General features: G+C 49.2%; 1 protein-coding gene and 1 long non-coding RNA gene across 15 annotated transcripts; one reads left to right on the forward strand and one right to left on the reverse strand.

The window, feature by feature from the left end:
* Positions 1 to 76,324: 76,324 nt before the first annotated feature.
* LOC139361507 (uncharacterized) lies at positions 76,325 to 237,653 on the reverse strand. 2 transcript variants are annotated; one of them, XR_011619063.1, is made up of 3 exons: positions 237,146 to 237,653; positions 79,003 to 80,492; positions 76,325 to 76,722 (listed from the first exon to the last, which is right to left on the reverse strand). It is a non-coding gene; the product is annotated as an uncharacterized lncRNA (long non-coding RNA). The 2 variants fall into 2 exon arrangements; XR_011619062.1 differs by lacking the exon at positions 237,146 to 237,653 and having other exon boundaries at positions 79,003 to 87,074.
* LOC139361506 (disco-interacting protein 2 homolog C-like) lies at positions 76,522 to 137,853 on the forward strand. Of its 13 annotated transcripts, none has more exons than XR_011619060.1 (6): positions 76,522 to 76,638; positions 90,864 to 91,073; positions 93,567 to 93,701; positions 102,391 to 102,542; positions 103,885 to 103,943; positions 105,155 to 108,949. XR_011619060.1 is itself a non-coding variant. In XM_071090088.1 (5 exons), exons 1-4 carry the CDS (start codon positions 76,617 to 76,619, stop codon positions 127,977 to 127,979), a joined length of 549 nt encoding a protein of 182 aa, XP_070946189.1. In that variant the 5' UTR covers positions 76,522 to 76,616; the 3' UTR covers position 127,980; positions 130,361 to 137,853. The 13 variants fall into 13 exon arrangements, 11 of the variants coding, with proteins under 11 accessions (XP_070946189.1, XP_070946190.1, XP_070946196.1 ...); XR_011619061.1 differs by having other exon boundaries at positions 105,158 to 108,949; XM_071090088.1 differs by lacking the exons at positions 102,391 to 102,542; positions 103,885 to 103,943; positions 105,155 to 108,949 and adding exons at positions 127,798 to 127,980; positions 130,361 to 137,853.
* Positions 237,654 to 286,257: the final 48,604 nt, after the last annotated feature.

Raw genomic sequence — 286,257 nt, forward strand, 5'->3', positions numbered from 1 at the left:
GCCACGTTCCTCAGTTTTGAATGATGATCTTCCTGGTGTTGTACCTTGGGAGGGGCGTTTGTGTCAGTAGAGAGCAGAGTGGTGGTTCCCAGAGGCTGCGAAAGGACAGAGGTGAGGCCCCTGAAGGACACTGGTCTTCCTGGTTTAGGGGTTTGGGGCTCTGCCACCGTCCTGTGTCCGTGTAAATTATACCCAGGATCATTTTCACTCGCCCCACTTTAGTTGAGTATTGGAGCTTCAGGATATGTGTGTGCCCACGTCACCTGGGCCGTGATCCTGGAGTTGGGTGAGACTGATTCCCGGGTTTATAGAATTACTCTGGGATTATTGAAAACAGAAGCACTTGAGGCATTCATAATGCTATTTCCTGAACGTAATTTATGTTCAGTTCTTCAGAAACATTTATCTGAGGAAGCATCTATAATTTTTGTTTTCTGCCACTCAGTGCTAGAAAGAATTGTGCAACACTCGAGTGGCATTATTCCTCTCCCTCCACCATGCAAGCAAGATTAAAGGTACCTCTGGCTCCCCTCAATCTTCTCATCTACAGGGTGCCAGGCATGGCAGTGTGCTGCCTTCCGTCTTCTTTTTGGGGAGAATTAGTTGTGTTTGTGTGTACTGCCCAGCTCAGCCTCGTGCAGTTGTGTGGGTGAGGAGCTTGGATGCTAGGTGACCCTCCCAGGCCTGCCTCCCACCTCCCTAGGCCTTGTTCTAAACTGACAGATAAACAGTGTGTTTTGGAAGAGGACAACAGCAGGGCAGGAGAGAGTTTGTTCAGACTTTCTCCTTGCACTGACGTTTGAGCCTTCATCCAGCCTGGGCACTTCTACAGAGCTGCGTTTGTGTGTTGCAAACCATTCCCTCCCAGTAACCGTGCTTTCAGAGGTTTGGAAATGTGACATAACTCATCTTCAATTTAAAGCGTACTATCAAATTTTAGTGTTGAAACTGATGTATTTTATGGCCTTTATTTGATTTCTCTTGATTTTTTTTCCCATATGAGACAGGGCATCTTAAGGGACACAGCCTGGTGTTGGCCGCCTTTCCTAAGGATGGAAGTGAATTCTGAAAGCCCTTTATGTAGGCAGCGAAGGCCTCTTTTATTTTGGCCTAGTCAGGTATATAATTCTTTTTCTCTTTGGTTTTTTTGAGACAGGCAAAAAAACCTTTTTGTTGCCCAGGCAGTGGTGTGAGCACAGCTTACTACAGCCTCAACCTCCCAGGCTCAAGTGATCTTCCTGCCTCAGTCTCCTGAGTAGCCAGGACCCACAGGCACATGTTCCATGTGTCCCCATGCCTGACTTAGTTTTGTATTTTTTGTAGAGATGGAGTTTTGCAATGTTGCCCAGGCTGGACTTGAACTCCTGGACTTAAGCAGTCCAGCTGTCTCAGCCACCCAAAGTACTGAGATCACAGGCATGAGCCACCGTGCCTGGCCAAGTGTGTTTCTAATTTCAAAATTAAGAGGACACCCATCCAGTTAATTACATCTCTATTGGAACATGCTGCTTATAGTGCATTAGGAAAAATCATCCAGAACTTGGAAAAGGAGCTGGACAGACACAGCCCTTCGAGGTTGTCCGATGAACCCCTGGGGTCTTTAACTATCTGGAGGGATGTACCATGTCAGACTCACTGTTGACCGGCTGAAGCCTAGGTTTCATGAGGTTATGTGTCAGCTTGTAGTACTTTCTCTGGCAGAGATGCGAGTGACTTCTGCTCAGTGACAGGCTCATCTCAGGGACTTCATGGCCTGAGGGACGGCAGCCTGTTTGAGCTGATCGAGCAATCTCGCACTACCCTTATTTTCTGAAACGCCTATGAGTGACTTCTCACACGGTCTTTGAAGCGGCTTCATGCCCGCGCTCCTTGGTAATGATCGAATGCTTTTTTTGACCCCTCATCCCTTTCTTTGGGGTGTTCCAGTCTCAGTTCTCATGATGTGTTCTGCTTCTGCAGGAATTTCTGAAGCTGCTGAGTGTAGAAAGCACTGAGGAGGCTGTGCTCCCACCCCTGTGAGCCTTCCAGGCGTCATCCTCTCCCCTTGGTGAGGCAGCGTCCATGACACACCGAGGAGGCTGTGCTCCTGTCCCCCGTGAGCTTTCCAGGCATCCTTGTCTCCCCTCCAGGAGGACAGGAGGAACCTTTCAAACCCTTCTTAAACTTGTTTTCATGTCTTTGTTTTAACAGTTTTCTTTGCATCATCTCCCTTATCCAGAAGTGAGGGTGAACGCTGAGTTATTCACGGGAGTCAAGAAACCACACGCAGCCCAAAGTGACGTTTGTTTCCCTGAAATGATTTGTGTGTGTTCACCTTAAAATGCAACTCAGTAAAACAGGTGTGTTTTGAGGAATGACTTTAAATTACCTAGGTAAAAATGTGACAGTTAAATTTCATCATCTGTGTGGGTGTCCACAACCCCCTTCTGTGATTGCATGTGAGTTTGTGACTTGTGGTTATTTTTGAAGAAAGAAAATCTGTTGCTGAGGACTTCAGATGGTGTGCTGGGATTGTGTAGGGTGGACATCGGGGGCTTCAGTGTGTGGCTTCCTTGAAGAGGTTCAAATTAAGGCTGAGAGTCCCTACTCCAAAATGCTCCAAAACCTGAAACATTCTGAGCTTCCTCATGACACTCGAAGGAAATGCTCTTTAGAGCACTTTGGATTTCAGGCTGGGGATGGTCAACTGGAAAGTGAAATATTGCAAGACCCTTCTGGCCCCAGGAGCTTGGATAAGGACATGGAGGGGGCCTGTGCCGGGTGTCCCTGGAGTGTGAGGCAGCCTGGGCTCTCTGAACTGGTTTTTTGTAGGAGCCACAGAAGGGAAAAGAGGGTCAAAGTGGCCACGCCTGGCTCCTGAGAAGGCTGGACCAGAAGGAGGTGGATGCGGAGTACAGCAGTTGAGTCCCCAGCGTCCGGGACTCCTGTCCCTGGTGGAGTTGAGAGCCTCCTCTAGTTGTGGCCTCTCCGCTGTCAGCAGCCACTGAGGCCTGAAGGGAGAGGGGGCTGATGAGAGGAGGAAGGATAGGCCAGCTTCTGGAGAGGGCCAGCATCGGCCTGTGCTAGCCTCGTTTGTTACTCCTGCGTCCAGTGTGCACGGCCGTGCCTCGTGGTGTAGCGGTTCCCGGGATGCACAGCGCTCTTGTCTGCAGTAACGTCTTTGTCTCCGACCCTTGGAGGCAAGTTACCTTTATCCCCAGTGAAAAGAGGTAGAAAATCTTACAGAAATGCATTTGCTCTAATGTCTGTTTTCCGATAAGACATGGTCGCTTAGGCTAAATCTTTGTGAGGTCAAGACAGGAGGATCACTTGAGGCCAAGGGGTTGAAGACCAGCCTGGACATCATAGCAAGACCCCATCTGTATAACAGAAGTTAGCTGAGTGTGGTGGTGCGTGCCTGTGGTCCCTGGTACTCTGGAGGCTGAGGTGGGAAGATCACTTAAGGCTACAGTGAGCTGCTATTGCTCCACTGTACTCCAATCTTGGCGACAGAGCCAAGACCCTGTCTCAGAAAGAAAAGTTAAAAAAAAATCCAGAAATGTCATTTTCTTTTAAAATCATCCCAAAAGAAAAATCGTTTTTTTCTAAGAATGTAAAGGGTAACTGATACGATTCTTTCCTTGCATTGTTTCTCCTTTTCGAATATCTACAGTAGTCCGTCCACATCGTCTCTCATCTCATTACAAAGCAGCAGGTGTCTTTGAGGTTAGTGGTGTTTCTCTGTGTCGCACCTTGGAGAACAGCCAGCATGAAACCTCTTACCACGATCGTGCACATCGTTTGTAGTCCCAATTAAAATCCTCTCCAGAGACGCCTGTGCTGCTTATTATAGCAGAACTTTGGTTGTGCTGAAATGTGCATTCAGCTAATGGTTTTAAGTTCATATCTGAGATGATGCTGTATAATTCCTGAAGCATATGGGATCAGTAATGATTGAAGATAATTCTGGCTGATGTCATTTGGAGGATATTTTTCACTTCAAGTTAAAACTTCCTTCGCGATAGTCATTTTGGGATTCATTTAACTATGTGCTTTATTTCATAGCTCAAATTTTCATTAGTCATTTCATACCATAGGATTTTGAAAGCAGATTTGGCAAAACCTTTCTAACAAAATGTTTGCTTATGATGTCCCAAGGAACAGCACTCAGAATTGCTGGTAACTGTGGTACATTTTAAGGCTGATGATAGAAGTCACTTGAATGGTAAGGGCTGCTTTGTGAGGCAGATGGGGTTTGAATCCCGACCCTCCTGATATGCAAGCCCTGACCGTGGCCTTCTCTCCTCTCCCCTGGGAGATGGGAAGGTGCCAGCATCCACCTCACAGGCCGTCCTGAGAACCTGGGACTAAGGGCTTGTGTTCCTCTTGCAGGTGGCACAGACGTGGGGGCTTGACGATACACACACTGCAGGCTGCCAGTGTCAGGGTAATCCAGTTTTAGTCATAAAGGTGGGATTTGCTTTGCTCCCCTGCAGACCAGGTGCGGTGCTGCTGTTGTAGCAGGTGTGTGGATCCTCTTGGGTGGTCCTCAGGTGGACAAGGAGTCACCGATTCGGATTCCCAGTGTTAGATGTGAGGGGACCATGGACCTCATGTGTTCAGAGGGGAGGAGTAAAAAGCTTCCCTTGTATTTCCAGAACTGTCTATCCCAGGAATGCCAAACCACTGGCTTTCACCTGACGCTGTCGTAGGTGACACTGTCTGGAAATGAGGACTCATGTTCCGCATACTTGAGCCAGTACCCGTCTCCCTCCAGGGCCGTGGCCCAGCCCTCCTCATTTCGCTGGGTTGCCAGCCTGGGGATCTGTGAGCCCAGTGACGTCTCCGGTCTCGGCCCCCGCTCCCCGTGGGGACAGGAGGTGGCTTCAGGAGGCTGGTGATGAGTGCCTGAATGAAGCCGACTTGTGACTGCAGTTCTGTCTAAGGGCCTCCCCGGGTGTTAGATGTCAGTAAATGACACCTGTGTGTGGATCTCATGTGATGAGAGAAACAGTGGGGGAAACCAAAGCTTGTGGAGTCTACAGGTTCTGAACTTGGAGGTGTGTGCACCTGTGTACTTGGTGAGGGGTGTGACGTCCGGAATGAGTGTGCACGTGTGTCACGTTTGTGCATGTGTGGTTGAGTGTATTTAGCAGGTGTGGGTGGAGTGAGCATGTTCATGTGTGTCGTATGTATTTGAGGGTGTGTGTGGAGTGTGTACACGAATCATATTTGGTGAGTGTATTTGAGGGTGTGTATGGAGTACATACATGCGTTTGCGTGTATACTATTGGGTGAAGCGGTGGCATGTGTGGAGTAAGCATGCACACGTGTATGCTGTGTGTGGGGTTTCTAAGTGGTCCTCCCCTGAGCCTGCTCCTGGGCCCTGCTGTCCTGGCAGCTTTACAGTTTGGTGCGTCTTTGATTCTGGAAGATTCTGGAACCAAATTCTGAAGCTGTGATCACAAACTTGCAGCCCTGGAGGACGCTGGCCTGTGGAGCCGGCACGAGGGTCTCTGTGCTGGCCTCTCCCTGGGCTCTGTCCACAGAAGAGCATGTCCGATGATTGAGCTGTGCGGGTCTGTGGCTCCCCAGCCTCGAGTCAGCCCTCGGTTCTGTCCCACCTCTGTTTTTCTTGCTGAGGGGCTCCGGGAAGTGGTGCCTGGGATGGCGTTTTCACCCTGGGGTTGCTTCGCCAGCTGCCCAGGTGCTGGCTGCCTGAGCCCTGCTGCCGTCCTGGGTGGACGGGGCTGTCGCGGGGACATCCCTGAGCACCCGCGGGAAGGCAGGTTTAGGAAGTGCCAGAGGTGAGTGGCTTCCTCCCACACTTGATTTTCTGGAAAGTTCTGGGTCTCCTGTTTTTCCCTAAGGGAAGTTAGAAACTGAGTTTCTCTTGAGGGGAACGTCTTTGCAAAGTCTGCTGTTTGAATGTTCCCCAGGTGTGGAATACTCGGGGCCATATGTGTTTGGGAACATCCGTGTCCTGAGCGAATTCAGTAAGGAATGGAGAGAGGCCTCCTACCAGCTTGGCCTCTGTTTCCAGCTTGTTGAGGGTTGACGGCTGCTGGTATCCCAGGGAGAGTTAAACACTGGGCGGTGTGGGATGGGAATGTTTGCTCTGACAAGGACAGTGGGAAAGCATCTAAACAAACGTCGCTGTTCTCCGGGCTCCTCGGGGTCGAGCTTGTTTTGTGGTGTTGAGGGAAAGCTACCCTTGTTCCTGTTCCTCACCATTTGAAAGGTGTCCAGGACACGTTTCTCTGGAGAGGTGATGTGCGTGAGTGGGGGTCAGGTCGCAGGCTCCGAGGTTATTTGGGACCTGTCAACTGATTTCCTGAACACGCAAGTGCTTGGTAAAGATGTTCCTGATTAGCTAAAACATTTCAAGAGGACGTGATAGCTGGTGGTTGTTTAAAGACTATCACAATTTTCCTGTTACTTTTTAAATGCCTGTTGAATAAGGGAGGATTCACGTATTTTTATTTTCCTGTCTGCATACTTGATATTTTGTTTTTTGTTTTTCATGTGGGTGTGCAGTTAACAGGATTTAGAAGCAGTCTCAGCCCTGGGGAGACTTCATGGCCGCCTCAGTCAGTGCTGAAGGGAGGCAGGGATTTGGGGGCTACCTCCTCCACAGGAAGGACACCAAGGGCCAGAGGTCAGCAATCTCAGTGAGGTCACAAAGACGGGCACACCCAGCACCCTGGCCCATGTGCCTCTCCTTCACCTTTGTCTCTGCTCAAAGCTGCTCTCCTGGGTCATCACTGGTGATCTCTAGGTGCGTGCTTGCTTCTTGCAGAAGTGGTGCAAGAAGCACCCACTGGCTGTGGTCAGTGTGGGCCCTCAGGACTTCCCTGTTTTTGGCTCACATCAATATTGGGCAGTGGTGTATGTTTGCTTTGGAGTGGTAGATCCGGTGGATTTTGGCTTTGACAACTCATTTTAATACCTGTTCTCCTAGGTGCTGGGACCCTCTCCTAAGCCGCCTGTTCTCCTAGGTGCTGGAGCCCTATCATAAGCCGCATGTTCTCCTAGGTGTTGTGACCCTATCATTAGCTGTGTGTTCTGCTAGGCGCTGGGACCCTATCGTAAACTGCTTGTGAGAGATCTCGGAGGTGCTCCTTATGAGGATCCGCTGCCTCACCTGAGGTGGAACAGTTGCAATTCAAAACCACCCCCCAGAAAAACTGTCTTCCATGAAACCCATCCCTGGTGCCAAAAAGGCTGGGGGACAGCTGGCCTAACGCGGGCTAAGATGTCAGTAGATTTTTGAACTCGGGCCTCAGTTGAAGAGGATTAGATTTTGAAAGGTGGGGTTTGAAGGCTTCTAAAGGGCAGGTTTTCATCTCCAGTGGGGCCTGGCCAGAACTGGGTAGAACTGACCCAGAAGCTGACAACTAGTCAGGCTGGCTCACTGCCTGTGTCCTGTGTGTGCAGCCTTGCTGTTCATTCAATTGTCTGGTGGTGGTGTGGATTCCATCCACAGCCTCAGAGTAGTGGAACCCATTACTTCAAGGCTGACCTTATTTAACTTTATCAAAAAGACATGAAAATCATTTAGTATAAATCTTCCAGATACCTGTATCCTTTCTTTTCCCAGAGGCTTTTAAGTATTGCAACTTAAAAATCTTCAAAAATATCTTTAAAGGAAAACCTCTAAATATATTTTTGATGAGCACCCTTGAGAGCTTTAATATGTGAAGTAAATTCCCTTGACTTTTGTATTCCTAGAAACTCGTTCATGTTTGCAGATGACTTTGTATTTTGTCAACAGTGGCCACTGGTTGGTGACCATCACACCTGCCGTGTATCATTTAGAAAGTTGGATGTGGATGTATTCACTTTTCAGACACACAAACACATGGGCTGTTTGTTTTTGGTTTTGATTTTTTTGGTTTTTTTTCTCCCCCCAGCTGAATTCAAGAAAGGGAAACAAGCAGACAGTGTAAGTACCAGAAAGCGTCTAAGTGGCTGGGTGGGGGATCCTCCTATGGTGTTGGATTGTGTTCTGCCAGATATCGCTCCTCGAAAAGCTGACCCTGAAACGGCTGGCATTGTCCTCACCCTGGGACATTCGTCTGTCTCACCAGAAAATGAAGAATCTGCCAGAGTACTGTGAGTCAAATTCAGTCAGAAATCGATTAAATAAGAGGCTTTGTCTCAAAGGCCAAAATATGAGGACACATTTTTAATTTTTAAGGAGTGCTTCATTGTGAGTCAGTTCTGACGTGTACTGCATTAGGAAACCTCTGAACTTCCACGGTCAGGCCCAGAACTCTGAGGGAAAAGTGGTTGTGCCCTTCCCACTGTTTTTGTCACTAGCTGTATTGATTTCCTTAAAACCCTTTTTATATGAGTTCTATTATAGTTTGAAAAAAATTCACTTAGGTAGAACTGGAAGCGTTTGCGCCGTGTTAATACTCATGACCCGTTCTGGGTCTCGGTATATGTGTACTGTATAAATGTACATGTGTGTATGTGGTGTACACATACTACGTGTATTTCCACTGTGCATGTATTTACAATGTATAGGTATGTACACTACATTTGTGTCCTACACACGTGCATGCTGTAGGCATGCATGTACATGTGTATATGTGTGTATGGGGATGATTATATGCACACTAGTTGGACACCTATCTGTTCTACATGTGTACATACATGCATGTATTTAATGCCACATACATACCTGTGTACGTGCACCATGTGGGTATGTGCACATTATTTCTGCAGATGTGTATATATACATATGTGCACACAAGCATGCATGTACACCATGCACACTGAATAAACTTCTGGATATGTACACAATAATACGTATACATGCTGCATATGTATGTACACTATTGCATATGTGTATACGTTTTATATGTTAGTGTACTGATGTACATTGTATACGTGTGCATATGTGTACACTGCGCATGTGTATGCATGCTGTAGTGCACTTACGTACATTGGATAAGAATGTTATATGCATGTGTATACATATAGCAAATAGCATACCTGTGTACATACGGATGTGCTTGTGTATGCCATATGCATGTACATACAGGTTATAGTATACCTGTGTACACTGTATGCATATAGACGTGTGTACATGCTCTGCATGTACATACATGTTAGCATACCTATGTACATTTGCTATATGGATGTGTGTATGCTCTATGCTTGTACACACGTAGTGAACTTGTTTGTACACTATATATATTTGGATGTGTGTACACTCTATGCATGTACCCTACATGGATCTGGATGTGTGTGCACTCTGTACGCACGTAGTGCACTTATGTACACTCTACGTATTCGGATGTGTGTACACTCTATGCAGGTACACGTGTTACAGTGTGCCATATATGTACACTATGTGGATGTAAATGTGTGTGTGCTCTGTGGCACCAGGAATAGGGCTCCCGCAGGGATCCAAGAACGCACCATCTCGCTGGCACCGGAGCGTGTAGGATGAAAACAGTTGTTTGTTACAACCTAGTTGAAATTTGGCAGGTTACTCTACCCTTTGCAACGATTTAGGAACAGTCACTTCATTGATGTGTGTGTTCCTGAAATCATAAACAGCTCTGTGAGGTGTGTCTCATCCCCAGACGAGAGAGGGAACCGAAACAACAATGACTCGGTCACTTAAGTGAGGTAGAACTAACAGAGCAGCTGTCTAGCTTTCTGTATTATAACTTTGTCAGCAGCTCAATGAGAAATCGGCACTCATCAGGAAATGTGTCCACTTTCTACTGTTCTTTATTCGTGGCGTATTAACTGCCTCGTGTTATTCCTCACGATGTAGCAAAATCCCTCCTAGAGTTGTGAATATAAACAGTCCATGACAAATGTAGTATCTTCTTTGTAACATTGAAAACGATATGTAAGTTCATCTTCAGATATTGTTTGGAAGGATGAGAAGGAAGATGTTTAGGAGGGAAAATAAGGACTTTGTGCAAAATATTTCCAAATTTGGAATTTGAGAATACTAAATCTCACATCTAAGATCATAGGTAGTTTTTTGGGGGGGTTTTAAAATTAGTACTTGGTTTTCCATGTCTTTGGGAATTTCAGTCCTGATGGAGGATTGCAAGAATAATCTGATTTTTCAGAATAGAAGGACAGTCTGTCTCAAAGGTAAATTCCAGGTTCTACCATAGAGAAATAGAAATTGCTGTCAACTTTCTGTAAGGTTCTTCAGTTCTTTCCTCTTCTGTGGTTAAAAAACCATCTCTGGGTTTAGTCTCAGCCAAGTTCCTCTTATGAGGTTGCCTAACTTTTCACACAGCTGTTCAGAGTCTTCATCATTCGTAGTTAACTTGTTAAAAGCAAAACCTTGTACTAGTTAGATCTGGGCACCTTGAAGGCAGGGGTTTGTTTTATATTTTTAATAAGCAGCAGGGTGATGGCAGGGCTAGGGCCCTTCATCCCATCATGCGTTCCTCTGAGCTTTCAGAGCTCTCACTGCATGCTGAGTGGTGTTGGCTGTTTAGGGTTTAAATAGGAAGACGAGGCTCTGCGACTTGGGACGCTCTTACCACCTTCATAGAGAGCTTGGTGACACTTTAGCATGACAGTTCGTGCCCCTGCTGTGTATACTTTGTTATGGCCTCACAGAAAGGGTATTGATTTAAACGTGACTAATTTCTTCATGTTTACTTTTGCCTTTATTCCTAGTTACAGTCCTGATAATTTTTCTTCCTTTAAAATCTTGCTAATGGCTAGTGAATTAGTGATAAACTATATTTACGTGTTCTCTAAATCTAGCGATTTAATTGGAGGTCATTCTTCTTGTACCATGTGTCAGTGCTATGTCAGGATGGCTCAGTTTTACATTGTCAAAGGATTAACTAGAACAGGATGCAGCCTTACTGGAAATTGCTCGTTTGTGAAATACAGGCACTTTATTTTTTGTTATACTCGAGGTGTGTTCAAATGTAAACATTTTGAGCCGTGTTAGAAGGATATACAAGATTGTAATGAAGAAAGCAGCAACTTGATCAAGTACTAGCTAATGAATTTTATGTTTTAAGTATATGGACTGTGGACCTTGGCAATCAGTTCTCATCTTGACCTTTTATTGTTTTATTAGAATCTTGCTCTGTCACCCAGGCTGGAAGGGTGGAGCCCAGGAGTACGATCTCCATTCACTGCAACCTCTACATCACAGGTTCAAGCGATTCTTATGCCTCAGCCTCCCTAGTAGCTGGGGTTACAGGGTGTGTGCCACCATGTCTGGATAAATTATTGTTAGTAGAGATGGGATTTTGCCATGTTGGCCAGGCTGGTCTGCAACTCCTGACCTCAAGTGATCCACCCACCTCAGCTTCCCAAAGTGCTGGGATTACAGGTCTGAGCCACCATCGCTGGCCTGACCTTCTGTTCTAATATTGGTTATTCAGTCTCGATGATAGCACCTGGTTGTATTAACTTGGGGTAGAAAGCACAATTGCAATGAATCTGGTTGTGTATATACGTGCTGACTTAGCGTTCATGGCAGCACTGTGAGGTGGGCATTGTTCCTGAAGGAAGGCCGATGGGCAAGTCGGGGCTTAGATACGGGACTTGTGGGCAATCACTGCTGTCCCATGGCTGAGATCAGGCCTGTCTGTCGCCTGTACCCTGAACTCTGAACACACAAACGAGCAACTGTCAAGAGTCGGTGCTCGAGTGTGATGTGGCCTGTGGTGTTTGCCTCGCAGCGCTGCTTTGGCTCGGGGCAACAGGGCAACAGCTCCCTCCCTCGTGCGGCTGCCTGGGAGTCCCAGGAGAACCCACTGATACCGTTTATAAATGCCGGACATCGAGCGTTCTCCTTGGTACCAGCACATCTGGAATTGGACAGCTCGGTTAGATTCTCGGCCAGCAAACCTGTACAAGAGTGTGTGAACTCTGCGTTTGCTTCGCCCGGACAAAGGTGAATTCGTGGTCACTACTGGATGGCAACAGGTGTGGCCTCAGGAGCAGCACGGAGACAGGCACCCGGGTGCAGGAAGAACATCTGCAAGAGGGGGTGGGGAAGGTGACAGACGCACGTGCGAGTTTAGCTGTTACCGTGGGTGGGGGGTGGTTGGGTAAGACCAGATTTTCTCATTGTTGCCCCTTTCTGAAAAGGACCCTGAATTGACTTCTCTGTGGCTCCTCGCGCCTCCTTGTCAGGTTGGAGGAGACTGCTCCCCTGGCTCAGGCCCTGCTTGCGGCATCACGGAAGCTGCTGTTGCTTGCCCTGCCCTCCCTGTGACGTCCTCTGTGCTGTTGTCCGGGAACAGTTCTGCCGAGCAAGCTTGGACTCTGCTCCCTTCTGCTCTTGGATTTCGTGTCTGGAAGGCTTGTGTTCTTTCCTGATTTTTGATGATGCTGAGCTATGTTTTTGCAAGGATCATGCGTGCTTATAGCAGGGAGAATCCCCTTTGCAATTTTAACATCTTGACGCTCTCAAGCAGAGCTTGCTATCGAAGTTGACAGCCTCCTGTGTTTTTGTTTTGGCAGAAACTGAATTTCAGTCCTAGGACAGCTTCAGCACACTTGATCCTAGCTCTTCTCTCTCACTGCTCCCCTCGTGTGTGGCAGAAATCATATGCCCTGAAGTTTACCAGTCCCTTCATTTGAAAATCAGTTAGTGTATGTGATCCTCATGAGAATTTTACTTTTTATAAAAGCAATCACAAAGACTGGGTTTTGCGAAACCAGCGTTTTATGTGTATATTAATTGCACTCACAATAAGCTTTGTCTTCTAAATATTTCATGTTTCAGATTAGCCCTGGAATCATGCCCTGGAGTAGTTTTGCTTTTCCGCTTTTATTTTTCGCTAAGGTAAAGTTGAGAACATTGTGATATTAGATGTAGTGAGTCCTTTTAGTTTCTTCTATGTCTGTTTTCCTTTAAGCCAGAACCAGCAGACTGATACCAGTTTGTGAGCACCTGGCATCTCCCAGGCCTTTCCTGGGTCTTCCCTCCGCTGTCTTGTGGACAGAACAGTCATTGGTGGAAGATGAACTTGAGAATCTGTGTGTGGAATTAAGTAAATGTCATAGCTCTCTTCTGTGACAAACTGAATGACATTAAGCCCAGTAAATTGTAACAGCAGACTTTGCACATACAAAGCATTGAACACCAGGAAGGTAACCAGGCTGCGATGTTTCTGGTCCTGCACAAGACCTCCGGTATCACAGCGCATTTAACATACTGGCAGCATTGAGTGTTTGAAAATGTTGTGTACGTACCATGTCCGTGATTTTCGAGGGCCTGGATAAACACCTCTGTGGTTATCGCAATCTTTATCAATGGGAGCTTAAGGTTAGTACTGGGGCAGACTGTTTTAAAGAATTAAGGTGTCTCGAGTATGTTTCAGTTTTCCCATGAAGAAGAAACATGTCAGCTGTTCTTTCCTGGACTGTGGCTATCACAGTGCCCCACCACGGTCGGTCACATGTTTACTTCCCCTCCATTTAACCGGGCTGGGCTTGGGCCAGAGTACTTCGGTTGTCAAATGTCATATGAGGCTGAGGAACTGTCTTCTGCTTCATCATTAGCTTATGGAAACACTGTTTTCCAAAGCATACTCTCCTTTATCATTTGTGTTTATATAAAATAATGGAATGGTTATTTTAACTGTGCAGTTTCCTATGTTTGGTTATTTAATTGCAGAAAGATAATGGTTTTATTTTGCTAAAATCTGTGCTAGGAATTGTGCAAAATCTTTGTGAAATGCCCAGTTTACTAGCTTAAGTTATAGATCTTTGTATAGAAAAGAAAAAGCCTATTGCTACAAGGAGCATTGTCTTTATCGATGCAAAAAGCTTTAAACTTATTGGCCGTGTAGTAGGTAAAAATGTATCAGAATGTGACGAAAATTGAGAAAAGCATTGAAGTTTTAAAATCTGCTCTGCAGTTTTCTTCAACTCCCTTGCAAGATACTTAATTTGAATAAAAGACAGAATAAAGTGTTCCCACTGAGGAAAGTGGCAGGAGGACTGTTTAGAATGTGTTCTGAATCTGAGCAGTCCTGCCACACTCGTCTGTGATGTGGTGGTGTCCATGGTATCACTTTTACAGAACTTTAAGAATGCCTCTGTGAATAAAATACATTTTATTCTTAGTATTTCTGTTTTGAGTTTTGAGGTGTGTAAAACATGTTAATGGTTTCTTTCCCTTACAGAATTTGCTTGTTCTTTTTTTTTTTTTTTTTTTTTAAATGCCTACAAGACTCTGAAGCACATTAATCGCTTAAAAAGGAAAGAAAAAAAAAAGGGCCAGGCGTGATGGCTCACGCCTGTAATCCCAGCGCTTTGGGAGGCCGAGGCGGGCGGATTGCTTGAGGCTCGGATCTCGAGACCCAGGGAACCAGCCTGGGCAACCTGGTGAAATCCCATCTCTACGGAAAACACACAAATTAGCTGGGCATGATGGCTGCACACCTGTAGTCCCGGCTACTCCAGAGGCTGAAGAGAATCGCTTGAGCCTGGGAGGTGGACCTTGCAGTGAGTGGAGATCACGCCCCTGCTGTCAAGCCTTGACAGAGTTGGGACCCTGTCTGAAAAACAGCAACGTTCATAACGTATGGGTGAACTGCCCGGCTGCTCTGTCTAGAGTAGAATAAATCTAATTATGTTTTTGCCTTTTATTAGCATTGAAATTTTCTTAATTATCCCTTTGTTTTCAGTACATTGTAGCAATATATTGCTGCTTAGAGTCTGGAACAAGTAGGCTTCTCTGGATCAGGTTCTTACTGGATGGCTAAAACTTAGAATGATTTTTCCCTTCCTTGGATGTGACTTATAGAACTTTGCCTTTTGAGGTGATGTGTTGCATTTGATAGCGGACACAGGAATGCCCGAAGAATTCACTTACAGGGCTAAAATATACGTGCTTTGTGGTGTTTCCCTCCTAGAATGAAAACGGTACCTCTCATTTGTGGGTCGATGATGCTATTTGCTGAAAACTTTTAAAATTTTATTTATTTTATTTTATTTTTTTCAGACGGAGTCTTGCTCTGTCGCCGAGGCTGGAGTGCAGTGGTGTGATCTTAGCTCTCTGCAAACTCCGCCTCCTGGCTTCACGCCATTCTCCTGCCTCAGCCTCCCGAGTACGTGGGACTACAGGTGCCCGCCAGCACGCCTGGCTAATTTTTTGTATTTTTGGTAGAGACGGAGGTTTCATCGTGTTAGCCAGGATGGTCTCGATCGCCTGACCTTGTGATCTGCCTGCCTCCTTCTTCCAAAGTTCTGGGATTACAAGCATAAACCGCCGCCCCCGGCCAAATACATGTTTGTTTACTGCCTCAGTCCTCCGTTGGGTAGCCCTGTTCTTCGTCGGATATTCAGGGAGCGGGGGCATCTTGAGTCTTGAAAGGTGTGCTCTGCGAGATGGGAATCTTCCGGCTGCTTATTTAGGGAATCCTGCCGGCTGTCATTTACTGGAGAGCGCAGTTTCCTGGCTGCCCTGGTCTTTGAGGGGAGGGAGACTGAGGGGTCATTTTCCCACCTGGACCAATGTGTTTATTAAACCTGGTTTGTGTATCATTTGGATCTTTTTATGAAGGAAAAGCTACATCTGTGACTTTCAGATGAGTGGAAGTCATGTTAAAAAATATATATATATATAAATATATATATATATATATATAGGCTACTATGGAGAAGTTTTGTCCTTGTGACCTGTGAATACAGTCACAGGAGAGCAGAATGTTCATGGTGTGGGTGCTTACAGTGTACATGCAGAGTCACATTCTTCACTAGTATTACGTTAAAAAGTGACAAATAAGAGAAATATTTTGCTCATTACAACGTCGGTAAGAAGCTGGCAGCACTCTTGTTTTTGGAGGGGTGTGAAGGGAATATTGAGAAAGTGTCATCAACATTAGACTCGCCCACTCTGCAAATCCTGTGCCAGCTGGAGTGAGGACCCCGTGATGGAAAGATGCACCCCTCTTCCCGGAAGGAGTTGAATCTTTGTAGCGCTCAGGACGCATGGTTCATCTCTATATAAAGGCAGAGTGTGAAACGCCGTGGAGGCTGAGAGAAGCGATGTGGTTAGCAAGTATGAGTGAGACGTTTGGGGCTTGTTAGCACCTGGCGTGTGTGCAGCAAGCTTTGCTATCTGCACATGTGTGATCCTTAGAACACTGGCGTCTGGAGCCATGGGGGCTGTCGAGGGCCCCAGCTCCTGGCGGGCTGAGGAGTTCCCTGTTACCACCAGGATAACCGTGATTTTTGAAGGCTGTCACTCAATCCCAAGTCCTGGAAGGGGGCTCCTTTCAGAGAGGAAAACACCCCTAGAGCCTCAGGCAGAATTCAGTGATTTTTCTTATAATGTTGCTTAGATTTCGCAAACATGAAACCAAGAACATATTTCAGAATGCTTATGGTTCTTTTGTAACCATGGAAACAAAGTAAGTTGCAGTCGATGGACAGTTTGCGGAAGCTGAACTGCCTACATCGTGAGCACGGCGCTCTCCCTACCGCCCTGGGCCTTGCTCCGGTTTGCTGGGGAGGCTTTGCAGGGCCTCTTGGCTGGGATACCTCTCTCATGTCCCATGTTGCTACCCCTGGTCACAGCCATACTGCTGGGCACCTGCGCCGTGAGGTCACTGAGTGGACACGGAGCCGCGGGGCAGCAGTTGGTCAGGAGGTGGCATCCACATGGTCCGAAACAGGTTTCTGTTCATTAAGAATGATCATTGCAATAAAAACAGAGTGAAAGAAAACTCTACTGACCTGAGAATGCGTCCGCTGAGTTGCATAGGGAAGTGCAGTGAGGAAGGTGAGGGCTGAAAGGACATGAGGGAGGGAGAGGAAAGGAGAGAAGGGAAGCGAAAGGGGGAGGGCGGATGGGAGTGAAGAGGGAGATGGAGGAGGAAGAAGAGAGAGGGCGGTGGGCAGGAGCCTGGGAAATGTGTCCCAGAGCCGGTTCCTGACCGTCGTGGGTGCGTCAGAGCTGATCTTCCAGGAGAGGTGGCCTGGGAGGGCTGACCCTTAGGAAGTGAGGGCCAGGGGGAGCTGATTTTTTGGCCCTCAGCGGGGCTGTTGTTGACCTGAGATACAGTCGATAGTTTTCCTGAAGAGATCGTCTGCACAGCCACCGTTTGCTGCCTGGTTGGAGACAGAAGTGCTCCTCCCCATGGATTCTTTCTAGTTTGTGGATTTTTCCCAGTTTACCTGAGCAGCCTGTCAGTGGAAATGTCGGGGATTACTAACATGTCTCCATTCTACAGAGCAGTCGACCAGCTTCCAATCCTGTAGTTGTTGGGGGCACCATTCCGGTCCTGTCAGTGCCGGCCCAGCGTGGAAGCCGCAGCCCGAGGCGCTGGGAAACCTGCAGGGCTCTCACTGCCAGGGTTCTGATGGGAATCGAGCGCTGGAAGAAAGATGTCCTTAGGGCAGAGCCTGGCGAGGAGGGGGTGCTGCTGTTGCAGCAGTACATGGAATTTCAAATGACAAATGAAACAAGCTTTTAATTATGACCAGAGCCCTATGCTCTGCGTTTCTTCAAATGGAAATGTTGTGCTGAAATAAAATTGCTGTTAATCGGTTGCCTCATGCAAGACGCAAGACGGAGGGCTGGGAGCAAAGTAGAACGTGGACTTATCTACAAAGCTTCCTCCTCCCAGACTATCATCAGTTGGATGGTGCTACACAGGAATATGTGAGAATTCGTGTGAGAAAGGTGATGGGTGCAGACCTGTGTGACCGGCAGGTGTGGGGGAGGTTTGAGAGAAGCTTTTGGCTGAAGTGTGATGTCAGATGCAGGAGCTGAAGTGTGATGTCTGTCTGGATGGAAGAGCACACACGCCTCTGGGCTGCGGGAAACAGATAAAGGAGGAGGTGGACAGACGTGAGTCGTGTCTTAGGAATGGTAGCAATTCAGGCAGACCCAGGATCAGGCTCCCACGGGGGAGGAGTGGATATCAGGACCCAGGGAGCGTGGGGCGGGGGTCATGCCCAGGCCTCTGCGGGTCTTGCTCTTGTGTCAGCAGGGCCCTGTGCTTGCCCTCCTTAAAACTTTCCTGATCCATAAAACGGGCACGACAAAATCCACCTTGTGACACTGAAGCTTAAATGAGATGATGTACATGGTGTCTTCCTTCCCTTCCTGACACATCCTAGAGTCACAGCTATGGTAGCAGCGACAGACTGGATGGAATGCTGGAGCCCCTTTGCGCCTGGTGAAGCCACATGGATTTGTGCAGTGCTGGCGACTGTCTCTGAAAGCCTTTGGTCATGGCAGTGGCAGCCTGGAGTGGCTCCTGGCATACTTGAGTCTGTGGAGTGCAAGGTTGACTGGAGCTCCGGGGCCATTGATACTGTCCAGGGGTGAGCTGATGGGGCCCTAAAACATGGGGGGAAGGCCGAGAGGACTTGGCTGCCAGAAGCATTGTAGATTTCTGGCTTCGAGAACTTGCTGACTTATGGACATAGGAAGGTAAACCCAGATGGCTCCAAAATTGTAAGTCCAGAAGAAAGGTGGGAGGGTACAATTGCTGACTAGGTCATGGTTGCCCTGTCCCTTTGTTTCTGGCCATCGTTTCTCCTCCCTCCCCCTGCCTTTGTGGGCTGGAGGGCCTGAGCCTGCACAGCGGTCTATTTCATGATGACAATGGCCGATTATTACCCTGCAGTAAGAAGTCTCTCCATTTTATTTGGCAGCAGTAGTTAAATAAATTTAAGGAGTGATGGTGTAGTAGTATTTGTTTTGTTTGTGCTTTTTTTTTTTTTTAGTGTCATTTAACTGAATGTTATTTCCAATTTCACTGATTGAGAGGCCAAAACATGCTTTGATTTGTTATTTTGTGTTTGAGCTAGTTTATTGCCTCACAGGAATGCCAAGTATTCTGTTGTCACACATCATTAAGTATCTCAAATTGTGTTACTATAATACTTAGCTGAATTACCTCCCTTATTTTGGCTTTTAAAAATCTAAAATCTGTGTGAAACACAGGATGGTGCATCTCCATTGAGGGTTGTTGAGAAGTGTGACTTTTGCTGGCATGCTTGAGAATCAGTGACATTATTTTATAGAAACACTTTGTAACTGACAGCAAAGCTAGAAGCTCCTGTAAAGGGCAGAGTAGGCAACGTGTTATGCTTTGAGGGCCATAGAAGTCTCTGCATATATTTTTTTGTGAAAACTTCAAAGTGTAAAAATCACTTCTGGTTCCCTGGCCAAGGCTCGGTCGGGGATCGTGGTTTGCAGACCCTTGACAGCAGCTTAGCTGAAAGCTGGTCTCCCATGCGGTGAGCAGGAGCCTACCTCATTGCTTCAGCCAGAAAGATGCTGCCCTCATGCTGAAATTTACTTCAAACAAACTTGAAAGCTCTGGCACCGCTGCTCATTTCCATACTGTTGCAGGCTATCTAAAATACGGAGGATGCCGTGGCGTTTTGATTTTGTTACTCCTCTTGAAGGGCTCTGAGATGGCTCATCGCGAGTTAGACATTTGCAGAAATGATCAAGCAGAGCTGCAGTCATCTTGCAGATCAAGTGAAGTTTTTTCTGAAAGCTTGTTACAGGCTTAAATTTCTGATCCCGTTCCATCCACTGATCTTGTATGATTGGTTTTGTTTTGCACCCATTTGGGTCTGTGAAGCGTCTCCCCACCGTGGTAGAACTTTAGCTCTGATTTCATGCATGATTCGATATCCTTACTCCTCTTCTGTGAGGAGAAAGCGCTGTAGCTCCTGCGTGGTTTCCGGCCCCTCCCTGCACGCGGATGGATTGGGAGGTATTTGTGGTGTGTGAACTTGCTACCCCCAAAGGCTCCTTGTTGACTCCCCTGGACCAGACTCTTCCCTACTCCCATGGACTGCACTCCTCCCTCCTGGTTCATTCCCCGGACCACATTCCTCCCTCCTCCTCCCTGGCTCACTCCCCTGGACCACACACGTCCCTCCTGGTTCACTCCTTGGACCACACTCCTCCCTCCTGGTTCACTCCCTGGATCACACTCCTCCCTCCTGGTTCACTCCCTGGGTCGAACTCCTGCCTCCTGTTTCACTCGCTGGGCCGAACTCCACCCTCCTCCCTCCTGGTTCACTCTCCTGTGTCCCCACGCCTCTCTCCTGGTTCACTGCCCTGGGCCCCCACGCCTCCCTGTTGGTTCACTGTCCTGGGCCCCCATGCCTCCCTTCTTCTTCACTCCCCTGAGCCCCCACTCCTCCCTACTCCCCTGGGCCACTTTCCTCCCTCCTGGTTCACTCCCCTGGGTCCCCACTCCTCCCTCTTGGGGTCGTGTTAGTTTCTGCTGTGCTTGTGCCAGCACGATAAGGCTGAGTGGCAGCTCCAGGGCTATGGCTGCGCGCGCAGCTGTGGTGTTAGTGCAGAGAACTGTGGGGATGCAGCTGCCCTTGCTGTGATGCTTCGAGTGTCACAGTCGGTATGGGAAACTGGGTGGGATGTGGATGTCCCAGGAAGGGACAGGAGCCTCCCCTCAGCCTCTGTCAAACAGTTCTCAGCCAGGCATGGTGGCTCATGCCTGTAATCCCAGCCCTTTGGGAGGCCGGGGTGGGTGGATCACCTGAGGTCAGGAGTTGGAGACCAGCTTGACCAATGTGGTAATTTTTGACACATTAAGGATTAAGGAAAATGACTCTCACTCGTTTGCCTTGCTTTTTAATTGATGATTGGTGTAGCCCAGTAGTCTGAACTTGTTAAGCAACCATTCTTACTGAAAGACTAATGTTTAAAAGTCTCTTCCTCTGGACACGTCTTTGGCTGCTGTAATCAAATGCAATGTAATCAAATGCAATGTAATCAGCACTGGTTAATGGCTTTCCTTGTTTGGCTAACAAATGCTCCTCAGAAACTTTGGTTTCTTGTTATTTTCATTTATGATTATGTTTTAAGCCTTCTAATTTTTCTAGCTTTCCTGCGAGTTGGGAATAACTGTGATGGGTGCTTAGTTTGGGATGTTGACGTACACTCTATGCCCAGCTACTATGCCATTGTGTGAACACTGATTTCTCACTTTCTCATGAAGACTGATTTCACCTAGTTTGGTAAATTCTATTAATTTTAAGGAAGGGGGTGGAATGCATCTGCTGTTAGGAGGCTTTTTTAAGGATCGGGGAAATGTTGCCATGATTATTACCGTTACAGAAGGAACATAAAAATACGTGCTGCCTTCAGTCATGATGAATATGTAAGTCCGCGTCTGGGACTGCAGAAAACGGCAGCCCCAAATCTTAAAATCGTGTGGATGTACCAAGCCCATCTGCAGGGCACTGTGGAGCAGCCTGCATTAGCCGATGTTGGCCCACAAGCCCTGAGGGATGGTGTCTGAGTTATGATAAGGCTCTGACTTGGGATTTAACAGATCTCCTAATACTGTGATATTCTAAACAAAGACACGATAATGCCCAGGGAGCCCAGTGGGCACCTGTAGGCAGTGTAGGTGAGAAAAGGTTCCAAAGAAGATTCCTGCAGCTCAGCTAGGAGGATTCTGTAAGGCAGTAGACACATCAATGTTCACATGGGAGTGTTGAGCTATATTCATTCCTTTTAAGCAGCCAGGCTTGTGTGTGTTTTTAGGGGCACTCACATAGCGCCCCTTCCACCCTCACTGCCGGTTGTGCCTGTTTGATGTTGCGGATTTCTGTGTTAAGTGTGTCCACTCTCCAAATGTATCTCTGTCTCTAGAATATTTTAGAGTAGATCATTTATTGTTTAAACGCTTGCTTTTAGTGAGGAAGAAATCTTTAAAACGGGCCATACAGACCCTGCTATAAATGTTGAACAATGGAATGTGTAATGTTTAACACGTAGTGTTTAAAGTAGAAGACAGTTTAATTTAGAAATCCTGTTGGAATGCCAACTTAAATTACCACCATCCGTATGCATATGGAAAAGAATGAGAGAGAATGTACAGAATTGGAATTTTGTCTATTTTGTCGAGATTCTGTAATGTATCAGGTACAAGCCTCACTTCATGATTTAAATGCATGAAGCTGAAATTACAAAACTTGACAAAAACATGCCTTTGAATAGTGAGCCTTTATCCTCCTTGAAATAGTGATTTATTCACTAAAATGTCCACCTGCAACTTTGTCAAACACATTTGTTGCATTAGTTCTCAAGTGAGCTCAGTTTTCCAGACAGGGAGATTATTATTGCTTAGTGTTTGTCCTGATGATGTTGGTGAACAGGGAAAATCCTATGATGTGGATCCTCTGTATGTGTTACACAGCAGACGCGGCCTGCCCAACCCTCTGCCTGTAACTGGGAACCTTGACTGTCAGGATCATTGTAGAGAACCTTGAGGAAAGCAAAACAAAAAGCCTCTGGAGTAGCAAAAGATGTAGCTGATTTCATGCAGTAAAACTTACACATTTTTCTTTAACATGCATCCTTCGGAACCTCAGTTTGCTGATTATTTTAGAATTACTGTAGTCTGCTGACAGCAGTCGTGGGAACAGGTGCATGGCCCGGCTGGTGCAGGGGGTCTCAGAGCGGAGTCACACTGCTGACACCGAAGGAGGGGCTGGAGCCATCACGCTCGTGACTCGTGCAGATGGCCTTGGCTGACCTCCAGAAGAGAAAACGTCAGTATCCAAGGAGGAAAAAGTCTATTAGTTTCATGAGTGTTTGCCTTCGCAGTGGCTACAACCCTGAGTTTGTGGCACCTGCTGTCTCTGGAATGAGGAGTCTTCCCTTCCTGGTAGACAAGCTCTAGATGGGAACAGGAGCTATGGTTGCTGGATTGAAGAGGTTTCCTTCTTGGGGAGGTGGCCTTCGAGCCTGACATGAAGGAAGCTGTGACTGGCGGGAAAGGGCCTTGGAGACAGTGTATTTACCAGGAGGGTCGGTGACTGAGAACCATCCTGTTCCGAGTGTTGCCATTCTGGTTCTAGAGTAAACTTGGGGAGAAACAACAGCCAAAAGCCTCGAGGAATATTCTGTGATGTTGATCACGTTTGGTAGATTTGTTGCTGAGACTCTGAAATGAGAAGCCCGGGAGGTGCAGGTCTATCAGGCCGTGGGACGTGGGAGAGCTGCTGCTTCAGGGGTTGGAGTCCCCGTGCCAGAGGCTCAGTCCTGCAGAGACTTTTGCACAGTGGGCAACTGCTGCCTTTGGTTGATTGTGAGTCCCCCAGATGAATACCCATGAAAGGTACCATGTCAGTAAAGAGTCAAACTCTGTGAAGCATTTGGAGATTTATTCTGAGCCAAATGAGTTACCATGGCCCTTGATATTACCCTCAGGAGATCCTACGTACGTATTCCCGAGGTGGTCAGAGCCCAGCCTGGTTTTATAGCTTTTAGGGAGACATGAGACAATCGATCAAATAAATGTAAGATGTACATGGGTTTGGTCTGGAAAGGTGGGACAACTGGAAGCAGGGGTGTCCAGGTCATAGGTAGATTTGAAAATTTCCTGATTGACAGTTGGTTAAGAGAGTTGTCAGATAAGGGGTTGTGGAGACCAAGGCTGTGTCATGTGGAGGACATCCTCCAGGTAGCTTCGGAGAGAATAGATTGTAAATGTTTCCCATCAGACTAAACGTCTAAGTTCTGTCTAATTCCAGAAGGGAGGTAGGGGGATGAGGCAAGTCCGACCCCCCAGCGATCATGGCCTGGACTAGTTTTTCAGATTAGCTTTGGAATGCCCTTGTCCAAACCCGGGGCTGTTCAGATGGCCAAAGTGGCTTCGAATTCTAATGTTTTTACAACCAGAAGGTGATTGTGTTTTTTTCTGTGGATGACAGCCAGTGTGGTAATTAATATTTTGTTAGCAGATTAAGTTGGAAGTCAATGTGTTTTCATGTATGTTAATTATTAAATCATCAACAAACAGAGAAGGGCTTACTTTGAAACCAGCCTGAGACTCAAGAGGCTCATCAAAGAAAACGATGGACTTGGGAGAACTGATTCACGTGTTTACTGCGCCAAGTTTCAGGCATTATGAGAAGTCTGTGCTGATACATTGTGACTTGAGAACTTAAATCTTGATGGACTCTTAAGAGTGAGGCTTTTTTCTTTTTCTTTTTCTTTTAAACGGTCAGCGTTTCTGTCTCCTGTGTTTTGTCTTCCAGCTGTGGAGCACTTTAGGTTTGTGTTCACGTGGCGTTGTTCCCTGAACCACCAGGTTTGTGGCTCCGCGGTCCTGCCCGCCTTGATCGCGTCTTCCCCGCCCCGTGGGTTTTATCCTGAGGACGGTTCTCCGCTGTGTGGAGTGGAGGATCAGTGGACAATGGCTTTACCGACTCATTTTCTATGTAGCTCCCAGTTTCTCAAAATCATAATTGTCTTGGATTCCCTGTGAACTGGGAGTCAGGCCTTGGGCACAGTGCTGGGTGGCCTTGGGTGCAGTACTGGGGAAGGAGGGAGAGATGAGAATAGGAAGGATGGGTTTGTCAGGGGAAGGACCCCTTTGCCGCATTCCTGTGTCTGTTTTAGGTTAAAGATGAATGGCCGGGTGGTGGATGTCTCCCCTGCTGTGGCTGGACCTCGCTGTGCTGAACCCTGAGCAGGGGCCCCAGCAGCTGCCTCCTGCCAGGCCGGGGCCACAGGGCTGGGCTGCTGCCTCTAGGGTGGGTTGCGAGGGCTCGTGCCAAGTTGCAAGGGTCTGCACCGCTCCTGTGTGACCTGAGGGGCATGGGGGAAGCTGGTCTGTGCTCCTTACCTGGGAGAAGTTGAGCTCACCTGGGCCAGAGCCTCTGGGGAGGTATTAAGGCAGAGGCCTGGAATTCCTGCTTTCCCCAGACAGCAAGAAAGCTCAGTGTTGCACCTGCTCTGAGATGCCCTCAGCAGCCATATATAGTTGACTTGAACATGAGGGAAGGTGCCAATTAACCCGGCTCTGTGGAGAGCTTTGAGGAGTCCAGGCCCTGGGCCCCGGGCTTTTTAATATGTTCCTTCCTGAACAAAAAAGAACAAAAGGTCCCTGTGGCTGATGCTGACTGCATGGGGTAGGACATGCCGAGCTTGCGTGGGGCTTGCCCCTGAGTTTTCCTGGTGCTCCTCCCAGCTCCCACGGACACCAGCCTCTCCAGGCCGAGGCTTGTCCTGTTTAGACCCTTGTTGGTGGGGTCTGTGGTCCTGGATCGAGGGCCCAAGCACTTCTTTCATGATTATAAATGATTCACCAGAGACGCACGGCTGCCCCCAAACATCTCACGAGCATGAGATACAGCCAGTGTCGCCGCCGCAAGCTCATAATTCTAGTGGAAAGAGGAAATTTTACTTTTAATGTGCTCGTGTGACTCAGATGCAAATATTTAATTCCCGTTCAACTTTCAAGACCTTGAGAACCTCTGAGATTCCCTGAAAGCTGTTCCTTTGCCCCACGACTAACTCTCCTGTGGAAGGAGGCTGGGGTGGTCCGCGGCGTCTGGGGTCCTGCTGCGTTCTCCAGGATTCCTTAGGTTTCATCATTAGTCCCAGCTCTTCAGCAGGTGGAGCTGATTGACTCTGACATTTCCATTATATTGTTCTTGTGTTGCCTCAGTTAACTTAGAATAATCAGTATTTACCAGAAATAATTGATGGCGAGATGGGAATTATTGGTGATTCCCTGACATAGGCAGCCTGTATAGATAAGCGTGTTACACGGTGTCTGATTTCTGAGATGTTGGTCCAAACCTTCTCAGCAACACACTTTGAAGGGTAGATTCCTGTGCAGGAGAAGCTGCTTTTCCCCGAGACGCGGTGGCGGCCCCTGCACTGGCATGGCAGGGTGGGCGTGTGACTGGGCAGGGCTGGACCTGCTCCTGTCCGCCCCTGTGCTGGGCGCGTACCTCCGCACCACATGTGTGTCGAGGGTGCCTGCCTTTGTTCCCCCAGCTCGAACTCATAGAATTGTATACCTTCCTGACACATTCCTGCATAGAGATGATTAGATCTGGGGGCTGAATCTCAATCTCACATGCATGTAGGTAAATTATTCACGTAAATGACTTGGGTCCTCCACGTTCAGGGTCAGGAGGCGCGGGGTGGGTTTGGAGACAACTGCCTGGCCTCAGGAAGTTTCTCTCAGAGCCTGTTTCTTTCTCTAGCAAAGTAAATGATGCCTTCCTCACGGGGCTTGACACGCGCTCAGTACTCAGATGCTGTCTGGTCTTTATTATAGTTAGTATTTGGGGAACAGCATGGCTGGTAATAAAATGCGTTATCTTTACAATTTATAGAATGTCACACAAGGCAAGCGTGAAACCGGGACTCTACCCTAATCTGAAGGTGCTGGTGCTTAGTCTTCTGAAGCATTTTATTGTAATTCTGGCGTGTGTCAGCCAAGTCATATGATGGCACCGCATGCGTGATGCCAGCTCAGTTACCTTGGAACGGGGGGAGCCTGAGGCTGCCAGGGAGCAACCCTCCTACCTCCAGCCTTCGGCGGTTTCTCTCTCTCCTTCCCTCTGTCCCTCCCTATCCCCCACTCCTCCTTTCCACTCCTGCTCCCCTCCCTACCCCCCTCACTTACTCTACAACAGAGGTCCAGACTTTGACAAATCCCAGCTGGGCCTATTTATCACTGGGCTGGGAAACCAGAGGGAAAGGGGCCCAGTTACTACAAAAATAGAGAATTGAAATAGAATGTGAACTACTTTTGCGTATTTTTTATTTTAATCTGAATATGAAAGGCAAGTATCAGCATAAAAAGGGTGCTAACTGCGCCACACAGCTCCAAGTCTGCCTTGTCGGGGCTCCGTGGGTTCCCACGCCCTGGCCTTCTCTATGAGTGTCTGGACACGCCGTGGCTGCGAAAGGAGCATTCAGTTATGGTCCTTTGAATGTTGCAGAGTCATGTTTAATAAAAAATCTTCACGTTTACCCACAGCCAAGTCTTGATTTAATAACAGGTACTGCAGGTCTCTGGGTGGGCCTGAGCCTCTGTTTTAGAAGCAGCCGCACCATCCGAGGGGCAGGTCCGTGTGGGCTGGCAGGCGGCCTGGTCCTTGGAGCACAGGGTGGACCTGACCCAGTCCTGGCAGTGGGGGGCCTTGCAGTTCTAGAATGTAGTGATGCAACCTGTGGCATAAATAAAAAGCCTCATGTGCCCCCATGAGAAGCTGGGGCTTCCCCTCAGTACTGTGGTGTGCTGTGTTTGTGATCGTGCAGATGTAAAAGGGTGAGGGAGATGTCTAAAAACTAGGCTCCCAAAGACAGCCCTTCATGTCTGGTGCTTTCATGTGTGTATGTACACCTGTTTGACGAGTGTACACCTTCACGCGTGCACCTGTTTCACGCATGTACACCTGTTTGTGCATGTGCCTGTTTCACACTTGTGCCTGTTTCGCGTGTGTGTGTGCCTGGGCATTCCCCTTGTATTGCGTCATACGTTGTATTTTACAGATTGTTTTTTTTCAGTTTGTATCGTGAGCTTGTAACGACGTCGTGAAGAAAAGAGGGGATCCTGGCAGCCTTTGGCTCTGAGAAACGTGATGTCAAGGGGACCAATGAGACAGCCCGGGTGAGGCCGGCAGAGGCCATCGTGGCCTGGGAGTCCGTGCACATCCACTGTCTGTCGCTGTGTGACAAGTGACCACAAAACCAGGGGCTTAAGGCAAAGTACACGTACGACTGTACAGCTTCTTCAGGTTGCAAATTCAGGGCAGCCTTGCTGAGCGGCTCTGGCCCAGTCCCCCGGGTCACCGTGAAGATGCTGTCCAGGGCTACAGCCATCTGTAGGCTCAGCTGGGCTGGAGGTTCTGCTCCAGGATGCTGTGCTGACGTGTCTGCGGGCAGAGGCCTGGTCCTCCACACCTGGTCCCTCCCTGGGGCTGCCAAGTGCATTCCTGCCCAGGGCCGCTCCTTTCCCCAGAGACGTAGCAGTGCTGGTCTTATGCCCAGCGTCAAGGTGGCCGGGTCAGGAGCAAAGACTTGTTTCCCCTACTCGGCGGCTACTCCTGCAGGGCTGGGAGACAGTGGAGGTCGCGCAGGAAGGTGTTCGCTGAAGACTGTGCTCTGTGACTTGACGGGTGTTCCTCCCAGGAGGGTGAAATGGAGACTGGACGCTGGGAGCGGCATCCTGCGTGACCCCACGTGTAGTGGGCTCACAGCAGAGCTAAGTCCTTCCTTTACAGATACTTTTCAGAGTTTGCCCGTCTTTAGATTCTCTGATTAACATGTCTGAGGAGGGTCCCAGGAGTCTGCCACCTGCCAGGCCAAGGAGGTTCCCTACATGTAACTGGTACCCTGACACCCTGAGAAATGTGACTCGAGAGGATCACCTGAGTTTCCTAAATGAGTCACCTGCCTTCTCTTCCCTTTGCTTTTATGCCTCCCCCAGGGTGGGTCAGTCCTGTCAGCCGCAGCGATACCTGCATGCTGGGGTTCCAAGGAGATTGGGGGTGTGTCGGGTCCCCCAGGGAGATTCGGTGACTGAGGATGCTGTCATAGCAGCCAACATGTCCCTATCGTTTTCACTTTTAATGAAGTTCAGTTACTAGGTTTTCTGAGGCACAATGATGTCCTTGTGAAAAATTGGTGATCAGGGAAGCAAGCAAGTGTGGGAAAATGATCCTGCCCTTAAATCTAAAAAATGATGAAACAGCAAAGAGCCCTGAAGAGCCCATGAACCTCCTCATGGGGCAGTGAGGAGACACCTCAGTAATGGCTTAAAAAAAAATGAGATCATACTGAAGAAAAAGTACACTAAATTTTGGGTCTCCTATGAGTAAAGAGATTGTGGTTTACATTTTGGAGGCATGCATTTATATACTTATTTTTCTTTGCTGGATTTAGAATTAGTTGAAATAATTGTGTTTTTTAAATTTAAAAAAATGGGGTATACGAAGTCTAATCTCTTTGTGACATTTCTGTACTGTGAGACTCCACATACAAAAGTGAAGCCCAGACTGTCTGTCTCTAATGAACCAGAGAGAGGTGGTCATCTCCTGCAGGCCGGTCTGGTCTCCAGGCATCTGGCCATCCTCCCAATCTTGGGCACACCTGCATCACTGGTGCTTCCTGCCAGACTGTGACTCTGCCCAGGTTTCAGGAGCACCCGGAACAGTTTTCCTAGGGGCTCCTGCTTTGTCCTGGCTCCTGGAAGCACAGGCTTTTGATGAAGGACTCTCCCCACTGCTAGGTAAATTGGTGATTGCCCCACAGTCTGTGTTTCTTGCATGGGGCGCAGAGCGTCTGGGCGTGGTGTCGTGGCCCTGGAGCCAGCTCTAGGACTGCCCGGCGGCCTTGCCTCCGCCCCTCATCTGGGAACAGGGCGGTGGGGAGGAGAAGGGAAGCAGGGTCTTGCCCCTTCTGCGTCTCGAGAACACGGGAACACATCGTCCCATTGCCTCGCACCATTCACAGCCCAAGCTTGTGTGAAGTATTATTTTATAACCTCCCCTGACAATGATGTATTTTATATAAGCAGCACATAAAGTGGTAATTTAATACCCTATCGAGGAGGATTAAACAATAAGGAGCAGATATCACTGTAGAAAAGTTACTTTATCTGGGAAACATTTATCTACTGCAGGTGGATGCGAATCATGGCTTCCTCCTCGGTGGCTCCTGACGAGCCTATGAGATTCTGTCCTGTTCGCCACTGTTAGTTATAAGCTACACCTTTCCTTCTATGACGTTAGTTACAAGCTCTACCTTTCCTTCTATGATGTTTATTTCTTGCCTGTTCACCACTGTTGCAGTTATAAGCTATACTTTTCCTTCTGCGATGTGTATTTCTTGCCTATTCACCACTGTTAGTTACAAGCTATACCTTTTCTTCTGTGCTGTATATTTCTTGAAGGCATGGACTGAATCCTAATTCCACAGTATTTGATGAACACGCTCAAGAGATACTTGTTTGAATGAATGGATTAATGGAAAATAGAAGTGGCGACTTCACTTTTAATTCATTATGTCAAACTTTGTTTACATGGAAAATTTTATGGTCCTTTGGATAAACAGGGCCTCTGTGCAGGGTTGTTAGAGATTGTGAGAGTGCCTCAAATGGCTCTGTGGCTCTAGGCCCACAAAGGTCTTCAGGGACTTGGTGGCGGCACCTGTGTTGAAAACTGAGTTCTGCAAATCCTTTCCAGTGACCTGCCAGCACACACAATCCTACTTCCCAATTGATTTCTGCACAGAGGCTTCTCCTGAATGCCCCAGGTGAACGTGGGTTTAGCCAGCACTGCTGGGCTTCCACAGCAAGCCAGGGTGTTGCAGGGATGAGAGAGAAGAGGGGTAGGACCAGGATCTTCCTGGGACCCAGTCCCCGTGTGGGGACGCTGCCTGGCCTGGCTCTTCTGGGGGAGGTCAGGGAAATGATGGCATGGAGGGACTGTTGGCATGAGCTGCTTGCTCAAACATAGATCCCAGTTCTGTGTGAGAGGCAAAATAGAAATTTATGTGGATATCATCAGTAACATAGCAAATATGGGCTTCTTCCCTAGGGTGGCTGACCCTCTTGCTCATCTGCTGAGCAAAGGCCAGGCCCGGCCTTCTGGGCCTCCACAGTGAGCTTTTCCCAAGCTCTGTCCACTCCGTGGAGATGGCCGCAGCCAGGGCAGACAATGGGGTGTTTGCCACTTTTTGTTTTCTTTTTCGAGACGGAGTCTTGCTCTGTTGCCCAGGCTGGAGTACAGTGGTGTGAACTCGGCTCAGTGCAAGCTCCGCCTCCCAGGTCACGCCATTCTCCTGCCTCACCCTCTCGAGTAGCTGGGACCACAGGTGTCTGCCACCACACCAGGCTAGGCTTTTGCGTTTTTAGTAGAGACGAGGCTTCACCGTTTTAGCCAGGATAGTCTCGATCTCCTGACCTCGTAATCCACCCGCCTCGGCCTGCCAAAGTGCTGGGATTACAGGCATGAGCCACCACACCCGGCCAGGTATTTGTCGGTTTTTGAAAGCTTCATTTAAAGAATGAAATAGACTGAACAGAATTACTTCCTTTTGAATGTTTAATACTTAATCTACCAGAACACTTAAATACAGTTAATGTATTCAAATAATAAGAAAGAACTTTCCCTCCATTTCCAAAGCAAAAGTATAAACAATCTTTTACTTGGCAGGGATTTCACTATGTTTCTTAAAAGCCAGCAAGCACTTTTCCTGAAATAGACCCGTCTCTTCCTCTGCATAGATCCTATGAACATTTTAGCTACATTTCTGCTATATCTTGATGTGTGATAGATTATAGAAAATTCCTTGCTACTGGAACTTCACGATGCTTTCCTTTTAAACATCAAATAGAAAGTATGGATAGTAAATCTCAGATTAGTTGCCATTCTTGGTCTTGGTAGAGCTGCCACCAAAAGCCTCTGTCAATTACAACAGAGTGTGTCTCCCCAGCAACTAGGTTTAGATTGCAGACCAAGCCACGATCACCCAGGATTCAGTGCAACGTCTTCCAAAGCTGTAGCCACTGCTCCTGGAAAAGATTTGAGAAGCCCTCCCTTTGATGCCTGTGCATGGCTGTTCTCAGATCACAGCAGCTGCAGCAGCATCTCGGAGGATGCCGGCAGGGGTGTCCTGGGTACTGACTCCACGGCAGGGGCCTGCAGTATCTGAATGAAATGGCCGTGACACTGTGCACCCTAGAGGAGTCCACAGCCACGTTTCAAAGGTGCAGTGGCCCGAGGTGAACCCCAGAGCACTGAGGAGCCTGGAGTTGACCTGTCACAACTCCATTGAGAGAACTGACTGAATTCCGTACCTATGTGGGCAAAAGATGGCTATTTGCGCTTGGCTCCTCCCCAGGACAGGGCAAGGGAGGTTGTCTGTACAGCTAGTGGGAGCTTGACTCTGTTCACACTCGGGGCTGAGTCACTCTTCTTTCTGTGAGCCCAGGGAAGATAGACATGCCTAGCTTTCATGGAAGAGAGACCTGATGAGTCGAAGCTGAGCTTCAAGATGGTCGGTGTTGTGGTGTGCGTGGCGGGTTCCGAGTCGGTGTGTGCTGAGTGGGGACCCAGCTGCTGCTGTCGCTATTGGGCTCAGCAGACGCTGCGGGGGAAGTGGCTCCTGTGGTACTTGGTTTTCTCCTCACAGAGGTGGGTTTCCCTGCGGTGAAGGTGTTGGTGCTGTGACAGGCAGCCTGGCAGGAGGAAAGGTGTCGTGGGGTTGTGCCCCGAGGCCCCCTTCCTCTTGAGGAGCAGGAAGTGGGTTTGGGACCCAGCTTCCCGCTGCGCTCCCTTGCTAGGTTCTTGGCCTCGGGGGCCAGGAGAAGCTGAGTGCAGGGCTGAAACCTGGACCCCTTCCACAGCCTCCGCGGCACTTGTGGTGGTATGTGGGACATGGCCCTTGGAACTCCAAGCCCTACCCTGGCATGCCCGCCCGTTGGGGCGTCTCGGGCACCTGCTGTGTGCTAGGCTCCCTGGTGGGGTGGGCGGTAGCAAGGGCTGTGGGGTAGAGGGGACACGGTACGCAGATGATGATGAGAAGCATCAGGGAGGCAGTCAAAGCACAGCTGAGACTTGCAAGGAGGGGACTGGCTGTGGGTGTTAGGGCTCAGGGAGCTGCCTCTACTCAGAGCCACAGTGGCCAGTGAGGGCAGAGCAGGGGACCGAGGCCCAGGGAAGTCGTGTGTATGGTTCGCATCAGGTGTGCGGGTCTGCCGGGCTGTGCGGCCCTTCTCAGTCCTGGCTGGGCCTGGGGTCCCAGAGGGAACGGAGGGTCTTTGCATCTCCCTCCTCTTGCTTCCCTGCTGCTTCCTGGTCAAGGGATGCTTCTTTATTGCAACTCTGGCAGTTATTCTGCATATTAAGAGGAGTTTCACAAAATCATAGGGGGAGAGGCGGACTAGGGATTCATTTTTTTTTCTCCCCCTGATTTTATACGGAGGCTTCTACTATCCCTTACTGTGGAGGCAGAGTGCAGATGCTCTACAGTTATCTATCCAGGAAGAGAAGAGCTGCTGGGAAGCCACAGAGCTGATCATTGCAATAGCTCTGACATTTTAAAGTGGGAAAATGCTGATGTCTATAATAATCAGAGTAAAACTTCAGTAGCTTCAACATAAAGATGTCGAGATGATCTTAGAGCCATTTCGTCCCTAGATCCTTCTGCAGTGTGGAGTGTGACATCTCTACCAGCCGCTGGTCAGTGGCCGCCTGGGGGTAACTGAATGCTTGAAGTGTAAATGAGAACTTCTAATTTTATTTAATTTTAGTCAAATTTAAATAGCTCTATGGGCCGGGCACCGTGGCTCATGCGTGTGTTCCCAGCAGTTTGGGAGGTCGAGGAGGGTGGATCATGTGAAGTCAGGTGTTCAAGACCAGCCTGACCAACAAGGTGAAATCCCATCTGTACTTAAATATATAAAAAATTAGTTGGGCGTGGTGACAGGCGCCTGTAATCCCAGCTACTCGGGAGGCCGAGGCAGCTGAATCACTTGAACTCGAGAGGCAGAGGTTACAGCAAGCCGAGATCGAGCCACTGCACTCCAGCCTGGGTGACAGAGGGAGACTGTGTCTTAAGAAAAAAAAAAGATTTTAAAAAACCCTACATGCCCCTAGTTGCTTCTATAGGAGACGGCATGGTTCCAGAAGGTAGACTTTGTGTTGAGGACTCTGCAGCGTCAGGCTGGAGACAGTCTCCCTTCCTAGCAGCGTGGGCCGCTGGGCTGCTCTTCTACCAGAAGGGATGGTGGCGTCTCTGGGAGGTATTTGTAGACTCAGATCTGTGTGGATTAGTGACTTGTGTTACTCACAGATACTTAATTTTATGGGTAAATGAATACCTGGACTGGCTGCAACTTCAGGGCGAGATTCGGGAGTAGGGAGTGAAAAGTGACGACGGAACCCTGGGCTTGTCCTGCCATCCCCAGGAACCGGTCGGGGCGCCTTCTCGTCTGAAGTCCCAGCACGTGGTCAGGGTACCCCTCCCCTCTGAACCCCCCCGGAAGTGATCGGGGCACCAATCCCCTCTGAAGCCCCAGTACCTGGTCGGGGCACCCCTCCCTTCTGAATCCCCCAGCACATGGTCGGGGAGCCCCTCCCTTCTGAATCCCCCAGTACCTGGTCGGGGCGCCCCTCCCTTCTAAAGCCCCCAGACCTTGCTGGACTGCGGTGCTGCTTCTCCAAATTCTGCCCTTGGCTGTTTTCTAGGAATCACCTGTACCCGAACAGGCTGCGTGTGTCACTTCTTGTCGGATCTGGGGTGACGGTGAAGCTCATTTATCTTGTCTTCCTCCTCACGTGCCATATCTCACCTGTTGTCTGTCTGAGTTTGTGTGAGTGCGTGTTGTGCGTTCTCAGGCTGTGCTTGGTGCTTAGGTGACAAGAACGTCTTAGAGCAAGGGACTGCCTGCTCCAAAGGACGCTGTGAATGAATCGAGACACGGTTTACTTGTGGGGTTTAAATTTCCTTGGTGTTGGAGGCAATTAGGGGGAAACAAGGTCTAAAAAATCCCCTGGGGATGAGGAAGGCAATAATGAAAGAAATTACTCTATACACACTTAGCAGTTGGTTTAATTTGTAGGTGAATTTTGCATTTTGAGAACTACTAAAGCTATTGTTTGTAGGGATTCCTTGATGAGCTTCTTGTTTTCTGTCAAGTAGAAAGTAAAGTGGATCGGTTTTGCCTTTAATTCTGACTGACTAGAATCTACTTCCTTTTTCCCCCCATTCACGTTAGGGTGGGGATTGGACTAGAAGAGCTGTAGGATCTCTTTATTTCTGATCTTAAATGAATTTTTTCTTTAATTAGTTTTTTTGTTTGTTTTGTTTTGTTTTGTTTTTGGTGAGCTATTACTTTTTCCTTCAATGCACTGTTCTTTGGTTTGGAAAACGGGCTCTATTTGTACCGTGCTTTAAATGTACACAATGGTTCTAAATTGCTACTTTTCGTTAAAGTTAGATACAACATCTTAATTGAAATGTCATCCATAATTGAGGCACAGTCTGAGGCCTGGAGACCCCTCTTGTCACTTCCTTCCAGCCGTGTCTCCTTCTCTGGCCACGTTGCCCCTGGCCACATCTCCTCCCCCCACCACGCCGTGTCATCCCCCCACCACGTCACCTCTGGTCACATCAACTCCCTCCCGGCCACATCACCTCTGGCCTCACTGCCTGCCTCCCTCTCTCCCTGGTAGCCTCTGTGACTCCTGCTGTCTACCCTCCCGTGGGTCTGTTCAAGGCTCCTTCCCCGTTTTCCACTCCTGAGTGGGTCTCAGGGCCTGGATGTTTCACAGGATGCAAGTTTCTTCCCTTCCAGCCGCGGGTCTCTGAGCGACAAGTCCAGAGAGGGCACTAAGCTCTCCTTACCCACCTCGAGGTCCCGAGCCCTGACCGCCGACCACCAGGGCTTTTCTGCAGGGTGTGGGGCAGACTCATGCGTGAATTGGACAAAAAAGGTGCTTCTAGGAATCCTTGTTTTAAGTGCACTGGAGCAGAGATGGGGAGAGGGGACCACCGGGTTTGCTCAGAATTGGGCCCTGCTCACAGCCAATGAGGCAACATAAGCACCTCCTAAATGAAGCATTCCACACACTGATTTTACACATGACGGTTGTGATGGCTGGAAAAGGCTTCACACAACGAGTGAGTTTGAGCTGCATTTGAAGGAAGAACAGGTCCCTGTAGGTGGAAATGAAAGATAAGGGTGACCCAAGCCATCAGCAGCAGCGGGGGTGGGGTGGTACAGACTCCCCATGGATGGTGGGCATGGCTGAAATGCAGGAGAGGGCAGGGGTGCGAAGGAACAGCAGGGCGGCAGTAAAATTCCCCTGCAGAGAGGGGACGTGACTGAGATATTACCACATGTATACAACTGAGAGATGATCTGAGGATGATTTCTGGGAGCCTATGGGAAGAGCACGTGGTCATCATCAGTTCCCGGGATCTCTTTTTATGAAGTGAAAACAGTCATGCCTCTGCCTATCTTGTGAGCTGTTAAGATCAAATCAGATAATCTTCAGCAAGCCTTGTAAATGCTAAAGGTTATGACAGACTGTTCCAGCCCGCTTGTCTCCACCCTCCTTTCCTATTCGGTAACGTGAACCCTGCTGGGTACCTCACTATCTGCCTGGCTTCCTCCTCCATAACGTGAGCCTTGAGTACTTGCTGGGTACCTCGCTGTGCACCTTCCTTCCTCAGTAACGTGAGCCCTGAGTATTTGCTGGATACCTCGCTGCCTGCCATACAGCTGGCTGTAGAATTGTCAAACGCACTTGACTGGCACATAAACAGAAGTGCTCGCCAGGCCTTGGAAGGGCTTTCTGACATGTGGGTGCCTTCTGTTCCCTGTTAGGCTGGAGCTGCAGGAGCCCTCCTAGACCAGACAGAGGACCAAGGCTGGGGCCTCGGGGTGGGGGCTGGGGGATCTCCCTGGGTGTATTGTGTGGGTGAGAGCAAACTTCAGTCCCGCTGTGGCATTGGGATTCAGGGTTCCTTCTGGAATGTTCTGAGTGAGAAACAGGAAGTGTGCACAGGTGCGTCTTCTGCGGATTTTATGGTTATCTCTTGGGAGAGCACTGGTGCCTCTGAACTATGAACCTGCAGAACCACTTCTTCCACTAACGGCCGCCTTTATATAAAGAATGACTTACAAAAGATGCCACTTCAGATGGAGGTATTTGCAGGTGTGGCCTGAAAAATGAACAAAATGACTTTCATCTCAAGGAAAGTACCTTACATTATTCCCAATGATAGACATTTGAGCTTTCCAGCGAATATTAAAATATAAAAATCTTGTGTCTACCACTTTCTCATGTGATTAATGATATTGATGCGGTTTGGTTTGGTTTGGTTTGGTTTGGTTTGGTTTGGTTTGGTTTTTTACATATAACGAAATGTGGAAGCTGCTCATAACTCTGAATTAGTGTTATCTAACCAATGTGTGATTACAAAATCGTGTGCTGGTAAAAGCCATTCAAGTGCAAGACGGACCAGTTGACTTAGAAGGAATTGGGGCAGAAAGGTCCAACGAGCAGAGCACAGACTGTGTTGCAGACAGCCTGTACGGAAGTGCCACTTGTTACATTTGGCAGCAGAGAATAACTAAAGTGATCTGAAAACACAGTGAAAATACCGCTTCCTAATTGTATATCAGTATGGGGTTGGACTTTCTTCATAAACTTCAGTCACGGTTCTACAGCCCACTGAACGCAGATGCAGGCATGAGAACCCTGCTGTCTGAGGTGCAGAGATGTTAGGTGTTTTCACAGCACCACAAACTGTTGCCACGCTGCTGCTTATTTTGGAAAATGGTTTCTTCTTTAAGACTGTGTTAAGATGTAATGACTTTATCCTTGTAAAATAAACTAAATTGTTACTTTTTTTTTTTTTTTTTTTGAGACAGAGTCTTGCTCTGCCACGCAGGCCGGAGTGCGGTGGTGTGACCTCAGCTCACTTCAACCTCTGCCTCCTGAGTTCAAACGATTCTCCTGCCTCAGCCTCCCTAGTAGCTGGTACTACAGGTGTTCGGCACCATGCCAGGCTAATTTTTGTATTTTTAGTAGAGACGGGGTTTCACCATGTTGGCCAGGCCGGTCTCGAACTCCTGACCTCAAGTGATCCACCTGCCTCTGCCTCCCAAAGTGCTGGGATTACAGGCATGAGCAGCCACCACTCCCGGCTTGATGAGAAAGCTTTTTTGTGCTCTTTAATAAAGTGCAAAGGGTTCCTGAGACCCAAAAGTTTGAAAACCACTGGCTTAAACTGACAAAATTGTCCACGATTCTTCAGTGTATCTTCTAATCTGTTGATGGAGAAAGGACGGTAAGGGATGCTTTACTTTTTGCCTTTCACAACTCAGTGGTGCCGGGACAACTTGGGTATCCACATGGAAAAGGATGGACTGGACCCTTCCTCACCGTACAAGCAAAGCTCAACATGAATCCAACGTAAGGAGCTGACTGAGACCCATTCTGTCAGTCTGCTGGGTACCATAACGGACACCACAGACCGTGCGACTTAGACAATAGCATCTTATTTCCTTTTTCCTGGAGACTGGAAGCCTGGGATCAAGGTGGGGGCAAGGTTGGATTCTCTGGGGCCTCACCCCATGCTGTGTAGATGGCGTCTTCTCTGCGTCTTCACAGGTTTCTCTTATGTGCATGGAGCACTAAGGACTGTGTCTAAATTATCTTAAAAGAACACCAGTCATACTGGATCAGGCCCTACTCTTAAGATCTTATGGGACCTAAATTACCAAGCTAAGGCCCTGTATCTAAATACAGTGACATTTTAAGTTTCTGGGGTTGTGACTTTAACATGGAATCTTGGGGGGCGGGGAATGGGACAGTTCAGCCCATGACACCTTCAGGGGAGAATCCTCGAGAAACTGTTAGGTTGGATTAGGCAATGTTTCCTTGGCTGAGGCGTCTAAAGCTATAACAAGCAACTGAAGGGAAAAAGACGGTATCAAAATTAAAAATGTTCATTTCAGAGGATACTATTAAAGTAAAAAGACAACCCACAGAACAGGATACATTATCACGATAAGGACCTGATATCAAGAATATATTTTAAAGCTCTTAATAAAAATCCAATTTAAAAATGGAAAAAGGATTTGAATAGACATTCTCCAGAGAAAGACATATAAATGCCTTAAAAAGCACGTGAGATGTTTAGCAGAATTCGTCATCTTAGAAATGGAAATCAAAACCACTGAGATACCACTTCACAACCACTGGATGGGTAAAATCCCAGTATTGGACAGTGACTTGGTGGTGAATTTGGGAAAACTGAAATCTTGATATATTGCTAGTGGGAAGGGAAGTAAAATGGTACAGTTGATTTGGAAAAGTCTGGCAGTTCCTCAGAAAAGTTATGCATGAAATCACCATACGACCCAGGAATTTCACTCCTAGGCATATGCCCAAGAAAATTGAAAACATTTTTACAAACAAAAAAAAAAATCTTATGCAAGAATCTTCAGAGCAGCATTATTTGTAGTAGTAGAAACAGTCCAGGTGTCTGTCAACAGGTCACTCACTGTGAGATTCCACTCACCTTGGACGTGAAAGATGTCAGCACCGAAGGTCACGCCAAAGGTCATGCACTGTACGATTCTTCTCACAACAGATGTCCAGAATGGGCAAATCCAGAGAAACGGAAGTCGGCTGGCGATTGCCAGGTGCTGGCGGAAGGAAGGAGCAGGTGCTGACTCTTAATGGGTTCAAGGTTTCTTTGGCCCATGGTGAAAAAGTCCCAGAATTACATACTAGTGGTTGATGTGCAGCTTTGAGAATGTGCTAAAAAGACTGAATTGTATCCTTTAATATTGGGGCTTTTATGGTTTGTAAATTCCTTTCAATTTAAAAAGGAACTCAAGAACTTCTTTGGTGTTGATATTTAGATGGTGAAAGAGACAGTATCCAAAACAAGTTACTATGTAACTCACGTCGACAGAGTTAAACTTCATATTCTGAGGATCTTAAAGGAAGTGTGTGAGCCTAGGAGACACAACGATCCTACACTAGATGTTACACCCCATCTTACTGATTTCTATCTCTCATAACCATATTCAGGGAAAACCGACATGTAAACGTGAGCTACATGCTATGCAGAGGCACACTCCTCTTACCCGGATGATCTTTAGTGGCACAGTAAGAGATGAGGTCATAGCAACGTTAGTTTAGTTAAATTTCTATGGCAACAGAAATTTGGCACATCTGATGAGTTAGATCTCTCTGCACAGCTCCTAATGGGGTTGCCCATTTCTGTCTGGTGTCTGTGTATATTCTTGCTGTGGAAATAAGTGATAGCACCTGCACAAACACTTGCCCGGAAACGTGCACGAAGCTGGTGAAGGCAGAGGACAGGCAACAGGGAAGCATGGCTCAGCCCTGGCAAAGAAGACCGTTATTCCGAACGCAGAAGATTCAGGAACACAGTCGTTGGGAAGACTGGTGATGTCCGTGGATCTCACTGCTGTTGTGTTGTATCTGTGCAGCGAGTTACCGGAGCTGTCAGAACCGCACGTGTTGGTATTGGTATCATCACTCAATGCTTCTGACTTTTCCTGGTGCTGAGGATGACTGCATGTGGCGGAAGCAAAGTACTGACCTAGCACAGATCATCAGATCCCAGTTCTTTTTTATGAAGGGGGGCAGGATTAGAACCATCCCCCCACACTCCCCAATCCTATAAGAACTGGGATCTGATGATCTGTGCTGTTGAGAGAGGCAGGGTTAGAACGCCCCACTCCCCAATCCCATTGTTGAAAATAATAGTTGGCTTGGGAGGGTTTTTTCTCCTAAGGTTGAAGCTGTGCATTTCTGGAGCCTGGGCTGTCAGCCATGGTGACTGGGGAATGCTGGGGCTGCGGTCGTCCGGCCGCTGGTGGGTCCTGCCTCTTTGACACCGTTCATTTCTGAAGCTTGCTTTCCCCGGTGTTGGAAGTAGCAGCACTGGAAGAATGGCCGCCTTCCTACAGTGAAGCTCTGGCAGAAGAGGAGAAGACACGGAGCGTCTGTTCAAGGACGTGACGTTCTGGGCACCGCACCATGCGTTCTGCTTCTCAGCGGTGCCTCTTGGTTGATGTTACCATCACCTGGCATTTCCCAGGAGGTAACTCGCAGATGTCACACTGATGGAAAGCCGCAGCAGCGCGGTTCGAGTCCAGGGCCAGCTGGAGCACATCAGCAAGGTCAGGCTGGATACATGTGCTTGCTGACAGGAAAATGACAGGAAATATGTCATTTCAGGGAAATGACAGGAAATGTGCTTGCTGACAGGAAAATGACAGGAAGACGACAGGAAAGAGGCCCATGAGGAGAGGAACCAGTGGATTCAAGGCGGGGAACTGAAGGAGCGAGTCATCACAGGGTGGGAGGCTCAGGAGCCAGCAGGCAAGTGGGATGTGGCCTCAGGGTGCTGCTGGGTTGGTGAGGGGCCTTCTGTGACTTTTCTAAGAGTGCAGTCAATTGTAGGGGTGGGTGCCGGCTCCCGGCTCCCGCACATAAGAGCCAAGCGTCTTGCAGGAGACCAACGTGTGCACTGGGAGTTCCTAGTTGCGTGTCCCAGCATGCGGCCCAGAGGCCCCTGACAAAGCTCAGTGCACCAGGGACACAGTGGACTTTTGGTTCCTGACCCAACGAGGAAGTGAGGGAGTGAGTGAGGGCCGAGACACAGATGCAAGGATGCACAGGATGGGGTGCAGTCAGGTGGAGAGTCATGCTGTGGGGTCCGGGAGAGATGGGTTCGAGAATAAATGGGACCGGGTTGCAGTCAAGTGGAGAGTCATGCTGCTGGGGTCTGGGAAATGTGTTGTGTTTGCTTCTATGTGAACAGCGGGACCTGAGCATGTCTGTGCTTTGACGTTTAATCTGTACACTATCCTTGGCAGGGTGTGTATCTCTGTGGCAGAGGACACCCCGGCCACAGTGGATGTCAGTGGCGGTGGCTGGACTCACGGTCCGTGAATGTTGCATGATCGAACGCGTTTGGTACATTCTCAGCTCCTGCCCAGGTGCCTCCCGAGTATCCGGTGCTGTGGCTCCCCACACCCTTCCCATCTGTGTGTAGCATGACCACCATCTTCCTACCATGTGTTTGTGCTACCACGGCTGCCATGTCTAACGGGCGCTTTGCTTTCCAGCTACTTTCCTATAACCAAACCCTTGAACGACTTTGCCTGCGTTTCAGAGATGATTAGGGTATTAGTCTTTCAAGATTGCTCTGAGGATTTCCAAAAGCAAATGCAACTTACAGGGTGCAAGATATTGGAAATGACAGTAATTATAGATGAGTTTTCTCAGTGTGTTGATTGCGGTAAAATTACATAGCACTCTATTTTTAAGTGTATGGTTTGGAGGCATTAAGTGTGTTCACACTGTGGTGCCACGATCACCGCCATCCATCTCCAGAACTTCCTGGTCTCCCCACGCTTGAAACTCGGTCTACCCAACACCAGCTCTCCTCCCGCCCCAGCTCTGGGAAGCACTACAGGTTGCTTACAAAATAGGCTTTTTCAGTAAGAGAAGGGGAAGGAAAAGAGCTCTAAAGACTGTCTTGAGATTTGAGGAAGTGTTTTAGGTTTTGTTGTCTGGTTCCCGGTGTAAAGGAACTATTGAAGACGTGGGAAGGCGAAGGTCTGTGATCTCAGGAAGTGCTGGGCTGGGCAGCTTTCCCGCTGTGACGGGGGCACTTGCCCTCAAACCCGCCTGAGATAATCGCGTGAGGATGGTGCTGCATTGTGACAGCTCTGAACTTGGTCTCCTTGAACGTTGCCAAGTACATAAGCTTTGGCGGTTACCGTCTAATGTCTGCGGGAGACCTAGAATTTGAACATTGTTGACTTTAGAACACTCTCATTTTTATAACACTCTACCTGTTCTCAACAATAGGAAATATGCTGTGTCCTTTTTTTTAACGCCTTAATATTCTGTGTTGCGGTGGCAGTAGTTGCAGCGGACGCTACTTCTGGTTCATGGTCATCGCCAAACACAAGCTTCTGGAAACCGTGTGAAAAATGAAGGGGAAAGTGCTTTTCTGCAAAGGGCTTTTTTGAACATCCTGTTTTTTTCTGGAATATCTGTTGTGGTGTAAAACGTTTTCATATTTAGGGGTTTGTAACGTGTTTTATACTGGTTAGCTTTGAAACCCCATGTTTTTGCATGTCATGGGGCTGCTTTATCCTATTCTGTGATATAGCTGGTTTGCAAAACTATTGGTTATTTCACTTTAAAAACCAAAGCAGCTTACAGATTGAGTGTGATTCCTGTAAGAATTTAATTGTAAAATTGATTTGTGTTCAATAAGCTTACTGGAATGGCTAGATCCGTGGACAAAAAGATAAGAACATGTCAAGTCTCTGGGCCAGGAAGGACTTCCAAATAATACAAGTGATACACGGTAATTTCTTAACAAACAATTAGATTTAGTATATAACTGGTTTAAAACCTCTATATTTTCTATTATAGCCATTCCACAGTGCCCATGGGGGTGGGCTGCAGGACTGCCTATGGAATCCAAGGTCTGTGGGCACTCAGGTCCCTGCAATAAAATGGCATCGTGTTTGCATATGACATATGCACATCCTCCTGCAGACAGTCATGTCAGGGTTGCTCGTAACAGCTATACCATGCACATGCCATGCGAGTAGTTGTTTAATGAATAATAAAGTCTGAATGCTTAGTACAAACACATTAAAAAAAAATCTTGATCTATGGTTGGTTGAATCCACAGGCCTGGAACCCCGGGAGAGAGTACAAACTCTAGAAGCAAAACGAACAAAGCACTTGAGGTCAGCAGTGACGGGTGTGGAATCACACTGAATCTCATGTGTTTTGCTGTCTGTGTCACTGTGTCCCGTGTAAACGGGAATCATTTGTAGCTTAAGGTAAAATAGGTAACAGGAAACACTACAGAATGGGCACGAAGGCGCGCCACTCATTACCCCGTGTTACAGCCAAGCATCTGCCTCCTGGGGAAGGATCTGTTCTGTGGGGAGACTAGATGTTGATGATTTCCGGATGTGTGAAGGGAAACTCCCTCCGAGAAGCGTGGCTTTGGCCGGAGCACATCAGATGAGAGTTAGCGCGGCATGGAGTTTCCACAGTGCCCCTCAGGCCTGCTGCTTCTCTCCTCTCCCCACCCCTGGCCCTGACGCTTACCAAGGGAGGAAAGTTCAGCTCCAGCTGAGCCCCGCACAGGGCTGTGGGTCTCTAGGGCAGGTGCCACCTTCGTCTGAACAGGCTGTGTCAGAGGAGGGTCTGGCTGTACTTGAGCTGTGAGAGATGCTCTGAGAGATCCAGCATCCTGAAAACCCAGGTGCTGAAGGTTCCTCCTCTTCCACCATCCTGCGGGGAAGGGGGTCTTATCCTGCTTCCCCTCAACCCGAGCTGACTTCTTGTCTGTTCTGTACACCTAGGTTTTCAGAGCAGTTATTGTTAATCATCTAGCAGACAAACAACCATAAGGTGATAGCCTGGGAGGGTAGACGGCGCTGGAAGGTAGTTTTCTGAATAACAGCGTTCAGTTTCCTGTTTTGCCGTCATTTGACCCAAGGCCCCAAGATAATTGAAATACCGTCAGCCAAACACCGATTTTTTACCTGAGGTTTTTTTTTTTTTTTCTTTTTAAGTTATGGGTGCAAACTTATAACCAGGGACCTGACAAAAGAGAAGGATTTATTTGCAAAGTGAATGTCGGGGATGGTTGGCATTTGCCAACTCTGACTAGCAGGGACCCAGGCTGCTTCCGTTCTGCCGCCCGACTCCTGACCCTCCAGCTCCTGACCCTGTTCCCACCAGCAGGAAGAGGAGCGGGAAGGTGCCTTTTCCCCTTTAAGGGGATGAGGTGAGAGTTGCACCTGCCAGTTTGCTAGTCCCTGGGGTGATTCTCCAGCATGGGTGGGAGTTGGGTTTGGAGGCCTGAGCCCCGTGAAGCTGGGGTTGCTGTTCCCTGAGCAGCAGGAAACTGGACTCTGGGAAGTGGGGTCAGAGGGTAGCATCCGCAGGAGGGGCCTCTCGTCCCGTTTGACATCTTCACTGCAAAAGGGGGTGTGGGCTTCATGGTCCATTGACAAATAGAACGTTATTTTTGTGTTGTTTTTTAAGCACATCGAATCCTAATTCCTTTGGCCTTTACTAAAGTGGCATTTTGTAATTCCACATGATTTCATTGATATACTCGCAGGAAAGAATGCTTCCTGTAAACCAGAAGGATCTCTGAGACGGTTCTCGGCCCATAGAGAGTTCATTTTCCCAAGGTGAAAGACACAGCCTCAGGCGGGGTTGAGGACACACTGCAACAGCCTCAGGAAGTCCTGGACATGTGTCCAAGGTGTTTGGGACACAACTTGGTCTTACACATTTTAGGGAGACGTGAGACATCAATATATATGAGATGTACGTTGGTTCGGTCCAGGAAGGGAGGCACGGCTCCAAGCAGGGATGGGTTTCCAGGTCACAGGTAGATCAGACAAATGTGTTTCTGGTGTACCTTTCCAGAGGAAGCAGCCAGATCCGCATTTATCTCCGTGTGCAGATGGGGACTTTGAATTATCTCCTCTGTCCATGAGGAATTTCCTTGTGGATCGGTTGTGAGGGAGGTACGTGGCTTTTTTTCCTCCTCCCCCCAGTAGCTGTCTCTGTTCGGAAGAGCATGGGAGGCAGGTTTGCTCTAAGCTCTTCCTCACTATGACGTCCCTTTATCGTAGTGATTTTGGGGTCCTGAGATGTAGTTTCAACTTCATGTTTCTGAACACACTGGCACTGGAAACAGTATTGTAGGAGGCATCTAACTTACTTAGAAGAAGAATCTATTTGGAAGGACTTGAGCACATTCCTCCTTGAGAGAACCAAGCCTTTGTTTAGTTTGCTTTGCCCTGAGGCTGTTACGCTGCCCCAGGCTGTGCGGCCTTAGAAAGCTGTGCCCCTGTGAGCTACTGCCTGTGGAATCTGGTGACTTTGAAGTTAATCCAGCAGCTACATGTTTTGGAAAGCAGATTGCCTCTTAAAGTGTTGGTGATTATGATTCTAGCACTAGAATTTCAGTGTGTATTTTCCACCTTCTTACTTTGTCTCCTCATACACTGAGATACTGCTGCATTTGCCCTTAGGCTTCACGGAGGGAGGGTCAGTTCTCACCCTTTCTTAGATATTGATCTTGAACGGACAGAATCGAGATTCAGAAAAACTCTCGAGCTGTGAGAGTGTGCTGATATCTATGTAAGTGGGGTTCATGTGTCAAACTCAGGTTTAAGAAAAACCAATTCTAGGCTGGGCATAGTGACTCACACCTGTCATCCCAGCACCTTGGGAGACTGAGGTGGGCAGTTCACTTTTGAGCCCAGGAATTCGAGACCAGCCTGGGGAACATAGCAAGACCCTGACTCTACAAAAAATTAAATAGGAGTGGTGATGTATACCTGTGGGCCCAGCTACTCGGAAGCTGAGGCTGGAGGTTCACCCAAGCCTGGCAGGTTGAGGCTGCAGTGAACCATGATAGCACCACTGTACTTATGGTGCACTGTGCCTGAGTGACAGAAGAACAACCACCCCCCCACACACAAAGTATCAATTCATGCAGTGGCCAGTTCTGCTGGGACCACCTGTTAAGGCTACTCTGGGCCTCACGGTGTGAGAAGGGTCTGTCCAGCGGTGAGAAGGAGTGGCTTGAAGGCCTAAAAGCCAGTTGCTGTGGTTCAGCATGACTGCGGGTGTGGAGTTGGGGGAACGGCTCTCCATGGCATGAGTGGGTAAACGGATGGGCTTCCAGAACGAGCCCCTGTGACTTTGCCTGGTTTGCATCCGTCCAATACAAATCCACAGGCTCTTACTCTAGCAGCTTCTGCCGGGGCTGATGGACTGGCCTGGGGACAGAGGGTGCCCTCAGAGCCTCAGGGTGCTGTCTGGTTTAGGAAGAGCACTTAGTCACCTAGATCTAGGATTTATGACACTACAAGGGGACTTGTCACACTCGGAGCAGCAGCCATCTGCATTCTAGACTTGGTTCTAGGTGAAGTATTTTGGAGCCTGTTGGTACCCTGTGTTCTGTTTATGTGTAAAACAAGTTAGAGTTATGACTAGTTAAAACCTATTTTTAAAATTTTGCCACAGAATATGGCAATTGTGGTGGAGCCTGGCCAGAGACCCCCACACTTGGACGCTGCCGTGTGCTGGGGCTGCAGGCGTTGACTGCATCTGCTGTCCCTCCCGGCGTGTCTGTGTTCTTGACACGGGCGCCCATCGAGGCTCGGCCTGTGAGAATCGTGCCACCGTTTGTCTCCATGTTCCTCTGAGGTTCCGCAGACTTCACGGTCCCATGGCAGAGCGTACGGTATCTGCTTGCGTACGCTCTGATTTCCCCAAACCCCAGGACAGGCCAAGAGTTAGTTACACACAACTGCAGAGGGCCCCGTGGTGTGGATTTGCGGTGACACAGCCTTTCCCCAGCTCGGCCTTCGTCTCCAGAGTTGGCTTTAGGGCGATAGAAGCTTCCTTCAGACTGGGGGGCCCTGAAGCTTTGGTGCTAGGAATTCGGTGAGCAGCACGGATGATACCCCATTTCTCTGCATTTGTAGCAATAGTTGTTAACATGACCACGAGATGTACAGAGGAAGGAAAAAGGAGGTTTTATTTTCAGAGTAACACTCTGTGCTTTGGGAAATGTGGTCTTGGGGGAGCTGTAAGCACACGCCCCTCAGGAGGAGAGGAGGCCGCGGCGTTACACGTTCCGGGGTTTGTTGGCTGTGTGTGTTCATCGGGCTCAAGGAATGTCTGAACGTTTACAGGGAAAGTGGGGTTTGTTCATCCGGTTCGTGCAATGTCTGAACACTTACAGGGAAAGTCTAGCACACATGCAGTGAGTTAACCTGTAACATCCATGTTCGCCTTGGGGCGAGCGTAACATTTGAAATGAAGTGGACTGGGCGTGTCATATACAAAGGTGAGCTGTTGGGTGCAGATGTTTATGCGCAGCCTCAGTCACAGCCAGGACTGGCTCAAGGTCTGCAGCTTGTGGCGGGAAAGGACACTCACGAGGTCATTCTGTCCAGTTGGGGCTGCCGGCAGGGTCCGGGGGGGGGGTTGTCTGGTCAGCCAGCGTCTGGAGTCCACCCAGGTCCCGTGGACAGCGTTCCTCTAAACCAGGCTTCTGATTGTGGAGGAGACTTCATGCTGGTTAACACACTTTACAGGAGTACTGCCGTGGGGCTTTGGGGTTGACCTTCCCTATGATGCCAGTTACATTTCTCTCCAGATCTCATCATAGCCACAGAGATTGTACCTCCTCTGACAGCTGGGGGTGCCATGTTGATATAGTAATTTATTGTATTAAACTTTTTATTACTATTTTAATAACCTTTTTTTTTTCTTTTTAAAGAGATAGGGTATTGCTGTGTTACTCAAGCCAGTCTTGAACTCCTGGCCTCAAGCAATCCTCCCACCTCGGCCTCCCAAAGTGCTGGGCTTATAGACGTGAGCCAGTGCGCCCAGCCTACAGCCATGTTTTTAAAACTCAGCTGTTTAAAAATCCTACTCCTTTCACCCCCTCAAGCAGGCTGGTTGGCCTTGTGCAAACTGGGGTGTCACGATCTTAGCCTCCCCCTTTTATTTTTCTCTTTGGCCTCAAGTTCTGATGAGAACAGCAGTTACAAAATGGGCATTAGGTGATTCTTCCGTTACTAAAGCCAGAATTCTCACCAGTTGGAGATGTTTGTCCCCAGGATCCCAGAAAGCTGTTTTGAATCAAGCCCGTAGTAAATAAGTAAGGAACTAAACTCTTGGTCCTCTACTTAGTACCAGGGGAATGGGTTAGTTGCTGATGCCCTTTGATCTGTGCTCACGTGCTGCATCTCATCACGGGAAGCAGAGTTGCCCTGTGGAATAAAGCCCGGCTCATGGTGGCAGGTCGAGACGCTCGGGGCTGTCAGTCCCTTATACAGCGGCAGACTTGGAGACTCAGCATCGCGTGCAGAGCCCGGGCAACCGGAGTGCATCCACTTTAGAGACCACACGGACGGTCGGTAAGGTGGACGTCCGGGCATATGGCCTTGATAGGCCCACTGCGAGATGAATTAGGAATTCGTTAGCAAAGAAATCAAACTCGCCTATGGGTCCCAGCTGCTTGGAAGGCTGAGGCGGGAGGATTGCTTGAGCCAGAAAGTCAAGGCCGCGATGAGCCATGATTGTAATACTGTACTCCGGCCTGGGTGACATAGCGAGACTCCAAGTCAAAAAAAAAAAAAACACAAAAAAACCCCTCAAACCTTACTCTTCATAGCAGGAGGGAGAATTTGTCAAAGTAACTGCAACAAAATCTTAGATGATATAATTTCAGTGGCTAAGTGAGCTGTCCATCCCACGTGGCTGGCTCACAACGCAACAGAGCCAGGTGCTGCTGCAACTGCCCCCCTCCCCACCCGATTGCTTGTGGACATTTTCTGTTTCCCCATATCTCCCTTTTGGATACATAGCTCGCTACTTTATAGCTAAGCATCAGTAAAACAGGTTGTCTATTTTGAAAAGTAACTATTATGTCTTTTAAGGACAGAAAATGAAGCAGGTGACAATAGCATGGCGATCTGGTGAATAGATTTAGAGGAATATTTAATACTTGGCACCACTCTGAACCCTTCTTCTCTCATGCTAAGTTACAGCTACCGCCTTCTAGGACAAAACACTTTCAGCTCTGTGAGTAGGAATTAAACATGTTCTAAATCAGAAGTTTTAGTTAAGCAGTATTTTACGTGAATGCCCAGATCCTAAGTGTTTACTGTACTGGGGTGTGGTGTTGAAGAAGGAACGAGGGCTTGGGGCTGTGTTTATGGTGCAGCGTCCGGGTTCCCATATGTGAGATGAGGGCCATGAGACACGGCCTGGAAGGTTCAGACTGTGGGATTGAATGGATCTACCCACTCCTGGAAAGCCTCAAGTCTAACTTGACTTGGGCTGGTTTTAGGGAGATGCTGGCAGCGCTGCCCTCACAGGTTACCGGGAGGGGCTCTGGCACCGTCCCCGTCAGGTGTCTCATGATCAGTCCAGCTTGCTCTTCTCAGAAGCTGCTGGTCGTGTTCTCGTTCCTGTTGTTTGTTGCGTGTTATTTAGGGTTCTGTTCATGTGGGGACCTAGGAATTTTTCACAGTGAGAGGAGAGCCGCTGAGCCGCCTTCCTGCCTGGACGCCAGCCCCACGGAGGACCGTAACTGCTTGAGGTTGGCTTCTGTCCCCGGCCTCACCTGTGGAGGCATTGATGCAGTGGTACTTTCTAAGCTCCTGGGGCACACAGTGCTGTTGTGTGGATCCACAGGCTACTGTGGCGTCCAAGCACGTGCTCCCGGAGGAGAGGACTCTGCGGGCACTGATAGTGGGAGCTGGCTGAGAGTCCAGCAAGTGAGACTCCCTGTGACGTGCACAGCTGCCATCTGCACAGCCCCTCCTGACGCCAAGATGGTCGTGCGATAAATGTACAAAGCGCGTCTCCAGCAAAAAGCCGCCAAGTGTCCACATCCAGGATATCCACCAAGGTGGCCTTTTGGTGTTAATCCGATGAATGTGAGCGGCAGGTGGTCTGCATTGAGTGTGACTGTGCCACTGCAGTTTTGTTCTCATGTCTTGATGAGCATGAACGGTTCCTGACGAGGGTAGGTAAGGATGCTGTGACCTGAGACTCTGCAGTACTGTAGCTTGAGGAACCAAGGAGTTCTTCTCTCTTGCAAAGCCGTCAGGGAGGATGTTCCAGGCTGGTGACTGCTCCATGAGGTATTCAGAGATCCAGGTTTCTTCCCGACCCCTGCTCTGCATTCCCAGGGACATGGCTGTCCTTGCTGTGGTTGGGACTGGGTGATTGCCATGCTGGCAGGGGAGGCTTAAGGTGAGAGTGGCCGTGATTTACCTAAGTTACATAATGGCAGGGAGCCTGGGAGTAAAGTGTAGCCGTAGCCTTGAGGATGGATGATGGGTGTTGGTGAACGACTGGCTGCACTCACCGCACCTGGCCCAGGAATGGGGAAGGATGGCTGAGTATGCCATTCAATGGTACCTGGTTCTTTCAGATTTGACTTCCTTACGGATTTTCTGCTGTAAAGAGGAGAGAGCCTGTGGTTCTAGGCCAAGCATCTCACTCATCTCATAACATCTTGTATCCCTCAGCCAACATTTATGTCAAGTTTTAGAAGTCCTATCAAACTGGCAAGCATTTCTCAGTTTGGTTTAACCATTGGATTTTATATCTGTGTCTGCATCTCTATTTTACATCTATGTGGTTATTTGACACTCTGTAGTACCTTTGTAATAGGTTCTCTTTGGTGGAAGTTACTTTCAACAAACCCTTGCTGCTACTTGAATTTTCAAGGTTGACAAGTAGAAAGGAGAGAATAAAAACCACATCTTCTCTAATTTTAAAATTTGTTGTTTCTCAAATCACACCAGAAGTACAGATATTACAAATTACAAAAGCAACCAGAATCAAGGTTAAGAGATTTCTGGGCGATTCTGGCTAATCAGCAGTATTTGCTGAGGTGTGTGCAGCAGACCAACATGCCAAAAAGCCCGGGACGGGGGAGAGATGGGAGGCCAGGCTGTGACTTCGGAGGTGCTGTTGCCTCAGGGAGAGGAGCCTAGATGTAGAGAGGATAAATGGACACAGGTGTGACCACCGCCATCCTTGCCGTGGCACGGAGGTCTTTGTACAGGGACCTTTGTGAGCTGAGTTAAAAATTGAAACAGAGAGTGCAATGCATTCTTAGTTTTTAAAATAAAATGCTAATAGAGAACATTTTGTTTGTAAGAATGTAAAATGTTACATCTTTGTTAAAGAATAATAATTTGCTTCTGAGATCTTTGTGACTGAGATTTGAAATCTTAAGTATGGTTTTTTCTTCCATGTTTTATACATATGCACGTATACACATACATGTAAGGTATATAAAAGGAAAATAAGCATATCTGTATTCACATTTATATACACTTCCATAATGTGTATACTTCTAGTCACACATAAGTCTAAGAGACTATGACTTGAGTTGATAACCATGAGAGGGTAATTAAATAATTTATCTGCTCTTAGCCTTGCTTTTGTATGTGAGCAGGGACCCTGCGAAACGCGCCTCCCGCGTTCCAGGCCTCACACAGCCCGTGCCAGGTTTTGGAAGCAGGAGTTTGTCTGCAGCCACTTCGGGAAACATGTGGTTGCCAGGATTGCCTAGAGCTCCAGGCTGTCTCCAGTCCCAGCCTCCCTGGGGTAGAAGCTGCCCTACCAGGGGCCTGGACATGGACGTTAGGGCCTGGAGCCAGGGAGCGCTCCTGAAGCGGGGGGCTCCCCTCACGGTTGGGCATGAGAACCGAGGATAGGAGGCGGAACCAGCCTCGGGCCAGTGCACGGCCTCCCTGAAGTGCTTGCGGGAAGCCCCAGCTGTACTTTGCTGACCCCATAGACAGCACCACACTCTGTGAGATCCCCCTGGCCCACCCCTCAGGTTCCTAAAATGATGAAGGTTTCCTGAGCTCTGAATTTTTAGGTCTAGGCTAAAAAGTCCTGGGACAGGCTCACAGGGTTCTTTATGTAGAAATGATGAGTGTGCTGGTGACTCAGAGCAGGCACTGTACCCTCACTCCAGGGTCCTTTGTGCCAGGTGGAAACGAGCGTGTGGGTCACCCAGAGTCCCTGCATCCTCACTCCAGGCACTGCTCTTTGGTTTCTTAATTAAAAGCCTAAAAGCCTTGATAATGAAAATGCATTCTCCCCAGAGAGTCGAGTTTCCGGTTATGGAGGCTCACCTGTAAATGCCGTGCCAGGTCAAATATGCTGAGATCTGGGCCAGGTCCTGCTTCCTGCTCACGGCCAAAGCAGGTACTTCATTTGGGAGGTGACCCAGGGGGATATCTGAGAGGCCTGCCGGTCCCCGAGGGATGAATCCGCTGGCCTTCACATTCTGCTCCGGCCTCCATCAGCTCCTTCCTACCTGCAAACTGCCAGCTTTGACGTTGCCATCATTGGAGATATGTTAGGGACTTGGTATGGGTTGACACCCATAGGACCAGCAGATCGTGAAAAGGTGGGAACCAGGGCTGGGAGGGTGGTGACCACGGCCAAACTGAGAACCGTGGTGGGCTGGGAGGTCCATCTTCTGTCTGAAGTGTTTTTTAAAATAAAAAACATTGTCTCAGGAGCATGAGAGGGGAGGCCACAGACGGGGAGAACGCATCTGTAAAAGACTCATCTGATAAAGGCTGTTATCCAAACCGTGCAAGGAACTCTCAAAACTCAACAAGAAAATGAACAACCTGATTAAAAATGGACCAAAGACCTGGACAGATACCCCAACAAAGAAGATACACAGATGGCAAATCTACACGTGGAAAGATGGCCCGCGTCTTATGTCATAGGGCGAGGCGTCACTGTGCACCCATCGGCCTGGCCAAAACCTGAACTCCGACACCACCACGTGCTGGTGGGTGTGTGGGCATCAGGACCCTCACTCATCGCTGGGGGAAGTGGGGCAGCTCCTGTGGGAGGCAGCATGGCGGTTTTCCGTGGAACTAAGCTCTCCGACCACAGAAGCAATCACAGTCCTGGCCGTTTACTCGGAGGAGCTGAAAGCTTACTTCCATGCGGAAATGTGCACACAGACATTGACAGCAGCTTTATAATTGCCAAAACTAGAAAGCAACCAAGATGCCCTTCAGTAGGTGAATGGATAAACTGTGGTATGTCAGATACTGGGATATTATTCAGCACTAAAAAGAACTGGACCCCTAAGCCATGAAAATACACAGAAGGATCATAAACGCATGTTGCTAAGTGAGACTCCAATCTGGAAAGGCTGCCTGCTGTCTGAGTCCAACCACAGCACAGTCTGGAAAAGGCAAAGCTGTGGAAACAGTCAAACAATCAGCGGCTGTCAGGGGTTGGGGAGGGGAGAGATGAATGGGAGGAGCATAGGGGGTGTGTAGGGTGGGGCAGCAACTCCAGGTGGGGCTTTCATGGGGGATCCATGCCGTTCCACGTCTGTGAAACCCACAGAGTGAGCAGCAGCAGGCCGAGTCCTCGTGTGAGCTGTGGACTGTGGGTGGTGGTGCCGTGTTGATGCGGGTCTGTCGGTCGTAGAGACATGCTGGTCTGGTGAGGGCAGGAGAATGATGGAGGCTGTGCCTGTGCTGGGAAAGGATATGTGAGGACTCTCTGTACTTTCCTCTTGATTTTGCTATGAACCGAAAACTGCTTTTAAAAACGTCATTGAAAAGGCAAACAAAAAAGTGCTGGCCAGACAACATCAGTGTGAGGGTGTGGCCTGTGTTCTACGTTCAGAATTTCCCTTTTAGAATACACGTATCTAAATTTTTCAAAGTTAAACCTTTGCATTAAGTAACTCACTACCAAGTTACAGTATCAGCTTGAGCACTGCCAGGATGGCCAGGATCCTGTATCCTGACAGGCTTCTCCCCTTACAGGTGCAGTTGACGTCCATGGCCACATCCCAGTAAGCGGCAGGACTGGAATCAGGAGTCAGGCTTTGCGGGACAGAGAGGAAGTGTGAGATCTTGTAAGCACGTGGCTGAGGGCGGGCAGGGAGGAGCCCGTGGCGCAGGGAGCCGGCAGGGATGACTTTTTGACCAGTTTTCCTTATCGCTGAGGCCTTCTTAGACTTGGGGAGTTGGGAGTCCCCACTCTCGGGTGCCTCAGAAACCAAAGGCTGCTTGTAATGCTCAAGTTCCAGATGCCTCAGGGAGAGGTACCTGGGTTGTTGGGTACAGTTCCGTTATTTGCTGCTCGGTGGGATTTGCCCGCAACATTTCTGATTGTTTTTAAGAGCTGATGTTTGAGCTGCTTAAAATCACATATGGATGTCGATTTATCTATAAAAGTTAAGAATGGAATTTGAGTGCAAAGAGTTGTGAAAATGCTCAAGGTGATGTACTAATGTATACATTACATTTGTGGAAATATTTGAAAGTTCAGGATTTACATTAAACACTTCTCTTGATTTTTGTAATATCTACCTGTCATTTTCCCATTTGATTAATAGATGTCAGAGGGCTTAAATTTTGAGTGCCTGAATTCACTGAAATTAAAACTTCTTACATCAAATGTAATTAAACTGAATGTAGCAACAGTGCATGCTTTTATAAGTACTGATCAAAAAATATATAAAAACACATATCCATGAACATGCAGATGGGGGCAACATATTAAACCATGGAAGTAGAATTAGTATTGTTTTCTGAGAAGACAAATTTTTAAAAAGCTAAGGGGTCTTATAACTTTCTAGTTTCCAACTTATTTACCCTAAAGTGGAAGATTGACAGCAGCAGAAGAGGAGATCCTGGGCCAGTGCAGGCTCTGGGAGCAGCGGGGTGAGTGCTGGAAGGAGCTGGCTGGAGGCAGAGCCAGGGAGGTGCTCAGGCAGGCCAGGACGGCCTCAGGGCACGCGGCTCAGTGAGTGAGAAAAGGTTCACATTTCTTGGAGAGCCCTTGACTCTGCCCACGGAAAACCCAAACTCCTTCCAACGGGGATGTGCATCTCATGTAAAAGTTGTTACTCCCAGAAAGAAAACCAGTGGATGTAGAAATATTACGTATGCAGAAATTACTTCAAATTTGTTTCTAACCTTATCCTTTTCTTCCCCCATCTTAATGTGTGGTGACTTTCTGCAGGTGACGCACACATCTTAGGAGAGGGCTGTATTTCAGTTGCTGTTGGCTCTGATGTGACTTTGTGGTGTCCGATGTTCTTGTTCTGAGGTTCTGCCCAGAACGTGGCTCCTCCCTGCTGAGCGTTGCTTGTTGAAGGCCCGTGTGGAAACTTTCCCTGTAAGCTCGTTGACCGCAGCAGTCTTGGTTAAGAAACCTTTGGACCTCCTGAGACTTCACACAGCCTTCTAACCTTTCTAGTGTGTCCTTTTCATTTTACTGTTCCCCGTTAACCCAGATGTTTTCTAGAATGTAAGTAATCTGCTGAATGCACGGTGGGGGGTGCCCTCCGTTGGCTCTGGGGAGAAGCATCGCTGTTTCTCCGGGTGGAGCTTCCCGCCCACCATGGTGTGCTCCAAGACGCAGCAGGGTTCTTTGGCAGAAATAATCGTCGAAGGCCTGCGTCTCCGTGGCAGGGTGGCTGTGGGTATGGGACCTCGCGGCCATACCGGCCCCTCCCTATCAATGGCACCACGGAGAGGAGCAGGGGGAGGCCTGGGATCTGTCTCCAGAGTCACAGCTGTGCTTCCGAGACTGCGTCGTCCGTTTGTAACTAGACATGCAGAGAAAGTGTTGGAGATCAGCAGGAGACGGTGTCTGTCCCTAATGAGCTCAGGCGTGCCCTTGAGAGGGTCAGGTTTCTGTGCGGCTGATCTGGACTCAGCCTGGCTGTGGCAGTGCAGGTGACTGCCGGGCTTTGGCAAGGCTGCACCCACTATCCGTCTGAAATGGCCCCCTTCCCTGGCTCGCGGTGTCAACTGGGCCCCCAGGCCTGATTTCCCGCCAGGACGGAGGCCCTGTGTATGTGTCGGGGATGGGGGAGGTGGGGGTCCTACTTTATTGCCGTATCCAATGCCACGCGGGGTCAGCACTCAGGAAACATGTGCTGTGTGGGTCAGCGATTGAGTTCAGAAACCTGGAAAATTCAGCAGTGTAGGCTTTGGGCATGACCCGTCCAGCCTTGGGGCTCTTTCTTTCTCTGAATTTCCTTCCATGGCATCCTCCTCATCCCAGGGGCCCCTGTTCCCATATGGCTGTTGGCAACTTCACAGGTTCCTCTGCCTCCCCTCCCGGGCCCTGGTGTGGCTGGGGCAGCTAGTAGCTGTGCAGACCCCACAGCCAGTAGATCATTGGTGCCAACGCCTTGGGCCTGGTTTACTTGAGTCAAGGACGGCAGTACATGGCTGAGCCCACCCCGAATGCCTGGATCGGAAGGCCTTGGGTTGCAGAGGGGTGGGGGTTGGATATTGAAGGACAACCTGCAAAGCAGAAGGGGAAATGGCTGTGCTGATGGGCAGCTAGAGGAGTCTGTGCAGAGCCTGGGACCCAGTGCAGACACAGAGCTGACATGGGCAACGCAGTGACACGGCCACCGTGGAAGTGGGCAAAGTTACAGGCTTCAGACCGATATGGAGGGGCTGGTCTAAAAGGATCCTCATTTTCCTTTAATCCTAACAATTGCTGGCTTACAGGGTGGGGGAGTGAGATCTGTGGTGGCCGCGAGGAGAGACAGGGATTTTAATTAAACCCCTCTTTCTGGGAGAGGGGAGTAGCCGTTTCTGTAGGGCGGTGAGCATCGTCATCTCAGGCAGCTCAGGCTGCTGTAACGAAACACCATTGACTGAGCGGCTTATGAACAACAGGAATTTGTTTCTCACAGTTCTAGCGGCTGGAAGGCAGGATCAGGGTGCCGCACGGGTGAATTCTGGTGTGGGCTCTTTCCTGGTTGGCACACACCTTCTCTCTGGCCCTGACACAATGGGAGGGTGAGGGATTTGCTGGGCCCCTTTCTGAGGCACAAATCCCATTCAAGGGTCTCCAGCCTCGGGAACTCATTACCTCCCAAAGACCACCTGACAGCATCACATTGAGGCTGAGGATTTCAACCTGTGTTTTGAGGGGCAGGCAGGCAGTTTGTAACCGTCACCCTCTTTGTGTATTTCTGACTCAACATTGAGTCTGCCTTTGGCTCTCCAGTGGACAGAGCCTGTGTGGACACTGAGCAAGGTCAGAGCTGCAAGCATGTACACATCGGGGGCAAGGGAGCTGCCAGGGGTGTGAGAACGGGGTTTCAGCATCAATCGGAGCTGCTTTCCTGGCAAATGTACTCATAAGCTATCCTGGCAACATTTGCTTTTCACGAAGAGTCGATGAGGCAGTGGGGGCAGCAGGCGGTGTTGCCAGAAGCTTGGAACTGATGAGCAGCAGAGAAGGGGCAGAGGCCACGACCTTGGGGTAGTCAGCAGTGCCAGGTGTCTGCCCTCCAGGCCTCACGTCTGTGACTGTGTAGAGACCGAGCCGACCGGGGCTTGCCGGCCAGTGTGGCTCTCATACAGGTGATTATCGCGTTGTGCTTTCTATGTAATGTTCCCTCAACCCCACGCCCACCCCACCAATTTCTGTGCCTAGCAGAAATCATGCTGCGTTTCCTTGATGAAGCCTTGAGTTTCCTGTGGAGATGTAGGAATAGCATGATTTGGCTCACGTCAAAATACTTTGCAGTGAAGCTGCACGGAAGAGGTTTCTAGGCTTCCATTTGACGTTTTCAACAATGCCTGAGTGTTACAGGACCGTCTTGCTTGTTAATAAAGCACCAGATGAAAAAGGCTACTGGTTAATAAAGGAGACTTTTTACATTAGCACAGAGAGGGTGGCTTGAGATAAATTCAGCGTAACGTAGGTGTGTTGGTAAGCCATCAAAAGGACCATCTCTCTGCTGGTGACACATGTTTTCCGGTATTGGTTTTGTTCTGTAAAAGGATGACTGGCATTCGGCAGAGTCATTCCAGAATTCACCTGGAAGGCGTCCACATGGTGCCTTGTTTTCTCCTGACATTCTGGGCACCACGAGGGATTATTCCTGTCTTCAGCACTAGCAGGAGACTTTTCCTGAACACCTGCTCCTCTTTGGCGTTGTGGGTGTGAAGGGGTCAGAGTGAGCCTGTCTTCATGGAGTTTTCAGACACCATGGGGATAGTGTGGCACGAGTGTCGGGCTCGGGTGGGAGGGAGACTTTCCCCAGAAAACAGCTGCCGTTTCCAGGACGGCCCTCGACCCCTCCTCCCTCTGTTCCTCTGCGTCATGTCTGAATTAAGGCTGTTCTATCGTAGCGGGGGTGTCATGTTAACTGGAAGTGTGCTTTTTTACTGGGCAGTAAGTAAATTAATGGTACATTTGCCAAGGACAGCGAGGTTTGATTTGATGAATCCAGTGGGGGAAAGGAGAAGGGGCTTGGCTGTGTGGGGATGTATGTGATGGGAGCAGAATGGAGTAGCCATGCAGGCTGTTGGGATGGAGGGGCCACGCCCACATTTCCATGGGATCCGTCGCTGTTTGTGCCACTAGACCTGAACCTCTGTCTCTACTTCTAACACCCGTATAGTGAGGAAGCCCCTGATGGGCCTGAGTTGTTACTTCCCATGGCCATCGCTGGGAAATGCCCCAGACGCCTCTCCAGGCTGGTGACGGCCCTGGGGCTGGACACTGGCTTTGTCCTGAGTTGTTTCTTCTTGTGGCCATCGCTGGGAAGTGCCCCGGACACCTCTCCTGGCTGGTGACGGCCCCAGGCCTGGACACTGGGTTCGTCCTGAGCTCTGCGAGGGGCTTTGGCTCCACGTGCAGCAGGCATCTGTGCATCCCTTTGGATGTGAGATGTTGGCGCTCGGCTTGGAGGCCAGCGCAATCTGGGTGTGGTCAGGATCCAGTTCATCCTTTGGAGAGAGAGCACCTGCCCAGGGACCCCTCTGAGGTACATAGTCATGCAGTGCCCTCACAGGATGCCCGGTCCCCCGAGAACTTCCCGCCATTCCCCTGGACCCTCAGGTATGGGAGTCAAGTGTGGTGTGTGTGTCACAGGCGGGGGTACTGAGGACACCACGTGCCTGCTCGTGCGAAGACCTGAAGTGCTGCTTGAGCTCGTTCCCAAGGGGCCGTTGGCATCTGGGGGCCTGTGGGTGTCTTTCCACTGGCAGGAAATAATGGGTGGCCCATGTTACCTTTTGTGTCTTTTTTTTTCTTTGCCGAAAAGCCCTAATGCCAACGTCGCTGTCCTGCTATTGGAACCGCCCACCTCAGGCTCACTGGCCCTCCTGTTTCTGGGCTGCTGCAGTGTTGTGTTGGGGTAACTGTATTAACTTCGTTTGAATTTTCTTCCTGTTCTTTTGGAATAAGTGTTGATAGTTTGTGCTGCTTGTTCACCCCAGAGGCGAGGATGTCCTTTAGGCCTGGAGGAGCACAGCCCCTAGAGGGAGGTGCCGGGCCTCTACCTCTCATGTCATCAGCAGCCCTCTCCACACGTCTCCTCTTCACTCCTCGTGCCCACGGCTGGGGTCACGGGCCGCTCGCTCTGCTGTTTGAGATCCTCGGAAAAGATGTTTGCCCTGAAGAGAGATTGGGGGTGTGTGGCTGATTTTAAATAGGAGGAAATGATTGTAACAGAATGAGCAATGCCTAGCACTTAGTCTCAGGCTTGAGAAATTGTGTTTTAGAAGCAAGGTATCCCCAACTCCGGTTTCCTTCAAATTAAATCTTTTAAAGAGTCCACAAATATAAATAGTTAAAGCCTAAAACTATGCAACAGAGGGCCTAGAGCCCAAGCCACTGCCACCTCTGACTCCAAGACACCTCAAAAACTTGGCCCTCCTCCTCAGAGAACCCCCCTTCTGCTCCTCCTTCCACACTGCTCCCTCCACAGTGCTCCCTCCACAGTGCTCCCTCCACACTCCTCCCTCCACACTCCTCTTCCGCCCCTCCCCTTCTTCCTTCCCTTTCCCTTCTTCCTTCCTTCCTCTCCCCTTCTTCCTTCCTTCCTCCCCTTCTTCCTTCCTTCCTCCCCTTCTTCCTTCCTTCCTCCCTTTCCTCCTCCCTCCTCTACCTCCTCCCTCCTCTTCCTCCTCTTCCCCCTCTTCCCCCTCTTCCCCCTCCCTGTCCTTGGGCAACCTCCATGGAACTCTGGTTCAAAGTCACTGGTCTGTGGGGCCGCCCATTTGATAGACGACCACGCTGGGGATCAGACACAAGTGACTGACTCAGACCAGCTCGCATGTCGTCTCCTGCCTCCCGTAACACCGGGTTGTCCCTAATGGAAGAGAATCAATGATGCTGCTTCACTGATCTCCAGGGAAAACAGGTTGATAACAGGTTATAAACATGGGAATGTTTTGGAAAAAGCGTCGTCCACTTGTCAGCTCCATCTCTCCTGCCCGGAAGATGTAGGGGAAACCTGCCTTCAGCCCACCCTCATCCCATAACAGGACAGAGGACAAAGGGGCAGAGACCCAGGTCCTGTCAGTGCCCTCAGGAAACCCCCCATTTCCTCCTCATGGTGGAAGTGGAAACCATCCCACTGGACTAGATTTTCCCGGGAAGCCCCTTCACCCCGAAAGCAAGGAATCTGGTTTGAGCACACACCATTCTCGGTGCCATGACTTTCTGCTGCTGAACCCTGCATACGTGGCCCATTGATCTTGCTAGTCCAGTGTTACTGGGTCCTGGGAGTTTCTGTGGGCTGATGGCAGGTGTTTACCATTGTGTTCAGAGGGGAGAACAGAACTTTATTTGTCGAAATCAGATGATAACCATTGCCATGTGATTCCTTGGGTTGGTTTGGGTGGGGGGTGCTCAATGCTTTTCCTGAGGGCTAAGTTCTAGTTTGAGACCGTCTCTCTTTGTCGCCCAAGCTGGAGTGCAGTGGTGCGATCTTGGCTCACTGCAACCTCTGCCTCCTGGTTTCAAGCAGTTCTCCCTGCCTCAGCCTCCCAAGTAGCTGGGATTATAGGTGTGTGCCACCACGCTTGGCTAATTACAAAAATATTTAATATAGGCTGGGTTTTGCCATATTGGTCAGGCTGGTCTCGAACTCCTTGCCTCAAATGATCGGCCCACCTTGCCCTCCTAAAATACTGGGATTACAGGCTTCAGCCACTGTGCCCGGCCTGATCCTGACATCTTTTAAAGCTGCCTTCATGTACCAAAAGCCAGTCTATGTTTGAAAATCAGTCTTGAAGAGCCTAGGAGGAGAGGGATAAGCTTCAACTAGGTGAATAACTATGCATATGTTAAAAATATGGGCCAAAATCCTACCCCAAATGTTAACTCTTCTGCTTTGCGTATTATATCCATTTATAGTTATTTCAGCACTAAGATTTTTAAAGACTCTTTTGATAATTATGGAGAAATTACTATTAAAACTCAGCTGCATTTGTAACACTTCAAAGAACTAATTGGATGACATCATTTTTCCCAGAGGCATTTTGGATTGTTATATAATTAATGTTTATCTCTTTGCCAGAAATCTTTTTTTTTTCTTTTCCAGAACAGATACCTGAAAAGAAAATTTCCTTTGCATTAAGTGTTATTTCACTGTGTGACAATCAATTTTTGAACGTGAGAACAAGATCATCATGTATTTTTGGGATAAATCTTGCTTAATAGTGATAATGCTAAGTGTTAAAATTATGCAACAATTTGTTTCTTTGAAAATTACTATTTGCCTGCTCACCAGGTGGGAGCTGATGAGAACGTGGATGTAAAAATTAAATTGTATTTAGCTTGTATAAAAGAAGTTTTAAAAAAAAAAAAAGCTTTTTTTTTTGTTTTGTTTTGTGCTACTACTGAAGTTGCTTCGTTGTGGAAATGAGGTTATTGCAGGCACCTAGAATTTTATCTCCTTGTACAATGGGAAGAAATTCTCCAACAAGCACAGGAATCTGACTTTCTGATATTGAGACTCCTAGGCATCAAGCCCCGTGGAAAGGTTGGTGATTTACGTGAGCGTTGGCGTTGATGTGGGCACCCTCCAAGCCGGACGCAGGGAGCAGGGAAGGGCAGAACAGGCCCCTCAGGAGCCATGAGAAAATCAAGTGTTGGCAGCAGTGGTGAGGGTTGATGTCAGGGGCCAGGAGGAGGTGGTGAAGGGAGTATGTGCCTCAAGGCAGCCCTGGAACCCGTGGTCCCTGCAGTGAGGTCTGATCTGCAGGGGATGTGGACGGCCATGTGGCGAGGCCCACGGACAGCCTGGACTTGGCTGCCTCAGAACTCTGGTGGACGTTGCAAACGGCCCCACAGGGTTGCAGTGCACATTCCTCGGACAGAGAGAAGACGCTTGTAACTGTTCTCGGCACGAAGCCAGCGCCCTGTGAACAGTGGCCACTGCTGTCGTGACTGAGTGCCGTGCAACTGGAGGCATTTGCTCTGCTCAGTTCACTTAATTGGGCCAGGAATGGGGTTGCCCTGCCTTCAACAAGCTTGACGCATTGAACGAGGACTCAGTAAAGTACTCTGTAAATATGCTCTCCTGGCTAGAGTGAGCAAAGCCCAGGGAGAGAGTGGTTCCTCAGTATTAGACAGGTGTTTGGCGGGGCCAGCTGTGTGGCTGCCAGAGCGAATGTGACCAGGAAGCCTCTGTTCCCCCGGAGGTGGCCAGCGTAACTGTTACACGTGCCGTAGGTAGAAAGTGGGCACTGCTGGGAAACTTGCTCATGCTGCTGTTTCCTGATTGGAAATTCAAGGTTTCTGAGCATCCTACATCGAATTTGTACATTGCTGAGACTGTACACCTTTCAACACTTGTTTTTTCCTGCTTTTCGGATCTATACAACCTGATATTTGGCCGTGGCTTCCAGAACAGGCTGGATGCAGAGTGAAGTCCTCTCCTCACTGTCAATCTTTGCAGATGTCTTTCTTGAGAGTCTCAATTAGGTTTTTACTTAACTAGACTTTTTAAATTGCCATGCTCATAACTCTACCAGTTACAATGGTGAGCTAACATGGGATTTTGGTTTTACTTTGATGAATGTTTAACATTTGCATGCTGGATGTAGGGGTGGAGGTCATTTATCTGCTTTTCATTTCCTTCTTGGTTATACTTAGTGACTTTCAGGTACGGTGTGGAAAGCCTGGTACAGGGTGAATTGCAGGCTGCAGTGTGGTGCGGTGGACGAGAGGCGTGGGCTGCAGTGTGCACAGTGGATGAGAGTGAAGCTATTTCCATCCTGGAGGGAAACACACAGGAAACAATTTAAAAAACTGATCATCTAGCTTGAATGAGGTCCAACAAATTCAGTTTGCAAAGTTTAACTTCCAAGTTAACTTAGTAACTTTTCCCCTAAGTCATTAATTTAGTAGCTTATGTTTATTGCCTAAAGCATAATAGTCATAAATTCTAAAATGAAGGACTAAACATGTAATAATTTAGGCATACAGCACCTGAAGGGAAAACTGCCAGTATGCTAAAATATTGGATACAGATGCTCAAAAAATATAATGTAGCATTCTTACAATGCATGTGCTTTTAGCATGTAACTTGGTGAGTAGTTTTGAGCTATATTTGTAGGAATGTGTATCTTGAATACTTTAGGACACCACTGGAGATGTGTGCTTGAGAGGTATAAATACTGAATGTTCTTCTCCCTTCCTTTAAATGAAAAACATTAGCTCCCTTGATTTTTATTTTTATTTTTTGAAGTGGACTCTCACTCTTGTTGCCCAGGCTGGAGTGCAGTGAGGCAGTCTCGGCCCACTGCAACTTCCGCCTCCAGGGTTGAAGTGATTCTCCTGCCTCAGCCTCCCCAGTAGTTGGGATTACAGGTACCCACCACCATGCCCCGCTAATTTTTGTATTTTTATTAGAGATGGGGTTTTGCCATAGTGTCCAGGCTGGTCTCAAACTCCTGACCTCAGGTGATCTGCCCACCTCGACCTCCCAAATTGCTGGGATTACAGGCGTGAGCCACTGCGCCTGGCCAGCTCCCTTCTATAATGATTTATACAGTTGTTTTTGCTTTTCGTTTTTTCGAGACGGTGTCTCACTCTGTCGCCCAATCTGGAGTGCAGTGATGCAAATCTGGGCTGACTGCAGCCTTCACCTCCTGGGCTCAGGTGATCGTCCCACCTCAGCTTCCTGAGTTGCTGTGACTAGACACACGTCACCATGCCCAGCTTTATTATTATTATTATTGGTATTTTTAGTAGAGACAGGGTTTTGCCATGTTTTCCAGGCTGGTCTCGAGCTCCTGGGCTCAAGCAATCTCCTGGCCTCAACCTCCGAAACTGCTGGGATTACAGGCGTGAGCACCACATTTGGCCCATTTTTTTTTTTCTTCCAGGATTAGGAGTCGACTTTCAGAAAATCCTTCAACCTTGCAAGCTTAATTTTCCATAAAAGTATTCCTCTAGGATAAAAACAAGACACAAAGAAGTACGTGTGGACTGCAGTTAAAAATTTTCAACACAACTTAGCTTAGGAAAGTTGACATTTACAAAGAGCAGGAGGCCCGTTCAGTGCCTTCTAGGCACTGGGAATGGCGGTCTGTGGGCGACCCTAACATGTGCGGCGTCCTGAGACGTGATCGTGGTGTTCACGCTTTTACCGAGGGCTTCCCGGGAGTACCAGAGGCTGTTCTTCTGCAGTCGGCCAGCCAGGCAGCAGCTGCTGGAGAAGGAACAAATAGCAAAAGACAGATGTACACGGTGTTATTGTGGCAGAGAGGTTAAAACCAGGGTCACTTTGTTCTTACAGTTTTAAAAAGCTAATAATGAAGTCCTTAAATATGTTTAGGATTTCAAAGTAGTTGTGGGTGTGTCTGTGTCTCTAGCTCCCGTTCGGGTGCTTCCTGCGAAGAGAGCTCAGAGACGCCACCTTTCCTTGATGAGGTGACAGGGCCTGGAGAGGTGTGAACCCCGTGGTGGGGGGATGACTGACCTGGGGTGAGTCTGGGTCAGTGTGGGGATCCAACCCCACTCCACATTCCTGTAGGGAATCCATAGTTCTAAGTCTTTATGATAGGGGTAAAAATAACCTGGAAGAGGTGTTATTTTTTAAGAAGTAAGTGCCATGCTCTTTTTTCCTCATACTTTTCCGTGTTTAAGCAGCATTGAAGGATAAGGCACTAGTAGCATGTTGTTTTGAAAACAATGTTGTTGGTTATTTTACGTTGAATATGGTACTAAGGTTGCCTGGTAACAGAAGTTTTCCTTAAACAACATAGAACTCTGTTGAATCTGTTGCCCCATTGGCTGAGCCGTCTGAAATCAGTGCAGTAGCAGCTGAAGAGGCCTCTTCCCCTTGGAGGAAGCCGCTGGATTGGCAGGAGGCACCGCGCTTGACTGAGGGAGTGAGGCTGGTTTGCAGAGACCCCACGTGGCCCCTGCAGCTCTCTCCTGCCCCCTGCTGGTTGGCCAAGCAGCCTTGCGACAGTGTGCTCAGTGTGAATGTTCACTGGGGCAGGCCAAGGCTTTTGTTCCAGAAACACTGACTTCAGAAATGGCCGGCTGTGTGTGTTGAGCATGGCAAGAAAGACTTACGTGTGTCTTAAACCTCTTGAACAAAGCAAGTTGATGTTTCAAATGCATCTCGAAGGCTAATGACTTTGCTATGGTCAATATTCAGGAGAAAAGAGGGTTTGATGAAACAGAAAGACAGGAGTGGCAAGGGACGTGCTTGTGCCCCGTATGACTAAGCGATGTCCTGGCCGTTCCACACCACGGCCTCTGAGCAGCCAGCCTGCGGATACTGGGTCAATTTAGATACCCTTGATCTCTGCAGAGGTTTGATCAGGTAGCCCAAGAGCAGATAAACACAAACGCTGACTGGAAACCCTGGCACACGGAGACACTGGAAACAGCAAGCTGCTATTAACATCATAGTAAGAGACAGTCGCCTGCTCTCAGGGGTGTCAGTTTCTTTTGCTTCTAGACGTTCATCTGCGTTACAATACAGTTTTGCTCAGTTTATCCCCATTACTCCACTGTCTTCGCTGTTAAAGTCTCAGCCAGCACTTAGCTCTGACACTGCAGGAGTTTCACTGTGCGGCTGACCAGGCCTACCTGGCTTGGCTGTAAAGCAGGTGAGATTTTCCGGAAGGCAGTAACGAGAACCCGAGGCAGGAAAGAGCATTGCTGGTCTACATAGGGCAGTGCACCTGCAGCAGAGCATGTACGTGCACGTTCAGGCTAAACAGGTGTAGGAGAGAAGAAAATCACCTACAATTAGTCACTTAAAATGCCACACACCCAACCCTTGAGACCCTAGCACATAGAGCAGTAGTGGTCTTGGAGATGGCAGGTGTGCTGAAGTCTGATTTTCTCACTTAGCTTTTCCAGCAGCGTTTTCCTCATCTCTAAGCTGGGGCTAACAACTGCCACGCGTAGATTTGTGCATGGAACCGTGCGTGTAAAGTGGGGTAGCCCCCAGGACCTAGGAAGGACTCGTGGTCAGTGTCGGTGGTCATGCGTGCTGTACGGGTCCCCCAGGAAGGTGATTGCTACAGATAACTCCCTCCGTTCAATGTCACTGAATGTAAAAGGTGGGACATTGGCTTCTGATGTGTCTGGTTTGCTGTAGGCCACGCTGCACCCCGTGGTTCCTGAGCCCTGAGCTGAAGTACATCCTGCTGCATCGCCTGTGTCGCTTTTGCTGTGTCACTTAGAGCTCCTGCCCTGGGAAACTTCCTCGCGCCTGACGAGCACCACAGTTTGCAGCAAGACCTGTCCAAAGCGTGGACTGCGAGAGCCCCGCTGTGGTCCTCTCCTCTCCATGTTGGGAGCGACTTTGTGGGGTTTGTCGGCCCTTCTCTCAGGTGTCCTGTGTCTCATGGATCAGCCGACGAGCCCCGTCTGGAGGAGCACTCTGCAAAACGCTGCCGGCCACCCAGATCTCCTAGCGCAGAGTGAGGCCACATCTGCAGACTTGACCGCACAGAGTCCCGAGGCATTCGGCAAGAAGGGGAGTGGGATGTGTGTGAGATCCCACTGCGGAAGCCGGCTCTGCTCCGTACTCTGCGTGCGGGGTGCCTGATGTTCAGACCTGCTGTGTCTATCGGGGGCCATGGCGGGGTGGTGGGAGTGGGGGCAGGGAGCAGCGTGGATGGATCCAGGAAAGGACTTAGTTGAATCCCAGCTGCCCACATACCTGTTGCTGGTCTTGGACAAGGTCCCTAGTTTCTCTGGGCTTTCGGTTTGATTGTAAGACTAGGACGCCGCCCTAGTCTGAAGATGTCGGTGTGTGCGGGAATGCCTGGCGCAGTCACCATGGGTTTTCCTTCAGCCTCCTCCGTGCCCCTCCCTGGGTCAATCAGTATCCATGCGTGCCACAAGTAAATTACAGTCCCTCCGAAAACCAGTTGACCCGAGTTTTATGGTCGAGCATGGTGAGTGTCCTTGCCAGGAAATGCCACTAGATGTCTTGGGCCTGCTCCTCTACCTCCACAGCAATCCCCGGAACAGGCTGGTTCAGGACGTGGGAGGTGGGAGTCGGTGTTGTACCTAGGACAGGCTGAAGTCAAAGGCTCATTTGCTCTGTGAGGGGTGATCAGGATGACACATCAAGTGGAGCCCCATGGCTGACCCTGGAGGTGGACGGTCGGGTCGGATTGGCTGCCCTCCAGCACGTGTTTCGAGTGATGCCTTCCCTGGGTTACGCAGCCCTGATCTGTAGGGCACAACTTCCCAGCTCCAGCCAATCTGGTCTTGCCGTCTCCTTCCAAGAAGGTAGGTGCGGCGCAGTTGCCTTTAAGCGGCTCCTTCTGGACACCGCAGGGCAGCAGCAAGCAAGCATGGGCGACTTTTTTCTTACGTTGACCACAATACGCGGGGCCAGCTTTGCACGATCCCATTCAGCATCACACGTGTGCATCGGCCACTCACCTGTCCATCTGCCACAGACAGGCTTGGACAGGACCATTGAGTGGCCTTTACGGCAAAGAGCCTAAAGGGCTCACAGGAAACCTGGACCCAGCGCAATGGTAACAGCGCAGCAATACCTGTCATTGATCAAGGGGTATTCTGGGCCCGACATGGTGTTAAGTGATCCAGTTCGGTTAGCACTCTTAGAATTAACCCCCTTTTGCCTATCAGGAAATCGAAGACGGAGGGCATTAACGCCAGGGAGCAGGGAGTAAGGGGACACACAGAGGGGCTGAGGGGCTGGGCATTCTGAGCCCACGGATCTGCCCACAGGCCCCGGCTGCACGGGCACCAGGGCTGCTGCTCTGGAGGGGATGAGGAGCTCTGGGGAAAAGATGGAGCCTGACGTGGGTAAGATTTGGATATTTTCAGAAGAGATTTTCAGCCTGGAATGAGGGTGTAAGTGACTGAATCGGAGTGATGAGCCAGATAGCCCGGCTGCGGGAGCTCCCCTGTGGGGTAAGGGAGGAAGGCCTTGGGGGCGTGTGGCTGAGCAGAGGCGCTGAGTCGCCAGGAGCCGCCGCGGGTTTGGAAAGGGGGAGAAACGCAGCGCCCTGCACTGCAAGGGCACCGAGACGTGGTTGTGGTTCTTCCTGACCGTGACAGGCACAAATGGTGCTGATGGTGGAATGCACGGAGTTTGCCTTCAGAGAACTCCTGCTGTCTTTTAAAACCTGGGCCTCTCATTTAAACTTGGTGGCCTCAGGTGAATGGTCAGAAACAGTTTCTGATGAGGTTGCAGAGACTGTGCATGGCCTCTGATTGTGCACATCCTGTGATTGTGTATAGTCTCTGATTGTGGCCTCTGGCCTCTTTGTGGCCTCTGATTGTGTGGGTCTCTGTGTGTGGTCTCTGATTGTGTGTGGTCTCTGATTGTGCTCAGTCTCGGATTGTGCGCGGCCTCTGATTGTGTGCGGCCTCTGATTGTGGGTTGTGTGAGTTTCCCGGGATTAAGTAGATGAGCCTCGTGCTGGAGCAGGTGTGCCTTGTGTTGGGCATGTGGATAAAGAAGTTTAACCCATCCCCTCTTTGAGAATGGCAGGGCAGTAACAAAGGCGGTTGATTTATACATGGCCATCCTCGTGAGGTGAGGACCTGAAAGGTTTACTGCTTTCCCGGAAAGCTGCTCTGGGCGTCACCATCACTGATCATGGACAGCAGCTCAGAAGCCCCCTTAAGGTGCAGGGAGGGACCGGCGCTGGTCCTGTCTGTGCCCAGGCTGCTGGTCACCCTGACGGCCAGGCGATGGCTGCCTGTGCACGAAGCTGGGGTTAGAGTGAATTTGGGCAGTGTCGGCTTTGATTTAGGTCAAGACTGATCAGTCTTCCTAAAATACTAGCCATGAAAGCTTTCATAGATTGTAGTTCTTTGGGAGATTTATATGTGGTTTTTAAAGCACAGGGCCCATGGCCAGTGTTGAATTACATTTTGTTCAGTGTAACTGACAGGACACTGGACCTGAGTCTCAGGCCTGCCACAGGGTTCAGGGAGCTTCAGAGAGGGAGATGTTTGTGCTCAAGTTTTCGCAGATGGGATGGGACATGGGCATGGGGCTGGAATGCTCTAAACTTCAATCTTCAGTCATCGGTATCACCTGTGCACACGCATATCGTTTTCAAAGATGGACAAGCTTTTGGGAAATATCTGAAGACTTTTCCAGTTTTGAAAGAAGCCGGGATGACACTGGAAACGTCAGGTGTCTTGGCTGCTGATCAGGTCCATCACCACGCACATGGTCCCTAACCTGGCCCACCTCTGATCATGCACAGCGGGTGATGAGGTCCATAACCTCACACTTCTGTGCACAGCAGGTGACCAGGTCCCTAACCTCAAAAGCTTCTGATTGGGTGCAGCTGGTGACCAGGTCTGTAACTTCACATGGCTCTGATTGTGCAGAGCTGGTGACCAGGTCACTAACCACCCACACCTCTATTCATACCCAGCGGGTGACCGGGTCCATCACCTCACACCTCTGATTGTGCATAGCAGGTGACCAGGTCTGGAACCTTGCACACCTCTGATCGTGCACAATGGGCGACTAGGTCCATGACCTCACGCCTCTCTGCACAGTTGGTGACCAGGTCCATAACCTCACACCTCTGATCGTGCACAGCTGGTGGGCGCAGGACCCACTTCAGTGAGGGGCTGACTTCCCAGGTGTGAAGGGGGAATGTTGTGTGGCTCGCTAAGCCCCTCCATGCTTTGGGGGCTCCAGGCTGTGGCCGGCAAGTAGGAGGTTGTCCCAGGAGGCTGCTGTGTGTTGGGGATGGGAGGCAGCTGCAGGGTGGAAGTACGATGTTGTCGTAGGGGGCCACTGTGGGGGGGTGGGACGGGAGGCAACTGCAAGTTGGAAGTAGGATGTTGTCCCAGGAGGCTGCTGTGTGTGGGGGAGGGAGGAGGCAACTGCAGGGTGGTGTGGTGGTCCCCGTGCCACTGATTTCAGGTTAAAATAGAATGTGGACCTCTTTTTACCATAGTTTTTAATTACTCCGCTAGTTTGTGTTGCTGTCTCTTGCTATGAAGTCCACAGTCTGATGTCTCTGTGGTCCCCATGTTTCCCTTCTGCTTGTGTTACCCGATCCTGTGGGTCAGCTGTGAGGAAACCACTCTCCACGCCTCATCTGGAGTGGTCTCGAGCTGGGTGTGCTGGTCTCCTTGTGGGCTAAAGTGTTCTTCTGTTACTGTTTTCTCTGTTTTTTGACCAAATTTAGCAGACTTGTGTATGATACAAACACTTTAAAAAACGTCTTTTGCCTTTATGAAAAAAACACTTGCATTGCTTTAAAATGAACCTTTCCTGTGTCTCCATCCTTCCTCACAGATTGCTCTGTGTTAGAAACTCGGTGGTGTGTGCGCTTCATGGCCTCATTCCATCAAGCACTGTAACCTCTGATTGCAAAAGTGACTACACTCAAGGCAAAAAACTTCGCAAATGTTGGAAATAATGAACAAAAACAATATATTGTTCTCTTGTCACCCTGAAATGGCTACTCTTAATATTTTGATGTAGTTCTTTGAATTCTTTTTAGGTAAAGTTGCTTCTAACACAAGCACTTTGATTATATTGATCAAATTATATTCAGGAAATAAGGAGAAAGTAAAAAGAATATCCAGTTTGGGGCAAAAAGGAAGACGACATAGAAAGAGGCTGTAAAACTCCCTGCAACTTGAAAAGCTGGGTTGTGGTGGCTGTGGTTTTGTTTTTACTGTGAGAGACCACAGGATTCTTCTTGGCACTGAAGGGCAATAAGATAATACCCTGTGTGTGTGCTGGTGGCTGTATAAACCGAGCCGCATGTCCTCTTTCGAAGCAGAGAAAGCATGAGGTTTGAGGTAGTGGTTTGGTAACTTTTGGAAAGTCTGTTTGTAGGACTGCACTGCAGAGATTAGGTCAGTCTGAATTAGAATCGAATGATCTGTTCAGGCCTTGGGAGCTTTCTACACCGGGTGTACGCCTGTTCTGGATGTGGTGTAGAAGGAACAGGACTGGGAGGGTTTCTTGCTTCCCAGTCATAGAAATGCCTGCAATTATCACTGTTTGTTGTTTCTCGGGAAGCTATTTTGGGAAGGAAGTGTACGTTCCAAGGCTGCTGGTTGGCCTTTCATCACCCTGGGGGTCTTGGTGTGGGTCACGGGAGCTGTGACTGCTCACGCGTGCAGCTCTGTCTCTCTCGCTGCCGTGCCGGTAGACAGCTGGTCACCAACACAGTGTGTGTCCCAGTGGCCTTTGAGAAGAATTCTCTACATCATTTTTATACAAGGTCCTTTTTCCTTTCAATGTCAACATCGTGCCTTCTAGCCAAGCGATATGTTCTTGCAGAAACAGGAAGTGTGGCCCAAGTGAGAAATGAGGGAATTGATCCATAACTGCTATCAGTTTTTATAGAGTTGAGCCATTGTAATTTATACACAAACATGTTAAATCTGTAGAAGTGAGTCACGGTGCCAGACCCTCACAAATGCCGAATGTCTACGTGGGACCTCTCTTCTATCGGGTCCACATCACAAGAAGAAAAGTCGCTCAAATGCAGGACGGAGTGGACGTGAATCTCCGAAAACTCCATGAATCAGAGTGACTGCTTTCCCAATTGCTGGTCTCCCCATTTGAGGTTGTGAGATTCCCGTTCTGAAGCTCCTTCAATTTCCCAGCATCCATTTCACTCCTTCATGGAGATAACAGACTCACACTGATACCTTGTTCTCAGATTTTCTAATTAGAAAAAGCACATATTTCACAAGAATTGTCCAGCTAACTCACTCCTTAGCCTGGGGTAAGCCACATACCTCTTTTCTCTTTAAAATACTCACCTTTCAGAACTCTTGGTAAATAAGAATAGGAAGGTACCATGACTTTGGCCACAAGCAGTATTATGTATAATGTGCAAGTGAGTGCCTTGAGAGCCATGGTTGCTAAAAACAAATTTTCTCAGAAGAGAAAAATGTAAGCAGTTCTTGACATGATCGTTAATTTTGTTTTGCCTAAATAACATCTTGTCGTTGTACAGGGATACAGGACGTTGCTGAGTATTGACCGGGGCGAGTGGGTCCTGCTGCCCCACTGTGTGATCCTGAATATCGACAGGGGTGAGTGGGTCCTGCTGCCCCACTGTGTGTGACAAGCCCTTTGTTTCTGGCCTGGAAATGTCCTGGCTCTTTCAGTGCATTGGGGTGGTGCTGGCCCCCTTTGTTAGTTTGCATGTGAGGCAAAATCTCACGCCTTTCACTCTTGTTGACATACAGATGCCAAAGCTTTGAACAAATTCTTACTAAATCAAACCCAGAAATATGTAAAAGGGATAAGAATACCATGAACACTTAGAGTTTGTTCTCATGATCTGTAGTTTTGCATTGCACATTTGGCTCATCATTCAAAAATCAATGTAATTCACCATATTAACAAAAAATAAAGCAGAAAACCCATTTTATCCTCCCGGTAGACACTGGAAAACATCTGTTGAAATTTAATAGTCCTTATACGAATTTCCTATCACATCAGGAACAGAAGGGAACTTTCTCCGTTTGATAAAGGCCACTCCTGAAAAACAAGAGCTGACCCCCCTCCTCGGTGGTGGCAGCCGGGGAGCTCTGCCCACAGTCAGGGGTGTCGGGAGCATGGCCATTCTCCGTGCTTCAGGTTCGCATGGTGCACACTGGGGCCCTCGTCCGTGAAGTTAGTTAGGAGAACTAAAAGGCATAAAGACTTGGAAGCAGGGGGAGATGCTTGATGTACAGAAGACACAGGGCCTTATTTAGAACATTTTAGGAAATGTACAAACAACCAGAAATGGTGTGAATTTTGCAAGCATGCAAGATGGACTCTTCGCAACAGATGTATACAGATGCCCAGTGGCCCATGAGAGGTGCTCACCAGGGAGTCATTGGGTAAGTACAACTTAAACCCGCGAGGTTCCCCTTCACAAGAGTGGAGAAGGGAGGACAGTAGCAGGTGCTGGTGAAGACATGACAGACTGGATCTCAGACTGATGGAGACTTAAAATGGCACAGCCACTTCAGCAAATGTGGCAGTTTCTTTAAAATGTGTACACTTACCATATGGCCCAGCAGGTATGCTGTAGACGTTCACCAAGGAGAGCAGAAAATGTGTGTCCTTGTAAAAGAATGCACATTATCTCCAGAGTAAATTGTCATAGCCAAGAACTGGAAACAACATAAATCTCTCTCATCTGGAGAAACATGAGCAAATTCTGATATATTCATACATTGTCCTAGTTCCCAGCAGGAAAAACGTACAAAATGCTGAAACCAAAACAGACAACGGGGATGAGTTCCAGGAGCCTTGAACTGAGCAGAGAGTGAACACCACGCCGTGGAGTCCATGTGACAACGGAGAATCTATGCGAGTCTCGGGTGACGGAAGAGCGCCAAGAACACTCCTCGAGAATGAACAGTGGCTGTCTCTTGAGGGCTGGGATTGACTGGGAGGGGACTTGTGGGAACTTTGATGCAAAAGATTTGATTAGGGTAATAGATTTCCATTTATCGAAATGCGCCAAGTGTACTCAAGATCTGAACATTTCACTGTGTATACTTTGTACTCCCTACCTTCCAAAAAAACAATGAAAAAATAATTACAAATGAGCACTGAACTCGATAGATTTTTCACCGTGGTATTAGATAGCAATTCTGAAAGCATTTCTGTATCTCCAGACTTAAGCAAATAAGCTTAATAAATCAGTGAATATATTGAGTGCTGCAGGTGCCAGGTTTCTTTCTTGGTAAGAGGTAGAAATAAGAAAAGGCCAAAGCCTGGAATGGATCACGTGGGATTAGGTTGCAGCAGGAGGTACAAGTATCAGCTGGTGGCTCCCGACAGATGTAGACAGGGATAGAAGTGCCTGTGGATGGGTGTGGGTGCACATGCGTGTACATGCGTGTGTGTGTTCTACTTGCCGGCAATGCCCAGCAGCACCCGGTGCCCACTCTTAGCTTCCAAACTCCGTTCTTCACTAGAAGGAGCCCTGGTCTAAGGGCTGGGGAATCCGGTGTCAAATCTGGGACCAGTTGAGCAACAGAACAAACCATTGTAACTATGAATCATAACCCACGAAGCCAGACTCCGTGAGTATATATGGACATATGTAAATGAATGCTGAAAGATAAAATTATTTTTCAGTGAATATGGAAGATCTAATGATTTAGAAGGAATGACAGGAAATCAGTGGATGCTAAAACTAGTAGTGGAGAATTCATGGAAAACAGAATGTGCACATAGTGTCAGGGTGTCTCCTCCCAAATCTTAATTTCAACGCGAGAAGTAGCATCTTTGCTTTGGAGGCACTTAAGCACCACCTTCACTGAGTTGCCGATGTTAACGTTGTCACGTAAGACAGACTTCTGCGGTGTCCCTGCTAAAATGCATACTCCTGAGTCTAGTCCGGAAGATACCAAAATAAAGGACAAGCTGTGAAATAACTGACCTGTATTCTTTAACATTTCCAATTTCAGGAAACACAAAACCTGAGAAACTTGGATGCTGGACGGGTAAAAATCACATGACAAATCAATTCATCATCCTGGATTGGATCGTAGAAGAAGACAAAGTAAGAAAATTATGGAGACAGTTGACAGCATTTGAAAGTGAACTTTGTATATGACAGTTAAATTTCCGGATCTTGAGGAAAGTGAATGTGAGAGCATATCCTTGTGTTTAGGAAATACATTGAAACATCTAGGTATGGAAGGATATAGTATCTGATATTTATTTTCATTTGACTTAGAAAATTCATGGGGGAGGGGGGAAAGCAGTGATGTAAGATAGGAGCAGTTGGGCCTAAGTTGAGCCTGGTAAGTTATGTGGAAATTCACTACGCTGGTCTTGCAGATTTTCTGTGTCTTTGAAATTACATCCAAAAAGTTTAAAACGGAGAATATGCAAAACAAAAAGCGATTTGTGGAAGTGAGTGGACTGTCACCTCATTGATCCCTTCAGTTTTCGGCCATGAGCCAAGTCAGTCACATAATGGTTTTTGACCTGGGAATTAGAAATAGTGGCCAGATGACCAGGCTCTTTATCTAGTTAGGGAGAGAAGTGTGCACAAAGGCTGACAAGACCAAGCAGTGCGATGAGCTGCTTGTGGGCGTGATGCTGAGGGTCTGGGTCCTGTCTCAGGTGGCAGCTTGGGGGTTTTAAGCCAGAAAGCCACGTCTGATTCTCTTTCAGTGGGATCATTCTCGCAGCTTCAGAGAAAACTGCCCCAACTCGTCTTCACTCACGCTGGCCATTTTTGGTGGTGGTGGTTTTATTCTGCTAACACCGTTCTCACTGACAGTTTAGGGCCTTTGAGCGGATTTTTGCCTGTGTCTCGAAGATTCTCGTCTTGACAGCCGGTATGTTTCATTCCTGTTGTTCCGATTCTGTGTTAAGAGGGTTCTTCCCTGGCTTCACAGTTTGGAGTTGCTGCTGCATCTGTCTCTGCTTTAATTCTCTAGCCCATCTATCACTTGTCTCATCCCTTAAGAAGTGGCCTGCGTGAGATGCCATGAGACTGTCTGCCTTATCACCACTGCGACCCCAACCCGTAAGGACTTACAGAGAAGGCATTCAGTGAATGTGTGGAATTAATGTAATGGGTTAATAGCCACAAAATGTCTTAATGGTTGTTTTAGTCCATTTCCATGCTGCTGATAAAGACATACCCGAAACTGGGAAGAAAAAGATTTAGTTGGCGTTGCGGTTCCGCATGGCTGGGGAGGCCTCAGAATCATGGTGGGAGGCGAAAGGCACTTCTTACATGTCAGCAGCAAGAGAAAACGAGGTAGAAGCAAAAGCGGAAACCCCGATAAGCCATCAGATCTCATGAGACTTATTCACTATCACGAGAATAGCACAGGAAAGACGGGACCCAGTGATTCAGTTACCTCTCCCTAAGTCCCTCCCACGACACATGGGGATTCTGGGATGTAGAATTCAAGTTGAGATTTGGGTGGGGACACAGCCAAACCATAACCATAGCCAACACAGTCCTGGCCCATGGCCGGTGTTGAGCTGAGCTGCGACCGTGGCTGTGTGAGTTGGGGTGCGAGGCGTGCACACGCCTCTCAACGGTACAGTGAAAGGATTTGGAGGCTCAAACGTGTGACCTACAAAGAATCTCCAAAGATCAAGGTGCATTCACCCTAAAAAATCTCAGTGCAGTTTACACCCAGTGTTTGCTTGCGGATATGGATTCTACAGTAATAAAATGAATAATTAAAAGTCTGTGAATAAATTTTAATGTCTTTATGGAACTGTAAACACTGATTTTCTTTCCTCACCCACCCATCTGTTGGTGAGTTTCAGAAGGTGGATGAACCGTGCTGCGGGGACAGAGAGGAGGGTGCAGCTTGGCCTCTGGGACCTAAGCTGAGAACTGAGTGACTGAGCTCTCTCCATTTCAGACGTCCACACGGAAGCTGTCCAGGCGGCTCTGGCCAGACACAAAGAGCAGAAGATGGCGGTGCCTATGCCTTCCAAACGCAGGTCCCTGGTCGTGTAGACCTCCATGGACGCCTACACCCCTCCAGGTAAGGGACACGCTCCCCGACGCTGCCTCCTGAACATGCTGGGCGCCTCAGAATTGACCGCTAGCCCAGAAGTTGGGTTTTTGCCTTCAAAATCATGGTGCAGAAATGCAGATTTTGTGAACCAGAAGTCCGAAAACAGTGCATGAAAAGTAACACTATGTATCTGTATAAATACACATTTTTAACTTTTCATCAAGATTGATACATATGATACATACCAGTAAAATCTCACACAGTTTTATTCATTTAATTCCTTGTAGGGAAAAGGGAAGAGTTTGTAACCCTATGGGTGGAATTGGACTTTTCTTCTGATTAGGCTGTTGCATGCATATTCTCAAATCTTCAGATAAGTGTGCTACATTATTGGATTGTTTTAGAACAAGCGAATTGGACAGTTTAGGCAGCTACCCGAATCAGGTCATAAACTTTGCCTGCAAGGTGCCAGCTAGTATTTTAGTTCCTGCAGGCCATAAGGTCTCTCACAACCACTCAACTCTGCCCTCAGCCATGGGTGACAGCAAGTGCGTATGACTGTCTACCAATAAAACTTTATTTACAAGAACAACGGACCAGATTTGGTGCAGGGACCTGCCAACCCCTGATCTAAATTACTGAAGGTAATAGCCAATTTATATTTCTGCTATATAATACTGCTTTTCTTTAATCTTGAATTTTACATAACTACCCCAATTCTCTATTTTCTCTGCCCAAATAATTATAAACTACATTTCATGATCTTCACACCCAAGTAAAGCAGAAAGTTTAGTTATCCAGATACTTGTTAGAGACACGGATTGAACCTATGCTATTTGGTGTTTAGTTTCTGTGATTTTGATTCCAACATTATTCATGCCGTTGTTGCAAGCTTGTCTTCTCAAAGGACCTGAATCACCTTACATCCCACGTTGAAGCTACATATCACTTTAAATGACCCAGTATTTTTGCTCCAATACCAAAGAAACTTAAGGTACAATACGAATAGTTGAAAATGTACAACATTTTCGGGAGTATTTTTACTTCTGAAATTTAGCTTAGTCTTGGCAAGCAGTGAGACAGAAGGACGTGCTTCAGATCAGAGCTGAGGTCAAGCGTACGTCCACATTACTACAGGCAGCTCCTGAGTTTCACCTTTACATACCTTTACAAATGAAGGTACTGGAATTTAAAGGACAGAACTTAGAGTGCATCATTTTGGGTTTTCGTTGCTTTTTGTTTTGAGACAAGGTCTTGCTCTGTCACCAAGGTTGGAATTCAGCATCATGATGGCAGCTCTTGGCTCACTGCAGCTGTGACCACCTGGGCTCACGCGGTCCTCCCACTTCAACCTCAAGCAGCTGGGACCACAGGTGCTCGCCACCACACCCAGCTAATTTTTAAGTGTTTGTAGAGACAGGGTGTTCCTATGTCGTTTCTGTTTCTCATTGACACATAACGTGTTCTTCATCGAAAGAACGCAGTGCCAGCCAGGCAAGGGAGTGAATGCCATGCTAGCAAGTTGTTGACAAGGGAGCCCTTTCTGCCAACGTGCTCCTTTGGGCTCCTCCCTTTCCTTATTTTAATATTAAGCCACAGCACATAATGAAGGACTGGGCACGATAGCTCATGCCTATAACTGCAGTAATTTGGGAACCCAGGGCAGGTGTATGGCTTGAGCCCAAGGGTTCAAGGTCAGCCTGGACAACATGGCAAAATGTACAGAAATGCCTTTTGTACATCTTGTCTTCACCAAAAGTACAAAAAATTAGCTGAGCCTGGTGGTGTGCACCTGTAGTCCCAGCTACTTGGGAGGCTGAGGTGGGAGAATCACTTGAGCCCGGGAGGCAGAGGTTGCTGTCAGCTGAGATGGCACCACTGCACTCCAGCCGGGGCAACAGAGCAAGACCCCCATCTCAATTAGAAAAAAATAACGATAATAAATGCAGACTCTTTAAAAATGATTAGGCCAGGCATGGTGGCTCATGCCTCTAACCTCAGCAGTTTGGGAAGCCAAGGCAGGCAGATTGCTTGAGTTCCCAGCATTTGAGACTAGCCTGGGCAACATTCCAAAGCCCATCCCTGCAAAACATACAGAAATCAGCCAGGAATGGTGGTGTGTGCCTGTGGTCCCAGCTGCTCGGGAGGCTGGAGTGGGAGGATCAGGGTGCAGTGAGCCATGATCGTGCCACTGCACTCCAGCCTGGGCAACAGAGCAAGACCCTATCTCAAAAATAACATGCTTACTCCTGTTTGTTTAGTTAATGGTTATAATTTGCCAAAACTTATGGCAAAATAATTGTATTTGTATGTGTTCTTTGTGTAACTAACAACATGGACGTAAAACATTTCAAGGGTTGAAATATTTTAAACCAAATTTTTGGCACTAACCAGTATGTAAGGCAACGGGCATTTTTCTTGACCACTTTGTATAAGAGAAAAGACTTTGAAATGGAAGAAACAGTGCGGTTACGGTTATTTGCTTATTTCTCGTATTGAATCCAACCGCTGACAAATGTTACTGGGTCATGTGTGATGAATAACCTCCTTGTACAGATGTCTGCAAAATATAAAAGAATATTATTTGAAATGTTATTTTTGTGAAATATTTGGATTTGACCAACAGTTTTATATAAGCCATAAAGCATCCTTTGTAAATTTTCATCAGGAGTCCTCTTGATATATCATATGGGGCAGTTTTGTAAAATCGTAAATGTCAATGTCATAAAAATTTTTTACTCCCAGCCTATTTGTGCTTAGCGATAGTTTGCATGTTTATTACCGTACTTACTTGATCCAAATCTTAGCTGCATTTTCTTACCTATTTTTCTTGGTTGTTGGTAACAGTGGTTAGATCTTACTCAGTTTCATTGCCCTTCAGAGAATGTTCTTGAAGTTTATCTTCTATGAAATGACTGGCTGCTGACCTGGATCCTAGTTTCTGGAGAAACTCTCATTAGGATTGTCGCAACGCTAGTATTCTATGGGTGAAACTTTCCTTTAGTTTCCGAATGTAAAGATAAAAGAATAATTTGCCAAAACTACTTCTAGCCATGATGAGAGAACAGGGACCCAAATCACCCATCTGCCCTAAACAACTGTAAAACTGCACAAAACGAATGAGGTGGCTGTTTTTAGTCTGTGACCACAGCTGTACCAGCCAGAACCTGAGGGCGAGGGCAGGAGAATGAATGAGATGCACCCACAGTACACTTGCCCTCTGGAGAACACCTGCAGACCGTGGTGCCGAGAGTTCAGGTGTGGGCGGAGTATGGCCATCCTACCACATCCAGAAGGCGGAGCTCGGAGAGAGCTCAGGTGTGGCGGAGCATGGCCACCCTACCACGTCCAGGAGGGGGGGAGATCAGAGAGAGCTCAGGTGTGGCGGAGCATGGCCATCCTACCATGTCCGGGAGGGGGAGATCAGAGAGAGCTCAGGTGTGGCGGAGCATGGCCGTCCTACCATGTCCGGGAGGGGGAGATCAGAGAGAGCTCAGGTGTGGGCGGAGCATGGCCATCTTACCACGTCCAGGAGGGGGAGACCCAAGTGGGTGCAGGATGGGAGCTCTCCACAGATTCACACCAACAGCGAATCCAACCAAGCCTGCCCATGTCACGATGACCCAGCCGTGCCTGTGCTAACTGCTAAAACAAGAGCTGGAAAGCTTCAGAGGGAGGTTAGGGATCCTGAGTGTGCTCAACAAGTTACCCACAATGTGTAATATTCAGCAAATAATCACCGCATACACAGAGAAACGGGGGGTAGAATCTGTGGTCAAGAAAAAGGCAGTAAAAAGTGCACACACATGCAGGATGGTCTCTGTCACTCACCACATGCGGCGGCTGAGCACATGACGTGTGCCTGGTCTGAACTGGATTTGCTGCGTGAAAGACATGCCAGTTAATATAAAAAATAGAAAATATTGTATTTGTTTTTTTTTTTAATTTGAGACGGAGTCTAGCTCTGTTGCCCAGGCTAGAGTGCAGTGGTGTGATCTCGGCTCACTGCAATCTCCGCCTCCCGGGTTCATGCCATTCTCCTGCCTCAGCCTCCCAAGTTGCTGCCCGCTGCCACGCCTGGCTAATTTTTTGTATTTTTAGTAGGCACGGGGTTTCACCGTGTTAGCCAGGATGGTCTCGATCTCCCGATCTCGTGATCCACCCGCCTCGGCCTCCCAAAGTGCTGGGATTACAGACTTGAGCCACCGCATCCGGCCTATTTGTATTTCTTATTGCAAGTATAGCATGAGCATTTTGAGTTAAAAATATACCAGTAAAATTAATTATACCTGTTTATATATTTATATGAGGCTACAAGGAAGGTTATGAGGCTACAAGGAAGGTTTCAAGTTCTATAACAGGACTCTCATAATTCTGTTGGAAAGTGCCAGTCTACATGTCTGATACAGCAGAAAACTGAGTTTTTAAATCTGCAATTATAAATATTTAGGGAATCAGAGTACAACGTGTCAGAGAATGAAAATATTTTAATTCTTGAGCCAGAGGAAGGGAAGACACTTTTCACTATAATGCAGTTGGGGAATTTCAGGTTCTGTACACGATAATCTTGAGAATTGTCACTCCCTCCTCACAGGTAAAAAGCTGAGCAAACTGAAAAATCAGCAGCTCTTCTTAAACCTGCAAGAGACGTGAGGTCACCGGCAAGCCACTGTCCCCAGATTGGCTGGACAGGTAAAGCAGATGAATCACCATACACTGGAGCACAATGCTCCAAGGAACCCACGCTGGGATTGGAAACCCTGAACTGGAATTGACAAATTGCTGTGGTGAGGTGTGGCCACGTCTGAGAGTTAAAACCTCCAGGAGGCCTGTGCATATGGGTCTCATGCTTTTGTGAGTTGTATCATCAGAAGCTCAATCAGGTTCTCGAAGTAAACATCAGAGAAAAATCCCCTCATACTTACTACAGGGGAAAGAGAATAGGAATCATTTTTCAATATGCAAGTGCACTCTTCACTAGGTCCACCTTCCTGAGAAGCTAGTTAAGTGGAGACTAACCTGGTGGGATTTTATCAGAGCCTTCTGACCTGGGAGAAAGGGAAATACCCAACTCCAACCTCCAGAGCTGAAAAGCAAAAAAGAACGGAGTATCCAAGCACTATGGGACTTCCACAGAGGCATAAAATATGCATAACGGTAATACAAGGGGGAAGAAAGAGGAACAGAAGAAATATTTGTAACAGTAATAGCTGAATTTCCTCAGATTAATGCCAGACACCAAACCATAGATCCAGGAAGCTCAAGAAACACCAAGAAGGATAAATGTAAAAACGATGACGACAAAAACAAAACAAAAATAAACTCTATTTGGGCATAAAATATTGAAACTATGGTGAATCAAAGATTAAAAAGCAAAGAAACCAGAGTAATCTCCTTCCCTATGGAGGATCAAAGATAAGAATTATTTTCAACTTCCCCTCAAAAACCATGAAAGCAAGAAGTGGAGTGAAGTATTTAAACTATTGAGAGGAAAAAAATTCCATTAACCTAGAAGTCTATACTCTGTGAAATTATCTTTCAAAAGTGAAGAAAAAGAAAAGACCTTCTCCTACAAAAATTGAAAAATTTGTTGCCGGTAGACCTGCCTTGCAAAAAATGTTCAAAGTTCTCTAGAGAAAATAGTAGAGGTCAGTAACTCAGCTGTGCACAAAGAAAGGAAGAGCACAGTCTGTTTACAGGGCTCACAGCTGTCATCCTAACACTCTGGGAGGCAAAGATGGGAGTAGAGCTGGAGGCCGCTTAGTTGAGACCAGCCTGGGCAACGTTGTGAGACTCTGTCTCATTAAAAAAAAGCCAAACGTGGTGGCCAACACCTATAGTGCCAGCTACTTTGAGAGGCTGAGACGGGTCACTTCTTGAGCCCAGGATCCCGTTCAAGGCTGCGGTGAGCTATAATGATGCTGCTCCACTCCAGCCTGGGCAACAGAGAAAGACCTTGTCTGTTTAAAAAAATAAATAGAAAAACAAAAAGCATTAAAGAAGAAATAGTGAAGGTAGAAGAAAATCTTTCATTTTTCTTAACAGATCTAACTTAACAGTTCATTCATAATAGCGACGGTAAATATACTGTATTATATGCTTATGTATATGTCATATACACACACTTAAATATAAGTGAAATGAATGAGAGCAGTGATACCCAAGGGATGGGAGAGAGCAATTAGGAATTAGGGTTATTTTGTTATTATAGTGTGCTTGCATTATCAAGAAACCAGTGTAGTGTCATTTGAAAGTGGACTTGGGTTACTTGTAAATTTATATTGCAAATTCCAAGGCAGCCACTTAAAAAAAAAAAAAAAAGTAACTGATATGCTAAGAAAGGAAAGAAAATAAATCATAGAATATGCTCAATAAAGACCACAAGGAAAAAAAAGTGAAAGACAAAAACAAAGAACAAGGGCAACAAATAGAAAATAGTAACAAATATGGTAGATGTTAATTCAACTGTATATTATTACTTTCAATGTCAGTCCAAATGCACCGAACTATATATTATCTATAAGAAATCCACTTTAGATATAAAGACATACATATAGATCAACAGTAAAGGGATGGCAAAAGATATAAATGTTAACACTAATTTTTTGGTGTGCAATGGCCTGATATCTCACTGCAACCTCTGCCTTCCAGGTTCAAGTGATTCTCCCTCAGCCTCCCGAGTAGCTGGGATTACAGGCATTTGTCGTCATGCCTGGGTAATTTATTTATTTTTTCTATTTTTGTACAGATGGGATTTCACCGTGTTGGCCAGGCTGGTCTTGAACTCCTGACCTCAGGTGATCATTCTGCCTTGCCCTTCTAAAGTGCTGGGATTACAGGCATGAGCCACCGTGCCCGGCCAACACTCATTTTGAAAAATGGAAGTGGTGATATTAATTTTAGACAGAGTCGACTTTACATCAAGGAAAGTTACCAGAGATGACTATTACGTAATAAAGAGGTCAATACTCCAAGAAGATGTAACAATCCTTAAATGTACTTTTGCTAACAAAGTATCAGAATTCCAAAGTAAAAACTGATAAACTTCAAGGAGAAATAATTAACCCACTATTATAGTTGGAGACGTTAACACCCCTTTATCAGAAATGGACCAATTCAGTAGCCAGAAAAGCAGTAAGGACAAAATTGAAATCGGCATCCTCAGTCAACTGTATGTAACTGAAGTTTATAGACTATTTCCTCCAACAGCAGCAGAATACACAACATTCACCAAGACATACCATGTTGTGGTCCATTAAACACACCTTAACACATTTAAAAGAATAGGAATCAAACAAGTATGTTCTCAACCACAGTAAAGTAGAAATCAATAATGGACGACTGGAAAATATATTAGGATATTAAACAGTACACTTATACATAATACATTGTTCAAGGAAGAAACCTGAAGATTTCTTTGAATTTTTGAAGTAAATGAAAATGAAAACTTGTTAAAATTTGTGAGCTGCAGTGACAGTAATGTTTATAGGGAAATTTATAGATTTAAATGCATACGTTAAAAATAAGATCTAAAATCAATCAGCTTCCACCTTCGAAAACTAGAAAAAGAACATCCAATTAAATTCTAAGCAGGAGACAAATAATGAAAGAGCAGAAATCAATACATTGAAAACAGAATATCAGTAGAGAAAAATCAATGAAACCAAAAGCTGGTTCTTTGAGAGAAAATCTGTAAGCCTCTAACAAGAAAAAGAAATACAGCAGATAAATTACCAATATCAGAAATGAAATAAGGGACATAACTACAGATCCCATGGACATTAAAAGGATAATAAAAATTATGAATAACTCTATGGCCACAAATTTGATAACGTGGATGAAATGAACCAATTTCTTTAAAGACAGAATTTGCCAAAATTTGAACAGGAAGAAACGATCTGTATGGGCCTGTATCTGTTAAATTGAATCAGTGGTTAATAACCTTTCAAAACAGGAAGTGCCAGGCCCAGATGGGTTCACTGGTGAATTCTACCAAATATCTAAGAAGAAATTATACCAATTATCTACAATCTCTTTCAGAACATAGAAGCTGAGGAATACTTCTTAACTCATTCTATAGAGCCAGCATCATTTTAATATCAAATACCATTTTAATAACAAAATATTACAAGAAAACTACAGAACATCTCTCATGAACATAGATGCAGTAATCTTCAATAAAATATTAGCAAATCTAGCAAAAATTGTGCACTAAAACCACATGGAATTTCACGTATCCAAAGCCGGTTTAACATTGAAAAGCCAATTAACGTAATTCATCACATTAATGGGTCAAAGACTAACAGATGCCTCATCTAAGAAGATATAGAGATGGCAAATCGACGTATGAGATGATGCTTCACATCACGTGTCATAGAGAAATGCAGATGAAAGCAACAGTAAGATATCACTACACCAGAATCCAGAACACTATCAACACCAAAGCCTGTGAAGATGTGGAGCTGTGGGAATTCTCTCTCATTCATGGCGGGTCTTAATAAAAATAGAACAGCCTTTAGGAAGACAGATTGGTGGTTTCTTACAAAACTAACTATACTCTTACCATATGATAAAGCAATTACACTCCTTGGCATTTGCTCAAAGCAGTTGAAAACTTATGTCTACACACAAAAGCCTGCAAGTAGATATTTAGAGCAGCCTTATTCATAGATGTCAAAACTTGGAAGCAACCAAAATGCCCCTCAGTAGGTGAATGTATAAGTGAGCTGTGGTACATCCAGACAATGGGATATTATTTGAGGCTGAAAATAAATGAGCTATCCATAAAAAGACACGGAGGAAACTTAAAGGGCATATTGCTAAGTGAAAGAAGCAATCTGAAAAGGTTGTTGTATGATTCCAGCTTTACAACATCCTGGAAAAGGCAAGACTATGGAGACTGTAAGAAGATCAGTTGTTGCCAGGGGGAGGCAGGGATGAATAGGCAGAGCAGGAGAGTTTTTAGTATCATGTGATCTCTGTATGATACTGTAATAGTGGATACATGTTATGCATTTGTCCAGAGCCATATATTGTACAACACCAAGAATGAACCCTGATGTGAATGATGGAGTTGGAGTGGTAATGATGTTTCACTGTAGAAGTATCAGTTGTGACAAATGTACCAGTCTGGTAGGCAATGTCCATGATAGGAGACGCTGTGCATATATAGGGTATACATGAGACATCACTATGAAGCTGGAAAATATGACACTGAGATGAAATGGCGCTGATGGGCTTAACAGGTTGGAGAAGGAAGATGAAGTCTGTGGGCTCGAAGGGAGATGAAAAGGAATTAACCAAAGTGAAGCCCAGAGAAACAAAATGAAAGGAAAGCCAACAGAACCTCAAGCTCCTGTGATACGTCAATATACTTGTAATACAAGAAGGAAAAGAGAGAGAAGAGCAAGAACCTTTGAAAACAGGAGTCAAAATTTTCTCAGATTGATGTCAAACACCTGTGTCCGGCCCCGAGAAGTTCAGTGAACTCCAAGCAGAACAAGTATAGCAAGAAGCACATCCGAGTTCATGATAGCCAAAGTACTGAAATCCCAAGATTAAGAGGAGATCCTGAAAGGACTCAGAAGGAAAAGACACGTTACATACCAGAGAAGCATTTCAAAAACGCGTGACTTCTGTGAAGATACAGTGGAGACCAGAAGACCATGGAAAGACATTTTTTTAAAGCACTAAAAGCAGGAGAAAGGCCTGTCAACTCATATCCAGGGAAAATCTCCTTTATAAACAGGGGTGAAACAACACATTCCCAAATATGAAAGCTGAGAGAATGTGTTATCAGCAGAACTACACTATAAACGTGCTAAAGAATGTACTTGGCTGATTGCAAAGGATATCAGATGAAAGGTTAGCTCTACGGAAAAGAACCCTAGAAATCATAACAGTGCACTCTAAATTTTCTAGAATATAAAATCATAGAATATTTTACTCTGATTTTATGGTTTTTGGTTTTTTTATGATCTTATAATTTTATGATATAAAATCATACAATGTACACACTTCTCTATGCCTCCTTTACCTGTTTTGAAGTCCTTGCTGTACCATGCACCAGTAGTTTATTTCTTATTATTTATTTATATTCTATTTGATAGATATGACACATTCTGTTTATTCATTTACCAGTTGGTTATTCATTGTTTCCATATTCAGCTGCCATTGACATTAATGTACATATCTTTGTGTATGCATATAATTTCTTTTATCTTAAGTGGATGCCAAGTAGCATGATTGAGTCTTATTGTAAGTTTAGGTTTAGCTTTTTAAAAACTGCCAAATTATTTACAAAATAACTGCACCATTTCACATTTCCACCAGCAGCATATGCTCATCCCAGTTTCTCCACATCATCACCACCAATAGTTACTGTTATTTTTATTTTTGTCATTCTAATTGATGTGGAATGGTATATCATTGTGTATTTACTTTGCAACAATGAATGATGCTAAGCATTTTAATGTGCTTATTAGCTTTTAATGTGCTAATTCCTATTCATAGCCATTTGTATATATTGGTAAAATGTTCAGATTTTTTGCTCATGTTGTAAATGGGTTGGTTGTCATCTTATGGGTTACAGGTGCCTTATGCAATCTGAATATAAGAGTTTTACAGATGTAACGTTTCTCAGTGAAAGAACAAACTACTATGTAGCAGACAGAACAAAGCCTTTCCCCCAAGATACCCAGGTCCTATTCCCCAGAACTTATGAACCTGTTGTCTGAAGTGGTTAAAAGGCATTTTGCAGCTGATTAATTTAAGATCTTGAGATGGGACCATTATCCTGGTTTAAGTAGGTAGACCCACTGTAATCAAGAAGGTCCTTAAAAGAGAAAAGAACTGGAGACTGGATTGATGCACTTTAAAGATGAAGAGGGGCCATGAGTCAGGGACACAGGTGGCCTCTAAAAGTTGGGAAAGGTAAAGAAATGGATTCTCCTTTGAAGCCTCCAGAAGGAACGTAGTTCTGCTGACACTTAGATTTTACACTTCTGACTTCTTCATCAATAGGATAATAGATTTGTCTTGTTGTAAGCCACTAAGATCAAGGTAATTTGTTACATTAGTTATAGGGAGATAATCATCTTTTAAAACTTACTAGTTTTCTATTTTAATGAAGTCCATTTCACTAATTTTCATGGGTTGTGTCTTTGGGAGTTTTAGAAGTGTCATGGTCTTACTGTTCTTTCATTTAGGTCTGTGATCCATTTGGAGTTAATTTTTGTGTGTGCAGTAAAGATCTAAGTCGGATTTTTGTTTTCGTTTGGTTTGGGGGATTCTTTCCCCCACGGTTTTTCTTTTTGGTGTGTGGGTACCCAGTTGCCACTGCAACATTTGTTGAAAAAACAAACTACCTTTCTTTTACTGAATTGTCTTGAGACCTTTGTCAAAAATAAATTAATCATAAATATAAGGCTTTATTTCTGAGTTTAATTCTGTTCCTTTGATGTATACATCTATTTTTGTGCGAATACCACTGCCTTAATAACTATGACTTTATGTAAAGTTTTGAAATCAGATAGTGAAGTCTTCCAACATTGTTTCCCTTTTTCAAATTTATTTTGGCTATTGTAGGTCCTTTGTATTTCCAGATAAAATTGAGAATAAGCTTTCCATTTCACACACAGCCTTCTGGGATTTTATTAGGCAGTGCCTTGAATTAATGGAACAGTTTTGGAAGAATTGTCTTGATAATGCTGCGTTTTCGAATTCACGATCATGAATCTGCCTCCATTTATTTAGTTTCCATTTATTTGGATCTTTAATGTCTCTCCGTAATGTTTTATAGTTGTCATTGTACACATTTTGCACCTTTTTGTTAGAAGTTCAGCTGAATGTCTTCTGCTTTTGATGCTATTGTGAATGGAACGATTTTCTTAATTTTATTTTCAGGTTTTTTATTGCTAGTATATGTATATCTTTATCTTGTGTCCTATGATCCCATCAAACTTTGTTTTAGTAATTTTTGGTGTACTTCTTGCCATTTTCTACATGCCAAAGTCAGGTCATCTATGAATAAAGACACTTTTATTCCTTTCTAATCTGGATGTCTTTATTACTAAACTTGTTAATTTATTTCACCAGCTAGAACCTGCCAGATAATGTTGAATAAAAGTGGCAAGAGGGGACATCTTTGTCTTGTTCTCCATCTTAGGGAAAACGCATTCTATTGTTTACCATTAAATACAATGTTAGCTGTGGCTTTTCAGGAATGTACTTTAACAGGTTGAGGAAATTGCCTTCTATTCATGGTTTGTTGAGTTTCGTTCTCTTGAATTTGTCAGTACTTTTCTATGTCTCCTAAGGTTAACACGCGGTTCTACTCCGTAATTCTTTACCGCGTATGACATTAATTCAGTTTTGAATGTTAAATCAACCTGACTTCCTGTCCCCATGGTGTGTAATTCTAGTCACCACTGGTCATGCTGTATCATCCATTTCATATGCTGCTTGCTTGGTTTGCTGCTATTCTGTCGAGTGTCTATATCACATTATTCTGCAGGTTTCTTGGAAAAGGTAGGTGGGAGTGAGGAATGAAAGATTGGAAAGGGTTTTGAGAAGACGTTCTGGGGAGATGGTTGTGCTCCAAATGGACACCTGGTTGTGTACCTTTCTCAAAAGTCTCAAGGCTGTGTCAGTTTTACTTTTACTTTTATATAAATTGTGTAAGTTTTCTTAAAAGGCAGGGTCGGCCAGGCGCAGTGGCTCATGCCTGTAATCCCAGCACTTTGGGAGGCCAAGGCAGGCAGATCATGAGGTCACGAGGTCAGGAGATCGAGACCAGCCTGGCCAATATGGTGAAACCCCGTTTCTGCTAAAAATACAAGAATGAGCCAGGCATGGTGGCACTTGCCTATAATCTCAGCTACTTGGGAGGCTGAGGCAAGAGAATCACTTGAGCCGGGGAGTGACAGGTTACTGTGAGCAGAGATGACACCACTGCACCCCACCCTGGGCAACAGAGCAAGACTCTGTCTCAAAAGAAAAAAAAGCAAGATGATAGAGAATTTTCAGGCTCCTAATATTATTGCTTGTCTAACAAGTAAACTTTTTAAAAAATTCCCGAACAGCGTAAGTCATGTGACAGTGGTAATAAGTGTGAATATTGTTTGCCCTTACTGTCTTTTAAGAAGCAAACCAGTGTCTTAAGATTATTTGCTGTGACTCCTTCTCTCACCCAATGATCTGGAGCTGCTCACCTGAGCCAGCGCCTCCCATCACTCACTTGTAGGTAGGATTCTGAGTGTCATTCTTACGTTGAAGTTTAACAAATACAGCAGCAATTTATTCCCAAAAACCTTGGTGCTGCATGAAAAGTTATTAAATGAAAAATGTTCTCGCGAATTATAGTGAAAAAAGGGATGTATTTTCTCATAATCCAAGATATCCAATTTGTACAGATAGAAAAATCAATAATGACAATGTATAAGAAACGAATAGTGTAAAGGTGAATAGATTTGAGTGCAAAATGTAACATGAGGGTTTGTTGTGTGCCCCAGAGGAAAGCGGGGAGGTGGAGGGGCCGCTCTATGTGAGGCACATTCTGCTTTCCCTCCTGTTACCATCATCAGCGTCTTGATCCTTAGAGAGCTGCATGGGTATCGAACACACCGATGTAGAAATAAATCAGCTGCATGGGTATCTAACACACTGACATAGAAAGAAATCAGTTGTATGGGTAACTAACACACAGACGCAGAAATCACCTGCATGGGTATCTAACACACCGATGTAGAAACAAATCAGCTCTATGGGTAACTAACACACAGATGCAAAAATCACCTGCAAGGGTATCTAACACACACACCAACGTAGAAATAAATCAGAGCCCAGAAGAGCATCTCAGGACTAACCGGGGCTAAACATAGTCACACTGAGACTCCTGAGAGCTGCACAGGCCCTCCGCCTCCCCTTGCCCTCTCACTTTCTGACTGACACAAGAAAACACTTGGTTTCTTCCCAAACTGCTGTGTAGAGGAAATGTGTCAGTGCATCTTTGAGATGACAGTATCAAACATCTTATAGCATGTTTGTATAAGGTGCTTTGGAAGCAAAATTCATTATGCTAAAATAAATGGTTCATTATCTGAAAAGTGGTTTAAATTCTCAAGAGTGTCTACGGCAAAAAGTCATTAAACAACTGTTCAGACTTGCGTGAAGTAAATCTGTGTTGGAGGGACTGAGATTGTAGTGCCTGTTTTTGCTGCAGCATATAGCAAATTGCCTTTCTTCTTACACAGATACCTCTTATGGCTCAGAAGATGAAGGCTCAGTGCAGGTGGACTCCCAGGGCGCCCCGACCTCCAGCCAGGGCAGCATCAAAGTGGAGCACTGGATCAGTCAGGCCATCCACGGCTCCACCACGTCCACCACCTCCTCGTCCTCCACGCAGAGCGGGGGCAGCAGAGCTGCCCACAGGCTAGCGGATGTCATGGCCCAGACCCCCATGGGTGAGCACGCTTCACAGTGTCTTTCTGTGCCTGTTGTCTAAACCCCTTTGTGTGTGCACGTTTTCCTCTGTTTGTATCTTGGCTGTGGAATCCCTTAGTGGAAAGAGCGCAGAGCCCCTCTGGCCCCTGGGGTGCTTTGGTTGGATTGTTTCTGGAAGCTGCTGTACTGCTTTTCTCATGCCCAGGTTCCTCCCACAGCTGGAATTCCAGGGGCCTTGTTACTGGGGAATCCCGCAGCCATATCCGAATTCCAGGGGCCTTCTGTTTTATAAGTCCTTTCGTGTTCCTGGGGAATCCTGCAGCCATATCCGCTTCTATCTTTTCTTCTCACTTATGCTCCTGCGTGAAACCTTAACAGTCCCAGTCAACAGGACAGGGTTTTAAAGTGTGCTCCTCCTGACCACGGGAGTCATTTAAGGAAACGAGGGCTTTAAGCACGGCCGCTTTACGCTGCTGTCTGCCACAGGTGTTCAGATTTCTTGGGCGTGGCGCACTGTCTTGTGTAGGTTCTATGACAAGGGAGATCCTCTGTATTAGAAAAAGAGCAAAGTTAGGATCACTGCCCTACAACGTTTGAAGATGCCGTGGAAAAGGAGTGAAGTGAGAATTACTAGAGCTAGAGTCGACACGTGGGGGAGCCACGATGAGCCTCGCGTCGCTCTGCCTTTGAATGGTTCAGGAGAAAATGTTTTCCATCAAGTATGGGACTTGGGTTGAATAGGTTTTGGTGTGTGTCTCTATTAAAGCAGTAACCGGAGATGACTGTGTACCACTTCGCCGATGACGGAGCACGAGCCGCAGGCTCAGACCCTCCCGGCACCAGCTACCACAGGAAAGCCTGATCTCTGCAAAACCCTCAGTGGGAAGCAGGTGGACGTCATGTGTGATCAGATAGCCGACAGACACCCCAGAACCCCAGAATGTTCACTTCTAGATCACTGACTCCTTCACACCCAGAGGTGTTTGGGATTGACTTGGGTCCCAGCCCCTTCGGTGCTCACTGACACTGAAAGCGTCAACTGTTTTCTGTCTGGAACAGGAGTTTGCTGTCAGGAGAGCTGGGTCTGTCTCACTTTTCCCAATTACTGCTGCTGGGATCTTGAAGTCCCTTCTCCTGCTTTAGGCTTGAGTGAGGGAAAAAAAATTGAAAACAATAATTTTTCTCTCTCAACTGTTGTGAGTATAAAGGAGAAAACAGAAATACTCTTTAAAAGTTTGCAAAGTAGTACTCAAATGCAAAGCAGTGTTAAACTTCAGTTTGACACAGTTTCAGGAACATGTACACTCGTTTATGTGAATTAATAACCCTACCTGAAATCACAGCAGGCTAAACATTGAACAGAAATGTGTGACTGCTACGTATTTTTCCATAATAAAATTCCATGTGTATATTGGATTGCAGGATAGTGGCCAAGGCTCTGCCAGACGTGAACGGGGAGGCCAGACACCGCCTCTGCCACTTGGTGGAAGCATTTGTATCCTCAGATTTTATTCAATTTTAAGAAAATGCACAGAATCTTACCAAGGAAAACACATATTTTTGAATAAATGGATCACTGCACTTGGGCCTCCCTTTGTGGGTTTACCCTTTCAATACTGGAGGAAGTTTTAGTACAAAGAATTAATTTATCCAAACTATGAGGGGCTCCTAACTCATGTACGTCAGGGCTCAGTGTGACCCAAATGTAACTCTCGGCTGATCGCGTTCCGGTAATTTCTAATTGGGCACAAAGATAATCCTCCTAGACTATCTGGAAATTTTCTATAAGTTTGGGAGTTTTTTGGAAAAGCTGTGACAAAATAATGAAACTTGAAGAGCAGAAATATTTTGTGTGGCAAAAGAAGAGAAGTAAAAAGTCAGATGTGCATTTGACCTTCTGAGATAATCAGAAGCCTGTGAATGAGAACTTAGCATCTGTGATCATGTGTGCGTGAGTGTTCTAAGGAGTCCAGGCACAACATAGTCACACTGGCCAACCCCCCCGCCCCGATCCTACATGGTCATAGCCATTACTGTTCCCATTTGATGAAGAAACTGAGGCACGGAGAGCTTTAGGGACATCCCCAAATCCCCAGAAGTTTTCAGAGCTGGGTTTCCATTTCCAGGCCCTGGGCTCCAAAGCGCGAGTAAAGCCCTGGGCTGTGTGGACGGTGGCCGACAGGAAACGGGACCCTTCCATGAACACACACACGCTTCCTGGCGCCCTGCCATTGCCGGTCTAACGTTATTCTAGTTAAAATGCCGCTGACGTGGCTCCTGTTAGGAAATTGAGGTTTCACCGAACTCTACTCCATTTTCGGCAACATGAGTTATGCTGGGGTCCCCCTTTGTGCCAGATGTTTGTGGCAGACGTGGCTGAGATCGGCTTTGGCTTCTCACGGCACCCCCAGGGTGAGCGTCTGCGCTCCCGTCTCTTCCTGAGCTATGGCTTGCTCAACCTGCAGAGCAAACGCCACAACCACCAGAAACACTCATGATGTGCTTCTTTACAGATAATCATTCTGCACCTCCTGACGTAACCACGTACACCTCAGAGCACTCCATACAGATGGAGCGACCACAGGGTTCCACGGGGTCCCGGACAGCGCCCAAGTACTGCAACGCCGAGCTCATGGAGACCGGGGATGGTATGTCCCAAAGCAGAGATGCGTTTTTTTCTGGGAAACGGTTTGTGCTGATGTCCCGTTCTGTGCCCGTGACTGGGTGTGTTTCTTCCTGGGGTGCAATCTGCTGCCATTTTATCTGCTGAATAACGAACAGTGGTTCAGCAACTGAGAAATTCTTGTTCAGGTGTTAAGACCGTGAACAGTCACTTAGAAGGGCAAGATGAAGTTAAATGTACAACAGAATTACTGTTAGATGGGCCGATATGTTGCTTTAGACTTCGGAGGAAAGAGGGTCTTTTTATCCATGTTGGACAGAGATGTCAGCGACTTGGTAACAGGCTGCGGCCCAGGGCTGCTTCTTCCTTCCTGTGGCCTGGTCTTGGTATGTTCTGATTACAGCGGCGGTTTGTATCACCTAGCCGCTGTTCTATTTAAGTCTTAGTCCTTCCCCGGGGTCATAAAAGTCAGTGTAGAACCTAGCAGTGAATGAAATACAATGCCCCCGTGTGAAGCCTCATCGAGCAGCCTTGGAATGGCGTAATCTTGTAGTGCACGGGACTCGCAGGCGGACAAGGCGGCCTATCCGAGCCCCAACAGGTAGACACGGAGGACTATCGGAGCCGCAACAGGCACAGTGGACAGGCACAGTGGCCAGGGAGGACAGCGCGGTTTTGTGGATCCACAGGACACTGTGGCGTCCAAGCACGTGCTCCCAGAGGAGAGGACCCTGTGGGAGCTGATGCTGGGAGCTGGCTGAGATTCCAGCGAATAAGACTCCCTGTGACATGCACAGCTGCCATCTGCGCTGCAGCTCCTGATGCCAAGATGGTCGTGCGATAAATGCACAAAGCGCATCTCCAGCAAAAAGCCGCCGAGTGTCCACATCCAGGATATCCACCACGGTGGCTTTTTGGTGTTAATACGATGAATGTGAGCAGCAGGTGGTCTGCGTCGAGTGTGACTGTGCCACTGCAGTTTTGTTCTCATGTCTTGATGAGCATTGAACGGTTCCTGACGAGGGTAGATAAGGATGCTGTGACCTGAGACTCTGCAGTATTGTAGCTTGAGGAACCAAGGAGTTTTTCTGTCTTGCAAAGCCGTCAGGGAGGATGTTCCAGGCTGGTGACTGCTCCATGAGGTATTCAGAGATCCAGGTTCCTTTCAGACCGCTGCTCTGTGTTCCCACGGACACGGCTGTCCTTGCTGTGGTTGGGACTGGGTGATTGCCACGCTGGCAGGGGTAGGCTTAAGGTGAGAGTGGCTAGGATTTACCTAATCTACATAATGACAGGGAGCCTGGGAGTAAAGTGTAGCCATGGCCTGGAGGATGGATGATGGATGTTGGTGAACGACTGTCTGCACTCACCTCAGCTGGCCGAGGGATGGGAAGGACGACTGATGATGCCGTTCAATGGTACCTGGTTCTTTCAGATTTGACTTCCTTATGGATTTTCTGCTGTAAAGAGGAGAGAGCCTGTGGTTCTAGGCCAAGCATCTCACTCATCTCATAACATCTTGTATCCCTTAGCCAACATTTTTGTCAAGTTTCAGAAGTCCTATCAAACTGGCAAGCATTTCTCAGTTTGGTTTAACCATTGGATTTTATATCTGTGTCTGCATCTCTATTTTACATCTATGTGGTTATTTGACACTCTGTAGTACATTTGTAATAGGTTCTATTTGGTGGAAGTTACTCTCAACAAACCCTTGCTGCTACTTGAATTTTCAAGGTTGCAAGTAGAAAGGAGAGAATAAAAACCACATCTTCTCTAATTTTAAAATTTGTTGTTCCTCAAATCACACCAGAAGTACAAATATTACAAATTATAAAAGCAGTCAGAATCAAGGTTAAGAGATTTCTGGGTGATTCTGGCTAATCAGCAGTATTTGCTGAGGTGTGTGCAGCAGAGCAACATGCCAAGAAGCCCGGGACGGGGAAGAGTTGGGAGGCCAGGCTGTGACTTCAGAGGTGCTGTTGCCTCAGGAAGAGGAGCTAGATGCAGAGAGGATAAATGACCACAGGTGTGACCACCGCCGTCCTTGCCGCGGTACGGGGGCCTTTGTATGGGGCCCTTTGTGAGCTGAGTTATGAACCAGATGAAGGCTGTGCAGGCGTGTGAGAATCCAGGCCAGACTCGACGGGTGGAGGCTTGGCAGAGGTGAGGGGCCAGACAGCCTCGCTAAATGTGCAGTGGCTCACTGCAGACAGTGCCCATCAGTCGCCGGACAGACCGGCTTGAACTTCAGCCCCCATGGCAGCTGCCTTTACCTGTCTGCCTCCACCTTCTGAGGCCTATAGGCGTCGCAAATGTGTGGTTTTTAAACAGATTTGGATGAGTTGTTTTCTGCACAACACACTTTGACAGACGGAGGCTGGTTCTCCACAGTGGCCCCAGGGACTTGGCAGGGACTGGTGGGACAGAGCCTCAGAGCACAGCACCAGCTCCCTGGGAGAAGACGGTGCCCGTGGGACGGAAGAAAGAAGAGGCACACAGTGCTGAGGCGTGAACTCTAGTTTGCTCTTAGACATGACACACATGCCTTCTGGAAGTTTGCATGAAGCACTGCTAAAGCCACCAGTGCGGATAGGTCCTTAGATCAGGAGACCCAGAACACAGTTGTATTTGAAATCCTTCACATGCTGCAGTCTCTTCAAAGAGGACTACAAGTCATCTCTAATAACGTTGTAAAATTAATTTTTTATTAAATGCCATGGCTTTTTTTTTTTTTTTTTTTTTGTGGGGTAGGGCCGGTGTGTGACAGTAAAACAACAGACGCAGTGACACAGCTGGTGGGTGTTGGCTCTGGGCCCCAGTTGGGCAGTTGTATGAAAAGAAACCGAAAAGTCTCTACAGTGGTATGAACCGAAACACCTGGATTATGTGTTTTCATGTATTTGACATAAATGTGCACATTTGTACGCTAAACGCACATTTTTCTATATGTAATAAAATTCACACCTTTAAATAGTTAACATATATTTTATTTTAGGACCTCCCCCACGATGTGAGGACTAATAGCCACCCCCTCTCCCCCCCGAATATTAAGAGCCACATCGCAGGGCGGTGAGGCACCCCTCGCGAGGTGGGGACTAATCGCCACCCCCTCTCCCCCTCTGGCTATTAGGAGTCACCTCGCAGGGGGGTGAGGCACCCCCACAAGGTGGGGACTAATAGCCACCCCTTCTCCTCCCGCTGGCTATTAGGGGCCATGGTGGACTCACAGCCTGTTTATGATATTGTGAGTAATATCATCTCCCTCTCTGGAAATTATGAACTCTTTCACAGATGGGTGTATACCCTCAGTGTGTACACCGTCAGAGGGTGTACACCCGTCTGTATTGGGAGTAATATCCTCTTCCTCCCTGAATGTTAAGAAGAATATCCCAGGACTGTTTGTACTCCCTGCATTATTGGGTGTCATATCTTCCTCTCCCACGTGGAAATTAGAAACAATATCACTGGGGGCATGTACACCTTCTGTAATATTTAAAGTAATATCATCCCCTTCCCTCCAGGATCATGGGAACAATATCCCTGGGGAGTGTACACTTTCTGCCATATATGTCATAATATCATCCCTCCCGCCTTGAAACATTATGAAGGACCATCTCACACGGGGTGTACAACCCTTGGTGCGATATTGGGAATGCAATTATTCTCTTTTCCCCCGGCATATTTGGAAAAATATCAGAGTGAGTGTACCCCTCCTGCCATATGAGGATTACTATCCTCTTCTTCCTTTCTGGATATTAGAAAGAATATCACACGTGGGTTTGCACTTTCTTCGATATCTGGAGTCATGTCATCCTCTCTTGTTTTGAATGGCAAGAACAGTGCCTTGGGGGGGATGTACACACCCTGTCATATTGGGAGTAATATTGCACTCTCCCCTCCTTGATAATTAGGAACAACATCCCATGCTCTCTGTCCCTGGATATTAAGAACAACATCACAGGTAGGTGTACACCCCCTGCGGTATTAGGAGTAATATGATTAATTATTAAACATCCATGATCGATATTAACAATTATCAATGATACTATTAATAGGATACTGTTATGGATAATTATTTTAAATATATGATTATGCATGCTTAAAATAATTGCTAATATTGTTATTTTATTACCAGCATCACTTAATATTGATTTAAGTAACAATTGCTGATATCATTATTTTATTAGTAGTGATATTACTACTGATTATTAATGCTAATCGTTAACATTTTTAACTATTTTACTATCTTTATTGTGATTATTAATGTCGATGATTACTCTTAATTTTTCTTATATTTATTAATATTAATAATTAATAGACTTGTTCCTGATATCCAGCGGGGAGGGGATGATATCACTCCCAATATCGAAGAAAGTGTACACCCCACTATGATGTTATTCCTAACAGCCAGGGGGTAGAGGATGACATTATTGAAACTATGGCAGTGGGTGTACCTCCCTTCGGTCGTCTTGTTCCTTATATCCTGGGTGGGAGAGGATGATACAACTCCCAATATCGAAGGGGGCGTAGACCTCCCCCGTGATATTGTCCCTAACATCCAAAGGTGGAGAGGATGATATTTCTTCTGATTTTACAGGGGGTGTACACCACCCCTATGATATGGTTCCTAATATCCAGGGGGCGAGAGGATGATATTAGTCTCCATATTGCAGGAGGTGTACACTCCCTAGTGATATTGTTCCTAGTATCCAGGGAGGGAGAGGACGATATCACTCCCAGTATCGCAGGGGGTGTACACCTCCTTGTGATATGGTTCCCTATATCCTGGGAGGGAGACGATGATACTAGTGGCAAAATCGCAGAGGGTGTACACACCCACTGTGATATTGTTCCAAATATCCAGAGGGAGAGAAAATGATATGACTCCCAATATCACAGGGGGTGTACATCCTCCTGTGATATTGTTTCTTATATTCAGGGGGAGAGGATGATATTACTCCCAATATCGCAGAGGTTGTACACACCTCCTGCGATATTGTTCCTAATATCCCGAAGGGGAGAGCATATTACTCTCAATATGGCAGTGGGTGGTACACCTCCATTGTAATATTGTTCTTAATATCCATGATGGGAGAGGATATGACTCCCAATATCGCAAGAAATGTACGGCCGCCTGTGATAGAGTTCCTAACATCTAGGTGGGGAGAGGATGATATTACTGCCCATATCGCAAGAGTTGTAAAACCCCTTCGATATTTTGCATACAGTCCTGAGGGGAGAGGATATTATTCCCGATAGCGGAGAAGGTATACACCCCCCTGTGACACTATGCTTAATATCCGCATTGGGAGACGATGACGTTACACCCAATATCACAGGGGATGTACACCCACCCTGGGATATTGTTCCTTATATTGAGAGGGGGAGAAGATGCTATTGCTCCCAGTGACGCAGGGGCTGTGGCTGTACACCCCTCCTGTGATATTGTTCTTAATATCCTAGGGAAGAGAGGATGGTACTACACCCAATATCTCATGGGCTGTACGGTGTCCGCTCAGAGATGTGTGGGGCTCTCTTACACAAGTAACTCCTTCTCTAACTTTAGCCACATGCTGGTCATCCAGGGGCCTCCTAAAATCCAGGAGTATAAAAACCAGTGGAATTTCTGAGAACCAAAGATGGCGCATGGCTCTGGTTGGGCTGCCACAGGCAGTTTTGTGAAAAGACAGAGATGTATTTCTCATAGTCCTGGAGTCTGGAGGTCCAAGGTCAAGGTGGGTTCAGGACTGGCTCCTCCTAAGGCATCTCTCCTTGACTGTCAGATGGCATCTTCTCTTGTGTCCTCGTGCGGTTGTCCCTCAATAGATGTCTGTGTCCTGATCTCTTCTTACAAGGGCATCAGTTCTAATGACTTCGTTACCTTAATCACCTCTTTAAAAGGCCTATCTCCACATACAGACACATTCTGAGGTCCTTGGTTAGGACTACAACCTGGGAATATTGGGGTATGCAATTAAACCTGAAGCAGATGGGGTCTTATAACCTGTGTCACCCAAGCTCATGCCAGAGCCCCATGAGGAAGCCCCAGGTCCCCCCTTTGATATGGTTTAGCTGTGTCCCCACCAAAATCCCGTCTTAAATTCTCATGTGTTGTGGGAGGATGGAAGTGATAATTTGACAGCAGAGAAGACAGTTGCTGCCAGGGAGGGGAGAGGGGACTCCAGACCTCCGAAGGTTGGAGGGTCCCAGGCCCTGGGCAGAGCAGGCAGCCCCACCCCTGTGACACCCCTGAGGATGGCTCAGGAGTCGGAAAAGGTGGAATCATATGTAGAGGCTGGTTGGGGAGATAGGAAGTTGTTGAATGAGTTTTTAAATGTTTCCATCAAAATTCTTACTGCACCCTTGGTGTTGGTGGGGACCAGTGGCTTCTCCATGTGCCTGGCTTCTTCCTGGCTCTGACTCTGGGAGCCTGGCCTGGCCTAGGGCTGCTGGTTGGATTCATTGCTGGCAGCAGGTAGAAGGTGGAGGAGGGAGAGGAGCTGTCCTCAGTCCTCTCTTACTCATGCCTGTCCACGTTAGCAGCCCCTCCCCAGGCATCCCTTGCCCATAATCTGGGGAGTGCTATTCTCACTTCCCTTGGGCCCTGCCCACCGATCTCCAAAGAATCCCGTCAGTGACTCCTTTTAATCACCTCTTTGCCTGTGACAAAGTCTTCTGGGACCTCCTGACTGATACAAGGGGAAGCCTGGCTATCTGTGCAACTTGTAAAAGTGAAGTGAGTCATTCACACTGGCATGTATCTACAAGTCACACAGCTTTGCAACTGGAGTGACTTTAAGCTCATCTAACCAAACCTTCCATGACAGATGAGGACACCCAGAATCATAGGATAGAAGTGACTTGCTCCCATCTGGGTCCGCCACGCTGAGACTCAAGCGCAGAGTCTAGCAAAGCACACTTCGTCCTCCCTTAGAAGGAAGATCCTACCCGCACGGCTTACCTCCAGCTACCCTAGGTCCCCCCACTCTCCCTTAGAGGGAAGTTCCTGCCAGCATGGCTCACCTCTACCTACTCTAGGTCTCCCCCACCCTCCCTTAGAAGGAAGGTCCTGCCAGTATGGCTCACCTCCACGTACCCTAGGTCTCCCCACCCTCCCTTAGAAGGAAGGTCCTGCCAGCATGGCTCACCTCCACCTACTCTGGGTTTCTCCCAACCTCCCTTAGAAGGAAGGTCTTAGAAGGCAGCACGGTTCACCCTCTCCTAACCTAGGTCTCCCCCACCCTCAGAGGGGAGTCTTTGGGTCAGTCACAAGACTACTCCGGACATCTGTAAGAACAAATGGTTTCCAGCACAGTCCTTTCCTGGGGTCTGCATTTTCCCTCTGGGATGCTTGGAAGTTGAAGGGGTCAGGCAATTCAAGTTCTCCCTGGTATCTCAGGGGCCACTGACACACAGGAAAATGTGCTGCTCTGCTCGCTGTTTGACTTTGATGGATGCAAATTTGTTCTAAATGAGCCTGACATTCATTAGCATGTAAACATATGTTACTGGTGGCGGCTCGCAGGGCCACATGCTGATGGATTTTATGGGCTGCCCCCGCCGGACATCACCAGGCTGCCTGGGTCTGTGCTGCTTCTGGCTGGGTCTGTGCTGCTTCTGGCTAAGGCTCCAGATGTTTTGGTGCACTGTGAAGTAGACATTTTCGCTACAGGGTTATGTTTTTTTCCAAAAAAGAAACACAGACAAATCTGTGAAAAGAACTTGAGTTTATGCGCCGATCTACTGGAAGGAGACTCTTAGAATGTCAGCTGCTCAGTGTCTGCTTTGACTCCCGGGCAGTTCTCTCTGTCCTGTGGCTCAGATTCTATGGGGCTGAATTATACATTTGATTCCAGTTCTGCTCAATATTTCCCCACAAGTAGTGCTGTGGATGCGACTGATGCCTTTAGAGATATCTGCAGCAGGAACAGTGCAGAGAATACAACACGCCATGCTAAAATATTTTGAGCTGAAAGCAATTAAGAAGCGCTCTGGCCTTCCCTCTAGTTTCTGAAAAGCACACAACATAATCATATTATACAAAGACAAAAGTGCCCTTTCTCCCCTCTCTGCCAGAAAGGACGCAGCTCAATCTCTGTAGACAACTTCAGACCCTTATTCAGGAAACAGCACCAGAGGAATTTACACAAAAATCTATCATTTATTGGCCTTCCCACAATTTGTTGCCCCCAATGACCCAAAGTCCTTTTACTTTGTCTTGGCACTTCTAGAAACATTTATTATCCTTGTTGAAGATGTTATATAAAAGAAAGGTCTGAGCTGTCTCTTTGAGATTCCCTCATTCCCTGTGTATCTCCCATGTGTATATGAAATATACATGCTAATAAACCTCCGCTTGCTTTTTTGGGGGTTCATCTGTCTTTTGTTATAGGAACCCCAACCAATGAAGCTAAGATGGGTGGAAGAAAAGATTACATTTTTCTCCCCTGTAGTAGCATTATTCTAGCAATAGCATTATTATTATTTTTTTTTTGGTAGATTTCTGTTGAATACACACACACACACACACACACACACACACACACACACACACACAGAGCAATGTAAAAAGAAAGAAGTGTGGGGAGTTCTGATGAAATTTTAGGTCCCAGAGATACCTAAATATGTTGAGAAGTTGTCTTTAAACATTGATTTTTTTCCCACATTTATTCTCATATTTTTGATATTTTTTTCTTCTGAGATACCATTTCTAGATTGTTTTCTCTACATTTCCTTGCAAGTCCGAGAGAGTATGCTGGTTAGTAGTGTGTCCAATGCACTACCTCTGTCCTTGTCAGTAAAGAAATGTAGAAATTGAGAGGGATGTGAGAGTCACGCTACACAGAGATGGAAACACAGATAGGAGGTAAGTAAAAACACGTGAAAACCCAGCATTTCTGGAACTCTCACCTACTCCTGTGCCGATATTCATCCTTCAGCTCTGCCTCCGTTCTTCCTTTCTTTTCTCATGCTATGGGGTCTGCTTTGGAGACGTTATCTACTTTCATTCTTCCAAAGTCAAGCTTCTAGCTTTGGTTGGAACTGCAGACCCATTTACTCATTCAGCAAATACTTTCTAAGCACATGGATAGTCACTGAGAATACCGTGGTTCACCAACATGACCGTGGCCCCTGCTCTCACGAACCTGCAGCCTGATGGGGAGAATGGGCACTAATAAGACAATCACTCTAATGGGTTTCTGATGAAGAATTCAGGAAAGCACACCAAAGAAAGGGAAGCGGGGTTCTCTAAATTTATGCTGTAAAAGAATCTGGCGTATCTTGGGATGAGAGGTAGAAAACCGATGCATTCTGGAAGGTATGATCCCCTTGCAGTCTGGAGAGAAGTAGAGGTTGATTGTTGAGGGCGGTGGAGTGTAGGGACACCACGGTCTAAACAGAGATGGGGGTGCTGCAGAATGCCTCTTGCAGCAGGAAACAGGCACGTGCAAGGAAGTAAGCACGGGAGAAAGTGGCACAAGACAAGAATGAAGGAAGGCAGGCAGGGGCTGGGAGATGATGGTAGATGCTTTATTCTCTTAATAACAGCAACAGGATGCTGTTGAAAGCACTTGAGGGAGGTGGGGAAGTGGGTATGACATGTTTTGTGTTTGTAAAATTATCACATTGTCTTACCAAACTATACTCCCTATTTTTTAAATTTTACTTTAAGTTCTTGGATACATGTGCAGGTCTATTACATAGGTATACATGTGCCATGGTGGTTTGCTGCCCCTGTCAACCCATCATCTAGGTTTTAAGCCCTGCATGCATGAGGTATTTGTCCTAATGCTCTCCCTCCTCTTGCCTCCAACCCCCAACAGGCCCCCGTGTGTGTCGTTCCCCTCCCCGTGTCCATGTGATCTCATTGTTCAACTCCCACTTATGAGTGAGAGCATGTGGTGTTTGGTTTTCTGTTCCTCTTTTAGTTTAGTTTGCTGAGAATGATGGCTTCCAGCTTCATCCATGTCCCTGCAAAGGACAGGAACCCATTCTTTTTTATGGTTGCATAGTATTCCGTGGTATATACGTGCCACATTTTGTGTATCCAGTGTATCATTGATGGGCACGAGATATCCTCTTAACATGTGATCCAGCTATTGCACTGTTCAGTATTTATCCAAAGGAGTTGAAAACTTGTGTTCACAGAAAAACCTGCACACGGACATTTATAGAAGCTTTAATCATAATTGCTAATTTTATTGCAGCTTTATTCATAATTGCTCAAACTTGGAGGCAACGAAGAAACCAAAATGTTCTTCACTAGGTGAGTGGATAAATAACCTGTGATATATCCAAACAATGGCATATTCTTCAGCACTGAAAGGAAGTGAGCTGTCAAGCCATGAAAAGACACTTAGGAACTTTAAACATGCACGGCTACACAAAAGAGACCCATCAGAAAAGACTAAAGGACATTCAGAAAAAGGCCAGACTATGGAGTGAAACTATCCGTGGTTCCCAGGTGTTGGGAAGAGGGAGAGATGATGAGGTGGAACATGGAAATTTTTAGGATTTTAGTGCAACTGCTCTGTACGATGCTATCATGGTGGATACATGTCATGACACCTTTGTTCAAACCCATAGAACCAGCACCAAGACGGAGCCCTCATGTAAACTGTGGACTCTGGGTGACAATATGTCAACGTCGGTTCTTCAATTGTTACAAACGCTCCCTCTGGGCAGGAGAGTTTTTAGTGGGGGAGGCTGTGCACGTGGGGGAAGGGAAGGCATATAGAAGGACTCTCTGCACCTTTCCCTCAATTTTTCTGTGAAGGTGAAACTGCCTAAAAGATAGTGTATTTTTTAAAAATAAAGGAAAAAAAGGAAACAAAAAGTCCTCACGAAAATCAAATGAGAAAATGATCACACTGGGTGCTTCAGGTCAAAATGGAAGAACAGGGGCTGTATTTACCATCCCACCTGATGACTTTTTCCTCACTGCTTTTCAGCATTTTTTTGGAGTCTAGTCAGTGCAATAAGGCAAGTTAAAATATATAAAATGCACCCTTATTAGAAAAGATTTAAAACTATCTGGATCTGCAGGTGACGTGATCACCTGTGTGGAAAATCTCCTGAAATCACAAAAAGCCACTAAAACTAATAATAATAAATTACTTACTAATAAGTGAGTTTGGAAAGCTTGCAAGATACAAGCTAAACACATAAGCAATATCTCTTTGTACACTGGCAAAGAAATAATTGGAAATGGAAATTTACAAAGCAATATTATAGCACATCAAAACATGAAATACCTCAGACTAAATCTGACAAAAGATGTGTAAGATCTATACACTGAAAAGCAGGCAGTGATGTTGAAATAAATTAAAGAACTAAATAAATGAAGTGATATATTGTGTCCATGGATCAGCAGGCTCAATATTGTTAAGATGTCAGTTCTGCGCTTGTGGATCAGAGGTTTAATGCAATTCCAATCAAAATCACAGCATGATTTTTATTTTTATTTTTATTTTTCAGTAGAAATGAACTAGCGGATTCCAAAATGTGTCTGGAAATTTAAAGAACCCAACAGAGCTAAGACAACTTGGAATAAAACGGTGGAGGACTTACCTGAACTACCAAGATAGTGTGGTATTGGTATAATAAGAGAAAACTGGGTTAATGAAACCTCCTAGAGGGTCTAGTAATAATCTCACAAACATGTTACATATACGTAGTAGATTTTTGAATAAAGGTTCAAAGACATCAAATTAGAGAAAGGACGATAATGATAGAAGGATTAAATACCGTAGGCCAAAAAGAGAAAAAAGAGCTCCTGTTAAATATCTTCACATTGTTGTCACTCATGCAATTCAATTCACATTTTGTGTGTCTAAAAGTTGAGCAGACTTCTTCATTCTCTTTCCCCAATTCACTCCACAGAGATGCTGATGTCTTTCAGTGGAACTTGGAAGTTTGCTCTTCTTCTTAAAATGACTCTCTTAGATACTGTTTATGCAAGAAGTTGTGGGACTGTAACTTACAAATACTGTTCTAAACCTTGGAATCACACGTTCCCCTTTTTCTCTACTTATCGTTTCTAGTAAGTTTCCCATTTCCTCTTTCTCCTTCATATTTACACTGCATTCCTTTTAGTTCAGGCTTTTGTTACCCCACTTGATCTCTTGATGTGGTCACCTGAATGCCCTTCGTGTCCCAGCCTCCTGGAATCCTTCCTTCATGACCCTGCAGAACTGCCCTCCAGACCCGCAGGTGTGACCCGGAATCAAGGATCTCAAAGCCGAGTGGGATCTGAGAGGCTATCTAGACCAATCCTCCATTACAGACGTAAACCTTTTGATGACTTCACTTCAGAGCCCAAAATATTTGCACTGCAGGCAGAATCACCTAAATCACTTAATGTGATGTTCAGTCTTCCCGTGGTATCTTCCTCTCTGCATCTCCCTACTTTCGGTCAGCCATTTCTCACTCATGACACCGAACCCTTCATTCACATCACATTATTGTTCTTCTCCACACACACACACACACACACTTGTTTTCTGCCTGGGTTTTTTGTTATATTATTCCCTCTGCTGGAACTACCATTTTCCAAGATCTGACTACAGAATTTTAACGTATTCCTCAGAATGACTCACATATCACATATTCGACCAAATGGCTGCAGATTCTGTCACCTCCTCTCTTGTCCTATGGCAACATGGAGACTCTTCTTCTCTTAGCCAATAGGATTTATCATGGTCCTTCTTTATCTTAACAATAGTTTAGCAGGACTGAGAACTGGGAAGTAGATTTTTCTCCCAGGGGTGAGCACTGTCTTAGTTTAGCAGATCTCCCTGGGTCTCCACTCTGGTTGTAGAAAAGCAGCCCATAGGGCATGGTGGGGAGGAGAAGAAGGGGAATTAAGCTGTGGTGCATGAAGATGGACAGTTGTGACCCGTACTCCGGGGTTGGGAGTTGAGGCCACTAGGAAGGAGAAGCTGTAAGGATGAAGACGAGGCATAAAAAGTGATGCAGGCCGGGTACGGTGACTCATGCCTGTAATCCCAACACTTTGGGAAGCCAACGTGGATGGATCACGAGGTCAAGAGTTCAAGACCAGTCTGACCAATATTGTGAAACCCTGTCTCTACCAAAAATACAAAAATTAGCTCGGTGTGGTGGCACATACCTGTAGTCCAGCTACGCGGGAGGCTGAGGCAGGAGAATCACTTGAACCCAGGAGATGGAGGTTGCAGTGAGCCAAGATCATGACACTGCACTCCAGCCTGAGTGACAGAGCGAGACTCCATCTCAGAGAAAAGAAGTGATGCATAGTAACAAGACTGCCCGAGGAGAAAAGGAAATCAGCAACCTTCTCCAGGGTGGGATAGCTGAAGACCCTTTAAGAACAAAGGTGTCTACTTTCCTTCTTAGGATGCTCTATCGTGATTTAATGAACCCCTCACAATCTACTGTATTCAGTATTTGGCATGAGTCAATTTAGGGGAATTCTAGAAAACATAGCTGGCTGTTATCAGGTTAATGTAGATTGGGAGGAAGGGAAAAACCCCAGGAGCCACGTAGGAAGGACAATACGTGAAAACAGAAGAAACTTGGAGTCAGTTCACCCTTCAAACAAAATCCAGTTTCCAGAAGACATTGTGAGGGCTGCTGGGTCTTCCTCACCTGCAGATGGGGGATTCCAGATACTTATACTTGAATCTCACAGGATGGGGTGATCACCACCTGCTCTCAAATGGGATGAGTTACAATATCTTCTATCGGGAGGCAGTAAATAAGAGGTTAGGTACACGTCTGTAGTCATCACAATTCTGTCAAGATTGCTATTTTTACTTCCATGTCATAGATGGAGAGCATGATGCTTGTGGAAATGATTTGCTCAGGGTCTCACCATCAAAAGTGGCAGAGGAAAGATTCCAACATGTTTTAAAAGCTGCAAACTGAGCCGACTCCCATCCATGCTGTCATACCGACTGAGATTTCAATCCTCCTGAAGGCAGGAAACTTATTCCATTTGCTTTTATACTCTCCATAACACTAATGAGCAAGTTTTGCTCAAAGTAACACGGAATATTTTGCTGACTCAAGGGGTAAGAGAAGAGACTTAAATGACACCATCACAAGTCAACATTCAAGGAACAGAGACATTTAGCATTAGCTGTCTCAGTCAAATCAACAAACATGCACATTTATCCTTTACATGGGAGTAAGACAGCAAACACAATTGAAAAAATGAGCCAAGTGTAAAAAAAATGTGTCACAAAGGGATGGATTTAGACAGGAGAGCAGTGAAGTAGGTTATAAAATGGTCAGCATAATCCATTTTAATGAATTATTAGCTGAAACATGCAAAGCATTTAGGATTTCTGGGAGAAGTGTACAAACACACCAAATGTTTGTCCGACATTTTCTTCACTGCTTCTGTCTTTCCACAGGGCTAGAGATGATGTTGACCAACGGCCTTGGGAGGAGAGGTTGCAGCTGAGCCCACACCCTCTCAAACTCCTTCAGACTGTTTCTGTTTTTGTAGACTACTTTACCATTAACAACAAATCCTAAGATTTAATCAGTACAGCAGTCATTGGCCAGAGTTCAAATTTCTGATTTGAAGGAATCTGCACTCTGCCTGCCAGGATCGACTATTAATGGCTTCGTCCAGAGAGGAGCTATGTCTTTGCTCACTACAGAACAGTATTGAGGCTTCGAAAGGGGTATTTTGCTGGTCACCTCCTGGTCATCCTTCTGCTCACCAAGAGCAGATACTGTTCTCAGCCCCTTACATTTACAAGGTCGTTTAATTCTCACATAGCCCTTTCAGATAGATGCGACTATTACCCCCCTTTTACAGAGGAGGAAACCGAGAGGCAGAGGACATAGGTGAATTGTCCCAGATCACAGAGCTGGCTATGGAGCTGGGACTTGCACCCGGCCAGCCTGGCTCCAGAGTTCACTGCCCTCCTCCTGTACAGCACGTGTGACCTGCAGTAATCACCGCCCAAACAGGCAGGCACTGCGGATAGCCAAGCACACCTCTTCCGACTTCAGCACGGAGGAAGGTTCGTTTTCATTCTGGTGTTCAGCTCAGTTAGGACTGTTTTTATCACAAGGACGCACAACCCAGAAAGCTCAGTCACGTGCCGTTGCCTTCTACGGTCATGGTTTTCTACTTTTTGGCCCCATTTTCCTGAGGACTTGGCCTGCTGGGACGTGAATGATGCGTTACTACTGTAGAGACAGAGGTTCAGGTCTAGTGGCACAAACAGCGACAGACCCCATGAAAATGCGGGCGCGGCCCCTCCATCCCAACAGCCTGGATGTGCTCCATTCTGCTCCCATCACACACGTCCCCACCCAGCCACGCCCCTTCTCCTTTTCCCTACTGGATTCATCAAATCAAACCTCACTGTCCTTGGCAAATGTACAATTAATTTACTTACTGCCCAGAACAAAAGCGCACTTCCAGTTAACATGACACCCCTGCTGTAATAGAACAGCCTTAATTCAGACATGATGCAGGAGGGCCGTCCTGGAATCGGCAGCTGTTTTCTGGGGAAAGCCTCTGTCCCACCTGAGTCCCACCTGAGCCCGACACTTGTGCCACACTATCCCCATGGTGTCTGAAAGCTCCATGAAGACAGGGTCACTCTGACCCCTTCACACCCACAACGCCAAAGAGGAGCAGGTGTTCAGGAAAAGTCTCCTGCTAGTGCTGAAGACAGGAATACTTCCTCGTGGTGCCCAGAATGTCAGGAGAAAACAAAGCACCATGTGGACACCTTCCAGGTGAATTTTGGAACGACTGTACCGCATGCCAGTCATCCTTTTACAGAACAAAACCAATACCGGAAAACATGTGTCGCCCGCAGAGAGATGGTCCGTTTGACGGCTTACAAACACACCTACGTTACACTGAATTTGCCTCAAGCCACCGTCTCTGTGCTAATGTAAAAAGTCTCCATAATTAACTACTAGCCTTTTTCATCTGGTGCTTTTTAACAAGCAAGACAGTCCTGTAACACTCAGGCATTGTTGAAAACGTCAAATGGAAGCCTAGAAACCTCTTCCGTGCAGCTTCACTGCAAAGTATTTTGACGTGAGCCAAATCGTGCTATTCCTACATCTCCACAGGAAACTCAAGGCTTCATCAAGGAAATGCAGCATGATTTCTGCTAGGCACAGAAATTGTTGGGGGGGGGGGCATGAGGTTGAGGGAACATTACATAGAAACCAACCCCGATAATCACCTGCATGAGAGCCACACTGGCCGGCAAGCCCCGGTCGGCTCAGTCTCCGCACAATCACAGGCGTGAGTCCTGGAGGGCAGACACCTGGCACTGCTGACCACCCCAAGGTCGTGGCCTCTGCCCCTTCTCTGCTGCCCATCAGTTCCAAGCTTCTGGCAACACCGCCTGCTGCCCCCACTGCCTCATCGACTCTTCGTGAAAAGCAAATGTTGCCAGGATAGCTTATGAGTACATTTGCCAGGAAAGCAGCTCCGATTGACGCTGAAACCCCCTTCTCACACCCCTGGCAGCTCCCTTGCCCCCGATGTGCACATGCTTGCAGCTCTGACCTTGCTCAGTGTCCACACAGGCTCTGTCCCCTGGAGAGCCAAAGGCAGACTCAATGTTGAGTCAGAAATACACAAAGAGGGTGACGATTACGAACTGCCTGCCCCCCAAAACACAGGTTGAAATCCTCACCCTCAATGTGATGCTGTCAGGAGGTCTTTGGGAGGTGATGAGTTCCTCAGGCTGGAGACCCTTAAATGGGATTTGTGCCTCACAAAGGGGTCCAGCAAATCCCTCACCCTCCCATTGTATCAGGGCCAGAGAGAAGGTATGTGCCAACCAGGAAGGAGCCCACACCAGAACCCACCCAATAGCACCCTGATCCTGCCTTCCAGCCTCTAGAACTGTGAGAAACAAATTCCTGTTGTTCATAAGCCACTCAGTCAATGGTGTTTCGTTACAGCAGCCTGAGCTGCCTGAGATGACGATGCTCACCGTCCTAAAGAAAAGGCTACTCCCCTCTCCCAGAAAGAGGGGTTTAATTAAAATCCCTGTCTCTCCTCGCGGCCACCACAGATCTCACTTCCCCACCCCAAAAGCCAGCAGTTGCTAGGATTAAAGGAAAATGAGGATTGTTTTAGACCAGCCCCTCCATATCGGTCTGAAGCCTGTAACTTTGCCCACTTCCACGGTGGCCGTGTCACTGCATTGCCCATGTCAGCTCTGTGTCTGCACCGGGTCCCAGGCTCTGCACAGACTCCTCTAGCTGGCCATCCAGCACAGCCATTTCCCCTTCTGCATTGCAGGCTGTCCTTTGATATCGAACTCCCACCTTTCTGCAACCCAAGGCCTTCCGATCCAGACATTCGGGGTAAGCTCAGCCATGTACTGGAGTCGTTGACTCAGGTAACCCAGGCCCAAGACGTTGGCACCAACCGTCTACTGGCTGTGGGATCTGCATAGCTACTAGCTGCCCCAGCCACACCAGGGCCCGGGAGGGGAGGCAGAGGAACCTGTGAAGCTGCCAACAGCCCTATGGGAACAGGGGCCCCTGGAAGGAGGAGGATGCTATGGCAGGAAATTCAGAGACAGAAACAAAGAGCCGCAGGGCTGGACAGGTCATGGCCAAAGCCTACACTGCTGAATTTTCCAGGTTTCTGAACTCAATCGCTGACCCACACAGCACATGTTTCCTGAGTGCTGACCCCACGTGGCATTGGATACGGCAATAAAGCAGGACTCCCACCTCCCCCTTCCCCAACACATACACAGGGCCTCCGTCCTGGCGGGAAATCAGGCCTGGGCGCCCAGCTGGCACAGCGAGCCTGGGAAGGGGGCCGTTTCAGACGGACAGTGGGTGCAGCCTTGCCAAAGCCCAGCAGTCACCTGCACTGCCACAGCCAGGCTGAGTCCAGATCAGCCGCACAGAAACCTGACCCGCTCAAGGGCACGGCTAAGCTCATCAGGGACAGACACCGTCTCCTGCTCATCTCCAACACTTTCTCTGCATGTCTAGTTACACACGGACGACGCAGTCTCAGAAGCACATCAGGCCTCCCCCTGCTCCTCTCTGTGGTACCACTGATGGGGAGGGGCCGGTATGGCCGCGAGGTCGCATACCCACAGCCATACCACGCAGGCCTTCGACGATTATTTCTGCCAAAGAACCCTGCTGCGGCTTGGAGCACACCATGGTGGGCGGGAAGCTCCACCCGGAGAAACAGCCATGCTTCTCCCCAGAGCCAACGGAGGGCACCCCCGACCCTGCATTCAGCAGATTACTTACATTCTGGAAAACATCTGGGTTAATGGGGAACAGTAAAATGAAAAGGTCACACTAGAAAGGTTAGAAGGCTGTGTGAAGTCTCAGGAGGTCCAAAGGTTTCTGAACCAAGACTGCTGCGGTCAACGAGCTTACAGGAAAAGTTTCCACACGGGCCTTCAACAAGCAACACTCAGCAGGGAGGAGCCACGTTCTGGGCAGAACCTCAGAACCAGAACATCGGACACCACAAAGTCACATCAGAGCCAACAGCAACTGAAATACAGCGCTCTCCTAAGATGTGTGCGTCACCTGCAGAAAGTCACCACACATTAAGATGGGGGAAGAAAAGGATAAGGTTAGAAACAAATTTGAAGTAATTTCTGCATACGTAAAATTTCTACTTCCACTGGTTTTCTTTCTGGGAGTAACAACTTTTACATGAGATGCACATCCCCGTTGGAAGGAGTTTGGGTTTTCTGTGGGCAGAGTCAAGGGCTCTCCAAGAAATGTGAACTTTTTCTCACTCACTGAGCCGCGTGCCCTGAGGCCGTCCTGGCCTGCCTGAGCACCTCCCTGGTTCTGCCTCCAGCCAGCTCCTTCCAGCACTCACCCCGCTGCTCCCAGAGCCTGCACTGGCCCAGGATCTCCTCTTCTGCTGCTGTCAATCTTCCACTTTAGGGCAAATAAGTTGGAAACTAGAAAGTTATAAAACCCCTTGACTTTTTAAAAATTTGTCTTCTCAGAAAACAATACTAATTCTACTTCCATGGTTTAATATGTTGCCCCCATCTGCATGTTCATGGATATGTGTTTTTATATATTTTTTTTAAATCAGTACTTCTAAAAGTATGCACTGTTGCTACATTCAGTTCAATTACATTTGATGTAAGAAGTTTTAATTTCAGTGAATTCAGGCACTCAAAATTTAAGCCCTCTGACATCTATTAATCAAATGGGAAAATGACAGGTAGATATTACAAAAATCAAGAGAAGTGTTTAATGTAAATCCTGCACTTTCAAATACTTCCACAAATGTAATGTATACATTAGTACATCACCTTGAGCATTTTCACAACTCTTTGCACTCAAATTCCATTCTTAACTTTTATAGATAAATCGACATCCATATGTGATTTTAAGCAGCTCAAACATCAGCTCTTAAAAACAACCAGAAATGCTGCGGGCAAATCCCACCGAGCAGCAAATAACGGAACTGCACCCAACAACCCAGGTACCTCCCCTGAGGCATCTGGAACTTGAGCATTACAAGCAGCCTTTGGTTTCTGAGGCACCCGAGAGTGGGGACTCCCAACTCCCCAAGTCTAAGAAGGCCTCAGCGATAAGGAAAACTGGTCAAAAAGTCATCCCTGCCGGCTCCCTGCCACGGGCTCCTCCCTGCCCGCCCTCAGCCACGTGCTTACAAGGTCTCACTTCCTCTCTGTCCCGCAAAGCCTGACTCCTGATTCCAGTCCTGCCGCTTACTGGGATGTGGCCATGGACGTCAACTGCACCTGTAAGGGGAGAAGCCTGTCAGGATACAGGATCCTGGCCATCCTGGCAGCGCTCAAGCTGATACTGTAACTTTGTAGTGAGTTACTTAATGCAAAGGTTTAACTTTGAAAAATTTAGATATGTGTATTCTAAAAGGGAAATTCTGAACGTAGAACACAGGCCACACCCTCACACTGATGTTGTCTGGCCAGCACTCTTTTGTTTGCCTTTTCAATAGACGTTTTTAAAAGCAGTTTTCCGTTCATAGCAAAATCAAGAGGAAAGTACAGAGAGTCCTCACATATCCTTTCCCAGCACAGGCACAGCCTCCATCATTCTCCTGCCCTCACCAGACCAGCATGTCTGTACGACCGACAGACCCGCATCAACACGGCACCACCACCCACAGTTCACAGCTCACACGAGGACTCGGCCTGCTGCTGCTCACTCTGTGGGTTTCACAGACGTGGAACGGCATGGATCCCCCATGAAAGCCCCACCTGGAGTTGCTGCCCCACCCTACACACCCCCTATGCTCCTCCCATTCATCTCTCCCCTCCCCAACCCCTGACAGCCGCTGATTGTTTGACTGTCTCCACAGCTTTGCCTTTTCCAGACTGTGCTGTAGTTGGACTCAGACAGCAGGCAGCCTTTCCAGATTGGAGTCTCACTTAGCAACATGCGTTTAAGATCCTTCTGTGTCTTTTCATGGCTTAGGGGTCCAGTTCTTTTTAGTGCTGAATAATATCCCAGTATCTGACATACCACAGTTTATCCATTCACCTACTGAAGGGCATCTTGGTTGCTTTCTAGTTTTGGCAATTATAAAGCTGCTGTCAACGTCTGTGTGCACATTTCCGCATGGAAGTAAACTTTCAGCTCCTCCGAGTAAACGTCCAGGACTGTGATTGCTCCTGTGGTCGGAGAGCTAAGTTCCACGGAAAACCGCCACGCTGCCTCCCACAGGAGCTGCCCCACTTCCCCCAGCGATGAGTGAGGGTCCTGATGCCCACACACCCACCAGCACGTGGTGGTGTCGGAGTTCAGGTTTTGGCCAGGCCGATGGGTGCACAGTGACGCCTCGCCCTATGACATAAGACGCGGGTCATGTTTCCACGTGTAGATTTGCCATCTGTGTATCTTCTTTGTTGGGATATCTGTCCAGGTCTTTCGTCCATTTTTAATCAGGTTGTTCATTTTCTTGTTGAGTTTTGAGAGTTCCTTGCACGGTTTGGATAACAGCCTTTATCAGATAAGTCTTTTACAGATGCGTTCTCCCCGTCTGTGGCCTCCCCTCTCATGTCCCTGAGACACTGTTTTTTATTTTAAGAAACACCTCAGACAGAAAATGGACCTTCCAGCCCACCACGTTCTCAGTTTGGCCGTGGTCACCACCCTCCCAGCCCTGGTTCCCACCTTTTCACGATCTGCTGGTCCTATGGGCATCAACCCATACCAAGTCCCTAACATATCTCCAATGATGGCAACGTCAAAGCCGGCAGTTTGCAGGTAGGAAGGAGCCGATGGAGGCCGGAGCAGAATGTGAAGGCCAGCGGATTCATCCCTCGGGGACCGGCAGGCCTCTCAGATATCCCCCGGGTCACCTCCCAAATGAAGTACCTGCTTTGGCCGTGGGCAGGAAGCAGGACCTGGCCCAGATCTCAGCATATTTGACCTGGCACGGCATTTACTGGTGAGCCTCCATAACCGGAAACTCGACTCTCTGGGGAGAATACATTTTCATTATCAAGGCTTTTAGGCTTTTAATTAAGAAACCAAAGAGCAGTGACTGGAGTGAGGATGCAGGGACTCTGGGTGACCCACACGCTCGTTTCCACCTGGCACAAAGGACCCTGGAGTGAGGGTACAGTGCCTGCTCTGAGTCACCAGCACACTCATCATTTCTACATAAAGAACCCTGTGAGTCTGTCCCAGGACTTTTTAGCCTAGATCTAAAAATTCGCAGCTCAGGAAACCTTCATCATTTTAGGAACCTGAGGGGTGGGCCAGGGGGATCTCACAGATTGTGGTGCTGTCTATGGGGTCATCAAAGTGCAGCTGGGGCTTCCCGCAAGCACTTCAGGGAGGCCGTGCACTGGCCCGAGGCTGACTCCGCCTCCTATCCTCGGTTGTCATGCCCAGCCGTGAGGGGAGCCCCCCACTTCAGGAGCGGTCCCTGGCTCCAGGCCCTAACGTCCATGTCCAGGCCCCTGGTAGGGCAGCTTCTACCCCAGGGAGGCTGGGACTGGAGACAGCCTGGAGCTCTAGGCAATCCTGGCAACCACATGCTTCCCGAAGTGGCTGCAGACAAACTCCTACTTCCAAAACCTGGCACGGGCTGTGTGAGGCCTGGAACGCGGGAGGCGCGATTACCCTCTCATGGTTATCAAGTCACGTCATAGTCTCTTAGACCTATGTGTGACTAGAAGTATACACATTATGGAAGTGTATATAAATGTGAATACAGACACGCTTATTTTCCTTTTATATACCTTACATATATGTGTACACGTGCATATGTATAAAACATGGAAGAAAAAACCATACTTAAGATTTCAAATCTCAGTCGCAAAGGTCTCAGAAGCAAATTATTATTCTTAAATTCTAAACAAAGATGTAACATTTTACATTCTTACAAAACGTTCTCTATTAGCATTTTATTTTAAAAACTAAGAATGCATTGCACTCTCTCAATTTTGATTTTTAACTCAGCTCACAAAGGCCCCTGTACAAAGGCCTCCGTACCGCAGCAAGGATGGCGGTGGTCACACCTGTGGCCATTTATCCTCTCTACATCTAGCTCCTCTCCCTGAGGCAACACACCTCCGAAGTCACAGCCTGGCCTCCCAACTCTCCCCCGTCGCGGGCTTCTTGGCATGTTGCTCTGCTGCACACACCTCAGCAAATACTGCTGATTAGCCAGAATCGCCCAGAAATCTCTTAACCTTGATTCTGGCTGCTTTTGTAATTTGTAATATCTTTACTTCTGGTGTGATTTGAGAAACAACAAATTTTAAAATTAGAGAAGATGTGGTTTTTATTCTCTCCTTTCTACTTGCAACCTTGAAAATTCAAGTAGCAGCAAGGGTTTGTTGAGAGTAACTTCCACCAAAGAGAACCTATTACAAAGGTACTACAGAGTGTCAAATAACCACATAGATGTAAAATAGAGATGCAGACACAGATATAAAATCCAATGGTTAAACCAAATTGAGAAATGCTTGCCAGTTTGATAGGACTTCTAAAACTTGACATAAATGTTGGCTGAGGGATACAAGATGTTATGAGATGAGTGAGATGCTTGGCCTAGAACCACAGGCTCTCTCCTCTTTACAGCAGAAAATCCGTAAGGAAGTCAAATCTGAAAGAACCAGGTACCGTTGAACGGCATACTCAGCCATCCTTCCCCATTCCTGGGCCAGCTGCGGTGAGTGCAGCCAGTCGTTCACCAACAACCATCATCCATCCTCCAGGCCATGGCTACACTTTACTCCCAGGCTCCCTGTCATTATGTAGATTAGGTAAATCACGGCCACTCTCACCTTAAGCCTCCCCCGCCAGCATGGCAATCACCCATTCCCAACCACGGCAAGGACAGCCGTGTCCCTGGGAACGCAGAGCAGGGGTCGGGAAGAAACCTGGATCCCTAAATACCTCATGGAGCAGTCACCAGCCTGGAACATCCTCCCTGACGGCTTTGCAAGACAGAAAAACTCCTTGGTTCCTCAAGCTACAATACTGCAGAGTCTCAGGTCACAGCATCCTTACCTACCCTCGTCAGGAACCGTTCATGCTCATCAAGACATGAGAACAAAACTGCAGTGGCACAGTCACACTCGACGCAGACCACCTGCTGCTCACATTCATCGTATTAACACCAAAAAGCCACCGTGGTGGATATCCTGGATATGGACAATCGGCGGCTTTTTGCTGGAGATGTGCTTTGTGCATTTATCGCACGACCATCTTGGTGTCAGGAGGGGCTGTGCAAATGGCAGCTGTGCACGTCACAGGGAGTCTCAACTCGCTCGACTCTCAGCCAGCTCCCACTATCAGTGCCCGCAGAGTCCTCTCCTCCGGGAGCACGTGCTTGGACGCCACAGTAGCCTGTGGATCCACACAACAGCACTGTGTGCCCCAGGAGCTTAGAAAGTACCACTGCATCAATGCCTCCACAGGTGAGGCCGGGGGCAGAAGCCAACCTCAAGCAGTTACGGTCCTCCGTGGGGCTGGCATCCAGGCAGGAAGGCGGCTCAGCGGCTCTCCTCTCACTGTGGAACTTCCTAGGTCCCCACATGAACAGAACCTAAATAACACGCAACGAACAACAGGAACGAGAACACGACCAACAGCTTCTGAGATGAGCAAGCTGGGCTGATCATGAGACACCTGACGGGGACGGTGCCAGAGCCCCTCCCAGTGACCTGTGAGGACGGCGCTGCCAGCATCTCCCTAAAACCAGCCCAAGTCAAGTTAGACTTGAGGCTTTCCAGGAGTGGGTAGATCCATTCAATCCTACAGTCTGAACCTTCCAGGCCGTGTCTCTTGGCCCTCATCTCACATATGGGAACCCGGACGCTGCACCATAAACGCAGCCCCAAGCCCTCGTTCCTTCTTCAACACCACACACCAGTACAGTGAACACTTAGGATCTGGGCATTCACATAAAATACTGCTTAACTAAAACTTCTGATTTAGAACATGTTTAATTCCTACTCACAGAGCTCAAAGTGTTCTGTCCTAGGAGGCGGTAGCTGTAACTAAGCATGAGAGAAGAAGGGATCAGAGTGGTGCCAAGTATTAAATATTCCTCTAAATCTATTCACCAGGTCGCCATGCTATTGTCACCTGCTTCATTTTCTGTCCTTAAAAGACAAAATAGTTACTTTTCAAAATAGACAACCTGTTTTACTGATGCTTAGCTATAAAGTAGCGAGCTACGTATCCAAAAGGGAGATATGGGAAAACAGAAAATGTCCACAAGCGATCGGGGTGGGGGGGCAGTTGCAGCAGCACCTGGCTCTGTTGCGTTGTGAGCCAGCCACGTGGGCTGGACAGCTCACTTAGCCACTGAAATTACATCATCTAAGATTTTGTTGCAGTTACTTTGATAAATTCTCCCTCTTGCTATGAAGAGTAAGGTTTGTTTTTTTTGTTTTTGTTTTTGTTTTTTTTTTTTGACTTGGAGTCTCGCTGTGTCACCCAGTCCAGAGTGCAGTATTACAATCATGGCTCATCGCGGCCTTGACCTTCTGCCTCAAGCAATCCTCCCGCCTCAACCTTCCAAGTAGTCGGGACCCAAAGGCGAGTTTGATTTCTTTGCTAACGAATTCCTAATTCACCTCGCAGTGGGCCTGTCAAGGCCATATGCCCGGACATCCACCTTGCCGACCGTCCATGTGGTCTCTAAAGTGGATGCACTCCGGTTGCCTGGGCTCTGCACGCGATACTGAGTCTCCAAGTCTGCCGCTGTATAAGGGACTGACAGCCCCAAGCGTCTCGACGCGCCACCTTGAGCCGGGCTTTATTCCACAGGGCGACTCTGCTTCCCGTGATGAGATGCAGCACGTGAGCACAGATCAAAGGGTATCAGCAACTAACCCATTCCCCTGGTACTAAGCAGAGGACCAAGAGTTTAGTTCCTTACTTATTTCCTACGGGCTTGATTCAAAACAGCTTTCTGGAATCCTGGGGACAAACATCTCTACCTGGTGAGAATTCTGGCTTTAGTAACGGAAGAATCACCTAAAGCCCATTTTGTAACTGCTGTTCTCATCAGAATTTGAGGCCAAAGGTAAAAATAAAAGGGGGGCTAAGATCGTGACACCCCAGTTTGCACAAGGCCAACCAGCCTGCTTGAGGGGGTAAAAGGAATAGGATTTTTAAACTGCTGAGTTTTAAAAACGTGGCTGTAGGCTGGGCGCACTGGCTCACGTCTATAAGCCCAGCACTTTGGGAGGCCGAGGTGGGAGGATTGCTTGAGGCCAGGAGTTCAAGACTGGCTTGAGTAACACAGCAATACCCTATCTCTTTAAAAAGAAAAAAAATGGTTATTAAAATAGCAATAAAAAGGTTAATACAATAAATTACTATGTCAACATGGCACCCCCTGCTGCCAGACGAGGTGCAATCTCTGTGGCTGTGAGGTCCGGAGAGAAATGTAACCGGCATCATAGGGAAGGTGGACCCCAAAGCCCCACAACATTACTCCTGCACAGTGTGTTAACCAGCATGAAGTCTCCTCCACAATCAGAAGCCTGGTTTAGAGGAACGCTGCCCACTGGACCTGGGTGGACTCCAGATGCCGGCCGACCAGACAGCCCCACCCTGGGACCCTGCCGGCAGCCCCGACTGGACAGAATGGCCTCATGAGTGTCCTTTCCCGCCACAGGCTGCAGACCCCGAGCCAGTCCTGGCTGTGACTGAGGCTGCGCATAAACGTCTGCGCCCAACAGCTCACCTTTGTACATGACACGCCCAGTCCACCTCATTTCAAATGTTACACTTGCCCCAAGGCGAACACGGATGTTACAGGTTAACTCACTGCATGTGTGCTAGACTTTCCCTGTAAGTGTTCAGACATTGCACGAACCGGATGAACAAACCCCACTTTCCCTGTAAACGTTCAGACATTCCTTGAGCACGATGAACACACACAGCCAACAAACCCCGGAACGTGTAATGCCGCGGCCTCCTCTCCTCCTGTGGGGGCATGTGCTTACAGCTCCCCCAAGACCACATTTCCCAAAGCACAGAGTGTTACTCTGAAAATAAAACCTCCTTTTTCCTTCCTCTGTACATCTCGTGGTCGTGTTAACAACTAGTGCTACAAATGCAGAGAAACGGGGTATCATCCGTGCTGCTCACCGAATTCCTAGCACCAAAGCTTCAAGGCCCCCCAGTCTGAAGGAAGCTTCTATCGCCCTAAAGCCAACTCTGGAGACGAAGGCCGAGCTGGGGAAAGGCTGTGTCTCTGCAAATCCACGCCACGGGGCCCTCTGCAGTTGTGTGTAAGGAACTCTTGGCCTGTCCTGGGGTTTGGGGAAATCAGGATGCAAGCAGATACTGTATGCTCTGCCACGGGACCGTGAAGTCTGCGGAACCTCAGAGGAACACGGAGACAAATGGCTGCACGACTCCCACAGGCCAAGCCTCGATGGGCGCCCGTGTCAAGAACACAGACACGCCGGGAGGGGCAGCCGATGCAGGCAACGCCTGCAACCCCAGCAAGCAACAGCGTCTCAGTGTGGGGGTCTCTGGCCAGGCTCCACCACAACTGCCATATTCTGTGGCAAAATTTTAAAAATAGGTTTTAACTAGTTATAACTCTAACTTGTTTTACACATAAACAGAACACAGGGTACCTACCAACAGGCTCCAAAATACTTTGCCTAGAACCAAGTCTAGAATGCAGATGGCTGTTGCTCTGAGTGTGAGGAGTCCCCTGTAGTGCCATAAATCCTAGATCTAGGTGACTAAGTGCTCTTCCTAAACCAGACGGCACCATGAGGCTCTGAGGGCACCCTCTGTCCCCAGGCCAGTCCATCAGCCCCAGCAGAAGCTTCTAGAGTAAGAGCCTGTGGATTTGTATTGGACGGATGTAAACCAGGCAAAGTCACAGGGGCTCGTCCTGGAAGCCCATCCATTTACCCACTCATGCCGTGGAGAGCCCTGCCCCCAACTCCACACCCGCAATCACGCTCAACCACAAGAACTGGCTTCTAGGCCCTCAAGCTACTCCCTCTCGACCCTGGACAGACGCTTCTCAAACCATGAGGCCCAGAGTAGTCTTAACAGGTGGTCCCAGCAGAACTGGCCACTGCATGAATTGATACTTTGTGTGTGGGGAGCCTTAGCTTCCCGAGTAGCTGGGACCACAGGTGCACATCACCTCTCCTATTTAATTTTTTGTAGAGTCAGGGTCTTGCTATGTTGCCCAGGCTGGTCTTGAATTCCTGGGCTCAAAAGTGAACTGCCCAACTCAGCCTCCCAAGGTGCTGGGATGACAGGTGTGAGCCACTATGCCCAGCCTAGAATTGGTTTTTCTTAAACCTGAGTTTGACACATGAACCCCACTTACATAGATATCAGCACACTCTCCCAGCTCGAGAGTTTTCCTGAATCTCGATTCTGTCCGTTCAAGATCAATATCTAAGAAAGGGTCAGAACTGACCCTCCCTCAGTGAAGCCTAAGGGCAAATGCAGCAGCATCTCAGTGTATGAGGAGACAAAGTAAGAAGGGTGGAAAACACACACTGAAATTCTAGTGCTAGAATCATAATCACCAACACTTTAAGAGGGAATCTGCTTTCCAAAATATGTAGCTGCTGGATTAACTTCAAAGTCACCAGATTCCACAGGCAGTAGCTCACAGGGGCACAGCTTTCTAAGGCCGCACAGCCCGGGACAGCGTAACAGCCTCAGGGCAAAGCAAACTAAACAAAGGCTTGGTTCTCTCAAGGACGAAGGTGCTCAAGTGTTTCCAAATATTCTTCTTCTTCTAAGTAAGTTAGATGCCTCTTACAACACTGTTTAGAGTGCCAGTGTATTCAGAAACATGAAGTTGAAACTACATCTCAGGACCCCAAAATCACTACGCTAAAGGGACGTCAAGGTGAGGAAGAGCTTAGACCAAACCTGCCTCCCATGCTCTTCCTAACAGAGACAGCTACTGGGGGTGGGGGGAAAAGCCACGTACCTCCCTCACAACCGATCCACAAGGAAATTCCTCATGGACAGAGGACAGAACTCAAAGTCACCATCTGCACACGGAGATAAATGCGGATCTGACTGCTTCCTCTGGAAAGATGCACCAGAAATGCATTTGTCTGATCTACCTGTGACCTGGAAATCCCTCCCCGCTTCGAGCCATCCATCCTTCCTAGACTGAACCAACGTACGTCTCACATGTATTGATTCCTCACGTCTCCCTAAAATGTGTAAGACCAAGTTGTGCCCCAAACACCTTGGACACATGTCCAGGACCTCCTGAGGCTGCCGCAGTGTGTCCTCAACCCCTCCCTAAGGCTGTGTCTATAACCTTGGGAAAATGAACTCTCTATGGATCGAGGACTGTCGCAGAGATCCTTCTGGTTTACAGGAAGCATTCTCTCCTGCGAGTATATCAATGAAATCATGTGGAATTACAAAATGCCACTTTAGTAAAAGCCAAAGGAATTAGGGTTCTATGTGCTTCAAAAAAAAAAAAAAAAAAGTAACGTTCTATTTGTCAATGGACCATAAAGCCCACACCCCCTTTTGCAGTGAAGATGTCAAACGGGACGAGAGGCCCCTCCTGAGGATGCTACCCTCTGACCCCACTTCCCAGAGTCCAGTTTCCTGCTGCTCAGGGAACAGCAACCCCAGCTTCACGGGGCTCAGGCCTCCAAACCCAACTCCCACCCATGCTGGAGAATCACCCCAGGGACTAGCTAAGTGGCAGGTGCAACTCTCACCTCACCCCCTTAAAGGGGAAAAGGCACCTTCCCGCTCCTCTTCCTGCTGGTGGGAACAGGGGCAGGAGCTGGAGGGTCAGGAGTCGGGCGGCAGAACGGAAGCAGCCTGGGTCCCTGCTAGTCAGAGTTGGCAAATGCCAACCATCCCCGACATTCACTTTGCAAATAAATCCTTCTCTTTTGTCAGGTCCCTGGTTATAAGTTTGCACCCATAACTTAAAAAGAAAAAAAAAAAACTCAGATAAAAAATCGGTGTTTGGCTGACAATATTTCAATTATCTTGGGGCCTTGGGTCAAATGATGGCAAAACAGGAAACTGAACGCTGTTATTCAGGAAACTACCTTCCAGCGCCGTCTACCCTCCCAGGCTGTCACCTTATGGTTGTTTGTCTGCTAGATGATTAACAAAACTCTTCTGAAAACCTAGGTGTACAGAACAGACAAGAAGTCAGCTCGGGTTGAGGGGAAGCAGGATAAGACCCCCTTCCCCGCAGGATGGTGGAAGAGGAGGAACCTTCAGCACCTGGGTTTTCAGGATGCTGGATCTCTGAGAGCATCTCTCACAGCTCAAGTACAGCCAGACCCTCCTCTGACACAGCCTGTTCAGGCGAAGGTGGGCACCTGCCCTAGAGACCCACAGCCCTGTGCGGGGCTCAGCTGGAGCTGAACTTGCCTCCCTTGGTAAGCGTCAGGGCCAGGGGTGGGGAGAGGAGAGAAGCAGCAGGCCTGAGGGCCACTGTGGAAACTCCATGCCACGCTAACTCTCGTCTGATGTGCTCCGGCCAAAGCCACGCTTCTCGGAGGGAGTTTCCCTTCACACATGCGGAAATCATCAACATCTAGTCTCCCCACAGAACAAATCCTTCCCTAGGAGGCAGACGCTTGGCTGTAACACGGGGTAATGAGGGGCGCGCCTTCGTGCCCACTCTGTAGTGTTTCCTGTTACCTATTTTACCTTAAGCTACAAATGATTCCCGTTTACACGGGACACAGTGACACAGACAGCAAAACACATGAGATTCAGTGTGATCCCACACCCGTCACTGCTGACCTCAAGTGCTTTGTTCGTTTTGCTTCTAGAGTTTGTATTCTCTCCCCGGGTTCCAGGCCTGTGGATTCAACCAACCATAGATCAACATATTTTTTAATGTGTTTGTACTAAGCATTCAGACTTTATTATTCATTAAACAACTACTCGCATGGTATGTCCATGGTATAGCTGTTACGAGCAACCCTGACATGACTGTCTGCAGGAGGATGTGCATATGTCATATGCAAACACGATGCCATTTTATTGCAGGGACCTCAACGCCCAAAGACCTTGGATTCCATAGGCAGTCCTGCAGCCCACCCCCATGGGCACTGTGGAATGGCTATAATAGAAAATATGGAGGTTTTAAACAGTTATGTACTAAATCTAATCTTTTGTTAAGAAATTAATGTGTATCACTTGTATTATTTGGAAGTCCTTCCTGGCCCAGAGACTTGACATGTTCTTATCTTTTTGTCCACGGATCTAGCCATTCCAGTAAGCTTGTTGAACACAAATCAATTTTACAATTAAATTCTTACAAGAATCACACTCAATCTGTAAGCTGCTTTGGTTTTTAAAGTGAAATAACCAATAGTTTTGCCAACCTGCTATATCATAGAATAACAGGATAAAGCAGCCCCATGGCATGCAAAAACATGGGGTTTCAAAGCTAACCAGTATAAAACACGTTACAAACCCCTAAATATGAAAACGTTTTACACCAAAACAGATATTCCAGAAAAAAACAGGATGTTCAAAAAAGCCCTTTGCAGAAAAGCACTTTCCCCTTCATTTTTCACACGGTTTCCTGAAGCTTGTGTTTGGTGATGACCATGAACCAGAAGTAGCGTCCGCTGCAACTACTGTTACAGCAACACAGAATATTAAGGGAAAAAAAAAAAAAAAAAGGCCGAGCGCGGTGGCTCAAGCCTGTAATCCCAGCACTTTGGGGGGCCAAGACGGGCGGATCACGAGGTCAGGAGATCGAGACCATCCTGGCTAACACGGTGAAACCCCATCTCTACTAAAAAAAAAAAAAAAAACCTAACCGGGCGAGGTGGCGGGCGCCTGTAGTCCCAGCTACTCGGGAGACTGAGGCAGGAGAATGGCGTAAACCCAGGAGGCGGAGCTTGCAGTGAGCTGAGATCCGGCCACTGCACCCCAGCCTGGGCGACAGAGCGAGACTCCCTCTCAAAAAAAAAAAAAAAAAAAAGGACACAGCATATTTCCTACTGATGAGAACAGGTAGAGTGTTATAAAATGAGTGTGTCCTAAAGTCAACAATGTTCAAATTCTAGGTCTCCCACAGACACTAGATGGTAACCGCCAAAGCTTATGTACCTGGCAACGTTCAAGGAGACCAAGTTCAGAGCTGTCACAATGCAGCACCATCCTCACGCGATTATCTCAGGCAGGTTTGAGGGCAAGTGTCCCCGTCACAGTGGGAAAGCTGCCCAGCCCAGCACTTCCTGAGATCACAGACCTTCGCCTTCCCACGTCTTCAATAGTTCCTTTACACCGGGAACCACACAACAAAACCTAAAACACTTCCTCAAATCTCAAGACAGTCTTTAGAGCTCTTTTCCTTGCCCCTTCTCTTATTGAAAAAGCTTATTTTGTAAGCAACCTGTAGTGCTTACCAGAGCTGGGGCGGGAGGAGAGCTAGTGTTTGGTAGACCGAGTTTCAAGCGTGGGGAGACCAGAAAGTTCTGGAGATGGATGGCGGTGATCGCAGCACGACAGTGTGAACACACTTAATGCCACAAAACCATACAGTTAAAAATAGAGTGCTGTGTAACTTTACCACAATCAAAAAACTGAGAAAAGTCATCTATAATTACTGTCTCCAATATCTTCCATCCTGTAAGTTACATTTGCTTTCGGAAATCCTCAGAGCAATCATGAAAAACTAATACCCTGTCGTCTCTGAAACGCAAAGTCGTTCAAGGGCTTTGGTTATAGGAAAGTAGCTGGAAAGCAAAGCGTCCGTTAGGCACAGCAGCCGTGATAGGACAAACACACGGTAGGAAGGTGGTGGTCATGCTACACACAGATGGGAAGGGTGTGGGGAGCCACAACACCCGATGCTTGGGAGGCACCTGGGCAGGAGCTGAGAATGTACCAAACACGTTCGATCATGCAACATTCACGGACCCCGAGTCCAGCCACCACCGCTGACATCCACTGTGGCTGGGGTGTCCTCCCAGCCTGTGATGGCTCGCTCCTTCGGTTAACTGCCTTGAATCTACTGGTTCCTCTCCTCATGGGCCTCTTTCCTGTCGTCTTCCTGTCATTTTTCTGTCAGCAAACACATTTCCTGTCATTTTCCTGAACTGACATGACATTTCCTGTCATTTTCCTGAACTGACATGACATTTCCTGTCATTTTCCTGAACTGACATGACATTTCCTGTCATTTTCCTGTCAGCAAGCACATGCGTCCAGCCTGACCTTGCTGATGTGCTCCAGCGGCCCTGGACTCGAGCCGCACTGTTCCATCAGTGTGGCATTCGCGAGTTACCTCCTGGGAAATGCCAGGTGATGGTAACATCAACCAGGAGGCACAGCTGAGAAGCAGAACGCATGGTGCGGTGCCCAGAACGTCACGTCCTTGAACAGACGCTCCGTATCTTCTCCTCTCCTGCCAGAGCTTCACTGTAGGAAGGCGGCCATTCTTCCAGTGCTGCTACTTCCAACACCGGGGAAAGCAAGCTTCAGAAATGAACGGTGTCAAAGAGGGAGGACCCACCAGCAGGGCTACCGGCAGCCAGACAACCGCAGCCCCAGCATTCCCCAGCCACCATGACTGACAGCCCAGGCTCCAGAAATGCACGGCTTCAACCTTAGGAGTAAAAACCCTCCCAATCCAACTATTATTTTCAACAATGGGATTGAGGAATGAGGTGTTCTAACCCTGCCTCTCTCGACAGCACAGATCATCAGATCCCAGTTCTTATAGGATTGGGGAGTGGGGTGGGGTGGGGTGGTTCCTAACCCTGCCCGCCTTCATAGAAAAGAACTTGGATATGATGACCTGTGCTAGATTAGCACTTTGCTTCTGCCATATGCAGTCATCCTCAGCACCAGGAAAAGTCAGAATCGTTGAGTGATGACACCAATACCAACACACGCCGTTCTGCGGCTCTGGTAACTGGCTGCACAGATACAACCCGATAGTGGTGAGGTCTAAAGACATCACCAGTCTTCCCAAGGATTGTGTTCCTGAATATTTTGCGTTTGGAATAACGGTCTTCTTTGCCAGGGCTGAGCCATGCTTCCCTCTCGCCTGTCCTCTGCCTTCACCAGCTTCGTGTGCGCTTCTGGACAAGTGTTTGTGCAGGCGCTATCACTTATTTCCACAGTGAGAATATACACAGACACCACACAGAAATGGGCAACCCCGTTAGGAGCTGTGCAGGGAGATCTAACTCATCCCATGTGCCAAATTCCTGTTGCCATGGAAATTAAACTAACTAAACTAACGTTGCTATGATCTCATCTCTTACTGTACCACTAAAGATCATCCGGGTAAGAGGAATGTGCCTCTGCATAGCATTCAGCTCACATTTACATGTCGGTTTTTCCTGAATATGGTTATGTGAGATAGAAATCAGTAAGATGGGGTGTAACATACAGTATAGGATCGTTGTGTCTCCTAGCCTCAAACACTTCAAGATCCTCAGAAAATGAAGTTTAACGCTGGGGACGTGAGTTACATAGTAACTTGTTTTGGATACTATCATATCAACACCAAATAACTTCTTGAATTCCTTTTTAAATTGAAAAGCAATTTACAAAGCACAAAAGCCCCAATATTAAAGAATACAATTCAGTCTTTTTAGCATATTCTAAAAGCTGCACATCAACCACTAGTATGTAATTCCGGGACTTTTTCACCACAGGCCAAAGAAACCTTGAACCCATTAAGAGTCAGCACCTGGCTCCTTCCTTCTACCAGCCCCTGGCAATCACCAGCCAACTTCCTTTTCTCTGGATTTGCACATTCTGGACACCTGTTGTGAGGAGAATCGTACAGTGCATGACCTTTGGTGTGACCTTCGGTGCTGACATCTTTCACGTCTAAGGTGAGTGGAATCTCAGTGAGTGACCGGTTGACAGACACCTGGACTGTTTCTACTACTATGAATAATGCTGCTGTGAAGATTCAGGCATGACATACTTTTTGGAAAAATGTTTTCAGTTTTCTTGAGCATATGGCTAGGAGTGAAATTGCTGGGTCGTACGGTGATTTCATGCTTTTCTGAGGAACTGTCGGACTTTTCCAAATCAACTGCACCATTTTACTTCCCCTCCCACTAGCAATATATCAAGATTTCAGTTTTCCCCAATTCACCAACATGTCACTGTCCAATACTGGGGTTTTACCCACCCATCACGGTGGTTGTGAAGTGTTATTTCACGGTGGTTTTGATTTCCATTTCTAAGATGACGAATTCTGCTAAACATCTCATGTGCTTTTTAAGGCATTTATATGTCTTTCTTTGGAGAGTGTCTATTCAAATCCTTTGTCCATTTTTAAATTGGATTTTTATTAAGAGCTTTAAAATATATTCTTGATATCAGGTCCTTATCGTGATAATGTATCCTGTTCTGTGGGTTGTCATTTTACTTTAATAGTATCCTCTGAATTGAACATTTTTAATTTTGATACCGTCTTTTTCCCTTCAGTTGCTTGTTATAGCTTTAGACGTCTCAGCCAAGGAAACATTGCCTAATCCAACCTAACAGTTTCTCCAGGATTCTCCCCTAAAGGTGTTATGAGCTGAACTGTCCCCCTCCCCCAAGATTCCATGTTAAAGTCACAACCCCGGAAACCCAAAATGTCACTGTATTTACATACAGGGCCTTTAACTTGGCAATTTAGGTCCCATAAGATCTTAAAAGTAGGGCCTGATCCAGTATGACTGGTGTTCTTTTAAGAGAATTTAGACACAGTCCTCAGTGCTGCATACACGTAAGAGAAACCTGTGAGGACACAGAGAAGAAGCTGTCTACACAGCATGGGGTGAGGCCCCAGAGAATCCAACCCTGCCCGCACCTTGATCCCAGGCTTCCAGTCTCCAGAAAAAAGGAAATAAGATGCTATTGTCTAAGTCGCACGGTCTGTGGTGTCCGTTATGGTACCCAGCAGACTGACAGAATGGGTCTCAGTCAGCTCCTTACATTGGAACCATGTTGAGCTTTGCGTGTAGGGTGAGGAAGGGTCCAGTCCATCCTTTTCTATGTGGATACCCCAGTTGTCCCAGCACCATTGAGTTGTGAAAGGAAAAAAGTAAAGCAACCCTTGCTGTCCTCTCTCCATCAACAGATTAGAAGATACACTGAAGAATCATGGACAATTTTGTCGGTTTAAGCCAGTGGTTTTCAAACTTTTGGGTCTCAGGAACCCTTTGCACTTTATTAAAGAGCACAAAAAAGCTTTCTCATCAGGCCGGGAGTGGTGGCTGCTCATGCCTGTAATCCCAGCACTTTGGGAGGCAGAGACAGGTGGATCACTTGAGGTCAGGAGTTCGAGACCGGCCTGGCCAACATGGTGAAACACCGTCTCTACTAAAATACAAAAATTAGCCTGGCATGGTGCTGAACACCTGTAGTACCAGCTACTAGGGAGGCTGAGGCAGGAGAATCGCTTGAACTCAGGAGGCAGAGGTTGAAGTGAGCTGAGGTCACACCACCGCACTCCGGCCTGCGTGGCAGAGCAAGACTCCGTCTCAAAAAAAAAAAAAAAAAAAAAAAAAAAAAAAAAAAAAAAAGAACATAATTTAGTTTCTTTTACAAGGATAAAGTCATTACATCTTAACACAGTCTTAAAGAAGAAACCATTTTCCAAAATAAGCAGCAGCGTGGCAACAGTTTGTGCTACTGTGAAAACACCTAACATCTCTGCACCTCAGACAGCAGGATTCTCATGCCTGCATCTGCGTTCAGTGGGCTGCAGAGCCATGGCTGAAGTTTATGAAGAAAGTCCGACCCCCTACTGATATACAATTAGGAAGCAGTATTTTCATTGTGTTTTCAGATCATTTTAGGTATTCTCTGCTGCCAAATGTAACAAGTGGCACTTCCGTACAGGCTGTCTGCAACACAGAGTCTGTGCTCTGGTCGACGGGCCTTTCTGCCCCAATTCCTTCTAAGTCGACTGGTCGGTCTTGCACTTGAATGGCTTTTACCAGCACACGATTTTGTAATCACACATTGGTTAGAAAATACTGGTTCAGAGTTATGAGCGGCTTCCACATTATATGTCCCCCCAAAAAAAAAACAAAACAAAACAAACAAAACAAAACAAAAAAACCCCACGTCAGTATCACCATTGGTCACATGAGAAAGTGGTGGACACAAGATTTTTATGTTTTAATATTCACTGGAAAGCTCAAATGTCTATCATTGGGAAAAATGTAAGGTACTTTCCTTGAGATGAAAGTCATTTTGTTCATTTTTCAGGCCACACCTGCAAATACCTCCATCTGAAGTGGCATCTTTTGTAAGTCATTCTTTATATAAAGGCGGCCGTTAGTGGAAGAAGTGGTTCTGCAGGTTCATAGTTCAGAGGCACCAGTGCTCTCCCAAGAGATAACCATAAAATCCACAGAAGACGCACCTGTGCACACTTCCTGTTTCTCACTCAGAACATTCCAGAAGGAACCCTGAATCCCAATGCCACAGCGGGACTGAAGTTTGCTCTCACCCACACAATAAACCCAGGGAGCTCCCCCAGCCCCCACCCCGAGGCCACAGCCTTGGTCCTCTATCTGGTCTAGGGGGGCTCCTGCAGCTCCAGCCTAACAGGGAACAGAAGGCACCCACATGTCACAAAGCCCTCCCAAGGCCCAGCGAGCACTTCTGCTTATGTGCCAGCCAAGTGCGTTTGACAATTCTACAGCCAGCTGTACGGCAGGTAGCGAGGTACCCAGCAAATACTCAGGGCTCACGTTACTAAGGAAGGTGCACAGCGAGGTACCCAGCAAGTACTCAAGGCTCACGTTATGGAGGAGGAAACCAGGCAGATAGTGAGGTACCCAGCAGGGTTCACGTTACTCAGGAGGAAAGGAGGGTAGAGACAAGGGGGCTGGAACAGTCTGTCATAAGCTTTAGCATTTACAAGGCTCGCTGAAGATTATCTGATTTGATCGTCACAACAGCTCACAAGATAGGCAGAGGCAAGACTATTTTCACTTCATAAAAAGAGATCCCGAGAACTGATGATGACCACGTGCTCTTCCCACAGGCTCCCAGAAATCCTCCTCAAATCATCTCTCAGTTGTATACATGTGATAATATCTCAGTCACGTCCCCTCTCTGCAGGGGAATTTTACTGCCGCCCTGCTGTTCCTTCGCACCCCTGCCCTCTCCTGCATTTCAGCCATGCCCACCATCCATGGGGAGTCTGCACCACCCCACCCCCGCTGCTGCTGATGGCTTGGGTCACGCTTACCTTTCATTTCCACCTACAGGGACCTGTTCTTCCTTCAAATGCAGCTCAAACTCACTCATTGTGTGAAGCCTTTCTGTCATGTGTAAAATCAGTCTGTGGAATGCTTCATTTAGGAGGTGCTTATGTTGCCTCATTGGCTGTGATCAGGACCAAATTCTGAGCAAACCAGGTGGTCCCCTCTCCCCATCTCTGCTCCAGTGCACTTAAAACAAGGATTCCTGGAAGCATCTTTTTAGTCCAATTCATGCATGAGTCTGCCCCACACACTGCAGAAAAGCCCTGGTGGTCGGTGGTCAGGGCTCAGGGCCCCCCAGGTAGGTAAGGAGAGCTTAGTGCCCTCTCTGGAGTTGTCGCTCAGAGACCCACGGCTGGAAGGGAAGAAACTTGCATCCTGTGAAACATCTAGGCCCCGAGACCCACACTCAGGAGTGGAAAACGGGGAAGGAGCCTTGAACAGACCCTCGGGAGGGCAGACAGTGGGAGCCACGGAGGCCACCAGGAAGGAGGGAGGCAGGCAGTGAGGCCACAGGTGATGTGGCCGGGAGGGAGGTGTTGTGACCAGAGGTGAGGTGGTGGGCGGATGACACGGCGTGGTTTGGGGAGGAGATGTGGCCAGGGGCAATGTGGCCAGGGAAGAAGACACAGCTGGAAGGAAGTGACAAGAGGGGTCTCCAGGCCCCAGACTGTGCCTGATTTATAGATGACATTTTACTTAAGATGTTATATCTAACTTTAAAGAAAAGTAGCAATTTCGACCATTGTGTACATTTAAAGCACGGTACAAATTGAGCACATTTCCCAAACCAAAGAACCGGGCATTGAAGAAAAAATTCATTTAAGATCAGAAATAAAGAGATCCTACAGCTCTTCCAGTCCAATCCCCACCCTAACGTGAATGGGGGGAAAAGGAAGTAGATTCTAGTCAGTCAGCATTAAAGGCAAAACCGATCCACTTTACTTTCTAGACAGAAAACAAGAAGCTCATCAAGGAATCCCTACAAACAGTAGCTTTAGTAGTTCCCGAAATGCAAAATTCACCTACAAAGTAAATCATCTGCTAAGTGTGTATAGAGTAATTTTTTTCATTATTGCCTTCCTCATCTGCAGGGGTTTTTTAGACCTTGTTTCCCCTTAATTGCCTCCAACACCCAGGAAATTTAAACCCCACAAGTAAACTGTGTCTCGATTCATGCCCAGCGTCCTTTGGAGCAGACAGTCCGTTGCTCTAAGACGTTCTTGTCACCTAAGCACCGAGTACAGCCTGAGAACGCACAACACGCACTCACACAAACTCAGACAGTCAACAGGTGAGATACGGCACATGAGGAGGAAGACAAGATAAATGAGCTTCACTGACACCCCAGATCCGACAAGAAATGACACACGCAGCCTGCTCTGGTGCAGGTGACTCCTGGAAAACAGCCAAGGACAGCATTTGGAGAAGCAGCACCGCAGGCCAGGAGGGTCTGGGGGCTTAAGAAGGGAGGGGCGCCCCGACCAGGTACTGGGGGATTCAGAAGGGAGGGGCTCCCCGACCAGGTGGCTGGGGGATTCAGAAGGGAGGGGTGCCCCGACCAGGTGCTGGGGCTTCAGAGGGGATTGGTGCCCCGATCACTTCCTGGGGGCTTCAGAGGCAAGGGGTACCCTGACCACGTGCTGGGACTTCAGACGAGAAGGCACCCCGACCGGGTCCTGGGGGCAGCAGGACAAGCCCAGGGTTCCGTCGTCACTTTTCACTCCCTACTCCCGAATCTCGCCCTGAAGTTGCAGCCAGTCCAGGTATTCATTTACCCATAAAATTAAGTATCTGTGAGTAACACAAGTCACTAATCCACACAGATCTGAGTCTACAGATACCTCCCAGAGACGCCACCATCCCTTCTGGTAGAAGAACAGCCCAGGGGCCCACGCTGCTAGGAAGGGAGACTGTCTCCAGCCTGACGCTGCAGAGTCCTCAACACAAAGTCTACCTTCTGGAACCATGCCGTCTCCTACAGAGGCAACTAGGGGCATGTAGGGTTTTTTAAAATCTTTTTTTTTTCTTGAGACAGAGTCTCCCTCTGTCACCCAGGCTGGAGTGCAGTGGCTCGATCTCGGCTTGCTGCAACCTCTGCCTCTCGAGTTCAAGTGATTCTTCTGCCTCGGCCTCCCGAGTAGCTGGGATTACAGGCGCCTGTCACCGCGCCTGACTATTTTATTTATATTTTTAAGTACAGATGGGATTTCACCTTGTTGGCCAGGCTGGTCTTGAACACCTGACCTCACATGATCCACCCGCCTCGACCTCCCAAACTGCTGGGAATACACGCATGAGCCACGGTGCCCGGCCCATATAGCTATTTAAATTTGACTAAAATTAAATAAAATTAGAAGTTCTCATTTACACTTCAAGCATTCAGTTACCCACAGGTGGCCACTGACCAGAGGCTGGTAGAGATGTCACACTCCACACTGCAGAAGGATCTAGGGACGAAATGGCTCTAAGATCATCTCAGAATCTTTATGTTGAAGCTACTGAAGTTTTACTCTGATTATTATAGACATCAGCATTCTCCCACTTAAAAATGTCAGTGCTATTGCAATGATCAGATCTGTGACTTCCCATCAGCTCTTCTCTTCCTGGATAGATAACTGTAGAGCATCTGCACTCTGCCTCCACACTAAGGGATAGTAGAAGGCTCCGTGTAAAATCAGGGGGAGAAAAAAAAATGAATCCCTAGTCCGCCTTCCCCCCTACGATTTTGTGAAACTCCTCTTAATATGCACAATAACTGCCAGAGTTGCAATAAAGAAGCATCCCTTGACCAGGAAGCAGCAGGGAAGCAAGAGGAGGGAGATGCAAAGACCCTCCGTTCCCTCTGGGACCCCAGGCCCAGCCAGGACTGAGAAGGGCCGCACAGCCCGGCAGACCCGCACACCTGATGCGAACCATACACACGGCTTCCCTGGGCCTCGGTCCCCTGCTCTGCCCTCACTGGCCACTGTGGCTCTGGGTAGAGGCAGCTCCCTGAGCCCCAACACCCACAGCCAGTCCCCTCCTTGCAGGTCTCAGCTGTGCTCCCACTGCCTCCCTGAGGCTTCTCATCATCCGCGTACCGTGTCCACTCTACCCCACAGCCCTTGCTACCGCCCACCCCACCACGGAGCCTAGCACACAGCAGGTGCCCAAGACGCCCCAGTGGGCGGGCATGCCAGGGTAGGGCTTGGAGTTCCAAGGGCCTCGTCCCGCATCACACCACAAACGCCACGGAGGCTGTGGAAGGGGTCCAGGTTTCAGGCCTGTACTCAGCTTCTCCTGGCCCCCGAGGCCAAGAACCTAGCAAGGGAGCGCAGCCGGAAGCAGGGTCCCAAACCCCCTTCATGCTCCTCAAGAGGAAGGGGGCTTCAGGGCACAACCCCACGAGCGTCTTCCTCCTGCCAGGCTGCCTGTCACAGCCCCGACACCTTCACAGCAGGGAAACCCACTCCTGTGAGGAGAAAACCACCAAGTACAACAGGAGCCACGTCCCCCGCAGCGTCTGCTGAGCCCAATAGCGACAGCAGCAGCCGGGCCCCCACTCAGCACACACAGACTCCGAACCCGCCACGCACACCACAAGGCCGACCATCTTGAAGCTCAGCTTCCACTCGTCAGGGCCCTCCTTCCAGGAGAGCTCGGCATGTCTATCTTCCCTGGGCTCACAGAAAGGAGTGGGACCCAACCCCGAGTGTGCACAAAGTTAAGCTCCCACTAGCTGTGCAGACAACCTCCCTAGCCCTGGACTGAGAAGGGGCCAAGCGCAAACAGCCATATTTTGCCCGCACAGGTACGGAATTCAGTCAGCTCTCTCAATGAAGTCGTGACAGGTCAACTCCAGGCTCCTCAGTGCTCTGGGGTTCACCTCGGGCCACTGCACCTTTGAAACGTGGCTGTGGACTCCTCTAGGGTGCTCACTTTCACGGCCCATTTCATTCAGACACTGCAGGCCCCTACCGTGGTGTCAATACCCAGGACACCCCTGCTGGCATCCTCTGAGATGCTGCTGCAGCTGCTGTGATCTGAGAACAGCCATGCACAGGCATCAAAGGGAGGACTTCTCAAGTCTCCTCCAGGGGCAGTGACTACAGCTTTGAAAGACGTTGCACTGAATCCTGGGTGAGCCTGGCTTGGTCCGCAATCTAATCCGGGTTGCTGGGGAGACACACTCTGTTGTAATTGACAGAGGCTGTGGGTGGCAGCTCTACCAAGACTGATAATTGCAACTAGTCTGAGATTTACTATCCATACTTTCTATTTGATGTTTCAAAGGAAAGCATCGTGAAGTTCCAGTAGCAAGGAATTTTCTACAATCTATCACATTAAGATACAGCAGAAATGTAGCTAAAATGTTCATAGGGTCTATGCAGAGGAAGAGATGGGTCTATTTCAGGAAAAGTGCTTGCTGGCTTTTTAGAAACATAGTGAAATCCCTGACAAGTAAAAGGTTGTTTATACTTTTTCTTTGGAACAGAGGGAAAGTTCTTTCTTATTATTTGAATACATTAACTATATTTAAGTGTTCTGGTAGACTGAGTATTAAATATTCAAAAGGAAGTAATTCTGTTCGGTCTATTTCATTCTTTAAATGTAGCTTTCAAAAACTGACAAATACCTGGCCGGGTGCAGTGGCTCACGCCTGTAATCCCAGCACTTTGGGAGGCCGAGGCTGGTGGATCACGAGGTCAGGAGATTGAGACCATCCTGGCTAACACGGTGAAGCCCTGACTCTACTAAAAACGCAAAAAAATTAGCCTGGTGTGTTGGCGGACACCTGTGGCCCCAGCTACTCGAGAGACTGAGGCAGGAGAATGGCGTGAACCTGGGAGGTGGAGCTTGCACTGAGCCGAGATCACACCACTGCACTCCAGCCTGGGCGACAGAGCAAGACTCCATCTCAAAAAAGAAAAAATAAATAAAAAGTGGAAAACACCCCATATCTGCCCTGGCTCCGGCCATCTCCATGGAGTGGACAGAGCTTGAGAAAAGCTCACTGTGGAGGCGTAGAAGGCCAGGCCGGGCCTGGCCGGGCCGGGCCTTTGCTCAGCAGATGAGCAAGAGGGTCAGCCACCCTAGTGAAGAAGCCCATGTTTGCTATGTTACTGATGATACCCACATAAATTTCTATTTGCCTCCCACACAGACCTGGGATCTATGTTTGAGCAAGCGACTCATACCAACAGTCCCTCCATGCCATCATTTCCCTGACCTCCCCCAGAAAAGCCAGGCCAGGCAGCGTCCCCACACGGGCACTGGGGCCCAGGAAGATCCTGGTCCTGCCCCTCTTCTCTCTCGTCCCTGCAGCACCCTGGCTTGCTGTGGAAGCCCAGCAGTGATGGCTGAACCCACGTTCACCTGGGGCATTCAGAAGAAGCCTCTGTGCAGAAATCAACTGGGAAGGAGGGCTGTGTGTGCTGGTGCTGGCAGGTCACTCCAATGGATTTGCAGAACTCAGTTTTCAACACAGGTGCGCCACCAAGTCCCTCAAGCCCTTTGTGAGCCTAGAGCCACAGAGCCATTTGCGGCATTCTCACAATCTCTAACAACCCTGCACAGAGGCCCTGTTTTTCCAAAGGACCATAAAATTTTCCGTGTAGACAAAGTTTGACATAATGAAATAAAGTGAAGTCACCACTTCTATTTTCTATTAATCCATTCATTCAAACAAGTATCTCTTGAGTATGTGCATCGAATACTGTGGAATTAGGATTTAGTCCATGCCTTCAAGAAATATACATCACAGAAGAAAAGGTATAGCTTGTAACTAACAGTGCTGAACAGGCAAGAAATAAACATCATAGAAGGAAAGGTAGAGCTTGTAACTAACGCGTCATAGAAGGAAAGGTGTAGCTTATAACTAACAGTGGTGAACAGGACAGAATTTCACAGGCTCATCAGGAGCCACCGAGGAGGAAGCCATGATTCACATCCACCTGCAGTAGATAAATGTTTCCCGGATAAAGTAACTTTTCTACAGTGATATCTGCTCCTTATTGTTTAATCCTGCTCGATAGGGTATTAAATTACCACTTTATGTGCTGCTTATATAAAATACATCATTGTCAGGGGAGGTTATAAAATAATACTTCACACAAGCTTGGGCTGTGAATGGTGTGAGGCAATGGGACGATGTGTTCCCGTGTTCTCGAGACGCAGAAGGGTCAAGACCCTGCTTCCCTTCTCCTCCCCACCGCCCTGTTCCCAGATGAGGGGTGGAGGCAATGCCGCCGGGCAGTCCTAGAGCTGGCTCCAGGGCCAGGACAGCACGCCCAGACTCTCTGTGCCCCATGTGACAAATACAGACTGTGGGGCAATCACCAATTTACCTGGCAGTGGGGAGAGTCCTTCGTCAAAAGCCTGTGCTTCCAGGAGCCAGGACAAAGCAGGAGCCCCTAGGAAAACAGTTCCGGGTGCTCCTGAAACCTGGGCAGAGTCACAGTCTGGCAGAAAGCACCAGTGATGCAGGTGTGCCCAAGACTGGGAGGATGGCCAGATGCCTGGAGACCAGACCGGCCTGCAGGAGATGACCACCTCTCTCTGGCTTATTAGAGACAGACAGTCTGGGCTTCACTTTTGTATGTGGAGTCTCACAGTACAGAAATGTCACACAGAGATTAGACTTCGTATACCCCATAATTTTTAAATTTAAAAAACACAATTATTTCAACTAATTCTAAATCCAACAAAGAAAAATAAATAAGTATATAAACGCATACATCCAAAATGTAAGCCACAATCTCTTTACCCATAGGAGACCCAAAATTTAGTTTACCTTTTCTTCAGTATTATCACTTTTTTTTTTAAGCCATTACTGAGGTGTCTCCTCACCGCCCCATGAGGAGGTTCATGGGCTCTTCAGGGCTGTTTGCTGTTTCATCGTTTTTTAGATTTAAGGGCAGGATCATTTTCCCACACTTGCTTGCTTCCCTGATCACCAATTTTTCACAAGGACATCATTGTGCCTCAGAAAACCTAGTAACTGAACTTCATTAAAAGTGAAAACAATAAGGACATGTTGGCTGCTATGACAGCATCCTCAGTCACCGAATCTCCCTGGGGGACCCGACACACCCCCAAACTCCTTGGAACTCCAGCATGCAGGTATCGCTGTGGCGGACAGGACTGACCTACCCTGGGGAGGCATGAAAGCAAAGAGAAGAGAAAGCAGGTGACTCATTTAGGAAACTTCGGTGATTCTCTCGAGTCACGTTTCTCAAGGTGTCAGGGGAGAGCCACATGCAGGGAACCTCCTTGGCCTGGCAGGTGGCAGACTCCTGGGACCCTCCTCAGACACGTTAATCAGAGAATCTAAAGGCGGGTAGACTCTGAAAAGTATCTGTAAAGGAAGGACTTAGCTCTGCTGTGACCCCACTACACATGGGGTCACGCAGGATGCTGCTTCCGGCGTCCAGTCTCCATTTCACTCTCCTGGGAGGAACACCCGTCAAGTCACAGAGCACGGTCTTCAGCGAACACCTTCCTGCGCGACCTCCACTGTCTCCCAGCCCTGCAGGAGTAGCCGCCGAGTAGGGGAAACAAGTCTTTGCTCCTGACCCGGCCACCTTGACGCTGGGCATAAGACCAGCACTGCTACGTCTCTGGGGAAAGGAGCGGCCCTGGGCAGGAATGCACTTGGCAGCCCCGGGGAGTGGCCAGGTGTGGACGACCAGGCCTCTGCCCGCAGACACGTCAGCACGGCATCCTGGAGCAGAACTTCCAGCCCAGCTGAGCCTACAGATGGCTGCAGCCCTGGACAGCATCTTCACAGTGACCCGGGGGACTGGGCCAGAGCCGCTCAGCAGGGCTGCCCTGAATTTCCAACCTGAAAAAGCTGTACAGTCGTACGTGTATGTTGCCTTAAGCCCCTAGGTTTTGGGGTCACTTGTCACACAGCGACAGACAGTGGATGTGCACGGACTCCCAAGGCCACGATGGCCTCTGCCGGCCTCACCCGGGCTGTCTCATCTGTTCCCGTGACATCACGTTTCTCAGAGCCAAAGGCTGCCAGGGCCCCCTCTTTTCTTCACGACGTCGTTACAAGCTCACGATACAAACTGAAAATACCCAATATGTAAAATACAACGTATGACGCAATACAGGGTGAACGCGCAGGCACATACACAGGCGAAACAGGTGCATGCGCGAAACAGGTGTATGAACACAGGAACAGGTGTACATGCATGAAAGAGGTGAACGTGTGAAGGTGCACACGCGTCAAACACGTGTGCATATACACATGAAAGCACCAGACATGAAGGGCTGTCTTTGGGAGCCTGGTTTTTAGACATCTCCCTCACCCTTTTACATCTGCACGATCACAAACACAGCACACCACAGTACTGAGGGGAAGCCCCAGCTTCTCATGGGGGCACATGAGGCTTTTTATTTATGCCACAGGTTGCATCACTACATCCTAGAACTGCAAGGCCCCCCACTGCCAGGACTGAGTCAGGTACACCCTGTGCTCCAAGGACCAGGCCGCCTGCCAGCCCATACGGACCTGCCCCTCAGATGGTGCAGCTGCTTCTATAACAGAGGCTCAGCCCTACCCAGAGACCTGCAGTACCTGTTATTAAATCAAGACTTGGCTGTGGGTAAACGTGAAGATTTTTATTAAACATGACTCTGCAACATTCAAAGGACCATAACTGAATGCTCCTTTCACAGCCACGGCGTGTCCAGACGCTCATGGAGAAGGCCAGGGCGTGGGAACCCACGGAGCCCCGACAAAGCAGACTCGGAGCTGAGTGGCGCAGTTAGCACCGATTTTGTTTGACACTTGCCTTTTATATTCAGAATAAAATAAAAAACAAGACGCAAAAATAGCTCACATTCTATTTCAATTCTCTATTTTTGTAGTAACTGGGCCCCTTTCCCTCTGCTTTCCCAGCCAAGCGATAAATAGGCCCAGCTGGGATTTGTCAAAGTCTGGACCTCTGTTGTAGAGTAAGTGAGGAGGGTAGGGAGGGGAGCAGGAGTGGTGAGGAAGATTGGGGGATAGGGAGGGACAGAGGAAAGGAGAGAGAGAGAGAAACCCCCGAGGACTGGAGGCAGGAGGGATGCTCCCTGGCAGCCTCAGGTTCCCCATTCCAAGGTAACTGAGCTGGCATCACGCACGCGGTACCGTCATATGACTTGGCTGACACACGCCAGAATGACAACAAAATGCTTGAGGAGAAGACTAAGCACCAGCATCTTCAGATTAAGGTAGTGTCCCGGTTTCACGCTTGCCTTGTATGACATTGTATAAATTGTAAAGATAACACATTTTCTTACCAGCCACGCTGTTCCCCAAATACTAACTATAACAAAGATCAGACAGCATCTGAGTACTGAGCGTGTGTTAAGCCCGGTGAGGTAGGCATCATTTACTTTGCTAGAGAAAGAAACAGGCTCTGAGAGAAACTTCCTGAAGCCAGGCAGCTGTCTCCAAACCCACCTCGTGCCTCCTGACCCTGAAGGTGGAGGACCCAAGTCATTCACGTCAATAATTTACCTACATGCATGTCAGATTGAGATTCAGCCCCCAGATCTAATCATCTCTATGCAGGAATGTGTCAGGAAGGTATACAATTCTATGAGTTCGACCTGGGGGAACAAAGGCAGGCACCCTCGACACAGATGTAGGGCGGAGGTGGGCGCCCAGCGCAGGAGCATGTCCAGCCCTGCCCAGTCACACAGCCACCCTGCCATGCCAGTGCAGGAGCCGCCACCGCGTCTCGGGGAAAAGCAGCTTCTCCTGCACAGGAATCTACCCCTCAAAGTGTGTTCCTGAGAAGGTGTGGACCAACATCTCAGAAATTAGACACCGTGTAACACGCTTATCTATACAGGCTGCCTATGTCAGGGAATCACCAATAATTCCCATCTCGCCATCAATTATTTCTGGTAAATACTGATTATTCTAAGTTAACTGAGGCAACACAAGAACAATATAATGGAAATGTCAGAGTCAATCAGCTCCACCTGCTGAAGAGCTGGGACTAATGATGAAACCTAAGGAATCCTGGAGAACGCAGCAGGATCCCAGACCCCGCGGACCACCCCAGCCTCCTTCCACAGGAGAGTTAGTCGTGGGGCCAAGGAACGGCTTCCCAAGGAATCTCAGAGGATCTCAAGGTCTTGAAAGTTTAATGGGAATTGAATATTTGCATCTGAGTCACACGAGCACATTAAAAGTAAAATTTCCTCTTTCCACTAGAATTATGAGCTTGCGGCAGCGACACTGGCTGTATCTCATGCTCGTGAGAGGTTTGGGCACAGCCGCGCATCTCTGGTGAATCATTTATAATAATGAAAGAAGTGCTTGGGCCCTCGATCCAGGACCACAGACCCCACCAACGAGGGTCTAAACAGGACAAGCCTCGGCCTGGAGAGGCTGGTGTCCGTTGGGGCTGGGAGGAGCACCAAGGAAACTCAGGGGCAAGCCCCACCCAAGCTCAGCATGTCCTACCCCACGCAGTCGACATCAGCCACAGGGATCTTTTGTTCTTTTTTGTTCAGGAAGGAACATATTAAAAAGCCCGGGGCCCAGGGCCTGGAATCCTCAAAGCTCTCCACAGAGCCGGGTTAATTGGCACCTTCCGTCATGTTAAAATCAACTATATATGGCTGCTGAGGGCATCTCAGAGCAGGTGCAACGCTGAGCTTTCTTGCTGTCTGGGGAAAGCAGGAATTCCAGGCCTCTGCCTTCCTACCTCCCCAGAGGCTCTAGCCCAGATGAGCTCAACTTCTCCCAGGTGAGGAGCACAGAAAAGCTTCCCACATGCCCCTCAGGTCACACACGAGCGGTGCAGACCCTTGCACCTTGGCACGAGCCCTCCCAGAGGCAGAAGCCCAGCCCTGTGGCCCCGGCCTGGCAGGAGGCAGCTGCTGGGGCCCCTGCTCAGGGTTCAGCACAGCGAGGTCCAGCCACAGCAGGTGAGACATCCACCATCCGGCCATTCATCTTTAACCTAAAACAGACACAGGAATTTGGCAAGGGGTTCCTTCCCCTGACAAACCCATCCTTCCTGTTCTCATCTCTCCCTCCTGCCCCAGTACTGCGCCCAAGGCCACCCAGCACTGCGCCCAAGGCCTGACTCCCAGTTTCACAGGGAATCCAAGACAATTAAGAATTTGAGAAACTGGGAGCTACACCGAAAATGAGTCGGTAAAGCCAGTGTCCACTGATCCTCCCCTCCCCACAGCGGAGAACAGTCCTCGGGATAAAACCCACGGGGCAGGGAAGACGCGATCAAGGTGGGCAGGACAGAGGAGCCACAAAGCAGGTGGTTCGGAGAACAAGGCCACGTGAACACAAAGCTAAAGTGCTCAGCGGCTGGAAGACAAAACACAGGAGACAGAAACACTGACCATTTAAAAAGAAAAGAAAAAAAAAGCCTCACTCTTAAGAGTCCATCAAGATTTAAGTTCTCAAGTCACAATGTATCAGCACAGACTTCTCATAATGCCTGAAACTTGGCGCAGTAAACTCGTGAATCAGTTCTCCCAAGTCCATCGTTTTCTTTGATGAGCCTCTTGAGTCTCAGGCTGGTTTCAAAGTAAGCCCTTCTCTGTTTGTTGATGACTTAATAATTAACATACTTGAAAACACATTGACTTCCAAATTAATCTGCTAATAAAATATTAATTACTACACTAGCTGTTATCCACAGAAAAAAACACAATCACTTTCTGGTTTTAAAAACATTAGAATTCGAAGCCCCTTTGCCCATCTGAACAGCCCCGGCTTTTGTCAAGGGCATTCCAAAGCTAATCTGAAAAACTAGTCCAGGCCATGATTGCTGGGGGGTCGGACTTGCCTCATCACCCCACCTCCCTTCTGGAATTAGACAGAACTTAGACGCTTAGTCTGATGGGAAACATTTGCAATCTATTCTCTCCAAAGCTACCTGGAGGATTTCCTCCACATGACAAAGCCTTGGTCTCCACAACCCCTTATCTGACAACTCTCTTAACCAACTGTCAATCAGGAAATTTTCAAATCTACCTATGACCTGGACACCCCTGCTTCCAGTTGTCCCACCTTTCCAGACCAAACCCATGTACATCTTACATTTATTTGATTGATTGTCTTATGTCTCCCTAAAAGCTATAAAACCAGGCTGGGCTCTGACCACCTTGGGAATATGTTCTTAGGATCTCCTGAGGGCAGTATCAAGGGCCATGGTAACTCATTTGGCTCAGAATAAATCTCCAAATGCTTCACAGAGTTTGACTCTTTGCTGACACGGTACCTTTCATGGGTATTCATCTGGGGGACTCACAATCAACCGGAGGCATCAGTTGCCCACTGTGCAGAAGTCTCTGCAGGACTGAGCCTCTGGCACGGGGACTCCAACCCCTGAAGCAGCAGCTGTCTCACGTCGCATGGCCTGATAGACCTGCACCTCCAGGGCTTCTCATTTCACAGTCTCAGCAACAAATCTACCAAACGTGATCAACATCACAGAATATTCCTCGGGGCTTTTGGCTGTTGTTTCTCCCCAAGTTTACTCTAGAACCAGAATGGCAACACTCGGAACAGGATGGTTCTCAGTCACCGACCCTCCTGGTAAATACACTGTCTCCAAGGCCCTTTCCCGCCAGTCACAGCTTCCTTCATGTCAGGCTCGAAGGCCACCTCCCCAAGAAGGAAATCTCTTCAATCCAGCAATCACAGCTCCTGTTCCCATCTAGAGCTTGTCTGCCAGGAAGGGAAGACTCCTCATTCCAGAGACAGCAGGTGCCACAAACTCAGGATATTAGCCATTGCGAAGGCAAACACTCATGAAATTAATAGACTTTTTCCTCCTTGGATACTGACGTTTTCTCTTCTGGAGGTCAGCCAAGGCCATCTGCACGAGTCACGAGCGTGATGGCTCCAGCCCCTCCTTCAGTGTCAGGAGTGTGGCTCCACTCTGAGACCCTCCTGCATCAGCCAGGCCATGCACCTGTTCCCACGACTGCTGTCAGCGGACTACAGCGATTCTAAGATAGTCAGCAAGCTGACGTTCCGAAGGAAGCATTTTAAAGAAAAATGTGTAAGTTTTATTGCATGAAATCAGCTACATCTTTTGCTACTCCAGAGGCTTGTTTTGCTTTCCTCAAGGTTCTCTACAATGATCCTGACAGTCAAGGTTCCCAGTTACAGGCAGAGGGTTGGGCAGGCCGCGTCTGATGTGTAACACACACAGAGGATCCACGTCAAAGGATTTTCCCTGTTCACCAACATCATCAGGACAAACTTTAAACAGTAATAATCTGTCTGTCTGGAAAACTGAGCTCACTTGAGGACTAATGCAACAAATGTATTTGACAAAGTTGCAGGTGGACGTTTTAGTGAATGAATCACTATTTCAAGGAGGATAAAGGCTCACTATTCAAAGGCATGTTTTTGTCAAGTTTTCTAATTTCAGTTTCATGCATTTAAATCATGAAGTGAGACTTGTACCTGATACATTACAGAATCTCTACAAAATAGACAAAATTCCAATTCTGTACCTTCACTCTCATTCTTTTCCATATGTGTACAGATGGTCGTAATTTAAGTTGGCATTCCAACAGGATTTCTAAATTAAACTGTCTTCTACTTTAAACACTACGTGTTAAACATTACACGTGCCATTGTTCAACATTTATAGCAGGGTCTGTATGGCCCATTTTAAAGATTTATTCCTCACTAAAAACAAGCGTTTAAACAATAAATGGTTTACTCTAAAATATTCTAGAGACAGAGATACATTTGGAGAGTGGACACACTTAACACAGAAGTACGCAACATCAAACAGGCACAACCAGCAGTGAGGGTGGAAAGGGCGCCATGTGAGTGCCCCTAAAAACACACACAAGCCTGGCTGCTTAAAAGGAATGAATATAGCTCAACACTCCTATGTGAACATTGATGTGTCTACTGCCTTACAGAATCCTCCTAGCTGAGCTGCAGGAATCTTCTTTGGAACCTTTTCTCACCTACACTGCCTACAGGTGCCCACTGGGCTCCCTGGGCAGTATCATGTTTTTGTTTAGAATATCACACTATTTGGAGGCCTGTTTAATCCCAAGTCAGAGCCTTATCATAACTCAGACACCATCCCTCAGGGCTTGTGGGCTAACTTCGGCTAATGCAGGCTGCTCCACAGTGCCCTGCAGATGGGCTTGGTGCATCCACACGATTTTAGGATTTGGGGCTGCCGTTTTCTGCAGTCACAGATGCGGACTTACAGATTCATCATGACTGAAGGCAGCACGCATTTTTATGTTCCTTCTGTAATGGTAATAATCATGGCAACATTTCCTCGATCCTTAGAAAAGCCTCCTAACAGCAGTTGCATTCCACCCCCTTCCTTAAAATTAATAGAATTTACCAAACTAGGTGAAATCAGTCTTCATGAGAAAGTGAGAAATCAGTGTTCACACAATGGCATAGTAGCTGGGCATAGAGTGTATGTCAACATCCCAAACTAAGCACCCATCACAGTTATTCCCAACTCGCAGGAAAGCTAGAAAATTTAGAAGGCTTAAAACATAATTATAAATGAAAATAACAAGAAATCAAAGCTTTTGAGGAGCATTTGTTAGCCAAGCAAGGAAAGCCATTAACCAGTGCTGATTACATTGCATTTGATTACAGCAGCCAAAGACGTGTCCAGAGGAAGAGACTTTTAAAGATTAGTCTTTCGGTAAGAATGGTTGCTTAACAAGTTCAGACTACTGGGGTACACCAATTATCAATTAAAAAGCAAGGCAAACTAGTGTGAGTCATTTTCCTTAATCCTTAATGCGTCAAAAATTACCACATTGGCCAAGCTGGTCTCCAACTCCTGACCTCAGGTGATCTGCCCGCCCCGGTCTCCCAAAGTGCTGGGATTACAGGCGTGAGCCACCACGCCTGGCTGAGAACTGTTTGACAGAGGCTGAGGGGAGGCTCCTGTCCCTTCCTGGGACATCCACATCCCACCCAGTTTCCAATATCGACTATGACACTCGAAGCATCACAGCAAGGGCAGCTGCATCCCCGCAGTTCTCTGCACTCATGCCACAGCTGCGTGAGCAGCCGCAGCCCTGGAGCTGCCACTCAGCCTTATCGTGCTGGCACAAGCACATCAGAAACTACCAAGCCCCCAAGAGGGAGGATTGGGGACCCAGGGGAGTGAACCAGGAGGGAGGAATGTGGCCCAGGAGAGTAGGGAGGAGTGGGGGCCCTGGGGAGTGAACTATGAGGGAGGCGTGGGGGCTCAGGGGAGTGAACAAGGAGGGAGGCGTGGGGGCCCAGGGCAGTGAACCAGGAGGGAGGAGGGTGGAGTTCGGCCCAAGGAGTGAACCAGGAGGGAGAAGTGTGGTGCAGGGGAGTGAGTCAGGAGGGAGGAGGGAGGAAAGCGGTCCAGGGAATGAAGCAGAAGGCTCTGGGTGTAGCAAGTTCACACACCACAAATACCTCCCAATCCATCCGCGTGCAGGGAGGGGATGGAAACCACACAGGACCTGCAGCACTTTCTCCTCGCAGATGAGGAGTGAGGATACCGACTCATGCACAAAATCAGAGCTAAATTTCTACCACGGTGGGGAGACGCTTCATAGACCCAAATGGGTACAAAAAGAAACCAATCATACAAGATCAGTGGATGGAATGGGATCAGAAATTTAAGCCTGTAATGAGTTTTCAGAAAAAACTTCACTTTATCTGCAAGATGACTGCAGCTCTGCTTGATCATTTCTGCAAATGTCTAACTCATGATGAGCCATCTCAGAGCCGTTCAAGAGGAGTAACAAAATCAAAACGCCACGGCATCCTCCGTATTTTAGATAGCCTGCAACAGTATGGAAATGAGCAGCGGTGCCAGAGCTTTCAAGTTTGTTTGAAGTAAATTTCAGCATGAGGGCAGCATCTTTCTGGCTGAAGCAATGAGGTAGGCTCCTGCTCACCGCATGGGAGACCAGCTTTTAGCTAAGCTGCTGTTAAGGGTCTGCAAACCATGATCCCCGACCGAGCCTTGGACATGGATTTTTACACGTTGAAGTTTTCACAAAAGACATATATGCAGAGACTTCTGTGGCCCTAAAAGCATAACACGTTGCCTACTCTGCCCTTTACAGGAGCTTCTAGCTTTGCTGTCAGTTACAAAGTGTTTCTATAAAATAATGTCACTGATTCTCAAGCATGCCAGCAAAAGTCACACTTCTCAACAACCCTCAATGGAGATGCACCATCCTGTGTTTCACACAGATTTTAGATTTTTAAAAGCCAAAATAAGGGAGGTAATTCAGCTAAGTATTATAGTAACACAATTTGAGATACTTAATGATGTGTGACAACAGAATACTTGGCATTCCTGTGAGGCAATAAACTAGCTCAAACACAAAATAACAAATCAAAGCATCTTTTGGCCTCTCAAAGTGATCAGTGAAATTGGAAATAACATTCAGTTAAATGACACTAAAAAAAAAAAAAAAAAGCACAAACAAAACAAATACTACTACACCATCACTCCTTAAATTTATTTAACTACTGCTGCCAAATAAAATGGAGAGACTTCTTACTGCAGGGTAATAATCGGCCATTGTCATCATGAAATAGACCACTGTGCAGGCTCAGGCCCTCCAGCCCACAAAGGCAGGGGCAGGGAGGAGAAACGATGGCCAGAAACAAAGGGACAGGGCAACCATGACCTAGTCAGCAATTGTACCCTCCCACCTTTCTTCTGGACTTACAATTTTGGAGCCATCTGGGTTTACCTTCCTATGTCCATAAGTCAGCAAGTTCTCAAAGCCAGAAATCTACAATACTTCTGGCAGCCAAGTCCTCTCGGCCTTCCCCCCATGTTTTAGGGCCTCATCAGCTCACCCCTGGATAGTATCAATGGCCTCGGAGCTCCAGTCAACCTTGCACTCCACAGACTCAAGTATGCCAAGAGCCACTCCAGGCTGCCACTGCCATGACCAAAGGCTTTCAGAGACAGTCGCCAGCACTGCACAAATCCATGTGGCTTCACCAGGCGCAAAGCGGCTCCAGCATTCCATCCAGTCTGTCGCTGCTACCATAGCTGTGAGTCTAGGATGTGTCAGGAAGGGAAGGAAGACACCATGTACATCATCTCATTTAAGCTTCAGTGTCACAAGGTGGATTTTGTCGTGCCCGTTTTATGGATCAGGAAAGTTTTAAGGAGGGCAAGCACAGGGCCCTGCTGACACAAGAGCAAGACCCGCAGAGGCCTGGGCATGACCCCCGCCCCACGCTCCCTGGGTCCTGATATCCACTCCTCCCCCGTGGGAGCCTGATCCTGGGTCTGCCTGAATTGCTACCATTCCTAAGACACGACTCACGTCTGCCCACCTCCTCCTTTATCTGTTTCCCGCAGCCCTGAGGCGTGTGTGCTCTTCCATCCAGACAGACATCACACTTCAGCTCCTGCATCTGACATCACTTCAGCCAAAAGCTTCTCTCAAACCTCCCCCCACACCTGCCGGTCACACAGGTCTGCACCCATCACCTTTCTCACACGAAATCTCACATATTCCTGTGTAGCACCATCCAACTGATGATAGTCTGAGAGGAGGAAGCTTTGTAGATAAGTCCACGTTCTACTTTGCTCCCAGCCCTCCGTCTTGCGTCTTGCATGAGGCAACCGATTAACAGCAATTTCATTTCAGCACAACATTTCCATTTGAAGAAACGCAGAGCATAGGGCTCTGGTCATAATTAAAAGCTTGTTTCATTTGTCATTTGAAATTCCATGTACTGCTGCAACAGCAGCACCCCCTCCTCGCCAGGCTCTGCCCTAAGGACATCTTTCTTCCAGCGCTCGATTCCCATCAGAACCCTGGCAGTGAGAGCCCCGCAGGTTTCCCAGCGCCTCGGGCTGCGGCTTCCACGCTGGGCCGGCACTGACAGGACCGGAATGGTGCCCCCAACAACTACAGGATCGGAAGCTGGTCGACTGCTCTGTAGGATGGAGACATGTTAGTAATCCCCGACATTTCCACTGACAGGCTGCTCAGGTAAACTGGGAAAAATCCACAAACTAGAAAGAATCCATGGGGAGGAGCACTTCTGTCTCCAACCTGGCAGCAAACGGTGGCTGTGCAGACGATCTCTTCAGGAAAACTATCGACTGTATCTCAGGTCAACAACAGCCCCGCTGAGGGCCAAAAAATCAGCTCCCCCGGCCCTCACTTCCTAAGGGTCAACCCTCCCAGGCCACCTCTCCTGGAAGATCAGCTCTGACGCACCCACGACGGTCAGGAACCGGCTCTGGGACACATTTCCCAGGCTCCTGCCCACCGCCCTCTCTCTTCTTCCTCCTCCATCTCCCTCTTCACTCCCATCCGCCCTCCCCCTTTTGCTTCCCTTCTCTCCTTTCCTCTCCCTCCCTCATTTCCTTTCAGCCCTCACCTTCCTCACTGCACTTCCCTATGGAACTCAGCTGACGCATTCTCAGGTCAGTAGAGGTTTCTTTCACTCTGTTTTTATTGCAATGATCATTCTTAATGAACAGAAACCTGTTTCGGACCAAGTGGATGCCACCTCCTGACCAACTGCTGCCCCGCGGCTCCGTGTCCACTCAGTGTCCTCACGTCGCAGGTGCCCAGCAGTATGGCTGTGACCAGGAGTAGCAACATGGGACATGAGAGAGGTATCCCAGCCAAGAGGCCCTGCAAAGCCTCCCCAGCAAGCCGGAGCAAGGCCCAGGGCGGTAGGGAGAGCGCCGTGCTCACGATGTAGGCAGTTCAGCTTCCGCAAACTGTCCATCGACTGCAACTTACTTTGTTTCCATGGTTACAGAAGAACCATAAGCATTCTGAAATATGTTCTTGGTTTCATGTTTGCGAAATCTAAGCAACATTATAAGAAAAATCACTGAATTCTGCCCGAGGCTCTAGGGGTGTTTTCCTCTCTGAAAGGAGCCCCTTCCAGGACTTGGGATTGAGTGACAGCCTTCAAAATCACGGTTATCCTGGTGGTAACAGGGAACTCCTCAGCCCGCCGGGATCTGGGGCCCTCGACAGCCCCCACGGTTCCAGACGCCAGTGTTCTAAGAATCACACATGTGCAGATAGCAAAGCTTGCTGCACACACGCCAGGTGCTAACAAGCCCCAAACGTCTCACTCATACTTGCTAACCACATCGCTTCTCTCAGCCTCCACGGCGTTTCACACTCTGCCTTTATACAGAGATGAACCATGCGTCCTGAGCGCTACAAAGATTCAACTCCTTCCGGGAACAGGGGTGCATCTTTCCATCACGGGGTCCTCACTCCAGCTGGCACAGGATTTGCAGAGTGGGCGAGTCTAATGTTGATGACACTTTCTCAATATTCCCTTCACACCCCTCCAAAAACAAGAGTGCTGCCAGCTTCTTACCGACGTTGTAATGAGCAAAATATTTTTCTCTTATTTGTCACTTTTTAACGTAATACTAGTGAAGAATGTGACTCTGGATGTACACTGTAAGCACCCACACCGTGAACATTCTGCTCTCCTGTGACTGTATTCACAGGTCACAAGGACAAAACTTCTCCATAGTAGCCAGAATATATATATATATATATATATATATATATATATATATATATATATATATATATATATATATTTATATATTTATATATATTTCATATATAAATATATATATATATATTTTAACATGACTTCCACTCATCTTAAAGTCACAGATGTGGCTTTTCCTTCATGAAAAGATCCAAATGATACACAAGCCAGGTTTAATAAACACATTGGTCCAGGTCGGAAAATGACCCCTCAGTCTCCCTCCCCTCAAAGACCAGGGCAGCCAGGAAACTGCACTCTACAGTAAATGACAACCAGCAGGATTCCCTAAATAAGCAGCCGGAAGATTCCCATCTCACAGAGAGCGCCTTTCAAGACTCAAGATGTCCCCGCTCCCTGAATGTCTTACAAAGAACAGACTACCCAACTGAGGACTGAGGCAGTAAAGAAACATGTTTTCGGTCGGGTGCGGCGGCTCACGCTTGCAATCCCAGCACTTTGGGAGGACGAGGCAGGTGGATCACAAGGTCAGGAGATCGAGACCATTCTGGCTAACACGGTGAAACCCCCTTCTCTACCAAAAAAAAAAATTAGCCAGGCATGGTAGCGGGCACCTGTAGTCCCACGTACTCTGGAGGCTGAGGCAGGAGAATGGCGTGAAGCTGGGAGGTGGAGTTTGCAGTGAGCCGAGATCGTGCCACTGCACTCCAGCCTGGGCGACAGAGCAAGGCTCTGTCTCAAAAAATTAAAATAAATAAAATTTAAAATGTTTTCAGCAAATAGCATCATCGACCCACAAATGAGAGGTACCGTTTTCATTCTAGGAGGGAAACACTACAAAGTACGTACATTTTAGCCCCGTAAGTGAATTCTTTGGGCGTTCCTGTGTCCGCTATCAAATGCAACACATCACCTCAAAAGGCAAAGTTCTATAAGTCACATCCAAGGAGGGGAAAAATCATTCTAAGTTTTAGCAATCCAGTAAGAACCTGATCCAGAGAAGCCTACTTGTTCCAGACTCTAAGCAGCAATATATTGCTACAATGTAATGAAAACAAAGGGATGATTAAGAAAATTTCAATGCTAATAAAAGACAAAAACATAATTGGATTTATTCTACTCTAGACAGAGCAGCCGGGCAGTTCACCCATACGTTATGAACGTTGCTGTTTATCAGCCAGGGTCCAAACTCTGTCAACAAGGCTTGACAGTAAGGGCGTGATCTCCACTCACTGCAAGGTCCACCTCCCAGGCTCAAGCGATTCTCTTCAGCCTCTGGAGTAGCCAGGACTACAGGTGTGCAGTCATCACGCCCAACTAATTTGTGTGTTTTCTGTAGACACGGGATTTCACCAGGTTGCCCAGGCCGGTTCCCTGGGTCTCAAGCTCCCAGGCTCAAGCAATCCACCCGCCTCGGCCTCCCAAAGGGCTGGGATTACAGACGTGAGCCATCACGCCCGGCCCTTTTTTGTTTTGTTTTCTTTTTAAGTGACTAATGTGCTTCACAGTCTTGTAGGCATTAAAAAAAAAAAAAAAAAAAAAAAGAACAAGCAAATTCTGTAAGGGAAAGAAACCATTAACACTTTTTACACTTCTCAAAACTCAAAACTGAAACGCTAAGAATAAATGTATTTTATTCACAGAAGCAGCATTCTTAAAGTTCTGTAAAAGTGATACCATGGACACCACCACATCACAGATGAGCGTGGCAGGACTGCTCAGGTTCAGAACACATTCTCAACAGTCCTCTTGCCCCTTTCCTCAATGGGAACACTTTATTCTGTCTTTTATTCAAATTAAGTATCTTGCGAGGGAGTTGAAGAAAACTGCATAGCAGATTTTAAAACTTCAATGCTTTTCTCAATGTTCGCCACATTCTAATGCATTTTACTGACTACACGGCCAATAAGCCTAAAGCTTTTTGCATCGGTAAAGACAATGCTCCTTGTAGCAATAGGCTTTTTCTTTTCTATACAAAGATCTATAACTTAAGCTAGTAAAATGGGCATTTCACAAAGATTTTGCACAATTCCTAGCACAGATTTTAGCAAAATAAAACCATTATCTTTCCGCAATTAAATAAGCAAGCATAGGAAACTGCAGTTAAAATAACCATTCCATTATTTTATATAAACACAAATGAGAGAGTAGAGTATGCTTTGAAAAACAGTATTTCCATGTGCCAACGATGAAGCAGAAGACAGTTCCTCAGCCTCATATGACATTTGACAACCGAAGTACTCTGGCCCAAGCCCAGCCCGGTTAAATGAAAATGAAGTAAACGTGTGAGTGACCGTGGTGGGGCACTCTGATAGCCACAGTCCAGGAAAGAACAGCTAACATCTTTCTTCTTCATGGGAAAACCGAAACATACTCGAGAGACCTTGATTCTTTAAAACACAGTCTGCCCCAGTACTAACCTTAAGCTCCCAACGATCAAGATTGCTATAACCACAGAGGTGTTTTTCCAGGCCCTCGAAAATCACGGACATGGTACATACACAACGTTTTCAAGCACTCAATGCAGCCAATTTATTAAATGTGCTGTGATACCGGAGGTCTTGTGCAGGACCAGAAGCGTCGCAGCCTGGTTACCTGTCCTGGTGTTCAATGCTTTGCATGTGCAAAACCTGCTGTTACAATTTACTGGGCTTAATGTGATTCCGTTCGTCACAGAAGAGAGCTATGACATTTACTTAATTCCACGCACAAATTCTCAGGTTCACGTTCCACGAGTGACTGCTCTGTCCACGAGACAGCTGAGGGAAGACCCAGGAAAGGCCTGGGAGATGCCAGGTGCTCACAAACTGGTATCCGTCTGCTGGTTCTGGCTTAAAGGAAAACAGACATAGAAGAAGCTAAAAGGGCTCATTACACCTAATATCACAATGTTCTCAACTTTACCTTAGCCAAAAATAAAAGCGGAAAAGTAAAACTACTCCAGGGCATGATTCCACTGCTAATCTGAAACATGAAATATTTAGAAGACAAAGCTCATTGTGAGTGCAAGTAATATACACATAAAACACTGGTTTCACAAAACCCAGTCGTTGCGATTGCTTTAATAAAAATTCTCATGAGGATTGCATACATTAACTGATTTTCAAATGAAGGGACTGGTAAACTTCAGGGCATATGATTTCTGTCACACACAAGGGGAGCAGTGAGAGAGAAGAGCTAAGATCAAGTGTGCTGAAGCTGTCCTAGGACTGAAATTCAGTTTCTGCCAAAACAAAAACACAGGAGGCTGTCAACTTCGATAGCAAGCTCTGCTTGAGAGCGTCAAGATGCTAAAGTTGCAAAGGAGCTTCTCCCTGTATGGGCACGTGTGATCCTTGCGAAAACATAGCTCAGCATTATCAAAAATCAGGAAAGAACACAAGCCTTCCAGACATGAAATCCAAGAGCAGAAGGGAGCAGAGTGCAAGCTTGCTCGGCAGAACTGTTCCCGGACAACAGCACAGATGACGTCACAGGGAGGGCAGGGCAAGCAACAGCAGCTTCCGTGTTGCCGCAAGCAGGGCCTGAGCCAGGGGAGCAGTCTCCTCCAACCTGACAAGGAGGCGCGAGGAGCCACAGAGAAGTCAATTCAGGGCCCTTTTCAGAAAGGGGCAACAATGAGAAAATCTGGTCTCACCCACCCCCCACCTGCCACGGTAACAGCTAAACTCGCACGTGCGTCTGTCACGTTCCCCAACCCCTCTTGCAGGTGCTCTTCCTGCACCCGGGTGCCTGTCTCCGTGCTGCTCCTGAGGCCACACCTGTTGTCATCCACTAGTGACCGGGATTTCACCTTTGTCCGGGAGAAGCAAACGCAGACTTCACACACTCCTGTACAGGTTTGCTGGCCGAGAATCTAACTGCACTGTCCGATTCCAGATGTGCTGGTACCAAGGAGAACGTTCGATGCCCGGCATTTATAAACGGTATCAGTGGGTTCTCCTGGGACTCCCAGGCGGCCGCATGAGGGATGGAGCTGTTGCCCTGCTACCCCGAGCCAAAGCAAGGCTGAGAGGCACACACCACAGGCCACATCACACTCGAGCACCGACTCTTGACCGTTGCTCGTTCGTGTGTTAAGAGTTCAGGGAGCCGGGCGCGGTGGCTCAAGCCTGTAATCCCAGCACTTTGGGAGGCCGAGACGGGTGGATCACGAGGTCAGGAGATCGAGACCATCCTGGCTAACACAGGTGAAACCCCGTCTCTACTAAAAAATACAAAAAACTAGCCGGGTGAGTTGGCGGGCGCCTGTAGTCCCAGCTACTCGGGAGGCTGAGGCAGGAGAATGGCGTAAACCCGGGAGTCGTAGCTTGCAGTGAGCTGAGATCCGGCCACTGCACTCCAGCCTGGGCGACACAGCGAGACTCCGTCTCAAAAAAAAAAAAAAAAAAAAAGAGTTCAGGGTACAGGCGACAGACAGGCCTGATCTCAGCCATGGGACAACAGTGACTGCCCACAAGTCCCGTATCTAAGCCCCGACTTGCCCATCCATCCTTCCTTCAGGAACAATGCCCACCTCACAGTGCTGCCATGAACGCTAAGTCAGCACGTACATACACAACCAAATTCATTGCAATTGTGCTTTCTACAACAAGTTAATACAACCAGGCGCTATCATTGAGACTGAATAACCAATATTAGAACAGAAGATCAGGCCAGGGATGGTGGCTCACACCTGTAATCCTATCACTTTGGGAAGCTGAGGTGGGTGGATCACTTGAGGTCAGGAGTTGCAGACCAGCTTGGTCAACATGACAAAACCCCATCTCTACTAAAAATAAATTATCCAGACATGGTGGCACACACCCTGTAACCCCAGCTACTAGGGAGGCTGAGGCATAAGAATCACTTGAACCTGGGAAGTAGAGGTTGCAGTGAACGGACATCGTACTACTGTGCTCCACACTTCCAGCCTGGGTGACAGACCAAGATTCTAGTAAAAAAATAAAAGGTCAAGATGAAAACTGATTGCCAAGGTCCATGTTCCATATACTTCAAACATAAAGTTCATTAGCTGGTACTTGATCAAGTTGTTGATTTCTTCATTACAATCTTGTATATCCTTCTAACACGGCTCAAAATGTTTACATTTGAGCACACCTCGAGTATAACAAAAAATAAAGTGCCTATATTTCATAAATGAGCAAGTTCCAGTAAGACTGCATCCTGCTCTAGTTAATCCTTTGACAACATAAAACTGAGACTTCCTGACACAGCACTGACACATGGTACAAGAATAACGACCTCCAATTAAATCGCTAGATTTACAGAACACAGAAATATAGTTTATCACTAATTCACCAGCGATTAGCAAGATTTTAAAGGAAGAAAAAGTATCGGGACTGTAACTAGGAATAAAGGCAAAAATAAATATGAGAAATTAGTCACGTTTAAATCAATACCCTTTCTGTGGGGCCGTAATAAAGTATACACAACAGGTGTGTAAGCTGTCATGCTAAGCTGTCACCAAGCTCTCTATGAAGGTGGTAAGAGCGTCCCAAGTCACAGATCCTCATATTCCTATTTAAACGCTACACAGCCAACACCACACTCGGCACGCAGTGAGAACTCCGAAAGCTCAGAGGAACGCATGATGGGATGAAGGGCCCCAGTCCTGCCATCACCCTGCTGCTTATTAAAAATATAAAACAAAGCCCTGCCTTCAAGGTGCTCAGATCCAGCTAGTACAAAGTTTACTTTTGACGAGTTAACTACGAATGATGAAGACTCTCAACAGCTGTGCGAAATGTAAGGCAACCTAGTAAGAGGAACTTGGCTGAGACCAAACCCAGAGATGGTTTTTTAACCACAGAAGAGGAAAGAACTGAAGAACCTTACAGAAAGTTGACAGCATTTTCTATTTCTCTATGGTAGAACCTGGAATTTACCTTTGAGACAGACTATCCTTCTGTTCTGAAAATTCAGGTTATTCTTACAATCCTCCATCAGGAGTGAAATTCCCAAAGGCATGGAAAACCAAGTACTAATTTTAACCCCCCCCCCCCCCAAAAAACTACCTACGATCTTAGATGTGAGATTTAGTATTCTCAAATTTCAAATTTGGAAATATTTTGCACAAAGTCCTTATTTTCCCTGTTTACTTGAAAGCTCTCTATTCTTTTGTCCTAAACATCTTCTTTCTCATCCTTCCAAACAGTATCTGAAGATGAACTTACATATCATTTTCAATGTTAACAAAGAAGATACTACATTTGTCATGAACTGTTTATATTCACAACTCTAGGAGGGATTTTGCTACATCGTGAGGAATAACACGAGGCAGTAAATACGCCACGAGTAAAGAACAGTAGAAAGTGGACACATTTCCTGATGAGTGCCGATTTCTCATTGAGCTGCTGACAAAGTTATAATACAGAAAGCTAGACAGCTGCTCTGTTAGTTCTACCTCACTTAAGTGACCGAGTCATTGTTGTTTCGGTTCCCTTTCTCGTCTTGGGATGAGACACACCTCACAGAGCTGTTTATGATTTCAGGAACACACACATCAATGAAGTGACTATTCCTAAATCGTTGCAAAGGATATAGCAACCTGCCAAATTTCAACTAGGTTGCAACAAACAACTGTTTTCATCCTACACTCTCCGGTGCCAGCGAGATGGTGTGTTCTTGGATCCCTGCGGGAGCCCTATTCCTGGTGCCATAGAGCACACACACATTTACATCCACATAGTGTACGTATATGGTACACTGTAACACGTGTACCTGCATAGAGCGTACACACATCCGAATACGTGGAGTGTACATAAGTGCACTACCTGCGTAGAGTGCACACACATCCAGATCCATGTGGTATCCATCCATAGAGTGTACACACATCCAAATATAGTGTACAAACAAGTTCACTACGTGTGTAAAAGCATAGAGCATACACACATCCATATAGCAAATGTACATAGGCATGCTAACACGTATGCGCATGCATAGCACGTACACCCATCTGTATGCATACAGCGTACACAGGTATACTATAACCTGTATGTACATGCATATGGCATACACATGCACATCCGTATGTACATAGGTATGCTATTTGCTATATGTATACACGTGCGTATAGCATACACTTTTTTTTTTTTTTTTTTTTTTTTTGAGACGGAGTCTCGCTCTGTCACCCAGGCTGGAGTGCGGTGGCCGGATCTCAGCTCACTGCAAGCTCCGCCTCCCGGGTTCACGCCATTCTCCTGCCTCAGCCTCCCGAGTAGCTGGGACTACAGGCGCCCGCCACCTCGCCCGGCTAGTTTTTTGTATTTTTTTTAGTAGAGACGGGGTTTCACGGTGTTAGCCAGGATGGTCTCGATCTCCTGACCTCGTGATCCGCCCGTCTCGGCCTCCCAAAGTGCTGGGATTACAGGCGTGAGCCACCGCGCCTGTCCAATAGTATACACTCTTATCCAATGTACGTAGGTGCACTACAGCATGCATACACATGCGCAGTGTACACATATGCACATGTATACAACGTACATCAGTACACTAACGTATAAAGCGTATACACATATGCAACAGTGTACATACATATGCAGCATGTATATGTATTAGTGTGTACATATCCAGAAGTTTATTCAGTGTGCATAGTGTACATGCATGCTTGTGTGCACATATGTATATATATATCTGCAGAAATAATGTGCACATACCCACATGGTGTACGTACACAGCCATGTATATGGCATTAAATACATGCATGTATGTACACATGCAGAACAGATAGGTGTCCAAGTAGTGTGCATATAACCAAAGTGACCATAGATACACACATATACACATGTACATGCATGCCTACAGCATGCACGTGTGTAGGACACAAAGGTAGTGTACATACCTATACATTGTAAATACATGCACAGTGGAAATACACGTAGTATGCGTACACCACATACACACATGTACATTTATAGAGTACACATATACCGAGACCCAGAACGGGTCATGAGTATTAATACTGCGGAAACGCTTCCAGTTCTACCTAAGTGAATTTTTTTCAAACTATAATAGAACTCATATAAAAAGGGTTTTAAGGAAATCAATACAGCTAGTGACAAAAACAGTGGGAAGGGCACAACCACTTTCCCTCAGAGTTCTGGGCCTGACCGTGGAAGTTCAGAGGTTTCCTAATGCAGTACACGTCAGAACTGACTCATGCTAAAGCGATCCTTAAAAATTAAAAATGTGTCCTCATGTTTTGGCCTTTGAGACAAACCCTCTTAGTTAATCGAGTTCTGACTGAATTTGACTCACAGTACCCTGGCAGATTCTTCATTTACTGGTGAGACAGACGAATGTCCCAGGGTGAGGGCACTGCTAGCCCTTTCAGGGTCAGCTTTTCGAGGAGCGATGTCTGGCAGAACACAATCCAACACCATAGTAGGATCCCCCACCCAGCCACTTAGACGCTTTCGGGGACTTACTCTGTCTCCTTGTTTCCCTTTCTTGAATTCAGCTGGGGGGGGGAACCCAAAAAAATCAAAACCAAAAACAAACAGCCCATGTGTTAGTGTGTCTGAAAAGTTAATACATCCACATCCAACTTTCTAAATGAGACACGGCAGGTATGATGGTCACTGAACAGTGGCCACTGTTGACAAAATACAAAGTCTTCTGCAAACATGAACGAGTTTCTAGGAGTACAAAAGTCAAGGGAATTTACTTCACATATTAAAGGTGTCAAGGGTGCTCATCAAAAATGTACTTAGAGGTTTTCCTTTAAAGATATTTTTGAAGATTTTTAAGTTGCAATACTTAAAGGCCTCTGGGAAAAGAAAGGATACAGCTATCTGGAAGATTTATACTAAATGATTTTCATGTCTTTTTGATAAAGTTAAATAAGGTCAGCCCTGAAATAATGGGTTCCACTACTCTGAAGCTGTGGATGGAATCCACAACACCAATTGAATGAACAGCAAGGCTGCACACACAGGACACAGGCAGTGAGCCAGCCTGACTAGTTGTCAGCTTCTGGGTCAGTTCTACCCAGTTCTGCCCAGGCCCCACTGGAGATAAAAATCTGCCCTTTAGAAGCCTTCAAACCCCACCTTTCAAAATCTAATCCTCTTCAACTGAGGCCCAAGTCCAAAAATCTACTGACATCTTAGCACCTGTTAGGCCAGCTGTCACCTAGCCTTTTTGGCACCAGGGATGGGTTTCATGGAAGACAATTTTTCTGGGGGGTGGTTTTGGATTGCAACTGTTCCACCTCAGGTCAGGCAGCGGATCCTCATAAGGAGCACCTCCGAGATCCCTCACATGCAGTTTACGATAGGGTCCCAGCGCCTAGGAGAACACACAGCTTATGATAGGGTCCCAGTGCCTAGGAGAACATGCGGCTTACAAGAGGGTCCCAGCGCCTAGGAGAACACGCGGCTTATGATAGGGCCCCAGAACCTAGGAGAACATGCGGCTTATAATTCAGCCACCGAGGTATCCTATAGCTACTTATTCAGCCATGAGATACACCACAAAAGATATAGGCGAACAGGACACAGTTCTTCCCTGAAAGAAGGCTGCACCCTCAACAGAAGGGAGGCACATACTCCGAATGGAATCGGCATAGGAAACAGATGCTGCTGCAGGTTGAACTGGCTGCACAGAGCACCCACTCAGGTGTCTGAGAAACAAGGAGCCGCTGGTGCCATCACCTTCCATACCTGAGCTGGGACAGTGGGGAGCCTCTCATCACCAGGGACAAAGAGCCCCAGAACCACACAACGAGCTTACAAACTCACCAAGGCGATGACTGAGCAATGTGTGTGGAGTGATGCGAACACGCAGATGTCAGGGCCACGCGCGGCATTGGTTTTGTGCATCAACCTGAGCATGCCCGGGGTGCCCAGATGGCTGGTTCTGCATTATTTCTGTGTGAGATGCATGTTTGTCTCTGGACTGAGTGGAGACCCATCCTCGCCGGTGTGGGGGGCACCACCCTATCCCCCCAGGGCCCGAGTAAAACAGCAAGGCGGGGAAAACTGGGTTCACTCCACCTCTCTGGCTGATGGGCCAGTGACATCTGTCTTCTGCAGCCCGTGCTCCTGGGTCTCAGCTCCTCAGACCCTGGTCGGATCTGCAACCTCCGCTTCTCAAGTCTTCAAGCCACACCCTCTCAGGACTATAGCTTGCAGGCTGTGGGTCCTGGGGCTTCTTGGACTCTGTAGCCCCTGCAGCAGGCCTCGCCCTGGAGACACACGCACACCTGGCTGGCTGTCTCTCTGGAAGCCCTGACTAAAAGTCGCCCCTAAAAGTGGTCTTCAGGGTTTCTTTCTAGCCCTAAGATCCCAGCGCCCCTCCTACAATTCTAGGCGGAAAGGTGAACGGAGACCAATGGACAGAGGTGTGTGCGAGGACACGCCAGGCAGCAGCACTGGGCAGGAGGGCACTAACGCTCACTAAGCAAAGAATCAAGGCTGCTTGCCACAAAAATGAGAGCAGTAGAGATTTCTTCAAACAGAAATGAGTTTGTTTCATGATTTGCTCTTAATACATAAGAAAGCATAAAAGTAGGCCTATTAACAATTACGTAAGTCTTTACAGGCCCTTGAACTACTTCTGTCCCTTTGTGTTTTTATAGAAAATAAGCCTGAGGTTAAAGAGAATAACGTCACTGGCCACAGCTGGGGCCACGCGAGGACACAGCTTATACCCCTGAGGTCCCTGGGTGCCCCCATATCCTTCCCTTGCTATTTATGGAAATATGGGAGAAACCAGGAGGTCTGAGCGTGGACATGGCCGTGCTCCCAGGGGCCGAGGAAAGCACCCATCTGTCCAGTCTTCCCTCCACCCCGCGGTTTCCTCTTACTCAGACTCTTGGGCTGACGTGGCTCATGCACTCAGCAGCGCCATCATTAAACGTTTAGCTTTGCATCACGAGGGCCTCCTCTGGCCTCCTCTGACCACTCCTCAACCTGCAGTCAGCACTAGTCTGCAGGACACGCGTGGACAAAGTTGATGGATCACGGCCCCCAACGAGGAAGGTGCCAGGCAAGGAGTCGGAGAGCCGGGGATGGAGCAGCCCTCACCCAGGGAGGCGAAGGCCAACAGCGGCCACCACCGAGGGCCTCCCTTCCCACCCTGAGGGCAGCTCACCCAGGGAAGCGAAGGCCGACACCGGCCACCACTGATGGCCTCGAGGGCTCTCCCCACCCAGAAGGCAGCTGCGATCACATTTCCCATAGCACCAAGAGACCCCTGTATTGAGCACAAACCTTTCCAACCTTCGAATCAATAAGGAATCACAACACAGACATTCCCTCAATCCAAATGGCCAGCCCACAAAACAGACACGCAATTATACACATTTCTTGTGGGAAAATCAGTCAGTCCCTGGGGCCTCGCGCCAGGGGTGGGGGAGCATCATGGGGAGACGCCCCAGCCCCAGCCTGGTTCCTCCCTCTACAGCTCCTTTTCCCTCCTCTTCCCCCCACCCCTTCCCACCCCCTCCTAGCCTCAGAGGCTCCTTCCTCAAATTCTTTCCCCTTGATGAAGTCATTCATGCCCAAAATACAAGGCAAAGTCATGGGGGCTCAAGAGAAAATCCATACCGTGGCTCGCGTTTTAGATTCTCTTAAGTTTGAGAATAACCAAGCAAGAATCTTTGGCATGTGAATGTGGTCTGAAGGCATCTGAGCACAATGCCCGGCACTGGCCCGGAGTGGATCATGGGTGTCTCGGACATCTTCGCAACTCTACACCAATTATTTTGAAACACACCAGCAGAATAGAACCATGTGAATAGCTGCTTCTTAGTTAAAAGTAGGAAGAGACTCCAAAAGCTGCCCTCAAGGAACATCCTTCCCACCAGGAGTTTTCTGCATCGGGCCCTTCAGGCACAGGCAAGGCCCCCGGGCCCAACTCCCTCATCCCTGCGTCACAAAGCAGCAAAGACGGTGGGGAATAAAGCAAATGAAGGAGTCAGTCCCGCCCAAAACGGGCTCCAGAAGCCACAGCCACTCTCCCAGTGTGGGAGCCAAGTTCAGAGACCTGGAAACACCAGCGTTCCCAGGGAGGAGGGCAGAACAATGCCATTTCCCTCTAGTTTAGGGAGACACCACCCCACGTCCTCTAGCCTTGATAGAAGAGAGACTTCACATAAATGATTTCAATGACTCCACCACACACAGAAAGTGGGCTAGGGGCTAACACACCCATATAAATGCCTGGCAAAAACACATTAAATGAACACACAGATAAGCAAGGTTCTCCTGTTATCCACCAAATATTCAGAAACAAATCCAGTAAGCAATCTCTTTGCAATCAAAAGACCAATTCAGAGGTGCAGATTAAAAATAAACATACAACTGAACCCTTAATACACCAAGAACCAATTTCCACGGAAGTGTTATCACATCACCACCTCCCAGCTGAAGGAAGCAGCACTGGCCACTGACCAGCTGTCCACTCATGGGTCAGTGAACGAAAGACAGTGCTGTCCAGGACAACGATGAGATGTTAACCTGAAAAGGGCAAAATTGCAGAGGCTGGAGGGACCTCCCAGGTAACCTGGCCCCCTCAGTGGACAGAGGACCCCCGTGGGGCCACAGAGCCCAGAGCTCCAGTGTGTTCGGGGAAAGCACTCAACTGCAAACCTGATGACGTCCGAATGCCTTCTGCCCTTCTGCGTCTCTGCCCCACTAACAGGGAATCCGTGAATGCTAAGGAAATGTAACTCATTTTACAATATATGTAGATTTTTAGCAAATTAAAGATAAACAGTGACAAACTTTGAGAATTAACCAAAATATAGTTCAGTGAATGCCCAAACTCATAGCTAGTCTCCAAGAGGTGATAAGCTGTGTGTGGTGGTTAACGCCTGTAAATCCCAGCAGTTGGGGAGGCTGAGGCAGGAGAATCACTTGAGCCTAGAAGGTTGGGGTTGCAGAGAGCTGTCATTGTACTACTGCACCCAGCCTGAGAAACCGAGTGAGACTGTCAAAAACAAACAAACAAAAACAAATTAAAGGAGTTCAAATGAACTCGCCCATACCCTTTAAATTTTCATTTGGGTACATGGGATGATCTAGTTCCTTTTTCCCTTGCAATACATGAATAATCTAATAATTAAATATAATCTAACAATTATATGGGAAAATTTAATTATTTTCCCATTTCATTATTCCCTATCTCAGGGAAAAAGTTAAAAGTATTCCCTATTTCAGGGAAAAAGCTAAAAATCATTTTAAACCTTCCTTCCACAAAACAGTATACTCAGTCATCTCTATCTGCTTTATCATGTGGAATTCAGCTTCACATGCTTACAATGCAGTTTTTGTTAAACAGCGTTTCTGTAGACAGGCAAGAGAAAGAAACACTTGGTCTATGTAGAAGCAGCAGAAGACACGTTTTAACAGAAAAGGGAGAAGATACCACCGTGTGAATCTGGAAATTCTGTCCTCATCTTGTCCACACACACAGAAAACACCCAAGCACGTGCCTAGTGTCCAACAAGAGCACAGAAAGGATAGGGATCCCTCCAGTTGTTTAATGACCAGCCCCACTTGTCACCGCCACATAACAAAATCCGCACGGCAACTTCAGCACGTTTCTTTCACGATTCCACGGAAATCAGGCTGAAGAACATACAGATGTTTTGCCCACATTTAAAAATCCAAGTGTGGGACTCAGAAATAAAACAAATTATGGGTTCACTTCACTTTTCCAAATTTTTACTTGGAGAAATCTATAAAGATCTTGTCAGTTACATCCTTAAGGTTTTCAATAATTTTTCAATGCAAAGATCGGGCAAGACTTGTAAAGAGGTACACACATACGGCCCAGCGCGGTGGCTCACACCTATGATCCCAGCACTTTGGGAGGCCGAAGTGGACAGATCAAGAGATCAGGAAACCGAGACCATCCTGGCTAACACGGTGAAACCCCGTCTCTACTAAAAATACAAACAATTAGCCAGGCGTGGTGGCGGGTGCCTGTAGTCCCAGCTACTTGGGAGGCTGAGGCTGGAGAATTGCATGAACCCGGGAGGCAGAGCTTGCAGTGAGCTGAGATTGCACCACCGCACTCCAGCCTGGGTGACAGAGGGAAACTGTCTCAAAAAAAACAAAGGAGGTACACACATTCATGCCACATTCTTCTCTCAAAGAGACAGGCCCTTTCTTAAGATTCCAGAAGTAAATGTGGTTGTCACCCTGCTTTTGAGAGGATGGGCTGTGTTTTTTTTTTCTTTTTTTTTCTTGAGACAGAGTCTCACTCTGTCGCCCAGGCTGGAGTGCAGTGGCCGGATCTCAGCTCACTGCAAGCTCCGCCTCCCGGGCTTACGCCATTCTCCTGCCTCAGCCTCCCGAGTAGCTGGGACTACAGGCGCCCGCCACCTCGCCCGGCTAAACAGACTTTCCTCCATGCACCAAGGATGCACCATGGGGGCAGTGCTGCCCCCGCCTCCCCAGTCTCTGCTCAGGGTGGGGCAAGGGGAGCTCCGTTGTCTCCCGTATACACCGTCAACAGGCCAGGTGCTCAGAAGGAGGCTTCCAGGACTCGCTGTAGGCATTCGTCAGCAGGGCAGGCAGTGCCTCGTGCTGGTGGGCATCCAGCAGTAAGGGAGTCTTGCACTTCACTCCCTGGGCCCAGCCCCTGAAAGAGGGGAAAGAGACACCTGTATCGTAACTCATGTGTATTTATAGACACACAGAGACTCTGCAGTGCAAGGTGCAGAACTAGAAGGAATCATGGAAATAAGAGGGAAGACATTTGGTGACGACTGGCAGAGCCACCTCAAGCCTCAGCACTTCCTGCCGGAGCCCTCACTGACCAGACTCCTCCAGGGTCACTGCCACTGCCTTGCCCAGCTCATGACAGGGCAGACAGTGACAGAGCCTCAGAACAACCTCCCACTCTTTCCTCACCAGCCCAGGGTACGAGCTGTTCATGAGTGTCCCAAAGCCTGAATGCGGGGACACAGAGGTGACTGAGCAGAAAGGGGGACAGCCACAATGGCCGCGGGTGTGCAGACATTGCGGGGCACCCCAGCAGCCCTTTCCGTCTTAAAGAGGACGGCCACGGGTGTGCGGATGCTCCCGCGTGACCCAGCCGTCCTTTCCATCTTATAGGGGAATGGCCACGGGTGTGCAGATATTCCCAGGTGCTCCAGAGACCTTTTCACCTTAAGGAGATTTTCACAGTCTCATATCAGTCTCCAAACTATTCAGTGAGGTTGGAGGAGTATCACTGTGGACCAACACTGATTGGCACCAAGTAAGGGCAATTTTATAACCATGTCTCAACCATGAAACAATCAGGTCTTTGGCCATCTGGTCTAAGCTTTTTCTGTAACAAAGTTGGATAATTAAGTTGAACTTTGGTTTTCCAAAGCTTGTTACAGAAACCACATCTTCCTAGGTGTGGCTCTGTGGTGTCACGAGGGCTCTGGCGTGCTCTGAAATGAATTTGCCACTTCAGCCTACACTCTACTCCCTTGTTTGGTTAAAGAAACCCAAAAAGCAGAATTTGTTTTGGCCAATCGCGTGCTGACCCAACTGCAGAGGTTTTAATTAGAGTACTTTCATTGCATCATAGAAAGCAAAGTCATATAGATCAACTCATTATTACCACTCCAAAGGTTTAGTAAATCTCCAGATAATCAGGCAAACATTTTAAGAAGCTACATTAAGGTTTACAATACTCAAAATTTAAAACTACATCCATGCTTCAAAAAACCACCATTCCCATTTTAGATGGCCAAATGCATATGAGAAAGAAAGAAACGTGCTGAGCGCATTTTTTGGGTAATCTTATGGAGAAACTGCCACTTTAAAAATGGCTCTAGTCCCTGGCTCCAGATGGGTGTGGTGGGTTGCCTCACTCAATTTCAACTCCACCTGAAGCTGGGACACTAGAAATCCATTCCCACACTCCAGGGCACCAGAATTCCCACTTCTGGAAACAGCCAGGAATGCAGACCTGTAGCAGAGAATTCTTTCCTGCCCACCCTAACTGTCCTCTGTGGAAGGCGACAGTCAAAGACAAGTCCATCCCCCTAGGCGCAAATGCACCACGAAGAACCATTTCAAGGTGGGAAGTGATTGATCAGTGGGAACAGGCAGTTTAGCTAATCACTTATAAGGCAGAGAAGGGGGGTTTGAAGGCCTGTACCTGGTCTTGTCCTCGGTAAATGGTCATCCCACCAGTCAGCCTAAGCCACATGGGAACGGGCTTCTTGAAGTAAAAGTGGGGGCGCAGTTGTGGGGAAGGGGAATGTCTTAACCATCACTGTTTTGAAGGATCACAGGGCTCAGGCAATGTTCAGTATTATCACACACCAAGGTTTTTACAGTCTGAAGAAAACTACAGTCCTAAGGTGTCAGTTCTCAAAGTCCTTAAGTTCCTCCTGCTAAGATTCCCAGAGGGTCTCCACTTCTTGCACCGAACCCCAACTTGCACAGGCACCTGCGTCCTTCTCCTGCAGCAAATGCAGATAAGAAGCTGTGGCTCTGCTGCAGTAATGATGCCATGCAGCCCTAACACCCCAGCAGAGCAATGGCTCTGGCCTGAATGTCCCCAAAACCTCATGCTGAAACCATCTCCGAAGGGATACATTAAGAGGTGTGGCCTTTGGGAGGTCCTGCTCTCAGGACCAGGGTTGGTGTCCTTCTTGGGAGGCCTGGAGGAGCCCTCCTGCTCCTCCACCACGTGAGTTCTGACGAGATGACCGCTGCCACGCAAGACCCGGCGAGATGCTGCCGTCTGTGAGCCACAGGCCCTGGGGCACCAGATGTGCAGGTGCCTTGACCTTGGACTGCCTTGACCTTGGACTTTCCAGCTTCCAGAGCTGTGAGCAATAAATGTCTCTTTACAAATCACCCAATCGACAGCAGCCGGACAGAGACAGTAATGTCACAACATGAGTCACTTTCTCAGTGGGCCAGAGGACTCCCCATGAGCCACCACTGTAAAGCAAGAACTCCCTGGAGGATGGAAAGGGGTTCACAAGGAATTCTACCCAGCACCAGGCTGTCTGTCCTTTCTTGCAGGAAGACAGCTGAGCCATGGCAGGAAACTACAGGGTGGGTGGGGCTGGACAGTAATGTGTCACCTGCTCATCTAAGCCTCAGTCTCCTGCCTCTCATCACGACAGTGGGGGTAACACCCCCCTCACCTGAGCTGTTGGGGGAGGTAAGAGTGCTGGGTGATTAACAATTGTTAGTTCCACGGAAATAAGGCAAAGAATCTGCCCCATGTCTTATAAAACCAAATCAGCCCAGGAATTCCACATCACTACTAATTTGCATGGGAAAATACCAGATTCTCCTAAGTTCTGGCATGTCATTTGTATTAATAAAGTTTGCAGAGTTTTCACATACTAAGTATATAAAACAGGAAAATAAATCATGCAATTTGGAGGCTGAAGCAGGAGACTCACTTGAGCACAGGCGGCGGAGTTTGCAGTGAGCCGAGGCCTCGCCACTGTACTCCAGTCTGGGTGATAGAACGAGACTCCATCTCAAAAAATAAAAAAAAAAAAAAGATTTTGCTTCTTCATACTAGTAAAGTGGGCAGACTCTACATGCCAACTCTTATTCAAAGGTCGCCTAACACTGACTCAGGAACTCTGGCCCTGATGTGCTTGGAGTTTTAATCCTAACAGTGTTAAAGACCACTCCCCCAGGAGCTCTGAACAAGTACTCCAGGTATACGCTGAACAAGACCACACACTCTGACCGAAATCTAACTTCCCAGACCCAAACTACAGAACCACAGAAGACACTGCTTCTGTCCAACTTTTTGTTCTGCCATCGTTTGTGTCCATTATTTCCTACAAACCATCTCATTAGAATTTAGGGCACACAAAAGGCCAATACAACAGGGTTACTTTTCAAAGGTTTGGAGGTGAAGAACAGATACAATGCAGTAGCTTCCTATTGCTGCTGCAACAAATTACCACAAATGCAAACCTCCTCTCAGCCCTGGGAGTCAGGAGTCCCAGGGCTGAAGTCAAGGGCTCAGTAGCTTGTATTCCTGCCTGGAGTCTCCCAATTCATAGAAGCCACCATGCAGCTTGGCTCACAGCCCCACACCCCTCCTACCACTGCCCCGGCCTCAGTCCTGCACCTCTCCGGACCCTGCCCCTGCCCCACACTTGCCCTCACCCCCACAGCCCTCTGGCCTCTATCTCGTCCTCAGGTCTCCTCCTCTGAGGCAGACCCTCGTACTGCCTTCTCAAAAGGCACATGTGAAGACACTGGACCCGCCTGGACAACCCAGGGTCCTCCGCCATCTCACTGTCCGTTACACTCACATCTGCAAAGCCTCTTTTGCCATGGAAACTTCATTATACTAACAATCATTTAACAAGTCCATTATAATGATGTGAAAATTGGCATTGTTTTCCTCCTAATGAACAGATCAGTCACCCATGTAACCTATAAATATTTGACTATTAAATATACAATACTGTAGGAGACAGAGATGAGGAAGACGGTTCCTCCCTGAAAGACGACTGGACCCTAGACGGAGGGATAAACATTCTGAACAGAATCAACATAACTCAACATTTGAGTCGGAGAGGTCAAGCAATAAGACGTTCAAAAAAGCAACCAGAAAGTATGTACTGTGCCTGTAGTTCACATCTGCGCCTGGCGTCATGAGCACGAGCATGCGGACACGCACACAGGGCCCAAGTGTAAGACCAAATATAAGGAGCTTTCCACTGTAGTATTTAACTAGATCTTATTACAAAATAGCCTCCTGATTTTTATCCAAAAAGTTCTCTGTAATTAAGGAAATTAATTTTCCCCTAAAAGGCATTTCTCTAGCTATCATTCCATATAAACTAAATGGGCATATTAAAGAAAAAAGACAAATGTTTGACTTCGGGGGTTTGCCTACGACTTGAATAAGCATGATTTTCTTCTGGCCAAGCAGGGAGCAGCTGGACCAGACTGGAGGGAAGGAAGAACAAATTTCCACTCTGACCTCAGTTGGGCACCAGAGTCTTCCCTGTCAGAATGTGGGTGTGGTGCTTCCCACACACCAGCCTCTGACGAAACTCAGCCCAAGGGTGTGGGAAAAGGCTGTCTACTTCTGAAAAATCTACAAAGTGCAGACACATCAAAAGCTTCAGAAGACTGTAAAGGGCCAAGGAGACCACTGCACCCTTGGAGTTTACAGAAAATGGTCAGCCTCACACGTGCCTGAGGTCCAGGGTCAGCTCCCGGCTGCCGCGACGCCGTGAACGCAGCCCTGGCTTCCCCTCTGATGCAGAGAGCTGGTCACTCTGCCGGCAGCACTCAGAGCTCAGAACATTCTAGAGGAAAGCAACGTGTCCCTTTTAAAATGGGGAACCGGGGCAGCACAACTGAAGCTCTACGACTGTCTCAACTACTGGGTTTCGGGGTAGCATTAGGAAATCGTGAGAATCCAAATCTCAATTTCATACAGATTCCAGATTCACTGCAGGTTCCAGAATTTCCTGAGACATTCTTCCAATTTATCACTCAGGATTCCCTTGCCAAAGCTAATAAAGTCTACATTCCTTACGGAAAACCCACCATAAGCACCACCACAAATAAGATCAACTGACTGACGCCCGCCCTTCGCACCAAACATAGAAACTGTTACTCACACAAGACTGTGCTGGAGGCAGCTCTCAGCTGAAGCCGAATCCGTGAGACTTCATTATCCCCCATTTTGGATCGAGTGTGAAGACTGTCAGCAAACCAGGGCCCCAGTGTAAAGCAGAGAACAGATCCTCTGATGCCTGCCTGAACATTTCCTTCCCACCTCTGTCTTGGATATTGAACACCCTCAGAGCTCCTGAGTCACCCACATTTGCAGGTCATTTATCCAGCCACCAGGATAACACAATTATGCGATAAAAATGCCTTCTCAGGGCTTTGTCGTACTCAACAAAGAAGCTCAGAAGGCTAGGTAAGCGCAAGAAAGGGGGAAGCGTCCTCCAAACAGACAAAAACCAAGGAAAACCGTGCAGAGACTCGAGAGAGAGAGAGCAGAAACACAGCCCGCTGTAGCCTTTCAGGTCCTGCTGGCCGCAGCCCTGCGTTAGGTGGCACCATTTCCACAGATGCATCCTGCTGGGCCCACTTGAAAGGTCCCGCTTGCGAGACACTCACCCCCACTTCCAGCTCCTGCAAGACCCGCTGCAGCCCCACTCCATCCCGGGGGCCGACTGTGCAAGTCTTCCCGGCGAGACCCCTCAGAGCCTACTCAGTGTCTGAGACTGGGAAGCACCAAGGATCCAGAAAGGCACAATCCCGTTCTCCTCGTGCTGCTTTCTGGGTTCCAAGTTGTCTAACGAGTCCTGCATAAACCCCGGGCTGGGGAGCCAGCCAGGGCCCAGCAGCACCCAGCTCATGCGCTCCACTCACCCCACAGAGGACCACGGAGGCCCCAGCACGCTCTGTCCGCGGGGCAAGACACCAGAAACAGCCACAGTTCAGGGTTCTGACACCCGCCCCGCTGCCGTCATTACCTCCTGGGATCTGAATTCTCATTGGTTGCAAAGGTGATCCCACAGCTCCGCTGCCTTAATTACCTGCTGGGATCTGAAATTGTATTGGTTGGAAAGGGGATCTCATTGCTCAAGCACTCCCTGCTGCCTCCTTGCAAACAACATAAAAAATCCAAAACCCCTCGTAAAGAACGTTTACTATAACCTCAAAACAAGACACATCCCGAGACCAAGGAAGATACACACGCACATCTGACACCCGGTGGACGTCAGTGACCGACGCCACGGCTTCCGTGTGGCGTGTGAAGCAGGAGGCCTGTCACGGTGACTCAGGCTGGGGTCTGAATGGGGGTCTTCCAAGCAACTAGGCAACCAGGACGCACACCCCAAAACCCAAGTCCCCGCACTCATGTACCTGGCAGAAATGCTGCGTGGCCATCGACACCAGTTGTGAACCAAGACCGATCTGTGTCCTGTGGCCCTCACAACGTCCGTACATGCCTGGGCCCAGCAGAGGCCCGCACGGCACCCTGCTCGCCTCCAGTGGGGCTCTCTCCTGCCAAAGGGGATGGCCCTGAAGTCCGTTGAGATTTCCAAAGCTCTACAAAGTCGTGCTTCCTCCTGCTTGTTCAGAAGGCCTAAAGCCCTGAAGACACCAGTGAGAATTGACCTAGCCTCTTAAGGCAGCTCAAATACCTAAACACAGGAACGCTGGACCTCTCTGCCCTCGAGAGCAGCCGATAACACACTGGGCTAAGCAGAAGGTACAGATGTCACATTCAGAAGCCAGTGGCGCTCAAGATTGCATTCCAGGAGCCGCCCATGTGAGTCCCTCCAAGGCTTCCAAGTCCCACTTGATTGTTTTCATCGTATCTCTATAACATCAGAGACACTATATCTCACGGTATCTATGAGATCGTCTCCACTTTTATGAGCACATATGCTCCCTGACTTACCATGGGATGAAACTGTTCCAATAAACCCAGCGTAAGCTGAAAATATCCTAAATAGAAAGTGCATTTGACATCATAGTTTCAACTTACAACGGGTTCATCCAGAGGCAGCCCATCTTGGGCCAAACAATGCACTGAGTGTGACTAGTTCACACCATCACAAGGTTGAAAAAAAAAATCAGATATGTAACAATTGGGAGCCAGGGACCCTCTGTATTGGGGCTCCTGTCTTCAGAGACAACAGAAACCTCTTCTTAGACAAGAATCACAATTTATAATCCTCAAAATGTTAAACTTAGTTTAACAATCTAGACGTTCAAACAAAGCCAAAGTAGGCCCACAAGGCCGTTTGTGCCCTTCACTAAGACGCACGACTCTGTAATAACCCTCACCACAGCCCCTCAGGGTGGGTCCCAGAGGCAGTTGAGGCTTGTGGCTACGGACACTAACGAAACCAAAATCAGAGTACGCAGGTGCAGTCAAGTCATATGACTTCTCCACTAGCATATGCACAAATGTTCATCAGCAAATCTCATCTTCGCTTTACCTCCCTCCCATGACCTAAAAAGGAGTTCACCACACACAACCATACACACACACACCACTTCAAAAACAAAATTAGTACTTGCATTCAATTCTGGGCATTCGGAATAGACCTAATGGGTGATTAAATCTCTCCTCCAACCCATTGCTTAGTCTTCTTAGAGGATGAAGGATTTTGCATAACACAAGTCAACATATAAAACATCTGCCATAGAAACAGACTTTCAAGTGGTCCTCATTAGAGTGATTCAACTAATATACAAAGGACCCAACACACAGCACAGTGTATATTAGAAGAATGATTAATTTGTTCCCCTAAAAATCCTAATATCTACACAGAAAAAATACCCAATACACATTTTATCATTCTTTACCAGTATAGTCATACAAAGGAGTATCGCAAAAGCAAAAGAACAGATTTGGTTTGACTCACAGTTCTAAGTTTAATATAAAATTGCTAAAACCACCAAGACAAACATGACTATGAAATATTTAACGATCTTCACCTAAATTCAAGTCACCATTCAACCACCAATACCTCTGCTCTCCTTACGGGAACTTTCCAATAGTAAATTCTGGAATTAACAGGACAAAATTTTCTGGTGATAGAAATTAGGAAGAAATTGGTTGAAGGCCGTTCCTTGGCTGTCAAACTTTTTCTCAATAATATTTTGTAAAATAAAAGCGTCAAACAGATCTTTACATTAACTTACAATCTATCAAGCAATACTGGAGCAAGCTTTAAATATTAGCCACATTCTGTCAGGGCTGACTAACATTAAATCAGTATCAGTCTCATGTCTTGTAGGATCCACAGCTCATCTTCTTAAAACCACTTAAGATTTCATAATTAACTCAATTAAACAATGTAAGTCATCTCCTTGATCTTTGACATGAAGGGGTAATTTTCCCCCAAAATAGTACCTCTTTCCTTGACATGATTTAATCTGTGGTTAGAGTATTTAACAGGATTTCTTTCCTTCTTAGAAAATAAAATATACACCTTTCCAATATGAAAAACTCTAACTGATGATGCCATAGCTTACCCAGGTCAAAAGCATTTTTTTTTTAAGTTAAAAAAAGAACCTAACTGCATCTTTGGACCTTATGTGAGGTAGTGTCCAGGGTCACTGGGACCTCTACTTGGCCAGTGTAGCTGGGTACCAATTAAAGACAGAAACCCAAGCATTCACTCAAAGCCCCTTCCCAGCTGTTCATCCTAGTGGAAGAAGCCATGAGTACAAACGAATGCGGCATTCTACGGAGGGCTTTGGGGATAGGCTGCTTGAGAACATCAAAGTGGCTCACGTCCCCCGAGTATAAAGCCAGTGACTGCTCTCAGCTTCCATCCACAGTAGCCAAGGTCTAGAATCACCTGAGTGCCCGTCAACAGGGGATGAAGGGAACGTGGCCCGAACACACACAGGAGCAATACTCCACCACACAGCGGAGAGCCCTGTCATCCGCGGCAGCATGGATGGAGTTGGAGGACATTACGTTAAGCAAACGAGTCAAGCAAGGAAACGGCGCATGTTCTCACTCATAAGCAGGAGCTGAGAGCAGATCTCATGGAGGCCAAAAGTAGGTGGTCAACAGGGCCCAGCAGAGCCCACTCATAAGTAGGATGGGCAGAGGCTGGTAATGTGCACAAACACACAGCCTAATGGGAACACGAGACCTACTATTGATAAATCAGCAGGGGGATGGCAGTGGGTCATCTACTGTGTATTTCAAAACAGCTAGGAGAGAATAACTTAACATAACCAGCACAAGGAAAAGAAACTAAAGTGAAAGACATCCCAAGTACACAGATTTCGTCAATATAGGGGTGAATCAAGGTATCACATGCACTCTGAAAATATGTACGTATATTATGTATCAACAGAAACAAAAACCAATGACAGAACCATTTGCGAAGCACGTGCAGGAGAAGAATGGGAAGCCTGACATGGTGTGGCTGTGTGTCCCCACCCAAATCTCATGCTGAACTCTAGCCCTATGTTGGAGGTGAGCCCTGGTGGGAGGTGATTGACTCATGGGGGTGGTTTCTAATGGTTTAGCATAATCCCCCAAGTGCTGTCCTCATGATCGTTCTCCTGAGATCTGGTTGTTTGGAGGTGCATGGCACCTTCCCCTTCACTCTCTCTCCCCTTCCAGCCATGTGAAGACATGCCGGCCTCCCCTTCACCTTCCACTCTGACTGTAAGTTTCCCCAGATGTAGAAGCCTGTACAACCCACAGAACTGTATGCCGATTAAACATTTTTTTCCTTATTACCCAGCCTCAGATAGTTCTTTATAGCAGTGGAACAACAGTACAGCCCTCAGGACCAGCAATGTTTTCCTTCTACCCAGCGGCCAACAAGGTCCTACACCGTAGCTGGTTTTCCAAAGCTTTGCCAGAATGCTGAAGCTGTTTTGGGGATACTAACTTTCCCCATCTCTGGCAAACCAGATGGGGCATCCTATTTGGCTCTTACCACCTTTCTCAGAGAAACCCCACCTCTGAAACAGCCTCCACCAGGGGCCTCCTTCAGCAGCAACAAAGCTGAGTGTTCCTTGCACTTCCCTTCTTCTGAACAAGTAAACATCTTAAGCTTGTTTTTCCATCTTCCCAGCTCATTGAAAAAAAATCTTATGCTTTCTATTTTCCTGACACACACACATGGAAGAGAAGTGCCGTGAGGGCAGGGGCTCTTGTTTTCCCGGATCTGAGCCTGGCCCTCAAACACTAGCCGAATACTAACACGATATCCAGAGGCAGAAATGCAAATATCCATATGACTTCAAATACCCTAAGGACCTAACAGGCCGAGTGGCCCATGTAACTATGGTGTGCTGGGCCATTCAACTGGTGTCCAAATCCCTGTCCAATTGAGCTCTTTAATTTCGAGACTTTTCAGACAGCTGTTGTTTTGTTGTTGTTGTTGTTCTGTTTTGTTTTTATTAAAGGGATATGTTACAATTATAATCAAGAATATCCCAGGCCGAGTGTGGTGGCTCTTGCCTGTAATCCCAGCACTTTGGGAGGCCAAGGTGAGCGAATCACCTGAGGTCAGGAGTTCAAGACCAGCCTGGCCAACATGTTGAAACCCCGTCTCTACTAATACAAAAATGAACCAGCCATGGTGGCAGGCACTTATAATCCCAGCTACTCAGGAGGCTGAGGCAGGAGAATGGCGTGAACCAAGAGGTGAGGCTGCAGTGAGCCAAGATCGTGCCACTGCATTCCAGCCTGGGCAACGCAGCAAGACTGTCTCAAAAAAATAAAAATAAACCAATACTCCCAGTTAGTTCTTCACCAATGTCAGATACCTCAGTTTAAAGAAAAATATGAAAGCATGTTTTTATATTTCAGTGTTGAATTTAACCATATCTTTTAACCATACCTTTTAAGAAGATATGAAGATAGAACTTCCTCAAGGATTGGGGGAGAGAAAAGCAGTTAAGAAAATCTTAAAACCTCAGGAGAAAAACAAGTATGGGTTAAGACCTCAAGGCAAAACTTTTTCTTTGCACTTTGATTTCAAAAGAACAGAGATGCCCAAATTATGAACTCTCCCATCTGCATTTTATATTCGTCTGTGTCCTTTGAAAGGCTGGAGATGGGATCCCAGGTTCCAAAGTGCCTGGCCGTGGCTCACATCAGGCGGCATCTTTCACAGCCGTTTACTCCCCTGACTCTGCCTAGAGAGGTCTGTGGCCCAATTTACAAAAAAAAGGTCCTAATTTACTCACGTTCATCACTTTGAGCAGAGTCTCAAGAAATGAGGCAAATATTGACACTCCACAGAAGCAAGTACTCTCTTCCTAAAAGTCAAGTGTCAGGTTCCCATGAGCCAGGCAGCTTGCGTACAGAAAGCACTGGCTGACTTGCTGGTTTAATGTTAAATGCATTTAAAATGTTAAGTGATCAAACCCCCCTCCCAGTGGGTGTGCGCGTTGAGCTGGCTGCAGTAGTGATGCAGACCACGTTCTTTCCTTTGGTTTTGCTTCAAGCAGAGCACCCCACACCCAGGAAGAGGCCGAAGGATGGCATCGAGGTCTAGGACAGATTTAAGGAGAGCTGCAGGCTGACTGCCTCATCTGCAAATAGTCTCTCATTTCAGAGAAAATCACTGAACAGAGTTCATAACACGTGAATTTTTAAAATTCATATTTCTAATTTCATCCCATTAGAACTTTTGAACCTCCACCTCCCACCTAGAGAACGTCAGCTCAAGCCGATCACAGCGCAGTGCGATTTTCTATAAATAATGTGCACGCCTGCATCTGAGCTGAGATGTGAATGTCTGGAATGTGCCTGCCAGGCCCAGGAGGAACTGCAGCAAGTGTGGGGACACAAGCCGCTAAGGAATCTGATTTGGAGGGAACTGGAGGCAACTAAAACTAGGTCCACTGGTTTTTCTTGGTAAGGTTTGACCAGGCAAACTGTTATCACTGTTGCTAATTTATGGTAATTGGCATGGGGACTTAACAGTAAGTAATTAGAGCAATTACAGAATTTGCTACTCAATTACAATGGCACAGATTCCTGAGAATGGAAGATCTGTTGCCCAGGAATAGAGTTCAAGAGGTCCTCCCCATGCTCCGAGGAACATGGCATTTCCACGCACCTCTGCTTTGGTCCCTGGCCACCACCATCCTGATCTCGGCCGTCTGATGGCATCAGTCCCCAAAGCTGGAAACACCTGACACCTCTTGTCACCCTCCCATCTGCCCTGCCTTCCTCCAGTCCGGGATATTCAGGGATGCCCACATACAGGACCAGGAAACCAGGGTTATCCCAAACCAGTGCCTGCATTCAAAGTCCTCCACGGCAGCACAATCACCAATGGCCAATACTCCCAGAACCTTCCACCTCAAAACGGGAGCACATCTGGATTCAAGCTGACAATGCTGCATTCTCTTTGCCATGTACACATGGAGGCATGTCAGGTTCCACCTAAAGGTATCAGGTTCCACGCTGCTCAGGAGCCCAAACCTAGTCACTCTGCATGATCTCAATTCACCATCCACAGAGAAGCCTGCAGTTTTCCTCTGGTGCACGGTGTGGATGGTGGATGGTGGATGCATTTCCCCTGAAGACTCGGAAACAGAAGCCTGGCCAAGGAGGCCAGTCACCCCAGCCCCTGCAAGGCCCGGACGTGACCCTCTGCTGTCTGCACACAGTACCCAAGTCTAGCAGTGCTGGCTCTGTGGTGGGATCCATCTGGGCCTGCAGAGGACCCGGGGCACAGGAACCGTGCAGCCTGGCTGCAGCCGGAGGCCTAAGGGATCCCCACGAGGCTCTCCAGCCTAGGTGCCCTCACCACAGGCAGAGCCATGCAAGAGAGTTGCCTGCTGAACTGGAAACGCCCCAATCTGCTCAGCCAACACAGAAAGACAACAGCCACCTACAGCTGCTGAGCCCCGAAACGTGGCCACTGGGCCTGAAGGGTTGAATCTGGAATTTCATCTGTGAAGTTCTTTTCAAATGTGTTTAGCTATGTAATCAAATCTTTATTCTAATTAAATTTAAAGGAGCCTCTGGCTATGGGCTCCCTTCTCGGGCTTCACAGCTCCAGGGAGTAAGAATGGGAGAGAGAGAGGCCCAGAGCCTCTCTGCATTCTCCACGTTAATTCAACAAGTCATCATAAGGAAAGGCACTCCAGCAGGAGAGGTGTACACGGGAAGAACTGGGTTGGCCCTGACAAGCATGACCCCCATGGCATCACAGCTGCCTCAGGCAACAGGCAAAAGACAATGATGCCCACCTGGACAGGCCACCGGATGTGATGATGCACCCCCAAGCCCTAGTCCCACAGCAGCCAGAGACCACCCGCTGCTCATCCCGGGTGAAACAGGCAGAGCTACCCGAGCTATCAAAAGCAGGAAGAATTAAGGAAGCGATTCCCACGACACACGTGACACTCCTTGGAGACAGACACAGGCTTCGCTGTGAAAGTGCAGAGGACGGTGGAGTCCCTAGGCAGGCTGCTTCTTCCAACGATCAGGAAGAAACCAGATCCATTTCCTTGTAGGAGAATCATTTGTACCGTGATTAGACAGAAGACAGAAGGTGGCTGATGTTATCAAATCATCAAGCACCTCACGGCTGCTTCTCCAAGGAAGGCCTGGAAACTTGCAGCCACCCGCGTAGGGGCCGCAGTGTTTACAATGGAGATACGGGTGACCGAGGTCTGGCTTCCTCAGGGAAGCTACATTTGAACTTTCACCACTGAGGAATCGGTCATTTACAGTCACTCACCCTCAATGCAGAAGAGGGCTCAAGACACTGCACCAGACTTCAACACTCAGGGTTGGGGTTAGGGTCAGGGTCAAATTCACAAGTTTTACAAGATGTATTTCCTTGGGATGCCAGAAGAGATGCAGCTTCACACCCCCGACCTCCATGGTTTGCTTAGCCCCTTCACCAGTGGATCTCACCAACAGATGACACATCCACGCCTCATCCATGGCAGCACAGAAAACCACTTGGAAGACAGCCACTCCCACCAAGCTTCCTGACTTTGGTGTTTAAAATCTGCATCTCATACGTGAGATTACACTCCTCCGAACAACGACATTGCCACTGTCATTTCACCCAAAAGGGCTTTAGGAAGTGACACGCGGTCCAGACGCCAGAGGTCGCCGGCCGCCTTACTCTAGCCTAATTCCTTTGTGCCTGTATGGAGGCTTCACAGATACAGCCCATTAATGACTGTATGAGAAGCTCAGGGCATAGACGAACTCAGTGCTGAATTTTTTCCATTTATCACCCTTTGTTTTGTCCAGAAGACAGCTGAGAAAGGCGGGGGCAGATCATCTCCTCGAGTGTAATGACTCTAGCCACTTCTCTTCACCCCAGGTCACCACTCAGTCAACACCCTTTTGAGAAACCAAAGCAATTCTGTTCCCTTCACTCTGGGTTCCAAGCACTAAATTCCTCCGTTTTATCAATTAGATTATCAAGCAGCCGTTTGTAATCTGGACTGCAATCTGATACGAAATTTAAAGCTAATTTAAGTTGCGGTAATAGCTCCTATTCACATTATAGATAAGGCATGAATGAAAACTTTAATCTGTTCATAGGACCAACTTTGTAAACAAACCAATTATTCAAGCAATGATTGTCTTCAGTTAGATGCAAATTACTTTGCTCATAAAAGATTTTCCAGTAGGAATTTTTAAATCCATGGTCTGTCTTTTCTGAGCCTGTCTCTGCACCTTCCCCTGAGTGCACAGCAGGACTTCTCAGGGCATCCCATCAGCAGACCCACTGAAGAGAATAAGCCCGCAGCCCGCAGCCCCCAGCCCAGGAATCAAGTCCGAGCCCCAGCAGCCCCTCGTCCAGCCGGGGCTTCCTCACCAGCACAGCACCCAGAGGTCTTCCAGGTTTAATGCCACGTGTGCGTGGAAAGTAGAGTGCTGGAAGGAACACAATAGACATTCAACAATGCAAATTCCCCCCTGGAACAGCCCAGCAATCCTCTACCTTCCCCAAAGTACCCATGCTAGGCAGGCGTAGAGTCCAATGGGGGTGCCTAGGCATCGGCATTTAACACTATTCTGATGAATAAAAGTTTGAGAGGTCGGTCAGCGAGAGGCTGTCGTGGCCTCCACTCATTTGCAGGCTCTGAAGAGACACAGATTCAGGTAACAGGCCAGACAGGACAGGACAAGGATGAGGAGGTGGAGGGCAAATTCCATGGACCACCATCCGCCCCGCCATCCCCACTGAGACTCCGTGATTTAAAGAGAGGCAAAGCCAGGGAGAAAAGATGCCCGCACCACACGAGCGACTGAGATTTCACCTAAAGCACGCAGCATGTGGCTGAGGGCCAAGGTTGGGCAAGCCAGGAGCACAGAACGGGGTTCACTGGCCCAGAGGTGTCTCCCACACCCACACCCCGTGCAGACCTCCCAAGCACTGCCTGTGTCTCCTGCCTGGTTTAGTTCCTCCCCGCCTTCTACTGTGTTGGTTTCTCAGCCGCCACCCACCACCACACAACCCTCTCTACAAGCTTGGTGGACTGAAAAGAGCGGGGGCGGGTAAGATCTGGGCTCTGGGGCCAACGTCCTGCCGGAGACATTAGTTCCAACCCACCTAGCTGTGATGTGAGCCCCCGAGATTTCTCAAATGTGAGATGGGAAGGTAACTGAACCCACTCACCAGGACGGCTGTGCAGACTGAGATTACATATAGCCACACCTCGGCATCCACCACACGTGGGACCCCAGTCGTGTTGCCCCTGATGGGAATCCCTCTATCTATGCCCCTTCTGCTACCAGAGCCAACTCCCAGCAGTAGCTGTGGAGGGTGCATCCTCTATTCCCACTCCACTCCCCTCCCATCGCTCCACGCCGTGCCCTGCCACGCAGCGGCCACCAGCAAATCCGGCCCCACTGGATAACCGACCACCAGCCCCCCCCTCACTTTGGGGCGTCTTCCACTTGCAGTTCTGAAGCAGGCCGAGAAACCGCCCTCAAGGGCAGTCACCTGTTCCTTATTGCATGTAATGACCTGCCACGCAGGACCACCAGCAAACCCAGCTCCACCATCCAGGCTCCTGTGGATTAACCGAACCCCCACCCCCCACCTTGGAGCGTCTTCCACTTGTGGTTCTGAAGGGGGCCGAGAAACCGCTCTCAAGGGCACTCACCTGTTTCTTATTGCATGTAATGACCTGCCAAGCAGGGCCACCGGCAAACCCAGCTTCACCGTCCAGGTTCTGGTGGGTAACTGCCCCCGTCCCCCGCTTCCTCCTGGGGTGTCTGGGAGGCTCAGAAACTGCCCTCCACGGGCACTCACCTGTTCCTTATTGCACTAATACCTCATTTACAGAAATCCACTTTGACTTTCCAGCACTGCAGTTGTGACAATTTAGCAATCCTGCTTGCAAGCTACAAGAGCTTGAGGTCACGTCCACCTCACCAGTATCCCAGAGACCCAGCACTATCCCACTGTGTTTAAAATTCCAAAATACTCCTGCAAAATGCTACTGGCATTTGCTTTGCACATAAAATGCTAACAACCTTCAAGTGAAACAAATATCTTCAACAGTTTGGTACAATGACATGTGAGTTACACATCTGCCAAGTTGTAAAGCCTCATGCATTTATAACATTTTATGTACGGTCAAATGGTTCATTAATATAAATTATGAGAATCTCTAAGAAACAGGTTTCTTCTGGCATTAGATGACCAAAGGAAAACTGGGTTCTGGCTGGCTTGCGGGCCTGTAGAGGCAGACATATCTGCTGACACAACCAAGCTCCTTCCCACTGATGTGGCCTCATCCCAGGCCCCTCACCCGGATGCCTGCAGGCCCCTGGAGGAGCAAGCCTGACCTGTCCACATTTCTCAAATGCACAGCTGTTGCTCACACTGCAGATAGAGTTCAAGGCAAGAGCAGGCCACCATGCTAAAAATACCACGCAGCGTCCACGCCAGGTGACGGTGGTTTTCACTCCATCCCAAAGCCCCATGTATGAGTTTACAGCCATGATTACCACATGGATTTTTAGACCCTCAAGACATACTTTGTTTCCTTTTATGCAACAAAGTTAAAAGACTATCACTCAGATATAGGCTCTGAAACTGTGGAATAATTATTTGGGAACAGAGCCTCTGCCAGGTCAGGATTAGCACTTGGGACAACACCCCGTGACCTCGGTCCACACAAACCCATCCAGACCAGAAGCCTCCCGCACTGTCATTTCTGTGGATTTCTGTAAACGAGGTATTACTGCAATAAGGAATAGATGAGTGCCCTTGGAGGGCAGTTTCTGAGCCTCCCAACCACACGGCCATTTTCAGGCTGAAGCCGCACCACCTCCAGAAACACTGTCCCTCGCCGAGGTGTGCCTGGCTTCTCCCTTTTTCCAAAACTTAACAAAACCTGAAAAGGACAGGTCTGTGTAGAAAAACACAAACTACTTGCGATTCCTCTTCCCAGTTCACGCTGTAGGAAGCTCGTCTCGGCCCTCACCGTGTTCTGACTGTGGCTTGGTTCCCATAAGAAATAAAGTCAGAATTCTAGTCCCTGTCTCCTGGGCAGTGTGGCAGGCATACATACCTTCAGTTATATGAGGAAAGGCGTGGCGAGCCCCCTTCCTTCAGTAAAACTGCACAGTTCCCAGAACCCTGATGCCATCTCCCTCACACCACTGTGAACACCTGGACAGAGCACATTTCAATGCGTGCACATTTGTGGGCTAGTTTTCTATTTCTCCACTAAATCACCCCAAATTTAGCGCCCTAAACTCTGACTTATTTTCTCACATTTCTGGAAGCTGGAGTTCAAAACAGGTCCCACCATCTAACGTCGAAGTGGTGGCAGGGCTGGCTCTGGGGAAGCGACCGTCTCCTTGCCTCCCGCAGCCTCTAGAGGCTTCTGCATCCCCTGGTCCATATGGCACCCACTGTCTTCAGGACCCACAGCGGCTCTGACGGCCCCTCAACTGGAAGACGCAGAAACGTCAGGAGCCCGGGAACCTAGTGCTAAGGCCAAGCCTCCCCACCCTCCCAGCTCCTCACACACTCCCGTGTGAGCTAATATAGATTCCACTTTAACTAGTGTCACCTGTGTAAGGGGTAAGTGCCCAGCTGTGAACTGGTTAACCTCGCCCACACAAACCCCGAGAATAAACTCACAGGCCATGGACCACTCCACAAGCAATAAGCGACCACCTGCTCAGGGACCTCCATGCCCCAGCAGAGCCCTCCGGTACCTCCTTGTGAGCTCAGACTGGCAGCAGGGTTCTGCAGCGCCAGAGGGCCCTGGATAAAAAAGACAGCTCCCATATCGGGAGGCACCGCCCGCGGTTGGGTTCCCAGTACTTTAATAGCCCAGGTGGACAAGCCGGGGCGCATGCAACCCCATCACCAGAATAACGGCTGCACGTGGCGAGTGCACGGGTGGCCACCACTCAGCCCAGCTGGCCGCGCTAAGCACATCACCACCGTGACGCCCAATCAGATTGAACTGCTGGAACAGTCCCAGCATCGGCCCCCAAGAACATTCTGGATCACAATTCAGAGTAGTGATTGCGATCAGGGCCACATGTGGCTGAATGTTTTTACAGGAGGACACCACAGCTGGACTGACGCCACAGCTGGATCTGGCTGGACTGAGAGCATTTCCCACTGGACATTCTTACAACACCATTTTATTTGCGCTTTATTAAACTTCTATGGCTTTTTTCTGCTTATCTACTTTATGGGAGTGTTTCTTGTTCTTCTGACTGCGGTGATACTTCAAGCTACAACTATCAATGTGTAAATTAGTTTGGAAGTCGCCTTATCATTAAACATTTCACAAGCAAGCAGTCAGAGGCACCTAACCCGGAGGCCTCTTTTCTTCTCTGAGCCAAAGCTACCTTGGACTCAAAGAAAATGGCACATGGAGGGGGGCTGGATCTCCAGCGCCCATTCCTAGGGAGCCTCCTGGGGAGCAGATATGGAGGGAGAAGCCCTGGGTTATGGCACTGTCGTACTAAAGAAAAGTCTATTTGGGTAATGTAAGCACCAGACTTAAGAGATTAAGCAAACCATGAAAAGAAACTACTAACCACAGCTTCTCCAAAACAGAGCTAAACTCCCTTTAGTTTGAATTGGAAAAGCAGAAGTGATGATCAGGATACAAAAAAAAAAAAAAAAGAAAGAAAAAAACAAAAAGAAATGACACAGTATCTGAACACAGGAGAATAATCAAGGGCCACTGTCTCTTCCTGTGTCAGTGGGAGCCTCGCATCTAAGCTGGATTTAGAAGGTTGCTACTTTGGACTGAAAGGTATCCCCAACTCTAGTTTGTAAGCAAGTGGAGCAGAATGCTTCAATTATTTCAAGGTTTAGCGGTAAAGCTCTGCAACTCTTACAACCATTTTAATTGGTGTGAATTTTAAAGTGACTCAATCTGTTGGCTGGAGTATCTAACGGCTTAACCACGGGGTCACGTTGGAAAATTTTTCCAATTGCTTTTGTTTTTCCTACTGAAGATGCATTTGAACGTTCTTGTAGTTTGCAGTTGGCTGGTTCTGATGTTTGGTCCTGAGGAAGCCCAAGTATCCGTAGAGGAAGAATCTGAAACCTCAAGCCACTCGAGTGCTGTCTGGACAGATGGAGACCCCAACCCGAGGGCCACTGACGGGCTCAGCATGGGCGCAGGGCCGCCCGATGCAACAGGCCACGTATTTGCCGGTTACAAAACATCATAAGCACACACCCCCAGGTGTGCACACACGCTCTGTACACATCTGTCCCTATCAACACCAGCACACACCCCCAGGTGTGCACACACGCTCTGTACACGCTCACGTCTGTCCATGCCAACGACAGCATACACCCCGAGGTGTGCACACACGCTCTGTACACATCTGTCCCTGCCAATGCCAGCACACATCCCCAAGGTGTGCACACACATTCCATACGCGCTCACATCTGTCCCTGCCAACGCCGGCATACACCGCCAAGGTGTGCACACACGCTCTGTACACACTCACATCCCTCCCTGCCAATATGAGCACACATTCCCAGGGGTGCACACAGGCTCTGCACATACTCATGTCTGTCCCTGCAGCCTGAGTCAAACAGTCACAGAGAGGCAGAGGAGGAGGAAGAAGGATGCGATGGGCACTAAGGTCCTGGGCCAGTTCCCCTCCCTACCTCGGGAGAGACCCCTCATGTGATCCTGCCATCACTCACCCTTCCGCCTCCATCCTCCATCCTCCCACAGGGATCAGGAGGATGCCCACTGCACAGAGCTGTGATGAGCATGAACAGAAGATGGCAGGAGCTCACGCCAAGGTGCTGAGCACGGGGCCTACGGAGTGCTTCTTTCTGCTGTGGCTGACATCATCAAACAGAGACTGACACAGCTTCTGCAGAGAATGCCACTTGCTAAGAAACTGAAACGTGTGACCTAGGAGCCTGTGAAGGTCTAAGAACAAACCAACAAACCAAACGGTTTTGTTTGTTTTTCAAACACCATAGCCTGTTTTTTCTTTTTTTTCATGCTCTACCTTGGGTATCATTTAGTTAAATTTCAAAGTAAGTCCAATAATTACACAAAATCACAGGACTGAGCATGGAGCATTGTTTCACTTCATGTCCTCCAGCCTTTAGGACACATTAAGGAAAGACATGATTCCAGGATTCCCATTAGAAAGGCTGCCCTGAGGCACCTGCTGGGGCAGCCAAATTGCAGCTGTTGATGCTGCCCCCAAGCTGCTTGGATGAAGCAGAAGATTCCGGAGATCTCCTCTCTTCTGCCCCTTGTCCAGGAGAGAAGGTGGGGGGAGAAAGGTGAGAGAAGATAGGAAGAAGGAGAGGGGAAGGAGGGAGAGAGGAGGGGAGAGGGAGGGAGAGAGGAGGGGGGAGGGAGGGATAGGGAGAGGGAGGGAGGAGGGGCATGTTCCATCCACCAAGGCAGCTACACTGCAGAGAGAATGGAGGGTGTGTTGCCTCTCAGGACAGCAAGTTCAAGCTGTTTATAATTGTTAGCATAAACAGTGACCAGCTGAGGACAGGGCTGTCATTGGAGTTGACGTTTTATTTTCATAGTTGATATTGGGGACCTGGACCTAAAGCAGCGTGCCTTGCCCTTTTGCCAGATGGGCCTATGCTTCTCTATACTTGAGTCTATTTGACTAAATACCCGATATTGACTAGGAATTATGACGTGTAGGATACCCCTTACCACAGTAACATCAAACTCATATTCTAAATGCAATTTATTCAGGGACTGGCTTCTAACTCTGGGTGGGAATGTTAAGCTCAGTCCAGTTCAATTCAGTAAGCATTTATCAAGAAACTCCTAGACCAAGAGCTCTGTTAGACACTGGGTATGGGGGGTGATGGGGATACGAAGATGTGGAATTAGAACTCGAGAAGCTCAAATGCTTCCATTTAATTCCCTAATGCAATTACTAAGCTTCAACCTGATGGCTGTAATGTCTAAATTCACTTTTTCTTTATTCCAGTTCTACATAACAAAGCATAAATAATCACAGAGGAATGATTCTGTGTTGGACTATTCAGTGGACAGAGAAGAGCATTCTGACCAGTGTGAGACACTGTCTTCCTTCTCAGGGAGCCCGTGAGGTGGCTGCACAGAGCACACGCGTGAAGATTCAGGAACACGAGCATCAGGTGATGGGAGGGGCACGGAGGCAGCACCAGAAAGATGCCTGCCGAGAGGCCGCTGCAGCCAGGCCGGCCGGGAAGGTCACGGGAGTGGGCGCAGGCATCTCCCTCCAGCCGCACTTGGTTTTCATGAGGACGCGTGCACGGAAGGGGATGACACCGAAATGCTGTGGCGCTGAGGGGAGGAAGGGAGGGACACAGGGCCGACGGCTGGCCCCCACCCCTTCCGTCCCTGCCCCTATGAACGCTGCCAAAATCAGCCCCAACGGGGAGAAATGAGGTGGGTGAAAGAGGTGGACAGACTTGGCTTCCATGGAATTCACAGATTCCAGTCATTAAAAATCCCTTCTGAGTTTTCACCTGGAAAACTTTGCCAATGTACTTAGGGACAAGAGGCGGAAGATGAAGCCAACACAATTGGGCTCAAACTGCCACCCTTCTCCTTCTCTCTTCATCCACCACCCTCCCTGGGCCCCTGAGTGTGAGAACCAGGAGCTGCACAGCCCAAGGGTGCAGCCCCCGACCAGAGGAGGGAGCCGCACGGCGGGGCCCCCAGCACGTGGATGGCAGGATCTGTGCTATGTCAGTCCCAGGGCCCCAAGCAGAGAAGGCCTGGGGCTCCCAGCTGAAGTTTTGCTGTCTACTCTCTCACCAAAGTCGAGAAGGACTGAGTGGGACCAACGCTGCACCTGGCGGCTCCTCAGTGGCTGCCGATGTGGTCCTCACGCTGCAGGTGAGACCCTCTAGGGAAGCCCAGACAGTGGCGAGAATCACAGCCAGGAGTGCTCCAGTTGCCCCAAAACTCCAGCATAGCCTGAGGAAGGCAGCGCCCGCTCAGATCCCCGTGCAGGCTTGTATGGCACACTGGTGAGGCACACAGCACCAGAACATGGCACTTTAAGTGGCTTTGTGGGGTGTAGGAACACAAAGTGTGGTCTGGAGTGGCTCAGAAGTCACTCCCACCAGCCTGTGGGACCCGGACGGCCCCTTTGGACGTGGCTGGAGTCTCTCCAGGGCGGGCTCCAAAGTCCCAAGGATGAGGTGAGCGTCGGTCTTGCTCTGAGGAAGGCCCCTGACAAGTATCCTGAACATGCAGGTACACAGCTGGCTGACTCATCTGAAGGGACCTGCTGAGCTACGAGCTAGGGACAGCTAGAGAAAACTGCGTGAACCTTTGTGACTACTCACAGGTAGGTAGCTACTGCCTGAGACACAAAGGTAAAGAATTAACCTGAAACTGCATATTATAAAACTTATTTTTAAATGATGGCGCTTAATTGAAAAGACTCCCAAAGAATACTGCATTAGAAAGTGACAGAGTGAAACCGTGAGGCTGACCACAGGAGTCCCTGGAAATTTCACCAAATGTTGTGTCAAAACTGGGAAACAGAAGAACTGCACCTGATGAAACATTCCATTAATCACTCGAGTCCTCCCCACATACGAAGCTATGTAAAAAGTGTTCCCAGAAGGTAAAGTGAGCAGGAGGGCTGTGAACACACAAAGAGAGAGCCACTTCGTCCACGGACCACAACAAAAGAAACGCTAATGAGTGCCGACGACACGCTGGAGTCCAGGGCTCTGGGCGCAGCTGGGACGGGGACACTCAGGGTCCCACTGTCCAGATGGGAAACCAGGGTGGAAACACCAGGGAGCCTGTCCCAGGGTGCAGAGCTAGTGAACAGTGGTTCATACTGCGACAATCCCAGCTGCCAGGCTCTGGGGCTCCTCGGGACAGAATCCTGTTGACTTCACTCTGGGGTGCGAGAGGCGGCAGCATCCCCCAAAGGCACCTGGAGAAGTGGTGTTACCCTCCATCCCCTGTCCCCGGCGTTACCCTCCGTCCCCCTGTCCCTGGTGTTACCCTACTTCCTCTGTCCCCAGTGTTGCTCACCATCCTCCTCACCTCCAGGCCCCTCTCCCTGTCCTCCCTCGTTTTCCTGTTCAGCCAGAGCACATCACATGTCTCTTCCCTTTTCAAGAGACTCAGCTGCACCCAGAGGCATTCCAGCCTATTCAGGATGGGGCACACACCCTGGGGAAATGCCAGCACAGGGCCGGAAGGGCCTGAGACCCTCTCACTGTCGCCCAGGAAGGATGGAACAGCCCACGGTCATGCTCATTGTCAGGCAGGATGAAAACTTCTGGGTCCGAAATGTTCTTTTCACTGGAACTGTTCGGACCATTCGTGAACGAATCAGTTAAATACCAGCAAGTGCCACTCCCACTTATTCTCTGGCTAGTTTTCCACCCACCAGCAACCACACTCCTAGGAATTATCCCTAACGCAGAATCAGCGCCTTGTGCCTTTAGGAAAACCTCTTTCTCTCCAGCTTTGTCCTCCTTCCACAAAAGGTGCCTCTGACTGCCTCACTCGCTGTACCAGGATTTCACTCGGCTATGGAGGAAAATCTGCGTGGGGCTCAGAGGTGGGTGGTCCCTGCATGGGCAGCAGGTCTGTGACATCCTCCGAGGAGCCTGGCCCAGGCCTGCCTCACACGCCAGGACTCTGCCTTCTGGCCCTCGGGCCCCCGAAGCTGCTTTCCCTCCAGGTGTCATGCCCCGGGCAAGAAGGCCGGACAAGGGCCCAGGGCTGCTGTGGGTCAGGAAAGCCTCCTGACACCTCCCACTCCAGGACCCCCCATCAGCATCCCAGCATCTGGACCTGTGTCACCAGCCGCTCCGCCGTACAAGAGAATTGGATTTTCAGCTGGGTGTGCTGCTTCCCTAAACAAAGTAGGGTGTTGTTACTCAGGAAAAAGGAGAAAATTGGCATCTTCTTGGCAACCCCGCGACATCCAGCCACCGGTTCTCACCATCCCAGAGATGTCCATCCAGGGCAGATAGTGTCTTCAACCGAGCGCCACTGACCCAGAAGTACAGTAATTAGTACACTTTCACCAGAATCACCCACTCCTTCACCTTTACACTCAAGAAAAACATGTTTGCCAGGCAAATTAGATGTCCAGGAGGTGTAAGGAAACCCCAAGCCTGCTTTAAGCCTCAGACTTTTGAGACCGTTGAGGGCTGTGCGCACAAGAGCAAGGCTGCACCCGAAAGCTCTGCTTCTGCCGGACGTCATGGACAGACCACACGGCTCAGCCACATGGACCCTTCCAGGACTTCACGAGAGGGACTTCCGTGGTACATGCAATGATGTGCACTTCGTTCAGCCTCGAGCAGACCACGCCCTCGTTACAGGGTCGGTGGTCCACCTCCTGCCATCAGCCCCCCACCTCACCGAGGGTCTGTGTCTGCATCTGAAAGAACTTTGCTGTTTTACCTGGGTACCAAAATGCAGCATCGCGATGTTTAAAGGTCTTTAAATATCAACACTCCGGGTGCAGTCCTTGTCACTTTAATGCGGTCACTCGATGCAGGCCTCACTCACAACTCTGAGGTAGCTCATCCCTTCCCTACCTAACCAAGGAAGAAACGAAGGCATGGAAGGTGCAGCTCCTAAGGAGCAGATTAGGATTCAAACCAGTGAACTTCGTCACATGCTGACCTACCTCTCAGGCTGAGATAACGTTGAAAATTAACCAGGTAGAACAGCGTTCCATAAATCGGCTGGAAATGGTCCTTGTGCATGGGCCTGTGGTTACTCCCTGAAGAACAAGACCATTAGCCCAAAAATCCACCTGTGTCACACTCAAATGTTTACATATACAACTATTTTTTAAATAACCCAATCAAGCATGTTCACAGCCATTTAGAGCCATATAGATTGTCTGCTTCGCTGACAATCAACCCAAGACCTCTGTCGGCAAAGGCCACGGTGCCGGGTCCAGAGAAGGCGGGACAGAGACACAAGCAGGAACCTTTCCATCCCTGGGAGCCTCGCTCTGATCGGTCCGTGAGGACACGGTACAGACCGTGGGGCACAGGCAGACGGTAGGCCAGGAGAAGGGGCTGCATTGCCGGGAGGCAGTGCTTTGAGCTCTAATGGATGGAACACTGCTAACCAGTGAAGGTGGAGAGAGGGCACACGTCTGAGAACATGTAGAGGCAGCAAAGCACAGCCAGCCTCGGGGAACCAGAAGCCACAGGGACATCAGGTTGGGTGCTGCTGTCTGCCGGCCACTGGCTGGGGGACTGTACTGGGCCTGGAGGGACATCCCTGACACTCCCCACCAGATGCCAGGGGCACCCCCAGCCCCAGGTGAGAACCACGGATCCCATGGTGAATGAGGCCAGCCTGTGGGAAGTGGGGCTGGGACAGCTCTGTACAGCTTAATAGGAAAGTTGGGTTCTATTTTGTGGGGTTTTGGTCACGCCGATGGCTAGTCATGGCTGTCCGTCAGGAAGTGATTTGAGGATAGACTAGAGAAGGGGCTGCCAAGACCAGCGGAGCATTCGCTGTCTGGGTCCAAGGTAAAGGAAATAAAGGCTGGCGATGTGACAGTGGGGGGGAGCACAGAGCAAAGGAACTGGTGGAGACACAGGGCTGGCCCCGCACAGGGCTTTGAGCAGCTACCCGGGGGTCGTCCTATTAAGTCTCCTCATGGCCCCAAGAGGCGGCTGTGAGGATCCATCTCCTGAGGACAGAACTGCTCCAGAGCCACACAGCGAGGATCCACAGAACCAAGATCCGGGCCAGCTCCAAAGCGGATGAACTTGACCCCTCAGCCATGGTCCTAAGACAGGGATCGGAGGCCCCTGGACACACAGACACAGGAACTGCAGGAAGGGGAAACGGATGCCCCGGACCAGTGGCGGGACCCAGGGTTTCAGCCCTCCAGGGCCACTGGGACCAGCCACTGCACAGGTGGACACATGATGCTTTAACTCGCGCTGGGGGAAGGAGCCCTCACTCTCAGGGTGGAGACCGCAGCTCGATCGGGCCGGCCTCCCTGCTGGGCACAGCCTGAGCCACACAGGATGCTGAGGTGCCCCAACGTTGGGGTGCTCAGAGCCACTCAGCTGAGATTGTGGTGCTTTCTGTAACCACCCTCGTTTCTTCACGGTATAGATCTGGACTCCATCCTTTGCAATGTGTGAGGTTCTAGGAAGAGGCTGGCCAGCTGGGGAAGTGTCCTGGGCTCTGTCCCAGTGATGACGAACTTGGCTCCCCACAAGGGCGGCCTGTTCACCACAGTGACCCCCGGGGACCACGCCTGCACCCACCTTGCTGAAGATAATTCACTTCTCATCCGTGAAAGAATAAAGCTAGACTAACTCAATTTCACACTCACTTCCAACTTTAACAACTTGTGTTAGGAAATCAAAGACAAGGACTCTGACCACGTCACAAACCCAGGAAGCAAAACCCGAGACTAACGGAATGATGCCACCTTCGCAGTTCCGAGCTTTACTAGTTGTTTTTCTTTTCTGGTCTGTTTTTCTCTTTTGGTTTAAATAATTAAAGACCCTTGTTGACAAGAAAAAAAATTCTCTATGAAACTTAAAAAAGTGCTTCTAATTAAACATTTAAACATTCTTCCATATGCTTTATAAACAGTTGAAATTACAGCTCTACTTAGTGTTAAGTACTTTAACCAAATGAAAGGTTAATTATACAGACTGGCAATTATAAAAAATAAGGCTACATATTCGTGGCATCATGAATAATTAATAAGAACCGTTTGATTTCATTCAGACCAGGGATTCTGTGCTAATAGGCTCTTAGCTGTCTTGAAATAATGGTGAAATTTTAAAATTACTTTTGTACTTAAACACGTCCCCAAAGTGAAGCACAGCGGTTAACATCCATCATGGTGCCCAGCAGAGCGATCCGCCCTACTATGGCCGACACCCTGATTCCCGAGGGCTGCATCCCGGGGCTGTACTCGTGCAGAGAACGTTCATGAAACAGACCAGGTGGCAGGAGGGGGTCTTGTCCTCAAGGAACCTCATGAGTCTTGCTAGGGGGACAAACAGCGAGAGAATGAAACCGGCAGCCACGGAATCTGGACAGCGATGCCCAGGCCCCGCCATGCATAACCCCTGGCTGGCACCTCCCTGAGACCCGTCTGGCACAGGCAGCGGCAGGGTCCGGCCCTTGGAGCGCAGGGATGGCAGAGCAGGGCCATCAAAGCGGGTGGCATGCCGACAGCGGCTTCTCCGCAAGAGCTCCTGGCTCTCAGGGAGCTGAGGGCTCCTCAATGGGAAATTCTGGCTGAGCTCCAGGGGAAAGCGGGTGGGAGGCCTGTCTCCTCTGCCCCCATCTCCTCTGCCCCAACCCTGGAAGAGGGTCAGATATCAATGCTAACTCTTGTGCTGACTCAATTAAATCAAACAATTCAGAAAACAAACTTGCTTTAAGTATTAATTTCCTAAAAAGAACTAACATGAATTCAAATAATTCACATAATTAAAATGATTTTAATTGTTAATTTAATTAAAACATCTCCGTTTTCACAGCATCATGTACCTTGGTACTTTCTCCTTATTGCATTTCCCATCTTCCAGGGCAGGTTTCCTTCCACCCAGGGCAGCAGCGACTCTGGTGTCTCGGGTATTCCCAGGCTTCCGTCAGCCCCTGGGGGGCTTACAGTTCTGCAGCGGTCTCCATCCTCATTAATCTGCATAAGAACATCCGTCCACAGGGATGTCCTGTGGCCCCGTGGCCACATCTGACGTGCAGCTAAACGCTGGGCGTGTCGCCTGGTGACAGCAGATGACACAACTGTGGGCAAGGTAGCACCTCTGGGCGCCGACACTCTCGATGAGTTTTTTACAAGACCATTCTTTAATGGGTGAACCCTGACAGGAAACACTAAAGATTGTTTTTAACTATTTTTATATCGAGACAAATCTTTGTCAAACGTTCACTCAATGCTAAATGTCACTTCTCCAGCCAACCCCTTTAAGAATACCTAAAACTTAAGACTGGAATGACGCTTTCAAACACATACTCTACTCATGCATTCCCGGGAGCAGAGAGCAGCTTAATGTTTTCACGCTACACAGGCATGAAGTTTGGCGAAGGCATTTTAATATTTTCACCTGAATATTTTAATAAAATCAAAAGATCATTTTCACTCTAATACTCTACTTAGAATCTAATTTTCCATTAAATAAACAGTCAATGTTCAGTAACCCACATGCTGATAAACTTTTGAAAACTTTAGAAAGTATTAAGTATAATCAAAGATTACTTTTAATTTTCGAGCTGGTAAGAGCCTGTGTCAGGGAACAGAGTTGACATTGAAGAGATAAAAGCACGATGATTTTCTTAAAGAAAAGCGAAATTCGTAAAAGAGACCAGGTGATTATATAAAGAAACACAGAATCCGTTTTCAGAAATGGCAAACATTGACCACAGAACACCAGTGTTGCCCGTGATGAGAGAAACAGTTAAAAGGAAGAATTCACGGTGGCCCAGCATAGATCAGGTGTGGGAGGACAGAGACGTGATGAAATGATCCTCCTTCTAACTTCCCAGAAAGGCACAAATGGCCAGCACTGTAACTGAAGACCACGCAGGCACCAGTGTGAACTCAGACTCCATGGCCAGCACCGTAACTGGAGACCACATGGGCAATGGTGTGAACTCAGACCCCACGGCCCGCACCATAACTGGAGACCACACGGACACCAGTGTGAACTTAGACCCGACGGCACGTGCCTGGGCTGCTCCAGCCACCACCAGAACCTGTTCTGCAGCTGAACTGGAAGCTGATTCTGGAAGGAACTGAGGAGCATGAGGACGAGATCCTTCTACCTCAACAGGGATCAATTTTTTAATGATTTCTTTCTTTTAGAAAACTGTTAATAAAATACTTTGTTCTAAAATGACCAGGATTTCAGCAGCCTCTACATTCCTTCATGTCAATCAAAGCTTAGGCACGTGGGTTACTTCACTGTTCGTGACACCCTTTTGAAATAAAACCCGGGGCCGCCTGTGTACCCAAGAGCCTGGGCACTGAACATTCAGACAAAACGTCCAGGGCGAGAATGTTCACGTCCCAGCGGTGCGGTAGAGTGGATGGGGGGAGTTCGAGCCACAGGTGGCCACGCCTCCCCTGCCTCCGGCCAGTGCCCACTGCTCACGCACTCCTTCCTCGGCCCATCCTGAGCCACGGGGCCCTCGCGTAACCAAGGCCGCTGCGGTACCTCCAAGAACAAACTGGTTACAGGTGGACTGCTCTCTACTCAACGTACAAAGATTGTTTTTAAAACTGCTCGTCTCTGGAACTTATCCCAGTAACAGGCTAGATTAAGAAAACTGACTAAAAACAGTAGGAAGAAAAACTCACTCTACCCGTTGAGGCAAGAGAAATGCACACAGCCTCTGAAATAACTACAGAGGAGTTTTCCTGGGTTAGGTACGAGGTGGGGTGACCCTACCCCATAGCGGGGCGATGGCACATGGTGGGAACCAAGGAACATCTCCGAGTAAATGTAGGAAAATGCACTCAACTCCCAAACAGAGAGAGAAACTGCTTTTTTCCTTAAAAGCTTCTCTCTTTTATTCTCAGAAAGACTCTCTTTGGTGTCTTGACTGCTGAAGGGACAAGCCTGTCATCCCCAGAAAGCAGCCCTGGACAGTCTCCAGATCCTATGGCCCTCAGGCCCACCTTGCCTACTGATGATCCCACATTACGAAACCTAATCATCAGAAAAAGCCTCCCAGTCCGCAGCTCACCAGTGACATTTTATTCAGGGAAATGCTAATAAAAACCTGGGGCTCTGTGTAAACGCTGTCCCCTAGGTACTGAGGCTCCACACAGATGGCACACAGGGAGACAGGCCTCACCCCTTCCTGGTGCCCCATGTCTCTCCTCACATTTTATTAGCTGAGTTTTGTGGCGGTTTGTTACTTTTAACCTGACTGTCCAAGGCAGCTGCACTAAACTAATTGTCCAGGGCAGATCCACTCATAATGACCATCAGCTCAGAGTTGGAAGTAGCACTGGAGAATGAGGTGGTATCAGGGCACTATGCTTCCCTGCCCTCTTTTCCAGGGATGCCAAGTAAGTTTCTGCCATGGCTGATGATGTCAGCACTACACTAACATTAGTTCAACGGCAGGCCACCAATTAATACTTAACGAACAATGCCCTTAAGAGCAAAACCCCATCTCTGCCAAAAATACAAAAAATTAGCTGGACGTGGTGGTGAGCGCCTATAATCTCAGCTACTGGGGGACTGAGGCAGGAGAATTGTTTGAACCCAGGAGGCAGAGTTTGCAGTGAGCCGAGATTGCACCATTGCACTCCAGCCTGGGCAACAAGAGTGAGACTCCATCTCAAAAAAAAAAAAAAAAGAAAAGAAAAGAAAAGAAAGAAAGAAAGAAAGAAAGAAAGAAAGAAAGAAAGAAAGAAAGAAAGAAAGAAAGAAACGATTCTCATGACCCTGTCAACATCTTCAGTTTTTCCCAAGGATAGTGTAAAATTATCACACACAACGTAAACCCAATTAGATCAACGTTCTCTCCTCACCAATCCATACCTAAATCCATATTTCAAAATGGTCCCCAATTTTTCACAATTTAAGAAGACTGAGAGGAATAACCATGAACAAGCAAGGTTTACACAGACGTTAGTCTTCCCAACTCTCGCTCAGGAGCTCACCCCAAACTCCTCCTGTGGAATCAGCCCGGATAACAGTTCCTGGTGGCCGCACAAGAACAGAGGGTCCCACGAACCCACGACAGACCCCACCATTCAGCCCCAGGCAGAGGAGGGAGGTGGACGGTCACGAAAGACAGAAAAGCAGGGAACTGTGACTCTTCTGAGTTAATGCAGGTGATTGGGCCAAAAAACAAGGCACATCCACCTGTGAATGGGGTGAGCTCCCAGCTGGCTGTGCAGAGGCTGTAGATATGAAGGAACTCACTTCCCTGCACACTGAAGTGCATGAGCATCTCCACATCGACCGCACCTGGGCTCTGCTCGCCCCTCACAAACTAAGATGACAGTGGCTGCTTCTGGACAGAATGTCAAGGACAGATGGACAGACATCCTGGACAGACACTGTACAGAGACCAGGGGCTGGGAAGGGGGAAGCGGCACAGCCTTGGGGCCAGCAGGGGCGAGGCCAGGAAGCCTCGGTGAAGGCCTGCATCTCCTCATCCAACAGAAGCAGGAGGGGCCACCCAGTGAGGGCTGCAGCTGCGGTGAAGTGGCCAGTGGGACATAGCAGGAGGCCGTGGCCAGCCTTACCCCCAGCCCAGGAGGAGGGGCCCAGCTGCGGGCACTGCCCCGGGAGCCAGAATCCTGAGCCCCCAGGGAAGGTGGGAAATTGCCCCTGGGCACTGGGTGCTCAGGCTGGAGGTGGTGAGACCTCGAGGCCCTGCAGTCGGGGAGGTGAGGGCAGAGATGGCCAAACTGCAGCTCAGTGAAGGGCTTTGTCAGGAAAGGCCCTCAGAGGCTGCCTCACCAGCCAGGGGGAGGTTACTTCCAGCCGAGAGGCTCAACAGGGCCCTCGGTGGTGATGCTTAACCTTGTCCTCTGACAGAGGACCATCGAGACAGAGTCACTCAAACCTCTGCCAAGCTCTGCACCCAAATGAAGCTGTTACCACAGACGCTGAGGCAGGTAGTGCTCATCTCAACTCTGTACAAGTGGTTTATTTAGCCAGTTCTCCAAATTCTTAATGACAAACCACACTAAACGTGTGTTTTCAGTATCACCTATGCTCATAGCTATGTATAAAATAACTATCACAAGGAAAACTAGGTGGTGAACCCAGGAGGAGGAAATCCCCACGACGAGTCGAGAGAACACCAACGGACCGTTGGCTCTTCCCGGCTGAACCCAAGAGCACTTGGCTGGGCTCACTTCCGTTCTAATTTCCAGATTTATTTTTACTTTCCCACATTTTCATTATGAAAATGTTCAAACATATTTAAAAAGTGGAAGAACAGTACAACGAGTGGTCAAGTTTTCTCCACGTGGAGCTCCAACAACTGCTAACATTTCGTTAGATTTGCTTTCTCACTCTCTCTGTAGATCAGACAGAGAGACAGATTTGTTTCTTCTCTGGAGCCACTTGAAGGTGAGAGGCTCCTGCTGCCTCACCGAGTCCTCAGGCACACGTTCCCTAGGAATAAAGGCCCCTCTGCAGCCGCAGTACCATCATCGGCAGACAAGAATGATTTCAGAGCATCGTTGTCCAGGTTATGTTCAGGTAGCACAATCGTTCCGAAAACGTCTTTTCTATCCGGGGCACACACTGTGCTGAGTGACTCTCCTTCCCCGTCTTAGTCAGGGACAGCCTCGCACCCCTTTTATCTGTGATCTTCACTTTTCGAGAAGATCATTGCATTGTCCTGCAGAATATCCCCTACCCCAGAGGCATCTGTTTCTAGGGCCATCATTAAATTCCCTACTATGCACCTCCATTCCCTGTAAACAGGAAGTTTCAGTCTCGAGGCGCGATCACCTTCTGTCAAATGCTTCTCGGCAGCTTCCGGGTGAGGCTGCTGCTTCACGAGGGGCGCGAGCTCCTACTCCTGGTCACTGACGGCACGGCCGCGACCAGCACCACACCCCGAATCAGAAACGTCTGGAGGGGCCGCGGGCAGCCGAGACACCTGGAGGTGTGAACGGCACAGGCGTGGGGCAAGAACAAGGTCAAATCATAACGGAACGTCTGATTCCAGACACTTCCACCTGGGTAAGATGGTGACATCTCCCTAGCAAGTATCTGAAGCCAGAAAGCATGACAGAAAATTCACGACCTGCCTTCGTTCACCCAGGCTGCTCTAACAACACACCACAGGCTGGGCAGGGGCTGGCAAATGACACAAGTTCATTTCTCACAGCTCTCAGTCTCAGTCTCAGGCTGGGAAGTCCATAGTCAAGGCCTGACAGGTTTGCCTGGTGAGGGCTTCCTGGTTCATAGACGGCGCTTCTCACTGGGTCCGCACACCATGGAAGGAGCGAGGGAGCTCTCTGTAGTCCCTTTTTTGAGGGCACAAATCTCATTTATGAGACCCTCACGACCTCCTCACCGCCCAAAGCTCCCCCTCCTAGCACTATCTCCTCGCGGGTGAGGATTCCAACTTGTGAATCTTGGGGAGACACAAACATTACAAAAGCCCATCATTTAATTTTTTTTAAAGGCATTTTTGCTTCTGCAAAGTCTCAAGATAAAATCAAAAGAAAGAGGTCTGAGTCAATCCACACAGTTCTCCCAAAAAGGGAAGTGATCAATTGCCACCACTTTTTATCCGAGACCTGCTGGGTGCCCCGGTCTGCATGACTGATTCTAAAACGCCATCCTCTCCTCTGCCATTCAGAGGTCAGAGTCAGTCCAGAGCTTAACACCAAGGCAGAGCTGACTGAATGACACCAGCTAATCCAGTAAGACAAGCCAAGACTCCTGCCCAAGGCCTAATCCTTCCCCCAGGGAAACATGGAAGGGCCAGACACTTGGCAGCCCTTCCTTCCTGCTCTAAAGCCCCAGAGACACAGCGCCGGCCAGGTGTGTGCCTGGGGCAATGCACAGTAACGTCAGCTGGGCACCGAGTCTGAGAACATGTTATCAAGTAAAAATGAAAACAAGACTGCTGAGAAAAGTTCATGCTTAATCACCTCTGGGCTAAATTCTAAATACAATGTTATTTCAGAGCTAGGTGGAAGTAATTCCTTAAAAATATATATGAACAGTGACTAGCAACCAGGGTGATAAGTACTCAATATGTGTTTGATGAATAGATGAATTTTTAAAATTTATGAAAAGAGCACGCTCTATTTAGGAGAATTCTATTTAATTGGATGTCCTAACTAGACAGTGGTTCCTTCGTGCTGACAGCAGAGTTTGTTTCAGTTAACTCAAAAAATGGTAAGTCACTCTAACAGAAAACCAAAAGGCTTTACAGAGAGTCAAATTATGGTGCCAATTCAACCGTGCATGGCAATTTCACCTTAATATTTAAATTCTCGAAGCACCATACTCAGAAAACGAGACATAACATACATAAATGCATCGACTAAAGCACCATCATCTAGAATTTGACAAAGTTTGACTGTGAGTTTCAAGAAAAGGGCTGATGAGGCCAAGAAGTTCCTTCCCCTCTCCCCTTACCTCCCATTTTGGTGACCAACTTAATGCAGAGAAATTCCTGTTTCAGGTTTGCACACATTGGAACAATCCTGGTATCTATTCCCCCAAGACACCAACAGGCTGAAGTCTGCAGGGTGCACATATTGAAAAATCACAGGAGCACTAGAGTGGCGGAAAGAGGTGCCCGTGAAGACGTCATCCTTTCTAAGACAGGGTCTGATTCCGCCTCCGGGCCCTTTTGCAAAAAGCCATTGGTACAAATTCATAGCCACCAGGAGGAAACACGCAAAAGACCCCACTGCCCTCCTGGCTTCCCAGAAGGCCTCAGAAGGATGAGACATGCAGCCTGCGTGCAATCCTGGACCCTCTTCCCTGCATTCAGTTTGACATGTGTCACTTGTTTGACTGACGGAGGTCCCACAATGGGCACAAGGAGACCCGTCAGGTCAAGAGGGTGCTGCCCGGCTCATGGTCCACACATGCGGACCTGTCAGGTCAGGATGCCCGGCTCATGGCCCACACGTGGGGATGCGTCAGGTCGGGAGGGTGCTGCCCGGCTCACGGTCCACACATGGGCATGCGTCAGGTCAGGAGGGTGCTGCGCAGCTCTCAGTATCAGCCACATATGCACATTCTCCACTGAAGCCACTGCATGAAACCACTGCATGAAGCCACGCTGGAAGCACTTTCTGGCAGGTTTAGGAGGCTCGTGTCCAGGGTCATTAAACACATGGCAAGCTCGCCTTGGGGGCATTTTACTTTGCTTATGACAATGAAGCATTCTCATTGCACTGAATAGAGCACGCTTTCTTGTTCAGTGCCTCGTTGAAATAGGCATTTTGTACCTGTCTTACAGATTACATCAAGGCCCTAATACATTTAGACCCTTGTCTCAGGTACACACAAAGCAGCGGCATCTCTAGAACATGTTTTGGACCACGGGAGGAAACCAAATCGCAGCATTATCCATTGATGTTGCTTAAAGTGTATTTCCAAATGTGTCTCCCGAGCCCGGCCTGTGTTCACGGCTTCCGCTGACCACACGCCATCTGCTGGGCACTCTGTGCACTTTCTCTCACACCCGCCACGCCTGTGGTCCTGTGCCTATCCCGCCACACGTCCCCACGTGGCTAAATCTCCCACACTCACCACGCCTGTGGGCCTGTGCCTATCCCTCCAGGCGTCCGCACCTACCACGTGGCTAACGCACACTTCCTACAGGCGGCAAGTGCCTGAACATCCCCACGGCTGGAGGGGCTTTGGGTAGGTTCTACAGAACCCACAGACAGGCATGGCCACCCCGCCCACGGCCACCAGAGGCTTTGCTTTGTCTCTAGAGGTGCCCTTCGATGAGGCGACATGGCAGATGACCCAGTGTTAGGTAATTAAGACTCAGGAAATCACGGCCGTCTTACCTTTAGAACTCACCTCTCTCCCCAGCACTATATCGCGAAGGGTGGGTCGCCAGAGTTGGGGAAGAGATGCCCAAGGCTCCCTCCTGCCCTGACAAGCTGGGACACTGCTCCCCTCTGTTGGTTTCTCACCGCACCTCAATAAACTGAGCTCACAGCAAGAGGCAGGCATGGGCTGAGTAGAAACACACAGCAGACCCCGGGTGGGCAGGACGGAGGACGAGGGTGCTCGCGGAGACGAGGGTGTGCCCCAGGAAGAAGGTGCACGCGGGGTAGAGGGTGCGCGCGGGGAAGAGGGTGCACAGGCCCCGAGAACCTGGTGGCAGCAAGGCCGGTCAAGGCTGAACTCCAACAGAGGCAGCAGCAACGGTGTTGGGCAAGTCACAGAGAAAGCACCACCCAGAGGGGCTGCATGAACCAGCAGCGACCCCAACCCAACCTGCTCATCGGACTGGGCACACGCACACGCTGTGGACACGTGTGAATATGTTCCACTTAACGTGATGTTACATAATAATCAACAATGTTAACCCCACGACTTCATTACATGGCATCTGGCACATTGAGACTTTTTATTCTGTCTCTCTTCCTATACAAAGAAGTGGAAAATAGGTCCAAGATCATTCACAACAAATTATTGCTAATTGAAAAAAAAAAAAAATTCCTACCCTCACCTTGGAGGATCTCAAGGCAACACCTGGTTCTTTGAGGTCATGGTTGGGACCCTCTCCGGACCCCTAGATGGGTCTGAAACTGCAAGGAATCCCCAAATGGGCAGTTTTGGGGCCAGCACAGATGCCAGCCACACATCCAGGCAGGTCTTGGCAGGTTGCTCCGTGACTTCGGCTGGGTCACTAACCTTTTCTTGCACTCAGAACCTGCCAGGAACGAGGGCACTGGCCCGCACGTCTCTGCTCCCAAGGCTACATCCCCTATGTTCCGCTGCACTCTGGGTTCCATGCCTTAGATCCCAGGCACCTTAAAGTTGACGTTTCCCCACCAGCCCTCATGAAGTTGATACTCAGATAACGTCCTTCCTCTCCCACCTGGTCAGTACCTGGGGAGAAAGGAACCCGGGTCTCAGTTTGATTTTCTGCCAGTCCATCGAAAAAACAACTGGCCAGCAGCACTGGTGCACAGCACTGCCAGGTTACCCGTGACGAAAACAAAGCAAAACGAGATATACTCAAGTCAGCTGCGGCAAGTGCTTCTACATCCCTACTCCAACAAGGAAAGACAGGAGGCCAGGAGTGTGGCTCACGCCTCTTGTCCTTCCTTGTTGGGTCAGGGGTACAGAAGCATTTTGGGAGACTGAGGCAGGACAAATGCTTGAATTTGAGACCACCCTGGGCAACATAGCAAGACTCGTCTCTACAAAAAAAAAAAAAAAAAATAGCCAGGTATGGTATCGTGCCTGTAGTCCCAGATACTCAGGGGGCTGAGGTGAGACGATCACCTGAGTCCAGGAGGCAGAGGTTGCAGGGAGCCAAGATTGCACCACTGCACTCCAGCCTGGGCATCAGGGTGAGACCCTGTATCAAAATAAAGAAAAAACAAAAAACAAAAAAAAGGATAAGAAATACAGGAGACCACTAATAATTCCAAATAGTGCCTGCTAATTTGAAATCTTTTCCAGATATGGTGAAGGAAATCATTTTTCTTCCTACGCCCATTCTAAGGAAACGTTTCTATTTTTCTGCTATACAATTTGGTAACCTGCCATTTCAGATCCTGGCCTCTTTAAGCAGGACTTGCTGGAGTGCCAACAAAGCAGCGCTCTGAAACCTCAGCATCCTCAGCATCACCCTGGAGGGCAGGTGAAGGATGCTGGGCCTCCACCTCCAAAAGTCACACTGGGGTGGGGCAGATCTGGGGTGAGGCAGGGTTTGCATTTCTAGTCTAGGGCCACACCACCCTAAACACGCCCATCTCATCTAACGCATACCAGAGGGAGAAGCCACGTAGGGCAAGTCACAGAGCAAGCGTCCAGGCACCAGGTCACCAGTTGTCTATTTAAATGCAAACCCGTCAAACAGCTTAAGTCAAACAGGTTCACCCTCCTAACACATTGGCCAACACAGCTAGTGATAAATATCACTGCTGTTAGACCTTCTGCTCACTGATGACCAGAGCAATGGCCTGAAACATCAAAGCTGAAGGGTGTGTGCCACGGTCAGGGCTCTGAACACCCCCATCCCAGGCCATCTCACACGGGTGCCTTCACTGGCACCGGGGTCTCACAGACCAGCTCCACGCTCACACTTACTGGGACGCAACCACCCTTTCAGCCCTTCATGCATCTGTACCCTATAGCAGTGTTCAAGGGAGGCTAATTTAAGTAAGAAATGTAATACGGACATCTGTGAACTCTTCCTCCATATCCACTGAGTGGCCGTCCAGAAACAGAAATATTAAAAAGAAAAAGAAGATTTAAGAGTCAAACACAGGGCCGGGTGCAGTGGCCCATGCCTGTAATCTCAGCACTTTGGGAGGCCAAGGCGGGTGGATCACATGGGGCCAACAGTTTAAGACCAGCCGACCAACATGGCAAAATCCTGTCTCTACTAAAAATACAAAAATCAGCCAGGCATGGTGGCACATGCCTGTAATCCCAGCTACTAGGGGGGCTGAGGCAAGAGAATTGCTCGAACTGAAAGGCGGAGGTTGCAGTGAGTGGAGGTTGCAGTGAGCCTAGATCATGACACTGCACTTCAATCTGGATGACAGAGCAAGACTCCGTCTCAAAAAAACAAAAACAGGCCAGGCACGGTGGCTCACGCCTGCAATCCCAGCACTTCAGGAGGCCAAGGCGGGTGGATCACAATGTCAGGAGATCGAGACCATCCTGGTTAACACTGTGAAACCTCGTCTCTACTAAAAATACAAAAAATTTAGCAGGGCGTGGTGTGGGCACCTGTAGTCCCAGCTACTCGGGAGGCTGAGGCAGGAGAATGGTGTGAACACGGGAGGTGGAGCTTTCAGTGAGCCTGGATCGCGCCACTGCACTCCAGCCTGAGTGACAGAGAGAGACTCCATCTCAAAAAAAATAACAACAACAACAACAACAACAAAAACACAGAAACTCGTGGAACAAGCCCTTGCCCCACTCCATGTCAGCTGTGCTGTGCCACCCAGGAGCATGCCAAGCTCAAAGAGTCATCCACCTGCCTTGCGTAAACGATGTCACTACTCGAATCACAGAGACTCAGATTCCCTAGCCCTCGCCATGTGCATGTCACTCACAAGCAGGCATGAGGACCCCCGCAATTCACAGGGAATCCCTCTGGCCATCTGATGACCATCCATTCATAAATAAAAAGCATTAATTCCAGCGGGGTTGCAGAGGTGTATACATCAATACTTGTTACTGTTCACAAATGTTCCACTTGCGGATGGAGTGACGTTACAGAATTGGGAAGAACTTCACAGACATACGAGGGGTGCATTTAAGGAAAAAGTGTAAGGAAAAGGTGAGAAAATGGAATATGCTAACCTCTGTCTTTTCATCACCCTCTAAATCTTATGATTCCAGTTCTGTTCATTCTGCAGTGAAAAATAACAAGTGATTCACACTCAGACACAAGGTGGCTTAGGAAACTATGGCTGTTTTACAAAGATGAAACAATTTCGAAGATCAGGATTCCATGAACGTACTTACTTAAAGAGAGAAGAGACTGGGAGTTACACATCAACTTACCAAGGCTGTCCCGAAGTCCAGGAGCCCCTTAGGAGAACAGAGAATGTGCAGTCTCCACAGACCAATGCAGGTGGCTGGGCCCAAGAGTGGGGACGGGTAGGCTGCAGGAGGCTTGCAGAGGGAGCTGTACCACCAGCCTCTCGCAGAAATTCCTAATTAAACCCTGACAGCAACTCTGTTTAGTGAATTGGCTCCTGGTAACTAAGAAGAGTGAAGCTGTTGAAAGCCTACAGCCAACCCTCTGGATAACTGTTGAGATGTATTTTAGAGAAGGAAATGATCCTGTCACAATCCCAGTCCTGCCCACAGCTGCAAGCACGTCCTGGGAGTGCGGCTTCTTGCTCTGTCAGCACCAGAGCCCACTGTAGTGCCACACGGGTTCTGCCCGACGTTCCCACTTCAAGGAGTCTGGGCAGGTGCAGCTGAAACACCCAGGGGGCAACCCCCACACTCACTTCTCAAAAGTACATGCAGAGGCAGACAGAATGAAACACGGCCCCCAAACCTCAGACGTACGGTTCAGCGGCACGGCCCACCATAGAGCCACATGGGATTTGCCCGACGCCCCCAATTCACAGAGTCTGGGCAGGCCCAGCTGAAACAGCACCTGGGGGGCAACCTCCAACCCCACTTCTCAAAAGTACATGCAGAGGCAGACAGAATAAAACACGGCCCTCGAGCCCCAGACATAAAGTTTGGCACGGGCATCTGTGAAACAAGAACAAAAGTCGCATGGGAAAGTGAGCACAAAAATGAAAAAAATAACAGAATTACAGTGAAGATGGATGAGATGGGGAGGATTGCGAGGAAGTTGAGAAAGGGACTGAGGACCTGAAGGGGGACATAAGGGCTGGACATTCCCGACAAGGTAACAAACACACCTCTGGATGAGGTGGGACATCATCTTCATTATGGAAATAAAGGGGAAAAGCCTGAAAACATCAGTTTCCTACCAAGAAGCAAAAATCAAACTGGCTTCAGATTTCTCCTCTACAACACTGGGTTCCAAAAGATGAGGATGTGGCATCCGTGGGGTCTTGAGGGAGAGCTGGCACAAACGTCCCAGAGCTGCCGTCTCCAGAAGCAGCTGAAACAGCCTCAGATCCAGCAAACTCTTGTCTTGAAAAATCTATCAGACTACATCCCCTTATCAAAGGGACGCGTGGCTGCAGGGGTTGTGGTGTAAGGCAATTTAGAAATCTTACTCCGTGCAGACCCTAAACTTGGGAGGCTGCTGGTCACACCCTGGGAGGACCTCAGCCAGCGGGAAGCCCTGTGCCTCCTCTCTGCTCCATCTCTAATGCCAAGAAACATTTTATGCATAATATTACGTTATTTCCAATTTGTTAAATTGTATCTATTAAGTCCATAAAGAGACCAAGAAAATGTATAAAAACATTGATGACTTCACGGTGGTATTATAATTAATTTTTAAACAAAACATGTTGTCTAAATTTTCCAGACTGAAAAAATACTCTTTTTAGCAAGAAAGGTGCTTTTAAAGTCACCATAAACAATTATATATCCATCCTACGAACGTGGTCTTAAAACAAAAAGTGAAGAGCAAAAACAGCAGAAGGAAGTGCATGAATATGTTGATAACGTTTATCTCTGAATGGGGGCGCTCTTTTGCCTTCCATTTCCCTATGCTTGAAGTGTCACCTCTGTAATGTAATAATAGAGCAAACACCATAGTTGAGGAAACACTGCTGCCCACTAGGACATAAACCAAGTCTCCTCCAAAATGCTGCGACCCCAACCTCTGATTTTATCTTTTAAATCAGCTAGGTTTTCTCCCCAAAAAAGAAGCATATTGTATCATTACTCTTTAAAGTTAGGTGACTTAACAGGCATACAGACTTAAACACCTTCTGGAAAGGTGATGTGTCAAGTTTAACTAAGATTTGTTTTGTTCTGAAAAGAGCAGGGGCACGTTCCCAGGTGAGGGGACTCCAGGAAACACTGGCTGTGTCCGATGGGCCCTCACCTGGAGAAACAAGCGCTCGACGCCTCCACCCTCCACCCGGACTCAGCAGGAAAGGGATGCAGAGCTGAAGACAGACTCATCTATAAAAACCCCAACGGCTGTTTCCAGGAGCTACTCACTGTCCCGTGCCGCTGCACCCTGCCCCCCTGTGCAGGTACCGGAGCTGCTGTCCAGGCTTCCCCAGGCTCTCCACGCCTCCTTCCACCCCACGCCAACCTGCACCACCCAACTCCCCACCGTCTCTTACTGACCACCGGCCTCAATTCCCGCATAGCCTGGAAACTGCAAAGCTGCCTGGCAGCAAGAGGGGACGGGCAGCGAACGCACCAGCCAGGTGGCACCTGCTTCCACCAGACTGCAGGGTCACAGCCCCTGCCTCATGGAGCCGTTGTTATGCACAACTACACTGGGAAATCAATGCAGCTTTAGCTTTACTTTGGTGCTAAATTAACTTTATAACACTTGGTTATAACATACATTAATTTTTACAGCAATTACTAAAATAACAACTCATAATGCATTCATTTACCATATTCAGAAAAGCAACTGAAAAACCAAACACACAGCAGAATTTTATAGGACTGTAGTAGTTTTTGTTAGGTTGTCAAATTATTTTAAGCTCAAAATTAAAGTAATTAAATCTGTGACTCTCAACTGGGGGAGGTGGGCACACACAGAGAGGGGAACTTAAAATCCTTTTTTTCTTCCAAACCTCACACAGACCCACTCGGCTGGTCATTCCCATTGCTGGAATTATGTCCTGTTCCTTAGGTTAAAAACAACTGCCTTCATGCCTATTAAAAATAATGTTTCTTCCTTTCCTGAGTGATTGTGAAATGAGCCATGGTGGCAAGGTAGGCACGAACCGAGGGAAACTGAGTCCATGCCCATATTTGATGGTGGGCAAGAACAGAAGGAAATTGGGTCCATACCCACATTTGATGGTGGGTGAGAACAGAAGGTAACTAGGTCCACATCTATATTTGATGGTGGGCAAGAACAGAGGGAAACTGAATCCGTGTCCACATTTGATGGTGGGCAAGAACAGAGGGAAAGTGTGTCCAAGTCCACATTTGATGGTTAGCAAGAACAGGGGGAAGCTGGGTCCACGTCCACATTTGATGGTGGGAAAGAACGGGGGAAACTGGGTCCACGTCCACGTTTGATGATGGGCGAGAACACGGGGAAACTGGGTCAAAGTCCACATTTGATGATGGGCGAGACCAGGGGGAAACTGAGTCCACATCCACATTTGATGGTGGGAGAGAACAGGGGAAAACTCGGTCCACGTCCACATTTGATGGTGGCTTTTAATGCACTGCAGCCTGTGTCCCCTTGACCTTCACGAATTTTCAGGTAGTAAGAAAGCAATTTTTCTTACTGGAAAGGAGAAAACTAAGTGGCTGCAAAGTAATATAATTTCCTTAAAGCAAAACAACAGAGAACCAACTTTGACTTTTTCCACATTACCCAGTAATTCTAAGACTAAGGGTTTTGTCATGTTACAGCAAATGCCGTTCATTAGGGGGAAATTGGAAGTCAGAACAGTGTGTGCCATTCAAATTCTCAATGAATAATTAACTCAAATGGGTTCAGAGTGCTACAAAATGAAATTAATTTGTTTTTAGTTTAACCCCAAATCCCCAATCCCTTGCCAAATGATCCTCTATGTATCCTACATAAAGGACAGGGTCTTTCTGGCAGAAAACCATTAAAAGTTTTTATTTGCAGTAAGAGAAGCATGCCTTCTTATCAAACAGGTGCATGGCCCCCTTGCGGGGGGGTCACCCATCACCTGCATCCCCGTGTGTCACGGTGTTGCCGCACACCATTAACGCATCAAAATGGAAAAGGAAATGTAAGCAGTGTTTGCTGTCCAAAGTTCACGTCAACAACTCCTTATTATGAAGGCACTTCTGAGCCTTTCCTCCTGCATCTGGGAGCTGCCAGCAACCCAGTTCCAGGAGAGAAAATAGCTCGACACCTCCTGCAGCCCATGGAGTCCTCTTGTTGGGACAAGGTCCCCCCAGGAGAGAGGAGCCCCCAGCAGGGTCAACACTGGAGGTCCTGGGGGTGGGTGGTGCTGGGGAGGCCATGCGGGGAGGGCTGTTCCCTGTGCCCTTCCCCTCAGGAGACAGCTGGCCCAAGGTGACACAGGACCGGATGGGATTTCGGGGTCAGGGACCACGGAGCCCGGGGCTGTGGACCACACCAGCCCAAAGCCACTGCATGCCCCAGACCGGGGCTGTGGACCACACCAGCCCACGGCCACTGTATGCCCCAGACCAACACGAGAAGAGTGCAGACCAACAACATCTTCGTCTACGGTAGGTGTCACGGTTATCGTTCCTAAGAGAGTCCACGGCCACTTCTACCAGGTGCCCTCCACTCTTCCCCTGCCCCAGCTGGTCCCCCTGTGACAGCCGTGTCTTTGAGAACGGGGTGTGGAGCCAGGGGGAAAACACAAAATAAACCACCTGCTACTAGAAACAGCCTCGCTCTCCTCAGGGAGCCGGTCCCGGGGCCAGCCTCGCTGTCCTCAAGGAGTCGATCCCGGGGCCAGCCTCGCTGGACTCAGGGAGTCGGTTCCAGGACCCCATGGACACCAAATCCAGGCACATTCAAGCCCCACAGGTGGACCTGCCGAACCTGCGTGTACAAAGAGTCGGCCCTCCGACACGCGTTTCACATGGCAGGAACACTGTATTTTCTGCGTGTACAAAGAATCAGCCCTCCGACATGCGTTTCACGTGGCAGAACACTGTATTTTCTCCCTGAGTTTGGTTGAAAAAATCCACCTATAAGTTGACCCGCAAAGCTCAAGCTTGTGTTGGACAAGAGTCAACTGTACGCAATTGACACTGATTCCTACCAACAATATCCAAATCTTACCATGACCAGCACGATAAAGAGAATGAGCAAAATTTAAAAACTAAAGCAGAGTTTTTTCCTGCTAGTTGGGGCACTGCGTATCCCCTGTGGGAAAGACAACACTGGCTGCTGACCAAACTCCATCGGCCTCTTCCTCCTTCCTGAGGGCATCTTCCTCCATCCTGACAGCAGCCTGGGCTTACCTCAGTCCCAGGGCGGGGGAGGAGGACACACTGTGCACCCTCCCAGCTCTCCTCCGCCCCTTCCCTCAGGCTGGCCCAAGAGCAGCCTGGACAGTCAGGTGCTGGGGACACCGAGCTGCCCCTCCTCGGCCCACAACCTCAGGCCACTTGTCTCATTTGTGACTGAGAAACAGAGCTGCAGCTGCAGGCGGGAGGTGGGACACGCTGGGATCTACCCATGGCCAGGCCGAGCTGCTCTGATCACTCAAGCTTCACTTTCATCACTTGCTCTACCAAATAAACTAGAATAAAATATGCCACTTCCTCCTTTGCACACACTCCCAAGCCTCCCATCCCACTTCCCGGCGCTGACCCCATAAGAACACTTTCTGTGCCTTTCCAGGTATTTTCTATCCTCCTCAAGCACAGAACCACATTCAGAGTGAATTTTTTTTTTTTTTTTTTTTTTTACAGAAATGGCACCAGGGCAGATGATGTTTTTTTGTACCATTTCTTTGGTTTCTTGGGCATTTTCCGCACCAGGACAGATGGGCTCTGCTCTCCTTCCTCCCCACCGAAGGCTGCCTCACAGCAGCCACACACAGAGCCGTAAGCCCTCGCAAGACTGTGGGTGTCTCGGGGTGCCCCATGTCCCCAAAGACCAAGGGGTCACAGATCCACACTGTCCAACAACACTTCAGACATGGCCTCGAGCCTAGGAACCCTGCTGGCCAGCCCAGGCCAGCAACAGAATAGAGGTGTGAGAGGTAACATTTGCACTTCTTAAAAAAAAAAAAAAAAAAAGGCAGATATTCAGTGCCACATTTAAAATGATCATGGTGGCCAGGCACAGTGGCTCATGTGTGTAATGTAAGCACTTTGGGAGGCCAAGGTTGGCAGATCCCTTGAGGTCAGGAGTTCAAGACCAGCCTGGCCAACACGGTGAGACCCCTGTCTCTACTAAAAATACAAAAATTAGCTGGGCATGGTGGCAGGCACATGTAATCCCAGCTACTTGGGAGGCTGAGACACAAGATTCTCTTGAACCCTGGAAGCAGAGGTTACAGTGAGCTGAGATTATGCCACTGCAATCCAGCCTGGGTGACAGAGCAAGACTCTGTCTCAAAAATAAAAACAATAAATAATAACAAAAGAAAAAATATATATGCATTCCTAGTCCCTTGGAGCTGCAGCAACAAAGCTGGTGATATATTTTGGGTGTTTCTAATCAATGTTTTCCATGAGCTACACTGCAAGTCTCAACCTTGACCCTGCTACAGTAATCATCTATTACAAATTAAAACAAGAGCCATAACTCTGTCTCCTACTAAAATATTCTAACTGAGACATGTTAACAGAATACATTTCTTTGGGTGAGAAAGTATCCACCAGGGTGGGGAACAGACGGCCCACCGATTGTGCTGTGGCCCTAACCACCAAAGACTCATGAATCATCCACAGCAAGGCTGGTGACTCAAAAAGAACACTAAATTGCTCTTTGACATCAATTCTTAAACCTTGAGAAACCAAAGTTCTCTTTGTAACAGACTTGAAAAAGGATGAAGTCAGAAGTAGCTCAGCAGAGATGCACCAACTCTTACCTGGGAGAGACACTCCTTGCTAATCACGTCTGGATTAACGGATGTGCTAAAAGCATCTCTTCCAACAGAGACACAGACTGCAACCAGGAATGCCATGAACACCTTCCCCAGATAACCCAGTCCTCACCCATCCACCCCTCAGGAGGTCCCCAGACAAGTCCAATAAGGAAATCACCCCACAGCAGATTCAGGTGCAGGCAGTGAGGGTAGTGGCGTCAGGGAATTCCGCCGTAAACCTTGGCAGCACGCAGGGAGGTGTACCCAGCTGGACAGGTGAAGTCAGAAGTGCAGGATGATCTGGCCATTCCAAATGAGCAGGGCATAACAATTTTGTTAAAATGAAACCCAGCCTTTGAAAAGGCCTGGACTTCCCACAATGTGTGGTATTTATAGTGTGGACGGCACTGTAGAGAAGTTATCAGAGGGTTCACGACGGCAAGATCCACGGAGGCTCTGCTATGTGCCAGGCATGAGACAACAATTCACACAAAACACCTCATTTCACCCTACACAGAGTCCACAGACTGCTCCACAGTCTCCCAGGTAAGAGTTGGTGCATCTCTGCTGAGCTACTTCTGACTTCATCCTTTCTCAACTGCTTCATGTTTCACCCTACACAGAGTCCACAGACTGCCCCACATTTCACCCTACACAGAGTCCACAGACTGCCCCACATTTCACCCTACACAGAGTACAGAGACTGCTTCACAGAATACTACCAAAGGGGACCATCAAATGATCCCCAAGAAGTAATGAGCGCCTTAAAAGTAAGAAAGCCAACCTCCTCCCCCTCTATTAACTTCCTCTCCTCATTTCCGCAGAACCAAAGAAATATGAAGGGCCAGTGACGCCCCACTGAAGAACGCTCTCCTGGTGGTTACACTCTGTACATAGGGAGCACAACCCTGCTCCGTGCTGCCTGAGGCTACTATTCTATACTACACTAGTACGATCTGTTTGTTCTATTCTATACTATTCCATTCTCTATGATAGAATACTACAGCTTCACTCCATACTATAAAATGCTGTACTATCTGTTCTATTCTATTCTATTTTCTTCTATACAGAAAGGAGTTAGCCAGCTTGCTTTAGGCAGACAGTAAGGGAAGGGTCCCAGAGAGCCTCCAGCCCGTGTTTTGTGCAGATAGGGGGACTTGCACGGGGGGGCCCTCCTAAACATGCTCACAGCAGACTAAAGGTCCCCATGCACACGAGGGAATGGGGTGGAACCACCAGATATTTGCTCCTTAGACAGCGAGACCAGCCCCATCAGCTTCTATATAAAAGCCCTTGTAGTCAACTGGGAAGGGGGCGACCAGCAATCTGCTCTCAGGACCCCTCTTTTCGCTGAGAGCTTAACTTTTAGCTTAACGAGTTCCACTGCACTCACTCTTCGATGTCCCCGTGCCTGTTTCTTCCTGGTCATGAGACAAGAACCTGGACCCAGCTGAGCTAAAGAGCAAAACTCCTGCATCAGTGCTACAGAACACTATCCTCTCTGTTCTGTGCCATGCGACTCTACTATTCCACACCACACTACGTAATATTAATACTATGCTGTGTGTTCTAATCTAGATTGTATTATGCTATGCAATACTACGTCATTAGTTCAACTGAATACTCTACAATACTATCCCACTTGTTCTATTCTAGACCATGTAATACGATTTTTCCTATTGTATACTACACTACATAATGTTACACTGTTTCTTCTATTCTATGCTACCCTATATAACATTATGCTATTTGTTCTATTCTGCGCTACTCTATATAATTATATTCTGTTTGTTCCATTCTATACAATACCTTGCATCATTTTACCATGTTCTACGATACAAGAGTAGAGTCAGTTATACTTTCATAATCTTTTCCAAGCTCTTACCCAGTAAGAAATGTGATGTTTTACTATGCCTCACATAAATGCACATTTCATGATAATCAATGCCATTTCCTATGGTTGTAGAATTCTGTCTCTATGATTCTACTGATACGGCTTCTTTGGGCTTTTCTTTAAGTCCTTTGCAGTGTCTGGTTTCCTAGTGAAAAGATGACTAAGGTCCCGATAAGATCCTACAAAACCAGCATTCACACAGGCTCACCTGTGTGCACACTGCTGGACTCCATGTTGAAGGAGTGACAGGAAGACAGACGGCTGTCGGTGGATGGAAGGCAACAAGCACAGAGTAGATTCCAGAACTGAGACATGTACCAAGGCTCTGGCACAGCTGAGGGTCGATCCCAATTCTAGCCTCTCACAGAAAGGCAGAGGGGACTTAGCACAAAGAGCACGGAACTTTGCTTTAATAAAGCAAATGCTTACCATCCACTGTGAGGAGCTCAAGGAGAAATGGCAGTAGGCTCTACTAATGATACTGCTTTAAAAAATGGAAGGGAGAGGGTACATTTTCACATGGGCCATGTGGAAAGTTGGCTGGACCTGCCGCTGGACCTGACACTGGACCTGCTGCTGGACCTGCCCCTGGACCTGTCGCTGGACCTGCCGCTGGACCTGTTCCTGGACCTGATGCTGGACCTGCCGCTGGACCTGATGCTGGACCTGACGCTGGACCTGCCCCTGGACCTGCCACTCGGTCTGCTACTGGACTGCTAACAAATGCTGCAGATTTTTATGTAGAAAAAAGTACAATGCGTCTGAGAGCAGCTGTCCCAGCTCTGGATGAAGCCGGCAGAAAAAGGAAGCAGCAGAGACGCTGGTATCATTCAGTGGGCAGAGTCAATGACCCTCCTCTAAGTCCAGCAAAGCTCAACCTGCATGTCTGCAACTAGAAATACCAATCATAAGCCAGACCTCCTGGCAAATACCATTGACCTGCTGTAATTCTGTGTGGTGTATTATGTCCCATGTACAGGAAATCATTCACAAAGCCTTTAACCAGGAAGTACTAACATGACTTTTAATGCAATATAACAGCTTTGCACCCATTTAACATATATTTAACCCCAGTGGTATATTTAAATATATGTTTTATAGAACATCAGGCATGTTTACCTAATGGCTCGAACTTTCACAATGTCTCTCTCCCTGAGAGGACAGCGGAGGATCCCATGCACTGTCTCCAGGAACATGCCCCTCCCAGAGAGGATTCACAAATCAAATGTGCACATGCATGCATGCACAGACACATATCACACACACACACACACACATGGACACGCACACCTATATGCAATACATACATTCACACATGCACACACGTTCACATAATCACATAATACCACCACATAACAGATGCGTACACATACACACAACACTCAAACACACGCACACAAACATACAACACTCAAACACACACGCACAAGCATACACACAACACTCAAACACACATGCATATACATACACATTCTGACACACATACATACGTAAGTGCGTAGACATAACATGCACAAATATACATGTATAACTATATACACATGAGCATCCATGCATGCCTACTTGCACATATGTGCAGTCGTGCCTAAACATGTAACACATGCACACACATACATGCAACACAAATACACATGCACACATATACACATGCATGCACATGTACATTACACACAAAGGCACACATACATGCACAACACATATACATGCAATACACACTTTCATACACATAAATGCAAACACACATACATACATACATCCCTCAAAGACCCCATTATTCAATTCTAAACAAAGTGGTTTATCCCCCAAATGTACCTTCCCGTAATTAATAAGCTCTACTGCACATTTCTTGTTTCAAATAATGAGGTCTCACACACAGCACACACACATTTATACTCCAATACGTGTGAACATATAAATAGAAATAGGCACACGTGCACGAAGACCCTCTTCTGTAAAGGTATTCTCAAACTTGAACTGAACGAATTCTGCTAATTATAGTCAGAGTCAGCAAAGATATATATTTGACCTCGGAATGAATATACTCGTTCTTTTCGTTACCCCTGGCAACAGCAAGAATGTAAAACAGAGTTGTGCGATATCATGTCACTTATTCAATCCCACTTCCTGGGATCTGACCCATTTGGAATAGCGTTTCTGTCTGAGTGATTTCCTTCTGACTAAAATCATGAGACAATTCCTTCTCTTCCTGCTTTCTCTTTCCCAGGCCTTTTCACTGCCCTTTCATCATCTCAGAAATAAATCATAATTGTCAAAATGGAACGCAAAGAAACAGCCTTAGGAGAGAATCCCACAATGGAATGGACCCAAGAGAGGAAAAAGTATTCTTTTTGAAAATGTACAAAAGGAAAAGTCAAGAGGCCTGGGTTCCCTCTCATGACAGAAACAGACGTCAGCATAGCAGGTCGCTCAGCACAGTTCAGCTCTGTGTATGAAACAGAGATTCTAGTCCTTGTCCCTGTTTCAAGCTCTGTGTATGAAATAGATTATAGCCCTTGTCCCTGTTTCATGATGTTGCAGTGAAGGTAACAAAACAGACAAAGGGCATAGGCTGCAGAAAAGGATTTTAAAAGGATGACTTTTAAAATGTGAGCCTGCTTTTCAAGGGCACAATGAGGACATTTTCAAGTATATTAAAGCTGATTTATAAGAGATAGGTATAAAGACTCTACAAGGTCGTTAGACTTTAGACTTACAAAGAAAACAAATCACATTCTCCTAGCATCACCAGTCAGGTGTTCCACAAATACTAAGAACGGGGTCCACTATGAGGGGTCAAAACATAACCCATGAAGCATGGCCGAGAGCTCCTATAACCTGATTTCTAGGAATCTAATTTTAAACATCCTCACAGCTAGCACATCACAAAAATACAGAGCTCCAAATGCTGTAACCCAAGTGCTAACAACACCTAGCCAAAAATATACGAGGCATTTCAGGCAAAAATCCCAGAATCAGAAGAACACAAGTTTTCTAAGTTCTTCAAAAGCCGGCGCTGGTTGAGGCTCTTCTGCAGACTTCAACAAAAGACACGCTAGAATTAGCCATTGACGGTAACCCTGAGTCAACACGCACAGTGTTCGGAAAAGCACAAGGCCTGCTCCGGCTTGAGACCCTGGGAACTTTCTCTGGACCGCACCGAGTGGACGACTTTGAGAACTCAAAATAACCAACAACCAGTCCATGAACAGGGAAAGAAGACTGCAGCCTCCCTGGGGACCTGGCTCCATGCCTGCCCCCTTTCTTCCAGATACCTTTGCCCTTCCTGGCTCCCTCCTCCACCTGGAGATGCTCCGGGTTCAGGCCCCTCTCCAGTTGTGTCTTGGTCCACAGCTGGCTACCTGTGTGAAGCACCAGGCCTTGAAGGACCATCTCCACCTGCTTCCTGCACTTCCCACCCACTTCCACCATGACACCCAGGCTCTGGCTGCTCTCAGGGATCAGGGCCGCCAGGCTCCCCTCACAGGCTCCAACTGGAGTCCTGCCCCCTGGTTTTCAGCAACACTTGGGACTTTCTCCTGGAAACTCTCGGCTCTGGGCTTTAGTGAACTGCGCCATCCAGCTCTTCTCTGCACTCTAAGCAGGGCCTTCTCTGGGTCTTCCAACCCTTCCTCCATTTCCAAATGTGGGCTTTCCTTTGGCCTCCTCTCTCCAGACATGCACGCCTCACACTCTGGCTACTTGACCTGCACTTCTACCTAAGAGGCTCCCAAATGCTCCCTGCTCCAGATTTTCCCCAAGCCTCCTCCTGTATTTCCAAACTTGCAGCTTGCAGTGGTGTCTCTAAGTATCTCTGAGTCAGGTCCACACTTGCTTCTCCTGATTCCCGGCAAAGCGCAACGGCGACCTCGGGGTGCAGACTCGCAGCTTCATCCGCCTTCCTGTACTCCCTCTTCCCCTCCTGACCCAGGCACCGAATTGCTCAGCTCACTGGCTGCCTTCTCTCCTCCTCCGGCCACGGCGAGTGCCCTTCATGAGCCCGCCCTGTCACCCCCCGGCTCCACGGCATGCCGCACATCAGAGACACGATTCTCTCCGAAACCCTCAGTGGTTCCCTAGTATCCCACAGGTAAGGACTTCCACATTCTGGCCCCAATCTAACTTTCTGGCCTCAGATATGCACATGCATATTTTATCTATGCAAAGAGAGTACAGGCCTCACACCCGCTCTCATTCCTGGGCTCCTAGTTCCTCTTAAAGGTGCTGTATGAGGTACCTATGCACTTTCCAAACACTAACTGAATATGCGCTTGGAGAACACTTACTTGATAATTTTGTGGCATTGCCGGATAACGTGGACAAAGTGAGAACTACGCAGGTGTGTGGATGCTGCCTTGCCCAGACCTCACTTACCCAGACACTCCCAGATGCTCAAGGTGACCAGCCCTATTGGCGCACAGGCAGGCGCAGGCTGCACCCCCACAGCCGGGCCCCGCGAGCTGAACTATAATTACGAAGCAGTTGTTTGCTCCTAAATCTGTTTATGCTGGTGCATTTGTTACACATTACTGAAACCAATAAAGTATGACTCCAAAGAGAGAATAATTGTATGAAAACTAAGTTGGATGCCTTTCAAAGACTTAATATAGGGGAATTTTTTTTTCATTTTAATCTTTTTAAAATTGCTATCAAATTAGGTATGGGCAAAAAATATATACAATGTTTGAGGAAATAATTTTTAACGGTTTCATATCTAACATACCTTGCTTCTCTTGTGTTGCCTATTCTCTTCTAGAAGAATAAAAACTGTGGCAGGCCTGCGATGGCTGTGGTTGAGGAAAGAGGCCACAGCCACAGCCAGCAGAACCATGCTCAGCAGCAGCCTAGCCCCGCGTGGAAGAGGCGTGAACACTCTCGGGAGAGGTGGATGTGCACTAACCGTTCCCAGCTCTGACCTCTTTATCTGAATGTGGTGATTGGTTTTATCTGAATGTCAGACAAAAGGGTGTCTACGTCCAGGAAAGACTCTAAACACTCTGGACGCTGCTGCGGCAGATGGTGACCGTGACCCAGTGATACCACTCTCCAGTGGACAGCCAACCCAGTCTCCTAATCGTAAAGGACATTCATAGCAACACTACGACAAAGAAACACTACTGTTCTGACCCAGAAAAGTGAAATGTAAAACATAAAATACACAGGTTCTAACTAAGAGGCAGACAGACCGGGCACGGTGGCTCACGCCTGTAATCCCAACCCCTTGGAAGGCCAAGGCGGGTGGATCACTTGAGGTCACGAGTTTGAGACCAGCCTGGTCAACATGGTGAAACCCCATCTCTACTAAAAATGCAAAAATTACCCGGATGTGGTGGCGGGCACCTGTAATCCCAGCTACTTAGGAGGCTGAAGCAGGAGAATTGCTTGAACCTGGGAGGTGGAGGTTGCAGTGAGCCGAGATCACGCCACTGCACTCTAGCCTGGGCAACTCCTTCTCAAATAAAATAAAATAAAATAAAATAAAATAAAATAAAATAAAATAAAAGGCAGACAAACAAAGGAGATTTCCTCTGATCTTAAAAACAGAAGTATTTGTTTCACAGCGGGGATAATTGAAGATCTGCATAGAAATCACCTAGGGTCCCGCCGTCCCTCACAACAGACTGGGATAGAGGGAAGGAGGGCAGGAGGTGGGCCCCTTGTCCACGAGAGCCTCCTCCCACCCCATCCCCTTCCTCAGGAGGGCGGCCTGCCCAGTGCAGGCTCCCTTCTCCCCAGGTAAGACCCTGGCATCTCTACAGGAACACCCACCTCCCTTCCCTGCAATCCACTCCAGCTGCTCACGGCCAGTCAAGGGGGGCGCTCTTCAGAGAGGAGCAAACGGTTTGGAGGACAGCCTGAACTCCAACGTCCCAGGTGTGGCTTTCCAGGAAGCACAGAGGAAGGATGCAGGTCCCGAGAAGGAGGAGGCGCAGGAGGACGATGAGAGAGAAGAGAGAGAGACAAGAGAGGCAGACTGCCCAGCCGGGGGCTGAGCACAGGATCTGGCTGAGGCCCCCTGGGGAGGGGCAGAGGCAAACAGGCTGCTGCTTCTAGGCTGCTCGGGAAGATACAAGCTTGAAGGGGCTGCAAGGCAGGACTCACTGAGGAGCAGTCATGTGGATGCCACGCCTCTCACATGGCACACACTGACATGCAACTCACATGCAACACAACACAACACGCATGTACAATGGGCTTATACAACACTGACAACACACACTGCACACAATCACACACAACCTATACAACACATACCCAATACATGTGACTCACAACACAATGTGCATTTATAACACACTCATACGACACATAACCAATACATGCAACTCACAACACAACATGTGCGTACAACACACTTATATACACATACAGCACACGTAACTTACATACAACACAACACGCACATACAATGCACTCATACAGCACACACAACACACAACTCACATACAACATGCACATGCAACACACTCATACAACACACAACACACGTAACTCACAACACAACATGCACACACAACACTCATACAACATACATGCAATACATGCAACTCACAACATACACACACAACACACTCATACAGCTCACGTACAACACATGCAACTCACGTTCAACACAACATGCACGTACAACACACACAACACACGCAACTCAACACAACATTCACGTACAACACACTCATACAACACAACACTCATACAACGTACACACAATACATGCAACTCACAACACAACATACACATACAATACACTCATACAACACATACAACACATGCAACTCACGCATAACACAGCATGCACGTACAACACACTCATACAACATATAACACATACAACATGCACACAACACACGCAACTCAACACAAATACATGTACAATTCACTCACAACACACAACACTCATACAACACACAACACATGCAACCCATAAACACATGTACAACACACTCATACAACACACAACACTCATACATCACACACAATACATGCAACTCATATACGACATACACATACACACATACAACACACAACACTCGTACAACATACAAAGCATGCAACTCACAAATACACGCACAACACACTCATACAACACACAACACTCAAACGTACAATAAGTGCAACTCAACACAATATGCACATACAACACACATACAACCCATGCAACTCACATACAACACAACACACTCATACAACACATTCATACAACACACACTATACAGATTCTAAGTATGAAATAGAAAACAGCACACGCACAGTTTCTAAATTTGATGAAAACTTTTTTCAAGAAAGTCGTCCAACATCCAAACTGGTACCATGTCCTCATTTTCAGTTGCTGTTCAGATTCAAGCATTTTTATCATCTACTCTATGAATTATAATAATACAGCATAAACCCATTTTTCATTTTACACCCACTTTAGTGTGGGGTACTCCAAAACAGGGGCCAGGAGCCTCAGAGTCGTCCCTCGGAACAAAACACAACCGACACTCAGAGGCCAGGAAGAGAACTCGGGTGGTGACACACACTCTCTCATCTGCAGAGCTCTGCTTCAAATACTTTACACGTAACCAGGCTGGAACGGGTTGGTGAGGGTACAGACATGGCAAACTGAGAAGAAACTGGCAGGTGGAGAAAGATCAATCAAAATCCAAGGAAAAATGCTGAACATTTTCCACAAATAGTTCACACAACAGATGATACTCAGGCTACTGAAAGTTTATTGAGAGGGGTCTTGCTCCAAAGAAAAAGTTCTCTCCCAAAGTTATCAAAGATTCACAGCAGGCACCTGCCCCCAACACACCATCTTCCGAGGGCCTAGGAGTCAAAAAGAAGGTAAGACAGTAGTAAGGGTACAGGGAGAGGAGAGCGGGAGGGGACCGAGAACTCGGAACCAAGAGATGGGCGGACACTGAATGCCTGACTCCAAGGTTATCACCTCAGAAAACAAGTCTGTTTAAGTCCGTAGTAACAGTGTTAGTACTTTCACTGAACCTGCACTCAACACTGGAGAACCTCCCTGTGTTATAAAGACGATCTGAAAAATAACATTAATTCACAATGTAGAGTGATGATTCAGCCACAGAAAATAAAACTGACATAATCCACTACAAGTCACACTATGTCTTTCTTTAAGACTGGTTTATGATGCAGAAAAGAGGCAGTTTGAGATCTAAAATACTTAAACTGGCAAACACCTTGTTTCCCTGAATTCTCACAACCGTGGCACCAGCTAGAGTAAGACAGAGTGGTTTTCAGAGCTTCCAGAACAGCAGAACAGATCAATCATAAATATGCAAAAGTGATCTGAAAACAGAATTAATATTCCACGTTTTGGCTTAAACTAGTCATGTGATTTCCAATAAGTGGGAAACATTCACACCAATTTTTATAAGAAAGTTCAATGTGAACACATAGTACAGAACATTGCCTTTGTTTTGGAATTTATTTATTTAATATGACAATTTCATTTGTATTTAGTTATTCTTGATGTTGAATGCTCATCTTTATTAATGATGAGCTACCCATTTTCTGACTGAGGAAACAGAAAGTTGTCACTGCCTAACAGCAATACTCAAAACAGCCTGTATGAAAGGAAAAGGTATATCTGTGTGCACACAGATGCATACACATGCATACTCGTACCTATACATGTACACAAGCGTGTACATATGTGCATACACATACACACATACACGTGTGTGCATGAGCACACATGCATGCACACATATACACATACATGCATACACACGCATATGCACATACACATACACTCATATACACACGTACACATGCACACACATACATGCATATACACGTGCACATGGACACGTGGACACGCACATACACACGCATACACACATGCACACACATGCATGCGTACATGCATACGTAAGTATCATCTCAGGTACGTGGATTCAAAATTCTGATGCAAACAAGAATAATTACAAAACAAGGTAGGGTGTCAACAAGTGAGAATTGAGATGAAAGTTCTGATATGTTCCAGAGACAATACGGGAGGTCGTCACATCACATAAATATCTTACCCATTTGAAACGTGACAATTCCTGCCAACATCGGCCTGGATTAAGATGATTTCATTGACATAAGGAACAGAAAATATAGTATTTATTCTAATGAGATTCTGTAATCATTACATTATTTTCACAATTATAAGTAATCACTAAATAACTTCCTCCCAAGGGTCTAAAAATAAAAATAAGATAACAAAAGAAAGTCACAGTCCTGAGAGCTTTATCATGCAAATCACAACTGTGAAAATCAAGCATGTTTTTGAGACTATGCCCTCCTCAAATATCCTTCATGGAATTTTGTACCAGTAATGGCTGGTAATTAATTGTTATACCAGCTGGAAAGTATATCATTGGGGGTACGTGAAGTAAACATGTAAAGAGTAATGAACACACACACTTGAACCCAGGCCTCATTTCACAACTGTTTCCTACTTTCGATTTGCTTAGTTTACCTCATGAGGTACCTCGAGGAGAGAAAGCAGAGCTGGGATCTGCCCCGAGGCTGCTTCGGGAAGAGCTGGGTGGGTACCAAGACCCTCAGACCGAGGGCTGAGCTGCGTGGCTATGACCCCATCACTGCAGCTCCCCAAGCGTGTGTCCCTGTGTGTCACGCAAACCCCTGCCACACAGGTGACACACGCCACACGCCTGACACAGGCTCAGCACACAGGGAGCGATCAGTAAGTGGTGACTAGAGAGAAGTGACGGCCTTCAGCGTGGATGGAGAAAACAGGCCACAGACTCACAGAGGAAACGCCACAGATCCACAGACGGAGAAAACACCACAGACGCACGGACGGAGGAAACACCACAGACGCATGGAGGGAAGAAAAGTGCCACAGACGCACGGAGGGAGGAAAAGTGCCACAGACGCAGGGACGAAAGAAACGCCACTGACGCACGGATGGAAGAAACGCCACAGACGCATGGACGGAGAAAACGTGCCACAGAGGCACACACGGAGAAAACAGTCCACAGATGCACGAACAGAGGAAACGCCACAGACGCACGGACGGAGGAAACAGGGCAGAGACGCCCATACACCAGTGTGGAACGTCGGACAGGAACGTCCCGGCCATGCACTGTCCACTCCCCCTAGAGACTTCCCACCCCAGAGCACTCAGGATGGCTGTGGAGCTCCTGCCACACACCCCAGAGGCGAAGCTGGGGAGCCAGAGATGAGCAGGTTCACGTCCATCAAATGCAGCTACAATCCCTGTAATAACTGGAGGTCACTATTAAACAGAAGGGCACTTCACTTGGAATAAAAGCACTCTGCATAAAAGAACTAAAGATTGGCTGGAGACAGCTTAGAAACCGTCACCATTATTCTTGTTAGTGACAGCGAAGCTTCAAGAGTGGTCACTTTTCCTGTAGAAATCCCACAGAGGTGATTCCTGGAACTCATTTAGAATATTTCTTTCCCAGAAACCACACAACCAAGAACTTAATAGTGCCATCTCTTGACCAGAAAGATTCAGATTTCTGATGAAACTAAACCCTGTCCAGCCTCCTGATTCTAGAAGATGCTGTACAGAAAAGCTAACTCAAAGGGGTCTCATTACTTTTGTCATCCACGACACATAAAAAAATTTTTTAAATATACAAAAAAATGTAGGAATTGTACAGTGAATACCCATGTGTCTACCCCTGGATCACAGACTAGATTTAAATGTAAAGTTCTAAAGGTTCCCAGCTAAGGAAATGTGCAGTGTAAGCCTCTACCTGGTTAGAACCAAGGGGAATGGAATGAGCTTTCCCCAGCCTTGCTGCTCAGCTGGGAGGGGCTGCCACAGCTCAGCCACCCCACCCCAGAGCACCCAGGATGGCTGTGGAGTTCCTGCCACCCACCCCAGACGTGAGGCTGGATCCCCATTCGCGGTGTTAAGAATGAGCCAGCCTTTAGAGGCCATGTGGTCTATACTTGAATAGAAAATGTTCCAGGAAACTAAAGATTCCAATGCGTGCACTGAATTCCTAACCATTTGAAACCCAGGCTCCTCATCTATACACGAAGAACAACGCTCTCTCCTGGGAAAGCATTTCAGAAGGACGAAAAAGGATCCACATGAGAGCAGCTGAAAACTACAAGGCATCATGCAATTATAAGCCTTTTTCTATATCTTTGTTTCAAGGAATGTCAGCATTCTAAATATTGCAGTTCATCCCACATCACCTTTCAGGAGCAAATCATAACGATCAAAACTATCAGCAGAATCACTACCAGCTCAGTCGCCATGTGCTTCTTCTTCCTGCATGACAATTCCTGCAGAACGATGGGACCATCCAAGAATGGCTCCCTGCCATCATGTGCCCATTCTCCTTCCCCAGGGGGGCTATTCCTGTACTCACGGGGCATGGGAAACCTGTATAACGCCACCAGAAAGTCCTTGTTTGACTTACACACTTCCCAGAAGGGCTGATTTTATCCAGAATCCTAACTGTGTCAAACACTAAACCTAAGAAATCATCAAGAAACCAAGGAAATGTAAGGCCATGTCCTGCCCCGGGTGCATGGCTACTAGGGGAGAAATAGAAAATGAGACATGAAAGGAAACTTTTAAGATATTCAGACCATCACTGGATGATTCCAGGAACCCATTACGGATCATTGCTGTTCCTAATAACAGGAAAGAAATTCTAAAATCCCAACAGGCATGGTGAGTCCCTCACTTGCATGAAGTCAAAATAATAATCCATCACTCTCTTCAAAAGGACAAAAGAAAAACTCTACTTCCTCTTCATATTAATTTGTGTACAAGCGACTTAAGTGAGAAAATCTTAATGTCTGGACTGTGATATCAATAGCAAAATAATCCCAAGATTCCCAATTAAAAGATAGAGATGGCCTGAATGAATTTAAAACAAGAAAAACCGACTATATGCTGCCTACAAAAAACTCAGTTCAGCTGCAAAGACACACATAGACTAAATGTGAAGGGATGGAAAAACACATTCCACATTAATGGAAATCAAAAGTAAGCAAGAGTAGCCATATTTATTTCAGATCAATCACAATTTAAGTCAAAAACTGTAAAAAGGAGACAAAAAGGTAATTATATAATAAAGAGATCAAAATAGCAAAAGGATATAACAATTACGAGTATATGTGCACCCAACAACAAAGCACTCAGATATATAAAGCAAATATTAGTAGATCTAAATAGAGAGGTCGGGCGCGGTGCCTCACGCCCATAATCCCAGCATTTGGGAGGGATGTGGAGGCAGGTGGATCACCTGAGGTCAGGAGTTTAAGACCAGCCTGGCCAATATGGTGAAACCCTGTCTCTACTAATACAAAAAATTAGCCCAGCATGGTGGCACATGCCTGTAATCCCAGCTACTTGGGAGGCTGAGGCAGGAGAATCACTTGAACTCAGGAGGTGGAGGTTGCAATGAGTTGAGATTGCACCTCTGCCCTCCAGCCTAGGCAACAAGAGCAAAACTCTGTCTCAAATAAATTTATATATACATATATATGTATAGAGAGAGACAGGGAGACACCAACACAACAATAGTAGGAGCTTCAAAATCCCACTGTCAGTACTGGAGGTCATCTAGACAAAAAATAACAACAAAACATCAAATTTAAAGTCCAGTGTAGACCAAATGGACCTAACAGACATTTACAGAACATTTCATCCAACAGATACAAAACGCACATTCTTCTCAGCACATGGAACATTCTCTAGAATCCACCACATGCTAGGCTACAAAAGAATTCTCAATACATTTTTTCTAAAATTGAAATAACATCTAGGATATTCTCAGACTCTAACAGAATAAAGCTATAAATCAACAACAAGGAACAGACACTGCTCAAAAGAAGACATTTATGCAGCCAATAGAGACATGAAAAAATGCTCATAATATAGAATGAGACCACCACTTCTCCTGTTGTCTTTCCCAGCTTTTCCCCGTCTCCCCTTTTCCCTAGTTTATAAGACAGGAGAAGGGGGAGAAAACAAAAAGTTAGAAAGAAACAGAAGTAAGATAAATAGCTAGACGACCTTGGCACCACCACCTGGCCCTGGTGGTTAAAATAATAATAATAATATTAACCCCTGACCAAAACTACTAGTGTTATCTGTAAATTCCAGACATTGTTTGAGAAAGCAGTGTAAAACGTTTTGTTCTGTTAGCTGATACATGTAGCCTCCCATCATGTTTTGTCTGAGGCTAGTCCTGCTACAATAATCACTCGCCATCAGAGAAATGCAAATCAAAACCACAATGAGATACCATCTCACACCAGTTAGAATGGTGATCATTAAAAAGTCAGGAAACAACAGGTGCTGGAGAGGATGTGGAGAAATAGGAACACTTTTACACTGTTGGTGGGACGGTAAACTAGTTCAACCATTGTGGAAGACAGTGTGGTCATTCCTCAAGGATCTAGTACTAGAAATACCATTTGACCCAGCCATCCCAATACTGGGTATATACCCAAAGGATTATAAATCATGCTGCTATAAAGACACATGCACACGTATGTTTATTGTGGCACTATTCACAACAGCAAAGACTTGGAACTAACCCAAATGTCCATCAATGACAGACTGGATTAAGAAAATGTGGCACATATACACCATGGTATACTATGCAGCCATAAAAAAGGATGAGTTCATGTTCTTTGTAGGGACATGGATGGAGCTGGAAACCATCATTCTCAGCAAACTATCACAAGGACAGAAAACTAAACACCGCATGTTCTCACTCATAGGTGGGAAATGAACAGTGAGATCACTTGGACACAGGAAAGGAAACATCACACACTGGGGCCTGTTGTGGGGAGGGGGGAGGAGGGAGGGGGGAGGGATAGCATTAGGAGATATACCTAATGTAAATGATGAGTTAATGGGTGCAGCATACCAACTTGGCACGTGAATACATATGTAATAAACCCGCACATTGTGAACATGTACCCTAGAACACAAAGTTTAATTTAAAAAAAAATCAACAACAAGGAGAACTTTCAAAACTGTATAAATACATAGAAATTAAACAATATGCCCTTGAATAGCCGATGGGTCAATGAAGAAATTAAGAAGGAAATTTAAAAATTTCTTGAAATAAATGAAAACAGAAACACAACATATCAAAGTTTATGGTATACAGCAAAAGCAGTATTAAGAGGAAAGTTTATAACAATAAACTCCTACATTTAAAAAACAGATTTAAAATAAACAACCTAACAACGAACTGCAATGAGCTAGAAGAGCAAGAACAAATCAAATCCAAAAGTGGTAGAAGAAAAGAAATAACAAAGATCAAAGAGGAACTAAATAAACTTGAAACTAACAAATATAAAAATGAAGAAAAAAATGTTGGTTTTTTGAAAAGATAAATAAAATAGACAAACCATTAGCTACACTAAGCAAACAAAAAGAAATCCGAGAGAAATAAAATTAGAAACAGAAAAGGAGAATGACAGTTGATACCACAGAAATACAAGGGATCATTACAGACTATTTTGAACAGCTATATGTCAACAGATTGGAAAACCTAGAAGAAATGGATAAATTCCCGGACACGTACAACCTACCAAGATGGAACCAAGAAGAAACGGAAATCCTAAAACAGACCAATAATGAGTAACATGTATGACTAAGTAATAATAAAAAGTCTCCCAACAAAGAAAAGCCCAGAACTAGGTGACTTCGCAGCTGAATTCTACACATTTTTGTTTCAATTCTTCTCAAACTATTCCAAAAGTATTGAAGAGGAGGGAATCCTGCCAAGTTCATTCTTCAAGACCAGCATTACCCTGATACCAAAATAAGACAAGGACACAATAAAAAGAGAAAACTATAGGTCAATATCCCTGATGAACACAGATGCAAAAATCCTCAACAAAATACTAACAAACTGAATCCAACAGCAAATCAAAAAGATTATACACCATGATCAAGTGGGATTTATCCCACGATGCAAGGATTGCTCATCAAACACAAATCAATAATCATGCTACATCACATCAACAGAATTAAGGACAAAAACCATAATATCATTTCGATAGATACAGAAAAAGCATTTGATAAAATTCAACGCTGCTTCATGATAGAAAGTCTCAACAAAAGAGGCACTGAAGGAAAAATACCTCAACACAATAAAGGCCATATGTGACAAACCCACAGCTAACATAATGGGGAATGGGGAAACACTAAGAGCTTTTTCTCTGAGATCTGTAACAAGACAAGGACGCCCACTTGTGCCACTCCTATTCAACACAGCACTGAACGTCCTAGTCAAGAGCAGTCAGGCAAGAGAAAGAAATCAAGGGCACCCAAAGTGGAAAGGAGGCACTCTAATTGTCTGTTTTCAGACAATGTGCTCTTATATATTTAAAAAAAAAAAAAGACTCCAGCAAAAATCTCTTTGAACTGATAAACAAATTCAGTAAAGTTACAGAATACAAAATCAACATATAAAAATCAGTAGCATTTCTATAGACCAACAATGAGCCAGTGAAAAAAGAAATCAAGAAAGCAATCCCATTTAACTACAAAAATATAAAATAAAAATAAAAATACCTCAGAAGAAATCTAACCAAGAAGGTTAAAGATCTCTATGAGGAAAACGATATTCTACCCTCTGAAGGTAGAACAGTGGCTTCTAGAGACAGGAAAGGGCGGCGGGAAGGCAGAAAGGGAGAGGTTGTCTAATGGATACAAAATTACATCTAGATAGTAAAAATAAGGGTTAGTGTGCTATAGCCTTGTAGGGTGACTATAGTTTACAATTTATTGTATATTTTCAAGCAGCTAGAAGAGAGGATTTTAAATATTCCCAGCATTAAGAAATGACAAATGTTTGAGATGATGGACATGCTAATTACCCTGAGTTGCTAATTACACAAGAAAAACATGTATTGAAATATCATACTGTATCCCATGGATATGTACTATAATGTGTCCATTAAAAATAATAATTGTTAAAAACCCAAGGGTCATTTCTCATGTGTCCTATGTCAGTGTTGTGGTCCATTGGTGGAGACCTAGCCATTTGCAAGTAAGACTATAGTCACTTGAGCTGAAAGCAAATGAATCGTCACAAAAATTACCACTGGCACCAAGTCTTCTTTCCAGAATTTCCTGCCCACAGCACTGCCACAGTCACTGTGGGCAGGAAAGACACACTAGCACCCAAGTTTCAACCCCAGTACAGTTGATGCTTTTATTTCTCTGGTTTGGAATAGGTGTGTGTTCATAATTTACGTTTACTCCAACCGTCCCCTTGCTTAAATAGCTTCTTAAGGATAACTTCCTCTTACTAAATCCCAACAGCTTCTGAGCATCCATTATATTCTCCAAAGTAAATAAAAAGAGAAAACGTGTTGAAAGCCTGATAATGTTCACTTAAGAATCCAGCATGATGTACAGCTTGAAATGGCTACTCCACCTTGTTCCTTTACATGACTTTTAAAGTAGCCCCAGTTATTATACATAATTGAAGTCATAATTTCTGCAATACCATTAGGTCCACGAACGGTGGGGCCAGGGGACTTCAAAGTCTGTCTCCGATTTTTTTTTTTTTAAAAAAAGGAAAGCTCATGAGAGTAGGTAATGAAAATAAATATTCACACAACTCGGAACAGGGGATGGTGAAACATAAAACTCCAGCCTGGCACAGGTGTCCAGCCAGTGAGGGTGGGGACACAGACTCATACGGTCCCCACAATCCCTCAAAAATGCCACAGACAGGTGGGTGGCCTGAGACAGAGCCAGGCTCCGAATTCCGGGAGCTGTCTGGCTCATGTGCACCTCATGTGGTCCACAGTGCACGAGGATGCCCAACGTCACCAGTCCCGGTGCAGAACACAAGAATGCCCCATGGCATGAGCCCCCGCTGCACAGCATAGCCCGAAGGTGCCAGCTCAGACTCCTACACACGCTGGTCACCAAGGCACTGCCCTCCAGGAAGGAGGACCCCAGAGGTCGTGGCAGGGTGAGGTTCTGCTCTTCATCATCCGCGAGCAGAGGGGAAAGTCACAGCAGACATTTGGGGAGCCTCTACACGTGGTTCTGGGACTCTGAGTGGAGGTTCAAAGATGTCCCCAGGTACGCCAGACTCAAACCTAAAAAAGACCCATTCTTCCAGATATGCCCAGACTGGAACCTAGATAGGCCATCCTTCCTAGCTTTTCTCTGGAAAAGCAGGCTTAAAAGAGTATCGACTAAAAGGGGCCACCAGGAAGACAGAAGTCCTATCTTTAAAAAAAGATTTTTTTTTTTTTTTTAAAAAGAGGCACTGAGGCTCTGACCCATCTGAGCACAGAGTACATGCTCGGCAGCCTCTGTCAGAGCAGAGCAAGTACACACATGCTCTCCATGCCCTGTGCTCCCAGCACCCGTGCTCCCCGCACCCATGCTTCACACGCCCGTGCTCCCCACACCCGTTCTCCCCGCACTGTGCTCCCTGCGCCCATGCTCCCTACACCTATCTGTGCTCCCCATGCCTATGCTCCCTGAAGCCGTGCTCCCCGCACTGTGCTCCCTGCGCCCATGTCTGCTCCTCGAGCTCTCTTCCACTGGTTTCCTCTGTACATCCCTCTTGATAGTCACTGTCACCTCGAATCACCTGGCTAAATGGAGGTAAAGAAAAAGTCTAGAGTAGCACATTGGAGGACAGAGTGGAAGTGGCTATTTACCAAGCAGGGCTATGAGATGAGCGCATCTGATCCCCATTAATCCTGACGGTCAGTTGATTAGCCCTGTTCAACAGCTGGGGACACTGAGGTGTGGAAGGACGGGCTTGCTTACCCCAGACGATGCTGACAGTGTGGGCCCAGCCCAGTCCCACAGCCACCAGGAGGAGGCTCCTCACTGGGCAGGCGCGGAGGTGCAGCCCAGAGAACGCTTGGGACCCCGGCACAGACTCCTCAGGAAGGAAACAGAAAGGCCCACAGAGACTCAAGCAGCACAGAAGAAGGTCACCCACAAGTTAAAAATAGATGTTTGTGCTTTACCGTCCCAGAGTGCTAAAAATCCAACCCACTCACACGCACAGCCTGACGTGAGCCTGGCCTCCTGCAGCACTGGGCTAAGCGAGAGACGTACCTGCCTCTCTCCCGACAATAGCAGACTTGGCAGCTATTCTTCAATGTACTTGACACGCTTCCGTGAGGGATTAAGCGACACTCTGTCGACACTGGCTAAGTTTAATCCTGACACAGCCAACCATCTAGATCTGCAGTGAACAAACAACTTACTTTGGATGATTCTGCCACTAACAAAGACCCTGAATCTCCCACCAAAGCTTAGTGACACGACTTACCTTTCTGTTTTCATTTCAGGTACACTGGCCCACATGATCTAATTTACCTGCTGATAATGCCTTGGAAAGACCACCAGGGGGCCCCACACCATTTTCAGCTTTAGAGGGATGTGAATTTCCCTTTGATGAGAAAGGTGATGGGGAAATAAAACAAGGATCCAAAACAGATGCCTGTGTGTTTCCTGGGAGTGATAAAGTCAGGAACTGCCTCTGTGTGTCAGGCGAGGGAGTAACAGAGACAATGGCACCAACTCCTGAGACAGAGGACCTGATGCATGGTGCAGCCACCGCCTGTGGCCAAGGAAATTCCAGGGAATGTAGACCCCAGTTGTATGGTACAGCCACCATGTGCGACCACAGAAATTCCAGGAATGCAGACCCTCAGTCACATGGTACAGCCACTATCTGCAGCCACAGAAATTCCAGAGAACGCAGACCCTCAGACACATGGTACAGCCACTATCTATGGCCATGGAAATTCCAAGGAATGCAGACCCTCAGTCACATGGTACAGCCACCATATATGGCCACGGAAATTCCGAGGAATGCATACCCCAGTCGCATGGTGCAGCCACAGCCTGCAGCCACAGAAATTCTGGAGAACGCAGACCCCAGTCGCATGGTACAGCCACTACCTATGGCCATGGAAATTCCAGAGAACAGAGACCCTCATTCCCATGGTACAGCCACCACCTATGGCCACGGAAATTCAGGGGAACGCAGACCCTCAGTCACATGGTACAGCTACCACCTGTGGTCACAGAAATCCTGGGGAACACAGACTCCAGTCGCATGGTGCAGCTACCACCTGTGGTCACAGAAATCCTGGGGAACACAGACTCCAGTCGCATGGTGCAGCCACCACCTGCAGTCACGGAAATTCCAGGGAATGCAGACCCCAGTCACATGGTGCGGCCACCACCTGTGGCCATGGAAATTCTGGGGAATGCAGGCCCCAGTCTCTAAAGTATGAACTTCACTGCAGTGAATGTGGAAGAGTTTCTCTCTGTGCAGAGCTCAGTATCCAGAAGGGGAGATGGCCCCAGGAATGCCTTCCTCCTCTTCAGAGCTCAGGGCCTAGGGCTGACACCCTTGGGAGGGGTCCTTGTTCAGCAATTGTGCCTGTGGAGGGTCCCCCAACACTCACCGTGCACCTCCTAGGAGCAGAGGCTACAACAGGGAGCCAGAGACCAAGCTCTGCTCAGACAACAGTGAGCTGATGGCCTTCCACTCTAAGTTCAACAGGGACCCAGGGACCAAGCTCTGCTCAGACAACAGTGAGTTGATGGCCTTCCACTCTAAGTTCAACAGGGACCCAGGGACCAAGCTCTGCTCAGACAATAGTGAGCAGATGGCCTTCCACTCTAAGTTCAACAGGGACCCAGGGACAAAGTTCTGCTGAGACAACAGTGAACTGATGGCCTTCCACTCTAAGTTCCAACTGCATGGAATGTGTATTCCATGAATGCTTGTTAAATGAATGATTCATATAAGGTCATCTGTGCTGACCTTTGCTGGTCTGCTGACTGTGAGCTTCAGAGCATAGGCCTCATTCCTGGAGCAGCCAGCTCTTCCCAGAGCGACGGCCGCTGCAGGGCAAAGCCCAGAGCTTGTCCTGCAGCAACACACTCAGGACCCTGCGCTGGGCACGCTGGGGGCCTCTCCAGCAGAAGATCCCCAGCCCTGACCTTGCAATACCAGTGAACCCCAGGGGAGTCCCAAGTGCTCAAAATCATGTAAATGTCCATTGTGATTTAACATATCAATTTTAGAAGAAAGGGCATATTGCCACCTCCCTCCTCAAACTAGGGACTATAAATCGATCCATCACCCTAACTGAGACTCTGCCTTAAATTCTGCTAAAACTACCATCCAAACACTCAAATTTACATTAGCGTTAAGGGAAAAAAAAAAACTAAAACAAACACCTGTAAGAAACGGTCAAGTAACCTGTGATACATCAACCCAAAGATTAAACATGAAAACAATGAAGTAGCAAGATATTAAAAGAATATAAACTCTATGTACATCATGGCCCAAGGTTCTAAAATTACACAGAGACAAAGACTGGAATGGAAGGGGGATATGTTTACAGATACATTTTTTATTTTTTAATTTTTAATATTACTTCTCTAATGTATGATTTGACTAACCAGATAATTCAGCAAAAAATAAAAAAATTAATTATGCCTATAGATAAATATGTAAAGAATCCTTTTCTTTGATGCCAATGGAATTAGTTTGGGTCTGACCCACAGTCTTCAATCTTTTAATTAAGACACAAAAATCATCTTTCAAGCTGTTAGGAAAAAAAGAAGAAAAAGATTGAAAACCAGGAGCCCAGAAGAAAAGGACTCGCTATGTATCACAGCGTCTCTCCACGCCTCTCCACCCCGGACAGTGCTCCCTCTTTCCCCATTTTCATACCTACTGCACAAAACACTTAGTAAAGAACTATCTCAATTCATGAGTCACACAGCACAAAGGGCCAGTGTCGCTGCCAAACATACCCTGCAGCCCCAAAACGAAGAGGCAACTGGTTCCTTCCTTCCTCAGTGAAGGAAGAATGAGAGGCTGCTGGTTGTCATTTTAAATCTCACACCTCAATGTCTTAGCACTTTCCTGCTTTGTTGGTTTCCAGGGCTTATTAAAATTAACCACCACCCCCCCCCCCCCCGCGGATATTGAAGAAAGAAAGCAGGACGGTTGTGCAGGCTTCCAAGAGGCAGAGCCCTGCTTCCGCGGCCACCTCTGTCTTTCTACCCACAGCAGCCGGGTTTACCAATTAGTCTCCCTTAAAGAGCAGTTTATGCTCATCGTGAACAAATGGATGCAATTGCTTCTTTTGAGATGCAGCAAGTTTTGGGCCCTCAGCAAAAAGAAGAAAGAAAGAAAGAAAGAAAGAAAGAAAGAAAGAAAGAAAGAAAGAAAGAAAGAAAGAAAGAAAGAAAGAAAGAAAGAAAGAAAGAAAGAAAGAAAGAAAGAAAGAAAGAAAGAGAAAGAGAGAGAGAAAGAAAGAGAGAGAGAAAGAAAGAAAGAAGGAAAGAGAAAGAAAGAGAGAGAGAAAGAAAGAGAGAGAGAAAGAAAGAGAAAGAAAGAAAGAAAGAAAGAAAGAAAGAAAGAAAGAAAGAAGGAAAGAGAAAGAAAGAGAGAGAGAAAGAAAGAGAGAGAGAAAGAAAGAGAAAGAAAGAAAGAAAGAAAGAAAGAAAAAAGAAAAGAAAGGAAAAGAAAAGAAAGAAAGAAAGAAAGAAAGAAAGAAAGAAAGAAAGAAAGAAAGAAAGAAAGAAAGAAAGAAAGAAAGAAAGAAAGAAAGAAAGAAAAAACAGGGCACTGGCACAACAGTCATAACCTCTGCTTTGCACACACAGAAGGAAAGTTAAAGCCCTGGAGGCGGAGGCGTTCGGAAAGGGAAGGTGGAAGTAGGAAGGACGCCCACGGGATAGAGTGGTCAGAAACAGACCACCTCACCAAAGGGCGCCTTAGACGTTCCAGAGGACAAAATGCCCCTCTTTCCAGGGTAAACACCCATTTGCCAAACTCAGCCAGTGACGGCAAGCAGGAGTTTGCTTTTTTTTTTTAAGGCGTCTGAGTAACGATGACAAGAGCAAGAAATGAGCTTAATAATGGGACTGACAGGGCCCTGGGCTGGTGACTCTGCTGATGTGCACAGCATCAAAACCCAGGTTCCTCAGTGCGCTCCCTCTGCAGTTCAGGACAGCACTACAACTCACCCCATCAATCACTGCTTAAAAAATCAGTTCTAAAAAAAGACGACCCATTTGAAAGCAGCCGGAGGAGGAAGACAGAGAGTGTCTCACAGAATCCAACCGCTTGTAGCCTCGGAACCATAACAAGAATATGAAACTAGCGGGTCCAGTGTGAGGCAGAACAGAGACGCCGTCACGGCTCTCAGGAGGCTGAGCAGGAAGCGCATGGCTCAGGCCCTGCAACGCCCTAAGGGCGCCTGGAGCAGCCCACAGGCCTGTGTCCTTCGTGTGGGTTCACCTTCCTAGTTTCCTGGGTAAATTCAATGTACAGCATTTATTCGCCAAGAAAAGAACATTCAAATCAAACTACTGTCATAACTCTGAAGGGCTCTTAACACTCCAGTCCACACGTTCAAAAGCCCACAGATATCAGTGCTGCCACTGTGCAGGTAACAATGTTTTGGATGCATCATGCACGTAACCAGTAACGATGTTTTCATGTTTTCCGTAGCCATCTCATTCAGGATACTAAAATGATCTGTGACGACTTGATACTTAGTTATCTGTGATTTTCAGATAGATTTAACAAGGCTACCTGGCCAAGAAGGCCTCACCCTCCTGAACCTGGGCACCGGTGCCCCTACGTGCACCCGGGGCCTGGGGAGCGCAGTCTCCACCACCTCTCGCTCTTCAATGTTAAATGTCCTCCCGGAGCGCCTGCGTCGTGGGCCCAGGCTCGGCCCCTCCTGGAGAGCCCTTTCCACATTACAGGACAGGGGAAGCCCAGAGCCCGCGCTGCGGCGCCGCTGACGTCCGGGAGTCCCCGCTTCCTGGTCCTTCCCGTCCGCGGAGGCTGGCGGGGAGGGCCTGGGACCCATTTTAGTTTTCGGTTTTGTCACGAGCCGGAAGGCGACAGCACATGCGAGCGCAGGAAACCCTTTTTTAAAATCTTCCAACGGAAACGCGAGGGGCTGCCGGACTGCCTCGGAGACGCTAGGCGGGAACCCAGAGCAGCCCTGCCGTTTCCCGCATTGCAGCAGCCGGGACCCCGCCCACGCCGCGGGGGGCCCGAGGCGACAGGAGGCCCGCCGGGATCCGGCCGTTTCTTCCTCGACAAGCTGGGGGGTGGCGTGGGGCGGAGTTGGGGGGCGGGGGCAACTTAAGAAGTGATCGCGCTGTACCCAGGATTCGGAGGGGAAGCCCGGCCCCATCCTACAGCTCAGAGGCAGAACGACCCCGGAAGGTGCTCCAGGCGACCCCCTCTACCAGGCTCAATTTAAAACATAAACCGGAGAGGGTGGAAAGCTCACTATTTTCCGAATGGAGGTTCCTATCGCCATGTTCCTTCCTCCTCCGCCCCACCCGGCAAGGACCCCGGGGCTGCCTTGCCGGCTCCCGCCGCCCCGCAGGTACCCCTGCCGCTCCCGGGCACGGGCTTCTCCCCAGTTCTTCCCATCGCTTCCCCGCTCTTCTCCCCAGTTCTTCCCATCGCTTCCCCACCTTTCCCCGGGTCCTCCCATCGCTTCCCCCTCTTCTGCCCGGTTCCCCCATCCCCTTTGCCCTGTTCTCCCCTTCTCCCTCTTCTCCCCTTCTCCGTCCGTCCCTCCCTCGCCGCCCGGAGGGGGGCGCGCACCTTGAGCATGTCCCCCGCTGGTCAGCACGCCGATGGCCTTGCCGGCCCCGGAGAGGTGCTCCAGGAACTTCCGCAAGGAGCCCTTGGGGGCCCGGGAGTCGTCCGCGTCCAAGGCGAGGAGGCCGAGGGCAGCCGCTAGTCCGGGTGCGCAGCAGGCAATGGATACCCTGCCGGCGCGCGCCCGACTCGGAAAAGCTGCCCCGCCCGCGCCCCCGCCCGGCCCTAGCGTCAAAGGGTCTTGACGGGCGGGGCCCAAGCGCACAGGAGGGGCTGCGGGGGTGGGGCGCGGCTAGGGGCAGGGGCAGGGGCAGGGAAAGGGGCAGAGAAAGGGGCAGGGGCTGGCCGGGGCCGGGTGTGGGCAGGAGGACCTACGCAGGGGTCGTCGTAGGTGGCTGCCGCGCTAGCGGTGGGTGAGGTCGCGGAGGCGGGGGTAGCACCACAAGTGGGCGGAGTCCCTGGGGGTGGGGCCGCGTTTCCGGTGCGCTAGCCTCGCGGGTGGGTTGGAGGACTCTGGTTGGGGCCTTTAGAGATGCCCGGAGCGCCACAGGTGGGGGCAGGGGCAGCGACCGGGGGAGGGGAGACCGCAAGGGGGCGGGGTCACATCGTTTGCTGGGCGGGCCAAGGCAGGGCGGAATAGAACGCCGGGAGCATCTCCCGGGGCGGGGGAGGGGGGGGTGGCAAGGGAGACCGTGAGTGGGCGCGAACGCCGGGGCCGGTGGAAACCCCGCACTTGCGGGGAGCGCCGATGGCGGGGCGGGGTGGAATTGGGGCGTGGAGACCCCACCTGGACGCGGAGGCTCGCGGCAGGCCCGGTAGATCCGGCTGTTGTCAGCGCCGAGCCCGGCCGCGCGCACAGCTTTTTGTTGGCGGCAGGATTCCTCCTGGGGCTGCGCTAGGAGCCTCTGCGCGCGGCTTCCTCGATCCCCGCCCCCACGTTTTCTCTGCAGCCTGAGGTCGGGAAGGACGCACGGAGAGTGGATCCTCCAGGTGGTGGGAAAAGCTGAGCGCGGCGAGCTTAGCTATGACGAAGCTGCGATTTCCCGGGTCCACGGGGTCTGTGGCGCTCCCGGGCCCCCAGCTCGTCCCGTGGGGAGAAGAATCCTTGGGGTGGGGGAGAGTATCGGGGCGCTACACTCAGAGACGCATGGGCGCGCGAAAGTCAGAGTGGGATAGGAGGAGGCGCAACGGGACTGACCTGGCGGGGAGGCGGGACGACCCTTCCTCCCTACGGACAGGCGCGCTGCTGTACGCTGTGCCGACCTCGGCTGACTTCACCGGCCAACTCCACGTGCTGAAATACGCACATCCAAAGCGCTGTGCCAGTTGCCCATCCACAGCTTAACAGCCTGGTGCCAGTTACCTGCGATGGGACAGGGAGCAGCCCCTACAAAAGCACGGGCTTATGGGATCCCGGTTCCTTCAGTGCTCACCCCACGAAGAAGGGCTCCCAAACCGCCCCACTCGAGGGCTTTCCGGAGGATGGTCCTGCGCAGTGGGTGTTTGTTGAACAGATAGGAAACAACAAAAGAGACTAAGAAGAGGTTTGTTCTATGAACCCGGGAAAGTGAAGCAATAGCAAAGGAGAGTCTCACCAAAGGGCAATCCTGGGGAAAAGATGGAGAGGCATGGATTTTTCTTGGATGTGTGCCTCATCCTGGGGCTCATCACGCTGAGCATCAAATATTCATTGCAAAAGAGGAAAAAAATATATATGCTGCAGACAATGCTGGATGGTCTAATCTCTCCCTTGGCCAGAATTAACGGCGAAATTCCTAACCCCTCGTGGTCCTCAGAATCACCTGTCCTATGCACACCCCCATTAAACCACTGAAGTCCAGTTTCTGGGAGCTCAGCCAGGAAATGTGTATTTTTAAACAAACCACCTAGGTTATCCTGATGAATGCAAAGTCAGAGAGCGCTGCTCTCATGCAGTGAACCTCAGCATTATTCTATTAATTAAAAGGGAGAGGCGAATCCTGGCTGTCTTAAGGTGACAGTTGAGTGGCCTTTGCCTTCTGGCGGGCAGAAGAGCAGACCGAGGCTCTAAGCACCTGCACCCACAGTTGGGCTCAGGATCTGTGCTGGAGAATAGAAGGGCTAATTTAATTATTCATGCCTTTTTAGAGCATGTTACATGTGGAGAAGGTGGGCCACACTGAATTTTATTTTAGCCAAATACCCGTTATCTCCTTATACAATTGATATTTTTATATTGAACATTAGGGGATTGGTCATTTGTCATCAAATTGTCTGTAATACAGAAAATGATAGATACAACCTAACAGTTCAAACATGATGAGTTAAATAAATGATGGTAAAAATATGCGCTGCAATAATATTTAGTTGCTGTTACCGCTACAAAGATATGTGTCTACTGACATGGAAATATGTTCAGGACATACAAATAAGTGAAAAGGCAGGCCTAGACGCAGTGCGAGCCTGTGTGTGAGTGCGTGCGTGTGTGTGTATGTGTGTGTGTGTGTGTGTGTGTGAGTCTGCATACATATGTAAATATTTCTGAGCATTTTATTTCCTTTCTTTTGCTTAGTATAGGCAATGCCATTTTTCTCTGCGATGAACAGGTATTGTTTAGGGAATAGAAATAGCTAATGAAAAACAATAAAATTTAGAGTGTCAAGACCCCCAAGGTTACGGATTATGTTCAAAAGTTTGTCTGTGTATAAGGGCTGGGGTCAGGGTGGTCACTGACGGTCCTCACACATCTGTTCTTATGAGTTTGGCCCATTGCTCAGTCAGTCAGGGAATTAACATATATTAATATATACCTGTAGCAAAGATGGAAAAGAATAGCTATGGCTTTTTTTTTTTTTTTTTTGAAAGTCATGTATTTCAATGTTGCTACAACTAGAGTTTTTTGTTTTTTTTTTTTTTTTAACTTTGGCCTTAGCAATGAATCTTCTAATTTAAGAGGAAGATATTACATGCCGTGCTGACCGTACAGCTTCCACCCAGTAGGACCTGAGGTGTGTGCTTGTTCTTTATTGTCCCTTGACAGATTACTCCAAAGGCCCACACCAGCACACACTTATACCCCAGGAATGATTACTCCTTGGGCCAGGAGTTCAGGCAGGCTTCACTGGGCCCTCTGCCCCAGGGGCTCTCCAGGGCTGCAGCAGGTGTCTGCCTAGGGCTGCTGTGTCTTCTGAAGGCTCAGGCTCATCAGGGGAGGAGCTGCTTCCATGCTCACTTCTGTGTTGCTGGCAGGATTCTGTTGCTTGCAGGCTGTTGGACTGAAGGCCCCAGTCTCTCTGTGGCATCAGCTTCAGGTTGCCCTCTGCCCTGGGCGGGTGACTGGCTTTGCCAGAACTAGCACCTACCAAGAGCCAGGGGGAGAGTTCCAGTGGACAGAACCTCAGCTCCTCCCAATCCAATCTCAGGAGAGACCGCCATCTCTTTTGCCTGGTTCTATTCATCAGAAGTGAGCCGCTGGGTCCAGCCCTCTTCTAGGGTCTGGCTGTGAACACTAGAGACAGCGGCCAAGGGGAGCCACTTGGGAGGGTGGTGCTGCCTGGGACCTGCCTAGGACAAGGTGAAGGAGAACATGCATAGGGACAGCTGCCCTTCCTACTTCCCCTCAGTGGTGAGCGCAGGAGTTGCCGATGTGCCCTAAAGGAGTTCTGGCATCCCAGGAGGGAAGCAGCTACCAGCCATGAGGACACCATGACCCAGTGCCCCAGCATGTGGGGCTGCACATCCCAGGGCTACCTGAGCTGCAGCCTCTTCCCCTTCTCTGCTGTCTCGGCCTGTGCATGGAGTGGGCATCTCAAATCTGCAGGGGCCAAACTGAGCTCAGGCCTCTGCACCCCCCACACAACCCCCCATCGCTCAATCTTCCTTACCTCAGCTCCTGGTGACTCCATCCTCCCAGGGGCTCAGGCTGAAGCCTTGCGGTGCTCTTCCACCCTGGCATCTAAGTCCCTCAGGAAAGTCCCCATTGGCTCTTCATTGCATCTGGAGCCACTAGGGCCAGGCCACGACCTTTGACCTGGACCGGAACAGGCTCCCTCCTCATCCCCTGCTCTGCCCCAACCTCCACCCCACCTCCATGTCTCGGGTGTCCTCAGCTTCAAAGTCAGGGTGCACCTATCAGGATGTAATTCAGGCATCTTCTCTGCTGACTCGGAGTCACAGACCCCACACAAGCCACACTGGCCTGTCCTCTGGTCCCTTCAGATCCTGGTGCTGCCCAGAGGCCCATGCAGGCACCCGACAACCTCAGGCCTAGCCTGCTCTTTCCTCAACCCAGGCCCTCCTCTCCCTACCGACTCTGCCCACTTTCCACAGGTCTGTCCTGCAAGGTCTCCTGCACGGTGAGGCCTCCCCAGATCACCCTCTTAGAAATTTTGGGCTCCATGCACACTCCTGTTCCCTCCCTGCTGCTCTTAAAACATCCTCGTCAGTGTCACATATGGGGCATTTCACCTATCTGCTGGGCTTCTCGAAAGGTCCCCTGGCTGAACTGTGAATGCCGTGGATTCAGAGATCTTTCACTATTCCCTGCTGCAGTCCCAGGGCAACAGCAGAGCCCAGGACAGAGTGAACCTGTCATGGGTGCTGCTGAATGAATGAATGAAGGAGGGAGTGAGTGAGTGAGTGAAGGAGTAAATGAGTGAGTAAATGAGTGAATGGGTGAGTGAGTGAGTCAGTCAGTGAATGAGTGAGTGAGTGGATGAGGGAAGGAGAAATGAGTGAGTGAGTGGGTAAATGACTGAATGAGTGACCGTGAGTGAGTGAATGAATTGCCAAGGGAGTCAATGAGTGAATGAGTGAGTGAGTGAATGGGTGAGTGAATAAGTGAGTAAGTGAATGAATGAGCGTCTTAGTGAATGAGTGAGTGAATAAGCAAGTGAATAAGTGAGTGAATGAGTGAGTGACCGAGGGAATAAATGAGTGATGAGTGAGTGAGTGAGTGAATGAATGAGTGAGTGAGTGAATGAATGAGTGACTTAGTGAATGGGTGAGTGGGTGAATGAGTGAGTGAACAGATGAGTGGGTGAGTGAGTGAATGGGTGAGGGAAAGAGTGAGTGAATGAGTCAGTGAGCGAACAAGTGAATGAGGGAGTGAAGAATTGAGTGAGTGAATGAACAAGTGAGTGAGTGAATGAGTCAATAAATGAGTGAGTGTGTGAGTAAAGGATGAGTGAATGAGTGAGTGAAGAGGTGAATGAGTGAGTGAATGAGTGAATGATTTGAGTGAGTGAATGATTGAGTGAATGAATGAGGAAATGAGTGAGTGAGTGAATAAGTGAGTGAATGAGTGAGTGAATGAGTGAGTGAATGAGTGAATGGGTGAGTGAGTGAAAGGGTGAGTTAGGGAATGACTGAGTGAGTGAATGAGGGAATGAATGAGTGAATGAATGGGTGAGTGAATGAGTGAGTGAGTGAGTGAATGGGTCAGTGAATGAGTGAGTGAATGAGTAAATGAATGAGCAAGTGAGTAAAAGGGTGAGTGAATGAGTGAGTGAGCGAGTGAAGGAGTGAATGAGTGAATGAGTGAGTGAGTGAATGAGTTAACGAGTGAATGAATGAGTGAGTGAATGAGTGAGTGGGTCGCTCAGAGGAGATGAGGACCGGAGTTGCCCTCTGACTGCTACAGTAGACAGGAGCTGAAGGAGTCTGAAGGGTGGGATGTGCTCACGCGGTACATACACCCTGCTCCACACATCCCCAGAGAAACCTAGTCTCACCAGAGGGGTCGCTTGAGAATTATTAGTAACAACCTTTTTCCCAATATTTCATATATGCAGGATGATTTCTTACTTTCCTTGAAAATGCCAATCGTTTTTTGGACTTGGAATTCTCCACTGCTGGTCCACGCCACTGTATTCTCCCATAGGGGTATCCCCCGAGTTGGAGAAAGAGTCATTCCCAGGAATGGATAAAAGCCAGAAGGGCATCATCAGGTGGGGCACCTTCTCCTATCATCCTCTCCTTCCTGTCTGGGTTACCCTGAGTGACTTGGTTTGGAGGTCTACAAAATGTGGACATATCAAATTTAGATAAAAGCCTAAGCAGTTTAAGAGGTTGCAGTACTAGCAGGAAGGTCTTTGGCTCCCGGCACCCTCCTCCTGTCCAGTCTCTGCTGGACCCAGGACTCTGACTCCACCTTCGGCCTTGGGGGTTTCCTCCCTTCCTTCCCAGCCACTGAGCCGGCTTGGGCTAATCTGCAACCGCAGAGGTGCAGCCCTCCTCCTTTCCTCCTGCCTCTTCCTCTCTTCTCACTTTCCTTCTGCTTCTTTCAGGACTTTGGAAAGTCCAAGAATAAGCAAAACTGTAGACCAGAAAACGCTGCCTTGAGCCCATTCCCCTCCCAGCAGCTTCCCTTCAGACTCCTTGATCTTGAAAACTTATTTTGCTTCGTATCTAGATGCTAAACTTTATATAGAAAGCAGGTGGGGTTGGTTTCTTGGCCGGGTACAGGGACTCACACCTATAACCCCAGCGCTTTAGAGGCCAAGGGGGAACGATTGCTTGAGGTCACATGTTTGAGACTAGCCTGGGCAACACAGGGAGACCTCGTCTCTACAAAAATTCAAAAAAAAAAAATTGCCTGGAGCGATGGCACATCTGTAGTCCCAGGTACTTGGGAGGTCGAGGCAGGAGGATCACTTGAACTCAGGAGTTTGAGATAACAGTGAGCTATGATTATATCACTGCACTCCAGCTTGAGTAAGAGAGTGAGACACTATCTCCTAAAAATATAAAAATAAAAAGTGCTGGAGTCCAAGCCCACAGCCAATTGCGACATGTAGATCTTTTATTTTTATAATCCGCCTCTCTTGTTTAAGTGCCAAATGACACTTTCATTGTGTGCAACTACTTCCACTTTTGACTGGCTTCTCTTTCCTTATGTATTAAGAATCAGGTTGCATAGAGTTCTGAGAAAATAAAATAATAAATCAGCTGCGTGCCATGGCTCATGTCTATAATCTCAGCACTTTAGGAGGCTGACACAAGGATTGCTTGAGACCAGGAGTTTGAGACCCGCTTTGGCCACATAACGAGATCCTGTCTCTACAAAAAATAAAAATAAAACGTTAGCAGGACATGGTGGCACACCTGTAGTCCCAGCTACTCAGGTGGCGGAGGCCTGAGGATTGGCTCGAGCCTGGGAGGTTGAGACTGCAGTGAGCCGTGATCATACTACTACACTTTGGCCTGAGTGACACAGTGAGACTCTATTTCTAAATAAATAAATAGTATAATATAATATAATATAATATAATATAATATAATATAATATAATATAGTATAGTTTAAAAACAGATGGAAGCTTCCCAAGACTTTGATGCAGAAGCAGGTTGCCCTGAACCAATTAAAATTAATGTCCAAAAACCGGAAAGAAATGAAAAAAGAAGTTGGATTATTTCTGTAAAGTATGAGGCCACTACAAGTTTTACTTTCTCTAGGACATTTTCTCAGTGGTGTCAACTGAAGTCCACTTCACAGAATGACTTCATCTCCTGAGCACATTGGAGAACGATGATTAAAGAGACTTCCTGGCACTCCCGATATTTTTAGTGTCACATGGAAGCAGCAAGAGTCATATGTGTGAAATAGGTGGTATTAAAAGCGGAAGACATTGGTTTGTTCTTTCATGAACATCATCGGAACATTTCTCTAACGACTAGCGTTATGTCAGAAAATGGGGAGAGAGAGATGGTTGTTTATTGGCAAATAAGTTAGATAAATTTCCCAGTTAGAAAAACAATCATGATTTTAGCCTTGTCAGATGAAGTCAGATATGCCCTATGCTTCAGTTATGGAATGCTACCTCTGAATATTGATTGACAAGTATCTTCCACAGACCTGTGATCTGTCGCTGTGTATAAGCTTGAATTCATAACTACCAGTCCTTGAAGCTCCCTTGCTTCCTGCACTGAACTGAAGTGGCTCCCAACTGAGGCATTCAAGGGAAAACTCACTGAAATATTTGAAACCACCGCCATGAACAAGAATGCTCTTCCTGTATGCTAGGATGTACATCCAGAGGGTTATCTCGTTAGTTGTATATGCCAGCATCCCGCAGGATCTTTTACCTTTTTTGGGTGTGAACTTCGAGATTCTGATGTAAGCTGCAGACCTCTTCCTCTTCCAGGCGGGTTGGAGGAGAAGGCTGTACTGGAGGGGAAGGCTGGGCTGGAGGAAAAGAGTGGGCAGGAGGGAGGGGTGGGCTGGAGGGAAAGGGTGGGCTGGAGGAAAATGGTGGGCAGGAGGGGAGAGAGGGAACCTGTGGTCTTCCTCAGGTTGCAAGAGAAAGAGAGCAGATGGGGAAGGATCAGTTACGTCTTCATCTCACATGCGGTAAATCAGTCCTCTACATAAGCCTTTATATAAGATAAGGTGAACATAGACCAGCTTCCTGTGGAGATGTAGCTATCTGCAGCTATCTGCAGCTATCTGCTTAGGAACAAAAGGAAATGCAGTTTCTTGCATGATTCAGCTTCCAACTTAATGATTTTTTTCCGTTTTGGCTGTGAGTTGGGGTCCCGAGGCTTTATTTTTCCCTGTGCACTATATTGTATGTGAAAATTGTTGTTTGGGACCTAAAGTTGTTTACTTACTCCACCTGCATCCGTTAGCTCCATTTCCATTTGGAGTGGCTTCTGGAAGGCTGGAATTGAAATCCACCAGTGCCCATTTCAAGGTGTTCCCAACATTGCCTGGGAACAAGGAGCCCGGATACGCTTCCCTGTGGATGCAGGTCAGTCATCATAACGCACAGAGATAGCGTTGACCTCAGCCTGGAGCCATTGTCCTGAAAGGGGATTCTTCTCAGCTCGGGCCCGAGACTGATCCCTGAGAAGCGGCTGCTCCATCCCTGAACCCTTCCTGCTTATGTCTCCTTACTTCCTAGTGATCACGGCATTCAGGCTCAGAATGCCGCAGGCCTATCCCACTGGAAGCTGCCAAGGTGCCTCCTGCCACTCAGGACGCCCGGCACAGCAGCAGGATCAAGGGACCAGCAGGGAAGAGGCTGCAGTGATTTGGGGGAACAGCCCAAAAATCACCTGGAGCCTGGTGGCAGGTGGTCCCACCTCCTCCCCAATATTAGGTCCCAGAGAAAATGACAATATGAGCAGCTCATGTCACCATTATTAGCAGAGTCTTTTTATTCTTTCCTTAATTTTTTGCCATTAAATGGAGCTCTATAGGCCCATTTTCTTTTTTCTTTTTTTTTTTTTTTTTTAGACAGAGTCTTGTTCTGTTGCGCAGGCTGGAGTGCAGTGAAGCGATATTGGCTCACTACAAGCTCGGCCTCCCGGGTTCACGCCATTCTCCTGCCTCAGCCTCCCGAGTAGCTGGGACTACAGGGCCCCATCACCATGCATGGCTAATTTTTTGTATTTTTAGTAGAGATGGTGTTTCACTGTGTTAGCCAGGATGGTCTCGATCTCCTGACCTTGTGATCCACCTGCCTCAGCCTCCCAAAGTGCTGGGATTACAGGCATGAGCCACCCCGCCAGGCCTATAGGCCCATTTTCTGCTTTTAATGCCACCAGTACATGAAATTCCAGAGCTGCTTCTGTGAAACATACTTTCATTTTCATTATTTTATTATTCATTACATTAATTCTAGTATTTTATTCTCTTTGTTTTTTTAAGAAGAACTTCAGCGAGAGAGGGGCTATCCCTGCTGCCTTGTGGCTGCAGAAGGAGAGAGAAGGAGCCTCTCCTAAAAAGGGTTTCATGAAAGCCCTGAGGCGAGATACTCACTTCAGAGGGTTCAGGACAAGGACACTCACTTTGTTCTGTGCGGTGTGGAGACACGGGTGAGCGTTCCTCAGTGACACCAACTGGTTCCCTCTTGTCCTCAGCTGCCAGTGCCCTGGGACATGTCATTTGGACAAAACCATTTTCCATGTCCTGCCATCCATTCCACGGAGGCAGGAGAAAAGGGTCTGGAGGCAGGAACATAAGGCCGATTCACCTTGACTTCCGAGAACGAAATCAAATGGAAACTCTTGCAGTATGACAAGAAATATCCTCTCCATTTACACAGGGCTTACACCGAGTACATGACTTTGTAATTTTACTTCATCCTCTTCATTTACGTAGGGTACACACCAAGTAACCAATGGAAACCTCGAGAGGGGATTTAAGCCCTAGAAACTTCAGTAACGGGCCCCCTGTGCTCAGGCGCTCTCACCCTGTGGAGCGTGCTTTCATTTTCCGTAAATGTCTGCTTTGCTGCTTCATTCTTTCCTTGCTCCATTTTTGCATTGCGTCCAATTCTTGGTTCAAGGCACCAACAACCTGGACACTTTCAACCAGTAACATTATCTTAATATCTTGTTTTAAAACTGAATTCTGTTTTTCATCTGTTCACCTAGTTTTTAGAAAATAACAGTGAAATACCAATTGGAGCTTACCACAGCTTAATAGGAGGGTCACTGTGAGCTATACAACAGGTTTGATGTTTAAAAGTTTGCAACATTTTTTATTGCTCTTTCATTTACAAACTACAGTAAACATTTAGTTTTTTATGTTTAATTATGAAATATATGACACCTAAGAGTCTATAAAATTTGGCTGGGCATGGTGGCTCATGTCTGTAAGCCCAGCACTTTCGGAGGCTGAGGCAGGTGGATCATTTGAAGTCAGGTGTTCAAGACCAGCCTGGCCAATGTGGTGAAACCCGTCTCTACTAAAAAAATACAAAAAGTTAGCTGAGCATCATGGCAGGCACCTGTGATCCCAGCTACTCGGGAGGCTGAGGTGGGAGAGTTGTTTGAACCCAGGAGATAGAAGTTGCAGCAAGCCGAGATCGTGCCATTAAACTCTAGCCTGGGCTACATGAGCAAAACTCCGCCTCAAAAGCAAACAAACAAACAAAACTGAATGCATAATCTGATAGATTAATAATTGCGCTGATGTCATCATGCATCAGCATCGAGTGTCTTGAAAGGCTACAATACGCCCTTCTTTGATCACCTGGGTCTCCCTTCTTCACCCAGACATAGGACTAATGTGTTAATGTTTGTCTTGCTTTTCATAAGTTATATCATTTCTCTGTATATTATTCAGCCATGTCATATGTTATAGTTTGTGAACTGTATATGGAATAGCAGTGTATTTTTCAGTAATTTCCTTTGTTCACTGTAATTTTTCATTGCTGATGCTTCTAACGGCAGTTCATTTTCACAGCTGTATCATATTCCACAATGTGACTATGCCAGCTTTTTTCCTTGATAGAGATGTATTTGGGTGGCTTTCAAGTGTTTTCTATGTCTACAATCACTGCCTAAATATTCTTGCCCCGTATGTGTCTCTTGGAGAAGGCAGTGCAAAGGCATTTCTGGGGCAGACATGCCTGAGAAGGCAAGTGTGAGGCCACAGAGGGGCGTGTCTAGCTTTTTATGAAATACAGTCTCTTAACGGGAGCAACAGCAGTGGATACTTTGCCAGCAGTTGATCTTTTCCACATTTTGGATTTTTGTGGCTCTGCTCAATTTGTTTCTTGAATTATTGGATGTATCCACAGTACTTTGTTTACTTATGTTTTGTAACTTTTTGCACGGGGACTTATCTTTCTTGGAATTTTAAGTGGGGAGATATTTTGAGGACAGGGTTGCATTGTTTCAGCAAAGATGTTCACTCACATGGGGTAGAGGTGAAGTGAGCAGCCGCCTGGTGCCACGTCGATTTGACCCATGCTCTCGAGGTCTTCCAGCATGAACTCCTGGAGGACTGTTTCTCATCGGTTCTCAGGGTCAGTGGTTTTCCCTCCACCCAGCACCAATGCAGGGACAGCTGCTCTCCTTGCTGCTCCTGCTCTGAGGTGGGCTTTTATTTTAAGTCTAAGATGTCAGATTTCTGACCTCATTTTGGAGAGACATCCGGTTTTGTTTCTGATGCCCCATCCTCTGTGCAACTGTCTAAACAGAAAAATAAATTCCACTTTGGTTCCCGCCAATTCCTTATCGACTGCTGTGGATTCCATCCTTCAATGCCAGCCCAGTAATGCACTTACAAAGATGCATTTTTGTAGGTTTTACCCAACATCTCAGTTGTTTTCGTTGGGAAAGCTATTTAGTGTCCCTTATGTTGAAAGTTGGAAGCGCCTGGCAGCACTATAGGTGAGAGAGCTGCTCTTCCCCCTTTTCATCATCTTCACGCTGGGTCCAGGCCTTCTTCACTCTGTGATTAAGATGCCACAATGGGCCGGGCATGGTGGCTCATGCCTGTAATCTTAGCACTTTAGGAGGCCAAGGTGGGTGAATCACCCGAGGCCAGGGGTTCAAGACCAACCTTGCCAACATGGTGAAACTCCGTCTCTACTAAGAGTACCAAAAATTAGCCCGGCATGGTGGTGGGTGCCTGTAATCCCAGCTACTCTGGAAGCTGAGGCAGGAGAATCGCTGGAACCCAGGAAGTGGAGGTTGCAGTGAGCTGAGATCACGCCATTGCACTTCAGCCTGGGCAACAGAGTGAGACTCCATCTCAAAATAAATAAATAAACAAAAAAATAAATAGCTGCTATGGCCTCTGAGCTGCTTGCTCTGCCTCTGGCATCCATTCTCATGCCCCACATTAGCAGAGATGCACTCACACCCAGTGGGAAGGCAGGGCGACTGAAGGACTGTTATTATTAACAAGAAAGATAAAATAATTCTGAGGATAATGTATAATTCTGTTTCCTAGAAATATAAAAATGCTCCGATAAATTATTAGAATTAACAAAATTCAGTTTAGCACTCATGTTCCAAATGATCACCAACTTTAATATGCCAACAGTAGCAAGACTAAATAATAAGAGGGAGTGAGGGGGTTCACTCACAAGGGCCAGGCCTCTGCAGAGAGGGCAAGAAGGTCGACTCACTCTGCAGCTTCCTGGCCCATCATCGTTTTCCATGGTGAGAGGCTTATGGGGCCTGGCCCTCCCTCTCCTGCCTGGGGCCTCCAGCTTATTCTCAGGGCTGGGCAAGGAATAAGCCCCATTTAGCTCATTTCCTCACTTGACCTTCTTCTGGACTGAAATGCATTTGCTTTCCGAGTGCTCATCAGGGAGCCGCACATAGAAGCCCTTGTTTTCTCCCCACTGCTGACTGATTCTGGGTTCGAAAATGCCCCCATTCCCCTGACTCCTTGGACACTGCATCTTTGGCTTTCACTCCAAGATTTTGATCTCAGTTAAGGATTCAGAAACTCTCTTTTTAAACTTTATTCTCAGATTGGTTTTCTAAAAGTCAGGCCAAAAAAAAAAAAAAAAAAAAAAAAAAGACACGTAAAGTGGGTGAGTCAAGTGTGAGTGTAAAGTTCCGAGGATGAAGCCGAGCATACACGAACCTCTGTGAGGGCGGCGTCTGTGCTCAGGAGTCATGTTCATCCCAGAGCTTCCCAGGACACAGACCTAAACAAAAGAAAAAAAAGGAGGATAACAGAAGTAAATGCTAAGATTCTCCATAAAATCCCATTTTTTTGGTGAATGGGGTTTTCCCTTAATTTCTAGGCATTTGGCATCATGGAAATAGAACAGCAGCATCTTATACCTGCATGGCCGAGCTTTTTCAGGTGGGCAGAATAAACCAGGACAGTATACAGATCAGAGGGCAGGTTGGCAGGTGTGGATGACCACAGAGGATGTGGGATGATCCTAAGGGGCCTTTCTACCATGATGTGTATGGGATGCAGGGAGGGGACAGAGAAGCAGGCAGGGAGACAGGGGGCGGGGGAGAGTGGGAGAGAGAGAGAGAGAGAGAAAGGGGGAGATAGAGAGGGAGAAAGGGAGGGAGGGAGAGACAGAGAGAGGGAGAGAGAGAGAAAGGCATGGATAGAGGGATGGAGGGAAGGACATAGAGAGGGAGAAAGAGAGAGGGAGAGAGAGAGGGAGAGAGGACCAATTCACCACTTTTGTCCAAAAAACCAGGCCAAAGGTCTGGAGCCCGAGCGTACCTTCTCTAAAGGGTTTTGGAGCATATTGTTTTTAATTCCCTTATTCCTGCAGCTCTTCTAGAATATGACCATCTTCTGACTGTTCTATTCTTTTCTTTCTTTTTTTCTTTTATTAAATACACTCCTACAATTTGAGCTTGTTTTCCTATCTCATAAGCTATATCCTGGCAACATTCCAGGAATGAGTCTAATTTTATTGTTAATTTATTTATTTAAACATTTTGCTTTTTCTTTAAGAAAGATTCTAGAAGTGGAATTTCTGGCCCATGGATGCAATTGTGAGGACATTTGTGAAGCTCTTGTCCAATGCCAGTCCAGAAGGCTGGTCCCGAGAAGGCTCCTTGAGAAAGAGGGGGTCTGCTGCACAGCTCCCGGTAGGCACCTGTGCCATTGATCTGGGTTGGCAGGATCCATGCTCCACAGGTGGCCTCACAGCCTGGGACCTGGGTGTCCTAGAACAGCCCTGTGGTCCTACTTTGCCCCTCCTGCCACTGTTCCTTCTTCCCTGATGTCATTCTGCTTCTAGGAGGACTTCCTTTTGGTTCCTGTGACCTGGCCTTCTGTTTGATTCGTTACTGAGCAGTCTTAGTTCATTCAGGCTGCTAAGACAAAGTGACATAGACTGGGAGGTTTATTTTATTTATTATTTATTTATTTATTTATTTATTTATTTATTTATTTATTTTGAAACGGAGCCTTGCTCTGTTGCCCAGGCAGGAGAGCAGTGCTGTGATCTCAGTTCACTGCAAGTTCCAACTCCCGAGTTCCAGTGATTTTCCTGCCTCAGCCTCCCGAGTAGCTGGGACTACAGGTGCCCACAATAATACCTGGCATTTTCTATCTTTTTTTGTATTTTTAGTAGACATTTGGTTTCGTCATGTTGGCCAGGGTGGTCTCGATCTCTTGACCTCTTGATTCACTTGGCTTAGCCTTCCAAAGTGCTGTGATTACAGGCGTCAGCCACCGCACCTGGCCTAGACTGAGTGATTTTTGAAAAACGGATACTGATTTCTCACAGTCTGGAGGCTGCAAGTCCAAGGTCAATGGAATAGCAAACTTAGCATCTAGCGAGGGCTGCTTTCTGCTTCATCGAAGGAACCATCTCACAACACCCTCCCAAGGTTAAGGAGCAGGCCAGCTTACCGGGGTCTCTTTTACAAATCTCATTCTGGCTCCCAGAAGCCAGGGGGGCAGGCCGAGGGTGGCGGCTGGGAGCCCGATCGCGGGGGGTGCCTGACCCCCGGCGATGGGGATCCCAGAAGCCAGGGGGGCGGGCCGGGGGTGGCGGCTGGGAGCCCGATCGCGGGGGGTGCCTGCACCCCCGGAGATGGGGCTCCCAGAAGCCAGGGGGGCGGGCCGGGGGTGGCGGCTGGGAGCCCGATCGGGGGGCGTGCCTGACCCCCCGGCGATGGGGTTCCCAGAACCCAGGTGGGCGGGGGCGGGGTGGCGGCTGGGAGCCCGATCGGGGGGCGTGACTGACCACCCGGCGAGGGGGCTCCCAGAAGCCAGGGGGGCGGGGCCGGGGTGGCGGCTGGGAGCCCGATCAAAGACACTGGACAACCCCTTGTGATACTCTTCCAAATATCCATATCAGGTTGCGAGGAGCCAACCCCGGACGGCGCCCCTGGCACTCCCCGTGATCGGGCACTCCCCTGGTCAGGCACTCCCCGCGATCGGGCTCCCAGCCGCCACCCCCGGCCCGCCCCCCTGGCTTCTGGGAGCCCCATCGCCGGGGGTGCAGGCACCCCCCGCGATCGGGCTCCCAGCCGCCACCCCCGGCCCGCCCCCCTGGCTTCTGGGAGCCCCATCGCCGGGGGTGCAGGCACCCCCCGCGATCGGGCTCCCAGCCGCCACCCCCGGCCCGCCCCCCTGGCTTCTGGGAGCCCCATCGCCGGGGGTGCAGGCACCCCCCGCGATCGGGCTCCCAGCCGCCACCCCCGGCCCGCCCCCCTGGCTTCTGGGAGCCTTGTGGACCCAAAGCCTCTTTCTCATATTCTGAGTAATATCATCTCCCCATCGGAAAATTTTCATCTCCTTCTCAGACGATTGTACACCCCCAGTGTGCACACCCTCAGAGGGAGTAACCCCCTCTCTATTAGGAGTCACATCAGCCTCTTCCTCCCTCAATATTCAGAACAGTATCCCACCGTTGCTTCTACTTCCAGTGACACTGATTGTCATATCCTCCTCTCCCAAGCAGAAGTTGGAAACTCTGTCACGGGGGGTGTACACCATCTGTGATATAGAAATTAACATCGTCCTCTCCCGGGTTTACATCAGGAGCAAGTCTATTAATCATTAATATTCATTATTGTATTAATATTAATAATAATTATTGATATTAATGATCACAATAAAGAGAGTAAAAATGAATACTGGTTTCAAAGGTTAACGATTTGTAATCATAATGATTAGTAATATCACTATTAATAATAATATTATGATATTAGCAATTAATATGATTTAAATCAATACCCAGTGATGCTGGGAATACAATAATGATTAGTATTAGGAACTAATAATATTATTTGATGACATTAATATTAATAATTAATTGAAAGCAGGCATAATCATGTATTGAAAATCATTATCCATAATTAATAATGGTATCTTATGAATTTTTAGTATCATTGCTAATTATTAAAATCGATCATTGATGATTAATAATCATATTATTATTCCTCATTCCACAGGAAGTGTAAACCTACTTGTGATGCTGTTCTTAATATCCAGGGTCGGAAAGCAGGACTTTAGTTTTAATATCGCAGTAGGTGTACACTCACCACGTGACACTGATCCTAATATGAACGGGGGTAGAGTATCACATGACTCCAATTACAGCAATGGATGGATAGCTACGCGGTAATATTGCTCCTAATATTCCCGGAAGAAGCCTTTGCTATCAGTCCGAATATGGCACTGAGGGTACAGTATTCTGAGATATAGTTCCTAGTATACGGAGTTGGAGAGGATGATAATAATTCGCAGGCTGTGTGCTCCCGCCCAGTGATATTGTAATTACTATCCTGGGAGGGAGAGGATGATATTGCACTCTGTACAGCAGGAGGCGTACACCCAGTCTGGGATATTGTTCCTAATATCCATGGAGGGGACAGGCCGATATTACTCGCCATGTGGCACAGGGTGCACATTCACCTTATTTCATCCCTTTCAATATTCCAAGGCCGAGAGACAGATATTAATCTCAGTATCACAGACACTGGACAACCCCTTGTGATACTCTTCCAAATATCCAGATCAGGTTGCGAGGAGCCACCCCGGACGGCCCCCCTGGCATCTGGGAGCCCCATCGCCGGGGGGTCAGGCACTCCCCGCGATCGGGCTCCCAGCCGCCACGCCGGACCCGCCCCCCTGGCTTCTGGGAGCCCCATCGCCGGGGGGTCAGGCACGCCCCCCGATCGGGCTCCCAGCCGCCACCCCCGGACCCGCCCCCGTGGCTTCTGGGAGCCCCATCGCCGGGGGGTCAGGCTCGCCCGCCGATCGGGCTCCCAGCCGCAACCACGGACCCGCCCCCCTGGCTTCTGGGAGCCCCATCGCCGGGGGTGCAGGAACGCCCCCCGATCGGGCTCCCAGCCGCCACCCCGGACCCGCCCCCCTGGCTTCTGGGAGCCCCATCGCCGGGGGTGCAGGCACCCCCCGCGACCGGGCTCCCAGCCGCCACCCCCGGCCCGCCCCCCTGGCTTCTGGGAGCCCCATCGCCGGGGGTGCAGGCACCCCCCGCGATCGGGCTCCCAGCCGCCACCCCCGGCCCGCCCCCCTGGCTTCTGGGAGCCCCATCGCCGGGGGTGCAGGCACCCCCCGCGATCGGGCTCCCAGCCGCCACCCCCGGCCCGCCCCCCTGGCTTCTGGGAGCCCCATCGCCGGGGGTGCAGGCACCCCCCGCGATCGGGCTCCCAGCCGCCACCCCCGGCCCGCCCCCCTGGCTTCTGGGAGCCCCATCGCCGGGGGTGCAGGCACCCCCCGCGATCGGGCTCCCAGCCGCCACCCCCGGCCCGCCCCCCTGGCTTCTGGGAGCCCCATCGCCGGGGGTGCAGGCACCCCCCGCGATCGGGCTCCCAGCCGCCACCCCCCGGCCCGCCCCCCTGGCTTCTGGGGGCCCCATCGCCGGGGGTGCAGGCACCCCCCGCGATCGGGCTCCCAGCCGCCACCCCCGGCCCGCCCCCCTGGCTTCTGGGAGCCTTGTGGACCCAAAGCCTCTTTCTCATATTCTGAGTAATATCATCTCCCCATCGGAAAATTTTCAACTCCTTCTCAGACGATTGTACACCCCCAGTGTGCACACCCTCAGAGGGAGTAACCCCCTCTCTATTAGGAGTCACATCAGCCTCTTCCTCCCTCAATATTCAGAACAGTATCCCACCGTTGTTTCTACTTCCAGTGACACTGATTGTCATATCCTCCTCTCCCAAGCAGAAGTTGGAAACTCTGTCACGGGGGGTGTACACCATCTGTGATATAGAAATTAACATCGTCCTCTCCCGGGTTTACATCAGGAGCAAGTCTATTAATCATTAATATTCATTATTGTATTAATATTAATAATAATTATTGATATTAATGATCACAATAAAGAGAGTAAAAATGAATACTGGTTTCAAAGGTTAACGATTTGTAATCATAATGATTAGTAATATCACTATTAATAATAATATTATGATATTAGCAATTAATATGATTTAAATCAATACCCAGTGATGCTGGGAATACAATAATGATTAGTATTAGGAACTAATAATATTATTTGATGACATTAATATTAATAATTAATTGAAAGCAGGCATAATCATGTATTGAAAATCATTATCCATAATTAATAATGGTATCTTATGAATTTTTAGTATCATTGCTAATTATTAAAATCGATCATTGATGATTAATAATCATATTATTATTCCTCATTCCACAGGAAGTGTAAACCTACTTGTGATGCTGTTCTTAATATCCAGGGTCGGAAAGCAGGACTTTAGTTTTAATATCGCAGTAGGTGTACACTCACCACGTGACACTGATCCTAATATGAACGGGGGTAGAGTATCACATGACTCCAATTACAGCAATGGATGGATAGCTACGCGGTAATATTGCTCCTAATATTCCCGGAAGAAGCCTTTGCTATCAGTCCGAATATGGCACTGAGGGTACAGTATTCTGAGATATAGTTCCTAGTATACGGAGTTGGAGAGGATGATAATAATTCGCAGGCTGTGTGCTCCCGCCCAGTGATATTGTAATTACTATCCTGGGAGGGAGAGGATGATATTGCACTCTGTACAGCAGGAGGCGTACACCCAGTCTGGGATATTGTTCCTAATATCCATGGAGGGGACAGGCCGATATTACTCGCCATGTGGCACAGGGTGCACATTCACCTTATTTCATCCCTTTCAATATTCCAAGGCCGAGAGACAGATATTAATCTCAGTATCACAGACACTGGACAACCCCTTGTGATACTCTTCCAAATATCCAGATCAGGTTGCGAGGAGCCACCCCCGGACGGCCCCCCCGGCATCTGGGAGCCCCATCGCCGGGGGGTCAGGCACTCCCCGCGATCGGGCTCCCAGCCGCCACCCCGGACCCGCCCCCCTGGCTTCTGGGAGCCCCATCGCCGGGGGTGCAGGCACGCCCCCCGATCGGGCTCCCAGCCACCACCCCCGGCCCGCCCCCCTGGCTTCTGGGAGCCCCATCGCCGGGGGGTCAGGCACGCCCCCCGATCGGGCTCCCAGCCGCCACCCCCGGCCCGCCCCCCTGGCTTCTGGGAGCCCCATCACCGGGGGTGCAGGCACCCCCCGCGATCGGGCTCCCAGCCGCCACACCCCGGCCCGCCCCCCTGGCTTCTGGGAGCCCCATCGCCGGGGGTGCAGGCACCCCCCGCGATCGGGCTCCAAGCCGCCACCCCCGGCCCGCCCCCCTGGCTTCTGGGAGCCCCATCGCCGGGGGTGCAGGCACCCCCCGCGATCGGGCTCCCAGCCGCCACCCCCCCGGCCCGCCCCCCTGGCTTCTGGGAGCCCCATCGCCGGGGGTGCAGGCACCCCCCGCGATCGGGCTCCCAGCCGCCACCCCCGGCCCGCCCCCCTGGCTTCTGGGAGCCCCATCGCCGGGGGTGCAGGCACCCCCCGCGATCGGGCTCCCAGCCGCCACCCCCGGGCCGCCCCCCTGGCTTGTGGGAGCCCCATCGCCGGGGGTGCAGGCACCCCCCGCGATCGGGCTCCCAGCCGCCACCCCCGGCCCGCCCCCCTGGCTTCTGGGAGCCTTGTGGATCCATAGCCTCTTTCTCATATTCTGAGTAATATCATCTCCCCATCGGAAAATTTTCAACTCCTTCTCAGACGATTGTACACCCCCAGTGTGCACACCCTCAGAGGGAGTAGCCCCCTCTCTATTAGGAGTCACATCAGCCTCTTCCTCCCTCAATATTCAGAACAGTATCCCACCGTTGTTTCTACTTCCAGTGACACTGATTGTCATATCCTCCTCTCCCAAGCAGAAGTTGGAAACTCTGTCACGGGGGGTGTACACCATCTGTGATATAGAAATTAACATCGTCCTCTCCCGGGTTTACATCAGGAGCAAGTCTATTAATCATTAATATTCATTATTGTATTAATATTAATAATAATTATTGATATTAATGATCACAATAAAGAGAGTAAAAATGAATACTGGTTTCAAAGGTTAACGATTTGTAATCATAATGATTAGTAATATCACTATTAATAATAATATTATGATATTAGCAATTAATATGATTTAAATCAATACCCAGTGATGCTGGGAATACAATAATGATTAGTATTAGGAACTAATAATATTATTTGATGACATTAATATTAATAATTAATTGAAAGCAGGCATAATCATGTATTGAAAATCATTATCCATAATTAATAATGGTATCTTATGAATTTTTAGTATCATTGCTAATTATTAAAATCGATCATTGATGATTAATAATCATATTATTATTCCTCATTCCACAGGAAGTGTAAACCTACTTGTGATGCTGTTCTTAATATCCAGGGTCGGAAAGCAGGACTTTAGTTTTAATATCGCAGTAGGTGTACACTCACCACGTGACACTGATCCTAATATGAACGGGGGTAGAGTATCACATGACTCCAATTACAGCAATGGATGGATAGCTACGCGGTAATATTGCTCCTAATATTCCCGGAAGAAGCCTTTGCTATCAGTCCGAATATGGCACTGAGGGTACAGTATTCTGAGATATAGTTCCTAGTATACGGAGTTGGAGAGGATGATAATAATTCGCAGGCTGTGTGCTCCCGCCCAGTGATATTGTAATTACTATCCTGGGAGGGAGAGGATGATATTGCACTCTGTACAGCAGGAGGCGTACACCCAGTCTGGGATATTGTTCCTAATATCCATGGAGGGGACAGGCCGATATTACTCGCCATGTGGCACAGGGTGCACATTCACCTTATTTCATCCTTTCAATATTCCAAGGCCGAGAGACAGATATTAATCTCAGTATCACAGACACTGGACAACCCCTTGTGATACTCTTCCAAATATCCAGATCAGGTTGCGAGGAGCCACCCCCGGACGGCCCCCCTGGCATCTGGGAGCCCCATCGCCGGGGGGTCAGGCACTCCCCGCGATCGGGCTCCCAGCCGCCACCCCGGACCCGCCCCCCTGGCTTCTGGGAGCCCCATCGCCGGGGGTGCAGGCACCCCCGCGATCGGGCTCCCAGCCGCCACCCCCGGCCCGCCCCCCCTGGCTTCTGGGAGCCCCATCGCCGGGGGTGCAGGCACCCCCCGCGATCGGGCTCCCAGCCGCCTCCCCCGGCCCGCCCCCTGGCTTCTGGGAGCCCCATCGCCGGGGTGCAGGCACCCCCCGCGATCGGGCTCCAGCCGCCACCCCCGGCCCGCCCCCCTGGCTTCTGGGAGCCCCATCGCCGGGGGTGCAGGCACCCCCCGCTATCGGGCTCCAGGCCGCCACCCCCGGCCCGCCCCCACTGGCTTCTGGGAGCCCCATCGCCGGGGGTGCAGGCACCCCCCGCGATCCGGCTCCAAGCCGCCACCCCCGGCCCGCCCCCCTGGCTTCTGGGAGCCCCATCGCCGGGGGTGCAGGCACCCCCCGCGATCGGGCTCCCAGCCGCCACCCCCGGCCCGCCCCCCTGGCTTCTGGGAGCCCCATCGCCGGGGGTGCAGGCACCCCCCGCGATCGGGCTCCCAGCCGCCACCCCCGGCCCGCCCCCCTGGCTTCTGGGAGCCCCATCGCCGGGGGTGCAGGCACCCCCCGCGATGGGGCTCCCAGCCGCCACGCCCCGGCCGCCCACCTGGCTTCTGGGAGCCCCATCGCCGGGGGTGCAGGCACCCCCCGCGATCGGGCTCCCAGCCGCCACCCCCGGCCCGCCCCCCTGGCTTCTGGGAGCCTTGTGGATCCATAGCCTCTTTCTCATATTCTGAGTAATATCATCTCCCCATCGGAAAATTTTCAACTCCTTCTCAGACGATTGTACACCCCCAGTGTGCACACCCTCAGAAGAGGGAGTAACCCCCTCTCTATTAGGAGTCACATCAGCCTCTTCCTCCCTCAATATTCAGAACAGTATCCCACCGTTGTTTCTACTTCCAGTGACACTGATTGTCATATCCTCCTCTCCCAAGCAGAAGTTGGAAACTCTGTCACGGGGGGTGTACACCATCTGTGATATAGAAATTAACATCGTCCTCTCCCGGGTTTACATCAGGAGCAAGTCTATTAATCATTAATATTCATTATTGTATTAATATTAATAATAATTATTGATATTAATGATCACAATAAAGAGAGTAAAAATGAATACTGGTTTCAAAGGTTAACGATTTGTAATCATAATGATTAGTAATATCACTATTAATAATAATATTATGATATTAGCAATTAATATGATTTAAATCAATACCCAGTGATGCTGGGAATACAATAATGATTAGTATTAGGAACTAATAATATTATTTGATGACATTAATATTAATAATTAATTGAAAGCAGGCATAATCATGTATTGAAAATCATTATCCATAATTAATAATGGTATCTTATGAATTTTTAGTATCATTGCTAATTATTAAAATCGATCATTGATGATTAATAATCATATTATTATTCCTCATTCCACAGGAAGTGTAAACCTACTTGTGATGCTGTTCTTAATATCCAGGGTCGGAAAGCAGGACTTTAGTTTTAATATCGCAGTAGGTGTACACTCACCACGTGACACTGATCCTAATATGAACGGGGGTAGAGTATCACATGACTCCAATTACAGCAATGGATGGATAGCTACGCGGTAATATTGCTCCTAATATTCCCGGAAGAAGCCTTTGCTATCAGTCCGAATATGGCACTGAGGGTACAGTATTCTGAGATATAGTTCCTAGTATACGGAGTTGGAGAGGATGATAATAATTCGCAGGCTGTGTGCTCCCGCCCAGTGATATTGTAATTACTATCCTGGGAGGGAGAGGATGATATTGCACTCTGTACAGCAGGAGGCGTACACCCAGTCTGGGATATTGTTCCTAATATCCATGGAGGGGACAGGCCGATATTACTCGCCATGTGGCACAGGGTGCACATTCACCTTATTTCATCCCTTTCAATATTCCAAGGCCGAGAGACAGATATTAATCTCAGTATCACAGACACTGGACAACCCCTTGTGATACTCTTCCAAATATCCAGATCAGGTTGCGAGGAGCCACCCCCGGACGGCCCCCCTGGCATCTGGGAGCCCCATCGCCGGGGGGTCAGGCACCCCCCGCGATCGGGCTCCCAGCCGCCACCCCGGACCCGCCCCCCTGGCTTCTGGGAGCCCAATCGCCGGGGGTGCAGGCACCCCCCGCGATCGGGCTCCCAGCCGCCACCCCCGGCCCGCCCCCCTGGCTTCTGGGAGCCCCATCGCCGGGGGTGCAGGCACCCCCCGCGATCGGGCTCCCAGCCGCCACCCCCGGCCCGCCCCCCTGGCTTCTGGGAGCCCCATCGCCGGGGGTGCAGGCACCCCCCGCGATCGGGCTCCCAGCCGCCACCCCCGGCCCGCCCCCCTGGCTTCTGGGAGCCCCATCGCCGGGGGTGCAGGCACCCCCCGCGATCGGGCTCCCAGCCGCCACCCCCGGCCCGCCCCCCTGGCTTCTGGGAGCCCCATCGCCGGGGGTGCAGGCACCCCCCGCGATCGGGCTCCCAGCCGCCACCCCCGGCCCGCCCCCCTGGCTTCTGGGAGCCCCATCGCCGGGGGTGCAGGCACCCCCCGCGATCGGGCTCCCAGCCGCCACCCCCGGCCCGCCCCCCTGGCTTCTGGGAGCCCCATCGCCGGGGGTGCAGGCACCCCCCGCGATCGGGCTCCCAGCCGCCACCCCCGGCCCGCCCCCCTGGCTTCTGGGAGCCCCATCGCCGGGGGTGCAGGCACCCCCCCGCGATCGGGCTCCCAGCCGCCACCCCCCGGCCCGCCCCCCTGGCTTCTGGGAGCCCCATCGCCGGGGGTGCAGGCACCCCCCGCGATCGGGCTCCCAGCCGCCACCCCCGGCCCGCCCCCCTGGTTTCTGGGAGCCCCATCGCCGGGGGTGCAGGCACCCCCCGCGATGGGGCTCCCAGCCGCCACACCCGGCCCGCCCCCCTGGCTTCTGGGAGCCCCATCGCCGGGGGTGCAGGCACCCCCCGCGATCGGGCTCCCAGCCGCCACCCCCGGCCCGCCCCCCTGGCTTCTGGGAGCCTTGTGGATCCATAGCCTCTTTCTCATATTCTGAGTAATATCATCTCCCCATCGGAAAATTTTCAACTCCTTCTCAGACGATTGTACACCCCCAGTGTGCACACCCTCAGAGGGAGTAGCCCCCTCTCTATTAGGAGTCACATCAGCCTCTTCCTCCCTCAATATTCAGAACAGTATCCCACCGTTGTTTCTACTTCCAGTGACACTGATTGTCATATCCTCCTCTCCCAAGCAGAAGTTGGAAACTCTGTCACGGGGGGTGTACACCATCTGTGATATAGAAATTAACATCGTCCTCTCCCGGGTTTACATCAGGAGCAAGTCTATTAATCATTAATATTCATTATTGTATTAATATTAATAATAATTATTGATATTAATGATCACAATAAAGAGAGTAAAAATGAATACTGGTTTCAAAGGTTAACGATTTGTAATCATAATGATTAGTAATATCACTATTAATAATAATATTATGATATTAGCAATTAATATGATTTAAATCAATACCCAGTGATGCTGGGAATACAATAATGATTAGTATTAGGAACTAATAATATTATTTGATGACATTAATATTAATAATTAATTGAAAGCAGGCATAATCATGTATTGAAAATCATTATCCATAATTAATAATGGTATCTTATGAATTTTTAGTATCATTGCTAATTATTAAAATCGATCATTGATGATTAATAATCATATTATTATTCCTCATTCCACAGGAAGTGTAAACCTACTTGTGATGCTGTTCTTAATATCCAGGGTCGGAAAGCAGGACTTTAGTTTTAATATCGCAGTAGGTGTACACTCACCACGTGACACTGATCCTAATATGAACGGGGGTAGAGTATCACATGACTCCAATTACAGCAATGGATGGATAGCTACGCGGTAATATTGCTCCTAATATTCCCGGAAGAAGCCTTTGCTATCAGTCCGAATATGGCACTGAGGGTACAGTATTCTGAGATATAGTTCCTAGTATACGGAGTTGGAGAGGATGATAATAATTCGCAGGCTGTGTGCTCCCGCCCAGTGATATTGTAATTACTATCCTGGGAGGGAGAGGATGATATTGCACTCTGTACAGCAGGAGGCGTACACCCAGTCTGGGATATTGTTCCTAATATCCATGGAGGGGACAGGCCGATATTACTCGCCATGTGGCACAGGGTGCACATTCACCTTATTTCATCCCTTTCAATATTCCAAGGCCGAGAGACAGATATTAATCTCAGTATCACAGACACTGGACAACCCCTTGTGATACTCTTCCAAATATCCAGATCAGGTTGCGAGGAGCCACCCCGGACGGCCCCCCTGGCATCTGGGAGCCCCATCGCCGGGGGGTCAGGCACCCCCCGCGATCGGGCTCCCAGCCGCCACCCCGGACCCGCCCCCCTGGCTTCTGGGAGCCCCATCGCCGGGGGATCAGGCACGCCCCCCGATCGGGCTCCCAGCCGCCACCCCGGACCCGCCCCCCTGGCTTCTGGGAGCCCCATCGCCGGGGGTGCAGGCACGCCCCCCGATCGGGCTCCCAGCCGCCACCCCCGGCCCGCCCCCCTGGCTTCTGGGAGCCCCATCACCGGGGGTGCAGGCACCCCCGGCGATCGGGCTCCCAGCCGCCACCCCCCGGCCCGCCCCCCTGGCTTCTGGGAGCCCCATCGCCGGGGGTGCAGGCACCGCCCGCGATCGGGCTCCCAGCCGCCACCCCCGGCCCGCCCCCCTGGCTTCTGGGAGCCCCATCGCCGGGGGTGCAGGCACCCCCCGCGATCGGGCTCCCAGCCGCCACCCCCGGCCCGCCCCCCTGGCTTCTGGGAGCCCCATCGCCGGGGGTGCAGGCACCCCCCGCGATCGGGCTCCCAGCCGCCACCCCCGGCCCGCCCCCCTGGCTTCTGGGAGCCCCATCGCCGGGGGTGCAGGCACCCCCGGCGATCGGGCTCCCAGCCGCCACCCCCGGCCCGCCCCCCTGGCTTCTGGGAGCCCCATCGCCGGGGGTGCAGGCACCCCCCGCGATCGGGCTCCCAGCCGCCACCCCCGGCCCGCCCCCCTGGCTTCTGGGAGCCCCATCGCCGGGGGTGCAGGCACCCCCCGCGATCGGGCTCCCAGCCGCCACCCCCGGCCCGCCCCCCTGGCTTCTGGGAGCCCTGTGGACCCAAAGCCTCTTTCTCATATTCTGAGTAATATCATCTCCCCATCGGAAAATTTTCAACTCCTTCTCAGACGATTGTACACCCCCAGTGTGCACACCCTCAGAGGGAGTAACCCCCTCTCTATTAGGAGTCACATCAGCCTCTTCCTCCCTCAATATTCAGAACAGTATCCCACCGTTGTTTCTACTTCCAGTGACACTGATTGTCATATCCTCCTCTCCCAAGCAGAAGTTGGAAACTCTGTCACGGGGGGTGTACACCATCTGTGATATAGAAATTAACATCGTCCTCTCCCGGGTTTACATCAGGAGCAAGTCTATTAATCATTAATATTCATTATTGTATTAATATTAATAATAATTATTGATATTAATGATCACAATAAAGAGAGTAAAAATGAATACTGGTTTCAAAGGTTAACGATTTGTAATCATAATGATTAGTAATATCACTATTAATAATAATATTATGATATTAGCAATTAATATGATTTAAATCAATACCCAGTGATGCTGGGAATACAATAATGATTAGTATTAGGAACTAATAATATTATTTGATGACATTAATATTAATAATTAATTGAAAGCAGGCATAATCATGTATTGAAAATCATTATCCATAATTAATAATGGTATCTTATGAATTTTTAGTATCATTGCTAATTATTAAAATCGATCATTGATGATTAATAATCATATTATTATTCCTCATTCCACAGGAAGTGTAAACCTACTTGTGATGCTGTTCTTAATATCCAGGGTCGGAAAGCAGGACTTTAGTTTTAATATCGCAGTAGGTGTACACTCACCACGTGACACTGATCCTAATATGAACGGGGGTAGAGTATCACATGACTCCAATTACAGCAATGGATGGATAGCTACGCGGTAATATTGCTCCTAATATTCCCGGAAGAAGCCTTTGCTATCAGTCCGAATATGGCACTGAGGGTACAGTATTCTGAGATATAGTTCCTAGTATACGGAGTTGGAGAGGATGATAATAATTCGCAGGCTGTGTGCTCCCGCCCAGTGATATTGTAATTACTATCCTGGGAGGGAGAGGATGATATTGCACTCTGTACAGCAGGAGGCGTACACCCAGTCTGGGATATTGTTCCTAATATCCATGGAGGGGACAGGCCGATATTACTCGCCATGTGGCACAGGGTGCACATTCACCTTATTTCATCCCTTTCAATATTCCAAGGCCGAGAGACAGATATTAATCTCAGTATCACAGACACTGGACAACCCCTTGTGATACTCTTCCAAATATCCAGATCAGGTTGCGAGGAGCCACCCCCGGACGGCCCCCCTGGCATCTGGGAGCCCCATCGCCGGGGGGTCAGGCACCCCCCGCGATCGGGCTCCCAGCCGCCACCCCGGACCCGCCCCCCTGGCTTCTGGGAGCCCCATCGCCGGGGGTGCAGGCACCCCCCGCGATCGGGCCCCAGCCGCCACCCCCGGCCCGCCCCCCTGGCTTCTGGGAGCCCCATCGCCGGGGGTGCAGGCACCCCCCGCGATCGGGCTCCCAGCCGCCACCCCCCGGCCCGCCCCCCTGGCTTCTGGGAGCCCCATCGCCGGGGGTGCAGGCACCCCCCGCGATCGGGCTCCCAGCCGCCACCCCCCGGCCCGCCCCCCTGGCTTCTGGGAGCCCCATCGCCGGGGGTGCAGGCACCCCCCGCGATCGGGCTCCCAGCCGCCACCCCCGGCCCGCCCCCCTGGCTTCTGGGAGCCCCATCGCCGGGGGTGCAGGCACCCCCCGCGATCGGGCTCCCAGCCGCCACCCCCGGCCCGCCCCCCTGGCTTCTGGGAGCCCCATCGCCGGGGGTGCAGGCACCCCCCGCGATCGGGCTCCCAGCCGCCACCCCCGGCCCGCCCCCCTGGCTTCTGGGAGCCCTGTGGACCCAAAGCCTCTTTCTCATATTCTGAGTAATATCATCTCCCCATCGGAAAATTTTCAACTCCTTCTCAGACGATTGTACACCCCCAGTGTGCACACCCTCAGAGGGAGTAACCCCCTCTCTATTAGGAGTCACATCAGCCTCTTCCTCCCTCAATATTCAGAACAGTATCCCACCGTTGTTTCTACTTCCAGTGACACTGATTGTCATATCCTCCTCTCCCAAGCAGAAGTTGGAAACTCTGTCACGGGGGGTGTACACCATCTGTGATATAGAAATTAACATCGTCCTCTCCCGAGTTTACATCAGGAGCAAGTCTATTAATCATTAATATTCATTATTGTATTAATATTAATAATAATTATTGATATTAATGATCACAATAAAGAGAGTAAAAATGAATACTGGTTTCAAAGGTTAACGATTTGTAATCATAATGATTAGTAATATCACTATTAATAATAATATTATGATATTAGCAATTAATATGATTTAAATCAATACCCAGTGATGCTGGGAATACAATAATGATTAGTATTAGGAACTAATAATATTATTTGATGACATTAATATTAATAATTAATTGAAAGCAGGCATAATCATGTATTGAAAATCATTATCCATAATTAATAATGGTATCTTATGAATTTTTAGTATCATTGCTAATTATTAAAATCGATCATTGATGATTAATAATCATATTATTATTCCTCATTCCACAGGAAGTGTAAACCTACTTGTGATGCTGTTCTTAATATCCAGGGTCGGAAAGCAGGACTTTAGTTTTAATATCGCAGTAGGTGTACACTCACCACGTGACACTGATCCTAATATGAACGGGGGTAGAGTATCACATGACTCCAATTACAGCAATGGATGGATAGCTACGCGGTAATATTGCTCCTAATATTCCCGGAAGAAGCCTTTGCTATCAGTCCGAATATGGCACTGAGGGTACAGTATTCTGAGATATAGTTCCTAGTATACGGAGTTGGAGAGGATGATAATAATTCGCAGGCTGTGTGCTCCCGCCCAGTGATATTGTAATTACTATCCTGGGAGGGAGAGGATGATATTGCACTCTGTACAGCAGGAGGCGTACACCCAGTCTGGGATATTGTTCCTAATATCCATGGAGGGGACAGGCCGATATTACTCGCCATGTGGCACAGGGTGCACATTCAACTTATTTCATCCCTTTCAATATTCCAAGGCCGAGAGACAGATATTAATCTCAGTATCACAGACACTGGACAACCCCTTGTGATACTCTTCCAAATATCCAGATCAGGTTGCGAGGAGCCACCCCCGGACGGCCCCCCTGGCATCTGGGAGCCCCATCGCCGGGGGGTCAGGCACTCCCCGCGATCGGGCTCCCAGCCGCCACCCCGGACCCGCCCCCCTGGCTTCTGGGAGCCCCATCGCCGGGGGATCAGGCACGCCCCCCGATCGGGCTCCCAGCCGCCACCCCCCGGCCCGCCCCCCTGGCTTCTGGGAGCCCCATCGCCGGGGGTGCAGGCACCCCCCGCGATCGGGCTCCCAGCCGCCACCCCCGGCCCGCCCCCCTGGCTTCTGGGAGCCCCATCGCCGGGGGTGCAGGCACCCCCCGCGATCGGGCTCCCAGCCGCCACCCCCGGCCCGCCCCCCTGGCATCTGGGAGCCCCATCGCCGGGGGTGCAGGCACCCCCCGCGATCGGGCTCCCAGCCGCCACCCCCGGCCCGCCCCCCTGGCTTCTGGGAGCCCCATCGCCGGGGGTGCAGGCACCCCCCGCGATCGGGCTCCCAGCCGCCACCCCCGGCCCGCCCCCCTGGCTTCTGGGAGCCCCATCGCCGGGGGTGCAGGCACCCCCCGCGATCGGGCTCCCAGCCGCCACCCCCGGCCCGCCCCCCCTGGCTTCTGGGAGCCCCATCGCCGGGGGTGCAGGCACCCCCCCGCGATCGGGCTCCCAGCCGCCACCCCCGGCCCGCCCCCCTGGCTTCTGGGAGCCCCATCGCCGGGGGTGCAGGCACCCCCCCGCGATCGGGCTCCCAGCCGCCACCCCCGGCCCGCCCCCCTGGCTTCTGGGAGCCCCATCGCCGGGGGTGCAGGCACCCCCCGCGATCGGGCTCCCAGCCGCCACCCCCCGGCCCGCCCCCCTGGCTTCTGGGAGCCCCATCGCCGGGGGTGCAGGCACCCCCCGCGATCGGGCTCCCAGCCGCCACCCCCGGCCCGCCCCCCTGGCTTCTGGGAGCCCCATCGCCGGGGGTGCAGGCACCCCCCGCGATCGGGCTCCCAGCCGCCACCCCCGGCCCGCCCCCCTGGCTTCTGGGAGCCCCATCGCCGGGGGTGCAGGCACCCCCCGCGATCGGGCTCCCAGCCGCCACCCCCCGGCCCGCCCCCCTGGCTTCTGGGAGCCCCATCGCCGGGGGTGCAGGCACCCCCCGCGATCGGGCTCCCAGCCGCCACCCCCGGCCCGCCCCCCTGGCTTCTGGGAGCCCCATCGCCGGGGGTGCAGGCACCCCCCCGCGATCGGGCTCCCAGCCGCCACCCCCGGCCCGCCCCCCTGGCTTCTGGGAGCCCCATCGCCGGGGGTGCAGGCACCCCCCGCGATCGGGCTCCCAGCCGCCACCCCCCGGCCCGCCCCCCTGGCTTCTGGGAGCCCCATCGCCGGGGGTGCAGGCACCCCCCCGCGATCGGGCTCCCAGTCGCCACCCCCGGCCCGCCCCCCCTGGCTTCTGGGAGCCCCATCGCCGGGGGTGCAGGCACCCCCCCGCGATCGGGCTCCCAGCCGCCACCCCCGGCCCGCCCCCCTGGCTTCTGGGAGCCCCATCGCCGGGGGTGCAGGCACCCCCCCGCGATCGGGCTCCCAGCCGCCACCCCCGGCCCGCCCCCCTGGCTTCTGGGAGCCCCATTCTGGGAGCCCTGTGGACCCAAAGCCTCTTTCTCATATTCTGAGTAATATCATCTCCCCATCGGAAAATTTTCAACTCCTTCTCAGACGATTGTACACCCCCAGTGTGCACACCCTCAGAGGGAGTAACCCCCTCTCTATTAGGAGTCACATCAGCCTCTTCCTCCCTCAATATTCAGAACAGTATCCCACCGTTGTTTCTACTTCCAGTGACACTGATTGTCATATCCTCCTCTCCCAAGCAGAAGTTGGAAACTCTGTCACGGGGGGTGTACACCATCTGTGATATAGAAATTAACATCGTCCTCTCCCGAGTTTACATCAGGAGCAAGTCTATTAATCATTAATATTCATTATTGTATTAATATTAATAATAATTATTGATATTAATGATCACAATAAAGAGAGTAAAAATGAATACTGGTTTCAAAGGTTAACGATTTGTAATCATAATGATTAGTAATATCACTATTAATAATAATATTATGATATTAGCAATTAATATGATTTAAATCAATACCCAGTGATGCTGGGAATACAATAATGATTAGTATTAGGAACTAATAATATTATTTGATGACATTAATATTAATAATTAATTGAAAGCAGGCATAATCATGTATTGAAAATCATTATCCATAATTAATAATGGTATCTTATGAATTTTTAGTATCATTGCTAATTATTAAAATCGATCATTGATGATTAATAATCATATTATTATTCCTCATTCCACAGGAAGTGTAAACCTACTTGTGATGCTGTTCTTAATATCCAGGGTCGGAAAGCAGGACTTTAGTTTTAATATCGCAGTAGGTGTACACTCACCACGTGACACTGATCCTAATATGAACGGGGGTAGAGTATCACATGACTCCAATTACAGCAATGGATGGATAGCTACGCGGTAATATTGCTCCTAATATTCCCGGAAGAAGCCTTTGCTATCAGTCCGAATATGGCACTGAGGGTACAGTATTCTGAGATATAGTTCCTAGTATACGGAGTTGGAGAGGATGATAATAATTCGCAGGCTGTGTGCTCCCGCCCAGTGATATTGTAATTACTATCCTGGGAGGGAGAGGATGATATTGCACTCTGTACAGCAGGAGGCGTACACCCAGTCTGGGATATTGTTCCTAATATCCATGGAGGGGACAGGCCGATATTACTCGCCATGTGGCACAGGGTGCACATTCACCTTATTTCATCCCTTTCAATATTCCAAGGCCGAGAGACAGATATTAATCTCAGTATCACAGACACTGGACAACCCCTTGTGATACTCTTCCAAATATCCAGATCAGGTTGCGAGGAGCCACCCCCGGACGGCCCCCCTGGCATCTGGGAGCCCCATCGCCGGGGGGTCAGGCACTCCCCGCGATCGGGCTCCCAGCCGCCACCCCGGACCCGCCCCCCTGGCTTCTGGGAGCCCCATCGCCGGGGGGTAAGGCACGCCCCCCGATCGGGCCCCCAGCCGCCACCCCCGGCCCGCCCCCCTGGCTTCTGGGAGCCCCATCGCCGGGGGTGCAGGCACCCCCCGCGATCGGGCCCCCAGCCGCCACCCCCGGCCCGCCCCCCTGGCTTCTGGGAGCCCCATCGCCGGGGGTGCAGGCACCCCCCGCGATCGGGCCCCCAGCCGCCACCCCCGACCCGCCCCCCTGGCTTCTGGGAGCCCCATCGCCGGGGGTGCAGGCACCCCCCGCGATCGGGCCCCCAGCCGCCACCCCCGGCCCGCCCCCCTGGCTTCTGGGAGCCCCATCGCCGGGGGTGCAGGCACCCCCCGCGATCGGGCCCCCAGCCGCCACCCCCGGCCCGCCCCCCTGGCTGCTGGGAGCCCCATCGCCGGGGGTGCAGGCACCCCCCGCGATCGGTCCCCCAGCCGCCACCCCCGGCCCGCCCCCCTGGCTGCTGGGAGCCCCATCGCCGGGGGTGCAGGCACCCCCCGCGATCGGGCCCCCAGCCGCCACCCCCGGCCCGCCCCCCTGGCTGCTGGGAGCCCCATCGCCGGGGGTGCAGGCACCCCCCGCGATCGGGCCCCCAGCCGCCACCCCCGGCCCGCCCCCCTGGCTGCTGGGAGCCCCATCGCCGGGGGTGCAGGCACCCCCCGCGATCGGGCCTCCCAGCCGCCACCCCCGGCCCGCCCCCCTGGCTGCTGGGAGCCCCATCGCCGGGGGTGCAGGCACCCCCCGCGATCGGGCCCCCAGCCGCCACCCCCGGCCCGCCCCCCTGGCTGCTGGGAGCCCCATCGCCGGGGGTGCAGGCACCCCCCGCGATCGGGCCCCCAGCCGCCACCCCCGGCCCGCCCCCCTGGCTGCTGGGAGCCCCATCGCCGGGGGTGCAGGCACCCCCCGCGATCGGGCCCCCAGCCGCCACCCCGGCCCGCCCCCCTGGCTGCTGGGAGCCCCATCGCCGGGGGTGCAGGCACCCCCCGCGATCGGGCCCCCAGCCGCCACCCCCGGCCCGCCCCCCTGGCTGCTGGGTGCCCCATCGCCGGGGGTGCAGGCACCCCCCGCGATCGGGCTCCCAGCCGCCACCCCCGGCCCGCCCCCCTGGCTTCTGGGAGCCCCATCGCCGGGGGTGCAGGCACCCCCCGCGATCGGGCTCCCAGCCGCCACCCCCGGCCCGCCCCCCTGGCTTCTGGGAGCCCCATCGCCGGGGGTGCAGGCACCCCCCGCGATCGGGCTCCCAGCCGCCACCCCCGGCCCGCCCCCCTGGCTTCTGGGAGCCCCATCGCCGGGGGTGCAGGCACCCCCCGCGATCGGGCTCCCAGCCGCCACCCCCGGCCCGCCCCCCTGGCTTCTGGGAGCCCTGTGGACCCAAAGCCTCTTTCTCATATTCTGAGTAATATCATCTCCCCATCGGAAAATTTTCAACTCCTTCTCAGACGATTGTACACCCCCAGTGTGCACACCCTCAGAGGGAGTAACCCCCTCTCTATTAGGAGTCACATCAGCCTCTTCCTCCCTCAATATTCAGAACAGTATCCCACCGTTGTTTCTACTTCCAGTGACACTGATTGTCATATCCTCCTCTCCCAAGCAGAAGTTGGAAACTCTGTCACGGGGGGTGTACACCATCTGTGATATAGAAATTAACATCGTCCTCTCCCGAGTTTACATCAGGAGCAAGTCTATTAATCATTAATATTCATTATTGTATTAATATTAATAATAATTATTGATATTAATGATCACAATAAAGAGAGTAAAAATGAATACTGGTTTCAAAGGTTAACGATTTGTAATCATAATGATTAGTAATATCACTATTAATAATAATATTATGATATTAGCAATTAATATGATTTAAATCAATACCCAGTGATGCTGGGAATACAATAATGATTAGTATTAGGAACTAATAATATTATTTGATGACATTAATATTAATAATTAATTGAAAGCAGGCATAATCATGTATTGAAAATCATTATCCATAATTAATAATGGTATCTTATGAATTTTTAGTATCATTGCTAATTATTAAAATCGATCATTGATGATTAATAATCATATTATTATTCCTCATTCCACAGGAAGTGTAAACCTACTTGTGATGCTGTTCTTAATATCCAGGGTCGGAAAGCAGGACTTTAGTTTTAATATCGCAGTAGGTGTACACTCACCACGTGACACTGATCCTAATATGAACGGGGGTAGAGTATCACATGACTCCAATTACAGCAATGGATGGATAGCTACGCGGTAATATTGCTCCTAATATTCCCGGAAGAAGCCTTTGCTATCAGTCCGAATATGGCACTGAGGGTACAGTATTCTGAGATATAGTTCCTAGTATACGGAGTTGGAGAGGATGATAATAATTCGCAGGCTGTGTGCTCCCGCCCAGTGATATTGTAATTACTATCCTGGGAGGGAGAGGATGATATTGCACTCTGTACAGCAGGAGGCGTACACCCAGTCTGGGATATTGTTCCTAATATCCATGGAGGGGACAGGCCGATATTACTCGCCATGTGGCACAGGGTGCACATTCACCTTATTTCATCCCTTTCAATATTCCAAGGCCGAGAGACAGATATTAATCTCAGTATCACAGACACTGGACAACCCCTTGTGATACTCTTCCAAATATCCAGATCAGGTTGCGAGGAGCCACCCCCGGACGGCCCCCCTGGCATCTGGGAGCCCCATCGCCGGGGGGTCAGGCACTCCCCGCGATCGGGCTCCCAGCCGCCACCCCGGACCCGCCCCCCTGGCATCTGGGAGCCCCATCGCCGGGGGGTCAGGCACCCCCCGCGATCGGGCTCCCAGCCGCCACCCCCGGCCCGCCCCCCTGGCTTCTGGGAGCCCCATCGCCGGGGGTGCAGGCACCCCCTGCGATCGGGCTCCCAGCCGCCACCCCCGGCCCGCCCCCCTGGCTTCTGGGAGCCCCATCGCCGGGGGTGCAGGCACCCCCCGCGATCGGGCTCCCAGCCGCCACCCCCGGCCCGCCCCCCTGGCTTCTGGGAGCCCCATCGCCGGGGGTGCAGGCACCCCCCGCGATCGGGCTCCCAGCCGCCACCCCCGGCCCGCCCCCCTGGCTTCTGGGAGCCCCATCGCCGGGGGTGCAGGCACCCCCCGCGATCGGGCTCCCAGCCGCCACCCCCGGCCCGCCCCCCTGGCTTCTGGGAGCCCCATCGCCGGGGGTGCAGGCACCCCCCGCGATCGGGCTCCCAGCCGCCACCCCCGGCCCGCCCCCCTGGCTTCTGGGAGCCCCATCGCCGGGGGTGCAGGCACCCCCCGCGATCGGGCTCCCAGCCGCCACCCCCGGCCCGCCCCCCTGGCTTCTGGGAGCCCTGTGGACCCAAAGCCTCTTTCTCATATTCTGAGTAATATCATCTCCCCATCGGAAAATTTTCAACTCCTTCTCAGACGATTGTACACCCCCAGTGTGCACACCCTCAGAGGGAGTAACCCCCTCTCTATTAGGAGTCACATCAGCCTCTTCCTCCCTCAATATTCAGAACAGTATCCCACCGTTGTTTCTACTTCCAGTGACACTGATTGTCATATCCTCCTCTCCCAAGCAGAAGTTGGAAACTCTGTCACGGGGGGTGTACACCATCTGTGATATAGAAATTAACATCGTCCTCTCCCGAGTTTACATCAGGAGCAAGTCTATTAATCATTAATATTCATTATTGTATTAATATTAATAATAATTATTGATATTAATGATCACAATAAAGAGAGTAAAAATGAATACTGGTTTCAAAGGTTAACGATTTGTAATCATAATGATTAGTAATATCACTATTAATAATAATATTATGATATTAGCAATTAATATGATTTAAATCAATACCCAGTGATGCTGGGAATACAATAATGATTAGTATTAGGAACTAATAATATTATTTGATGACATTAATATTAATAATTAATTGAAAGCAGGCATAATCATGTATTGAAAATCATTATCCATAATTAATAATGGTATCTTATGAATTTTTAGTATCATTGCTAATTATTAAAATCGATCATTGATGATTAATAATCATATTATTATTCCTCATTCCACAGGAAGTGTAAACCTACTTGTGATGCTGTTCTTAATATCCAGGGTCGGAAAGCAGGACTTTAGTTTTAATATCGCAGTAGGTGTACACTCACCACGTGACACTGATCCTAATATGAACGGGGGTAGAGTATCACATGACTCCAATTACAGCAATGGATGGATAGCTACGCGGTAATATTGCTCCTAATATTCCCGGAAGAAGCCTTTGCTATCAGTCCGAATATGGCACTGAGGGTACAGTATTCTGAGATATAGTTCCTAGTATACGGAGTTGGAGAGGATGATAATAATTCGCAGGCTGTGTGCTCCCGCCCAGTGATATTGTAATTACTATCCTGGGAGGGAGAGGATGATATTGCACTCTGTACAGCAGGAGGCGTACACCCAGTCTGGGATATTGTTCCTAATATCCATGGAGGGGACAGGCCGATATTACTCGCCATGTGGCACAGGGTGCACATTCACCTTATTTCATCCCTTTCAATATTCCAAGGCCGAGAGACAGATATTAATCTCAGTATCACAGACACTGGACAACCCCTTGTGATACGCTTCCAAATATCCAGATCAGGTTGCGAGGAGCCACCCCCGGACGGCCCCCCTGGCATCTGGGAGCCCCATCGCCGGGGGGTCAGGCACTCCCCGCGATCGGGCTCCCAGCCGCCACCCCGGACCCGCCCCCCTGGCTTCTGGGAGCCCCATCGCCGGGGGGTCAGGCACGCCCCCCGATCGGGCTCCCAGCCGCCACCCCGGACCCGCCCCCCTGGCTTCTGGGAGCCCCATCGCCGGGGGTGCACGCACGCCCCCCGATCGGGCTCCCAGCCGCCAGCCCCGGCCCGCCCCCCTGGCTTCTGGGAGCCCCATCGCCGGGGGTGCAGGCACCCCCCGCGATCGGGCTCCCAGCCGCCACCCCCGGCCCGCCCCCCTGGCATCTGGGAGCCCCATCGCCGGGGGTGCAGGCACCCCCCGCGATCGGGCTCCCAGCCGCCACCCCCGGCCCGCCCCCCTGGCTTCTGGGAGCCCCATCGCCGGGGGTGCAGGCACCCCCCGCGATCGGGCTCCCAGCCGCCACCCCCGGCCCGCCCCCCTGGCTTCTGGGAGCCCCATCGCCGGGGGTGCAGGCACCCCCCGCGATCGGGCTCCCAGCCGCCACCCCCGGCCCGCCCCCCTGGCTTCTGGGAGCCCCATCGCCGGGGGTGCAGGCACCCCCCGCGATCGGGCTCCCAGCCGCCACCCCCGGCCCGCCCCCCTGGCTTCTGGGAGCCCCATCGCCGGGGGTGCAGGCACCCCCCGCGATCGGGCTCCCAGCCGCCACCCCCCGGCCCGCCCCCCTGGCTTCTGGGAGCCCCATCGCCGGGGGTGCAGGCACCCCCCGCGATCGGGCTCCCAGCCGCCACCCCCGGCCCGCCCCCCTGGCTTCTGGGAGCCCCATCGCCGGGGGTGCAGGCACCCCCCGCGATCGGGCTCCCAGCCGCCACCCCCGGCCCGCCCCCCTGGCTACTGGGAGCCCCATCGCCGGGGGTGCAGGCACCCCCCGCGATCGGGCTCCCAGCCGCCACCCCCGGCCCGCCCCCCTGGCTTCTGGGAGCCCCATCGCCGGGGGTGCAGGCACCCCCCGCGATCGGGCTCCCAGCCGCCACCCCCGGCCCGCCCCCCTGGCTTCTGGGAGCCCCATCGCCGGGGGTGCAGGCACCCCCGCGATCGGGCTCCCAGCCGCCACCCCCCGGCCCGCCCCCCTGGCTTCTGGGAGCCCCATCGCCGGGGGTGCAGGCACCCCCCGCGATCGGGCTCCCAGCCGCCACCCCCGGCCCGCCCCCCTGGCTTCTGGGAGCCCCATCGCCGGGGGTGCAGGCACCCCCCGCGATCGGGCTCCCAGCCGCCACCCCCGGCCCGCCCCCCTGGCTTCTGGGAGCCCCATCGCCGGGGGTGCAGGCACCCCCCGCGATCGGGCTCCCAGCCGCCACCCCCGGCCCGCCCCCCTGGCTTCTGGGAGCCCCATCGCCGGGGGTGCAGGCACCCCCCGCGATCGGGCTCCCAGCCGCCACCCCCGGCCCGCCCCCCTGGCTTCTGGGAGCCCCATCGCCGGGGGTGCAGGCACCCCCCGCGATCGGGCTCCCAGCCGCCACCCCCGGCCCGCCCCCCTGGCTTCTGGGAGCCCCATCGCCGGGGGTGCAGGCACCCCCCGCGATCGGGCTCCCAGCCGCCACCCCCGGCCCGCCCCCCTGGCTTCTGGGAGCCCCATCGCCGGGGGTGCAGGCACCCCCCGCGATCGGGCTCCCAGCCGCCACCCCCGGCCCGCCCCCCTGGCTTCTGGGAGCCCCATCGCCGGGGGTGCAGGCACCCCCCGCGATCGGGCTCCCAGCCGCCACCCCCGGCCCGCCCCCCTGGCTTCTGGGAGCCCCATCGCCGGGGGTGCAGGCACCCCCCGCGATCGGGCTCCCAGCCGCCACCCCCGGCCCGCCCCCCTGGCTTCTGGGAGCCCCATCGCCGGGGGTGCAGGCACCCCCCGCGATCGGGCTCCCAGCCGCCACCCCCGGCCCGCCCCCCTGGCTTCTGGGAGCCCCATCGCCGGGGGTGCAGGCACCCCCCGCGATCGGGCTCCCAGCCGCCACCCCCGGCCCGCCCCCCTGGCTTCTGGGAGCCCCATCGCCGGGGGTGCAGGCACCCCCCGCGATCGGGCTCCCAGCCGCCACCCCCGGCCCGCCCCCCTGGCTTCTGGGAGCCCCATCGCCGGGGGTGCAGGCACCCCCCGCGATCGGGCTCCCAGCCGCCACCCCCGGCCCGCCCCCCTGGCTTCTGGGAGCCCCATTCTGGGAGCCCTGTGGACCCAAAGCCTCTTTCTCATATTCTGAGTAATATCATCTCCCCATCGGAAAATTTTCAACTCCTTCTCAGACGATTGTACACCCCCAGTGTGCACACCCTCAGAGGGAGTAACCCCCTCTCTATTAGGAGTCACATCAGCCTCTTCCTCCCTCAATATTCAGAACAGTATCCCACCGTTGTTTCTACTTCCAGTGACACTGATTGTCATATCCTCCTCTCCCAAGCAGAAGTTGGAAACTCTGTCACGGGGGGTGTACACCATCTGTGATATAGAAATTAACATCGTCCTCTCCCGAGTTTACATCAGGAGCAAGTCTATTAATCATTAATATTCATTATTGTATTAATATTAATAATAATTATTGATATTAATGATCACAATAAAGAGAGTAAAAATGAATACTGGTTTCAAAGGTTAACGATTTGTAATCATAATGATTAGTAATATCACTATTAATAATAATATTATGATATTAGCAATTAATATGATTTAAATCAATACCCAGTGATGCTGGGAATACAATAATGATTAGTATTAGGAACTAATAATATTATTTGATGACATTAATATTAATAATTAATTGAAAGCAGGCATAATCATGTATTGAAAATCATTATCCATAATTAATAATGGTATCTTATGAATTTTTAGTATCATTGCTAATTATTAAAATCGATCATTGATGATTAATAATCATATTATTATTCCTCATTCCACAGGAAGTGTAAACCTACTTGTGATGCTGTTCTTAATATCCAGGGTCGGAAAGCAGGACTTTAGTTTTAATATCGCAGTAGGTGTACACTCACCACGTGACACTGATCCTAATATGAACGGGGGTAGAGTATCACATGACTCCAATTACAGCAATGGATGGATAGCTACGCGGTAATATTGCTCCTAATATTCCCGGAAGAAGCCTTTGCTATCAGTCCGAATATGGCACTGAGGGTACAGTATTCTGAGATATAGTTCCTAGTATACGGAGTTGGAGAGGATGATAATAATTCGCAGGCTGTGTGCTCCCGCCCAGTGATATTGTAATTACTATCCTGGGAGGGAGAGGATGATATTGCACTCTGTACAGCAGGAGGCGTCCACCCAGTCTGGGATATTGTTCCTAATATCCATGGAGGGGACAGGCCGATATTACTCGCCATGTGGCACAGGGTGCACATTCACCTTATTTCATCCCTTTCAATATTCCAAGGCCGAGAGACAGATATTAATCTCAGTATCACAGACACTGGACAACCCCTTGTGATACTCTTCCAAATATCCAGATCAGGTTGCGAGGAGCCACCCCCGGACGGCCCCCCTGGCATCTGGGAGCCCCATCGCCGGGGGGTCAGGCACTCCCCGCGATCGGGCTCCCAGCCGCCACCCCGGACCCGCCCCCCTGGCTTCTGGGAGCCCCATCGCCGGGGGGTAAGGCACGCCCCCCGATCGGGCCCCCAGCCGCCACCCCCGGCCCGCCCCCCTGGCTTCTGGGAGCCCCATCGCCGGGGGTGCAGGCACCCCCCGCGATCGGGCCCCCAGCCGCCACCCCCGGCCCGCCCCCCTGGCTTCTGGGAGCCCCATCGCCGGGGGTGCAGGCACCCCCCGCGATCGGGCCCCCAGCCGCCACCCCCGACCCGCCCCCCTGGCTTCTGGGAGCCCCATCGCCGGGGGTGCAGGCACCCCCCGCGATCGGGCCCCCAGCCGCCACCCCCGGCCCGCCCCCCTGGCTTCTGGGAGCCCCATCGCCGGGGGTGCAGGCACCCCCCGCGATCGGGCCCCCAGCCGCCACCCCCGGCCCGCCCCCCTGGCTGCTGGGAGCCCCATCGCCGGGGGTGCAGGCACCCCCCGCGATCGGTCCCCCAGCCGCCACCCCCGGCCCGCCCCCCTGGCTGCTGGGAGCCCCATCGCCGGGGGTGCAGGCACCCCCCGCGATCGGGCCCCCAGCCGCCACCCCCGGCCCGCCCCCCTGGCTGCTGGGAGCCCCATCGCCGGGGGTGCAGGCACCCCCCGCGATCGGGCCCCCAGCCGCCACCCCCGGCCCGCCCCCCTGGCTGCTGGGAGCCCCATCGCCGGGGGTGCAGGCACCCCCCGCGATCGGGCCCCCAGCCGCCACCCCCGGCCCGCCCCCCTGGCTGCTGGGAGCCCCATCGCCGGGGGTGCAGGCACCCCCCGCGATCGGGCCCCCAGCCGCCACCCCCGGCCCGCCCCCCTGGCTGCTGGGAGCCCCATCGCCGGGGGTGCAGGCACCCCCCGCGATCGGGCCCCCAGCCGCCACCCCCGGCCCGCCCCCCTGGCTGCTGGGAGCCCCATCGCCGGGGGTGCAGGCACCCCCCGCGATCGGGCCCCCAGCCGCCACGCCCGGCCCGCCCCCCTGGCTGCTGGGAGCCCCATCGCCGGGGGTGCAGGCACCCCCCGCGATCGGGCCCCCAGCCGCCACCCCCGGCCCGCCCCCCTGGCTGCTGGGTGCCCCATCGCCGGGGGTGCAGGCACCCCCCGCGATCGGGCTCCCAGCCGCCACACCCGGCCCGCCCCCCTGGCTTCTGGGAGCCCCATCGCCGGGGGTGCAGGCACCCCCCGCGATCGGGCTCCCAGCCGCCACCCCCGGCCCGCCCCCCTGGCTTCTGGGAGCCCCATCGCCGGGGGTGCAGGCACCCCCCGCGATCGGGCTCCCAGCCGCCACCCCCGGCCCGCCCCCCTGGCTTCTGGGAGCCCCATCGCCGGGGGTGCAGGCACCCCCCGCGATCGGGCTCCCAGCCGCCACCCCCGGCCCGCCCCCCTGGCTTCTGGGAGCCCTGTGGACCCAAAGCCTCTTTCTCATATTCTGAGTAATATCATCTCCCCATGGGAAAATTTTCAACTCCTTCTCAGACGATTGTACACCCCCAGTGTGCACACCCTCAGAGGGAGTAACCCCCTCTCTATTAGGAGTCACATCAGCCTCTTCCTCCCTCAATATTCAGAACAGTATCCCACCGTTGTTTCTACTTCCAGTGACACTGATTGTCATATCCTCCTCTCCCAAGCAGAAGTTGGAAACTCTGTCACGGGGGGTGTACACCATCTGTGATATAGAAATTAACATCGTCCTCTCCCGGGTTTACATCAGGAGCAAGTCTATTAATCATTAATATTCATTATTGTATTAATATTAATAATAATTATTGATATTAATGATCACAATAAAGAGAGTAAAAATGAATACTGGTTTCAAAGGTTAACGATTTGTAATCATAATGATTAGTAATATCACTATTAATAATAATATTATGATATTAGCAATTAATATGATTTAAATCAATACCCAGTGATGCTGGGAATACAATAATGATTAGTATTAGGAACTAATAATATTATTTGATGACATTAATATTAATAATTAATTGAAAGCAGGCATAATCATGTATTGAAAATCATTATCCATAATTAATAATGGTATCTTATGAATTTTTAGTATCATTGCTAATTATTAAAATCGATCATTGATGATTAATAATCATATTATTATTCCTCATTCCACAGGAAGTGTAAACCTACTTGTGATGCTGTTCTTAATATCCAGGGTCGGAAAGCAGGACTTTAGTTTTAATATCGCAGTAGGTGTACACTCACCACGTGACACTGATCCTAATATGAACGGGGGTAGAGTATCACATGACTCCAATTACAGCAATGGATGGATAGCTACGCGGTAATATTGCTCCTAATATTCCCGGAAGAAGCCTTTGCTATCAGTCCGAATATGGCACTGAGGGTACAGTATTCTGAGATATAGTTCCTAGTATACGGAGTTGGAGAGGATGATAATAATTCGCAGGCTGTGTGCTCCCGCCCAGTGATATTGTAATTACTATCCTGGGAGGGAGAGGATGATATTGCACTCTGTACAGCAGGAGGCGTACACCCAGTCTGGGATATTGTTCCTAATATCCATGGAGGGGACAGGCCGATATTACTCGCCATGTGGCACAGGGTGCACATTCACCTTATTTCATCCCTTTCAATATTCCAAGGCCGAGAGACAGATATTAATCTCAGTATCACAGACACTGGACAACCCCTTGTGATACTCTTCCAAATATCCAGATCAGGTTGCGAGGAGCCACCCCCGGACGGCCCCCCTGGCATCTGGGAGCCCCATCGCCGGGGGGTCAGGCACTCCCCGCGATCGGGCTCCCAGCCGCCACCCCGGACCCGCCCCCCTGGCTTCTGGGAGCCCCATCGCCGGGGGTGCAGGCACGCCCCCCGATCGGGCTCCCAGCCGCCACCCCCGGCCCGCCCCCCTGGCTTCTGGGAGCCCCATCGCCGGGGGTGCAGGCACCCCCCGCGATCGGGCTCCCAGCCGCCACCCCCGGCCCGCCCCCCTGGCTTCTGGGAGCCCCATCGCCGGGGGTGCAGGCACCCCCCGCGATCGGGCTCCCAGCCGCCACCCCCGGCCCGCCCCCCTGGCATCTGGGAGCCCCATCGCCGGGGGTGCAGGCACCCCCCGCGATCGGGCTCCCAGCCGCCACCCCCGGCCCGCCCCCCTGGCTTCTGGGAGCCCCATCGCCGGGGGTGCAGGCACCCCCCGCGATCGGGCTCCCAGCCGCCACCCCCGGCCCGCCCCCCTGGCTTCTGGGAGCCCCATCGCCGGGGGTGCAGGCACCCCCCGCGATCGGGCTCCCAGCCGCCACCCCCGGCCCGCCCCCCTGGCTTCTGGGAGCCCCATCGCCGGGGGTGCAGGCACCCCCCGCGATCGGGCTCCCAGCCGCCACCCCCGGCCCGCCCCCCTGGCTTCTGGGAGCCCCATCGCCGGGGGTGCAGGCACCCCCCGCGATCGGGCTCCCAGCCGCCACCCCCGGCCCGCCCCCCTGGCTTCTGGGAGCCCCATCGCCGGGGGTGCAGGCACCCCCGCGATCGGGCTCCCAGCCGCCACCCCCGGCCCGCCCCCCTGGCTTCTGGGAGCCCCATCGCCGGGGGTGCAGGCACACCCCGCGATCGGGCTCCCAGCCGCCACCCCCGGCCCGCCCCCCTGGCTTCTGGGAGCCCCATCGCCGGGGGTGCAGGCACCCCCCGCGATCGGGCTCCCAGCCGCCACCCCCGGCCCGCCCCCCTGGCTTCTGGGAGCCCCATCGCCGGGGGTGCAGGCACCCCCCGCGATCGGGCTCCCAGCCGCCACCCCCGGCCCGCCCCCCTGGCTTCTGGGAGCCCCATCGCCGGGGGTGCAGGCACCCCCCGCGATCGGGCTCCCAGCCGCCACCCCCGGCCCGCCCCCCTGGCTTCTGGGAGCCCCATCGCCGGGGGTGCAGGCACCCCCCGCGATCGGGCTCCCAGCCGCCACCCCCGGCCCGCCCCCCTGGCTTCTGGGAGCCCCATCGCCGGGGGTGCAGGCACCCCCCGCGATCGGGCTCCCAGCCGCCACCCCCGGCCCGCCCCCCTGGCTTCTGGGAGCCCCATCGCCGGGGGTGCAGGCACCCCCCGCGATCGGGCTCCCAGCCGCCACCCCCGGCCCGCCCCCCTGGCTTCTGGGAGCCCCATCGCCGGGGGTGCAGGCACCCCCCGCGATCGGGCTCCCAGCCGCCACCCCCGGCCCGCCCCCCTGGCTTCTGGGAGCCCCATCGCCGGGGGTGCAGGCACCCCCCGCGATCGGGCTCCCAGCCGCCACCCCCCGGCCCGCCCCCCTGGCTTCTGGGAGCCCCATCGCCGGGGGTGCAGGCACCCCCCGCGATCGGGCTCCCAGCCGCCACCCCCGGCCCGCCCCCCTGGCTTCTGGGAGCCCTGTGGACCCAAAGCCTCTTTCTCATATTCTGAGTAATATCATCTCCCATCGGAAAATTTTCAACTCCTTCTCAGACGATTGTACACCCCCAGTGTGCACACCCTCAGAGGGAGTAACCCCCTCTCTATTAGGAGTCACATCAGCCTCTTCCTCCCTCAATATTCAGAACAGTATCCCACCGTTGTTTCTACTTCCAGTGACACTGATTGTCATATCCTCCTCTCCCAAGCAGAAGTTGGAAACTCTGTCACGGGGGGTGTACACCATCTGTGATATAGAAATTAACATCGTCCTCTCCCGAGTTTACATCAGGAGCAAGTCTATTAATCATTAATATTCATTATTGTATTAATATTAATAATAATTATTGATATTAATGATCACAATAAAGAGAGTAAAAATGAATACTGGTTCAAAGGTTAACGATTTGTAATCATAATGATTAGTAATATCACTATTAATAATAATATTATGATATTAGCAATTAATATGATTTAAATCAATACCCAGTGATGCTGGGAATACAATAATGATTAGTATTAGGAACTAATAATATTATTTGATGACATTAATATTAATAATTAATTGAAAGCAGGCATAATCATGTATTGAAAATCATTATCCATAATTAATAATGGTATCTTATGAATTTTTAGTATCATTGCTAATTATTAAAATCGATCATTGATGATTAATAATCATATTATTATTCCTCATTCCACAGGAAGTGTAAACCTACTTGTGATGCTGTTCTTAATATCCAGGGTCGGAAAGCAGGACTTTAGTTTTAATATCGCAGTAGGTGTACACTCACCACGTGACACTGATCCTAATATGAACGGGGGTAGAGTATCACATGACTCCAATTACAGCAATGGATGGATAGCTACGCGGTAATATTGCTCCTAATATTCCCGGAAGAAGCCTTTGCTATCAGTCCGAGTATGGCACTGAGGGTACAGTATTCTGAGATATAGTTCCTAGTATACGGAGTTGGAGAGGATGATAATAATTCGCAGGCTGTGTGCTCCCGCCCAGTGATATTGTAATTACTATCCTGGGAGGGAGAGGATGATATTGCACTCTGTACAGCAGGAGGCGTACACCCAGTCTGGGATATTGTTCCTAATATCCATGGAGGGGACAGGCCGATATTACTTGCCATGTGGCACAGGGTGCACATTCACCTTATTTCATCCCTTTCAATATTCCAAGGCCGAGAGACAGATATTAATCTCAGTATCACAGACACTGGACAACCCCTTGTGATACTCTTCCAAATATCCAGATCAGGTTGCGAGGAGCCACCCCCGGACGGCCCCCCTGGCATCTGGGAGCCCCATCGCCGGGGGGTCAGGCACTCCCCGCGATCGGGCTCCCAGCCGCCACCCCGGACCCGCCCCCCTGGCTTCTGGGAGCCCCATCGCCGGGGGTGCAGGCACGCCACCCGATCGGGCTCCCAGCCGCCACCCCCGGCCCGCCCCCCTGGCTTCTGGGAGCCCCATCGCCGGGGGTGCAGGCACCCCCCGCGATCGGGCTCCCAGCCGCCACCCCCGGCCCGCCCCCCTGGCTTCTGGGAGCCCCATCGCCGGGGGTGCAGGCACCCCCCGCGATCGGGCTCCCAGCCGCCACCCCCGGCCCGCCCCCCCTGGCATCTGGGAGCCCCATCGCCGGGGGTGCAGGCACCCCCCGCGATCGGGCTCCCAGCCGCCACCCCCGGCCCGCCCCCCTGGCTTCTGGGAGCCCCATCGCCGGGGGTGCAGGCACCCCCCGCGATCGGGCTCCCAGCCGCCACCCCCGGCCCGCCCCCCTGGCTTCTGGGAGCCCCATCGCCGGGGGTGCAGGCACCCCCCGCGATCGGGCTCCCAGCCGCCACCCCCGGCCCGCCCCCCTGGCTTCTGGGAGCCCCATCGCCGGGGGTGCAGGCACCCCCCGCGATCGGGCTCCCAGCCGCCACCCCCGGCCCGCCCCCCTGGCTTCTGGGAGCCCCATCGCCGGGGGTGCAGGCACCCCCCGCGATCGGGCTCCCAGCCGCCACCCCCGGCCCGCCCCCCTGGCTTCTGGGAGCCCCATCGCCGGGGGTGCAGGCACCCACCGCGATCGGGCTCCCAGCCGCCACCCCCGGCCCGCCCCCCTGGCTTCTGGGAGCCCCATCGCCGGGGGTGCAGGCACCCCCCGCGATCGGGCTCCCAGCCGCCACCCCCGGCCCGCCCCCCTGGCTTCTGGGAGCCCCATCGCCGGGGGTGCAGGCACCCCCCGCGATCGGGCTCCCAGCCGCCACCCCCGGCCCGCCCCCCTGGCTTCTGGGAGCCCCATCGCCGGGGGTGCAGGCACCCCCCGCGATCGGGCTCCCAGCCGCCACACCCGGCCCGCCCCCCTGGCTTCTGGGAGCCCCATCGCCGGGGGTGCAGGCACCCCACGCGATCGGGCTCCCAGCCGCCACACCCCGGCCCGCCCCCCTGGCTTCTGGGAGCCCCATCGCCGGGGGTGCAGGCACCCCCCGCGATCGGGCTCCCAGCCGCCACCCCCGGCCCGCCCCCCTGGCTTCTGGGAGCCCCATCGCCGGGGGTGCAGGCACCCCCCGCGATCGGGCTCCCAGCCGCCACCCCCGGCCCGCCCCCCTGGCTTCTGGGAGCCCCATCGCCGGGGGTGCAGGCACCCCCCGCGATCGGGCTCCCAGCCGCCACCCCCGGCCCGCCCCCCTGGCTTCTGGGAGCCCCATCGCCGGGGGTGCAGGCACCCCCCGCGATCGGGCTCCCAGCCGCCACCCCCGGCCCGCCCCCCTGGCTTCTGGGAGCCCCATCGCCGGGGGTGCAGGCACCCCCCGCGATCGGGCTCCCAGCCGCCACCCCCGGCCCGCCCCCCTGGCTTCTGGGAGCACCATCGCCGGGGGTGCAGGCACCCCCCGCGATCGGGCTCCCAGCCGCCACCCCCGGCCCGCCCTCCTGGCTTCTGGGAGCCCCATTCTGGGAGCCCTGTGGACCCAAAGCCTCTTTCTCATATTCTGAGTAATATCATCTCCCCATCGGAAAATTTTCAACTCCTTCTCAGACGATTGTACACCCCCAGTGTGCACACCCTCAGAGGGAGTAACCCCCTCTCTATTAGGAGTCACATCAGCCTCTTCCTCCCTCAATATTCAGAACAGTATCCCACCGTTGTTTCTACTTCCAGTGACACTGATTGTCATATCCTCCTCTCCCAAGCAGAAGTTGGAAACTCTGTCACGGGGGGTGTACACCATCTGTGATATAGAAATTAACATCGTCCTCTCCCGAGTTTACATCAGGAGCAAGTCTATTAATCATTAATATTCATTATTGTATTAATATTAATAATAATTATTGATATTAATGATCACAATAAAGAGAGTAAAAATGAATACTA

Source organism: Macaca nemestrina, unplaced genomic scaffold, assembly GCF_043159975.1.
Source record: "Macaca nemestrina isolate mMacNem1 unplaced genomic scaffold, mMacNem.hap1 Scaffold_54, whole genome shotgun sequence".
Taxonomy (NCBI): domain Eukaryota; kingdom Metazoa; phylum Chordata; class Mammalia; order Primates; family Cercopithecidae; genus Macaca; species Macaca nemestrina.

What these genes read in the sequence shown, in the direction of transcription:
- LOC139361506 (XM_071090087.1), top strand. Translation starts at nt 76,617, where the DNA reads ATGGACGCCTACACCCCTCCAG. An exon ending in CATGGCCCAGACCCCCATGG is followed by an intron (nt 91,074 to 93,566) that starts GTGAGCACGCTT and finishes GCTTCTTTACAG; the next exon opens with ATAATCATTCTGCACCTCCT. An exon ending in GCTCATGGAGACCGGGGATG is followed by an intron (nt 93,702 to 117,585) that starts GTATGTCCCAAA and finishes ATGCCTCCACAG; the next exon opens with GTGAGGCCGGGGGCAGAAGC.